The 263666-nt window shown below is 52.0% G+C and overlaps 67 protein-coding genes and 1 non-coding gene across 68 annotated transcripts in view; 43 read left to right on the top strand and 25 right to left on the bottom strand.

Moving 5' to 3' along the window:
* Window positions 1-943, top strand: part of BDW74DRAFT_156054 (cytochrome P450) — a 2058-nt gene extending 1115 nt beyond the window's left edge. Inside the window, exon 3 of the mRNA XM_073724944.1 lies at window positions 1-943. This exon is cut by the window's left edge and continues 757 nt beyond it. Within this exon, the coding sequence (XP_073582433.1) occupies window positions 1-715 (715 nt within the window). The 3' untranslated portion in view covers window positions 716-943.
* A 494-nt stretch (window positions 944-1437) lies between these two features.
* On the top strand, window positions 1438-3573 carry BDW74DRAFT_186007 (NADPH cytochrome P450 oxidoreductase family protein; the record flags this gene model as incomplete). Its single annotated transcript, XM_073731170.1, has 1 exon — window positions 1438-3573. One exon carries the CDS (start codon window positions 1438-1440, stop codon window positions 3571-3573), a length of 2136 nt encoding a protein of 711 aa, XP_073582432.1.
* Window positions 3574-3768: 195 nt separating this feature from the next.
* Window positions 3769-8630, bottom strand: BDW74DRAFT_186005 (putative ATP dependent RNA helicase; the record flags this gene model as incomplete). The annotated part of the gene is made up of 9 exons (XM_073731169.1): window positions 3769-4062; window positions 4147-4495; window positions 4566-4779; window positions 4844-5228; window positions 5272-5413; window positions 5462-6232; window positions 6279-7166; window positions 7223-7838; window positions 7889-8630. The coding sequence occupies 9 exons, from the start codon at window positions 8628-8630 to the stop codon at window positions 3859-3861; spliced, it is 4311 nt and encodes a 1436-aa protein (XP_073582431.1). The 3' UTR covers window positions 3769-3858.
* Window positions 8631-9900: 1270 nt separating this feature from the next.
* Window positions 9901-10424, bottom strand: BDW74DRAFT_156051 (uncharacterized protein). The gene has a single exon (XM_073724943.1). It carries the CDS (start codon window positions 10281-10283, stop codon window positions 10035-10037), a length of 249 nt encoding a protein of 82 aa, XP_073582430.1. The 5' UTR covers window positions 10284-10424; the 3' UTR covers window positions 9901-10034.
* Window positions 10425-10651: 227 nt separating this feature from the next.
* BDW74DRAFT_156050 (putative translational activator) lies at window positions 10652-17396 on the top strand (the record flags this gene model as incomplete). Its single annotated transcript, XM_073724942.1, has 8 exons — window positions 10652-10779; window positions 10833-11800; window positions 11849-12043; window positions 12091-15915; window positions 15964-16155; window positions 16206-16494; window positions 16544-16685; window positions 16734-17396. Coding segments are annotated over 8 exons (6291 nt in total), but the record flags the coding sequence as incomplete, so codon positions are not given.
* Window positions 17397-17714: 318 nt separating this feature from the next.
* On the top strand, window positions 17715-19274 carry BDW74DRAFT_156045 (60S ribosomal protein eL19). The gene is made up of 4 exons (XM_073724941.1): window positions 17715-17772; window positions 17964-18384; window positions 18463-19187; window positions 19238-19274. Coding segments are annotated over exons 1-3 (573 nt in total). The 5' UTR covers window positions 17715-17770; the 3' UTR covers window positions 18613-19187; window positions 19238-19274.
* Window positions 19275-19316: 42 nt separating this feature from the next.
* BDW74DRAFT_156043 (uncharacterized protein) lies at window positions 19317-20885 on the top strand. Its single transcript, XM_073724940.1, has 4 exons — window positions 19317-20030; window positions 20085-20339; window positions 20405-20485; window positions 20542-20885. Exons 1-2 carry the CDS (start codon window positions 19727-19729, stop codon window positions 20288-20290), a joined length of 510 nt encoding a protein of 169 aa, XP_073582427.1. The 5' UTR covers window positions 19317-19726; the 3' UTR covers window positions 20291-20339; window positions 20405-20485; window positions 20542-20885.
* A 2337-nt stretch (window positions 20886-23222) lies between these two features.
* On the top strand, window positions 23223-24384 carry BDW74DRAFT_38356 (uncharacterized protein). The gene has a single exon (XM_073732653.1). The coding sequence runs from the start codon at window positions 23415-23417 to the stop codon at window positions 24276-24278; it is 864 nt and encodes a 287-aa protein (XP_073582426.1). The 5' UTR covers window positions 23223-23414; the 3' UTR covers window positions 24279-24384.
* Window positions 24385-81725: 57341 nt separating this feature from the next.
* Window positions 81726-83517, bottom strand: BDW74DRAFT_38314 (uncharacterized protein). The gene has a single exon (XM_073732651.1). The coding sequence runs from the start codon at window positions 83305-83307 to the stop codon at window positions 82189-82191; it is 1119 nt and encodes a 372-aa protein (XP_073582425.1). The 5' UTR covers window positions 83308-83517; the 3' UTR covers window positions 81726-82188.
* Window positions 83518-84327: 810 nt separating this feature from the next.
* BDW74DRAFT_38321 (uncharacterized protein) lies at window positions 84328-86606 on the top strand. Its single transcript, XM_073732652.1, has 3 exons — window positions 84328-84584; window positions 84686-86064; window positions 86116-86606. Exons 1-3 carry the CDS (start codon window positions 84563-84565, stop codon window positions 86449-86451), a joined length of 1737 nt encoding a protein of 578 aa, XP_073582424.1. The 5' UTR covers window positions 84328-84562; the 3' UTR covers window positions 86452-86606.
* Window positions 86607-87909: 1303 nt separating this feature from the next.
* Window positions 87910-91168, bottom strand: BDW74DRAFT_38247 (uncharacterized protein). The gene is made up of 6 exons (XM_073732650.1): window positions 90580-91168; window positions 89790-90534; window positions 89638-89746; window positions 89533-89590; window positions 88976-89481; window positions 87910-88925 (listed from the first exon to the last, which is right to left on the bottom strand). The coding sequence occupies exons 1-6, from the start codon at window positions 90706-90708 to the stop codon at window positions 88502-88504; spliced, it is 1971 nt and encodes a 656-aa protein (XP_073582423.1). The 5' UTR covers window positions 90709-91168; the 3' UTR covers window positions 87910-88501.
* Window positions 91169-97354: 6186 nt separating this feature from the next.
* Window positions 97355-100796, top strand: clcA (putative C6 finger domain protein; the record flags this gene model as incomplete). Its single annotated transcript, XM_073729527.1, has 7 exons — window positions 97355-98050; window positions 98105-98217; window positions 98265-99578; window positions 99626-99703; window positions 99750-99949; window positions 100011-100524; window positions 100571-100796. The coding sequence occupies 7 exons, from the start codon at window positions 97355-97357 to the stop codon at window positions 100794-100796; spliced, it is 3141 nt and encodes a 1046-aa protein (XP_073582422.1).
* Window positions 100797-101437: 641 nt separating this feature from the next.
* Window positions 101438-102866, top strand: BDW74DRAFT_38197 (short chain dehydrogenase/reductase family protein). The gene is made up of 2 exons (XM_073732649.1): window positions 101438-101692; window positions 101763-102866. The coding sequence occupies exons 1-2, from the start codon at window positions 101659-101661 to the stop codon at window positions 102773-102775; spliced, it is 1047 nt and encodes a 348-aa protein (XP_073582421.1). The 5' UTR covers window positions 101438-101658; the 3' UTR covers window positions 102776-102866.
* A 617-nt stretch (window positions 102867-103483) lies between these two features.
* lah (involucrin repeat protein) lies at window positions 103484-110076 on the top strand. Its single transcript, XM_073732648.1, has one exon. It carries the CDS (start codon window positions 103855-103857, stop codon window positions 109870-109872), a length of 6018 nt encoding a protein of 2005 aa, XP_073582420.1. The 5' UTR covers window positions 103484-103854; the 3' UTR covers window positions 109873-110076.
* Window positions 110077-110170: 94 nt separating this feature from the next.
* Window positions 110171-122232, top strand: BDW74DRAFT_179684 (uncharacterized protein; the record flags this gene model as incomplete). The annotated part of the gene is made up of 3 exons (XM_073729526.1): window positions 110171-119162; window positions 119232-120628; window positions 120700-122232. 3 exons carry the CDS (start codon window positions 110171-110173, stop codon window positions 122230-122232), a joined length of 11922 nt encoding a protein of 3973 aa, XP_073582419.1.
* Window positions 122233-122689: 457 nt separating this feature from the next.
* On the top strand, window positions 122690-122761 carry BDW74DRAFT_t151. Its single transcript has one exon. It is a non-coding gene; the product is annotated as a tRNA-Ala (tRNA).
* A 203-nt stretch (window positions 122762-122964) lies between these two features.
* On the top strand, window positions 122965-124171 carry BDW74DRAFT_156013 (enoyl-CoA hydratase/isomerase family protein). The gene is made up of 2 exons (XM_073724939.1): window positions 122965-123519; window positions 123584-124171. Exons 1-2 carry the CDS (start codon window positions 123095-123097, stop codon window positions 124023-124025), a joined length of 867 nt encoding a protein of 288 aa, XP_073582418.1. The 5' UTR covers window positions 122965-123094; the 3' UTR covers window positions 124026-124171.
* Window positions 124172-125006: 835 nt separating this feature from the next.
* Window positions 125007-126259, top strand: BDW74DRAFT_156010 (putative phosphorylase). The gene is made up of 2 exons (XM_073724938.1): window positions 125007-125282; window positions 125332-126259. Exons 1-2 carry the CDS (start codon window positions 125100-125102, stop codon window positions 126091-126093), a joined length of 945 nt encoding a protein of 314 aa, XP_073582417.1. The 5' UTR covers window positions 125007-125099; the 3' UTR covers window positions 126094-126259.
* On the bottom strand, window positions 126165-126965 carry BDW74DRAFT_179681 (RibD family protein; the record flags this gene model as incomplete). Its single annotated transcript, XM_073729525.1, has 1 exon — window positions 126165-126965. One exon carries the CDS (start codon window positions 126963-126965, stop codon window positions 126165-126167), a length of 801 nt encoding a protein of 266 aa, XP_073582416.1.
* A 251-nt stretch (window positions 126966-127216) lies between these two features.
* BDW74DRAFT_156009 (NAD(P)H-dependent flavin oxidoreductase) lies at window positions 127217-128727 on the bottom strand. Its single transcript, XM_073724937.1, has 4 exons — window positions 128509-128727; window positions 128401-128448; window positions 128080-128341; window positions 127217-128034 (listed from the first exon to the last, which is right to left on the bottom strand). Exons 2-4 carry the CDS (start codon window positions 128411-128413, stop codon window positions 127242-127244), a joined length of 1068 nt encoding a protein of 355 aa, XP_073582415.1. The 5' UTR covers window positions 128414-128448; window positions 128509-128727; the 3' UTR covers window positions 127217-127241.
* On the top strand, window positions 128705-130716 carry BDW74DRAFT_156000 (uncharacterized protein). Its single transcript, XM_073724936.1, has 8 exons — window positions 128705-129087; window positions 129133-129225; window positions 129272-129511; window positions 129556-129702; window positions 129752-129863; window positions 129916-130042; window positions 130111-130341; window positions 130420-130716. The coding sequence occupies exons 1-8, from the start codon at window positions 128796-128798 to the stop codon at window positions 130639-130641; spliced, it is 1464 nt and encodes a 487-aa protein (XP_073582414.1). The 5' UTR covers window positions 128705-128795; the 3' UTR covers window positions 130642-130716.
* Window positions 130717-130731: 15 nt separating this feature from the next.
* BDW74DRAFT_155997 (uncharacterized protein) lies at window positions 130732-134348 on the top strand. Its single transcript, XM_073724935.1, has 4 exons — window positions 130732-131683; window positions 131763-133694; window positions 133778-133980; window positions 134039-134348. Exons 1-4 carry the CDS (start codon window positions 131310-131312, stop codon window positions 134107-134109), a joined length of 2580 nt encoding a protein of 859 aa, XP_073582413.1. The 5' UTR covers window positions 130732-131309; the 3' UTR covers window positions 134110-134348.
* Window positions 134349-135300: 952 nt separating this feature from the next.
* BDW74DRAFT_37913 (putative phospholipid metabolism enzyme regulator) lies at window positions 135301-138689 on the top strand. The gene has a single exon (XM_073732646.1). It carries the CDS (start codon window positions 135572-135574, stop codon window positions 138293-138295), a length of 2724 nt encoding a protein of 907 aa, XP_073582412.1. The 5' UTR covers window positions 135301-135571; the 3' UTR covers window positions 138296-138689.
* A 999-nt stretch (window positions 138690-139688) lies between these two features.
* BDW74DRAFT_179676 (DUF3824 domain-containing protein) lies at window positions 139689-142295 on the bottom strand (the record flags this gene model as incomplete). Its single annotated transcript, XM_073729524.1, has 3 exons — window positions 139689-140134; window positions 140191-140526; window positions 140588-142295. 3 exons carry the CDS (start codon window positions 142293-142295, stop codon window positions 139689-139691), a joined length of 2490 nt encoding a protein of 829 aa, XP_073582411.1.
* A 221-nt stretch (window positions 142296-142516) lies between these two features.
* Window positions 142517-143940, top strand: BDW74DRAFT_38096 (uncharacterized protein). Its single transcript, XM_073732647.1, has 3 exons — window positions 142517-143125; window positions 143194-143321; window positions 143582-143940. Exons 1-3 carry the CDS (start codon window positions 142737-142739, stop codon window positions 143803-143805), a joined length of 741 nt encoding a protein of 246 aa, XP_073582410.1. The 5' UTR covers window positions 142517-142736; the 3' UTR covers window positions 143806-143940.
* An 869-nt stretch (window positions 143941-144809) lies between these two features.
* Window positions 144810-147921, top strand: BDW74DRAFT_37637 (Zn(II)2Cys6 transcription factor). Its single transcript, XM_073732644.1, has 3 exons — window positions 144810-145774; window positions 145824-146995; window positions 147050-147921. Exons 1-3 carry the CDS (start codon window positions 145136-145138, stop codon window positions 147390-147392), a joined length of 2154 nt encoding a protein of 717 aa, XP_073582409.1. The 5' UTR covers window positions 144810-145135; the 3' UTR covers window positions 147393-147921.
* Window positions 147922-148300: 379 nt separating this feature from the next.
* On the bottom strand, window positions 148301-150791 carry BDW74DRAFT_37590 (sugar porter family MFS transporter). The gene is made up of 3 exons (XM_073732643.1): window positions 150060-150791; window positions 149038-150003; window positions 148301-148981 (listed from the first exon to the last, which is right to left on the bottom strand). Exons 1-3 carry the CDS (start codon window positions 150262-150264, stop codon window positions 148464-148466), a joined length of 1689 nt encoding a protein of 562 aa, XP_073582408.1. The 5' UTR covers window positions 150265-150791; the 3' UTR covers window positions 148301-148463.
* Window positions 150792-152459: 1668 nt separating this feature from the next.
* On the bottom strand, window positions 152460-154117 carry BDW74DRAFT_155968 (ketoreductase). The gene is made up of 2 exons (XM_073724934.1): window positions 153652-154117; window positions 152460-153598 (listed from the first exon to the last, which is right to left on the bottom strand). The coding sequence occupies exons 1-2, from the start codon at window positions 153826-153828 to the stop codon at window positions 152735-152737; spliced, it is 1041 nt and encodes a 346-aa protein (XP_073582407.1). The 5' UTR covers window positions 153829-154117; the 3' UTR covers window positions 152460-152734.
* BDW74DRAFT_37644 (Erg28 family protein) lies at window positions 153729-154581 on the top strand. The gene is made up of 2 exons (XM_073732645.1): window positions 153729-154115; window positions 154166-154581. The coding sequence occupies exons 1-2, from the start codon at window positions 154053-154055 to the stop codon at window positions 154526-154528; spliced, it is 426 nt and encodes a 141-aa protein (XP_073582406.1). The 5' UTR covers window positions 153729-154052; the 3' UTR covers window positions 154529-154581.
* A 1255-nt stretch (window positions 154582-155836) lies between these two features.
* Window positions 155837-157910, top strand: hxt8 (putative MFS monosaccharide transporter (Hxt8); the record flags this gene model as incomplete). Its single annotated transcript, XM_073729523.1, has 12 exons — window positions 155837-155896; window positions 155947-155974; window positions 156026-156087; window positions 156132-156322; window positions 156380-156808; window positions 156861-156912; window positions 156964-156973; window positions 157021-157150; window positions 157199-157338; window positions 157406-157519; window positions 157600-157705; window positions 157778-157910. The coding sequence occupies 12 exons, from the start codon at window positions 155837-155839 to the stop codon at window positions 157908-157910; spliced, it is 1455 nt and encodes a 484-aa protein (XP_073582405.1).
* Window positions 157911-158268: 358 nt separating this feature from the next.
* On the bottom strand, window positions 158269-161012 carry BDW74DRAFT_155963 (putative GTPase NOG1). Its single transcript, XM_073724933.1, has 5 exons — window positions 160927-161012; window positions 160752-160860; window positions 160588-160689; window positions 158844-160537; window positions 158269-158785 (listed from the first exon to the last, which is right to left on the bottom strand). Exons 1-5 carry the CDS (start codon window positions 160945-160947, stop codon window positions 158744-158746), a joined length of 1968 nt encoding a protein of 655 aa, XP_073582404.1. The 5' UTR covers window positions 160948-161012; the 3' UTR covers window positions 158269-158743.
* Window positions 161013-161181: 169 nt separating this feature from the next.
* BDW74DRAFT_155961 (polyamine acetyltransferase) lies at window positions 161182-162843 on the bottom strand. Its single transcript, XM_073724932.1, has 3 exons — window positions 162091-162843; window positions 161583-162035; window positions 161182-161520 (listed from the first exon to the last, which is right to left on the bottom strand). Exons 1-3 carry the CDS (start codon window positions 162475-162477, stop codon window positions 161497-161499), a joined length of 864 nt encoding a protein of 287 aa, XP_073582403.1. The 5' UTR covers window positions 162478-162843; the 3' UTR covers window positions 161182-161496.
* Window positions 162844-164146: 1303 nt separating this feature from the next.
* arg2 (acetyl-CoA:L-glutamate N-acetyltransferase) lies at window positions 164147-166928 on the top strand. The gene is made up of 3 exons (XM_073732642.1): window positions 164147-164319; window positions 164377-164541; window positions 164595-166928. The coding sequence occupies exons 1-3, from the start codon at window positions 164272-164274 to the stop codon at window positions 166503-166505; spliced, it is 2124 nt and encodes a 707-aa protein (XP_073582402.1). The 5' UTR covers window positions 164147-164271; the 3' UTR covers window positions 166506-166928.
* A 16-nt stretch (window positions 166929-166944) lies between these two features.
* Window positions 166945-168298, top strand: BDW74DRAFT_185999 (uncharacterized protein; the record flags this gene model as incomplete). The annotated part of the gene is made up of 4 exons (XM_073731168.1): window positions 166945-167187; window positions 167238-167300; window positions 167334-167817; window positions 167859-168298. 4 exons carry the CDS (start codon window positions 166945-166947, stop codon window positions 168212-168214), a joined length of 1146 nt encoding a protein of 381 aa, XP_073582401.1. The 3' UTR covers window positions 168215-168298.
* A 50-nt stretch (window positions 168299-168348) lies between these two features.
* Window positions 168349-170410, top strand: BDW74DRAFT_155956 (sterol homeostasis protein ARV1). Its single transcript, XM_073724931.1, has 3 exons — window positions 168349-168678; window positions 168728-168781; window positions 168840-170410. The coding sequence occupies exons 1-3, from the start codon at window positions 168490-168492 to the stop codon at window positions 169890-169892; spliced, it is 1296 nt and encodes a 431-aa protein (XP_073582400.1). The 5' UTR covers window positions 168349-168489; the 3' UTR covers window positions 169893-170410.
* BDW74DRAFT_179665 (uncharacterized protein) lies at window positions 170207-170717 on the bottom strand (the record flags this gene model as incomplete). Its single annotated transcript, XM_073729522.1, has 4 exons — window positions 170207-170286; window positions 170388-170440; window positions 170527-170610; window positions 170707-170717. 4 exons carry the CDS (start codon window positions 170715-170717, stop codon window positions 170207-170209), a joined length of 228 nt encoding a protein of 75 aa, XP_073582399.1.
* A 492-nt stretch (window positions 170718-171209) lies between these two features.
* Window positions 171210-172814, bottom strand: BDW74DRAFT_155951 (BAR domain-containing protein). Its single transcript, XM_073724930.1, has 5 exons — window positions 172692-172814; window positions 172435-172590; window positions 171828-172377; window positions 171628-171759; window positions 171210-171567 (listed from the first exon to the last, which is right to left on the bottom strand). Exons 1-5 carry the CDS (start codon window positions 172724-172726, stop codon window positions 171535-171537), a joined length of 906 nt encoding a protein of 301 aa, XP_073582398.1. The 5' UTR covers window positions 172727-172814; the 3' UTR covers window positions 171210-171534.
* A 141-nt stretch (window positions 172815-172955) lies between these two features.
* On the bottom strand, window positions 172956-174723 carry BDW74DRAFT_155946 (uncharacterized protein). Its single transcript, XM_073724929.1, has 4 exons — window positions 173887-174723; window positions 173747-173837; window positions 173258-173692; window positions 172956-173207 (listed from the first exon to the last, which is right to left on the bottom strand). The coding sequence occupies exons 1-4, from the start codon at window positions 174457-174459 to the stop codon at window positions 173161-173163; spliced, it is 1146 nt and encodes a 381-aa protein (XP_073582397.1). The 5' UTR covers window positions 174460-174723; the 3' UTR covers window positions 172956-173160.
* Window positions 174724-175461: 738 nt separating this feature from the next.
* Window positions 175462-178621, bottom strand: BDW74DRAFT_179662 (putative C6 finger domain protein; the record flags this gene model as incomplete). The annotated part of the gene is made up of 3 exons (XM_073729521.1): window positions 175462-177801; window positions 177854-178419; window positions 178471-178621. 3 exons carry the CDS (start codon window positions 178619-178621, stop codon window positions 175462-175464), a joined length of 3057 nt encoding a protein of 1018 aa, XP_073582396.1.
* Window positions 178622-179075: 454 nt separating this feature from the next.
* Window positions 179076-180893, top strand: BDW74DRAFT_37385 (25S rRNA (adenine645-N1)-methyltransferase). Its single transcript, XM_073732641.1, has one exon. The coding sequence runs from the start codon at window positions 179243-179245 to the stop codon at window positions 180770-180772; it is 1530 nt and encodes a 509-aa protein (XP_073582395.1). The 5' UTR covers window positions 179076-179242; the 3' UTR covers window positions 180773-180893.
* Window positions 180894-180897: 4 nt separating this feature from the next.
* pup2 (proteasome core particle subunit alpha 5) lies at window positions 180898-182199 on the bottom strand. Its single transcript, XM_073724928.1, has 5 exons — window positions 182056-182199; window positions 181991-182003; window positions 181848-181926; window positions 181395-181738; window positions 180898-181294 (listed from the first exon to the last, which is right to left on the bottom strand). Exons 1-5 carry the CDS (start codon window positions 182078-182080, stop codon window positions 181015-181017), a joined length of 741 nt encoding a protein of 246 aa, XP_073582394.1. The 5' UTR covers window positions 182081-182199; the 3' UTR covers window positions 180898-181014.
* Window positions 182200-182345: 146 nt separating this feature from the next.
* On the top strand, window positions 182346-185846 carry BDW74DRAFT_155942 (gamma-tubulin-complex subunit SPC97). Its single transcript, XM_073724927.1, has 4 exons — window positions 182346-182793; window positions 182847-184831; window positions 184897-185111; window positions 185170-185846. The coding sequence occupies exons 1-4, from the start codon at window positions 182415-182417 to the stop codon at window positions 185249-185251; spliced, it is 2661 nt and encodes an 886-aa protein (XP_073582393.1). The 5' UTR covers window positions 182346-182414; the 3' UTR covers window positions 185252-185846.
* Window positions 185847-188281: 2435 nt separating this feature from the next.
* On the top strand, window positions 188282-188706 carry BDW74DRAFT_179658 (uncharacterized protein; the record flags this gene model as incomplete). The annotated part of the gene is made up of 3 exons (XM_073729520.1): window positions 188282-188286; window positions 188349-188469; window positions 188521-188706. The coding sequence occupies 3 exons, from the start codon at window positions 188282-188284 to the stop codon at window positions 188704-188706; spliced, it is 312 nt and encodes a 103-aa protein (XP_073582392.1).
* Window positions 188707-188846: 140 nt separating this feature from the next.
* Window positions 188847-189957, top strand: BDW74DRAFT_155935 (uncharacterized protein). Its single transcript, XM_073724926.1, has 3 exons — window positions 188847-189100; window positions 189176-189652; window positions 189700-189957. Exons 2-3 carry the CDS (start codon window positions 189501-189503, stop codon window positions 189731-189733), a joined length of 186 nt encoding a protein of 61 aa, XP_073582391.1. The 5' UTR covers window positions 188847-189100; window positions 189176-189500; the 3' UTR covers window positions 189734-189957.
* Window positions 189958-191557: 1600 nt separating this feature from the next.
* On the top strand, window positions 191558-192975 carry BDW74DRAFT_37355 (KRR1 small subunit processome component). The gene is made up of 3 exons (XM_073732640.1): window positions 191558-191648; window positions 191714-191986; window positions 192052-192975. The coding sequence occupies exons 1-3, from the start codon at window positions 191589-191591 to the stop codon at window positions 192796-192798; spliced, it is 1080 nt and encodes a 359-aa protein (XP_073582390.1). The 5' UTR covers window positions 191558-191588; the 3' UTR covers window positions 192799-192975.
* Window positions 192976-193204: 229 nt separating this feature from the next.
* Window positions 193205-194990, bottom strand: BDW74DRAFT_185995 (MFS transporter; the record flags this gene model as incomplete). Its single annotated transcript, XM_073731167.1, has 4 exons — window positions 194805-194990; window positions 194719-194753; window positions 193895-194650; window positions 193205-193839 (listed from the first exon to the last, which is right to left on the bottom strand). Exons 1-4 carry the CDS (start codon window positions 194954-194956, stop codon window positions 193205-193207), a joined length of 1578 nt encoding a protein of 525 aa, XP_073582389.1. The 5' UTR covers window positions 194957-194990.
* A 342-nt stretch (window positions 194991-195332) lies between these two features.
* Window positions 195333-197396, bottom strand: BDW74DRAFT_168840 (putative bifunctional fatty acid transporter/acyl-CoA synthetase (FAT1); the record flags this gene model as incomplete). Its single annotated transcript, XM_073726904.1, has 4 exons — window positions 195333-195504; window positions 195553-196846; window positions 196904-197059; window positions 197111-197396. 4 exons carry the CDS (start codon window positions 197394-197396, stop codon window positions 195333-195335), a joined length of 1908 nt encoding a protein of 635 aa, XP_073582388.1.
* A 359-nt stretch (window positions 197397-197755) lies between these two features.
* On the top strand, window positions 197756-200151 carry BDW74DRAFT_155927 (putative peroxisomal 3-ketoacyl-coA thiolase (Kat1)). The gene is made up of 6 exons (XM_073724925.1): window positions 197756-198506; window positions 198558-198653; window positions 198710-199558; window positions 199610-199674; window positions 199723-199834; window positions 199890-200151. Exons 1-6 carry the CDS (start codon window positions 198402-198404, stop codon window positions 199926-199928), a joined length of 1266 nt encoding a protein of 421 aa, XP_073582387.1. The 5' UTR covers window positions 197756-198401; the 3' UTR covers window positions 199929-200151.
* Window positions 200152-200330: 179 nt separating this feature from the next.
* On the top strand, window positions 200331-201602 carry BDW74DRAFT_155926 (ML domain-containing protein). The gene is made up of 3 exons (XM_073724924.1): window positions 200331-200678; window positions 200737-200953; window positions 201018-201602. The coding sequence occupies exons 1-3, from the start codon at window positions 200470-200472 to the stop codon at window positions 201099-201101; spliced, it is 510 nt and encodes a 169-aa protein (XP_073582386.1). The 5' UTR covers window positions 200331-200469; the 3' UTR covers window positions 201102-201602.
* On the bottom strand, window positions 201603-202540 carry BDW74DRAFT_155922 (H(+)-transporting V1 sector ATPase subunit F). Its single transcript, XM_073724923.1, has 5 exons — window positions 202387-202540; window positions 202288-202322; window positions 202195-202228; window positions 202003-202140; window positions 201603-201926 (listed from the first exon to the last, which is right to left on the bottom strand). The coding sequence occupies exons 1-5, from the start codon at window positions 202411-202413 to the stop codon at window positions 201786-201788; spliced, it is 375 nt and encodes a 124-aa protein (XP_073582385.1). The 5' UTR covers window positions 202414-202540; the 3' UTR covers window positions 201603-201785.
* A 157-nt stretch (window positions 202541-202697) lies between these two features.
* BDW74DRAFT_37284 (Nur1/Mug154 family protein) lies at window positions 202698-204359 on the top strand. Its single transcript, XM_073732638.1, has 2 exons — window positions 202698-203079; window positions 203142-204359. The coding sequence occupies exons 1-2, from the start codon at window positions 202822-202824 to the stop codon at window positions 204198-204200; spliced, it is 1317 nt and encodes a 438-aa protein (XP_073582384.1). The 5' UTR covers window positions 202698-202821; the 3' UTR covers window positions 204201-204359.
* A 441-nt stretch (window positions 204360-204800) lies between these two features.
* BDW74DRAFT_37286 (putative NTP binding protein) lies at window positions 204801-207622 on the top strand. Its single transcript, XM_073732639.1, has one exon. It carries the CDS (start codon window positions 204926-204928, stop codon window positions 207614-207616), a length of 2691 nt encoding a protein of 896 aa, XP_073582383.1. The 5' UTR covers window positions 204801-204925; the 3' UTR covers window positions 207617-207622.
* An 868-nt stretch (window positions 207623-208490) lies between these two features.
* BDW74DRAFT_37276 (methylenetetrahydrofolate reductase (NAD(P)H) MET13) lies at window positions 208491-210893 on the bottom strand. The gene is made up of 4 exons (XM_073732637.1): window positions 210792-210893; window positions 209869-210709; window positions 208942-209813; window positions 208491-208893 (listed from the first exon to the last, which is right to left on the bottom strand). Exons 2-4 carry the CDS (start codon window positions 210690-210692, stop codon window positions 208709-208711), a joined length of 1881 nt encoding a protein of 626 aa, XP_073582382.1. The 5' UTR covers window positions 210693-210709; window positions 210792-210893; the 3' UTR covers window positions 208491-208708.
* A 457-nt stretch (window positions 210894-211350) lies between these two features.
* BDW74DRAFT_37273 (orotate phosphoribosyltransferase) lies at window positions 211351-212317 on the top strand. The gene has a single exon (XM_073732636.1). The coding sequence runs from the start codon at window positions 211482-211484 to the stop codon at window positions 212202-212204; it is 723 nt and encodes a 240-aa protein (XP_073582381.1). The 5' UTR covers window positions 211351-211481; the 3' UTR covers window positions 212205-212317.
* A 4274-nt stretch (window positions 212318-216591) lies between these two features.
* ags2 (alpha-1,3-glucan synthase Ags2) lies at window positions 216592-224069 on the top strand (the record flags this gene model as incomplete). The annotated part of the gene is made up of 6 exons (XM_073729519.1): window positions 216592-216945; window positions 217005-217180; window positions 217234-223140; window positions 223189-223394; window positions 223447-223957; window positions 224021-224069. The coding sequence occupies 6 exons, from the start codon at window positions 216592-216594 to the stop codon at window positions 224067-224069; spliced, it is 7203 nt and encodes a 2400-aa protein (XP_073582380.1).
* A 600-nt stretch (window positions 224070-224669) lies between these two features.
* Window positions 224670-227421, bottom strand: luA (3-isopropylmalate dehydratase LEU1). Its single transcript, XM_073724922.1, has 2 exons — window positions 227087-227421; window positions 224670-227031 (listed from the first exon to the last, which is right to left on the bottom strand). Exons 1-2 carry the CDS (start codon window positions 227291-227293, stop codon window positions 224917-224919), a joined length of 2322 nt encoding a protein of 773 aa, XP_073582379.1. The 5' UTR covers window positions 227294-227421; the 3' UTR covers window positions 224670-224916.
* A 497-nt stretch (window positions 227422-227918) lies between these two features.
* Window positions 227919-229427, bottom strand: BDW74DRAFT_37241 (aldo/keto reductase). The gene has a single exon (XM_073732635.1). The coding sequence runs from the start codon at window positions 229191-229193 to the stop codon at window positions 228039-228041; it is 1155 nt and encodes a 384-aa protein (XP_073582378.1). The 5' UTR covers window positions 229194-229427; the 3' UTR covers window positions 227919-228038.
* A 194-nt stretch (window positions 229428-229621) lies between these two features.
* Window positions 229622-231207, bottom strand: BDW74DRAFT_155903 (UDP-N-acetylglucosamine--dolichyl-phosphate N-acetylglucosaminephosphotransferase). The gene is made up of 3 exons (XM_073724921.1): window positions 230930-231207; window positions 230698-230878; window positions 229622-230639 (listed from the first exon to the last, which is right to left on the bottom strand). The coding sequence occupies exons 1-3, from the start codon at window positions 231172-231174 to the stop codon at window positions 229665-229667; spliced, it is 1401 nt and encodes a 466-aa protein (XP_073582377.1). The 5' UTR covers window positions 231175-231207; the 3' UTR covers window positions 229622-229664.
* Window positions 231208-231416: 209 nt separating this feature from the next.
* BDW74DRAFT_37236 (putative nuclear pore protein (SEH1)) lies at window positions 231417-232959 on the top strand. The gene is made up of 3 exons (XM_073732634.1): window positions 231417-231655; window positions 231708-232545; window positions 232599-232959. Exons 1-3 carry the CDS (start codon window positions 231470-231472, stop codon window positions 232712-232714), a joined length of 1140 nt encoding a protein of 379 aa, XP_073582376.1. The 5' UTR covers window positions 231417-231469; the 3' UTR covers window positions 232715-232959.
* Window positions 232960-233203: 244 nt separating this feature from the next.
* BDW74DRAFT_179643 (putative proline permease) lies at window positions 233204-234739 on the top strand (the record flags this gene model as incomplete). Its single annotated transcript, XM_073729518.1, has 1 exon — window positions 233204-234739. The coding sequence occupies one exon, from the start codon at window positions 233204-233206 to the stop codon at window positions 234737-234739; it is 1536 nt and encodes a 511-aa protein (XP_073582375.1).
* Window positions 234740-236961: 2222 nt separating this feature from the next.
* Window positions 236962-240386, top strand: BDW74DRAFT_37226 (putative PHD finger and SET domain protein). Its single transcript, XM_073732633.1, has one exon. It carries the CDS (start codon window positions 237274-237276, stop codon window positions 239983-239985), a length of 2712 nt encoding a protein of 903 aa, XP_073582374.1. The 5' UTR covers window positions 236962-237273; the 3' UTR covers window positions 239986-240386.
* Window positions 240387-241415: 1029 nt separating this feature from the next.
* On the top strand, window positions 241416-243792 carry BDW74DRAFT_155898 (origin recognition complex subunit 4). Its single transcript, XM_073724920.1, has 2 exons — window positions 241416-242528; window positions 242585-243792. Exons 1-2 carry the CDS (start codon window positions 241602-241604, stop codon window positions 243215-243217), a joined length of 1560 nt encoding a protein of 519 aa, XP_073582373.1. The 5' UTR covers window positions 241416-241601; the 3' UTR covers window positions 243218-243792.
* A 519-nt stretch (window positions 243793-244311) lies between these two features.
* On the top strand, window positions 244312-245875 carry BDW74DRAFT_155897 (uncharacterized protein). The gene has a single exon (XM_073724919.1). It carries the CDS (start codon window positions 244341-244343, stop codon window positions 245652-245654), a length of 1314 nt encoding a protein of 437 aa, XP_073582372.1. The 5' UTR covers window positions 244312-244340; the 3' UTR covers window positions 245655-245875.
* Window positions 245876-253641: 7766 nt separating this feature from the next.
* flbA (developmental regulator FlbA) lies at window positions 253642-256494 on the top strand. The gene is made up of 4 exons (XM_073732632.1): window positions 253642-254584; window positions 254663-255791; window positions 255843-256030; window positions 256083-256494. The coding sequence occupies exons 1-4, from the start codon at window positions 253919-253921 to the stop codon at window positions 256230-256232; spliced, it is 2133 nt and encodes a 710-aa protein (XP_073582371.1). The 5' UTR covers window positions 253642-253918; the 3' UTR covers window positions 256233-256494.
* Window positions 256495-257109: 615 nt separating this feature from the next.
* Window positions 257110-258923, bottom strand: BDW74DRAFT_37168 (CDC73 C-terminal domain-containing protein). Its single transcript, XM_073732631.1, has 2 exons — window positions 258196-258923; window positions 257110-258147 (listed from the first exon to the last, which is right to left on the bottom strand). The coding sequence occupies exons 1-2, from the start codon at window positions 258850-258852 to the stop codon at window positions 257410-257412; spliced, it is 1395 nt and encodes a 464-aa protein (XP_073582370.1). The 5' UTR covers window positions 258853-258923; the 3' UTR covers window positions 257110-257409.
* A 189-nt stretch (window positions 258924-259112) lies between these two features.
* BDW74DRAFT_155887 (lytic polysaccharide monooxygenase auxiliary activity family 9 protein) lies at window positions 259113-260704 on the top strand. The gene has a single exon (XM_073724918.1). It carries the CDS (start codon window positions 259817-259819, stop codon window positions 260621-260623), a length of 807 nt encoding a protein of 268 aa, XP_073582369.1. The 5' UTR covers window positions 259113-259816; the 3' UTR covers window positions 260624-260704.
* Window positions 260705-260995: 291 nt separating this feature from the next.
* On the top strand, window positions 260996-261762 carry BDW74DRAFT_155886 (PaaI family thioesterase). The gene is made up of 2 exons (XM_073724917.1): window positions 260996-261254; window positions 261319-261762. Exons 1-2 carry the CDS (start codon window positions 261135-261137, stop codon window positions 261733-261735), a joined length of 537 nt encoding a protein of 178 aa, XP_073582368.1. The 5' UTR covers window positions 260996-261134; the 3' UTR covers window positions 261736-261762.
* Window positions 261763-261771: 9 nt separating this feature from the next.
* Window positions 261772-263666, bottom strand: part of BDW74DRAFT_37156 (secretory pathway gdp dissociation inhibitor) — a 2143-nt gene continuing 248 nt past the window's right edge. The window contains exons 2-7 of the mRNA XM_073732630.1: window positions 263605-263629; window positions 263494-263553; window positions 263411-263438; window positions 263011-263356; window positions 262153-262965; window positions 261772-262095 (exon numbers count right to left, since the gene is read on the bottom strand). Coding sequence (XP_073582367.1) covers window positions 262007-262095; window positions 262153-262965; window positions 263011-263356; window positions 263411-263438; window positions 263494-263553; window positions 263605-263629 — 1361 coding nt within the window. The 3' untranslated portion in view covers window positions 261772-262006. The remainder of the gene's footprint in view (window positions 262096-262152; window positions 262966-263010; window positions 263357-263410; window positions 263439-263493; window positions 263554-263604; window positions 263630-263666) is intronic.

Raw genomic sequence — 263666 nt, 5'->3', positions numbered from 1 at the left:
GCACGAAGCCGGCGAGAAACTCGACGACTTCTTCTCCGCCATGATGGCCGATAAAGCAGGGCACGCTCTTGGTCTCGAATGGGGCGAGGTCTGCGCGGAGATCAACATCATGATGAACGCGGGCTCCGTGACCACCGCCATCGCCATCACAAACGTCATGTACCAGCTCCTCCGCAGCCCGGCATGCCTTGCGTCCCTCCGCGAGGAAATCGACGCCGTCTATGACGACGACGAAATCGTCGCCTCCTACGATAAGGTCAAACACCTCCCCTACCTCCGCGCCTGCCTCGACGAATCCCTCCGCATCTTCCCCCCAACTTCGCACGGCCTCCCGCGCGAGACACCACCAGAGGGAATGGAGATTCTAGGACAGTGGGTGCCGGGAAATACATCAGTCAGTATGTCCGCGTACGTCGCGCACCGCGACGAGGGCGCGTTCCCGCAGGCTCATCTGTACAAGCCTGAGCGGTGGCTCGGCGAAGAGGGAAAGGCGCTACAGCCGTACTTTGTGGCCTTCAGCGCGGGCGCGAGGTCCTGCATCGGACGGAATATCTCGTACCTGGAGCAGACGGTTATCTTGGCTACGCTTGTAAGGAGGTATGAGTTTGCGTTGCCGAGTCGGAGTTGGGAGTTGCAGAGGGAGGAGACGATGAATATGATTCTGGGCCCGATGCCGGTGAAGGTTTGGCGGAGGGAGTTGGATGGTGAAGCTTAGGTGTTCTTGATTTGCTGGATAGAGGGTTCTGGTAGATTAGACTTTTCTTCTCTCCTTTTTGTGATGTTGGATATGAACGAAAGTTATGATTAGCGTTTCTGGTTGAATTCATTGCATTTGCATTCAAATATCTTTATCTTAGACCACGAAGCTATCAGCTCAAGAACTCTAAATATCACTTTTACCACTGCCTTCATTGATCTAGACGGCGGTGGTTGCTGGACTATGCGTACAACATCATATCCTTTCATTCTAGTATGCGCCGAACTCGGCCCAATAGCAATCTCGCGATATGAAAACTACAAGTTAAGCTGATTCCATGGAAAGGTATCGAGCAACCCTGGGTTCCTCAACAATAACCGAAATTCAATAGAGTATGAGCTTCCGCGTGGCCATGCCAATAATAGCAGCCACCATGGCGTCGAGGGGCTTCAAGTTTGATAGTTCCAGTCTCCAACAGCCGACGTCACAGACCCCGACGCAGCAGATTCTGGATCCATCAACTGAGACAGCTGCGAACCCGAGTCATGGCGAATATGGAGTAGCCGACCCCGTGGCAACTGGCAAGCGGGCCAAATTTCCCTCTGTCGTCCCCCGCATTCCCTCTCCCGCGTTCCATTCGGGAAATATTCCCCTTCTCTGATGACACTGTATACTACCACAAGGTATAAAGATGGTTGTTCGACAACGAAAACTGACAAAAAAGCACAGGAAACGACAAGATGGCGTCCCTTCTCACCCTCCAGACCCAGCCCAACACCACCGACTACGTCGCCCTGACCTTCCTCTCCCTCGTCGGAGCCACATTCCTCGCTCGCGGCATCCTCTGGGACCAGCCAGACCCCTACAGACATCTTCTTTATGAGCGTCCCCAACTAGGGAAAGGCAATGGCGCTGCCGCAAACAATAACCAACAGACGCGGAATATTGCCCGCAGACTGGAGGAGACCAATTCACCCATCGTCGTCTTCTGGGGCTCCCAATCTGGCACCGCAGAGTCCTTCGCCCATAGACTTGCCAGGGAGATCACCCTGCGATTCGGACAGGACACGCTCACAGCAGACTTGAGCGACTATGATCCCGCCTCAGTCGCCGAGATCCCATCGTCGAAGCTGGCCATCTTCATTCTCTCCACATACGGCGACGGAGATCCAGCCGACAACACAGTCGAGTTCTGGGACTGGCTGAACAGCAACGACCGGAGCGCAGAGAAGAAGCAGAAGCAGTTTTCCGGGTTGCGGTACTTTGCCTTTGGGCTCGGCAACTCAAATTACAAGTTCTATAACCGCGTCATTGATCGTGTCGTGGAAGTCCTTGACGACCATGGCGCCAATGCGCTGCTTCCTGTGTCGAGGGCAAACGATGCCACCGGCTCAACGCAGGAAGACTTCATCTCGTGGAAGGAGACGCTGTTCGCCTTCTTCCGTGAGAGTCTAGGCTTCACGCAGTCGGAGCTCGTTTACCAGCCTACCATATCCATCAAGACGGATGAGACTATTGAGCCGTCTGCCCTTCACCGCGGCGAGCCACGACATTCGCCGAACCCTGTTCCCATTCCCATCTCTGGGATTAGGCAGCTCTTCGAACCTGCCTCCGACAGGCACTGCTTACACATTGACTTGGATATCTCCTCTACGCCCGATGTGGTCTACAAAACGGGCGACCACCTTGCTGTCTGGCCGTCGAACCCCGATGAAGAAGTCAACCTGCTCTTACACAAGCTCGGGCGCACGCACGAAGCTGAGACGCCCATCTCAATTGCCAGCATCGAAGGCGCAGACGTTGAAGACATCGCAAAGAAGGTTCCCAGTCCAACGACCCTCCTCGTCCTCCTCCGCCACTACCTCGAAATCACCGCCCAGCTGTCCCGCGATATCCTGGCTACCCTAGCCCCGTTCGCTCCTACAAACGAGGCAAAGGCCTTCCTGACAGAGCTGGCCAACAACAAGGAAGCTTACGCGGAGTTTACTCGCTGCAACCACCTCACACTTGCTCGAGTTCTCTCTGCCTCTACCCAGGAGGGTCAGCAATGGACCTCCCTTCCCCTCACATATATCCTCGAAACCCTACCACCCCTCCAACCCCGCTTCTACTCCATCTCCAGTAGCAGCGTGGTCTCACCCCGAAAGATCTCCCTCACGGTCCTCGTCCTCTCCACACCTTTACCTGACAACACCGCCGTCTCAATCCCAGGCCTCACATCAACATACCTCCTCTCCCTCGCCGATAGCCCGCAAGCCGAGCCCCTCAAGAACACGATCCTTTCAACATACACAAACACCCTACTCCCACTCACCTCGGACACCACATCCTTCTCAGAAAACAGGAAGAAAAAGATCCTCGCCCACCTCCGCCGCTCCCCCTTCAAACTCCCCCGCCTCCAGACAACCCCCCTCCTCCTCATCGCAGCCGGCACAGGCCTGGCCCCAATCCGCGCCTTCCTCGCCGAGCGCCGCCAACTCCTCAAGATCGGCCGCGACGTCGGCCCCATGCTGCTCTTCTTCGGCTGCCGCTCTCCAACCGAAGACTACATCTACAAAGACGAGTTGGAAGAAATGGAGGGCGTATTCGGTGGGAAACTTACCATTGTCACGGCGTTTTCGCGGTATGAACCGGCAGATGAGAGGGCGTATGTCCAGGACCGTGTGCTGCAGTATAAGCAGCAGGTGAGGGAGATGCTGCTTGCCAACAGGGGGAATCTGTATATTTGTGGAAGGGCGGGGATGGCGAGGGAGGTTGAGAGGAGGGTTACGGCGTTTTTGGCGGAGATGGAGGAGGGCTGGACTGAGAGGGAGGCGGAAGAGTGGGTTAGGGGGTTGAAGAGGAGGAATAAGTGGCAGGAGGATGTTTGGGGGTGATTTTTCTCTTGGGATGCTGGTTGTTCTAGATTTAGAATGCAGGATTGTCTTGTTTGGTAGATCGATATGAAGGATTGTCTTTGGTGTTGCTTAGATCTAGATGACTCTGCCTTTCTCCTACTCTCGATATACATACAATGCTTTCAGTCTCACCAAACGGGTTCTAGACGCCCACCCCATCGTGGAGGCTTATACGTAGACTGCAGCGTAAAGCCACAATAATCTCAAAATCTTCTCTAATACTTTTCTTCCTCTATCTATGTATAACTGATCTCCTTATAGATTCTATACCCTCGCCGCCCAAATCCCCTGCCAGATCTCCATCCACTTCTGCTGCTTATACGAGAGCGGCACCTGCGGATCGCGGAAGTGGCCCGCAAGGATCTCGCGGATGCGCGTGGCAAGCATCTTCATCGCGAGCATGGACTTCCAGTCGCGGAGGGAGAAGCGCAGGCGGTTTGTGTCGATTGAGAGGATGCCGGGGTACATCTACACGCATGTATTAGCTTACGATACGAATGGGAGATGGGGGAAGAGAAAGATTCGAGTGAGACAGGGCAAAGTAGGACGTACCTTAAAATCCGCCTCCCCACAAAGCACAGACACAGCCCAGTCCTCGACCACCGTCGTCTCAAAGGCATTGTAGTTGCGATTCCGCCCTTGCATGATGTGGTAGTAGCTCACGTACTGGCTGGCGCTCTGCGGCTTCTCCGACGACGCAGAGGGCACCCTGTTCACTGATGTCGGGTGCAGCGTGACGGATTGGTTATTGGCGATGTTGCGCCACCCTTTACCCTCGCGCGTTAGGAGCTTGGGGTAGAAGCTCCAGGCGATGATGGACTGGATGAGCGTGTCGTTGTCGTTGTTTGTGTCGTAGGCTGGGGGTGTGTCGAAGAAGTGGCGTTGGCGGGTGGAGCGGACGCTTTTTTCTTGTTAGTTTTTATTCTTATTTGAGAAGATGTCTAGAGGTGGGCGGGTTGAAGAGTACGTACCGGTTCATCGAAGCCTTCTGGCCCGCATCAAGCGAGATTAGCCCCGCGTCAGCAATCGAGACCATGAGCTGGAGTTTGACGTCCTCGATGTTCAGCAGAGTCTGCGAGCTGAGGAAGTTCTTCCGGCAGAAGGCGTATTCGTTGGCGCCAGGTGTGCTCCGGGTGCGTTTCCACGCGCAGTATGCGTTGTACACCGTCAGTAGGTCCGAGTCACCTGCCCTCTCGCATTAGATTTGATCCTCCAAACTAGGTAGATAGGAGTCGAAAGAGTAACGTACCCCGTCGGAACCCAAGTCTAACCGCCTCCTTCTGAGAGTTCGAGCCTATGGTATTCACAAACGGCGACTTGCATGACAGGATCGCAGCGATGCTGATCGCCGCATCGAGACACTTGAAGAACGCGCCGTGGATGATGAGTTTGCCGAGAAACACGTCTAGCGGGAGCTTGGCCAGCTGTTGTCCAAGCGGAGTAAGGTTCTCCGTGCTTGTCAGGGCTTTGACTTCCTTGAGTGCGTCGATCGCCCGACGGATATTCTTCGAGGATGGCGGGTCTAGCGCTTCGAGGAGCGTCGGCTCAACCTCTCCGAGCTTGCAGATCTTGACTCGGAGGACGAGGTCCTGAAGGGAGAGTCGGAGCATTTCCGGGGTTTGTTGCTCGGCCAGCTAATCGGTCAGTATTTGTGGAAACAAGGGGACGTCGACGTACGAGTTTGTCATGGCGATGCTTCGTGAACATATGGAAGCAAATACCCCTTTGGACACGACCGGCTCGACCTCGTCGCTGTTTTGCATTTGCCCGCGAAATGAACGCCTCTACCAGTCGGGATAGCTGGCGTCGCTCATCAAATCTACTTTATTAGCATTTTCCCTCATCTGTACGTCGTCATGGCACTCACCGCATGGTCTTCTCCTTGCCCGCGTCAATGACAGCCGTGATGTCAGGAATCGTGATACCCGTTTCTGCAATATTGGTGGCAATGACTATCTTCCGCATGCCCTCCGGAGGCACTATGAATGCTTTCTCCTGCTCGTCACTAGCGATTGACGAGTGAAGAGCGTGGACAATCCACCCTTGCTGGAACGTCGGCTCTGCCAGAAGCTCGTCATTCAACCGACGGATTTCCGCCATACCCGGTAGAAAAACCAGGATGGCTTTGCTATAGTATTCCATATCTGGGGTCGTTGCAAGTTTCATCAGTAGCTTCTTGATCAGCTGGTAGTCGAGTCGGTATTCATCAAAGTTCATAATCGTTTCGCGTGTTTGCTTGGAATAGCTTTCCAGCGTCCCCGCAACCCCGCTGGTCTTGCCCTGACCGGATTCCACATCGTCTTCATCGTCTTCATAAGTTACGTTAGCTTCGTTTTCGGTCGTGCGATACTGCGTAAGCTCTACAGCATCCTCAAGGAACTTTGTTTCAACCGGGAACGTCCGTCCTGGGATATTCAAAACGGGAACACCGCCGAGATACGTGGAAAAGCGGTTAGCGTCAACCGTCGCAGACATGAGAATCAGCTTTAGATCCGGCCGTTTTTGCATTAACCGCCGGAGGACAATAAGAAGAAAATCGCTGTCGATGGAACGCTCGTGTACTTCATCCAGGACGACGTGGGTAATGTCCTGGAAGTCGTCAGGGCGTTCCAGCATCCGCACCACAACTCCAGTGGTCCTGCTCCTGTTAGCTTATCCTCTTTTACCGGGGTCAGTCGACATACGCAAACACCAATCTTGTTGTTTGGCTGACCTTGCTCTCTAGCCTAACAGCGAAACCGATCAACGAGCGCGGCGTTCCGACGTCGTTCTTGCTCTCTCCCAACTCCTCGCTTACTCTGCGCGCGAGAGAAATAGCGGAGATACGCCGTGGCTCAGTAACATAGATCTTGCAGGGACGGCCTGACATCATCTCGTGCTCAAGGATAAACGAAGGGATCTGTGTACTTTTACCGCTTCCAGTCTCACTGCAGATGATGACTGCACGGTGACTGTCGAGCGTGCTAAGAATCTCGTTCTTGAACTCCCAAATCGGTAGGTTCATTCGGCCTTGGACCATATATTGGAAAGCCGGCGTAGACGACTTCTCCATCCAAATGCGCGCCAACTGCTCATTGAATCCCAAAAGATCCTTTGCGCCCGCTCGGACTGGGGATCGGTTCCTTGGAGTACCGTTTCTCTTGCGGAAGTTGTCAGACAGTACGACATCGTCCTCGAATGCGCCGTGGTACTCTTGTATCAGCTTCCTCAAGTCTTTGACGATCTGCTTGTCAGCCTCGTCATCTTGCACCTTCTTCGCACTCGAAAATTCCGTCCAGAGATCTCTCCACGCTGCAGGAAGGCGCAAATAAGCTTTGCCTTCTTTCGAGTTCTGAGGGAATAGGATGAAGAGGGCAAAGGTGGATGCGTATGCTTCGGCTTGCTGGGCAGTTGGCGTTGCTATTTTATCCATAGAGACGAATGTAGCATACGATGTAGACTTCTGTGTGACTGCATCATATGCAAAGGGAGGCGGCATTTCCTGCGGCTTTGACCACCTCACCTCGAGCGCCATCCGATTCAGATGTGATGCTGTTGAGACGTCTTCGTATGTAACCTTACATCCGGAGTCACTGCAATAGTCAGAATCAGTCATGGGGTGAGTTAGGAACGGGATAGATGTGCATACCGTGCCTTGCACGACTCTTCTAGGACACGGCGAGGACTGAGGCTTGTCCACTTGCCGAAGTCCCTGGTCGCGATCGAAACTTTATTCAACTCTTCTGTGATGACACCTAGCTCTAGAGTGGGCTCTTCATCCTGGAACATGTCTCCAAGGAGATCCCCAGCCTCATCATCCAAGACTGGTGCGGTTTCCGGCTCAGGCTCGTTTTTCTCGACCTTGCTCTTTTCTGTGTTGGCTTCGGCCGGGCGAAATATGGCGGCCTCTTTTCTAAGTTCATCGAGCTGATCCCTCCAAAGATACTCCGCCTCTTTTCGGTCAAAAAGTACGTCATTCTCAATGCTCGTTATCTTGCGCTGAAGTCGCAGTGCTTGAGGGTCATCACTTGCGCCAGCAGGCTGACCTTTCTTGCCTTTCTTGGGCTTGTCGTAGCTTTCCGGTCGGAGATTGTACAGCCGAGTTTGCAGGTCCAAGTACTTTGGAACTAGCGTGTCCGGGTCGAGAGAACTGTCCGAATCATACGGATCTGGTTCGGATATAATCTCTTTGATGAAAGGTTTCGCCTTTTGCGACTTGCTGCTTGCGACACTCTTAGGTGTAGACTGTCCTGATGATTCGTGATCTGATGCATGTTAGCGCTTGCGCTTCATGCGACGCCAACACTAGGGTTACCGGAGATCCAGGAAACATGTTTATCCACGTCTTTGCGCTGGCCATTTGTCTGAGTATAAGGAGGCAGTTCTTCGGGGCTGCAGTGCATCGCAAGCCATTCGAGAGCTTCTTCCAGGTTGCAGACAACGTCACGGTTGGTAATGGTGAAGTTTCCAGGAAAGTATATCAGGACATGCTTCAATGCCTCTTCAACCCGGTGATCGGGGAAACCTAACTTCAACAGAGTGTCCTTCAGAACCCAAAGTTTCGTAGATAGTTCATCCTCCGTGACGGCTCGTTTATCCCGCACTGGCTGAGGGCTCAGTCCCTGCTCCTCCGCCTCGGCCAGAGCAAGTATAGAACTCACGACATCGGACGGAAGCCACTCGACATGGTTCACTGGAACTGCCTGCTGTCGGAGGAGTCTCCGTTCAATCTCTAGCTTCCCAGCTTGGCGAACGGCGTCGCTCTTGCACTTGGCCGCATGCTTCTCCACCAGTATCTGTAGTTCGGCGTCCTCCAAGTGTCGCTCTAGTTCCTCCGGAGTGTAGTTTTGTAGAGACGGGGCTTCGCTTGTGCTCGGGGCAGGGTTTGTAGGTTCGGCTGGCGTTGGACGATCACTCTCGGATACTGATTTCGAATCGGCGGTCGATGCAGGTTCTGGTGTCTCAATCGGCTTTACTTTGGAGGGAACGGAGACTGTTGCGAAGCCGCGGGCAGGGTTCGCAGCGGGCTTCTTCTTTTTCTTGCTGTTCGGCGGCATAATGCAGCGCTACTGCGCCTATAGAGACTTCAGCGTCTTCTCAGACTATTAGCTGTTCAGATATGAATCACAATGACTCACTTGCAAGAGAAGAGGATTGGGCGTGAATGATGCAGGCCGGAAGGCGGCGAAGCTCGTCTTCCCCACACAACCGTCGAAAACTCTTATGACAACATCACCACCACAAGCAAACGCTGAGCAAGAAACGACATGCTCCCGGCCACCTAACATGGACGACTTTCCATGGGATCAGGTGAAATCCGGAGATCTCGAGAGCCTGCGGGTCGTGCTCTTGTCCAGTTCGACTTTGCGCAGGACTCGTGTTCTCAGTGATCTCCGTGAGAAAATCGGTATTGCCCGCCCCTCTTCCGTGGCAGGAGCCCAATTCTGACCGCGTGCTTGGTGCTTCGTCTTCACAGGGTCCGATATACCGGAAAACTCCCGCCAGCCTCTCCTAGAGCTTCTCTTCAAGACAATTCCGCGATATGTTGACCGCCCGTCTCGCCAGGCCGCCCAACAATGCCTCCGCTCTCTCCTCAAAGCGCCCGTTCCGACCGACGATCTGAAATACTTAGTGTCGGAGTTGCAGACGGAGACCTCGAAGTCTAGCCTGGATCCAGGGTCCGCATTGGTTCTTTTAGAATGGTGCTCAATCCTCCTGCAAACGTTGAAGAGCAACACCGAAACCCCGCTTCCCGTGGTGTTGGCGATTATTGCCCTGGATGCCCGGGCGCTCGAGACATGTCTGGCTGCTTGCCCTAAACCGGCGGTAGAAAAGTCTGCCCTGAGAGTAACAAGACGCGCCCTGCGTGCGGTTTTCTCCGACACATGGGGTGACGATGCTATCAAGCAGTCAGTTCAGCGCCTCACTAGCAATGCGACCAATGGACAGAAGAATGCGCCATTTATTGGTGTCATCTCCGGAGTTTGCGCACGCCTACCCGGCAAGAAGGACGTCCTGGAAGTGGAGAAGAAGACCATTATTGCATACTACGTCAAGGAGCTTGTCGGGGCGAAAGCTGCGCCGCCTGCACACATTGCTAATGGCTTGTCCGACTTCTTCGAGTCCTTCATTACCGACGCGGATCTCACGACGGAGATACTCCTTCCACTGGAGAAGGCCATCTTGCGGTCTCCTGAGGTGGTATTTAGCGCACTGGTACCATCGCTTTTCTCGTCTCTGCCTTCGGAAATTGATCTTTCCGACGTTTTACACACTCGCCTACTGAAGCACCTGCTGTCTAGCATGAAGTCGAACAACCCTGCTATTCGACAAGGTGCTCTGAAATCGTTTGAGTCGCTTCTATCCAAATCCAAGACCGAGAGTGTTCTTGTCAAGATTGCCGGTGAGGTTATCGCCCCCCTGAAAGGCAACAAGATCACCAGCCCGGAGCATCGTGCTATTTACGCCCAAGCACTTTCAGCAGTCTCTCCGACGTCTGATATCTCCAAGGACATCGTCCAAGGATTTGTCCCGGTCTTCACGCGCGAGTCCAATGAAGCTGCCCTGGAACAAGAAATCAAGGCGTTTTCCAAGCATCTTACCCAGCTCATCCAGTCGAAGGTGAAGGTTAGCGACGACGTTGCCAATGCTATTGTTAAGGGAGCCGCAGACAAAAAGATTCCTTTCCGGAAACTGTGGCAGCTCAACATCGGCCAGGCGATCTGGCAAGCTGAACCTGCAACCCTTGCGAGCTCTGAGATCGAACCCTTCGTGGCCAAGTTTTTGGCCAAGTTGAAGGAGATCTTCAAAGAAGTATCCTCGAACCCCTTGCCGTCCGCGCAGAATGGAGCGCTTTTCACAGCCTACGTGTACCTCGCCCTATGCGGACGATTATCTGCGCTCGAGACCTTCGACAAGACAGCCTGGGAAGATACAGTTGGACAATCTATGGCTCTCCAGCCAAAGCCGTCGTTCCTCTTGAACCCCAAGGCTTATTCCAAGTTGGCTTCCCAGGCAGAGATGCAATGGGCTGTCAGAACTCTCGCTGCTGTTACCTCTGTGGAAAAATTCGATAGCGCTGATGCACAAGCCAAGACTGCCTGGGGCGAGGCCTTCATTTACGCCATCACGGCGCCCGGACTTCACAATAGTTTCCGCGATGAAGCTGCTCGAACCCTGTCCAGTGTGCACAAGACGAAAATCGGTGTAATGGAACGTGTCATCACTAACGCACTTTGGACATGGATTCTGGCCTTCAGGACAGGAGAGAAGGAGTCTGCTCCCATGTCCGCCGGTCCTGAGCATCAAAGATTCCTCAACCTGGTTGCAAGGGCGATCTGCCCTGCTCCTCCAGACTCAAAGTCATCCGAGCAGTCCTCTGCCGCTATCAAGAGCCAGCTCATCAGCTTGCTTCTCCTCGCTCGACCCGAATCCATCCCCAACGTTTCTTGGATCGACCTTTGCCTGAGGACCGGCACGGATCCTGGTGACCTTGTTCGTGAATACCCCAGTGAATGTATGGATCAATTGATTCGAGTGCAAGAGGATCCTATTCAGTCAAAGGTACCGCAGATTGACGCTGCTATTTGGGCTGCGGCTGGTGACTTGGCTTTTGTGGCTCCTGATGTCATGGTCACTCGCCTTGTCGGGCAAGTCAAGGAGGATCTGGACGTTTCGCGCGTGTCTCATTTCACCCCTACCGATGCTGCTATAGCCAAGACTCCAGAAGGCACCATGTTTGTAGACGTGCTGAACACAAAATCGAGGCAAGCCTTTGACAAGAACACCAAAGACTACGATATCCTCAAGTGGGAGGAGGAAATGCGGGCACACTTGGCTCAGAAGCAGGGTGAGAAACCGAAGAAACTCACTGCAGACGAGCAAGCCAAGGTGAAAGCTCAACTGGCGAAGGAAGCCAAGATTCGCGAAGACGTTTTGCGTGAGGTGAAGAGAATCGAACGGGGCTGTGGAATTATCCAGGGGCTTGCCGCCGGACCAGCTATTGACGCAGACGACTGGATCAACCCTGCCCTCGCATCACTACTGCCACTCGCAAAGGCAGGAGCTGGTCTGTTCGCGGGCGACGTCGTTTCAAGTGCCTACGTCAAATGTTCGGAGAAGGTATCTATGCGCCTTGGCCCTCTGCGCCAATTTGTCGGAGTCGCAACCCTTAGAGCCATAGGCAAGGGCTCTGTTCCCCCTGAGATGGAGGTAGAACCTCTTGGAAGTGAGTTAATCGGTGTATTATCTGATTACATATGCTAAGAAGTGATAGAGCTGGTTACAAGGATTCTATATCGCTTGCGCTTCGCCTCTGAACAGCGCCCTCTTGATAATTCCTCTCTGGCATACGCCCTGCCCCTTTTGTTCACAATCCTGGTCCAAAACGGCATTGATGAGGAAAAAGGCGAAGAGGAGGGTGAGCAGGTACTGCTTGCTCTTGAAATAATGTCCTTCCACTCAGGCTCATGTTTGTATTCCCCTTGAAATTAGCGAGACTCCACTGACCCTCGTTAGTCACCGATAACCGTTTGCCTCGAGTAGAGATCCTCCACCAGTTGATAACGGCGATGCAAAAATACACCCAGCACTATAAGCTCATTAAGGATACCCTGTTCGATGTCAGCAGGTACATCGCACCGAACATCAGCGAAGACGAAGTGAATGTACTCCTGAAGGGCACTATCGTCTCGGAACCGTCTGTTCGGTCGGCAGTGCTTCAGGCCATTGATGCTGAGATCGACTTGACCGATCTGGACTTTTCCGAGCAGATCTGGATTGAATGCCATGATCTAGCGGAAGAAAATGCCGAGGTCGCTGAGAGCATCTGGGAAGAAAACGCTCTGGAGATCGACGAAACCGCATACAAAAAGCTCATTCCCTACCTCGATTCCGAGGACTCCAATCTCCGAGGGGCTGCGGCTCGCGCGCTGGCCCATGCTATTGAGTCCGACCGCTCAGTTTTCGGTGATATTATTTCTCAACTTCAGTCGAAATACGAGTTCGAAATTCGACCCAAGGAGCCCGAGAAGGACAAGTATGGTATGCCGAAGAAGGTCGACAGTACGGATCACTGGGCGTCACGCAGCGGCATTGCTCTTGCTTTTGGAGCCATGCAAAACCTATTCGAAGGCGAACAGATCGTTTCCTTCCTCCGCTTCTTGATCGAACGAGGGCCGCTTATTGACCGCAGCAGCGCGGTGAGAGATCAAATGGCCGAGAGCGGCAAGGGTGTCATTGCCGCGCGTGGTCAAGAGAAGGTGGAAGAGCTCATGAAGCTTTTGGAAACAACTCTGGAGACATCAGACAAAGGAAGCGAAACATCTGATCTCTTGAACGAGGCGGTCGTCGTGCTCTACGGATCTCTCGCTCAGCACCTGAAGTCGGATGATCCGCGTCTGCAGACGGTCATCAAGAGACTTCTCGCCACCCTCCCAACGCCATCCGAGTCTGTTCAGTCCGCAGTTTCCGACTGCCTTCCGCCCTTAGTCCGGCTTGCCGGGCGCCAGAGCGGAAAGTACGCCCAGGAGATGCTCGAGCAACTCCTTCAAACGAAGGGTTACGCAACCCAACGTGGTGCGGCTTATGGATTGGCAGGTATTGCCAAGGGCCGGGGAGTCTTCACCCTGCGCGAATTCCGCATCATGCCTCATCTTCAGGACGCTTCTGAGAACAAGAAGGAGGCCCACCAAAGACTGGGTGCTCTGATGGCGTATGAATTGTTTGCAACTATCCTTGGGCGAACATTCGAGCCATACGTTATCCAGGTCGTCCCGCAGCTCTTGGCCAGCTTTGGCGACCCGAATGCTGACGTCCGGGAAGCCTGTTTGTATACAGCAAAGGCCTGCTTCGCAAACCTAAGCTCTTATGGCGTCAAGCAGATTCTCCCTACTCTGCTTGAAGGTCTAGACGATACCCAGTGGCGTAGTCAGAAGGGAGCCTGTGATCTGCTCGGAGCCATGGCCTACCTTGACCCGCAGCAGCTTGCCGTCAGCCTGCCTGAAATTATTCCTCCGCTAACTGTCGTGCTGAACGATACCCACAAGGAAGTGCGCAATGCCGCAAATCGCAGTCTTCAACGATTCGGAGAAGTCATCAGCAACCCCGAGATCAAGTCTCTGGTCAACGTGTTGCTGAAGGCTCTGAGCGACCCCACCAAGTTTACCGACGAAGCCCTTGATTCACTCATCAAGGTGTCATTCGTCCACTACCTGGACGCGCCGTCTCTGGCTCTTGTTGTTCGCATCCTTGAGCGCGGTCTTGGCGATAGGTCAGCGACAAAGCGAAAGTCGGCCCAAATTATTGGCAGTCTGGCTCACCTTACAGAGCGCAAGGACCTTATCACTCACCTGCCTATTATTGTTTCCGGGCTCAACCTGGCTATCGTCGACCCTGTGCCGACCACTCGTGCGACTGCCTCCAAGGCTCTTGGTTCGTTGATCGAGAAGCTCGGAGAAGATGCCCTTCCCGATCTTATCCCGAACCTCATGTCGACCCTCAAGTCGGATACCGGAGCTGGCGATCGCTTGGGATCTGCTCAGGCTCTTTCCGAGGTTTTGGCGGGTCTGGGTACAACCAGACTCGAGGAGACACTGCCAACCATTCTGCAGAACGTCAGCAGCGCCAAGGCCACGATCCGCGAGGGCTTCATGACTCTCTTTATTTACTTGCCTGCGTGCTTCGGAAACAGCTTTGCGCCCTACCTTGGCCGAATCATCCCGCCTATCTTGGCTGGTTTGGCTGACGATGTCGACTCGATTCGTGAGACATCTCTTCGTGCCGGTCGCTTGCTGGTTAAGAACTTCTCTTCCAAGGCTATCGATCTCCTTCTTCCTGAGCTTGAACGCGGTCTTGCGGATGATAGCTACCGCATCAGATTGAGTTCCGTCGAATTGGTTGGCGATCTGCTCTTCAGCATCACGGGTATTTCGGGCAAGGCCGATGCCGAAGAAGAGGAAGAGGAAGCTGCTCAGGCTGGACAGTCGCTGCTCGAGGTGCTTGGAGAGGAGCGGAGAGACAAGGTCCTTTCCGCCCTGTTCATCTGCCGCTGCGATACTTCTGGTCTCGTCAAGACGGCAGCAATGGGCGTCTGGAAGTCGCTTGTCGCGTCTCCGAGAACCCTCAAAGAGATGGTTCCTACCTTGTCTCAACTCATTATCCGCCGCCTGGGCTCGTCCAACATGGAACAAAAGGTTATTGCCAGCAATGCCTTGGGAGACCTTATCAAGAAGGCCGGAGAGTCTGTTCTCGCCACTTTGTTGCCTACTCTGGAGGATGGCCTCCAAACGTCGCCAGATGTGGATGTCAAGCAAGGTATCTGCATCGCTCTCAAGGAAATTATCACATCTTCCTCCCCAGATGCCCTCGAGGATTACGAGAAGATCCTCATCTCCATTGTCCGCGTGGCATTGGTTGATTACGACGATGATGTTCGGGAGGCAGCTGCTGAAGCCTTCGATGCTCTGCAGCAGATCCTGGGCAAGAAGGCCGTGGACCAGGTTCTGCCTCATCTCCTGCTCTTGTTGAGAAACGACGAAGATGCGGAGCAAGCATTGTCAGCATTGTTGACTCTCCTCACGGAGCAAACGCGTGCCAACATCATCCTGCCCAACCTCATTCCCACTCTGCTCACCTCGCCCATCTCCACGTTCAATGCCCGAGCACTCGCGTCTCTGGCGGAGGTCGCTGGTTCCGCCATGGCTCGTCGCCTGCCCACGATCCTGAACACGCTGATGGACAACATCATCACGTGCAAGGATGATGAGCTGCGAGAAGAGCTTGACAACGCATTCAGTACGATTCTCGTTTCTGTGGATGAGTTTGACGGCTTGAATGTTATGATGAGTGTTATGCTGGCTTTGGTTAAGCACGAAGACGAGCACCGCCGTACCCGCGCGGCCGATCATCTCAAGAAGTTCTTCTCTGAGGCGGACATCGACTTCTCCAGGTACTACCAAGACCTTATTCGCGTCTTGTTGATTTCCTTTGACGACTCCGACAAGGAGGTGGTCAAGGCTGCCTGGGGCGCTCTCACCGGGCTTACTTCGCGTCTGCGCAAGGAGGAAATGGAAGTTCTGTCCGTGCCGACCAGGCAAATCCTCCGTGGTGTTGGAGTTCCTGGAGCCGACCTTCCAGGTTTCAGCTTACCAAAGGGTATCACTGCTATTCTGCCAATCTTCCTGCAGGGTCTTCTGAACGGCAGCGTCGAGCAACGTACTCAGTCCGCTCTCGCACTTGGTGACCTTATTGACCGTACGGCTGCCAACTCATTGAAGCTGTTTGTCACTCAAATCACTGGTCCGCTTATTCGTGTGGTGTCTGAGCGCTCAGTTGATCTCAAATGTAGGCTATCAATTCACCTAATTAGTCACTAAACTGACACGGTCACAGGTGCTATTTTCTTCACACTCAATAAGCTGCTGCAGAAGATTCCTCTAGCTGTGAAGCCTTTCCTGCCGCAGCTTCAGCGAACCTTTGCTCGAGGTCTCGCCGACCAGACCAGTGAAACCTTGCGTGACAGGGCCGCCAAGGGTCTTGGAATTCTGATCACCCTGACGCCGCGTGTTGACCCGCTGATTGCAGGTACGAAAGTTTCGCCATCTCTTGAGTTACATGATGCTGACCGATCGCAGAACTCATTACGGGAACAAAGACCGCCGATGTTGGCGTGCGAAATGCCATGATGAAGGCTCTACAGGAAGTTGTAGGCAAGGCTGGAGCGAGCATGAGCGAGGCTTCCAAGAACTCCCTCCTCGCTCTGATCGACGACGATGCGAGCGACCAGACCGGTATGTTTAGAGACCACTCAAACATGAGCTCGCAGAAACTGACATCCGCAGACGCTGTGGCCATTACGAACGCCAAGTTGCTCGGTGCACTCGTCAAGGTTCTTCCTTCGGCTACTGCTGGCCCACTCATCAAGTACGTTTGACTCCGATCTGTCTTGTGGCAATGACTAACAGCCGTCTAGGAGCCGTGTCCTCACATCGAACTTCTCGCATTCGTCCATCCTGGGACTAAATGCGCTCCTTGTGGAGTCGCCGGTCTCCCTGACGGAGAACTTTGCGGCAGAGACCCAGAGCTTGATCTGCCAGGGTCTCACGCACAAGGATGTAAGTATTCTACGATGCTGCCTACAAGGGCCATGCTAACGCGAACAGCCCTTCATCTCCGACAACAGCGTCCTCGCGGCAGGAAAGTACTTGCTGCTTGAGGAACAGCATAGCTTCGAGAGCAACAAGGTCATCTTCGAAGCCTTGGCGCCCTGCCTCCAACCCGGCACGCCGTCCGACACTCGGCGACTGGCACTGGTCGTGATCCGAACGGTCAGCAGACTTCATCCGGAACTAACACGACCTCATCTTGCCCTTCTCGCGCCACCAGTCTTCGCCGGCGTCCGCGACATGGTTATTCCCGTCAAGCTGGCATCGGAAGCCGCCTTCCTCTCCATCTTCTCCGTGGTGGACTCGGACTCTGCGGTGTTCGACAAGTATTTGGCCGGACTCGGTGCGGAACTGCCTCCTGGGCCTAAGCGGAGCATGTCGGACTACTTCAAGCGAGTTGCGATGCGTTTGGCGACACAGGCGCGTGAGCGGAGAGAGGCCGAAGGTGGACAGGGCGGTCTGGGACTGTCGAACGACGAGGTCGAGGACGAAAAGGAGGTGTGGAGTATTGGAAAGGTCGAGTTGGAGGGGTCTTTTGGCGACGAGTAATGATTCTGCTATGCTTGGCCTACGATGTGCATGAGTAATAGATAGATCTATACCCTTGTTTTCCGGGGAATCTATATCTAGTTCAAAAGTTGATCGTTATCGATGCGATAAGATAGGCAGCACGTGATTCGGTAGAGCGGCTCGAAAAGTTCGCCAGCGACATGCGACCTTATGGAGTGAACGCATTCCAGCAGAATTAACCAGGAAAGTCTGAAGGTGATTGAATAGCTGTTTAACAGCTCCATGTGACGATGCGGAGTAACTAGCAGAGTTAAGGGCGCCTAGGCTTGCCAAGTCCCTCGACTCATGATGACGGGATCCGGGCTAGCGTGGGGTATGAGCCCTAGAGTGGAGGCACTCGCTTAGAACACAGTGGCTTAGCTAATCACCCGCCCCGATCTCAAACTCCTCACTTTGGGAATTCAAACCGTTGTCGAGTGCAACGAACATCATCCGCCAACGACCGTCGATACGCCGACATCAAGATGTGAGTTCATCTCCCGAAGTCGATATTTTGTTTCTGCGGAGGAAATACTGCTTTTTGATGGACGTTTCCGCCGTGTCCTGCGCACCGGGCGTGGTTCAGCTGCGACCGATGGTTTTTCGTCTTGTTCCGCCGGATAGGGATTTTTCGAGAGAAGGGCCTCATGCTGACTGCGTGTTTTTCTCGCACCACAGGGTCAACCTTCGCACCCAGAAGCGCCTCGCCGCCTCCGTGGTCGGCTGCGGCAAGCGCAAGATTTGGCTCGACCCCAATGAGATGAGCGAAATCTCCAACGCCAACTCCCGCCAGACCATCCGCAAGCTCGTCAAGGATGGCCTCATCATCCGCAAGCCCGTGACCATGCACTCCCGCTCTCGCGCCCGTGAGCTCAACGAGGCCCGCCGGATCGGTCGTCACCGCGGCCTGGGTAAGCGCAAGGGTACCAAGGAGGCCCGTATGCCCTCCGGCCTTCTCTGGATGCGCCGCATGCGTGTTCTCCGCCGTCTTCTCGTCCGCTACCGTGCCGCCGGCAAGATCGACAAGCACCTCTACCACGAGCTCTACCACCTCTCCAAGGGTAACACCTTCAAGCACAAGCGTGCCCTGATCGAACACGTGAGTCTCCGATAAACGAGTGGCGGAACAGAAAATGAATCATGGGTGGAACGTAGACTGACATGACTGGTTCTGCAGATCCAAAAGGCCAAGGCTGAGAGGCACCGTGAGCGTCTCCTCAAGGAGGAGATGGACGCTAAGCGTGCCAAGAACAAGGCTCTCCGTGAGCGACGACAGGAGCGCCTCGACGCCAAGCGCAACGCTCTCATCGGCGAGGAGCAGGAGTAAATGCTTTGATTTTGTTTCCTTCGTTGCTGGGCTTTGGCGGTGCGGATGTTTGAACTGGGGAATCGATCAACCCAAGAGATATCATTTCAGGTCGACCACATCGCTTGTTTCTACATACCTGGTTCGGCTCGGTGGGATTGAAGCATCCGGGATGCCCTGGGACTGGGTTCGGGACCAGGGGAAAGAACTCGTTTCTTTCTTCTCTCTTTCTCTGGTGATAAGTGGATAGAGGGAGGGGAGACGGTACTTGGAAACGAGGAAAATGGAATGAAAAAATATGAACAAGGATTTCTTCTACAAATCAATGGCATGGCGCTTTGTGTGTGATATGGCAACTTGGATTGATTGCATTCTACCGTCTTCTCTGCCCGCAAGTCCGCGCTCTAAAATATAATGTCGTAACGTTCTTCAGCCGGTAGTTCCCCGTCCTTTTGTATCGCGTACAACCTCTCGAGGTCCTTCGCGCGTACTTTCTCGCGTGGCGTCTTCGCAAATCTCCCTGTCGCCCCGGCTTCATATTGGCCTCTGGGTTCGCTGAGTTGCTCGTCACATTCCCCTTCACGCGCAATTGAATTGTCAGGATAAGTCCCGCCCAGCTCTAGATATCTTCACTAACAAGCCCCAGGTGAGCTCAAGTGACCATCGCGGTGATTCAAGGCGGCGAAAATGCCTCAAACTCAGTGAACAAGGCCGTCGTCACCACCGCCATCAACAGCATCCTGTCACTCCTGCCCCCTGGCTCGGGGTATAAATAGCTCCCTGGGGGCCGCCGAAGAGCTCGACAATTCATCTTCCTTTCTCATCCCTCCCTCCTCTTCTCTCTTTGCTCTAAGTCCGATCGATGTTATACCTTAGTATTTACATTATACCTTCGAGCACAAGTCTCTCTTCTCTTCTTCTCTAAGTCCGATACTTCGTATATATATTATGCCATCGAGCATAAGTCTCTCTTCTCTCTTTCTCTAAGTCCACTCGGCTTTATACTTCGTATTCATCTTATGCTACTAAGTATAAGTCTGCCTCTTATATAGTGCCTTATACTTTGCCTTATATCTTTATACCCTTCGATAGGTACTAGTACTTCGTCTTCCTTATACCTTCTTCATATATATTTATGTCCCTTGCTTATACTTGGTATAAGTTATACCTTCTTATACTACCTTATACTTTATACATCTATATTATTTATGCACATTGCTTATGTTATACCCATTTATGCTTACCTATACCTATTTCGATATATATATTTGTGTCTGGACACAACCTCCACCATACACTACGCTTCCTCCTTGGCCATATACCTTGGTATATATTTTCTCTTAAAACTACCCTATGCATAAGTTATATAGTTCCTAGTACTCCCTTCTTTTACTCATGCTTGGGCTTATATATACCTTCTACTTCGTCAGTCTACCTTGGTCAGTATCCCACCCCTTACATCGTTCGAAGTCCATGGCTAACTACTCACACAGGCTCATCGACTCTCCAAGACACTGCGACGACACATGCATGTCATCTTCATGCCAGAATGGCCCCTTGGCTGGATTCGTATGCCGGTCTACGATATGCCTCAGCCATTACCCAGTATCCAATGAAACGCCAATGCACACCGAAACACCATGATGTCGATGGACCAACAAACCATCCCGGTAGCCAGCCCATCCACAATCCATGCTAGGGATGCCTGCAATTCGTTGACCTACCTCTGCGGTCTGCGACTCGTGCTGGTGAGTATACTACCTTCGCCCCATATCTGCAGCTTGAAAACTCAATGGCTAACTGCTTACTTTAGTCAACCTTTGATGACGTCGCGCATTGAGCATTATGCCTAGCTCGTTCCAAAGTTGTCTGCATGGCGGGTCTACTCTAGTTCGTATGTACTTCCCTCCGATATACCTTAAGAACTGAATCTGCTGACACCCAGCCCAGTCGTTCACGCAAGCTCTATGGCTTGTCGCCCAACTCGCCTGGACTTCGATGAACAACTCCCATCAGGACCGGACATCCCATGCGAGTCCGAGACCAAGAGACATGGTTTACGCCGCCAGATTCCAGAAACATTACGCCCGCGTACCGAGCGGAGTCCAGAATCGAGGATGGATTTGAACGCGGTACACTGGGTAGTCCGGACAGCCCCAATATGTCATTCGCCATCTCCATGACGGGCAAATGCTGGCTCGCTGCCTTCTCGTCCATCCTTGATCCAAATTCAGGTAAGCTACGCCTCCGCACCGCAGCGAAAGTAGGTTGCCTAACGAGGTTCAAGCCACGCCGAGGCGGATCTCCGTTTCATCAGGGCCAATGACCACAAAAGCCTCATCACATACAAAGGTCTTCAAGCAATCATCCAGCTCCGCCAGCGCGATCAGGGAGATGCCTTATCTTCTTCCCCAACTTCAAGAATAAGGAATATATCCCCATGTCAGACGGTGTCAGCACCGTAAGTTATAATAAGAGCTATATCTTACGACGAACATGTTAGTCAGATATAGGACATGACAGCCGGACCAGAGGCATGCCTACCCCAAAGGCGGGGTCCTCGTCAACCTCCTATATAATCCAGGCAATTAGCTCCGATGTACAGGAGCACTGGAACGAATGGAAGAAACCTACCTTATATTAACTATTATGCTTTACCAGTGGTAAGCCATCTATATTAAGGTATCCCTACCTCCTCCCCTCCTTTACCTGGGTCTAAAACTAACTATCCTATGTTTTACACTAAAAATGGCCCGCTGATAAGTGCCCTAAAGGCTACCTAGGTACCTTGATACCTTTCCTCGAGAATCCAGTCTATGCGCACGTCAACCACACATCTCAACGAGGCTACGCAGACCTTGAACCGTCACGTCAGGTCCGGTGCTTGATGTATGTTCATCGACTCGGACAGGTCTCCGTGATTGCAACCAACCTACGGCACCTATGTGCGTGAAGACCTGATATCAACCCACCATCATGCGATAAACAGACGCGGCCTTCGGAACAACTCCCTGAACAAGGTCTGCAGGCAGTGGCCAATAGATACAGGGTTTCCTGGGAATGTCGGATATAGTTAGGCACGATACCGATGTAAGGCAGAAAAATACACCACGCCCTTCGGCCAAGACGATTCGAACGGTCCACGCCTTACTTAAACTCCACCCGCGGATGGCGTGGGCCTGGTTCCTTGCTGAGCTGAGAAAGAGCTCCGACACTGTGCAAGAATCCACACACGCTACGGGTCAACCACTTCGCTTCCAGGGCTCTGGTTGCGGGCTCAGCAAACGTGCAGCGTCTTGGACATGTTCATGAGATGTCTTTTATCTTTCTTACGCGTACAATACACGCTACGAACAGGTGGCCGCGTTAGTCCTACATACTGGCCCCGGGGAACCGGTCGATTATCATATGGTATGGCACGGCAATGGGCCCAACCAAAGCGCCAAACAACCTAAGAATCCCGAACAGCCCAAGTCGCTCGGATCGAACGGAGGAGTATCTCCAAGCAACCCAAAGATATGCCTCGTTCGAAGACTCCTGGACAGTCAAAGGGGTCCGAACAGCCCAAGAGCCTAGGACATCCTTTCCCTTTCCACGAAGGTTTTGGCTCAAATGAAAGCCACCGTATTTTCCAAGACAACCGACACGGATACCACCAAAAGATTCTCTCTCCACCCCAAGTTTGGCTGGCGGGGTTCGCGAGAAACCTTTCAAGGACATGAAATGGTTCGAGCAACTGCGATGGGGTCCTTGCGGATCCACGAAGCAGCAAAAATGTCCTGGTACTATTGCCGTCCCTATATGGAATTGTGCTACACGCCGAGTTATATTTGGGACTTCCACAATCACGTTGATGTCCCGGCGTCCATGGCACTTAGCGGCACAGACAATACCATACTTGATAATATGTGGTGCTCACGTCGAGCTTCAAGATAAATGAGAAGCAATATCTACTGCTCCACATGGTCGGCCCCTGTTTGTCTAGCCTCTACCCAGTCAGCAATCCATATCCGACCACTACATGTCGTCATCTAATCAATTCGACCTACCTAGTTTGTCTTAGGCAATGGACGAGGCAACAATAGCTTTGGTAGTAGGCCATATATTCTATCCGCACATGCCTCGGTGGTTGGATTACCGAAGACGAACCTAATGCAGCATGCCGCTTACTCTCCGCGGGCTTCTTATGAATTCAGTCCCAGACATGCCCGGTGGCTCTCTGTCCCAGCGCCCAATCGGTTACGAACGGTCTATTCGCGATGCGAAAAATGCTGGTCCTGCTGCTACGGGTGCTACCCAGCGCACATGGGCATCGCCTGTCGCGTCGTTCTGCCTGCCTGATGAAAGACTTGTTCGATATCAACTTAGGTGCTCTGGTGTGGTTGGCAGTACTTACTTGCGTACTCAGTCTTCGCGCGCCATATCCAACCAGTCCTGATGGGGACGCGGTGTACCACTAGAAAGCTGCAGGAGCATGGCCCCTGCCCTTTTGGTGCTCCAGAGTTTATTTTCAACCAAAGTTGTCGACGATAAAATGTCCGATGAGGGCAAATTCAGCCTTCCGGCGCGTCGGGCTCCCCCTTCAAAGCCTTCTTTACACGAAACAACCAAGCGATGGAACCTTGGAAGGGCCTAGAATATTCCTGCCATCTTTTAGCATCGTGATGCCAATGTGACCCAGCGAGGTGTCGTATGAATTCCTCGATCACATCTTCCGGCAATCAGAATCACATCTTCTATCAAATGACGACTATGACCTCAACTCCCGCCAGCACTCCAGAAAATCCCACTCGACGCAGGCCTCGTATTATGTTTACACTTCTATGCCGTCCGGATTGGCGAAGGGCCCACGAATACATCCAGGATTCAGACATGTCATGCAGGCATTCATGTCGTCCTTGGAAACGTGCCCGAAATCCCCTCAATGCTTCGTACACCATACACCAACCTCCCCTCTATCCAACCCTGGGAACAGACGAAGCGAAGCCAGGCAGGGCCCGTCTCTAAATTGCATAAACCACTCATCATCAGCAAACAAAGGTCGCAGCCCACGGGAAATAGACCCAAAGCCCGGCCAACATGGACATCTGCATCAACTTCCTTGCCTGGCGTCCGCCGTTCGGCCCGGCCATCAAGATGAAGCATACCATACCCTGGTCCCAACCTTTCCCTATAACCAAATCCTTAGCAAGGACCTCCTGCAGTGGCACAGCATCTCAAGTCTAACTGGATGCCGGGCCCTTTTCACAGCTTCTGACACTAACGCTCCCACGCCTTCTCCCCGCATGCCCCTGGTTCTGCCCCATCCAGAAATTGAAAGATATCATGCGCGGTGTGCTTGGCCGGTTTTCAAGTTAGTCCTTTATGACCTACCAGCGCTGGAATACTATATCTCGCGAGCCAAATGGTTAAACAAAATAGGAGATCCCCAGCGAAGCCGCACAATGCCTCTCGCAACCTACAGGTTTTACGACATCAGGGCCTTTTCCGGTCGCCGTCTGTACCAAGTCGGCGCAGCGTGCAACAGCCTATCCTATGGGTCTGTGTCGGCACCAATGATACACGCTCCAAGTTGCCTACGGCCTGCCCTTGGGCTGGATGCTCGTGATGACGACCCCAGGAACCTGGGTATGGAGAAGTTCGCCTATATCAGGTTCATGTTCCCGGATCAGCCCGCGATGGCGTAGTCGAGCTTGAAAACAGACAGACCCACGTCCGCGCGCATATCTCATTTTCGATGTCAACGCAAATAATTCCTAGTGTTCCTTCCTTGGTCTCAGGGCTGCAGGTTCAGCTCACGATACATGACGACTGTTGTCCCTTTCCCTACTACGCTCGGAAAGCCTGCATCAAAGCACAGCTATGATAAAAAAGCCACCACTAGGACAAGCACTCGGATTACGTATGATACGTCAGAGTGCTCCTGACGATAAAGTCAGATTTTCCGTCGCAGAGAATCCTCAAGTACGATTGCCCAGAAACATGCCTTGAGACATTTGATGGCTTGTTTATCATCTCTTGGACGCCGATTTCGAGAAAGCTGCCCATGTCTTTACCAAAAGCAGTCCCATGAAAGTTTCCTGGACGAATACCTAGTTCATCTAAAAAAAAAGAGAAGTAAGAACAAAAACAGATACAAACAAATATAAAAAAATAAAAAGAATAGAATTAAAAAAGAAAAACTCCGCACCGACAGCGAATGGGCCATTACCATTCGGTCCCAGGCGCGAAACGCTCCGTAAAACCTCGGAATTCTTGGTATCATATCAGGCCTGCGCAAGAAAGAATTATCGGTGTCATCAAGCAAAAGCAGAGCTTGGTGATCCAGAGGCCGGTCATGGCTAACCAGCAAGTCAGTCGACGAGCTAGCCATGCGCATACGCTCACGATATTCGAGCAGACTCGGGCTTTCTTGCCGTACCTACAGGTAGGTAATAAGTCTTTTCTTGGAGCCTACTATTAGAAGCTCGATTCAAAAATTCATAACAAATGGGGCTACCGCACACGTCTAGCTCGACATATCAACAAACTCAATATTACCGCGTATATGGGGGAGACGGGGCGTGATAGAATACATGCATAGCTTCCCTCTAGGGCTGTTTAGCAAGCGAAGGAGGGCTCAAACAACACCGCAGGCGGCGATGCACGCATGTACGATGTCAACGGCAGCATTGAGCCTCAGGGCCTTGTCCTACCTTCCCTGTTGGACGTGGAGAGACCTTCCAAGACCCTCCATTATCCGAGACATGGAGCGCGTTTATGATAGGTTGATGCTTGCCAATGACAAATGGGCGATATGCTTCACGAACTTATGGAGTCTCGCCTGGCAAATCGGGATGAAGTCGTTAATGAAAGGGTTGGGACTGCGACAGCGCGTCTGGGAGGGTCTTGAGAATTGGGGCGGCACCGTTTAGGGGACCTAAAGGCAGACGATAGGACCTTTGAATGGTTTCGCCAGTTAGGGTAGATTGCCCAGCCCGCCCGGAGGAAGCTCTAGGAATCTACAAGTTCGCCCACGTTAACCCCGGAAACACCCCTGGAGGCACGAGTCCGCGGGTCCCGACAGCCCTAACTTGGCACCAACTGGTGAGATATGCAGCATGGTTTGTTCAGCAAAATGGGAACCCCAAGATGTTCTGGTCGAAATTATTGATGATTTTCAGGGTAGGTCTCTGGCTTATATACTCGACCTCACTGCAACTGAGGACCTCAGGTTTGTGGCAGACCCAAACAGGCTATGTTTCGTCGTGAGCCACGCATGGTCCCGTTTGTTCGTGCTCGGCGATCGAAGAGAACAAGGGTTTCCAACCCTCGCAACGACAAGGACAGGCGCCTTGTTCAATGCCTCAGGAGGATCTGTAACAGGGAAAGGGGTATAGTTTGGTTCCTGATGGGCTGGCTCCCATAGGATCTGGACGCATGGTGTATACAAGAAACATGGTTATATATGCGGAAGTCAGGCCCAAGAGCCTCTTGAGCAAGGCCAATCCGGTCGGCCACACACACGACGATGGTCTGATAGGTATGTTTGCTTATGGTGCACTGTCAACCAGGTGGTTATCGATAGTAGAGCGCGCCATGGCGCCTGCCGGGCTGTTGTGGTCCTCGAGACGGCAAAGGAGCTCATGTGGTTCGGCACAAACGAGAATGGAGGAACAAATTATGATGATGGTTGACTTAAGGGTATTGAGAAATCTCACACTGAGCCCACCCCAACCAACGTGGCACATCAAAGCAATCGTGGAGTGTAAGAGGCGGGCGTCGTTTCCATCCAAAACCTAAGCCTTTACCAGGAGCAGGTCTCTTTAGTTAGAATATCCTCGACAACGCACGGCCGAGTCTGGACTCTACCATCAAAGCGATCATTGGCGTGGCAGCTAACGATATTTCAATATATTTGCTGCAACGACGTCTTCCATGCCCATGAGCACTGGAAACCTGAAGGATCTTGCTACGAGAGGATGCCGGATTGCTAAGGGCAAAGCCACGATCTGGATCATCGAGTGAGCGACCAGGGTCGTTGACATTGAAGAGCGGCAGCGGACCCATTGGCAGGACGATTATTATGCATGAAGGGAATATCAGGGCGTGCATCGGCAGCTGGCTCGTCATTTGATAAGGCATTTACTATGCTGCCAGTACCTACCAGCGGGATTTAAGCCCCCCTTGGAACCCAATCCACTCAGCAACCTGATGGCAAGTGGAGAAGGGAGGTTTCATACAAACAACGAGGACAACATGTCCCCCATGATCAGGGATACTGGCAGTAGAACTTCCTGTCCATGACGTGCCCCTGCTTGGACAGATTCCCTGGTACCCAGCCTACCGCAAGGATGCTACCAGCGCTGCCGCCAACACGGCGCACCATCCTGCCGTGGTGCGTTGCCATAGAGATGGGCCGGAACTTTACATAGGGCTAGCAGCCAAGGTATTCTGATCGTGAGCGGCTGTCACATTCGCGTCGGATGCGCATCAAGGCGTTGACGGGTACAACCGCCGGAATAGGGTCCCGTGAGCGTGACATGATAATTGTCTTGTCGTCTTCGTCTGGCTTTACTATCAAGTAATCGATGATCCCATGCGCCCCGCCAACTCATCCGTGCAACTAGTTGGACTGGGTGCTGTCAAGAACGCACTCATGGGCCGTCACCACAGGGTTCTCCAGAATTGCTGGAGGCACAGGATGAGATTATGCAGGCTTTCAACGCCAATGCACGCGCCTGGTACCCTAGGTAGTGTTAGCCGCACCAGACGCATTACTGGAGAAACAACGCTTTATTTCCCGTGCCCTGTGCTATTTCAGCCTCGCCGCCCGATGGCTGGGCCAGGAACTTCAGGCAAGGAACACCCTTGGTGGATTGTAATTCAGGGCGCCGCTTTTATGGGTTGAATTCTGATGATGACGGAAAGGTTGGCTTCAACTCCTCGCAGCATGGGGCCCGCTGTTCCGGTCACCCCCGAGGGCTAGGGCCCTAACTCGGCCATTTAGTGAACGCAGCAGGGACACTCTTGATTAACCTCCTGCCAAGGGAGGCTTTTGACGGAAGTCAATACACCCAGGGCAAGAACTCGCAGGTGTTAGAATATCCTTCGCCCTCGCTCTAGGTAACTGCATCGATGCCTGCTATACCTAAGGCACGACCTCGGCTGCTATGCCCTATTCAGATCTGAACTCCTTTACGCCCCCCGACAGGGATGAAGCCCGTTGAAATATGGTATTACTGTGTATGAACTTTCCCATACCTTACAGTAACAATGCACGGAGACTAACCTTTCTGTTCTAGGCTCGTTCATCCAGATTATCGATGCCGACCAATGGGTTCCGATCTTCAGATAATTATTAGTTTTATCAGACTCCAGCATTTCTGGGAGTTTGCATCAAGCACGATTCCGCTCATCGGCAATAGACGAACCATGGCTTGCCGGCTGTGCGCTCGTCAGATGACGGTGGCGTCAAGTATACCGGTGTAGTGAGTGCGGCAGGGTGAGCCCGGTTGGAAGCGTCCAACCAAGCCAGCTTTCAGCCGTACCGGTACCCTGCTCACCTGCTGCTCAACATGGTTGTTTCGCGCTCTAAAAGGTGGATTTCTGTTTCCTCGGAATAGCTATCTGGGTAAGCACGTATCATTTCAAACATCAGGTGTTTTGGCGTCGATATCATGGCATTCCAGCCTTTTCCGTTCCACGTTCGAAGTATGGTATATACCTGACCTCTAACATAATTAAGGCGAGATCACCACGGTGCTCTGGAGAATATCTTAGATCAACATTCACGGGACATATATGCTCCGTAAATAGCAGAGAAAACGAATCAAAACGGAAAATGCTTCTAATCACCAGGCGCGGCAAAGAAGATTCAGTGCACGCTAATTTATAACACCAGGTCCTCGATGCAGCTTCCAGTCAGGAGCGTTTGAACCAACCGGAAGGTATTGACTCCAGAAAGCATTGCTTGGACTCGCTAGGCCCAGCCAGTGCACTTCGAGGATGAAGATCCTAACTAATTTGTCCTAAATGCATGTCGCTGGATATACTAGGTACGTCGATATGATCAACGGCTTTGGTCTGCCTTGACATCTCCCAGGGGAGAGGGTGTACGCCATTCTGTAAAAGTGCAGGTGCAGAGTGGATACCGAAAAGACACAGGCCGGGGAATCGAGGGCGGGTGTACTCGAGTGCATGTCCCAGGAGCAGGCAGAAGAAGACCGTAGACAAAGTGGGACACCGAGTTGGGTAGGTGTGTTGCCGATGGATCCATGAGCCAGCCAACGAACCAGCTATGTTTTGCTGCTACAATAAACCAGCATACCATAGATGCTTCGAGCACTGCTCTAAGGCAGCGGGAACCTTCATTAGACCTTGATATCGAGCTATTTCTTCTCATGTTTGCGGATACACCTTACCTAGGCCTGGGGACCTTGCGCCATTGGCCTCCAGGAAACGCAAATTACTATGAGGGTTTGCCTGGATGTAGGCATCTCTACCTATGGTACCAAGACGGAGCCATGTCCTTTTATGTGTCTTCAACGTATTCAGATACCAAGAGAACTCCATGGGCTATAGGTTTCCAGGGACCTGGCTCATGGGGTCTTCAACCCAGTCCGATGAAAACGATGCACGGAGCTACATAGCAGCCGCCAAAGAATTCCGCTAGCATTCTGCAGTGCATCAGCAAGCGGAAATGTCGAAACTTATGGCAGGGACATCAATACAATGACCACAGTAAGTTGCCCTACTGCTCTTGTATCTATAGATGCATCTCAACATAATAACTGCTATACAGTGTTTTGCTTGGTCTCGCTGTTGTCGTCAACAATGAGGAGATATCAGACCATTCGACGACCTTCTGACGCTCGTGCTCCACGGGGCACATTCCATATTTGCTGCGAAGCTATGCCGAACACAGAGAGGCAGATGTCATGTCTTTCGTCTCTGAGGGCGCGTGACTAACAGCGACCGACTGCGATGTTCTCGCGGCAGTTGTAGACTCAAACAATGCCCTGGCTGCGTTCTTGAATGCAGTCAGCAAGCTGAAGCTATGCTTTTCTGGTCTCTAAGCTGTAATATCTCTACGTATATATGTTTATACAATATTGATGGCTGATATCAAGGTCCCAAATCACGAAGCCAGAATCTAAGGCTTGGCCTGAACCAACCCTCCGGATCCTCAGCCATAGCGGCATCGAGCTAAGACGGAAATATCTTGCTTACTCTCAGGCCATACGATACCATCACTCAGCACCCAATTCGTCATGGGTGGAGGGTGTCTGCAACGCGAACAACCTGAAACTCAACGCGAGAGTGTCTACCCGACAAGCTCTTCATGCGTTTCTTTGCAACCCTGCTATTATCACGGGGTGCCTTTGCATTGCTTGAACAATCCACATATCGCACGGGTGTAGCATCCGCCGTTCGTGGGAAGTGTTGAAGAGCACAGGCCGAGAAGATGATGAACAGGAAGCCCGACGATTCGAGAGTTTCTGTCAATTCATGTCCCCGTTCTGCATTCCGTTCGTAGAGATGTCGTCCAACACCCAGCCCTCGTCCGAGGTCCGCTTCCGCCGGCCAGCCTGCTCCCAACAATGTCACGGTGTCTGCATCTGCTCTTCCCCACCCTGGCAACTGCCCAGGGCTGGTGGCGCGGCCCTAGGTAACTGTAAACCAGTAGCCAGGTAGTGAGACTTTGGTCGTGATAGGACGAACAACACAGTCATGGGCAGAGATTCATGACCTCTAGGGGTTATCAGGGCCATCTGTAGCATGGAACCAGAACCTTAGCTCGATGGCTTTGGGGCCGGCCTGCATGTATGGTCTAGATGGCGCTAAGCTGCCAACGCTTCCCAAGGTTCGACCTCAGGCATTAGCCAATCTGGATGCCAGCAAAATTGGAGGCTCGGCCTTTGACTCACCTCGTCGGAATGGCCTCGTGGCCGGCACTACTTCAAGTTAGACTCAAGGTACGAAAGGATCGACATCGCAATTGCGACGCAATCATGGTCCACATTATGGGCTACGTGAGAGATACTTTTGCCAGTGCTTTTGGACAAGATGAGGCATACTGGCAATAGGCTTCCCTTTAGGCTGTCGGTTGCAGACTTTAAGCTGTTTTTAGGTTTATACTGGTACCATATTACCGGCAGTTGCAGTTGTACACAACTTCAACTACGCAGATATGCGTGCTGTGGCGTTCCTGAGTGACTGGTTCCTCCGAATTCGCATGCTCTAGCCTCAGGCTACCCAGGTACGTGAGTAGTTAGGGCTAACCCTTCCCTCCTGGTTCGGTGGGTCGGGCTGGAGCTGGAGGGCAAAGCATGAGAACAGTCTGCACCAGGCGACCTATGCTATGTTAGCAGTCGCGCTAGGCTGAAGAGTACTCCCAATCTAATATGAAGATGAGGCATTCGTTCTCTTTCCTAGTGCCATTTGATGGCCGCGGGCTTTTAGGCGCAAGCGGCAAGCCAGGCACTAGGTACCCCCGGGCCACCGTCGGGACGTTTAATTTCGCAGAGATGACCGAATCCGGAGTACAATATTAGGGCCAAGGACGTCTCAATGTGCTTTCTGAATTCACATACTATCCTAAGGAGTTACGAGCAACAGCCGCAAAGTTCACGCAACTATACGCCTTAGGTAAGAAGGGGAAGCGTGACGACGCATCTAAGAAGGTGAAAGAACGTCTTCAGCTAAGAAGAAAAGGCTGCAAGGCCGCCAAAGCGCCTCCCGAAAAGAGGCATATGATGGCGTTGAAAGGTATGGTAAGGTAAATCCGAGTTTGACTTTAAAAATCTTCTCAATTAGCAGACGGTGGATATAACGTCCACGCAGCTGGTGGGCCTCTCTCCTCGAAGACAGGACCCGACGCGGGCTTCTTTCTTCTGAAGACCGTGTCACATCGACTTCACGCCGCTTGGTCAAGTGGCAATCCCCATAGAAGTCTAGCACGCTTATATGCTGTCCACTTATGGTGATCAATGGATGGTGCCCCCGTTGTTTAAAAGAGCATGGAAATTTGACACCGTCACAACAGGCAAGAAGGATCCTTGACGCCAACAACATGCTCGAAAATTGAAGAGGAGCAGTACGTGCTCAGTGCTGCGTGTACACACCAAAGAAGACCCCGAAGACCCCTAATGCAGACGTCCGGCTCAGAAATCAAGGAAGCCAAATACATGTTGGGTCCTACGCGCTGACCCTATCATCTGCACGCCCCGCGAGGCCTTCACGGCGGGCAAGCCAACGCCAAAAAAAGACAAAGTCTGGGATGAAGCCCAGGAGCTCCTCATGCTGAATGTAATTATGCGCCCGCGATGGGGTTGGAGCTGAGGTCACTCTTTGAGATATGCTAGCGCACAGCGTGTACCATATTGGTACTCCATATATAAAGAACAGGCAGCCCTGGCCGGCGAAAAAGGAGCGCACAGAGCCTGCTGCCCCAGGCGGCTCTGCGCTAACCCTAGGTATCCCCAAATTGCAGGTGCCCAACGACTAATTCTCTCATAAAGCAATGTCGAGCCCTAAGCAAGAACCTGTGCAGACCGAAGGTGCCGCTGGTACACACAACGGAAGCTTGCTGATGGACATGAATCATTACTCGCCAGACAGAGGATTTAGGGCTGAGATCAACCTTCGAGATATGCTAGCCCTTATACACATGAGCACTTGAGACGCCTCGAGTCAATGGCGGCCTGCGACAACTCGTCCATGTGGCCACTGGGCTGACGGGTTGATTCAACTAACTCGTGCTTATTCCGTTTACTGCCTAAAGTGTCAACACGGATGCCAGGCCAATTGGGCTCTTACCTACTCCGCCTTCTCGAACGCATTCTAACTCTGTTACCCAGCAAACACTCAATCAATCCACATCCACATCTTCACTACCTATAACAAACACTCTCGCAATGGATGATTCAATAAATGCAATGTTTTTGCAAGCGACATAGTCAACGAGGTGTCCATAAGCAGCTCACAGCCACGACCCAGGACATAGTGCTTTTCTTGCTATCAGTTAGGTAGGTTTGGTATGAAATAGACCTGACAGTAAGGCTAAATCATCAGGTTCTAAACGCCAGGTAGCACCTGAGGAGCATAGGGGAGTCTCTCAGCCACCCTACCCATGTTTACTAAACGCCACCAGTTCGATAAGTGGCAGGAACGCTCGCGGCAGGGGAAGTAAATCCAATACAATATCAAGAACCTTAGGCGCGTATAGACCCCAAAGCCAACTCCCAGTCATGGAGGTATGTCCCAACAAACTCCAGACCGGATGAGAGATTGCGACTGGAATGTAGTAGGGTACCTAGCAGCCGTCCTTGCCGCAAAGCTGTGCTGGGTGCCCCTCGAAGCGTTCTATGTTTACCTCCAGCCGTTCCTCCCACTCGACCTTCTGCACTACACGCAACCTGAAGGGTCGGTGATTCTTAGCCTCTCCAATCTTACGATATCTTGGTACCTCCCCTAGCATTAGGTTTACCAAGTCTAGCCTTACATATATGGCAAAGTATCGTCCCAGTGCGGACAAGAGAGCCAATCAATGATCTGGCAATCCTTTAAATATTAGGTCAAACTGGAACTTCCCTCCCAAGAAAAGGACCTAACACGACGCGTCCATGGCTTGAACGATCCTTAACATCGGAATACTCAAGGCTTAAGCCCAAGGCAACGAAAGGACAACGACAGCAGATAGTGCGGATGCTTAAGACCAAGAACCCTGGAATACCTGACTTATCGTTCTTATAAAGTCAGGGCAAAACCAAGCAGCGACTCCTTGCTAGGAGGCTTTATGAAAGTAAGTATATAATAGCAGAGTGTTAAAGGATAAGGGCTTGTTTAAACTAATGTCACAATCACCGTAGGGGAGACTACTCTCAACATGCTATGTTTGCACTGGACAGCAGGTGCGTTAGACTGTCAAACTGGCTTTACCTGGCTTAGAAACGTTTATGTCATGAGTTCAGGAGCAATGAATGCCGTTTTAATAGCTCCTATCAGCGACTTTACCATACTTCGAATCTGAATAGGTACAGTTCCATGATCAAACAACGCAAATGTCCTGGGTTAGGAGCCTGCGCGGAAACAACCTTAATCCTCTTTTCCTTGTCAGGCGAGAAGATATAAAACGCCGATGGATTCGCCCTCATACTCCCGCTTGGCTGATGCAGCCGGAGAGCATGAGATTATGATGACTAGGATCTCGACGTCCTAACGACCGGACCAGAAAGGCCTCTTCGGGAGGTCGATGGAGATGTAGAGGGCTACCCCAGCGAGGGTGTGCTGGAAGTACCAACTCGACGAATCCACCATGGTTCCTATATGAGAGAGAGGAACTCGGACAAGACCGATGGCGATGTCGGGGCGGGTTCTACGCGAGAAAGCACGTCCGACAACTTACCTATCCCTGGCATGGGGTCAGGTACAGATTGAGAACCATCCTGACCTGTATACGGCGGTTCTGAGGCAGCGAAGTACCTGAGGCTTTGGCTTATATTTGCCGTATGCAATCCCTCCGGTAGGAGACTTTATACGGTAGGCGAGATGGCACCTGATGGGTGCCTTTACCAATCTCGCATCAGTTGATCTCGAAGCCAAGATACGCGAATATTGCGAGATGCGCATCAGTTCAAAATCTACCAGCGAGCGCTCTTGATAACTCTTACTCTTGATTACCAGTATGCCGGATTCCTCAACATGAATATCAAGCGCACGCAGCAAAGTCCTCCTGCCCCAGGTCTAGGGACCTTGAGAGATTCTCACCACGAAATTGCACGCTTGAAGGGATGCTAATGGACATGGCGTAGCCCCTGGTTGCTTGGGGTTCTTGGGCCGCCCACACGATGTCCATTAGCCGTCCCTCCCTTGATTATTGCTTTCCCGCTGGGCTGCTCTACCTGATGTTAGGGCTTCGCGTGAGCGCTGATCTATGCGGCCTTAATCACCACCAGGGGACCATTTCCCAAATCTAGGAGAGCATCGCCAAATTGGAAAGCACAGCAGGCTATCATATGTGCCCGCGCTTGGTCTTTGCTTTCAGAAAGAGCAAATCTGCAGGAGCAAGTCACAACCAACGAAGCAGGCAAATAAGGATGCCATTGCAAGGCACTCATACCCTTGCGACTTCTTTTCCGGCTCCAGTCACGTCGCTTGCAGGCGCTTTCCTGCCATCCAGCCACAGCCTACCCACGCCCTCTGTCTCCTCCACTGTATAGGTAAAAGGGAACATCAATCGTTGGACGGTGTTCAGGAGATTTGACAACAGAGGAGTATGTGTCCCAAGCAATAGTGATGGAGAAAAAGATACAACCATGCGGCAGCCATGGCCATTTGGTTTGGTAACTGCGCCCTAGGATTCATCGACGGTGCGGGCAATTGAAGCCATGAAAACCGCCATTCTCCAACTCATGCAGCTGAAGATAGGTCTGGGTTTCCCATAAACTATCACAAAGATAAAGATATGGGCAGTTCATGCAGCGTTTGTTCTTTTCCCCTTCGGCTTTAACCCGCGTTGCTAAAGTTAAAGACCGCAAAAAAGACGAACGTGCTATCCCGATGTGGTGCTGGCTGGAGGTAAAGAACATTGCCGCTGACACGTCGGCGATTTTAATTCAGACGGATAATGGAGAACTCAGGTTTGCGAAGGATGCGATAGAAAAGTAATGTGGGTGTCATTATACGCAATACTTACCTATGTTCATGGATTCGCTGCTATATAAGGAAACGGTGCCAGAATTCAATAGTTTTATCCATTGCTATCACATCTGGATCGCCTCAAGGCCGGAGTTAAATGAACCCAAAAGCATGGAACTACCATATGGGGGACCAAGCGGCACAGACACCGTTCAAGAAGGAGTATGTGTTGGGAATAACATGGTTCTGGTAGCAATGACCCCCTTCCTTCCTGTAAATGTCCAGGGATTTGGCTTTGCGCCCACGGTAACACTGAAATCACTTTCTAGAGTTATATCCATTGTGATGAGTTCAGCGCATGGCGCCTGGCGGGATCCTGACATGATTGGTGCCATAGTGGTCTCGTTTGCATACAGCCATTGATCAGGTTTTGCGGTTGGTGATGAAAAACAGCTCAGCCCATGTGCGTTCACCCTAGGCAGGCAAGCGGCCTGGTTAGCCTTAACAATATTCGATGTCTGCTGTGAAAGGCTATGTATTGATTGACTTGGCCTCGGGTGGAAGATGTGACAAAGCCAGGATATGCCTTGGGGTAGCGCCTTAGCTGTCTTCAGCTGCAAAGCAGAGACATGCTGCCCCTGGACATTTCATTTGTTCTCCATCTTGCCGTGGTGGTCTCCTTAGGTTGTGCACCAGACAAGAAGCAGCTCGTTAACAAGGCCATGCAAAGGGAGTATGACAACGCTTAAGGAAATGGATCATAAGCCGCAAAAACGCGGTCAAAGCAGCCGCAACCCAACATGGTTTAAAATTCACGGGCAAGAGGTCACAAAGGCCAAGCAAGGAGGTCGCCGGGTGTTTTAGTAACAAGCAGTACGCCGAGTTAGTTATCAATCCAAGGTACTCAAACACTGAAGACTACGAATACGCTCACTGGTCTGGGCGCTATCAGCGACGCATGGTATATATCAGCAGGCAATGTTGTGATTCTGCACAACTGAAGACCATGGTAAGGTTGACTTACTTCTCCCAACGACGTGGCCGAAAAGCGCCAGTGGGTGAATCAGTTGGCAAAAACGCAGCCATTGCACCATGTCTGGGCTACGAGGAGACACTTTCCAAAGTGAGATCGTGGCGTTTGGATGAGTCACCCGTCAACGCCTGTTGCATGCACTGGACCTCGGGGAGACAACTGCAGCAGTGAACTTGAGGTGTGCATGGGACTTGTAGACAATAAACCAGGGCTCCATACCTAAGGTATCCGACAACCCCACCCTACCTAAATAGGGCAGCATAAACGCAACGCCCGGTGCACTACAAAACAAAGTGCAACACGTGGATGCCACGGCGGGGTTAGAATTATCTTTCACCGAACATTATGGTCCTGTCCTCTGCAACTATGGTAGTGTAGGACCCTTCAGATGGTTATGCTCTTATGCACGAAATTCCTAAAGAGATCAAGATAGACGAAATCTGCGAGTATCCCTTGATATCTCATCGGGAAAATACCCTTTCCCCCCAGCCGTTTCCTGCCAACTATGGTAGATATGATCGAATTCGCATTCGCCAAGGGGGAGGGTGCTTGTGTTATCCAGGACAATTTCAGTCCTAGAACATGGATAAATGGTATGAATAAAATGCACCGTGCATCACCAAGCTATGGTGGACTCGGAGATTGCAGAACAAGACGCACAGTGGAAGAGTATGAAACAGCCGGATAGCCATCCAACATGAGGAGTTCGAAAAATCTGGCGGGGTACTGCATGGGCTGCTTGGGATACGGGTTGCAACGGACTGTATGCGTTTAACTATCATAAGTCTAAGCTCGCCTTCATCCATACCCTTGTCGAGGGATTGCCCTCTAGCATCTCAAGATGAGGTTTGTGGAGATCTTGGCCGGAGATAGGTACAGAGTTCTACTAACCACACGAAGCGAATCTTCCTAATTACGCTCATACTGCCTTAATACAGTTATGGGAGGATATATCCATAGCAGAATCAACAGCACGCATGTCGGGCTACACTCTTGCCCCCAAAGGTTAAGAGGAGTGCTCCGGAACCCCGATCCACTCTCAACCCCAATTCCCCAGCTCGATGTTCCACCCCATTACACCCGGAGTAGGTGCATTTGCTACAAGAATACTCGAGAGTCTGTGATGGCAGGCTAATACCTCTTTCAGTCAGGAACGCAACAAGGAGGCGTGCGAGGCATTATGCTTCTGAAACACGAATACCTGGGTACACGATATCGAGCTCAAGCGAGCATGCAGTACTATGGGAATCAGGTTGGTCTCACCTGGCGGGGGTACTGGCGACCGCTAGATGACATAGTATGCTCCAATCAATAGAGATTGTTGTGGTATACTCTGCCCCCTAAAATCGTGATTTAGGGCTAATAGCGACGCACAGCTACCAGGGAGGATCAATCGTTCCCAGTCTACCAGAAATCAGAATGGCAAGTCATCAGCCAAGGCTACGTGATTGATTATAGACAGCCGCCAATTAGGTGTCTTGTTGACAAAGTTGAAGCATCGCCGGCATGCTTTGTGGTCTTCGGGCTCGAGATCAACACCGGGTCGATTGGATGAGCAGCAGGACAACAACATGCACGAAGCGCCATGGGCTATGGCTATCAGGGCCAGCTATCCTCTGACAGTACCTTGCCAGGGATGTGGGATCATCAGCATCTCCCTTGACGAATGCCTCTCTTCAGAAATTGTTCTAGTAGTTCTGCAGTTGATTTGGGGCAACCTCGCCGACGCTTGATGTCGTGTGCGTGGATACCTTCGGACCAAACCACGCAACGGTCATTATATGGCCGGAGAGGGTTATGTCTTTGCCCTAGGAAGAGCCCAACCCGCGCGGCGACCCCTTTGGACGCTCTACCCGCGATGTCCTTGTGGGGATGGTAGGAGACAGGAAAGATATCTTGGCCCACACCAGGTGATAGCAACAGACCATGGGGCTTCGAGGACACGGAGTCTCACCATGTTAAGGAAGTATCGTGAAGGGCGTATAACGATGGCTTCTGGCTCCTCGTGCGGTTGAGAGCAGTTGAGTCAAAGCAGGGGTACCAGACCACAACACCATAGGTACACCACCGCACCGGATGACGGGTTCCCCGTTGAGCACAGGTGGTGAGTTTCGCTGATGGCCTTATATATTGGGCGGGTGAGTTCAGTCAGTCCCCAACATCACCTTATACCCTAGCCCTCCACCAGCTCCGTCGCAGCCGGCAGCATCCATCCAGTAAAAGCTACAAAGCTTCGACCTGAACATGGCACCTGGCCCACACATTTGTGACCTTCTCCCAACCTCCTCGTACTGGATCCGACAATGCTTTGTCCTTTCTTACGAGCCCCCGACTTCGGACCGCTGCCCTAGCCCCAATTTCCGAGTCATTGGCTAGAACTTCCCAGGCGTATATGCCATAGCGGTCTTCAAAGAATATAAGACTGCCAGTGCTACCAGAGCCCAAATATGCCATGCTCCAAGGGTTAGGATCCACGAGAAACACAGTGTAGCAGAACGGTCGCTCTAAGACGTTTCTAGGGAAAATATATGGCAAGTTCAAGGGGGTTGCGGAGTAGTCTCAAAAGAGCGAGGTGCGTAACACCTTCGCTAAAGCATGCCACCTAGGCGTCATATAAGTCAGGGTGCACAGGGCATACTACGGTCATATTAGTACCGGTCCGACAAACGCCATCAGACTTGAGGACGTCTCTGGGGGTTAGAAGATGGTGAAGAAGAGATGACCAAATGAGGTCAGAAAAATAAGGTACATACCTACCTAGGCATACCATTTTAGCACCTAGCTGGTTTGATTCCAACATGAATGCTTACCATAGATGTTATGCCTTTCGGTCATTGACATCTCGAGCCAAGGGAGATTGGCTTTTCACGACTCAGACCAGAAAGCAGGAGTCCATGTTTCTATGCGTATCTCCTTCGCCGACCCTTAATGTTGGCCGCAAGCCCTTTATCAGCCCCAGATGCTCGGTACATTTCTGAACAAGGCCTGGAGCTGAAGGGGCCAAACAGTCCGCAGTATTCATTGCCCCCACATGTGGTGTGGCTTGAGATTCCAAGCATGAGATGATTATTACGTTTCCAAGATTATGCTTGGTATGGTGGACTCGTTATGTCACGCAGAAAACCGAGCGGCACAGATTCAGACCAACTTGATGGCGCAGGGAACGTTGTGGACGAGCCAGAGGTCCTCAAGATGTATAAAGACAGTGATCATGGAGTTAAACGCTGTCGCGATGGTCCTCAATGTACACAGCTTTTGACATATATGGCCGCTGCGACACGAGCATGCTTGCCCTCTCCTGCCCCCTTGGGACTATTCAAATCCAGATGTCAGGACCAACCACGGGTACTTTATGTGACTATACTAGCCTTACTTCTATGAACGGCGTACAAATGCGTGGCAAAGTTCTTACGTATTCCAGCCCTATATACGGTAGATACCATAGTGTCTGACAGTCAACATCGGCAGGACCTTGACTATTGAACCAAGAAGCTCCAATGGAGGTAGCTGGGTATACACCATAATCCCTGCTGGCCCAATCGCGAACTGTTAGTAGGGGCCCAAGTCACGGTCTCCAGACCCTCCACTACTATGGTAGTACCCACCATAAAACCCCACGATGCCGTGCAAAGGCCGTCGCACTAAGCCACAGGCATCTGACAAGCTCCAACGGCCTTAATTAAGGCTGCTACAGTAGTGAGGACCTGGACTTATTAGTGCGGCCGGTAAGTTTTGAGGATAGAGCGCAAGCCCTTAACATGGAAAGCTCCTTTTACCTCAACTCGATCAACGCGACCCTGCTACCCTCCACCAAGGCTTCCTCTGCCAGACGGGTACCAAGCCTATGGCACCTTTCACCACAAGATCAAAAGGACACCCCGTCACTCCGTGGACCACAAGCCGAGAAATACGGCATGTTCGTCCACGGGGTCCCGCGGAGGGCCGGGATCTCGGGATTAAGTCCACTTTGTTGACATTTGCCGTGCGTCCCCGCGATGCTGGCGTCTAAGGGGAGGAGTTCATTGATATTCTACACTGCAACTTTGCCAAAGGCGGTTGAGAACGTCCTGGGCTCGTTGTTGTTCGGGCCAAGCAGCATCCATGCTGGGTGCTGGGCGTCTGCGAGGTGCCATTATTGATGCAGGCATTCCATCGCAGCTCAGTATGGGCGCCGTAGACATATCAGGGCGAATTGAGTTCCCGTGATCGGTAGGAGCTGAGTTTGACGGTCTTTGAAGCGTCTGTTGAGAAAAAGATGAAGAATGATAAGCAGGACTTTGGTCGGGCTGGATTGCTTCTTCCTGGACGGTGATGGCAGCTAGAGCCCTCGTTAAGTAGGAGGCTTACATCATTCTGGAACATGGTGTACTAACAAGCGGTGGCCTGAACGCCAGGCTGGCTGTGGGTGGGAATGGGACCAATGGGCCATGTAGGTTGTCGGCACCTTCACCGGCTGTGAACGTTCTAGAAACAGGAGATCCTCGAATGGTTAAGGCATTTCCGCTTCTTAATAACCTAATAGCCACCTTACTGCCCAGGTGGGCTTGGTATATACCTAAACCCCGTGAGGTCTTTTCGACAAGATCCCCACCAGCGCTTCATTTCGCACCCGTACTACGCCAAATACGTAGGGGAGTCAGATTTATGGTCTTTCAATGGAATGCGTTGCATCCGATCAGTGACGTCCGTCAGTCGTCGTTCCTCGGAACCTGACATATAGGTACACACGGCAGCGGGGCCAGTAAACCTAGGTAGTACCAGGATGGCATGGCGAAGTACATTATGGTCCTAGACAAACGGTGCGCGCTTGGGAGGCCCTTCACACAACACCCGAACTAATCAAGGACGTAAGGCTTTACACCATAGTACTTTGCACCGCTGTATAACTTTAACGTAACTCTGGGATATCACCGCACAGCTTGCAGGGGCGGACTACACACTTCAACAAGATCACAATGTGTTGTCAATGGTGGAAGATATTGAGAGACACGCGAGAGAAGGCTGATGCACCATAGTTAGATACAAAGATCCTATTGCAATAACCGAGAAAGGACAGACCATGGTGAGAAGTTTTGCCGTGATGGGGGCCTGTTGCCTCCAAAGATTGTCGTGCCATCAGCGCACAATACGTCTAATCTATTAGACAAACCACGGTAGCCGAAATAAAACATGTAACTTCGTTAAGCTTCCAGTCACCATCTCCTCTGCAGAGCTTTCCCCCGCACGCGTCGTCTTCAGCCTGATGGGGCATTCATACATACCGCGAATATATGTCATATTCTTCCACACGCCTGGAGCGGTTAATAAAGCTACCCAGGTAGAGTGGTAGTCATGCTCCGGACGCCTACTTTGAGTCTTAGAAATGCTTGATGCTTGCTCACACCAACACAGACTACATGTGACGAGGTGGTTGCGATTGAGAAACTCGCGATGCTCAGCAAAGAGTACAACCTTCCGAAGAGGGGGATTCCTACGTCTCCGCTCGCACGCAGCCTCCAGAGTCAAAGTTTATGCGAAACGAATTTCCCGACATGATAGCATCAGTCAATGCATCGGGATTTTTCTGTATACGGCCCCCGATTAAGCTCTGCGATTCGGATTCCTCCCGAGGATGTCATGTCGAAACGCTTTCATTCCGGCGCACCACGGCCCCGATGGCGAGTATTTTTCTTGCGAAGATTAGAGGTTTGTTGCGAAGCGCGAAGAAAGAGCCGAGGATGAGGCTGTAATTTAAGAAGCGGAACCTTGTAGATATGATAACACAGGAGGGAGAAGCGGGAAACAGACGGGCTGAAGAAGTTTAAGAAATCCCTAGCCGGGGACTACAAAGCCGCAGGCAGGCCAAGAACAAACATTCTACGATTTCTTTACTAGGACCTCGACCCTATCCTCCCAGGCAACTTCGGGTTACTGGAGCTCCATGACCCCGACAATGTCAGTAAGAAATTGGAGAAGTAGATTGACCTCGGAGACTGGAAGTGTCCCAACAAAACCTTGGAAAGGCGTTGAGGTACGAAAGAAGAGAATAATCAGGGTGGCCCAGGACCGGACGCCTCAGATCTTTGGAGATACACATATGTGGCCAATGACTCCAACCTCGGAGCTCTGGCTACAAACCTTGGAAGACCTTGAAAATCCGGGCCACTATGGTATGGTGTCTTGCTGGTTGGGACTTGACGGGTAAGAAACAAAACACCTGGGCAGTCTTCGATCTGGATTCTCGAGGCCGTTGTGCGTCTCGCCCCTGCTCCCGTCCCAGGTGTCCAACCGGCATTGGGATCAGAATATAATCTTTCTCCGTGTTAAAGATATCGCCGAAGAGACAGGTTTGAACTTGAAACATTTGAAGGGGATATTGATTACTCTTTTCGGCCAGTGGCCATCCAAGTCTGACGAGTACCGCCAGAACTTTGTGGACACAGGGGAAGTGGTGGATGTCCTGGTGTCCAGATGCCATGCATCCAGTATTCAGTCTTTCTCGCGGTTTCTTATGGTCTTGTTTCAGATTGGTGGTCTGTTTCCTCTTTCACGGGGGCTTCCAATGGTACGTTACCCGGGCTCCACTGACATTTTACAGATATGATTGACATTATGGGAAATCTGGAGGGGAACATGCCCTTTCATTGTAAGGGTACCTGTCGATAGGCGGCTGCCGAGAGGGAAACGTATCGGTCCGCTTAACAAACTGTTCGACAAGAACGTGCCGCCAGAAAGTATACCAAAAGACATGAAACGGTGGCCAGGGGCTTACGCTCTCTAAGGAACAACAAGGCCAACCTGCGCCAACCTCTTGACGCGGAGAAGCATCCCTGGGGACAGCCTTTTGATGGGCTGCTCAACCTACTCTCGGACGACATGGTCGATAGCATACCTAGGTAGGTAGTGGAAGCCAGCTGCCAACGCTATGGTACCCTCAAGAGCCGCATATGCACCAACAGGCCCACGTACATCCAGGAAAGCTTTATATGGGCCCCTGTAGAGATGATATACGGGGAAATTATGCGTACACTTGCGAAATGTCGCGAATTAATTTGAAATTGTCAGGTGTCTCTTCAGGCCGGGTTTCCCTCCACAAACCCCGGCGTCTCAAAAGCAATATCTTGCACAAAACACGAGTGGCACAAATATGCAGCAGGATCTGGCTGTCTAGATAGATTGCCACTTTAGTACTCTAGAAATGTGAACTTAGAATCGTGTCCGCCGTTGTACACAACTACGTTATCTATTGCAACAGGTGGGCCAGACGGCAATCAAGGTTAATATCTTCGTGGCGAAATTCTTAGGTACGGTTGGCATATCTCGGTAAGCCCCGTAAATAGCCGGGGCTCAGAGGTTACCTAGGTATCTCAGAGACCATATGTTCGGCAATGCAGAGGGTGGTAAGGTTGAGACAACTGGACATTCTCAATCTATAAAAGGTATAGGAGAAACGAGAAAGTATGTTACTACTAGGTGCCATACACAATCCACTACATCCATAGCCATGGCCTCCTTACCATTCAACATACCTCAACAGGCCAGTGGGCTTACAGTATGGTACATATCTTGATTCAATAGAGACGACGAATGGCAGCGCACAAGGAAAAACAGGCAATGGCATTCAATCTGTTTTATATACTTGGGCGGTGCGCGTTCATTGTTTCCATTGCTCTCCCCGCTCATGGCGTTCTGTCTGGCTATCGCTGAATTCGTTCATTACTTCGAGACTTCATGATCTACCTTTGCTGTTAGGGATAGGGAGGTCCTGGGACCGGTATATGTTGGTTCTTATACGCCGCCAACAACAACTACCAGGATTCTCAGTTTACGGTATACCGTTGTACTTGAAACTCCTTTCAGTAATCCTCGAAGGCGGCGTTAGTACACTCCTTTTCCGATTGGCATTTCTTGTATTTTGGCGGTGCCCGTTACTTACCTAGGTAACCCTACCCCAAACATAGGCGCTTCTATCAAGAAAGTCGGAAAATATAAATAAAACAAAGAGGGATCAAAAAGTTCCAGGGAGGAGAGTGCTACATTCTAATAAGGCCTCTCCCTTATGGGTCGATAGCCTAGCAAGGAGGACCTGCAGTCAACTTAGATATTGACTCCAGCAAAGGCCACGAACAGAATGACTGTCTTAGACTGGGCAAAACATACAAGAATTATCTATATCCGCTCCTGCTTACTCTCCAGCCTTAACACATGTAGGCCTCGTTAGAGACCGTATCACCACCAGAAGACATGTTCGACAGGGTCAGGTCAAGCAGGACGCGGGCGTAAAGCCAACGTCATAATACGTATATAGCCAGTTAAATTGCGTTCCATCACTGCATGATCTACAACCGGAGACACATTCCAGACATGCTGCCACAAACGTATGGCCTTTTCGGACATATACACACAGGCACAAGCATGCCTACAGGGTAGGGGAGTAATCTCCATCAAAGGAATTACAGCCCTTGTGGCACGCATGCGGTGAGGTGCACCGTAAAGTCGCAAAATAAGCTGGTTGAAACGATGGCGCATCAGCATCCATTCTGTCACGCGATAAAAGCCAGCACCTACCATACCGAGGCACGACCTACCTCAGAAGGACCACCTCCATTGACTGCGATGGCGAAAAGACAGTATTATAAGGGCGGCGAATACGACCATATAGGTCGCCCCCTTTTGTTCTATCCTGCTGGGAGGAAACAATAAACGACTTGCGTTGCAATGCTCGCCATGAGAGTGGCAAGAATGGTTCAAGCACGTCAGGTCGGGTCCCCCCCGGTAGCAAAGCAAGGTTGAGCAGTAATACCTATGGTAGCTGGCATTGGGTACCATAGTCATCTATTGCAAGTACTGGGCGGAATAAAAAAGGGATTGGCCACAGTATCCGCTGTGCAGGCCATGTCGGCTGTGCGTGCTCTCGCGCCCAGAGAAGACTCAAGATCACCCTAATCAAAGCCCACCGGATATCACGGAAATTAATTGCAGGTCAAAGCATGCCGCATTGCACATGGTCTGGCCTTACCCCACTTACTGGATAGTACGATAATTTGTGCCATAATTAAAACCAACACTTCGCTCCACTGCCATGTTGGTGCACATTTACCCTCCGGAATCTTAATTAACATGGCGATGTTTTTTTACCTAAACTTCAACTAAACCCTGTACAATCTTTCTTTTGTGGCGCGACTGTTTCAGGCTACCTATGTATGCCGCTTTTCCCAGCTTGAAGCAGAGGCATATTGTCAAACACTTTACGTCCATGGCTCGGCAATCCTTCGAGTCTTTCACGGCCTTCAGCTTCGAAACAGAGACTTCCTGCCTGCTTCCTGCTTTTGCCGCGGAGTCTGTGCGCTCTTAGATCCTTGAGAGTACAACTTTGCGCTGGAAACCTCCATGTCTCCTAGCTACCCAAACAAGCGTGAAGAATTCACGCCCCGGGCGGGGCTCGTCTTGCTGCTGAAAGAGCTCAGGGGCCTAGCTGGCGCCAAAGGCCTCCAGTGGACCTTCGACGGGGTGAAATATCAATACCATCTCTGAAGTATGCCTCGTTTGCGTAATCATAGCCTGGGCAGAAGCACACAATCCAGGACCACAGGAAGTCCGGCCGAAGTCTTTTGGGAAATGGCTACGATGAACCTTGGTATGCTTCTCCATCTGTATCTTGACCTATTTTGCCCTTCTCGAGGCCGTCGTTAGGGCTTTCTTGGCTTTACCTTTGGAGCATGGCATGTTACGGCCTATGCAAGCAGTATCAGGGGGGACACCAAAGAACTATGGTTTATTATAAGCCTGCGGCCTTTAATTGATGATTCAATTGCGTCCTTAGGATACTACTGACAAGCCAATCAAGAGCCAACAGGAAGCTCTACGGCGCGATTTTCAAGCGGGAGACAGAAACAGGCCTGTTGTCTCTGGCTTCTACGACATTTACTCGTTACCTGAAAATACCCCCTGATAGCCCGTCTGGTTCCCGCGCACACTCTTCCATTCTCCTTGGTATCCGTTTACTCCGATGATGATCGACACCGGGTATACAAGCCTGGACAAGTTGTCCGATATGTGTCTCGCTTTCGCCCCCTCAAACCTGACCACAATTGGTCTCGCCATAGACTCAGGTCCTCCTTTTCCTAACTCGTAGCACTTACAGCAACTGCTGTAGCACTAAGAGATGTGCAGCTTATAACACTAGGCCGGGTTTAAGGACCATCCAAGAATTAGGCTTAGTACCCCTTAGGGCGCGAAAGAAGGCTTCACCGTGGGTCCAGTATGGGAGTGCCATGTATACTGCATCTAGGAGTAAGGTAAAGGTGCACACACCTTTGATATGGGGTATTCGAGGTGGCCGGAAGGAACTCCACGTTTGAATTAGGGGGTAAACCGCCCACATTGGGTAGGTATGGTAGTCTGCCCAAGAGCGCATCGAAATGGGCTGCAACTCCTGGGCTTCTATTCAGCGGCATCTCCCAAGGTCCATGATACGTATTCAAAGTCCCGGATTTCTTTAGATACGATCGATGCTGTCCGCGAATGTTCCTTCGCCTTCGGACCTTGGTCATGTCCAGGCCTTACCATACTTATGCCAAACGACGCGGCTTGTTTCGTGTAGCGTCATCCGGACCTTGAGATTCATTGAGAAGGAGGGTAGCGCATAACAGCGGTACCTGCGGTAGAGATAGGGTCAACCGCTGCCGTAAAGGGGGCTTTTGTTGCGGCCTCAGCAAGCGCGCAGCGTCATGTTCAAGCTCAGACTCCTGCTCATGTGGTGTCTTGCTATTAGACACCCCAGTAGGTAATGTAGCTGGGCCAGTCATTATATACACATCGACCCTAAAGCTCTCAAAGTAGATATAGCCCATGACGAGTTGAACTCACAAACCGACGTGGTGTCTGTATCGCTCCAGGTGACATGTGAAGCCCCACGCGAATCTATGCACCAGAAAACCGAAGATCGAGGCTGTGAACAGAGTATCTGGGTCTTATATCCCCCGTAGTAGGGAGAGATTGAAACACTTGCCCGAGTCGGCAAGTCATAACGGATAAAGCTCACACTTCTACCCAACAAATGGAGGACGTCCGGCTCTAATGCCGACAATGGACAATGGTCGTTTTCGGAGCTCGTGACGCAGGAAGATCAAAACGCGTGGACCTGTTGCAGGGGCTCGCAACATTTGGAATGGACAGCAAATGGGACGCAGCCGGGACTTAAGGGCATCTATTACAGCCCGCTTGGATAGCCTAGCTACCGTCTTTCAGGCACCGCTGTGGTTATGGTGGCCCTCACTGGTGCTAGGCGCCACCATTCCAACACCGATAATGACATGCCGTTTGTTACGTCCGAAGGAAGAGAAGAGTTATATAGTAAGAACCTTGAGTGTTGGGCGAGCCAGAGCGAAGCTGATCAAGGGCAAGCTCTTACTCTCCAGGCCTCCATCGAGGATGACAGTGTGTATGATGAGACTGGCAGGGCGTACCTAGAAATAGTGTTCTACCGTATCCTGTGGGTAAGTACAGACGTAATCGAGTAACTAACCACTTGAAGCAGAGGACATTAACTGGATCGTTCTTTACATACTTGGGTTTTGATGCCATGTGACATGGTAGATCCCCGCAATGTCCTCGGACATTCATTTGAGGTATTAATCTGGGACATTGCATCAAGCAGTGAGACAAACCTTAGAAACAACATGCTTGATTCCAAAAGGAACGGCGAGTTCCAGCGGGCAGTTTCTGGTGGTGGTTTGTGGAGGGCTCGGGCCTCGCATGCACCTGCACAACGGCTCGTACCATTTCACCTGGGCACACCCATGTTCCTACCTACTTCCCAATATCACCGTAGTATAGTGACTTCCCCGCTACCCAGATGTCCTGGTCTTCAAAATGCAGTCCTGAAGACGAGGCAACTCCCCAGGCAGGGGCTTTTGGTGAACTCATCGCGATCACCATCCCCACCGGGTGTACCGTAACGACTATCAATTGAACCAAATTCTCGGCAAAGGCGCCACATGGTTCTACCTTACCTAGACGGAAAGCACCAGACACATTACCGGCGTGAGATTTGCAATTGCACATATGTCCATAATCAGGATTCTCAGCTAGGCCCGTGGCGACGGGTACACCCTCTCCAAACGGGAACATAACTTCAAGGCGGAATATACGAGACATGGTTTATATGCTCAGGTAGACTCCTGGCAGAGCAGGAGCTATCGCTGACTATTGCGGTGCTCCCGCGCAAGAGATGTCTAAACCCCGGCTAGAAGCATTCGCAGCTTCTACGACGACGATTGGTAACGGCCTTCTTTCACTGGCTAAGCGCTGTACGACTGAACAAGTGAGCGTTTGCTGAAACAGATACTCATGTACTATAGTTCACGCCGCCACGCTGAGGTGTTTGTTCATACCCTGAAGGTCTCTACACACTGAGCTCCTGCCTATATCCTGATATACTGTTGTATTGCCTTGCACTTACAGCCACGCCGTTCAACCCGTGTCACTGACTTCAGCGGCATGAAGAGGCGGATGGAATGTCCATCCTCGTACGCTTCTCAGATCACTACCTTGGTAGAGAATTAAACCCTACATACCTACCTAGCTCCAACATCCCTCGTCATCCGAACACTGCGCTATTCCATCCTGGGTATATTCCCATATCAGAATCGACAAGTCGGTCATGGCTTCCCAAAACGTTCTCTTCTTGAGATATTTGCGGTAACCCCTTCCACTCTGGCCGGACGCCGGTGAGAATGTCATTGCAACGCTCATTATCATGGTGAGGCTGCGGGATCCGTGCTGATATATCCGAGATTGGGCCTTGATCAGGTCGGCGAAGAAACTCGTTGTTTAAAGAAGGCTCCCGGCTTTGACCTAGCTGATATCTTGAGTTGGCATTGTCGTGTAGGGCTCTGGTAATACCCCACAGTCAAGACACTATTTCGAGTACCCTAATAGTCGTTACTGTCCACTGTGACAGCCAGCTTGGCAGATTTTGCCAATTAAAAGCCTTATGGGAAAGAGCTGTAGCTACCCATCGATGTCACGATATACCGCAGATCCCGGGTTATGATATTCGCCATTAGGGCCAGTTTCCAGGTAGTTATGCAGATGCCATCTTGGGCCTCCGGATGTTCAGCAAGGCTTGCCAATTACAAGGCTTACTGGACCTAATACTTATCATGAGAAAGAAAGGAGGGTAGAAGTCTTGGAAGGCAGGCTTTTCTGGGCCGTTATCACCAAGCAAATAAACAGTTACCAGTACCTAAGGCGCAATGTGATATCCTTCACACCTATATGTTACGAGCCCTCTGACTCAGGCGTGGTACGGGCTTGCTCTTGCTTTACACAAGAAAGTATGGTATTCAATAACGCTCCAACAACGGCATAAGTGCCTTGTCTGCCATGGACAAACATAGCTTTAGAGAAGGAGACTGCTTAACACGACAACCATGCCACCGAGGATTTCTGGGTGTAATACACTGCACACTTATGGTACCTTACAGAGGAGTAGGACAAACTCGGAGCAGATAATGCAGTCTATTACTCATTTTAGCTTACTTCACGACTCCGCTTGTGTCGGTGTTACTAAATAGTACCATCACCAAACACCACTAGAATGTAGGTGGTGCTGCATATACGCCTCCAGTAGGTACCATAGATCGACACTCACAGGTAGAAAAGGATGCAACCAGGACAATACAAGAGCATATGAGGACCATTGGGTCCACTATGCCACACACGATATGGTGGGTGGAAAGAGCTCGTGGAAAGTATGATATCCGCGAGACAGATCTGGAGAGCAGAAGGATTACGGGCTTCCTCAAGAGTCGGCATGCCACCGGGTGTCGTATCTTGGCAATAAGGCAGAGTATGTCAGGACAGTATTACAACTGTGGTCAAGACAGTTCCTTCCCCAATGTACAGTTTCTTATCTATTCTCAACCCGAATGCCAACGCCAGCATAGTGGCTCCCATGCCGCCGCCTATTGGATTAGCGAATGAATGCCAACGAGCATCAAGTGAACCATTCTGCTCCAGGAGGTTGCACTTGCGGTCACAAGACGCGAATCATCGGAAGACGCATTAGACCCTGTGTATGGGATGCCTGGCGTTCGGCCTCCTGCGGTGAGGCTCTCTCAATAGCGCGAAATATACTACAAATGGTTACAATGGCCACGCGAATGGCTGGGGGTTATAAATCTGCGTATAAAGCGATGTGGAAAAGATACGTAAGTAGATTTCAGTCCTGCCGACCTCACAAATGTTTGAACTTGTTGTATTGTCACGGGTGGAAATAGCAACTTCATATGGCTGTGTCCAACGCCGCCCTCGGCCAGAGCGGCCAAGCGCAGGCAACTGAGGCAACACCCTGGTGGTGCACGGCGGATTTTGATTTTACAGTGGAGAATAAAGATTTATCTCGACGCGAAGAAGAACGCTACGCTTTATGCTCCAGGGGTTATTTAGTATAATGGAGCCATCGCCACTAGAATTCCCGTATTGAGCATCCCTTTCTAGCGGGAAGTGTGTAGGAACACAGAGGCAACAGGCCTGGCCATGTTTCAGGTTCAACCAGGCTATACAGTGAACTCATAGTAGGATCGCCACCTGGCGTAGTACGTTGGCTGCAATGCTACCAGCGAGCGAATTTCAACTTTGGTAGACATGGTGGACTTGGCATGTAAGGGCCTAGACAGCCATGGGCAAGGTGCCTCTGCTCGGATGTGGTAGATATGGAATGGCCAAATAGTCGGCTCCACGCCACGCAATACCGCCACGCGATCTATATCATGGCGGAACATCCGTGGAAGGACGGAGGGCTTTGAGATGGACCAAAAAGCGTAAAACATTGCTCTGCTTCTGCGCATGATGGCCTTGGTTTATTCCTGCAGGAATGGACTACATAGATGCTACGTACACGAGCCCTACCATGAAAGACTCTTCCCTCGAAAATAACAAGTGACTCCGTGATGTTCTAAGAAATACAGGGTCTAGGCAGCTGTTTTCTTTCATGATAGTATCTGACATTTGAAAGGACACGGCCACTATTCACATAATTTCCTCTGAGTTTCGCCACGCTTTCAAAAGTACATATTGTATACCAAGCCGTTGGAGTAGCCATCTGGAGGAGGACCACTAACGTTGTGAAATCACCAAAAAACTCCCCGAGGTGCGCTATGGTAGTTGATACCAGAGTCACGAAGGGCGGGCTTCGGGATCGCAATATGCGGCTAATTGGCGCTTAGCAAGCCACAGCACAAGGTAGCCTTGGCTACAAGACCTTTTATAACCATGACAACTGCTAAGATCAACGCAGTAGCCACAGAAAATGTCGTGAGCTTTTTACAACCCTTTCTAAGACGCGTAACTGTTCTTGGCTACACAGTGCTCCCTAGGTCACGAATTCAACCTACCTACCTGCTATTATCCCCCGAACTACACCACCGCGACTGGGTAAAGCTTCACAAACTGAAAGGTACCGCCTGAAAGTCCACGTTCTTACTGACTCCCGTAACGAGTGCTGTCCTGACATGATTGTACACGAGGCCGTGTTTGGAATGCGGGACAGCCTCCAGGACCACAAGGAGCTTTGAAATAAGAGACATCCGCGTGATACTCATGTGCTGTCCACGTCTGCTGCCAGAAGCCCCAACGGTTCGACTGTAGGAAAATTGAAGTTATCATCGAGGCACCGCTTGCGCTTGAGCGTAGTCCTCGACTCAGGCTTTCACGGGCCTGCTTTGCGCCTGGTGATCGCTACATATGACATGGTAATAACCCTACATCCTACCTAATATAGGGCTGAGTTCGGTGACAAGTGCAACCAACTGCATATGGTCTGTGGGCCGCTGAAGGCACTTGCAAGGTCCGCGGCGACGGCCTGCATGGGCATGTCGGACATGGACAAATTACAATAGAATAACAAAGAAGTGCTCCAAAAGTTACAGCCCGTGTTTGATCGCAAGTATCTTAGCATTAGTTCCTATCGACCCTTTCGCCATAATTCGGGAGCAGGGGAGCAAAGGAGTAGAACCCACACTCTGATGTGATTTTGGGAAGCCCTGGCAAAGTGTATGGAGTACCATGAAAGAACAAGCTTCGCCGGGGAGCCTCGGGAGCTGTATACCATATATCTTTGGATACAACGCGCCTACCTTAGGCTTGGGCCGTTGCAGCCTATGGTGCCTTATACATCGGGCTAGGCGTTATCTGCCCAGGTGCATTGAAACCAACATCTCATGTCTGGTTGCTTCTTCCACAGGTACTACGATGCACTGGTAGTGGGGTGAAGCAGATCGCGAGATCCTATGTTAATCCTCACACCCAGCCCCTTCGTTTTTCCATAGACCAGTAGCAAGACTACCACCAGTTTTACTTGTATCAGGCCATCGGCTTAGTACCATCAGGGTCCCTCCCTCTCCCTCGTGCAGTACACCTAGGCCCCTACATCTATGGGTAGGTCTCTTACATATCCATTAATATATCACCGTGCGCTATGGAGCTTTCTTACTTGAATACTAACTCCACCTCCTACTGGAACTTCAGGATGTCCTCCAGGTTTCCTGTTTACTGGCAGTTCAAGGTTCGGAGACAAAGAAGACAAGGATATCTCCTACCATTGAAACTGGGCACGTCTACGCCTGGTCTGTAGAAGTACCATAGGAGGGTCACCTAAGAGCTGCATTCGCCAAGCGAGGCGTGGTGCTTTGATTTCACCGGTATCCAGAATCCAGGTCTTGGCGGTTTGCGACGTGACGGCCGATCCCAGGAGAATATGGCGCTATTACCAATGCCTACAATGCGTGAAAGTGCCTGACATCACTGTAGTTACAAGTGAATTGCCTAGTCTCCACTACGTGTACATCTTGATTGGCTAGGTCCCTGTCCCACGATGGTGGACGAAGCCATTCAGCAAAGCGCGGCTGATCCATACAGGACTCTCAGCATAAAGATAGTAGAACACAACAGTAGCATGAGTATAAACTATTTGACCATCTTCAAACCTCTCTAGTTCAGTCTCAGGTTAACAAAAGCAGCATGTCCCGTGTCTGATGCGAATCATATCTACGGTACTTATAGCAGATGACGACGCCGAGCGAAAGAGTAAGGGGCTTTGGGCTCCAGGAGGCATGGTTTCGTCTGTGCTCTGAAACTACTATACCTACGCAATAGTCGTAAATTGGTGCCAGACAGCGGTATTAGGTCTCCTGTAAAGAGCCTTCTGTCCTATATCAGACAAAGCCGAATGATCATACCAAAAGGAGACAATTCCGTGTTAGGGTTGAAAGGCCTGCAGCGACCCACCTACGTAGGTACCATATGATACAGCAGTGGACAGATTGCGACTCTTACTGCAGACAATGGGATACAATCCGGTGTCAGGCGTTGCAGTTTTACCATATGCTTATGGAACTTTCGAGGTGACAATGTCCATTACTATAACGCCCTCTCGCTGGGCCAACCCTGGAGCGATGAAACACGCAGAATTAGGCCGCCGGAAATCACTTAGGAGCCAGGAATGGAATCTTACATAGCCGGATCTTAACGGGCTGGTGGAAAACCCGAGGTCTGCTTCCGCTTCATAGCCTCAAGATTTGACATCATGGCACTGCCCCGGTATGCTTTGATAGGGGTTGTGATGCTGCCCTTGATCCAGAATTTGTTGAGGAGTGGAAAAAACCAATCATCACGTTTTTGAGGTCTCGGCCGTGGGGAAGACTGCTATATGCGGTGTGCACTATGGTAGGTACGGAGATATAAGATGAATAAAAGTAGTCCGGGGGTCTGCATGGCCGCTCGCAGGACATGCGGCATCACCGCCCAAGTATGGTGTCACCGGCGATATAACCACGAGGCCTTCCTGCTGGGCTGATTGATCCCCTCCACTGGACTTTTTGACCGGTTTCAAAACAAACCGGAGCTCGCAAGGCAGATGCCTCATGCGTCACCTATCACGTCCCGCGACTTCATCAAATACATCCCTATCCTGGTGATCTCAGACATTGAGTTCTGGCTCTATATGGGACAGGCTGTCGTTGCAATGGCTTTAGGGATATAGTAGTCCTGGGAATGACTGGACAAACAGACTACACGGCACGTTGGTGATAACCAGGACGGGCCCACAAAGGCCACGCAGTAGCCGGCTTTGCACCAGTGCATTGTAGGATGTATTGAGTTGCAATCGAAATGCTGCCTACGTTTAGGAACACAAAAGTATTCTGGGGCATCTCAGAACTGATGACACCCCTTAGCACCGGCGTACCCCAGCCCTGATCATTTTTCGTGTCAGCTTTAAGGGGTCGGGAGGCTCTGGTAGGGTCGGGTTCTCTATGTATGTTCTTTATGTAGCCACGACAGAGAAAGAGAGGGGACAAATAAGACTAAAAAGGCATACTCCGGTGGATTCGTCCAAAGAGAAAGGACCATTTATGACGGGGTGTTCTCGCTGAAGGAATGTTTGTACATTGGCAAGGTACCTACCACTGCCCCAGGTGCATAGCGAGCCTATCAGAACACAACATAACGCACCAGGTACCATAGTATAAAGGCGGAACTTTATGAGGCCTGCGGCTGACTGTGGCACTGCATAGCCCGCTCGCAAGCCATCTCCGATTCGACTCACAGAAACTTATAGCGCATTTGATGTCCGACGATCTAACACTATCTGTCTCTCTTCGCCCGATGCCCTGTTTCTCTTCATGCCCTAATCATAATTCTCTCGTCAACGCGGAGACGCAAGAATATGATGGAAGGATCTGGGTCTCTGATCGAGTCGAGGAGATGACCATGGCGCTGAAGCAGCATCCATGCTGTCTTTTTATCTCTCGGCGGCAGGCTAAGGCTCCAATGATGGGAACATCAAGGACAACCAAGTGGGTTAAGAACAATTTGCAACGAGGTTGAGAAATGTCTGGCCCGAACAATGGATATTTGATGACTTGAAGAAGAGGCCTGGCTTTCCATTTAACATGCGCGGGAAACCAAACCTAGATGCAACCCTTGCAACCCTGATCAAGCTCAGTACTCCCTCAGGCCGCATAGATCCATAGCTCTTTCACCCAACTTCTTCACATGAATGGCGGCTAAGGACAGGTCAGCTAGGTACTCCAACTACTTATGTAGGTTGGGTATGATTGGAAGAAGTAGAAAGATAGACATCGACTTCCTTTGAGATGCCCCTCTTACTGGACGGTTTCAGCGCCGGACCGTTGCCCTCCATCGAGGCATCTGGACATAAACATAACCTACATGGAGGACTCTTCCCACTTCTGTGGTCATTCTACCTAGGTAGGACGGAACTGTGCTAGCTCTTCAGGTGTCTTCTCGCTCTTTGCTTGATGTTATCGAGCAGTCTTGTAGTCTATTCCGCTTGCCAGTCATGGATCCTCCAATGGTCAGGCAGAAAATTCACGGATGGGTGCACTTCGCTAGTCAGGAGTATCTGGAGCGACTTCTATTATTAATTACAGCCCTAGCGCGATCTTAAGGAGACGAGTTGTTCGTTCCATGAACGACGACCCTCTACTATCATAAATTAGACCCTGATCCGCCGTCTGATTATCTCCCATCTTTACACGCGCTCAGGACCTGTAGGCCAAGAAGTGGTCAAGCGACGCAGAATATGCACACAGTTGTCATGGCTTCAAACGAGCGTGGGCAATCAATAAGGTCTGCTCGAGAGCTACCTGCATTCAAGATCAATAAAGACATTTGACTGGGCACAAATGCCTCGTCCGGGTCTTCCAATTGGGTCCGCAGAGACCATAAGCCAGTCGTTCATGAGTCTCGGGCCAAGGCTACGATCAGGGCACTACGTATGGCTGCAACTCTAAACAGCCCTCCCTTTTTTCTTTTCGCATTTAGACCTAGCCTAGTAGACGCACCAAAAGCAACCTCCCAATGCCAGAGTGGCAAAGACAGATACGGCACCCTGAGTACCGCGAAGGAAGAGTGATGTCTCTGTTGACAGCCTGAGCTGCAGCCTTAGCGACAGGTGGGCACATGCAAAACACAAAGAGCAAGCTTCTCGACACTTGCCCTAATAGATAACCTCGGAAGCGAGGGGTTTCAGACAAGTATATGTATAGATTAGAGCTTAAGCTACCGGACCCTAACAACGACCAACTATATGCACGCATATAGATTCTTGCAAGACGTTCGAAGTGGGCCCGGGGCTCGACCCTCTCTTGTCGGGGACATTTGGAAGCTCGAGGTTACGTGGATATAACCATGAGTTGGTAAAGAACTGATTTCATTTAGTGGACTTTTACAGCCGCAGTCGACTGTCACTCGGGCTCTTGTCGTATCCACGCTTCCTCGTGGCCCCTGTGCGGCTTAGATGCATAGAATCATATTTCACTATGCTTGGGAGTATGGAGTGGCAAGGAAAGGTACCCTCGCCAATCCTAGCCACCTAGACCTGGGGATAACTCAATCTCTTCTCCTTGAGGTCAAGCCCATGCCGGTTTTGGCGCGCTTACCAGAGATCGGACGGAAACAAACCTGAGCTCGAGCATTTATTGCCTTATGTAGGTTGTAATATACACTAGAAACTCGTCCAAGCCATGCAAGCCCTACCCGCTGGGCTATCCTCCTGCGGGGAAGCCCTTTCCGTGATGCTTTTACCCTACTGTATCCAAGAAGACAGTATGCCTGTGTAGTCCCGCAGCTCTAGACACAACACTTCCATCACTAGAGCTGGACACTGCATATTTGTACTGTCGCGGCCGCCCCTGTTGCAGGTCCCGTTTAAATGTGCGAGTCTCTTTACAAACGTACCTAGGGATAACGTCACAAGTAAACTCGGGGGCATAAAATGGTTCTGTGACTAAGCATCGCGCCTACTGGACGTCCACGTGGAACGCACTTTTTGCAGGTGCTTTCATACTCTGATCACCCACTCCTCGAATCTGTGTGCCACCAAGAGGCCTATTCCTGGTTATCTATCTATGACAAGTCGAAGCAATCATATTACGTATGTGACGAGGGGTAGGGGCTTGGAGCGACTGTATAGTGTTTCTTTATGGCAAAGGAGTGCTCTACCATATCAGCCGTATAATGTCGTGCGCGTCATTCTCAGCAAATCACCTGTCTTCCTCTCCGGACGGCATTTGTTCTCCAGGGGCGGAATCTTTATGCCCAAAATTAGCCTTCAGTCATAAGAGGGGATCAACGAATATGGTAGGCCGGTAGTCAAAACTCCATCACCCTCTTGCACGTGCCGATAGTGGCTACCTGTCGAATCGAGAAGCAGCAGGTTTCCCGAAGTCACCGACAACTTAACTACGCCAATATAATACTAGAACAATGGGTTTTATAATCTCAAGGCGAAGCACGTGGCCAAGACATAAAAGCGGAATATCTCATGTGCGGCTTGGTCTGGCCCTAAAGGAACTTGGAAGCCATAAGAGTAATGGAGTTAGGATCCCATCAGCTCGCGTTGGATTTATCATCTTTTGCTACCTAGTATGGTGGGTTTACGACCGACCCGTAAATGTACAGGGGCTGTGAGACCGTGTGCCTCTACAATAGTGGCGGGTCGGGTCGCAAGCTTAACGTGCCACGCCAGGCAGCGAGCTGCTAAGGGGCATATCCTCAACCTTCTTCCTGACTAGAAAAGTTCGCTTTACTATTCCATTAACAAGTGCACACACTAAAAGCAAAGTCAACTTACACCAAAGAATTGGAAGATCATGATGTCGAAAGATGGACGGCTGGCCCATGCCACCCCCGTGCTTTTAGCGCAGACTGGGACATTACATGCGTCTTGCTGTAATGGCATAAAGGGTGCAGGCGTTATGTTGGACTTTTTATCCAAGTCTTATGTTGTACATGCGACGACAAGAGGTGATGCTGCTGCTTGTGCCCGGTGTGACGCAGTTGAGTATATCGACTACGAAAATGTCCGGTGGCAACGGAGACCCCGACCTTGCTAGACGGGTGGCTGGGGCTGAACGGGGATACGAAGCTGATGGCTATGTCTTTCGAGGTCATCTTCCAAGGTTACTCACTATGGTATGAACCAGCGTGCGTTTTCCGGTGGACACCGGCTGATGTGGCCAGCTTCAACCATCGTGTGCTCCAGATGGCTTGCTGTTGATGAATGAACCAATAGCTTTACCATCAACCTTTTACACCAGGGCTACACAGTGACTGTGCGCATCAAACACATTGGGTCTTGCCTTCTTTACGGTACCAACTTTGCCGCTCGCCGCATCAACGCGGATGTTGAATAGGTCCGTATGGTACTCCGTACCATTGTGCAGAATATTAGCAGGTACCTTGATGCTTGTGCCTACCTGGATTACGTCGTCCGTTAGACCTTCGGCTAAGGAAGGAGATGCTTGTTTGCTTACAGATCCGCGAAAACGTGTACCCAGGCTGGTCTTGATATAACATGCCGTCGAACTCTCACCCTCCACATTTTATACCCTTGCCGCTAAAAGCTTAGTGCGCTCTTATGCCAGCAAATGTCATTTCAGCTGCGACTACAATGCATGGGAAACCAGGGGAGGACAGGGCGTATAAGAGACGCACTGGGAATTTCCTACATCCGAAACAGGCCCTCAAGCTGCAGGCTTCTTTAAATGAATTAGCTGGTAACACTATATGACATAGGACGAATGGATAAACTCTATCTTACGCTATAGACTATGGCCCCATGGGATAACATGCTAAGGCGCTTCAGCAGAAATGAGACGAGGCCTGGACCAACCACAGACGCTTCAATAGAGAGATGAGTTGAATGCCACCGAAAACACCAAAGATGGAAGAGCTGCGTAGGTAGATGATTCAAAAGCGATTTTAACGCGGAGTGCGAGATCGGTACGCCAGCATGCCATTGACTGGAACGCTGACCCTAAAAACCACCAGCTCGGGTAAGGCGCAATTGGACATGTCATTCACACCAGAAGGCTTAGGTAACATTCATGCCTGGAAACGTACACAGGCATAGTAATAAATGCATGTGCCCAGGAATGCTTGCTCTTCTCGCTGGAGATCCTATTTCTCCAGGGTTTGAGATAAATTCGCGAGAGTAACAGCAGACTGTTCTTCTCTGCTGTCTTTCATACCTGCAAGACATTCCACTGTGGCTCTATGTCTGCGTCATGCCGCGGCTGCTCACAGGTGGCTTGTGGGTACACGATGTGGCGTTGCGTATTTATACATGACTGCGAGCCCATAGATAATCTTAAGATACTGGCCAAGAAAAACGGAGTCTTCGAGAGACAGTATCTCATATACCGCAGGAACCACAACGCCATGCCGGGATTATATAGGTAAGAACGTTCCGACAAGAAAGACCTGCGGGATGATAACATGGCTTGACCAGCAAGCCATTATCAACTACTTTCGTGCGTTCTAAACCGGTGATGACACGCGGTTCTGTATATGGCGTAAGCCCGAGGCGGGTTTCCTGAGATATCAATGGATGCCAACGCCCACATGCATGCAAAGAGAAGGGATATTATCCGTAAGAAACCATTTGAAATTACTATTTATCTATTAGATCCATCATACCAAGATAGGCCTCTGATACGGTTTGTCTGTATCACAAAGATAGCCAGCTAGCTGATGTCTGTGGCTGGGTAGCGGGGCGACGGCACAATGAAGGTATTTAGGCAGGACGACACAGTGGACGCACACGGTGCTTTCAAAGGTTCTAGGCGGATAACAAAGCAAATTCATTAACCTGCTAATGGCCATCTGAGGCCCGGTCTTCCGCCTGGCTACTACAAATGGTAGCGTGTCATGGACAATTATCCCTCAACATCCCATCAACACCCTCGCGCTTCTATACACACTTATTCCAACCCGACATCCTACTTACTACTTTACGCACGTCGCATAGTGACCGAGGCCTCAGCTAACACATCCACAGTCCGTCTTAATGATACAGTTAGTAAAGTAACCGCGCATGTGGCCAAGTACAGAAACGCTTCCAACCAAAATCTCTCCAAATTTCACGCGCCGACTAGGAACCTCGGCTTCTGCTATTCCCTGGTGCTTCTCAGAGCCACAGTGCACGGCTTGCAGGGCATGACCGAGGGTTTATTGTGATAAGGACGTAGCGAAAAAGAGCAAACTGCCCAATGTTCTGCCATGCAAACAGTTCACGGCTTTGAACCGATCCGGTGCCCATGTCTTCCGTTATCTTTTTTTCTCTAAGTCATCATTTGTTAACGGGGCTCTTCTTCTGCAAAGCTGGTTCATTTACTTAAAACAAAACAGGCTTGTCTGCTTGCGTTCTCTCATCCGACCTTCAACAATAATACCGATGGGCCATGGAACTCAAAGGATGCGGAATACGAAAGTGCAGAATCCCAACACTCACTGGAAGTTCCGGTCCGAATTCTAATGTTACGGGCTTAAGTAAAGCTTCACTCCAACCTTGACATCATGTAGGCCAATAGCCAAGACTCTAAGCAGCCACGGTGGACTGCGGCAATAAAACACGGTCGCTGACCAGTCACCCGAACATGTGAGAGATCTAAAGATGGCTTTCCGCTACCTGGAAGCATTATATTAATCCAAGCCTACAAAGATCCTGTGCTGCGCGCGGGCATCAAATCAGAGTAGTGAAGAAAACACTCAGATAAAGCTCATGGTACATGTTGTCCAACCTCAGGTTGGTGGATTTCAACCGGAGCCCCATTCGAGATCCAAGATAGGATTAGCAGCCATGGGACAACACTGTCACCACAAGCGGCAATAGCAGCATGACTTCTCGACCAAGACTCCCCTGTCAAGCGGCGCCGAAGGAATATAGAACGAGTAGAGGACGGCCTCGAACAGCATCGCAAACAGGCATTGATAGGGCTTTTCTTAGTGCCTGAGCCCTAAGGTATGGCACTCAGCAGGTTAGGCATAGATTTTGCATGGCTTTGGTTGGCTGCACACCAACTCATGATCCCACAGTCCCCGCGAATCACTTGATGAACACAGCATCAAATGCGACTTGGATGCCTTCTGAACAGGTAATACCCGTAGTAATTGTGGTAATAGGACGTAAGCAACTGAGAGAAATACAGAGGGGAAAGAAGACACCCCTTCAATGTTTTATCCCAAGCCGCACTAGGGATCTAGATATGCATGTGGCTAGAAATAAAGCTCCACCAGACCTTGCATACCGCATGCGCAAGTTGAATGCTGCGCATCCACCAGTCAAACTGGAGCAGAGAACTTGAAGCCGATAGCAGGTTGGGTGCGCCGACATGGTACCCACAAATCAGGCCGTGTCGCGGAGAAAGATCAAGGAGTGAGTGCACGCCACCTGCACTGCAAAGGTAATCAGGGCCAGTGTTGGATGCCCCCACCAAGGCTATAGATATAATCAACCTCGAGTTCAGTTCGGTTCCCTCCCATGCTTTGCCCTTGGCTGCGGCCTAGGGCTACAAGAATGCCTCACAAGTTCCCCTATGTACCATAACTCTCCTGCTCAACTCGTTTGTTCAACGTGACTGGGCAGAATTCGCCAGGGCCTGTTCCGTGGTTAAGAATACTATGGTAGTTCCATATCCCATGGAGAATGGGACCCGTTCAGGGCAACAGAGTCCGTCTCCGGAGACAAATAAAGTGGAATAGGGTTTAAGGAGGAATGGATATAGGTATATATATAGTTGATCCAAGAGACATCAGGCGTATATCATTTTCAGGTCCTCGCCCAGCTCCCACCAAACAACACAGCTATTAGATTAAACAGGGCAATATGGTGCCGCTGGGGTTTAGTATCATGCCTGGAGTAGGTAACGGCCTTCAGAAAGTACTATGCCACAGTGTATGGGTCTTGCTATACCTGTAAGATGCATTTCTTCCGGCAAAGGGTGATACTATAAAAGGGCAGAACCTCCTCATAACCATACCTAGGTGAAACTAGCAGCAGCAGCAGCAGCAGCAAAGATGCAGGCCGCGAGTTTCTTGCTTGTTTCGAAAGTTCTCGGATGGTTGTCAAGCTGTGAAGCTTCTTCCTCCCTATCCAAGCGCTATGTCTGGTGGTGTCTCTACGTCCTTAGAACTGCAGTTAGGACTTATTACAGCGCTGTGGACACAACCTATGCGCTTGGGTGCTTGTTTGGGCTGTTAACGGCGTAATGTCCAGGTCCCTCACAATCTCCATCAACAAGATGTGGACAGCCGTCGGGCAGGCCACGCAAATACTGTTTATGGTACGAACAAGCAGAAGCTCCTTGCGTCAGGCATTCATAGCCCCACAGACAGGGTTCCCAGTGGCTAGAGTGCTGGAGATACCAGTGTTAGACACCACCACCGCACTGATATTCGTGGAGCCGCTTTCACAGAACTGCCATTGGTCGACTACCTCCCAGATATGGCTCTGCCTACTTACCACCTTGGAAGGAAAGAAGCATCGAGGGGCTCACTGGATGCGTGCTCCTATCATCCAAGTGACCATAGCAGCAGTCAATCGCAGTAGATGCATGATTTCACCTCCAAATATGCCCTCTCCCTTCACGAACCCCCAGCCGAAGGAAAAGAAGAAGTATGATCATTCCGACCGAGTCAGAGTGTGCACGTCAGATAGCGTATCAATCAATAGAAGCAAAGTGGAACGCAAATTGGGGCACTGTTACGCATCCTTCAAAGCAATTAAATCCGCGGGAAAGAGCGGCAAAGCAGCACCTGCCGGTAGTATAGGCAATCGGTTCATCAATCCATTCTTTTATTCTAGGGCTTAGACCACTATCTGATGTCCTGGCGTGGTTCTCCACAACGGCAACTATAGTACCACCGACTTCTCCGCGGAGGACGCAACGGTCTTCCAGGCGCCTAGCACATCTATACGCGTTCAGATAACACTGTAAGGTGATTACTATAAATACGCCATCGTGGATATCACATAGACATCCTAGGGCTCATGCGCCCCTGGAGAATTAATACGATTAGTAACCTGATTTGCCTCCGTGTAATGGATCCCACTGGGCAGGGTCAGGACATGACCCGCGGAAGAGTACTAATCATGGTAACATGCAAATCTCTGGGAGAAGGTAACCAAGTTGGAAAAGGCATTGCTAGAAAATGTTTCGAAGATCATATTTTTAACCTCATATAATGGCCTATAAAACAGCAGTTTCAAATCCATAGGTGAAGCGGATTGGGATGAATAGCCAAGTCTTATAGCCAAAACACCTATGTCCTAGCTAACTTCAGCATATTAAGATGGTATACTCTGTTCCACGCCTAGGTAAAAAAGAAATGCCCCTACCCGGCCCATGAGCGTCGATCAGAGGGTGCAGAATTAAGGTACACAAAATGGGGGTTGCAATCCAGCCATTCCTATCTCCAGTAGGTTCCTGGCTGCACACAATCGTCCAGCCGGGGCATATGTTGGTCATGCATCTTATTGCAGCAAGAAGATGCATGACAGCACTCTATAATAGCCGAAGACTGGTGCGGCCCCTCAACTCCCAACATGGGAGCATGTCATGCTGCGGCCTGAGGGTGCGGTTGCGCAAACGCGCCGCTACTCGCGAGGTCCAGCATATTGCCAAATACAATGCACTGGCCGAAAAAGGTGGTAAGGGTGAAACATGGTTAATTTATTCTCAGACCAGAGAGTGTGACGCTGGAAATTCGCCAGGACGTCGAGATGACCGGATGCTTGCTGGTGAAGAATCTGAGGACGCGAGCTATGGATACGAGGCAGATAGGTCGACAACTCATCAACATTAGGTTAGAACAATTAGAACCGCCAATCCATTGATGGGCGGCGCATGAATCAGCGTCCCCACCAAGCATGTTCCGGCCGTGGCGGTGCTTGTGGGCCCCGGGGAAAAGGTTCAATTGCAGACTTCGTGCATGTGGCCCTTGTCTCAGGCTTACGCACAGTATCAATCCGAATATGACCGGAGCTGATTCAGGGGCCTGGTGGTGTGTTGATGGAGAGAATCTCCCCCTCAGGGTTGAGTAAATACGTAGACAGGGAATGGGGACTCCGGCAAGTGTCGCTTCACGGGAAGTCTGCAGATATTGATGGTAATCAGTTGACAAGCTGTATGGGCATCCCTCGTTCCGGGGAGATCGAGCCAGAGCATGTCGATATTGATTCTGCTATGCTTTAAGGTCTAATTAATTCCTTTACGTCCCAGATGGCATATAATACCTATGGTATCATACCATGTATGTTGGGGGTTTGCGCATGCCGTGGCGCATGCCATTACAAACAGAATCCTCGTCACATAGGCGGCTTAACCATGGCAGCCCTAGCCCTAGCTACATCTACCTAGGTATTAATACGCTTGAGGGGTGTTATAACATGCAGCTATGGTACCTAGATTTCATCGAAGCGCGCAACCTTGATCACGAAAGCCCTTTGGGTGCCCAGGTAGACTCGGGATAATGCCTGTCCCTGATGTCTTGGACCCTCCTGAGGACAGCATCATTCTGGAGGAGTATCCCAGGGTTAAAAAGGGTAGTGAATATTAACCCTAAGCTCCGTCTCTGGCTGATAATCCTCTAGCCCAGATGATAACACACATGACGACCTCGCATCACAATTGCTGCGTGAGTGAAGTTTTAATCATTGTTTTGCGAGAATGCAAGCCTCCTAGCCAGTCATCTATATAGGCCGAACAACTGTAACCAGTGTTCGCCTAAAGTGCAGTCGGTTGTGGCCCAAGAACACGAAGTGAGTGGTCAGACCTGACAACCGGGTGGCTGATGCGGCGGCGGGCTGCAGAGTAAGACCTTGGGCTTTGATGTCGTGGTTGTCCTCAACTGGTGGACCCTTCTTGAACGCTTAGCAGACACCTAGGTATAGGAGCAGCTAGCATACGCTATCGGCAGAAAGGCTTCGCTGTAATCTGTACGCTGAAACTAATCAAGCGCTCAAACTGCCTGCTCTATCAACAGGCGATCGGGAAGATGCTCAGAGCAGCTTCCGAGTTTTGGCAGCTCTCACGAAGCCCACCCACCCTGGCGCTGATATGCACCCCCACTTTAGGCATTCTTCAAGATAATTGCTAGTACATATGCAAATCGAGGGGCGTCAGAACATGCTTCTTCCGCTGCACCGCTGACACCAACTACCGACAAACCAACTTATTAGTCATAGGCTCGTTTATTCGGTGAAAGAACCAAAAGCTATTTCTAGCATGAAACATCCTCACTCGGATCCATGTTCGGCGAATCCTGGACCTTAGGACTCTCCTCATTCTTGGTGTTTACGGAATGTCAGAGCAATGTTCATCCAGGACGTGAGCCCGGACTTCTCAGGAGAGTAAAATTGGCATTCAGGTCTGTTCCGGCCAATGGACCATGGGGCCAACTGAGCGCGCGTCCCACTGGACCCCTGGCTCCGAACTCGGACAAGAGCAGTTTAGGGCCTGAGAAAGGAACGGCGCGCTATCAATGCATCTACATGGATGTAATTTCATCGATCATGTCTCCTTGGTATGTAGCCTGGCTAAGTTTCCCACATATATAAGCCAAGTCCACCAAAGGATGGCGGGGTTTGTAGATGTTCCAATGGCGTTGCTTGGGTTCCTCCACACGCACAACATCTGGCCAGGCAACTTTAAGATACAAGCTGTCAAGTACAGGGCTGTCCCTATAGAAAAACTAAGAGCATTGGTAGTAATCACGAGAGCCATCTCTATCTGGAGGCGCTATCAATGGTACCATTTGGTAACGAGGTAGCCTGAAGTCACTCAACAGCCGAAGACTCCTGGACAACCCGATGGTGTAGGGCTATTTACAAGCCCTAAGTGGCTAGTCCATCGTTGAAGATGGAAGTACCCGACAAACCAGAATGCTTGTTCTTCATTTGGTACGGCCCTGCCTATTTATAGATTGTCAGAACACCGGGACGGCGAGAGCTGAGGAAAGACCCAAGAATCATAGCAAAGGCTTTGTAAACAAGATAGAATCGCATATCAAGGCGTCACCTGCGCATTGTCTACACTGTTCTATTGCGGGCAGAGCTTCTGGTCAGCAAGCTCAGAACTTCGTACCAATAGACGTTTTCGAGATATGGTAACACGGGAAGGGCTGACGCAAGAGTGCATAATTTGAGTCACCTCAAAGCAGGAGACCAAACAAGACATTGATGTGCGCGGTCGGCTGTGCACGATGCCAAAAAACAGGGTAGCTGCCCCAGAGACTCTGGAAGCATCAGAGATCATGGCTAGATTGATTACATGATGTTCCTCCCTGTACGCTTTTCGTGGGTAGGGTATTTCCCAAAAGATTGGCTACGCTCGGGTGGCTAATTGGGATTGAGGGCAGTCGATGGCCGACAATCTAAATGTGCCCAAATTTAGGTCTTTAATACTCTAGGACCTTAAATTGCCACTTACGGCACCTGGCGCAAAGCACGATGTCGTCGAGCTGCGGAAAGTAAACGGCCGCATGGATGGCGTTTAGGGCAAGGGTGGCGGGAAGATATAATTGCTATGCGTCAAGACACACGGCACCTCTAGCGGTACATGCCGCGCAGAACCTTGGAATATATCTGAGCAACAGATACATGTGTGGGAATTCAGGGCGGTTGGGTTTGAACAAGCGCTTGCTCTGCCCCTAGACTTTCAACTGCCCACCCCTATACTACCATTTTATATTCCCTCAATATCAGTGGGAAAAAAAGAAATGGCTAATAGGGAATCGCGTACCGCCCTGCTGCTCAGATTTCTTTCTGATGTAACGTGAACGGACCGTGGCATTGAGGCTCCATGCCTACTACACTACCTATCAAAGACATGAACACAGGGCTCTCGTTGTTTGGCAGTCGTCTCCCACCGTGGCCAGGAAGTGTTCAACGTCGCTGTCAGAGGCTATGTTGACTTGGTCGCATGTGTTTTTTACATGGACTACCTGGATGGATAATTGGGGTTCCCAGCGAGCTTTTCATTGTTTCTAAACCTTCCAGGCGTTTATCGTTTAAATCATCTCCCACGTCACTGAGCCCCGTAGGAAAGATTGACCTCCAGCTTAGTCTGCTGCCACCAACAAATCGCAAAATCAAGATTCAGGTATGACTGAGCCCCTGAACATGTTCTTATACAGAGAATCGGTGGATACTTTAGTCCCATCTCACCTAGGTCAGGCAGCCAACGGAATTCACTGGCCGCCGATCCAAACGACAGAGAGTGGATGGCCCCTGGAGATGTCTCAAGGGAGGCATTTGCAACGGAGTCATGCTCTGGCGCCTGGGTACTGCAGGTGCCTTCAACCAGGGTGCAGAGTTTCTTTGTTTTCCCCTTCTATTGCCTCCATTCTTGGTTGGCTTTCGACCATGCCACTGTCAGTTCAGATGATCCATTTCTTTACCACGGCTTTTCTAGGCACCTCGCGGATTGTCAGGCTAGCAGGTTTTTTTGCACGCGTGGGGTTGTCTTTAGGCTCCTGGTCTACACTCTACACAGCGATATCTCGAGTATATGGTCGTGGCTTGGGTCTTGTGAAGAACAAACTACGACCATTCTTTTATACAATATGTTCGATAAGCCCGATAGCAGGGTACAGAGCACCAGAACCACAAGCGCTTGAAACACCATTGTTAAAGACAATAGATGCTCTTTCCGCTACTGCACCTAATGCGCCAATGAGGTTCTCTCATGAATACGCAGTCCGGACATATGGAATGAACCACGCAGGTATAGTAAACATGAGACCCCTGTCTCCACTCGAAGTGGCGATCATTGATGATTTCCGAAGGCAAGTCGGCCTCCAAAATCACAAAGGATGGCACGTCTCTCATTTAGTTGATATCACGAGCATGCAAATTGCCTGGTCTGCGATCTGCTGAACATAATTGCCAGATAAATGAGAAGCTAAAATGTCCATAAGCAGCTTACCCAAATATAGTGGACATATGGATATTGCGTCAAGCTCTTCTAGATGCAAAAGATACTGGCCTATGCCCCTTAGTGCAGGCCTTTCTGGACAGACCAGTGACCGCATGTTCGGGTGCTTTGTCACATCTCTATTACTGGCCAGCGCACTTCTGGCTATACCGTCTACGGGTGTTGGCTAATCAACCCTTGCTCAGCTTCCGGCCAAAGACAAGTGGCAGGGAAATGAGAAGTACGAAGAGGCTTTTTGCACACAGGTGACTTTTGTGCATGACGTGAAACCAACCCTGCAGGTGTAGCCAGTGCCTTGGCGTAGCCTCTACTTGCAACAGACGGAGATCTTCGAGAATGCCGTCGGCGAACGGGAAGGCCGTATGAGATCTTGCCCCTGTGTCTGGATTTACCTCGTGGTCATACCCATGTCTGGGAGCAAATGGGTCTGCGTATTTATTCTTTTGTCTAGGGAGCATATTACATTCTCTGCGAAGGCCTTGATGCAAACACATACAAGGACACGGGCCAGGTTGCTCCTTCGCTCGAAGCACCTGCAGAGGCTACAAGGTCCGTTCACGTTTGGCTCTGCCGTTGGGACTCGGATCATTCCCTTAACGATCCTGAGCGGCGGTCATGTCCAGCTATCAAGAGGTGATGATATATTCTGCATGAACCTGCTGCGGGCCATCTGTAGGTTCCTTCTCGTGCCGCCTCTACCATGAACCAGGCTTGATTTCTGGTTTCATGGAAATGTAGTCAGGTGCCGTGAATACTGCAAGGAACCCTAGCCATGCAAAGGTGGCTAAACCTGTGTTCACACGGATTGCACCTCTATTAGCTGGAGTGAGTCCCCCGTTGTAGTACTTGGCCTAGATCCGACGATTCCACTGCATGTGCAGTGCTACCTAAAGATGTTTGTCTCTCTGAGCATATGCGCCCCTTCCTCAAGAATTCCGAAACCAGGGAAGGCCTGGGGTGGTATTAAGCGATAGAATGTCAAAGGTACTATCCTAGGTACCTTCAGTGGTACGGTGATCATGTACTCAGGCTACCATACTACATCCGGTCCCTTCTGATGCCCGTCTTCTGGCATAGGTCGGGTGACTTTTCCCCTCACAAAGCAGCACGGAAACGCCCATGTCTTCTGGTCTTGCGATCTTCCAAGGTCATGGCCAGATGCAATTGGTGACAGCTGTGTCCGTCATGCACCCACGGATCCAGGTACTGTCTCTGTTGCCCGCCTCGGAGGCCCGGCCCTAACCATGGTCCCTAGGTATTTTAACCCCCCTGTCACGTCAGCAAGGATATACAAGGAAAGCTATCCCGAGGTGTAATTCAAACTCCCATTCGCCAAGACCTTGCGTCTAGGGCCATGGACACTAACAAATATTCCTGCCCGCGGTAGAAACCTAAACAATTATCCAAACGTTACAAATTACTCGCATGCCGCGCGGTAAGATGCTTCGCGGATACGTCCGGGCCCGGCTAAGTGCAATTTCCACGCATGCACAAGGTTCGGAATGTCTTCACTGCATCAATCATGCTTGGTGGTGTGTCTACACACGCTATTGGCGCTTAGAACGTTGACAAGACACCTGGGCACTTTAGACCCTGGATAAGGGATCCGTCGTGTTAAATTGGCCGTCGGCCTTTCGGATGGACTCACTCAAAGGGTTCTGGAGCAGTATACCACCCAACGCTCATGTCTTCCTCGGCCCTCCTCTCTCTATCCACCGGACAGTAAGCCCGCCGACTGTGTGTTAGACGAGCTCGTTATGCTGCCCTTGGCCTGGGCTGGCTTCAATAGATGCGTCTCCATCTCGCAAGATCGGCACCAGATATGGTGGTGGCCGATTTGGGTTATCTTATGTGCAGGCCGCCATGCCGGTGTGTAAAGTTTCAAGGTTAGATGGCAAGCGGGAGATACTCATTTCCCAACAGTATGACACGATTATGAGTCAGTAGATCCTGGCCCTTCTCATGTCTGCTCTGCGCCGTCTCAATCTGCAGACGATAGTAGTATGGCACTGCTAGGGTACTGTCGTTGGCCTGGGCCAGCGGCACTAATATTATCATCACTCTTGCTCAAATGCTTGGACTACCATATTTTAGGCCATGTTCGGGGTTACATGAGTGAATGCGGTTTAAGGCCGAGCCCTCAAGTTTCTACTATTGAGAGTTAGGACTTGAGATAGTCAGTCCTGAGCCGTCACTGATGTTCAATATCTGGCATGTAGACGGCTCAGGGGATGTCAGCACGAATCCTTTTATCTATTTTCCTGGGATTTCCCAATATGTTATCGCATACTCCGCCGGACGCAATATAAGCATATTGCTTGCAGTGGTAGCCCGCCTATCCAGGTGGTTATATCATGCAATCCGTGATTATCTCAATTACGCGTGATGTCTTCCGTGCTTTTTCTGATAGTGATACTCCTCCTGAAGCACGTCCGGATATTAAAGATGCCTAACATAAAGCATTAAACACGCTAGTCTGATGCCTCGAGTTTACACATCAAGCGAAGCGAGACTGTCAAGATCATGGTTCGATGTACCTAAACCTTCACCACCGCTTGAAATCCCGAGCGCGTTGGGGCAAGCTCTACCAGGGCTTACTTGAGGTCGTGCCCTAGAAAGCCGTTTAGCACGTACTGACTTCCACACTCGCCTTGGGCCGCCAGATGTGCATATTTCATACCTGGACCACATCCGCCACGACCCAAGATGACGGTTGGGTTATGAACAGCGAGAGGCAGCCGCTTCAGGAGCATTCTGGGCGTTCCATTATACCCCCGGTACGCGCCCAGGAAGCACTGGTCTTCAGTGGTCTCAGACGACCGAGTCGATTTCCTCACGCGTGGGTGAAATATCAGGCGGGCAAGAGCTAGGCTAGGTACGCAGGCAATATCTGCTATTGTACAGAGAGGCATGACCTCCGATCTAGTCTACCGCGGCTTGCCTTTACTAAAGGCTCAAATGAGTACCATATATGCACAACCTACCTAGCAACCTCGACGTCCAACTTCTTTCTCGAAAAAGTGATGGAAGAACCGTTTCATGTCTACACATTTGGCAAGGCAAATCAAGCTTCGGCCAGTCGGCGAGCTAGCATTCCATGGCGCTCGTTTCGTGAAGCAGTGTGGCCAAGATTCCGGCTTGTTCTGGAAGATGCAGTCTATTAATTGAGAACAGCGCAGATGCCATGGCCGCAGTCAAGCTTTTCAGGCTTTTGACTTGTAACCTTACCCTTTGGCAATTGTACGATTTGTACGCAGGTGAATCTAGCACAGATGGCATGCTATGAAGGGGATTGCTCCTTCTGTGGTGGCTGTCTTGGAAACAAGGAACTTTACCGCGGCCTTCATGGTGGGAGAGTTTACTTCGTGACCAAATGGAGTCTAAAAAGCACGAGGGGTGCAAGCTGTACGCGTTTCTGACGGGACCAGAGCAGGCTCTTTAACTAGGCAATGATAAGTATAATGTCGAAGAACACTGGATGGAGATACCTGTAGCGGTCTTCCATGGTTGGCACACAACAAATCTCTATGGACCTTCCATAACACATTTCACGTCGACCAACTACAATTCTCGTCAGGTTAGCAAAACTCGAAGAAGAGCAAAGCTCCCCATAACAAGACGTTCTGCGAGCGCTGCAAGGCAGGTCAACGGGAGCATTTCAACGCGTTATGCCTTGTCCTGTCCTGGTTTGGTGGTCTGTGCCGGTTACGTTTAAGTCAATCAATTGGTTGTCCATGAATCCTTTTACCGCATGTTCGTGTGTGGGAATTTCGATGGACAATGTTAACCCTACCTACCTTGGTTCAAACGGCCCCTTGGAACAGACTAAACAACCTTGGAATCCATGTTTAGCTGGTGTACCTGAGTGGGTTCCCTACTTTAGGAATGTGCCTTTGAACTTGACTCGTACACTGCCATAGGTACTCGAGGTGAAGACGAGGAATCCATCCTGATGTCTCCCTCACCAACGCCAACTCTTAGGACGTCAGCAACAAAACAAAGATGGGTGCCCCGGGCTGCCTTTCCTGAGTTATATAATCCTCGTCCCCTGGAGTTCAACCATCAATCTAGCCATATCTCAGTATCATCCAATGTTTCAACACGCCGTCGGGTCTTCTAGCTGGACTGCATAACAAACCAGCTGCATCTGTCACTATGCCGCCCGGCGCCATGCGCACAGATCTCTTTGAGAACACAGCATCGCGGGCCATAGGCACCTTGTTTTGATGAACAGCGTGTTGGTTACCTAGGTAGTAGAAAAGTCTCCGTGTTTTCGTCTCATCTACGATCTGAGGTTACTTCTCTGCTACCTAGGTACGGTAATAACAAATTTTATGCCATAATTCCGTTGAATAGTCATAAGAAGACCCCGAATATGTATCATATGGTCTAGGTTGGTGGCTTGAATTCGTCACCACTTAAAACTACTATACCTTCCCCAAAAAAACATGTTCTTGTTTCAGTGCATTCACTGCTTTGTTCTTGCAGTGGAGTATCGATGATTCAGGCCCAGTGTCCTGGCCGCCGCCACAGGGTTCCCACTCAGACAAAAGCTCAAAGGGAAGCTTGGGGCTTTGATATGCAGAAACCTACAGGCTCCGGAAGCAGCTTAGTCGTCTGCATAAATCGTGGTTATAGTGGGCGAGTGATCTATTCATCCATTCCTTGTTTCCGCGTGTGGTTGTGGACATGTTACAGCAATAATCTAGCCAAGCTACACCCCATGGGTCTAATATTACGTATCTTCGTCAATAGTGAAGGGTTCGATACTCGGCGCGTATAGAATACTATAAACCATCTCTGTTCCCTCCCTAGTTACACTACAGCAACGAGGCTGCGTGAAGTGTTTTGGTACATGTGGTGCCTGCCTCGTCCTTGGGTATCGATGTCGCGAAGAGGTTCGCAATTCGATCAGAGCTCTTACAATGGCTAACTAAGTCCACACTTGGGTGTTCTCACGAGGTACTCACCATACTACAGCTAACCTGCTTGTCCAATCGCCACACTTTACGGTAGTCACAGCAACACAGAATTCACAGCGGACCTTGTTTGCATCTACCTACTTAGCGAAATCCGATGCGGGCTTGTCCGGCTTTATCCTTCGTCAAGAGAAGGTTTCTCTGGACCTCTACAGGTGCAGTCTTAAATGGCGGGCTTAATCAGGAAACTGTCGATGAGGATGGAATGAAGGTCCCCAGATGTCTCTAGTTGAGTTATTGGCCGGTCTCTTTCTTCTTCCCCCAATGTAAGCATGCTGGTGAATAACGGATGCTAGTGTTTACCCGCGCTGTAAGACAGTCCGACAAACTACCAGAAGAATTCATTCAGCCATCCCAGTCTCTTGAGCGCTTTACGCCTCCTTCTCAAGGATAGACGAAGGGGTAGCATCTGCTTGCTCCCATCGCATACACTTGGAGGCTCCCTTGGCAGATTAATAGCTATTAAGTCCACCGGAGGGCCTCAAGGAATCACAAGGGCTGGGGTTTGCTATTTACTATTTAAAAAGGTAGTCCTGATCCTGTACGCAAAGACGAAGCAGGATGTGGCGTACAACAGCCAGGCACGCAAGCTGTGAAAGCTCAGGCTGCTTGAGGCACTGTCAGATGATCCTAAGGTAAAGTTGGCTGACCAAAAGGTGCGATACCACCGCCCATAATGTAGTCAACTTGCACTTTGGTGGCTCGATCGCCAATAAGGATGTTTTAGTCGAGATTACATGGTACCCGTGGACTACACTATGCCCTACAATTGTCAATGATGCTTTGATGAAGAATTCCATGAACCTGAAACGACAAATGCTCACGAAACTGCCGCTAAGATGCTTACCTTCCTGCGGAGGAGTAAACCTTGAAAGGAAGCTCGGCGCTTTGATGGAGGGCCTGTCTCTTTCATGACATTTTTAAGCGTCTCACGTCAAGGAAGACACTTGAAAGGAGAATGACTGGTCCGCCAAAAGGCACACGTTTTGCCGCTTTTGCCGTTTTCATGGCAGCCCTGTTCTCTAAGACCACTTGAGGGTATCCCTGGGAGCTCCCCGCTGAGTTGACCTAGATTTTCTTCTGATCATCGAGAACACAATCATTAGGGGCTGTTTCAATACCTACTTTCCAGGTCAATCTTAGCCTCAAAGTCCTCAAGCTGCTGGGCTGTGTTTGGAGACTGGTCATATGGCCAAGATGATATCATGCTGTGCCTTTGGCTGTCGAGTATGGCGTGTCCACCGAAATGTGGTGGCGGTCTGGTAGAGGCATAAAAGTATCGAGGAACTGTGAATACCACGCATGTTCGCTGACATCCTGCCCGACTAGGACGACATGTATACTCCTGATATAATCAACGTCTAGTATCTAACAGATCTGGAAGAGTATTATGGTTTTGTTGGAGTGCCGCATCCTTGCCAGTCGATGATAACCGAGTTAGTGCTGGATTGGGAGGTTATGAGTACCTAATAGACGCCCTGTCGAAGGCTGACTCGCTGGCATTGAAAAGGACATATCAAGATATTTTTGGGACCAAGGTGATACCGTAGAAATCTCTGAAAACAGGACCAAAATTGTCTAACGTGGGTCTAGCCTGCATCTACCTCGCCAATTCGAACTCAGGTTCGTTCTGATAAGCCTTCGATTTCCATAGGATATGGAGTTGAGGAGGGCGAAACCTGCCAGTTCCTTCGAGAATCCGACGATGTTCTTCTGCTATACTACCTGATTCCAGGAACAGGTCCAACCAAGACGAAGAGGATATTGACGGGATAATAAACCAATGGTCTCACAAAATCCAACCTCTAAGGATATGAAACTATATCAGGAGAGTCATGGGTTATTTCCAAGGCATCGTTGTAAAACACTCACAATGAGATAGCATCCGGCAGCCTTGTGATATACATGAAAGGTGAAGATAGGTAAGGCAAAATCTATTCCGTTCATTAGAGACCACGAATCCACAAGCAACATCTTTAATGCTCCAAGAGCTTGGCGGTGATGTGCGAAAAGCCGAAGATGCATCCCAAAATCCTACGGGGAGGGCGAGCTGGGTGTACTCAACCGGCCCACAGAAAATAGTGCCCTTGATGGTGATGTGTCTTCCTTTCAACCTTGCATTAGGAGGAGGCATCACCGATAACGATCATTCCAAATCTCCCGCTGCTCTCTCCTTGCGTTGAATATACGGGATCCCACGGTATCCAGACCACAAACCCACTGACTCGCGCCGTTTCCATGGTGGGGTGTCTATGGCAGTAAGACTCCTAGAAAGCCCATGAGACTAGCCTTGAGGCGGCGAGCCCTAGCCGCAATGTCGCCGGGCTATTGCTGTTCTTGGGAGTTGGCGGTATACGGACGGGTGCTGCCGGAGAAGGATCAGGCGCAGTTGACGATGCTAAGACATCTCTATTTTTGGTGAAGACGGTGATAGCATGGCAAGGGATGTTGGACTTGAGTGCGAGGCTATGCCAACGACAAAAAGATGATAAGGTTGTTCTGGGCTTATGGTGGAGTATCGAGTTATGCACTATATAATACACCCAGCTGATTCTAGTTGCCTACCAATTGCCTTCTAAGAGAGCAAGTCTTAAGATTCCTCGTGCGACTAGTTTAATGATCTAGGAGTCCATTGCAGCAGAATAAGGGGCCATGGGCATGTACGTAACTTTGATCTTCTTAGTGAAAAGTTGAGGCAGGACCTATTAGGTTAAACAGGGCCCGCGTCTGCAAACATTGTCTCTTATAGCATAAAATCTATAGGAGGAATGAAAAGCTCTTATATATAGGCTCCCCATCTTTACAAAGGTCTAGGAAAGAACAAGAGGGGCCGATAAGGGATAGCTTGAAGGGCAACTGGATTAAAGAAGCAGATGAAGACATTATCATGTTCGAGCAATACCACGTATCTCATTATTCTGTGAAGGAGGTACCTGCGCTTTGCCGCCCTTGGCCTTGACAAATCTTACCATGTACCATAGTATTTTCTGTGCTTTCTTCAGGAACTTGGTTTGCGCAAGTTGCCAAAGGAGCAAGAAAAGTGAGCTGGGATGGATTACCATGAGCACCCACTGCTCTACCATATCTATTAGGGCTTACTCCTGGTTTGACAAAGTGCAAACACCGTTGGTGGATCTAGGGCTTACGGTCGTGGTACCAAGCATTAGACTGACTGTTGCGTCCACGATGGCCCCAATTTATCCCCAGGCCCCCGTTGGAAGCAACCACTGTTCTCGAAGACTTGGGGCCTAAGCCGCTTTTGGACCACTGAAGCAATCATGGCAAGTTACTGGCTGCGGATGCCCCGTGTTTGACTGACTATTTGCAAATGGGGAGACTGCCTGCTCAAGTAGGGCGATGTGAACGTGAAACAACAGCTGTAGGGCGAAGGTTTGTTGATTGGCTATAATAGACAGATGCCCAGGTGGCTCAAGATACCCACACGTTGCGTTGATATTTATGATAGTCTTATCACACTAAAGGCCCATAGTTTGAGTCTCCGGGATCCAAGAAGTCTGAAAGGAAGCCCCAGGCGTTGGGAGACTTCCAAAGCTGATCTACGGGAGTCGTATGTTATTCTGTGCTTTGTGATCAAATGGTACTGCTCTAGCCCTGGGCTCTTAATACTTGACCCACCACCAAGGCCGATGAATGCCTGCTGCAAGTGCGGCAGTGAGCCAGCTATCACCGGGTCGGGGCCCCCTGAACTACAAACACCCAGCCACCAGGTGCCTCCTCCATTTGCTATGCACCCTTCATCAAACCCTTGCAGTGCCGAGCGGAGACATTAGATATGGTATAAGAAAAGTGCTAGATTTACGATAATCAGTCCGCCGCCGTACTCCGTGATCAATCTCTACTCAGGTAGCATAACCAGTCTGCCACGGTACTCGCTGGCTCTTACACCAAGCCCAATCACCCAGCATGAACGGAACGCAACACACACGGGCTAAATTACCCGCCGCAAACGACAAGAAGACATGCTGTGGCCAAGGCGTGCAGTTGACATGACTTTGAGAGATATTCGCAACCTCCGTCGACAGGTAAGCGGCGTTAAAACCAAAGCTAGGTACAGCCCATGCTGGGGTTCCTCTCTGTGCACCAATCCCATTGGCAGTCATCCTCTCTTCCGATGTTCTCGTAGCTGAATTATACACGCTAGGCGCTGTATCTCCTTTATCAGACAACTCGATAGATAAACCGTACCTAGGTACGTTGTGCGGGTGCACGTACCTGACCTCAGGACTACCTAAGCAGGTATAAAGCAACCGGCCCGGCACCTGTCGATCCTGTAATCAGTCTATTGTCCTGGCGTCTTGCGTCCATTGGAAAGCTAAGCATTATTATAGTACCATGACCAGAAGCTCATGCTCGGTTCCGGGACAGTTCATGCTTAGATAGCCGCATTGTTTTAGGGCTTGCAGTCACCAAGCAGACTACGGAATGGCGTGGGCTCGTCTGAGTAAACTACGATACCGGGAGGACCTGTGCGGCGAGGCCGTTCCAGCCGAGTATCTCACTGAGATAGCTTCATGTATTCCAAGTACACCTGCGGATGATGCGGAATACCAGGCAGCCGGAGTGACGAGGCCTCCGACGCGCGAAGATATATGTACATGGCGAACGAACACGGCAAGAAAGTAAGGATCGAGGATGTACTTTGGTGCTAAGAACATGAATTTGTAAGGATCCATGATGCTTTGATGGGTGCATCAACGGCTACAGGTGTAACGTGGCCCATATGTCTTCTGCTACAAGACACACTAGAGTGAGCTGTGCAGTGGTGGAGAGGGTACAATGCTGGAGCTGCTTAGGGGAACAGATGGGAGTTTGGATTAAAATATAGACAGCCGGTCCAAATATTGCTGCTGCTGCAGATTGCTCTACCTGAATACGATAACCCAAATGCGGAACTGCCATTGACAGATTCCGGTACAGCCGTTCATCCACCTGGACTTTTGTCGGTACGGTACTTGTTAGTCACGAGCCCGAGTATCCTCCTGTGTCAAGCAGGAGTGGTCGTTCACTCGTGCGGTACATGACGGCCTATTAGACTACTGACAATAACAGGAACCTACACGGTGCGAGCGGTCTACCTAGGCTGTAGCATCCCTCTCAAAATTAAAAAGCAGCAGTGGGCAGACGCAGGGTGGTGCCTAGTATGCCTTCGCCCTAATGTAGGGCTAGCGGTAGGTATGATAAACCAAGTTCATGCCCGGCGCAGCGCACACCCCCATGGCACCAATCGGACTCATAAATAACGTTGACCTGAGTAGGCACTGCCCTTTATCGTCCTGTCAGTCTAAATCTCGACTACGACTGCAGCACCAAGCAGGCTTTGTGGTTTCCTGCGGCCCTTTACCGGTTACCCTACCTCGGTCGTTGCTAGGTAATGGTTTTGGCAGTCTGTGAGAGTTCGACCAATTGTCGCCCTACAGATATGTGCTCCCAAGGTCTCCTGGTAGAGACCTTGTCGACAAGATAATAAGCAATTGACCAGTTTGCTTTGCATAGAGATGCCTTAATCTGTCCACAAGACAAAAAATCAGGGATTTACCTGCGCAGCCAGATGAGCTCAGCAGCTCGGTACCTTTATTACCCGGGGTATAGCCTGACTACTTAATGGACCTAGACTCCTTATATAGTAACGGAATCAGGCTACGCCTGTTATTCCAGTCGAGTACCAGTCACTTCGGTTCTTGTAGGCTGAAATCATTTCATATCTACGGCATTGCTTGATGAAGACACGGCAGGTTCTGAGCTACCTACCATACACTCCCTGTCTAAGAGACCCCCTCCATAGCTCATCACGATGATTAAACTTCAAGGAACTGCCGGAAAGCTGAGTTGGGGTCAAAGGTTCTTCAGAGCCGGTGTCGTCCTTCAATTTACCAACATCACCACCAATATCGGGTTCGGTTTAAGGAAAGAGAGAAGTAGAGGGGTGTTGGGGAAGCCCAGTCCCAGAGCATGACAAAGTCCGCCTCAAAATCAAACTACCAACGCCATATGCATGTATATGGCACGGTTGGAGAGCAAGGGAGGGGAGTGCGCTATATGCCTATCAGACCTTAAACAATATGAGTTCGGAGCACATTTCCCAGTGAGTGAATACGGGGCTATGGGGACCGATAACGGTAATCACCCAGTCATTTCCCAAATCTTCCATGGTCTATCTCTGCATCTCAGGCCTCTTTTCGCAGCCCGGCGAACACCATATTCAAGCCCATCATATTGTAGCTTCTGCATTGCCCTGTCGACAGGGCTGTGGTGCTTCAGGCGTTTTCAATTGGTACATCAACGAGATTACACATTGCGTACCTATGGCTTTTGGTACTAGAAGCACAGTCGGGCTCACTACAGACATGTTGCCCTCTGTGCTCTGGTAGAAGAAAATGGCAAAAACTCATGTTTCCCGGCTCTATCGCCTTGACTCTTGCTTTTCCTACACTGGTTTACCTACTTGGGCTCAATCAACAAACCTACTATGTGACACTCTCGCGATCAGGGGTCTGGTTGAGGGGGTGCTCACCAAATTTATGCGTGCCTGGTTGTATAGCTGGCTTATTGATCCTTCCTTGTTTGTCTATCGGATACCAGTTGAGAGGTACCAACTATCATCTTCGTCCAAAGCTCTAACATGCGGTTTTATACATGTCGTCCCTACACTGGGAAGACCCGTCACTTCTGGATTCGACATCAACGAGAGGCTTGCCTTTTCCCCCGGTTTTCTCGTCCAGTTATGGGCTCGCGCGGCGCCTTGGAATGTAGGTCAGCGTACGCTAGCTCTAAGAAGAATGCATCTTCCCCCTTGCAAGCATTCCACTTCTCGCGGCGGAACGGGCTACGTCTGTTTGGGAGGGGGGGAGGGGGGGAGGGGGGGAGGTAAATATAACCTAGCTAGAAATCTGTAGGCCCATGCAGCTGTAGCATTTGACCTCGTCGTCAACTTTTGAATTACCCAGTTGAGCCTTCAGCTTCTTCCACGTAAAGAAAGCCTGGTGTAGAAATTGCTATGTTAGAGCAGAGGACTCAGTGAGCTCTGTTGCCTATGGGCTGGCCATAAGTTACCAGCCTAGGGTCCTCGTTCTAGTCTTTAGATCAGCTAGTACGTGCATAAGCTTGGTTATTTGTTCAGTGCAGTTGCTGGCAGACACACCCTCACTTTAACACCATCAGAGCCATGTCTCCGTACTTAGGACTACCTACCTAAGGCCTACCCTAGGTAACAGACCCATCGTAGGTAGTATTGTATTGCGTTTGTGCAGCCATGTTCAGGGGCCGTCGTTGCATACTGCAGTACGATACATGCCTCAATATAATCTCTAGCATATGCATATGAGGTCGCTGCCATACCTGGAGCTACTGAATCAAGGACCTGGGCTCAGCTCTGGTTCACGCATGGTATGTATGCGAGCCAGGGACTGACTGGTTCGGTCCTGGCTCGTCGGAGATATCGACAAAATTGATATTGGCTCTCGCCGATTCTATATATCCTCGTAAGAGCCGGAGCCGTTGCTTCGATGGTTCTATATGGATGGATAACACCCGACAACGATTTAAACGACCTGGCCATGCCTCGAAACACAACCGCACAATTACACAAGCGGCTGTATTAGGTGCCAGCATTGAAGATATAATACCTACCGGTAGGTAGTAAGGTGCTGCAGGCTGCTCTTGGAGAATCCACTACGCCTTAGGTAGGCTGAACACCGTGGGTACTAGACAGTACCTGAATTCCTGCTACAGCAGGAGGAGATCTTGACGGTGGGGTGTGCCTGGTTCCATTGACCAGTGACCTTGCCTGCCCAGTTTACATAGTACTATGGCTAGGTAGACGGCCATTTCCTGTCAACTGGCATATGTGCTATCACCATACAATCATGGCGAGCAGATGATGGGCTCGGTCGGGTGCACCTCACCAGACCAGCAGCAGCATCATGCTAGGATATCAATTCATCTGGGGAAAGTCACTCATTTCATCGGGGTATATGTACATCAGTTCCCCTGCCTAATCTCGAGACTTCTTTTATTGACACAGGCACAAGTAAACTAATTCCATCCTCTCCATGTTTGGCGTTGCTAAACTTTGTACTCGCCGCCTCTTATGGGGCTCGCATAATACGTGCTTTCATCAGCTAGGGGTCACTTGTAGGTATGCATTAGGGCAAGAAGCCCTAGGAATCAAGTCCTTTGACCAGATCCAATCAGAAACCGAAATAGATCTACTCAAAGAGCCACGGCTTGACAGTTAGATATTTATTTATCTCTATAACCAGTACAATTTGCTGGCTTGTCTTACTACCTCCGTAGGTATGGACTTTCTCAGTGCACGTCCAGGTGGCGTCGCCCGGGTGCAACGAAATGTGGACAACTCGTGCAGGTGGATCATATAGGTACTTCCGAGATACGCACGTTTATTGGGTACCATACATGCTTTGAATCAGAATTTGAACACACGATGTGCGACGTTAGAAAAGCACCTACAGCATCGGGAGACGTCCTTTCCTTCTGTTGTGTGGTCAGCTAGCTGGGGTTCTCTTTATTCTTACCCTCCACGAATCCCAACAGACCGATCCTCTGCTTCCGCAAGACTGCAGACAGATTAAAGCGTTGGTTTTCTTGGGATTCTCGATTATGCTTGTCCAAATAGGAGTGTACACCGGCACAGGTGTGGAATTATATAAATCGTTCAAGAAGATATCTCCACTTGACACCAAAAGCGGATGCCCTTCTCGTCAGCGTAGCACCACCTTAGCAGGATGAGGTGTAACATCTCTCGCGACCAGCCATTCGCCGGAGAACCGTCCGCCCATTCATAGTCACGCATATCTGACATGAGCATCAGCGCCTATATTCACTTCCTGGGGTTCATAGGCTTTGAGAATTTGCGTCTGCAGGACGTCTCGCAAAGCTGAAGGTGTTTCGGGGGAGTAGACCACCAGAAAAGCCTAGAAGGTCCATGGGCCTGGCATTGCTCGGTTGTGAGATCCTGTGGGTCTGTCTATATGTAGGTAGGTATAACGGCATGTTCTAGCAAGCCGTTGTTGGCTGAAAGAGGGTTCGAGATGTTTAGCGTAGTAGATTGATTGGTGGAGAGCACAATTATAACTTTTGGCTATCGTACAAGGTAGATATTCTATACTGTTTCCTTGAGGTAGCGTAGCTAGCAGAACTGTAGCTAGAAACTCCTCGAAACCATGGCCTGGGAAGCCCTCAAATCAAACGAGCTACCCCGCCCATTGACGCGAACAGTAGTCTTCGAATACGTATACGACGACGTATAATCCGGCGGCTTCGCAAAAGAAAAGTGTGGCACTGGGTCATCGCTGCCCATGCTACTTCTGCCCGGCAGAGTGAGGGTACTGCTCTGGCTTGTTCCGCTACCAGGAGGTCTTGCAGAGGATTGAGTCCTGGAGTATTCACTATCCATGCTGCTCCGTCCGGGAAGTACGATTGTGCTGCCGAGACTGGTTCCGCTGTGATATGAATGTCTTTCGGTTGTGTATGGTTCTGGTGGGAGCGCAGGTGTACGGTTCTCGCTATAATAGTTTGTTGAAGATTGTTCTTCATCGGAAACGGCCGCCATATCTGAGAATGGGTCCGAGTACTGTAGGCTCTGGTGGCGATGTTGTTCGTCAGGTCGATATGCAGCCCCGGGCTGGAAGTTCAAAAGGGTCGAAGCCGTTGGCGATGCACCGTCAAGGTAAGACATTTGCGACCGGAAGTCGCGTCGTAGGCCTGTCCTCGAGTTTGCAGACGCCCGGTCGTCTTGCAGACTATCCGCCTCTGCCTCTTGGCGAGCTCGGCGACGACGTATGAGAAGGATAATGAGAGCAATTAGTGTTATGAGCCCAAGAATGCCGAAGAGAATGCCGAATATAAGATCGTATGGAGGGCCGGCGTCATCGTCTGATACAAGCGATGTGGACGATGTAGAAGTAGGCTGCGTTGAAGTCTCGGTAGCGAACGCTGTATGAGTGGAGCTAGTAGATAAAGTGCTGTGTATAGTATTTAGATTTGACAAATATTCTGGATCCCGGCTAGTCGTATGATTTGAAAAAGCTGTTCCTAGTTCTGGGTTAATAGTAGCCGTAGCAGACGCGACCGTCGATGTCCCTTCGTTGGAAGACCGGTTAGATGTCTCGATCAACTTTGCGTCTTCGGGTGACGGCGCGTCAATAGAGGTGGTTGAGGGAGTGTCGGTGGAAGAAGTAGCGGAGTCAGTTGGTACTGGTGCTCGTCGGACCTTCGTACATCGGAGTCCTTGGTAGAAGATAATGGAAGGGTTTGTGGACATGGCAGTCAGCGCTCAACGAAGCTAGAGGCTGACGACATTGGATGAATTGAGGCAAAGGAGCGGTAGTCTCAAACGGCGAAAGGATTGATGAAATGGCAGTAGACGTGAACTGCGTCAGAGAAAGTGTAAGGGTAAAGCCAGTCAGGCCATGTCGTGAGATTCGCCAGGAGTTCTCGTCAAGAGCAGGCAGTGCAGGAGATTGCAGAGAGCAAAGAGTCAGAAGATCAGGCCTGGCCCTGCAAGTTAAGAATAGCCCTCCTCCAGCCGTTGGGCTGCGCATGGACCCCAAGCAACGGCTTTGACGGCCGTGCGAATGCTACCCAGACATGGGTCCCTGGCCAGGAGCGAGGCCAGACAGAGGCGCATGTTCCTGAGTTGAAGGATCACAACGGAAGGATGGGTGAAACGGAATCCGTCCAATGGGTTGGGCCAAGCAATCTATAGACAACGTTAGTCCGACCAGGGTCCGACGAGCTAAAAGGGCAAACAAGTACGAATTTAATCAGCCTGCCACGCCATCATGGAGACAGATACGAAATAGTCAGGAGCTCCGCTCACCAGACTCGTATACCCGTATACCGATGCAGCGGGTGTTGACATTATTGAAGTGGGTGGTGTTGTCCAGTCCAGAAAAGGAAAGCGGCTACGTCATTTGGGCTAAACCACCAAAGCCGGTCCGACTGCAGTTCCGGCTCCACTGCTTCTCGTCTTCTACAGGTCACCTGACTTTTGCCAGGCCGTCAGACCAGAGGGCATACATCGATCTGACTGCTCCGATTGCATAGTCCAGGGGGTAAAACGCTTCAAGAGTCCCCTGAGACTGGTAATGTATGTCTCCTGGTCATGAGAGATGCAGTTGTTGGCGAAAACACCGAAACAACGGGAAATCCTGACTGTGTCATGTCGCTCCACCGCGCAGTTGACATTGAGCCGGGCGTCACTCGTCAGTCGCTTGGGCGCTCCCCCTCTTCCAAGCTTTCTCCCCGATCTTCAGGCTAAGCGTTTCTTTCTTCAGCCTTTGTTCAGCATCGTCCAGTGTATCAGTCTGCGCATTCCATTGAATGAATTGAGGCCTCTTGCCACCCTTGCCCCTCTCTTTCCCCTCGTCCCCTGAACCACACTTTCCGCCCACGAGGTTCCTGGGCTTCAGGCCCAATATTAATCGCATGTGATCTTCTGAATGCATTGCTGGTCTTCTGCCACTTCTGAACTTCGTGTATTCGAGCAATTCCGTTTCGTCAAGTAGTCCGCCATCATGTTTGGATGGAGTACAATGGGTGAGTGCCCCCCGTCCCCAATTTATTTGCCCCCAAGCCACCGGCTCTCCCCCCTCAACGCCTCAATTTCCATCCCGACTGCTAACGACGACGCCCTGCAGGCCTCCCCGCAATCGGGTCGGATCCTGACTCAGAACGCTCTCCCCCGCCTCCTCCGACCAAGCTAGACTTCCCCATCTACCGCGTCCCCTCCGTCCCCGACACCCCCTCCGAAGACTCCCTCCGCAACCTCCAAGCCGAGCTCGCCTCCATCCGCCGCCCGCAGGACATCACACCGGACAAGTTCAAGGACCTCAACCTCAAACTCGAGACCGACGTCCCCCTATCCGCGATCGTCCATCACAATGGTGCAAAGACCGCCCCTCCGCTGCCCTGGGAAATGGACTGCCCCAACCCGTCTCTCGGGTCCCCCGCCCCCGCAGACGGAACGCCGATCTTCATGGACAACGAGAACCCATACCCGCACAAGGACAAATACGAGCTGCTAGAGCAGGAATTGCTGCTGGACAACGACGATGCGTTCCGGGAGGTCGCTCGGTTGGAGCCTCGCGCTGGTCGCGAACGGGTCCGCGTGACGCAGACGAGAAAGTTCTGGACGGCCCTGGAGCGGATGTCACAGTACTGGGATGACAGCTTGGATGATTATTACGAGCGACCAAAATCGCCTGAGCCGAGCGAGACTGAGGCGGACACCGAGACCGCGGAGGACGCGACCGCTGAGACTGCTCCAATGGATCTCGAGCCGCCCACAACCACAGCTACCCAAGACCCAGACGCAAAACCAGAATTAGTGAAGAAATACAAAGGCCGCCGCATCGCAGCCGGTCCGGCCATGCCAGAAGACGTCCGTGACGAAACAGTCCGCGCCCTCACGGAGATGGCAGCTTGGCCCTTTGGCTGCCAGGCCTCTCTTCCCATGAACCCCCCCAAGCTCTCCCTCGGAACCCTCCTCTTTCCCGTCCGTCAAACCTTCCTCGCCACGCGCTCGCCCAAGGACCGCCAACTCGCCCGCAATGGCATGCTCGAAGGCCCCCTCTTTGTCGCCCAGTGCCGTCCGGAGACCATCTTCCGAGGCCCCCACGAAACTCCCGGCGACGGCCTCGGCGACACCTGCGATCTGGTACGCGAAGTCGGCGCCATGCTACTCGCCGCTCAGGAGCGGGCACGCGAGGGCGCGATTGAGGTTAGGCCCGGTGAAGGCAAGTGGTGGACCACGAAGCCTCGATGGGGCGGCGCGCCGAACGACACCATTGGCGACAGTGTGCGCGTAATGCTTGAACAGGAACAAGTAGCCGCGACGTTGATGGGAAGGCCGCGCTCGACTTCGCGGCCGCAACCGCCCGCGTTACAGAGGCCAGGCTTACGACGGGCAATGAGTAGCAGCGACAAGTGGAAGATTATCAGTCCTGGCCCAGGGCTTTGGGATAAGCGTATGCGGTATATCCAGATCGGCCGCGATAGGGAGTGCCCTTATGATGATGTACGCCACCTTCGCTTCGATTCTTGATTCAGAAAACTAACGTGCTTCCAGATCTACATGCTCTCCTCTCTAAATCACCACCTCTCGATCCTGCACCTCCGCGTCCATCGCCGCTACATCGACATCATTACAACCGGCCGCAGCACCGTCCCCCCAACCTCCGACCCCGACCACCCTTGGCACATCCTCAAGCTGCGGCGCACGCGGTGGTACGACCTCTTCGACGCAAAAGACCGCGTCGACGTGTTTAGAGGTATCTGGACGATTTTCCACGTTCTGTTGCGCGCACCGCGGCCGCCGGAGGCTGTGCCTCCGCCTAGTCTCCCGCCCATTTCGCCTGTTGATCCGGCGATTGTGTATGGGGGGTTGCCGTTAGAGTCTGTATAGCCTTACTGGAATGGATGAGTTGATGGGATGGACGGGTTGGTTTGGGTTTGGGAATGTACATAGAGTGATGTCAAGCATAGGGTTACATAGCATATCATATCATACATAGGTTTAGGAAGTTTAGCATACTGAATACCACTTCATTTGTACATAAATTTTCTTCCTGCCAGTCTCCCTAGTGTTATCCGTATATATGTATCTCTCACCCTCGTATCCACCGCAGCTTGTGAGAACCTCATGGATGTAAATCTCCTCCGACACCGGCCCTCACTCGCTCTTTCGTACCTTATCTCCCCGTCAATCCAATCCAAATTTACCCACGTCCTCTAAATATTTAATGAGAATCTGACTCCCCCAACGCAAGGTCCATCCTAGCGGAACTCATTCCCGCGAGTCATGATCCAACCCCTTCCTCCCCTCTGCTTCTTGCCGTGCCTCGCCTCGCCTTGCTTGCTATGCGTGCCTTGCTTGCGTCTGATATAGACCTGATATTGGGCCCTACGAATACCGTACTAGCTAGGAATACTGATCGAATAATTGGTATACTTTAAAAAGTAAAGAGCGTGCTGATTCTTCTAATCTAGGAATTCTAGGGGTTTTTATATGGCAATTCTAGAAGTTCTGCAACGAATTTGTATAGCCGAATTCTCCATTTACCTCTCGGGCGAATGGGCTATATTGAGCTTCACGAATTAGGCAGTTGGAGGCCTTGAATTACTAAGAATTCTCCACCCCAGGTGACACCTGATATCCGTGCGCAACAATAAGTGCCAACTTAATCTCAAACTACTATTCGTGCGGAACTAAGTTCCGTCCCATAATTGAAGTAGAGTCAGTCCAGTCCGACGTGTCGTTCTGGCTTCGTCATTGCTATTGTACCTGATTACATATCCATGCTATGTGCCGGCGGATGGAGACGGGTGTACTGTATCATATCTGCTAGCCCTGTCCTAGATTACAGATAGTGAGCTCGTCCACGCAACCTAATAGCGCAGCACTATTAAGTACACTAATGACCAAGCGCTCGGAATAAGTCATCCATCGTCTTATCTTTCGCAGTCCAATGTCTCTACGGATCGTATCTACCGACCCAAGTACTACCTACCTATGACTCAAGTCCAAGTACACATACACATACAGGTCCATATACATGTACCCAGCTACCTTTCAGAATGTCCCGGGTACATCCCCTAGGTACTCTCCTCCGTACTCCGCCCCTTTGTCCCAACTTCCCCGTGCCGTAAGCGAGTAAGCGAGTACAACCATGCAGTGGCCACACGTATGGTACGTGGTACCCGCCACAGCGCCGGAACGCAATCATTAGCCACGGAAGCAGTATCCGCATGCCACAGCCGCCGGCACGCATGACGTCGTCGGTGGGACAGTGTGCTGATCAGATGATACCTCACACAGCTCTCTACTTTCTACTCTCTGGCCTCTGGCCTCTGGCCTCTGTATGCGATGCGACGCACTATACTTAATTATCTGGGCTTGAGCTAGGCTTGAGCTATGCTAGGCGTGTGCTTTGACGTTTACCTGGTGGATAGCTGGAAAATCTTGGATAAGGCTTCTTGATGTTCCTAGGCAGGGCGCAACTCAATTCAGCGCCACCTGCATGGTTAGCACATGTAGTGGCTGGATAAGAAATCCGGCCTCAGCTCGGATACTGCGTACACCGAGTGGCTGCACCTAGGAGCCGGTGCGTTGGTGGTTGGATAGATCTCCCAGTAGTCGCGTTCAGCGAGCTTCAAATGATATGTACAATGTAGTGGAGCAGAGCTCAAAAGCAAGTTTCCCAATCCCAATCAGACAATATTGGGTGGATGACTCGATGATAATGATGATTCTCAGTCTGTGCATTTTAGGCATGAAGGAACAACAGTGGATATTTAGAGTGTAAAAGGTCTAACGCTCACACTCTAGGCTCTTTTTGTGACAAACGAGACGATATTGCGGATGCGCAGCACAAATCTAACTGCGGAAACGTTTCTACTTACCCAGGGCAAGGCTGCTACTGCCAGAGTGCAGCCAGCCAAAACCGAATCGGAGGTTAAACCCACACCTCCTGATACGGCAACTTCATGGCCGCGACAGATTGATGCATGATATGCGCCAGGCGCGCTGGGATCTTCACCTGCCGGCCATTCCCACTATTCGTGCTCGAATCTAATAGTAGATACGACGACTTGGAGTCCGCAAGGGCCTGGTCTGGTTCCTGAGACATTTCCATCTCAACCGTCTGTTGCAGACGGTGATATAACGGCTTGACGACATCAACAAGACGCATGGCGGCTATATCCCAGTCTTCGCAGACGCCCAGTGCCTGAAGGCAAAAGCGGACATGCACTAGGCTATCAGATACCGATTCCAGGTCCGGCCGTCTAGCCTGAGCTTCGGCTTCTTCTTTGGCTACGACGGCCAGATTTTGGGCGGCATTTAACAGGAGGACTATGCTGGAATGGTAGCATGCGTTGCTTGGATCGGTTAGCACGGCTTCAGAAAGAGCTAATGATGCAAGAGTTACATTGTAAGCCAGCATCTGGCCAAAACACAGTCTTTGTCGTAAAGAAGTCTAATCAAGCGAGCGAGGTGCTGCGCAAATGCTTGATATGTTTGGTGGATATCTGCGGGCAGGCGCAGCACTTCCCGGACGACCAGCTCGTCCGAGAGACTCGGCGACTGCTTCAAGATAAAGTGCATCACACGCTCGTACAGGGTAATTCGTGAGGTAATGTGAATCATATGGAGAAAGAGAAGCGGTCGGCTTGCAGAGTCGAAGTTCTCGCTCGCCGTACCGTCCTCCCTAACGAGCGAGTCTAAACGCATCGAGTTGGGAAGCTCCAAGAGCCAGCTGTCTAGATCGGTAGAGAGTTGTTGGAGGTCGTCCATGGAAACGTAAGCTGCGGAGTGAACAAATTCGTACACCTGAGCTGATAGATATGCAATCTTGAATACGTGCCATTGAATCAAGTCTGGACTGAGTTGGTTGTCAGGATTCTTCAATGATTCAGCCATGGCGAGAGTGTTAACCTCCTCAGGTTAGCAGTACTAGATATGAAGAGTAAAGGAGCGGTTACCGACCATCTTGATCTCGTCTTGTCTCAAGTCAAGCTTATAGCCAAGAGTTGAGGATAACCAGCTATCGATGTTAGGATATCCATGAGCCTAAATTTGATGTCGACTCACCACTCGATAAACGAGAGCGTCCGAATCACTTTAGCCCGTTCAGTCCAATCATCACCACTAGTTTCCGCATATACCTGCATGTTGTAGCGTGCGGTATTCAAGCCAGAGGCTGCAATATTAGTATGATTCAATACGAAATGGAAAGGGCCTACCAGTTATAGTCCGCGCCGTCGTACTCTTGAGCAAAATCAAGTACACCGAAAGGCAAGCATGGATGCGCATAATGCTCAAATCATCATCCACATGATCATCATGCAGCAGCGATGCAGCAATCTCAAAAAACCTCTCTTTAGCAGGAACCGGGATGTCGTCCGTGCAGTAGTGACTCCCCATGACCGCAACCGCGCAGATCTGGCCGACCATGTTCCGCGTCACATCTTCCGGTCTGTCATAAGTTGCCTGGATCATATCCTCACATTCCGCCCTCGGCATGATATAGAACAGGGTCCCGCCGCAAGTGAAGAATGAAATCACAGCATGCTGCGTTATCTCCCGGGGAGGCAACCCAAAAGGACCTACAGACGCATTGGGTTCGTGATCAATCGTAAGGGAACTGCGCGACCTCTCCTTATGTGCAACGGGTCTCTTCGGACGAGGGCTGAGTGACTGGGCTGGGCTCCGGCCGCTGGAGCCGGAGTCGAAACCCACACTTGGTCGCGAAGTCGTGGCATGTTCCAGCTCGTGTCCGTTCTCGCGGAGCTGGCGAAGGATCTCAATCGCCTCGTCGAGCGAGTTGCACTTGAGCGACTTGATAATGGCCTCGAGGCGCCGGTTCTTCTGCTCCAGGTCGCTGATGGCTGCTTTCCAGGTCTCCTTCTTTCGCTTATCCGAGTTCTCGTACACGCATCGCTGGCGGGACATGACGCATTCTGAACAGAATGGCTTTCGGCCGTCGCACTACAAGAGTCAGTAAGCCGGCTCGCTTATGCTTGGGGGACGCACCCTGGATCTTTTGGCGCGGCAATTGCTGCAAGCGAGACTGATTTTCCGTCTGGCGGGCAGTGCAGGACCGGCTGTCGGCTCACTAGAGGGAAGGACATGCTTAGGGCGGATAAAGGGCAGTGAATTCATGATGGAGAGGATCTAGATGGCAGGTATCGGCGCCCGTGGTTCCGGCAGATAGGATCCACTCGCTGTTATACGTCAAAGATACGTGACGTAGCCGGGCCTGCATTGTCCGGCACGTGATCATCGTATAGTTGATCTCGCACGAAACCCGGCAGTAAACAATCATGATACTGATAATGGCCACCAAAATGCATTCAGTCGAGCCTGATGAAAATGGACAGAAACGGTGGCAGCTGTCAGCGCCGTTGAGCTCAGAGAGCGCGGGTGATCTTCTCGGAAATCAGCGCCAGCCTATCGGAACCGCTCTGGCCTGAGTGTCATGATTCGGTCTACCGCTCATCAATTGATGATGTCGCCATGGCAGGCTGGCAGGCGTTGCTTACTCCGGGGTAGCAAGAGGCGACTCTGAAGAGATCGCAGGTGTTGTTGAGCGAGATGAAGGATCCAGACAAGTCCTTATAGAGTTTCTCGCCAGCATGGAGAAGGCGCGACTCGTGGCTTCCTACCGCTTCCCAAAATATATATCTTGAGCCTCGTCCCACTCACAAACGCACTGCTCTGCCCTTATCTGTATACATATCCGTGCAGCAGTCACGGCTCATCGTAGCAGTCAACCAATAGTCAGCCCCTGCTTCGAAGTTATCTGCTGCGGCGTCATCTTCGACCGAGGAACGAACTTCACCATGCAAGAGCCTCCGACTGGTTCCTGACACGCCGGAAATATGCACATACACCTCAGCGCCCTGTCATAGTGCATCCTGTCCTGGCACTTGATCACACCTGAGCGGCAGCCATCTCCATCCAGTAAGGAAACTGAGGCTCTTCAAGCACACATAGATACTTGGTTCCCTTGCTAACAACCCCATACCACAAGCTACGTTCTAGAAAAGTCCAGAGCAGCCTCAACCAAGTTCATATTCGACCCTACTGGCCGGGGTCCCCAGCGCCGGCCATGATCGGGTGATCTGCAGGGAACGTCCCAGCGGCAACTATTGGAAGGCAACAATGTGACAGCTCGCGTTTGCTTGTACCGGTATAGCTGGGGTTGCGTTTAGGTTTGAAGGATCCGAGGGCGGAGCGGAGCGATGAGCAACAATTGTCATTCGTATGGGAAGGACTTGTCAGGGCGTGAAGAGTTGGTGAAGAGAATGCGACCGTTGTAGACATAGTTCAAGAAGTCGTTGGGGTTGGCGAGTGTACTCCGGAGTAAGAGCGACGGGTATCTCGTGTACCTGGTACGAGCAGTTATGGCCGCAGCTTGCAGGGGTTGATTGGACTGGAGGAACGAGGTACTCACCCAACTAGACACGGAGCCAGAACAGGCAAGAGAGGAGGACACCTGCATTTCAGCCTCGAGCAATCAACCAGCGGCGATTACTCTGATAGCGTCCGCACGGCGGATCTAGCCAGGCACTAGACCAGACAAACATCTAGATCCGGAGTAGCCTTTGATAACACCCCGGAAATAGCAACCGCATACATAGCTAGCCCCGCCGAGGCTGGGGCAGACAGAGTCCGTGCACAACGCGAGCAGAGACAGGATTGGTGGCATCGTGCATGCGATGCTGCAGCGCACGATTTCACCCAGGAAGGAAGAGCGGTATTGATTATTGATTTGTCGCCTGTGAGACATTTGGCCGGCGATTGATATGTGATAGATGCACGAAATTACATATCGCATTGACGACGAGTCGGACATCTGTCATCCTATCAATCGCCCGCTCAAGCCTCACCTTAGTGCTCACTCAGCACTGCTGAGCGCCGTTTGGGACTGGGGCCTGGCCTGGAGAAAATGGGCCTGCCACTAATGCGGGGAGCTGTCACATTTTTGACGCAAAGGCTTGATCACGTACAGATCGTGTGTAGCGGGTTGACGATGGGAAAGACTCCCCAAGTTGTCGGCGTGCGTCCAGAGGGGCCAGACGCCTCTGATTAAGGTTGAGCTCGTATCCATGGCCGTGGCCTTGGGTTCAAGGGCGTTGACGTCCATGGCCGATCTTACCTGCGTGGCAGGAGTCGTTAACCGCAGGAACCTCGTACCTGAGGCCAGCCCGTAACCCCGGGGGAAAAGAGAGAATATGTACAGAGTATGGGTGCTGTCACTGCGAGGTAAAGGAGCCGATCGCGCCAAGACTGCACTGTAAACGGTAGTTTGTGGCACAGAATGCGACTGCAGGAGTAGCTTAACGATTCATATGCAGGAAGACGAGTTCGTATTGATGCAGCCTAGGTTGCCTTTCGATCTGCCTATGATCGAGTTCGATCTTTGAATCGTGCTGACCGTGCTGACCATGAATTAGATTGTTTGCTTGCATGCAGTGGCTTGGGTGGATGTGTAAATGTAGGTACGCCGCACATCATATATACCAGACGTTGGATGGTGCGCAGGACTTTCGGATTGGAGAGACAAAAAGACTGACGAGGTTAGGTACTTCTCTCCTTGCCGAGCCAACTGCAGCCTCTACAGTATTTGCTAGCATACCGACCTTGCAGTCTATTTGATTGCACAAGGTAGTGCTTCGAGAAGAAAGGCGGTGTTCCGCGTACTCGAACATTGAACAATAACCCTTCTCCGTTAGCTTGTACGGGCCCGGGGTACTGATACGAAAGAGCCTCAAAGGCTCAAACTCCAGTCCCTGGTCAAGTCGGAATGTCATTCCGAATTCTTGAGCAAACCAGAGCTCCCGTTATCAGCTTCAAGAACTCGATAGGCTAATCTCAAACCTAGGTCCAAGGCGGTGGCTGAGAACTTGAGGGTGATCCCGAGGTCAACCGCCACTACTCCGTAAGCCCCGACCTCCGACATGAACTTCTTTGTACCCCGGGCGAACCTCGAACATTGTACCGAGATTCCTTGCTCCCGGGAATGGCTAAAATAGCCAGCCTATGGTCATCTATCCCAAGCAATTGCTTGAACGCCAAAATGATTATCGGCAGGGTATTTGGAATTGAGATGCCAAGACACGGCTTAGCTTGGGGCAGCGGTCATGGACCGTGACGGGTGATGTGCTCGTGCTCGTGCCTGGTGGATACGGCAGGACGATTGTCAGCTGGCGATCAGTGATCACAGTAGATACAGGCCAGGAAACTTGAATAGGAAGATCCGGGTAGGCGCGGGCATGGGACTATTGGACGAATGCCTATACGGCATGGCCGTTCAAGCAATTGAAATGGCTGCCGTAAGCCAATACTATGCTATCGAGACGGAGTGATGAAAGGAAGTTTGTTGCGAAGCTGGGCCAATGGGCGTGACCATGAGTCGGCCTCCTTGCCATGTTTGAGAGTGGTTACATGCGGTGAGCAACACGAATAACGGCTCCACGAGGGGGCCAGTAGAGTCATGTACGGTGTAGCGGCCACTCCCGCTGTCAGGTGGCATAATCGCAAATTGCAAGCTGCGAGTTGCGTTACTTTTATGGTGCACGCTTATCAGATTTGATCGCCAGAAGGGCAGTGACTGGACAGGTGATGTCTTCTGAGACTAGCTGCGATGCGCCCTTTCAGCGGTAATCTTGGCTCGGGGACTCAACTTTCGGGGCGGATTGGTCTCGGGGACTTCCCTTTGACCCAAGATCTCATTTCTTGTCTCGATTACCATATATTAACAAGGCTTGATTCCTGTCGCCGAGGAGCTCGTGGACGACGCGAGCTCGGCACACCTGCACAGGATCCAAGCTCTACCACATGCACTCGACGTCGATGATTCGATATTGAGCCCTCCACAAAGTCATGCGTCGCAATGCAGCAGCCATCTCGGCAGAAGGATCATCGGCCTCCTTGGTGACCAATAGCAATGTAGATCTGAGTATCGGCGTATTCCGTATCGAGTCAGCGTGCTGATCAAGTCTGAATAATTCGACCGTTACCGACCGTTGCGTAAGAAAGAAAGTTGAAAGAGACTTGAGACACATCGATATCTGGCTTCCAGCTAACGGATGGCTGGCTTCGGCAATTCTGTAGCTGGTGAGCCCGTGATTTGAACTGCCCCTGTGACGTTTGAGCAGACAAAGCAGCAACCTGAACCACGACCGCGCCAGCCCACCAGAATCGATCGACAGAGTACGGAGTACCTGATCGAGATATGGTTATTCAGATCGCGGTAAACGGGATATCGGCGGGAACAGGAGGATTGCCAGAGAGCATCCCTTGGCAGTTTGGCACGGCGGGCAGCTCATCTTTCGGTAGTCTCGGCAGTTACTGGCTTACGGCTGTAGGAAAGTTGACGCTAAGATCTGGTATCCAATGACCCAGGGAGCCCTCAGCGAGATTGGTATAAACGTAACGGCTGTTGGATTCGAACATAGAATACAGCATCGGGACAATGTTTCCTCGTGGAGCTGGACTGCGCAGTCTCCGGTTCTTTTCTAGCCGTCGCTCCGGCCATCCCGGCGGACAAACAAATAATGGAGGGCGGCGGTCGGACGGATAACCGCGTTGCGGAACAAAAACGGGAGTTCTCGATGGGGGTTCAAGCCCACCTGCACGAAACATTGCACAGGGCTATCCCTTGCTTGAGATCCTGCACAACAGAGCCTGAGCACCGCAGGTCTGATCATTCTGATCCTAGGGCGAGGTAAGAGCCCCACTAGCGGGATTTGAAGCGAGACTCGTCGACGCCGGTAACCGGAGGGATCTCCGCTCTCGCCTGTATAGTGTACTCCAGCGGAGAACTATGTATACGACCGTCAAGCTGATACTGAGCTGATCCTGACGTGGGAAGACGTTGGCGGAGTTGCCACTGGCCAGGAACGAAGGTTCCAGGGGACGGGATCAGGAGAGCTAGTTGCGGAGATCAACAGCTGGAGTCGCCAGTCGGAGGCAGCCCAGCTTGGAACCGAAATATTAAAGGGCGACCGGATGAAGTCATATTGGTCGGAGACTTCAGTGGCAAGCCGTGACCTCCAGGCGGATCGTTGATCGTTCCAGCGTGCTGGGAAAAGTTGATAGGAGAGGGAGATGGAGAGGGAAAGTGGCAATGCCGATCCGATTTGTCATTTCTCCGTCTGGAGAAAGAGAACCCCTGACTACTACGGAATACACCTCTGGTGTGTTCTGCATTCATGGTTGTCCATCGGCTGATCCGAGACCCAACCAGGGAACTCTCAAGTAGTCTCAACGGTTTCTCCTCAAATATGTATCAGGCCCGACGATGTATGGGATATATAACGATGGCATTACCCCGGCCCCTTGCCAGCCGGTGTTTGATCACCGCGATGGGTACCCAACTCTAGTCTACCACTCAGTGCGGAGATAGACTGCTACAGCAGGAAAATCAATCACTGATCATGCTCTGATAACATCAGCAGTTGGGCAGCACTGTGCGGGAAAGCAATCCTGGAGAAAAATCGGTCTGGGAATTGCAAGCAGCAGCTGCCAATCCGGTTGATCTGCTGGCTGGTTTGTCTCTGGGCTTTCCCCCCACTGCGTGTCTCCACTGCCCGGCGATGCTTTGGAGCTGTCTTCAGCCCAGATTATTTAATTAATATGGATATTATTCCATTCTATGAACTCTACGCAACAAAGAGATTTTATCATCACCTGGAATCCAGTAAATGCTAAACTTATCAGTCAATTCGTGGCTGTCGGAGGTCCGCTACCCAGTTCAATATTAGGATTAAATAAATATTTCTTCTCTTTCTTCTTCTTCTCCTCCTCCTCCTCCTCCTCCTCCTCGCGAGAGGGGCAGGCTGAAACAATTGAAACTATCGGATCCCGATCGCTGCCTTTCTGCTTGCTTTCTCCAGACTCCGGTCTGCAGTCATTCCTACGGATATACTACAGTAATCCAGCGTTATCGCCCATCCATCACATTGACCAGTATGTATCATCTCCTCTCATCCACCCCTGTCCTGGTTTGGGACCGTGCTGGCTTGTCAGGCATGATTTCCCTCTTTGGTGTTTGTGTTCTGTTTCTTGACCTCTGCTTCTTCTTATTCTCGCTCTGATCCACTCTGTTCCCCTCCTGATTTTCGCACTAAATCCCCTTCTTTCCCTTGAGGACGCCTTTTATGGGGTCAGCCTGAGACTCAAGACGCACATTATTTATTTTCTTTTTCTCTCCACCCAGTCGGTCTCCTCCTAGTCCCAGACCCCCCCGGCACTATTAGCTCCTCTTTATTATTATTCCCTGCTTGCAATCCTTCCCACCATCCCGGGTGCGCTATATCGCGATCACCTCGCCTCCTCTTGATGGTCGCTTTTGCTTTTGCCTCTCCTTTGCTTCCTCGTGTTTTGCCCAACTCCCGAGACCGTTGGGTTGCCTTGCCTTTGTCTCGTCTGGTCTCGCTGACAGCCGGCGTGCGATAGCTCCCTCTTCCTCTCCCTCTCCTCTCTGAAGCTCCCGGCCGATCCTCACCCCTCCTCGTGCGACCCTCAGCGCGAATCATACATTTCTGAAGGAAATCGTCCGGACGTCCAGATCTCTCGTCTTCTCCTCGCTTCCGGTTTTCACAAAATCAAGACGAAAAGGCCCGACAGCAACCGCGATCAAAGGACCCCCTTCCTTCCCCGCTCCTCCGCACCACCGCGCACCGCTGCCCAGCTGATTTCCTCTTTTGGATCCAGAGCTGCGCCCTTGCGTTCGTCCCAGCCGCGTAACAACTTACATTCATCGTGTTCCGCATGGGCATAGCCATGTCCTCATGACCGTATGAGTATCGCATACGCTAATCCGCCTCTTGAGCATTTGCGCCCGCACAGAATTCCCTTGCGAGACCCGGGAGCTGCGACTGTGGAAATCGTGCCCGCGGAGGAGACATCGCGCATCTTCCCCCAGTTTTTGGGCCCCCCGCCTCCAATGCACCGCATTCCACCACCCGACGCGCCGCATGGCTTGCCAGGGGCCCCTGGTGTGTATGAGCAGCCATGGCGCCCGTATTCATATGACAATCACCATGCCGAACCACGACGTTCTTCAAACAATGCTCCGCAACCTCCACTGCCCTCACATCACAATTATCCTCCCATGCAGAGCCGGGAGCTACCGCAGCTTCCTTCCGACGGGCCCTTTAGTCGATCCGCCAGTTTGCCCATGCCAGCCCATGCACCCTCAGAGCCGCCTCCACCGCCACATGCAATCTTTCACCCCATGAATGGCGTGCAGCCAGTACCGCAGGAGTCTTCCCCTGCCTCTGCGACGGACTACTCTAGAGGTCGAATGTCATACCCGCCCCAGGACCAAATCATTCACACCAATGGCGATCCACCTCCGCCTCCCCAATCGCTTCCTCCCACCCAGTACCCAACCACCGTCGCACCTTCCGTATCCCACACGCCCACGCCTCACTACGACATGACGTGGAGTTCAAACAGAATTGGACAGCGCAAGGCAACACGGGCGCAGCAGGTATGGCCTACGGCGTCTTTAGCAAGATCTCAACTGACACCCTATTCACCTCAGGCCTGCGACCAGTGCCGAACCCGAAAGGCAAAATGCGACGAGGGACGTCCGGCATGTAGTCACTGTAAAGAGAATAACTTGGCTTGTGTCTACAAAGAAGTGCCTCCACACAAGTCAGTGTTGCCCACTGGATGCAGCGACAGTGCTAACCAAACATCAGACAGGACAAGTCGACGCAGATCATCTTAGATCGGGTGCAACAATCTGATGACTTATGCGGAGAAAAATTCGACCATCTGCAACTACTTGGCGTTGGACATGATAGAAGACTCGAGGAACTACTCCACCTTGTGAAAGAAATGGCGAAAAACCAAAATGCGTCTCAGCTCCCAGTCATCAAGCAAGATGGCCTGGATGCTCCCAAGACCGAGGCAAAGATAATTGCCGAAGATGCAAATGGAAACTCCAACTACTCCACGTTCACCACCAAAATCCTCGAGCCTGGAGAGGATAGCCAAGAGCTCTCAATTCCATTGGAGCATAACACAGCGGCGCATAAATTGCTTCAATGGCCTACGATCAAGGAACTGCTTCACAATTATGACGAGAATTATGTTATGCAAATCGAACAGTCCCGCGGATTGATCCGGGTCGAAGGCCGTGGGGAGCTGCAGGAATCGGACGACGAAGTTTGGTTTAAGCAACCAAGCTTCTCCACAAGCTTCAATTCTCCACATACATCGCCCTCAACTACCACTTGGAGTTCGAGCAATCTCCGATATAACGATGCTCCTCCGGAAAAAAGGGGTATTGATGATTCCGGTGTCCTTAAGATAAATGCCGCCAAGGTCCGCCGTTTCCTTAAAAGTTACCTGGATAACATACACAGACTCCATCCTTTTATCGACCCAGATGATCTGGAGCATAGGGTCGAGGAGTTTATCTCAAAGTATTGCTCCCAGGCCTCTAAGCCAGGACCCTCAGTTAGTCCAGTCGATGCATCCAGCAGAGCTATCAAACGCAAACGAACCGATTCACCAGAGCGACCACCAAGGGTGGAGAGGTCAATTCGCAACGCCATCATTCTTCTTGTTCTAGCGCTCGGCCGTATTTGTGAAGTGCGCGATGAGCCGATTCGTGGCCCATGCACTGATCAAATTATCGATTATCGTAACGAAACAATCCCCGGGATACAACGGACCTCAACGACGTCGCCAGCTGGCCCAGGTTCATTGCCTCTTAACCAAGGTAGCTTTCACTCGCCATTTCAGCCAATGTCAACTCCTGCCCAAACGGATGAGAGGTTCATCACTTTGCCAGACCCTCCTGACTTGCAGAATGTCGATACCGTCCCTGGCTTTGTTTACTACGCCTGTGCCGCAAGAATTCTTGGTGAGAGTCAAGGCGCAACTTCAATCGCTTATGTTCAGGCGGCTTTGTTGGCGGGACTGTATATCGGCCAGCTTGCCCACCCTTTCCAGAGCCATTCTTGGATCGCTCAAGCAGCCAGAGCATGCCAGATTCTTACATTGGAGTGAGTCAATGGATACTTTGTGAAAACAAAAACTAACGGACTTTTAGGAAAAATTACAAGAAATTGGAAGGTATCAAAAAGGACTACGTTTGCTTCGCGTACTGGACCTGTTTACAACTCGAAAGGTATGTCTTTTCATCATGATATACTTTTAATACTTATATGACGTAGTGATATCTTAGCCGAACTCGATCTTCCTGCTAGTGGAATCTCTCGAGCTGAAAGTCGTATCAGTCTCCCTCAGGGCTCAATGCTCAAATTATCCAACAATATCTCCGACCCAGCTACGATGATGATGTTCTTTTATTCTACGCAGATTCATCTTCGAAAGGTCCTGAATCGCGTGCATACTGACTTGTACAAAGTTGACAGTGAGTCTCTAACCCCTGATTCCTAACGCCTCTTATAGACAAAATTCTAACTTTTGCTCAGAGAATAAGAAAGAGAAGCCGTCAGAGCCCGACGCCAACTGGCCCCAAACCACGCAGGAGATTCTGAGCATGAACCTTGAGCTGTGGAGGTCCAGTCTCCCCAAGGAAATGTCATGGAATGACCACGACCCACCGTCCGATGATATCAATCACGCGCGTATGAGAGCCAAGTACTACGGCGCGCGGTACATCATCCATCGGCCTGTTCTTTATCATGCACTCTTCAAATACAATCGGCCGAACGTTGATTCGCCTGGACTGGCAGAACTCGAAAATGCCATGAAGGCCGGTTCCCCGTCCGTAACGCACGACACACGGGCTGCAGATATGACACGCATGTTGAGTGACTTGAGTGCCTCGCAGGACCCGAATGAAGGTCCAAATCGCCGTGACCTGCCATCTAAGATGCGTAGGGCGTGTCATACATGTCTACAAAGTGCCATTCAAAGCACGCTGGCATTTGACGGGGTGAAAGGACGACCGGTTGTGACCAATATATTTGGTACTGCTCATGCGTAAGTTCGATCCCCTCTCCCAGGAGCCATTTCTAAGATACAACAGACAATTCGGAAACATGCTCGTCCTATCCACTGCGTTCCGGTCGAATCTGGGTGACATGGTGAAGCCCGACGAGCTCGATCGGCTTCTCCGGAGAACAATTGTTTTCTTGCTCCGCAACCGAAACATCTCGCCAACCTTGCGAGTGGATGCAAAGATCCTTACGGAGATTTATGAGAAGATTTTCGGAACGACGCCCGTTCTTACCGACACGAATGTACCCTCCTAGCCGTCACATACTCCGACTCACCTACTTTTGCAGCAGCCTGCCCTCCAGCCCCGGCTCCTATACGGACGTTAATCATTCTTTCACTTCATACGTTTCCTCGACTGTGCAGCCCGACGTTTTGGACCCTGCTGATGGGGTTCCGTTTACTATTCAACAGATCATTCTTAACCACAGCGCATACCAGAACTTTTCTTCACGGCCTCTCGTTGACTCCATTTACCCCAGATTTTTTTGGGTTACGGAGTGAATCATAATTGTACTTTGGGGAATGGGCGGCTATATGAAGCGATCTTGTCGGTCATTATTTCATGTCTTGTCTACATGTTTGTTTTAAGTTCTATGAATCGGCGTGGGTGGCAGTCTCTTTGCATTTACAGCGAATATCACAACATATCTATAGCAACTAACTTGTTGAGCTGTTTCTGGTGGCCTTTCGGTCGGGTCTGCAGTGAGATACCCTAGGTAGTTTAGCCATGAAAGTAAGCATTTGTTGGAATCTGAAACTGGTCGCTACGAATATGAAATGGAACTGAGAGCATTGATTAGCTCGCTTCGTGGTGCCAACCGCGGTCCGCTTGCCAGTGGTTGACGAACAAGAATGCAGCAATGGAGAACCTCGGTTTCCTGTGACCTCCCATGATTCCGCCCTCCCTTCCCCGCATTCTTTGTAGCTCTTTGTCACGGTCAGACTCAGAACACGAGAATTCCCGCGAGTCATGGCCGTTCTTCTCTCAGCTTCAGCTGATCATCCTGGGAAAGGGGGGAAGTTCTCTTGGCCGCTGTCTTTCCCCTTATGAAAGCATCCTGCATCCCTACCTCCTAATCCTCCGTACCACGACACCACTAACACCGTCTATCCACCATGGCGCCTGAAAAGTTCTGGTTCTCACGCGAAGGTCCGTCTTCCTTTCGACCAAGCCTCAGATCCCATATCTATATAAGCTTCTCTAACTCCATCTCCTACAGGCTTCACCGCAGACGTTACAGGGAAAATCCTCCAACGAACCCTCTTCAGCCCCTGGAAAACCCTCCCCCTCCTCCTCCTTGCGCACTACACGACCAAAGGCCGAACCACCGCCTCCCAACACCCCAGACTCTTCCAGATCCTGAAGGTCTTGACAACGCTCTCCCTCCTCCGCCGCCTAAACGCCTGGCTCAACCAGCGCGCCCTGAACAACGGCCTCGCAGACCATTACCACTGGAACAAGGAAGTCGTCGTCCTGACAGGCGGGAGCAACGGCATCGGCCGCCAAATCGCACAGCTCCTCGGCGCGCGCGGTATAAAGGTCGCGATTCTCGATATCACCCCGCCCGCAGATGGACAAGCGAACCTCCCCTCCACGGTCCGCTACCATAAATGCGATATAACTTTGCCGGCGGCGATTGCGGAGGCCGCGGCCGCGATCCGCACGACGATGGGCGAGCCTACAATCTTGATTAATAACGCCGGGATCCTGAGCAGCCGTACAATTCTAGGCAGCACAGAAGCCCAAACGCGCCAGCAATTCGAGGTAAACACGCTAGCGCACTACTGGCTCGCGAAGGAATTCCTGCCGGCGATGATAAAGCACAACCACGGGATGGTGGTGACCGTCGCCTCGCAGGCCGGGTACACCGTAACCCCCAACATGGTCGACTACTCCGCGACAAAAGCTGCGGCGATTGCATTCCATGAGGGACTAGGGGCTGAGCTTGTGACGAGGTACAATGCGCCGCGCGTGCGGACGGTGCTGGTGACGCAGAGCTTTGTCAATACGGGGCTTATTGGGAAGTTGACGCCTGAGGATACGTGGTTGCATCCACTGTTGCAGCCGGAGACGGTGGCTGAGGGGGTTGTTGGGCAGGTTTTGTCGGGACGCAGTGGGCATGTGTTGCTTCCTGGGTCGACGGGGTGGATGGCGAAGTGCTTCAGGGGGTTTCCGGGGTGGATGCAGCATGCGAATCGCATTAGGTTGGAGAGGTTGATGAGGGCTGATTAGGATTGGGGATTGGGATTTGAGATTTGAGAGCTGGGATTGGGGATGGCTTTGGCGAATATATATAGTTTTGATGTGCGTGCTTGGGATGTACGTATTTACGCTGTTTATCTGTTTCCATAATGTACCAATTTCGAATATCAATCTCAACATCTCATTTCTATGGGATCCACTGGTTCTAGCATCAATATATGTTGAATAAAGTGATTGCTGTGTAGTTGCTCGCTCACATGGTCTGACTATACGCATCTGCCTGAACCTCAAGGCCCCATCCCCACATTCTCCGGCCTCAGGATCCATTCCAAAAGACGAACCACAGATCAGATCGGAATGAGCCATGGGTCACTTCTACCTCGCTCTAACCCATATCAATCTCCACGAGGAAACAATTAAACACACATGGCATGCTAACGTACAAATACCTTGTTCCCTAAATCCGTGCTGCCATGCCAGGATCCAGCCACTCTCCTCTCGGCACGTGCATCCCCACCGCCCAGCCTCACCGCATCGTCCATCTCATCTCCAGACTCAGACCAGCTCATAGAATTTCTCCGAGAAAGCAGCAAGCACAGCACAAGCAGGAACCTATCCATAATCCATCATTCCGACCTCACCCCATCGCTCTTTGAATCATAATTGACCAGCAGATTCCCCGCAGCTTTTCAATCGATCTCGCATCGCTGACTACCGTGTCAAGGCTCGAGGCCGTGCCCAACGATCCAGGCGCTAGATCGCTAGTGGCCGAGTGTCTGGAGCAACCAACCCGCAGCCCGCTCGCACCAGCACAGATCCACGGTTCAGCTGTTGTTTACCGCCGCCAAAACATACTGCCTTGCTCTCATCCTCCAGCCTCCAGCCTCCTCGAGTCTCGTCCCTGATCTCATCGTCTCATCTCGCCTCATCTCACTTTCTTTCTTTCTTGCCATTCAGTTCAATTCGACTCAATCGCATTCTTTCTTTTTGTACTATTACGACCTACGATACTTACTGATCACGACTCGGTTTTCACACCCAATCGAAACCACCAAACACCGCCCATGATTCTCTAATCCCCGAGCGCACCAGCTCCCTTCCAGCCCAGCATGTTCAAGGCCCTCATGGGCGGGGGCCGATCCTCTTCCACCTCCGACATCCGCAGCAGCACAAGCTCGAGTTCGAAGGGCAGCAGCCGGCGCAAATTCCATAAATCCTCTTCGTCCTCCACAGTCAGCCGCAAGTCCTCGTCACGGGGTGACGACCGTGACCGGGGCCTCGGCGACTTATCCGCGTACCCGTCCTCCGGCAGTCGCAGTCGCAGCGCGCGGTATGCGGAGAGCGCGGCGGGGGAGTCGGTGGCTTCGAGCTATGCGACCGCGAGGCCGAATAATAATGACGATGACCGGGTTTATGTTGAGCGGGCGCCAAAGCGGAGGGATGAGGGGTATGATGAGCGGGATCGCGAACGTGAACGCGACCACGATTACGAACACGAACGAGAAAAAGAGCGCAGACGGACTAAATCGGATAGGGATGACTCGAGGGAGCGAGAGCGAGAGCGCGAACGGGAGCACGAGCGAGCATACCCTGGGGAGCCGTACAACCCACCTATGGCGAGCGGTGCGATACCTGCGCAATTCGACCCTATCCAGACAACACAGGGACCTCCCTTCCCCATGAATCCCGTTTCCGCTCCGCCTGAAGCACCCATGGCGCCTACGCCCACTATCTACGATCCCCACGTTGCACAGCAGTTCCCTGGGCAGTTCCCGACTTCCTATGCTGAGCCTTACCGTCCGCCGAACCCTGCCGGTGAAGCAGCCGATTACTACAATGACCAGGGCCAGTCTGTGCAAGACCAGCCGGGCGTGCGACCGAAGCCTCCACTCGTTATCCCGAACAGCCAAGCGCATTTGATGACGGCCTCGCCGACCGCAAACCCGCCTCCAGAGCCTAGCAGTGTAGGTGGAGTTGGCGCCGCCGCATCATACTTTGATCCTGCCCTTGACGCTGAAACATCTGGCCCTCCTGTTTCCGGCCCTGAGTCCAGACCTCCTAGGCCCTTGAAACCGTCGGAACCATCATATGGTTTGGCTCAGGCAGCGGGCGCTATGGGCGCAGCGGCTACAGCTGCGACATACGGTGTTGGCAACTATTCACCTGAACATGTCTATACGGAATCTCCAGCTGCATATGTCACATCTACTCCGACAAACGGCAACAGACCCCCTCACTCTGGTTCTCATACACACGGCGTGGGTGCTGCCCTTGGGGGTGCTGCCGCTGGTGCAGCAGCCGCTTACATGATAGGCCACCATCACTATTCCTCGACAAGCTCCGACCACATCTCGCAATACACCATGCAAAACCCAGATGATGTGTCCCAGATCGGTGGAGGATACTCCGGCGCGCCGATAAATCCCGCTCTCTACGCCGCAGGTGCTGCCGGTGCCGCAGGACTACCTTATGCTGCAAGTCCTCTGCACCCTCATCACGCCGCTGTCCACCACGGTTCTCCCTTCGCAGGCGGAGCCATGGCCTTCCAGCAACGCCAACGCGGCCCGCTAGACAAGTTCATCGATTTCTGGCGAGATCCTGAAGGCGTCGGCAAATTTGAAGATTATACCGAGGCCATTGGCGTCTGCAAATACTGTTTCGAGCCTGGCACTACTTCGAGAAACGCACCACGAACTCACCACTACAGACGGCGCCGGTCGTCAGATCGCCTTAGTGCTGGCTCGCGCGTCGACAAGTTGACCCGTTATGCATCTTCCGAAGAGGAAGGTCGGAGGCGCAAATCTTCATCCAAGTCCTCCTGGCTCCCGGCTGTTCTTGGCGGATATGTAGCGAAATCGCTCTTCGACAGAAAAGACTTTGATGACTCGTACAGTGTCAAGTCTGGTCGGGTTTCGGGTGCTTATCCTGAAAGTGACTCTACATCGGGCAGAGGGAGCAAAACCTCACGTGGTGTTTACAGGCGGTCGCACCGTAGCCGCTCGCGAGAACGCATTGAGTACCATGACCAGAAGACAAGTTGCTATGAAGGGTCACGAGTTAGCGGTAGATCTCGATCTCGATCTCGTTCCCGATCGTCGTCCCGATCCAAGCATCACATTCTCCGCGACGCTGCGATAGGGGCTGCGATTGGTACGGCCGCCGCATCAGTGGTCAAATCCCGACGCGACCGAAGTCGCAGCCGCAGCCGTAGCCGCTCACCACGAAAGCATCGAGGCAGAAAGTCGTCTTCTTCATCCTCTGATGCCTCATTTGACAATATTTCACGGCCTACTAAGAAGACTGCCGGTGGCTTTGGCTCCTTCTTCACCGCTACCTCTGAGAACCGCACGAAGCGAAGCCGCAAGAGAAGCAAGAGTATCTTCTCCTTCAACAATTCTTCTTCGTCCTCCGTTGACAACGATCTTGCATTCGGAAGCGGATATGCAAGGAAGTTGATAGGTAAGTCTAAGAGACGGAGCTCGAAGGAGAAGAAGGGGAAGAAGAAAGAGAAAGACGTCGATGCGAAATTGCTGGCGCTGGGCGCAACAGCAACCGCGTTAGCTGCTTCCTCTCATCGCCGCCGCCGTACTGGTGAAGTATTAGTTGGCCAAGGCTCCCGCTCCGGTCGCTCAGATTATACATCCTCCGCGAGCAATGATGAGGACTGGGAAGATTTGGACTCCGATGGCCATTCCAGCGTTAGTTCAGCTCTTGCCTTTGGTGCAAGCGGTCATTTCAAGCGTGAAGACTCCCACTCCTCGGATTCGTCTAGTTCCGGATGGGGCTGGGGCTGGGGGGCCAAGAGCAAGAAGAAGAAGTCAAAGAGGCGGTCATCCTCGCCAAAGGACCGCTTCTCTACCGGTGCTGCGGCCGCTGTAGCTGCCGGGGCTTTGGGAACAGCAGCACTGGCTTCTGGCTACCATCGCGACGAGAAGGAGCAGGCTCCCAGCAGCAGCTCGGCTAGTCTCCAGCATGTGGCTCCAGTGCCGACTTCCGATCCCGGCCGCTTCGAAGCCGTACCTGTATCATCTTTCCCATTTGCTGAGCCGCAATTGGTTCGACCAGGTGCTATTCCTCTTCAGCAGCCCCAGCCTGTCACACCTGTCTCGCAAGCTGTGTACACCACGCAGGGCGCACCAATCCCGCCATTCACCGCGCCTATAATCCCCACGCTCGAGAACCCGTTCCCGTTGTACGATACTCAGCTACGAGATGCCGAAAAGCCACGAAACCAACGGAGCTCTGGTTACCCCGAGCGCAGCCATAAACGCAGCGAGTCTACCCCGGTTATCCGCGCTGACCTCATAGAGTCTACTCCCGAGCCCGGCCTGACACGTCGCTCTACCGACAAAGCACCCGCCTCCGTTTCGTTTGACTTGACCCGCGAACAAGAAGACAAGGAGCGCCGTGCAGAACGTCTCGAGAGGTTGAAGCACGATCTCGGGCGCGGAGATCGCATCGAACTCATTGATAAAGAAGGCGATACCCAATCCGCGCCTGGTAGATACGACTCACAGCGATACCGAGACCGCGAAGCTGAATGGGAACGTGAGCGCGAACGCGAGCGGGAAAGAGAACGAGAGCGCGAGTATGAACGTGAGCAGGAACGCCAACGCCAACGCGAAAGGGAGCGCGAACAAGAGCGCGAAAGAGAACGAGAGAAAGATCGAGATTGGGCTGGCCCAATTGTTGCTGGTGCAGTTGGCGCTGCTGCTGCTTCCACCATCCTGTCCGGCAGATCGTCCAAGGATGATGCATCTGATATGAGCGAGAGACGACGCGAACGTCGAGAACAACGACGAGCAGAGCGGCGCCGAACCGACCCATCAACAGTCTCCTCAGCGCCCTCAGTGCCGCCAGCTCCAGCTCCAGCTCCAGCTCCCTCGATTCCCTCGATTCCCTCCATCGTGGAAGAACCTCCTAAGGATCCAGACGAGCTTCCGAAACACCCAGAGCCGCGGGAGTTGGTTGAGGAAGTCCGAGCTAGCTCGACCAGCCCCTCAAATCACGTCAAAACATCTGCCTTCCGCATTGAACGCAAGCCGTCTGTATACGATGACTACGCGACGTTCTTCGTTCCAGATGAAATCCGCCACAGCCCCGACTCTCACTCGCGACAGCAAACTCCCACCATGCCAACGATTATCGAGATCGAGCCCAAGGAACCGCCGCCTCCACCTGGTCCGAACGCGGATTACGTGCCGCCTACCGACTTCAAAGACTTTGATAGACTCCCATGGCCTGTACCTGTTTTGAGAGTCATTGAGCCGACGCCGCCTCATAGTATCAACGGGTCTGTCAGAGGCGCGCCTTCGCCTATTATCACGCCTTCGGAACCAGCCGAACCTGAAAAGGAACCTGAACGACCCACTGCCTCTCGCGTCTCCTGGGGCGAGCACCAGACTCACGAATATGAAGTCCCGTCCACCTCGTCTGAGCGCAGCTCTGTCATCGATCTGCACGAACGGCAGCGCGGCTTTACGCCTGAATCCCCAGCTCATGACATGGATGGCGCCTACTCATATATCGGCCCCACTGACGGCCATGCGGAAGATGTGCACGACGACATTGAGTTCGCTGCTACGGTTGCCGCCGCAACTCAAGCCGCTGGGTTCGACCCTGCTATTGTTACGGAAGATCCTATCTTCCGTCAACGAAGCTCACCTCCAGGCTCTCAGACGAGAGAACGATCAATCTCGCCTACGACTGTAATCTCAGTGTCTGCGTATCAAGAACCTCCTGCCCCCCAGCCATTCCATGGGTTTGTGGAAGGCGAAGTCGCCAGCCCCTCGGCGCCTAAGTCGCAGTTCTTCTCTGATCAACCGGTCTTCTATGATCCTAGCCCCGTCGTTTTCGACAAGCCTTCACCCTTTGAGACACAACCTGAAAGGAGCTGGGAACATGATCGCGCAGCCTCTGCTGTTTTCGACAAGCCTTCACCGTTTGAGACCCAGCCCGAAAGGAGCTGGGATGCTGATCGCGCAGCCCCTGTTGAGCAGCCTGTAGTCGAGCATGTTGATAGGGTTGAGCCTGAGCCCGCGATAACTGACAAGGACGCCCCGCGCGTTCCTGTTGATCCGTTCCAATTCATGGAGAAGTCTGCAGGCGAACACAAACATGAATCTGAATCTCCCGCCTCGGAAGAGTGGTATATGCCGGGTGGCTATGAGGCAGAGGAGTCGAAGTCCAAGCGACACAGTACCTCACCACCTCCTGAAGAAATTCCTCTGCCTCGCTCGACCGTTTCCTACTCCGCTGCCAAGGAGAAGGAGCCTGAACGTGAATGTGAGCCCGAACCTGAACCGCTAAAGCGAACCGAAACAGAAGGCACCGATGACTTCAACGACATTCCTGATTCAGTCATCGGCGGCGAAGAGGAAGGCGAAGGCTCAGAAAAGAAAAAGAAGCGAAGAAAGCGGCGATCCAAGCACGGAAGTGACGCGTTTGACGATTCCGCCTCTGTAACCTCCTCTGTCCTCACGGAAAGCAGCGACAAACGCAAGAGCACAGACGACAAGGAGAAGAGCAAGAAAGGCGGTTTCCTGGCCAGCTTGTTCGGATCAAGGGTCTCTGAACCACTGGACAGCAAGCGATCTAGATCCACTGACAAGCTCGTCTCGCGCGATGTTCAGTCCGAAATTGGTGCACGTACGTCTGAAGACTCGCCCCGCCGCCGCAGGCACCGGCACCGGAGCTCTAGGGACTCAAGAGATTCTAGCCGCGCAGACTCCCTGGATGGACGACGACGTCCTGATGACCACGACCGGGACCGCGAGTTCGAATTCAACCGCGCAGAGAGCTTCCCCGTGGAAGGGTCCAGAGTATCTGAGCCGATCGAACCCAGGCGGTCCAAATCCATTGATAAGCTCGTATCCCGCGATGTTCAATCCGAGATTGGAACGCGCAGGTCAGGAAACTCTCCGCGCCGGCGTCGGCACCACCACCGCACTTCCAGTGGTGGTGACAGCTTAGATGGTAGGAGGCGCCTTGACGATTCCGAACTGGATAAAGAGGAAGACGCAGATAAGGAGAACGTAAACCTGGAAAGTTATAAGTCGAGCAGGCAGCGCAGGGAAGAGAGACGGAGACAGCGGTATGGTGACGGAGATGGGTACGAGAAGGTATAGTTCTCATAGCTGTTCTTTTGCTTTCTTTTTCGATTTGAGTCGATGCGATGCGATCTGATGCGCTGCGATGTGTTGTGTTGACTTTTTGTTTTGCGATTTTGATCATGTAAAACCACATATGTCTGCTATGTCATGTTTATGCCCGTCCGATGCCTTAACGAACCGAAAACGATTGATTGATTGAATGATTCATTTGCTGAGACATCGTTCCTCCTTCTCCATCGTATAGGAACCAACATCCAGAGCATCCCAAGAAAGCGAGCGAGACAGCCAGTCTTTTTTAGTCGAGCGCCCCGAAATGCCAGTGCCGTCAACGAACGACGCCGGTGAGTATGAGTATGGTGCTTCGGGGCCAAAGTCAGCATCTTCTGCCGAGCTAGCTGCTTTGGCACTGGGACTTGGTATCATTTCTGGCCGGCCTAGAAGCCACTCAACGACACCACCATCGTCGGAGAGGATTGTGACAGACTCGGGTTATCGCTCCATATCCCCTGGTCCTCGACGTCCATCTCTATCTCGGTTCGCGGCTTCGCCCACCGCTGTGCCGCTCCACTTCCGTCCTCCACCGGCATCACCAAGTCTTCAGCGCACCCCTTTTGCTTCCATGGCATCCCCACCAGCTGTTTCACCTGTCTCCCCTAGTCAGTCGGGGCGTCGAAGCCGGCCAAACTCGCTTGAGTTCAAGAACTCTCGTGAGATTAGACCATTGTTCCTAGTGGAGCGTCTTGGCTCGAGTAAGATTGAGCAGGGCCAGTTCGAGGAGGAGTTGCCTTCGCTGCCGAGTAGTAAGAGTGGGTCGAGCGAGGATCTCACAAAGCTGAAGGATGAGAACTCTTGGGAGCGCCAGCAGGTCTCAGAACACGACATCCTAGGATCTCAGCAAAACACGCCGACCCGCGCAACGTTCAATGCTGGGATCCCGCGCCATTTATCGAGGAAAGAAGAGCTGGGCTATGAGTTTCACTCTCCGTCCGAGTTACTTCAGGATGCAGAGTTGAGCTCGTACCCTGACCTGCCGCCAGAGTTGAAGGCTGGAGTTTTGCCTTCCGTTGAAAGCTCCGAGGTTGGGGTTGCTGGGAAGGGCGAGCGTAGTCTGTGTTTGGAAACAGACCTTGAGCATCTGCCGCCTCTCCCGAGATCGACGTCCTCAAGTCCAAACGACACCGATGATTTTGTTTCTGTCAACGACGTGCAACCGATGACGCCTATGCAACAGTCATCCAAGTCACTGCCATTGGATAAGGACATCCCTAGTCTCGACCTGCATAGCGGGCCTCGATTTGCTGATGTAGTTCATGAAGCTATGGCTAGCACGCCTTCTCCATACCCTAGCGCAGAGATACTCCCTGAATCCAAAGCGGAGGGGTATGTTGTAGAAGCCGAAGCACAGGACGATGACGCCCGAACCGTGACGGGAGACGACGTTCCAAAACTAGCAGACCTCTCACCACCGCGATCCCTGACTGCTAAAGAATGTGAACACGCACAAAGCACCCCTGACCCATGGGGCTTCGCCTCTGTCGTTGGCGCAGCGATCGCCGCTAATAAGGGTCTTGAAAGAGAGCATGGAGCACCTGTACCTGGCGACTACCCCGCTACCACACCTAGCGAAACCGATAAACCTGGGTCTGTTGTTGATACGACGGAAGATGAGTTCTTTGATGCGATGAGTCGGGATGAGGCTGCTGAGAATGGAGCCGATGAGAGGGCTTGGGAGATGGAAATGCCCAGTGGTATGGCGACGCCGCAGCCTGTCATGCAGCATGAGCCGTTTGCCGCGAGCAACCTTCCCACGACTGGTCTTAACTATGCCCAGGAAGAGCAGGATCGTGACTTTAAGGTCGAGCCTAAGCTGCTTGTGGAGCAAGATGTCGCAACCATTGAAGAGCCTGAACAACGGCCAATTGAACCCGTGCCTAAGTCGGTACCCAAAGTTGCTATGACCGAGGAGCCGTCAGAGGAACAGGCTGGACCAGTGGATCTAACTGCCCTACCAACTAATGAGGTGGCCGAAGAGCCTGTGCCCGAGATTGTCACGGCCGAGGAGTCAGTTAAGGAGATTGAAGCTCCAGACTCAATTTCCCTGCCAGCTGATAAGACGACTGAAGAGCCTCTGCCTGTGCCCGCAGCCGAGTTTCCAGAAACGCAACCTGAAGAACAAGGACCGGATGCCCCCTCTACTTCGAAGAAGAGCAAGAGAAAGAAGAAGAATGGAAAGGGAAAGAGCCTTGATCTAGGTGACCAGAGTGAAGGAAAGGCCCCTGATGAGAGGCCGGCACCTGAATCTGCACCTGTCTCTTTACTCGACGAGGCTGATGCCAATGTTTTACCCGAACAAGCATCGGTCGCTGACATTGACCAGCCGCTTTCAGAACAAGAAACACAAGGGAATGCTGCAATTGAGGCTACTGCAGTAGAAGAGGCCAATCCCCCTCTCATTAAAAAAAGCCCAGGTTCAGAGATCCCTGTCACTGAGCCCCTTCCTGCGCAAGATACATCAGCCCCTACCATTGACCAGCCAGCCTCGCTAGAAAAAGAGCTAGCTATTGAAGAAGTCGCCGCTGAGGTTATCCCTGAGGCGACTGAATCAAGCATAGCTGTCGATCCCGAGCCGACTCAGTTAGAGCTGCCAGAGGAGGTTCCCGCTGAGACTGGCCTCTCCAAGAAAGCCAAGAAGAAAAAGAAGAAGGCGGCTAAGTCCATCGATCAGTCTCACGACATTGCCAACGAGTCTGTTCCCGCTTTGAACGACGCCATGGAGAAAGCAGGTACCACCGCGGACGAAGTACTAGATAAACTTAGCAGAGAGGCTACGGTAGCTACTGAGGAAGAACCAGTCGAAGAGCCAGCCGTGCCCATGGAAGACGTCCCCGCTGAGCGCAAGCTTGGTGAGGCATCCGACCCTCTCGATTCAGTAGACTTCCCAGAGCAGCCGACCGAGCCTGGGCAGGCACACACCCAGGATTCGGTAGCCCAAGGCAGCCTTACCGTCGCAGATATTGCAGTTCCTTTTGCCCAAACTGAGAATGAAGAACTGCCAGAAGCCAGCGTGCCAGGACAAGGCGACAAAGGGGAGCCTGTGCAGGTAGACGATAATCCGCTCTCACGCAAGGCCAGCAAGAAGAACAAGAAAAAGAGTAAGCGCAACTCTGCAGCGGAAGCCGGACCTGAAGATGAGGGAGCTGATGTTCCTTGGTCTGAGCCTGCGCCTGAAACGTCGGAGAGCACCCCTGATTCTGAGGCGCCCGGTTTGGTTAACGAGCAATCCGGAGTGGAAGAGCAAAAAGTCGACTTCCAGGATGACAAGGAGATCTTAATAGAGACTCCCAAGGAAGACGAGGCGCCCAAATCGGAGCCCGAGCCGAAGCCTGAAGACGTTGTAGCCCCACTCGAAACCAGCGGTCAAGTATCACCGCTCGAAGACAACCAACAGCCCGACGCAGGTACCAAACAACAGGTCACCGACACCCAGGTCGATTATACTACTCCTGGTACTATTTCTGAGGAAATCGCAAACGAATCAGGATCAGATCAACTCGTGGGGAACCTGGAAACCAATGACAGCGAACCACATGTGCCTGAGCAATCAATTGAGCCTGAAGCGGGGGAGCCTTCAACAACGGGCAAGAAGAGCAAGAACAAGAAGAAGAAGAAGAAGAAGAAGCAGAGCGTCTCCTCGGTCGCTGGAGCAAGCCTGCCTTCCGACGTTGTTGATGCTGCCGTTACCGAGCCAGAGTTCCAAGTCGGGACACCCGCCACAGAAACTGTCCCTGATGTTGCTATTGAGCCTGAGGTCACTGTTGCCTCCGAAGGACCCTTCACTGCTCCGGCTGAGGAGTCAACCCACGATATGCCACGCGACCTAGAACAACCTGCTGAGCCGAGTGATGCTCTCCCGGAAGACCAAACCTTCTCTGAAGCGATACCTATGACGGCCGCGCAGAAAAAGAAGGCAAAGAAGGACAGAAAGAAGAAGCGGCAGTCACTTATGTCTGAGGAAGTAGAGCCAGAGGCGCAGGCTTCCGATCCCGCTGTAGAAAAAGAATTGACCGATACCCCCGTTCAGGATGATACGCAAGATCCTGAGGTTCCTAGGTCTGAGATAGGGCAGGCGGAGGCTGTAACTCTTGTCGTTGAAGACTCTACCCCAATGCAGCCAACGAAGGATGTCAACGAGGTTCCCGAGCAGCCTAATGAGAAGGCCACAGATAAGGTCGAGGAGCAGCTGACGGACAGTGACGGTGCCATTAGTGCACCAACTGTTGCAGACGAGCCGACCGAAGCCGAAGCCGAAGCTGTAGGCTCTGTACTCGAGCCCAGACAGGATACAACAGCAGCTCCTATCCCAGACGAGCCTGCCACGACAGAAACTCAGCCAAGCCTCGAACCGCAAGAAGGCAAGGCTGCAGAGGCAGACGCTCCTGCTGTAATCGAAGAGCCAATTGAACCTGCTGGCGCACCGCTCACAGTGAACGCCACTGCAGTTGAGGGTACAGAAGACACCCAGCCCACGTCCTCAAAAAAAGACAAGAAAAAGAAAAAGAAGAAGCGACAATCCGTTTCCGTTGACGAACCTGAGGTTGAGGCCACGACTGAGGCACCTCTGTTGAAAGAGGGAGATGGCTCGGAGACTGCCGATGTTCCTGTCAATTCAGTGACTTTGGGTGCACCTGCCGCGGGCGACGATACGACAATAGAAAAGGTGCCCGAAGAAAACGAGGTAGACTACAGTCGATTGGAGCCTTCTACCACCACGGAGGGGGACAAGGGGGTTGAGAAGCTTGATGAAATATCGGTTCCTGTTGAGGTTTCTCCTGAGACTCACCTTGAGCAAGAATCTGCCCGGGACACGACGATGCCTGAAGTACCAATTGAAGCAACCTTGGACGACTCTGCCACTCCCCGAGAAAAAGACACTGCGCCCATTGATGATGAACACACTACAGCCACACCGACCCTTCCCGAAGAGCCCACGCCAGAACCCGGCCAATTTCAAGAACAAGAGCAGCCAACAGAACCAGCAGACCTAGTAGAGCAGGTTGAGACATCGTCCTCCAAAAAGAAGAACAAGAAGAAAAAGAAGAAGAGCGTGTCCTCCACTTCGGTAGATGAGGAACAGCCTGCACCTGCCTCTGAGGAGCCGGTTACTGAGCAATCTGCTGTATCTGAACCTATTACGGAGAGAAATATTACTGCTGAGCCAGAGCAGGTTGCCACGGACACTGCCGACAATGAACCGCATCCTTCTGTTCTTGAATCTACTGAACCAGTGTCAGAATCTGGAGAGCCTCTCGTTGAACAGCCGGCCGAGGTTCATACGGAGCCCAGCCTTTCACACGAGCAGATTCAAAATGTTACTGCTCCTGTTGAGGAGTCCCAGGACCCAGTACCTGAACCGGCTAAGCAAGAGCCCACTGAGCCCGAAAATCAGGATGCACTGCCCGCTGAGGAGCTAACAAAGGCTGCAAAGAAGAAGGCTAAGAAGGATAAGAAGAAGCGCAAGTCTGTCTCTTTCGTTGGTGGTGAGTCTGCAGAACAGCAAGGCCAGCCCTCCGAGCCCGCAACACCCTCCGAACAAATTTCTTCACCTTTTGAGCCCGTGCCGGGAAATGAGCCGGTCCTTGAGCAGAAAGACCAACAGACCCTCGAAGAACCAACAATGATTGATACTCCTCTGGACAACGACAGAGAGGTCTCTGCAGATCAAAAATCTTCTGAGGACCTGCTCAAGGACGAACATAAGACCAACATGCCGGAAGAACCTGTTCCGGTAATTGAGGTTGAACAACCTGAACCTGAGGCCACGGAGCCATCTGCAGAGACAACCACACCCGAGCCGGGACTCTCCAAAAAGGACAAGAAGAAGGCCAAGAAAGACAAGAAGCGTCAGTCTAAGCTGCTAGCTCCTGAGACCGACAACGAAGCCTTGATCTCCACAGAACCCGTCCCTGAGACACCGGCCAAAGAAGCGAGCCTGGACAGAAACAAGGAGACGCAACCCGATACTCTAGGCGCGGACACACTTACAGAAGCACCCGCTGAGACCGCACTCTCGCCTGCTGAAGAAGACGGTAAAGATAATCAGTCCCACGACACTGGCTTCCACAGCGACAACGATAAATATTTGACTTGGACTGATAACGATATGTCTTCGCAGGTAGAGAAAGAGCAGCAGCAACAAATGGCTTTTCCAGTTTCCGTCAGCGAGCATAAACGTACCGACGTCGACAATGGGGCGGATGAAGCCCATGTTGAGCCTACGCCCACCACTGCCGACTCTGACGTGGTAGGAGAAAGCCATCAAGAGACTGTCCTCAAGCCTTCTGAAAAACCCGTGGTTGAGGAAGAGGGTGTGAGCAAAGAAGCGGAGGTTCCGAGTCAACAAGTGGAGGAATCACAAAACGAAGCAGGGCAAGAAAATGTTTGGGAGAAGGAAGTCGTTGCAGAGCCCGAAAAGACCAACGAAGAGGAGCTCACAGTCACTACTACTGATACTCCTGAGGGCATCGAAAGTCAAGAACATGAACCAGCACCGCAGCCAACTCAACCTGAGCCTGCCAGTCAGCCAGCCGCTGACGCCGTTGCAAAGGAGCCTGAAGCCGAGCCGGCGGTGCCGTCAAAGAAACTTAGTAAAAAACAGAAGAAGAAACAGCGTGAAGCGGAGAAGGTTGCTGCTTTACAAGAGCAGGAGAAAGCGACGGAGCTCGAGACAGAGAATGCGGAGCCTGTCGAATCCGTGAAGCCGACTATCGAGAACAGGTTTGAACCTACTGCCTCTGAACAAGTCCAGCACAAGATCATACCTACCGAAGAACCCACTGTACAGGAACCTATCGACTCCGCTCATTTAACCGATGAACCAATCGACCCTGTCACTTCTGAGATTGCCCAGGATACGGTCACAGTTCCTGACGTCTCCGCAGGGACAGAATCTTCTTGGGTCATTCTTGATGAGAACCAGCAGGGTGTCTATGTACTCGAGGCAGAGGAGGGACTATCAACAGAACCTACTACATCTCTAGTTCGAGATACGACTACGTCTCCCGTCCCCGAAGAGGCTGTCCACCAAACCGAGATTAAAGAAGCTCCTACCGCCGAATTTGAGCCTCCTGTCGCTGAGTCCGAGATAAAGCAAGGCGAAAGCAAAGAAACTCCGGCTGAGGCACCCAGAGAAGTCGAGCCTGTTACTGAACCCGCTCCCTTAGCTTCTCATTATATTACCACGGAACTGCAGAGCGAAAGCCGAGACATCCCTGATGAGGCTACTATGGAAGACCAGCTTGTTACCGACCCTGTTCCTCTACCTCCTCACGATACCACCACAGACCAGCAGACTGAGGCAAAAGATGACGCTTCTGCAAATACAGGTAACCCCGAGGGGCCTGCCATTGGGAAGAGCAAGAAAAACAAGAAGAACAAGAAAAAGGCCCCCAAGTCAGTTGCAGATGTGGATGAGTCAGCCCCATCCCCATCTGGTGAGCCTCCAATGACTGTTCCTGGGCCCACCGTGCCAGCAATGGGGACGAAAGATCAAACATCAGAGACAGTCCCTTTGGGATCAATTGAGGAGCAGGAGCAGACAGAACAAGTCACCCCCGAAATCATACATGAGATTGAACCGGAAGTTCACCATTCCGAAGAACTGGCACCACCCCCTGCTGAAGGAGAGGCTCCAAAGGTTGAAGTGTTTGAGCCAACTCCTTTGGAGAACACCGACCTAAAAGAGCTTGAAATCATTCCTCAGTTTGAAGCAAAGCCTTCTTACATTGAAGCATCGGAGCCAGCCCCTTCTGACGGCACCGAGCCCAAGGAACCTGAAATCATTCCTCAGATTGAACAAGAGTCTTTCCAAATTGAAGCACCTGAGCTGGTTGTGCCTGAAACTACGGGAGAGCCTGAGCAACAACCGGGAGATCTAGCCGAAGACAAACCCGCCGAAGAGCCTTCCCAGCTTGAAGCACCTGAGGCGGTTCTACCTGACACCACGAAAGAGGTTGGACCGCCACTTGAAGATTTTCCGGTAGACAAATCCACCGAAGGGCCTTCTCTAATCCAAGCGCCTGAGCTAGCTCTACCAGAGACAACAAGAGAGGTTGAACAACCACTTGAAGATCTTTCAGATGACAATCCCATCGAAGAGCCTCTTGTCACCCCTGAAGAACCAACCTTGAGCCGCAAAGAGTCTAAGAAGAAAAAGAAGGCTAAGAAACAGGCTAAAGAGCAAAGTCAGATCGAGGAAACCGAGGCCGGTGCTCCTACCGCTGTTGATACGGAGGCCAAGAAGGATGTTAGATCTACCGATACTGCTGAGGCTGTGGCCCTACCTTCTGCAGAACCGAAGGAGCCGATGCAAGATGAACCGGTGGAGACAACAATCGCCCCCGCAGAGGAAAAGAAGGAATTGGAGGTGTCGCAGGAGGAGTCTTTCGAGGAGAAAATGAAGTTGGAGGAGGAGAAGATGGAGGTTCTAGCGGACACAGGGAAGGAATTGGACGTACCGCGGGAGGCCATTGAGGAGAAAGAGAACGTAGCGGATGAAGTTGAGAAGGAGATTGCGCCAGAAGAAAAGGTGCCAGAGGAAGAGTTACAAGGAGAGATTGTCGAGCCCACGGCAGCGAAAAACGACTTTGACCTTCTTGTGAAGGACAGAATGACGGATTTACCGGGAGATTCGACTTTGCCAGAGCAGTCGGTGGAGGAGACTGTTCAAAAAGAGGTTATAGAAACCGTCGAGCCTAAGCCCGAGGTTGAATCTGCGCCTAAGTCGAGGAAGTTGTCAAAAAAGGAGAAGAGGAAGTTGAAGAAGCAGGCTGAGCAGCAAGAGACGGTGGTTCCAGTCGAGCCAATGGAAATCGTTGAAGATGATGTCGCTGCACCGGCGGCTGCAGCGGAGGTGACTGAGGAATCTCAGGATGCTCCAATGCCGACAGAACCAGTTGAGGCTCTTCCAGAGATCTCAATCGCTGAGCCAGCACTTGTGCCGGAGCCGACAAAAGATCCAGTGCACGAGGACATCTTACCACCACCAGTGATCGAGTCTACCGAACCACCTACTGAGCCGCTGAAGGAAGACGACGCTCTGCTTTCCAGAGAGTTCTCCAAGAAGGAGAAGAAGAAGAAGCGCAAGGAAAAGCTTGAAGAGCCGCAGCTAGAGAGAGAGCTGGTCGAGCCCACCGTCCAAACTGAGGAGCAAACCTATGACAAACCCCTCGAGCCAGCTGAAGCACAAGAGTCCGACTCCACGGCTCGTCAAGACGAAGACACATGGCCTGCTATAGACTGGGGCAAAGGTAAGATTGACACCACTGATCAATCTGTTCAATCATCCCCTGAAGCTCATGCGGCCCCGTTTGTACCAGAAATCCCTGAGTTCAAGGAGTCTGCTATTCCCGAAGCTCTAATCGAGCGGGTGGGCGAGACCCCCGAAGAAGCAGCCAGAGAGAGCAGGGCCCAACCTATGACTGTCACTATCGAGCGAGATGTGACGACTAGAGAGTTTCATACGACTAGCACCGACTCGGCACCGCAAGCTCTACACCATGTTGAGTCTGCGCAGGAGAAGAAATCCGAAGAGCCCAAGCCTGCTCCTGTGTCGGGCAAGATTGCCAGCATATTTCCCAATCTTGAGCGAGGTTTCTTTCGTCGACCGAGCCCAAGCCCGAGTCCGACACAGTCGGCGGCGCAGTCGGTAAAAGATGGGGCTGAGGAAGAGACCGTGGAACAGGAAGCGAGTCGCGGCAGTGCGATCCAGGTCTTGGAGGCTCCCATAGCTAGAGAGGTAGAATTGCAGCCGGAGGTTAGAGGCAGTGGATACATTCCTAGTCCTGCAGATGACGTCTTTGGAGCTGCCGCTAGAGAAGTGCCAGAGGTGAAGACGGCGATACAACGTCCGCCAGAGAACTTCAACCCAAAGCCCCGACAAGATATAACTCTAGAGCCAGTCAAAGAAGATGATGTCTTTGGAGGCACGTCCACAAGGGTGCTTCCTCATATCAAAACCGACCTTGCCCCCGAGCGTCCGCCAAAAGTTCCTCGAGAAGAGCCCCGAACCATCGAGGATACAATCCCAGAACTAGGACCCGCATGCGAGCTTCGTCGCTCGCCATCAATCCACGGGCGGCACAGCAATCAACGACTACCTTGGTCCCTAGAGGAGTCTGCCCAGGCCCGAAGCGAACGAGACGTCTCACCCAGTCCGCTCCCTGCGATCGCAGAACAAGAACCTGAGCGAGGCATGGGACGGGACGGCACGCCCCGGCTGGAGATGAAACCGGAGCATGTGCTGCCACGACCAGAAACACCAGTTCGCAAGTTTACAGAAACTGCGCTGGGACGCCGCGGATGGCCTACACCTGAGAGAGAGTCGGACGATGACTGGGAGAAGATTCAGAAGCCCAGCCCGAAGAGCCTCTCCCCTGAGCGAAGCCCACGGTCGGGGATGTTCAAAACGCCCGAACAAGACAAACCCATACTCCGACCAAGTAGGCCGCCCAGCGCGAAGAGTAGCACCCACTCACTGCGCCGGGTCGTGCACAGTGCCAGTGGAGATCTGCGCACAGCAGCACTTGCAGCGAGTGCGATCGAGGCGCCAGTGCCAGCCCCAGCGTTGGAGGAGGTGCGCCAATCACGGGCGGGCAGTCCCCAGCCTCCGTCAGCCCCCACCGACCTGGACGTCAGCGAGATCCCATCTTCCTCCTCCTACGACCCCATCACCGACAAGGGCAAGCGGCCCCTCCGCAGCATGACGGACGTCTATGTAAGTTCTGTTTGATAATTCTTATGATGATTGTTGATTGTTTGATTGTTTGATTGATGCTAATTGCGTAGGAGGGCTGGGGTGAGACGCCGAGTTCTCCCCGGTCGCCCAGCCGACCGGCCAGCGTCCGGCACCGCCGAAGTATGCAACACCTCCAAGAACTCGAATTCCGCCTCGACCATCTACTGCAAGAGAATCGTGACCTTGCTGCCGCCCGCGATGCCGCCGAGGATAAATTACGAATTGCCAGCCTCGCTCGTCGAAAGAGCGACCAGGCGCTTAACACCCGCGACGCCGACCTCCACGATCGAGAAGCAGAGCTCGAACAACTACAACAATCCGTCGAGTGGTTTCAGAAGGAGGTCGCTCGGTTGTATGAAGAAAATGCTGGACTGACCTCGACAAATACCGCCCTTATCGCGACGCATACACAAGAAATACAGACGGTGCAACAGACCTCGGCGCGCGAGGTTGAGCAGCTGCGGTTGCAAAATGAACGTCTGTCGATTGATTTACACGAACGCATCAAATCGGAGATCGAAACCGCGCTGAAACAAGAGAATGATGAACTACGTCGATTGCGCGAGGAGCTGGAGAGTGCGCGCGATAAAGTCAAGGAACTCCAACAGCAGATCTCCGCCCAAATAAACGACAACGTCATCGCTTTCCGCGGCGAGGACTACTTCGAGGCCGCATGCCAAAAACTCTGCGGCCATGTGCAGCAATGGGTCCTCCGCTTCTCAAAGCACTCCGACCACCGTCGCTGTCGCAAACTCATCGACGTCAAGGATGAGAAGATCGCCGACCGGTTCGACAATGCCATCCTCGACGGATCAGACACCGACATCTACCTCGCCGACCGCGTCCGCCGCCGCGACGTTTTCATGTCCGTCGTCATGACCATGATCTGGGAATTCGTCTTCACCCGCTACCTCTTCGGCATGGACCGCGAACAGCGCCAGAAACTCAAGTCGCTCGAAAAACAGCTTATCGAAGTCGGCCCGCGCAACGCAATCCACCGCTGGCGCGCAACAACCCTCACCCTCCTCTCCCGCCGACAAGCCTTTACCAAGCAGCGCGACAGCGACACTGAAGCCGTCGCGCTCGAAATCTTCGACGTGCTCTCCCGCCTCCTCCCCCCACCCACCCACGTCGAATCACAACTCCTCGAGTCCCTGCGCAAAGTCCTCCGCGTGGCAGTCAACCTCTCGCTGGAAATGCGCACCCAGCTCGCAGAATACATCATGCTGCCTCCGCTGCAGCCCGAATACGACACCAACGGCGATCTCGCCCGCCAGGTGTTCTTCAATGCATCCCTTATGAACGAGCGCAGCGGCGAAACGACATCCAACGATGAACTGCAAGCTCAGAATGCCGTCGTCCGAGTCGTCCTGTTCCCTCTCGTCGTGAAGAAGGGCAATGATGCTGGCGAGGGAGATGATGAGGTCGTTGTCTGCCCTGCTCAGGTACTCGTTGCGAGACCGGGCAAGGACAAGCGCCTCCACCGGATGACGAGCGGCGACCGCATGTCCATTGACGCGAGCCGTTCTGTGCACAGCATTGCGCCGTCAAGCATGAATATGAGCATGAGTAATGTGATCTAGGCGTCACACTAGTTACATACTTTGCTCCTCTCAGCTCTGACGTCTGTTTGTTCTTGCATTATGCTTTCTGCTCTATTTGTTTCTTATTCTCTCGGCTGGAAAACTGTCATGGCGTCAATGGTTATACGGGATATTAATTGGTTAGCTCTTGTATTCTTTTTTTCTTTAGTTTTGTTTATCATGATTCATGATGGGGACTACGGTTCCCGTCCTTACGGCCCTTGATGATTTTCCTATGGCTTTACTTTAGATCAGACCTTATGAAGTTACGGCTGTACGTATGTACATAATAATATCATTCCCTTTACTTCAAATTACTTGTCCATATGAATTTCATATTTCCGTACTCGTAGAGCCTAGCCGTCAGCCCTGCATTAAGGCATTTCCAAACTTGCTTTCTTGGGCCATGCCATCAGTATATAAGTGCAATGCCTGCCGTTGTCACGTGTTACACACTGGGCGTGTGGTTTAGGGGTATAACGCTCCATTCGCATTGGAGAGGTCCCGGGTTCGATTCCCGGCGTGTCCACATTTTTGCTCTTTTTGCTCCAATCTGGACAGCAATGTGCATGTAAACTTGATCGAGGTTCTGACCGACTCCGGTGCCGTTGACAAATGGATAAGTGGCTAACCACTTAGCTTTCTGCTGTGTATCTGTATCATGCCTCAAACCCGTCGGCGCACTTGAGCCTCGGCATCTCCTGCGGGGAAAGCTCCATTTCATGCCTCGGACTCCACTCTGCCTGTCATCCCCATCCCAATTATCCAAAGTTCCAAACCTCCAATCCATTCTACTCATTCTCACCACCTCTCAACCCCCATCTTAACCTATCTCGTCTATACCAACCCACTCACAGACAAGATGCCTACTTTTCAAACCCCCCCACCCCCCTCCAAAATCTACACCCTCACCTTCCCCTCCCCGCACATCCTCCTCGTAACAATAACCTGCGAGTCCCGCATGAACGCAATCCCCACACAAGGCCACAAAGACGGCTACGCGATCTGGAACTGGTTCGACGAGGAGCCGTCGCTGCGCGTGGGGATCATCACAGGATCCGGAAGTAAAGCGTTCTCCGCGGGCGCGGATCTGCTCGAGCAGCTTGATTTCAAGAATGCGAGTGACGCCGCCGGAGGCGAGAAGGGAAATGGAAATGGGACGGGCATTGAACGGCTTCCCATGCCGAATGGATTCGCCGGACTAAGTCAGCGCCGCGGCAAGAAGCCGGTTATTGCGGCGGTCAATGGGTTTGCGCTTGGTGGGGGGTTTGAGATTTGTTTGAATTGGTACGTCTATCTCTCAGAAACCCTTTGTCTGTGGCTGTGGATGGTGCTAACGCGGCCGGCGCAGTGATATGGTCGTCGCCTCGCCAACAGCGCAATTCGCGCTTCCCGAAGTTCAGCGAGGTCTGTACGCCGGTGCTGGCGGCCTCGCGCGCATAATCCGCACAGTGGGCATGCAGGTGGGCACGGAGCTCGCGTTGACGGGACGGCGGATCAGCGCCGCGGAAGCGAAGAGTTTACGGCTTGTCAACTACATCTCCGAGAGTCCGGGGAAGGTTCTTGATGATGCGATTGCGCTCGCGAATAAGGTTGCGGATGTGAGTCCCGACGCGGTGATCGTGTCGAGGCATGGGCTGCGCGAGGCGTGGGAGACCGGGTCTGTGGAGCAGGGGAGCCGGAGTACGGCGGAGCTTTATGGGGCGAAGCTGTTGAAGGGTGAGAATATTAGGCGTGGGCTTGAGGCGTTTAAGGAGAAGAGGAGGCCTGAGTGGGTTGGGTCGAAACTTTAAGTGTGGGATGATTTTGGCTGGATGGGGGATGAAAGTGGAAGAAGGGCTACAATGGTAGATGAGATGGGATGTATATGGGTCGGGGGCTTGGTTGTGTGTATATAGTATCAACTAAATAGGATTTATCTTTGGTTCGCACGTCTATTGGATGGAATATCATACATTTTCGAGGTATATGGAGACAAGGGCCAGAGACTTACACTATTAAGCGGCCCTGAGTTTGAGAATACATGGCAATGAAGCAGTAGACAAGGCATGAAATAGTCCGCAAGCTCGAAGAACGGTGATTGGGAAACGGGTATTGCATGCCGCTGATTGAGAGATCACTAGGTCAAGCAATGATAGCACTGAGACTAGAGCAGGCAGAATCGGGAGAATTGGCAGTGGCAGGTATAAGGAATGACATGTCATACCTTCACGTTACCTCATGGGCTCGTCGGAAACGTATACGTGCTGGTTGGTATGATCGAAAGACGTTTGGTGCAGTGGTAGAGATACGTTACACAGTAGGGAAGGCCTAGCTCCGGCCTCCAACTCATGGAGCAGGCGAACTGGCCGAATGTGTATTGTTCTGTGTTCTAGCCTTGCCTTGGTATAGCGCCATCTTTTCCCGCTGGTTGGTGCGAAGGTTCGCCCATATAGAGTAATGGAGTCCCGCCTGCAATAGCGTATGAGAAGCTCAGTACGTGACCAGAGCTCTTCATCCAGCGTTGGACCTCATCCGCAATCGGCCAAGAAGTGACGGGGAATAAGCCGTGTGGTGGTACAGGATGCTACAGGCGAAGAAGAATTCAATCAAGCTCCGATCTCTGCCGTGGTTCGTCAAAGCTTGTCTTCTTAGACTGCGGTGCTTGACTTTCACCAGTCGCAACTCCGAAGTCAGGCGGCTAATGCCTCTCGTTGTGAGGATAATTCATTTCTAGCATCGAAGCGTACGGCAAGCCCTAAGGCCTCAATAGACTGAGCAGTGAGCAATAGGTTGTTGGAATCAGGATGGCGGCCTTAAGGCAGCAGCAGCGCCTATGACGTTATGAGGCTCTGCGTCCCGGCAGATGCCCACGACCAGGTCACGGAATGCGATTGCTCAACGCACATCGCTCGGTTCAGACAGGCTCTTGCAGAGAGTTATTATCAACCGCAATGGCATCTCCGATTAGCTATAACGCGGTATTATCGGCATTCGACGACTTAGTCGCCAGGAAAAGCATCTATTATGGCCCGCGCACAACGACCAAGTTTGACGATGACGGGTTTGGAGTGAGAGCATTCCGAAGAAAGCATAGAGCCAATTACTGATTGAACGTAGTTCGAATTCCACGTGAGCACTTCGCTGTCTAAAAAGCCGCAGAACGGGGACCGTGTCAGCGGACACGAGGACCCAAATGCGAAGAAACCAGAGTGCTTCGGGCCAGGAAGCGACATTGGAAACGACGACCCGGCCGCGCTGCTCGCGGATATCCACGGGACGCACTTACTTGTGGTCAACAAGTTCTGCATGTTTCGGCCGCAGTTGATGCTACTGACGAGCGACTCGTACCGGCGGCAGCGGGAGCCGCTTGAACTGGAGGACCTGACGGCCGCTTGTACGGTGTTGACTTCGCTCGATGCGTCACCGCAGTTTGTCATCTACAACTGTGGGCCAAGGGGCGGTGCTAGCAGGCAGCATAAGCATCTGCAGGTATTGCCGCGGCCGCCGAGGTTATTCCCGGATAGCCAGAGTGAGGGCAAAGCGGTGCCATACAAGTACTTCCTGCGGTATCTTGATGACATTGAGCTTGAGAGTCCAGAGGGTCAAAATAGGCTTCTTGAGATATACAGGGATCTGCTTGCTGAGTCTAAGGAGTCTCTTGGGGAGGATCTGGAGGACGACGACTATATTCCTCACAATGCCGCATTGGTTAAGGAGTGGTTGATGGTTATTCCTAGGCGAAGTGCTGATTTTGAGGGCATTGCTGCGAATACTCCAGGGATGCTAGGCTCCGTGTGGTTGACGAGCGACGAAGAGATGAATCGGTGGAAACAGATAGGGCCAAAGAGGATTCTTGCCGGACTGGGAGTGCCAGCTTGAGGGATCCCTTGGGTCATAACCTATACTGCGCATATAGACCGTATATAATCACCTTTTGATAAACAATGCACTTATTGCCCGATTCTTCCGCAAAGGACAACGTCCTCTCCAAATGGATGCCACTTCACATCCTTCAGGCGTGACGCCGCCATCGCATTTCCATCACCATCGAGCCTCCGCTTCGGAGAAACAACCACACCTCCCTGGCCAAGCCACGTAGGAGCAATTGTGACAATGACCGAGTCAACGAGGTGCTGAAACTGCGGCTCAAGAAGAGAATTGATAACCGACCCTCCTCCCTCAATCATGACACTCTCGAGGCCCTCCCTTTTAAGGCACTGCAGCAGCTCCGCCCAGTCAAATCCTTTGCCCTCCATAATATCGAGAGGAATGAATTCTCCGCCGTAGCTCTCCAGAAGACGCTTTTTGTCCTCCGAGATAGACACCCCAGAAGCCGTAATAATCCACGGGGCTTTCCCCCTCCCCTCCTTCGCAAGCTGCAGAATTTTGGAACTGTCGTTAAACTCCCATCTCGCAGACGGATCAAGCACAATGGGCCTCGGCTGGCCCTGTAGCCCTTCCCCTCCGTATCCTCCCACGCCCTGAATCCGGCAGTTTAACCCTGGGTTATCTGCAACTGCAGTCCCAACGCCAATGAGAATTGCGTCGTGGCGAGAGCGCAGATAGTGCGTCATGGCCTTTGATTGGGGCCCTGAGAGAACTGTGCAGGCTCCTGGGGAGAGTGCTAGAGAGGAGTCGAGCGAGGTTGCGAATGTGAGGGTTGTGAAGGGGAGGTCATTGTTTAGTTTGTGCTTTGGGAGGTAATTCTCTAGGAATGGGTTTTCTGAAGAGGGGAATGTTAGGTAGTCCATTTTGGCGAGTAGATGGGGAAGGTATAGAGAGTTGAAAGTACGTTGAGGTCAACATCGCAAAGTCAATGTAGAGAGAAAGCTTTTTGCCTGAGTTTAAAGGCATAAATGCTTTTTGGCTCGATTGAGTTTAGCTTCTATTCTGCACAAGCAAAAGAGCAGCATTATTTTGATTCTCATTAAATATTTCTAAGCCGCTTCGGACAAGAGAGAAAACAAAAGGTGTAGTACTGTTAATGGGACAACATGAGAAGGAACAAGCAATCACGGTAGACACTACTACAGCTTCGCCTTCGAAACGCTCCTCCCACCAGCCTCCAGCAGCGCCGCGGCCTCTTCAACCATGCTCTCAACGATCTTTCCAGCAGGCAGCCTCTCGCGTACCAGTCCCGCGACCTTTCCCATGAGCATCGGGTGTGCGTTGTCCAGGACCTCATCATCGTCCTTCTTAGTGTCCATATCATGCGCCAGCGGAATGATACCCCTGCTCTGCAAGTCCTGCAGCTCCTGCTTGCGCTCGTTCTCCCAGCGCTTGATATACGGCGTTGCTTGAGTGTTTAGCGGGCGACCGCTGAATATCGTGGTGCGGATGATATCGTCGAACCCTGCCTCCTGCAGTGCCTGCTGATGGACTCTTGATGCACCAGACTCCTCAGAGAGGATAAACCGTGTTCCAACCCACACTGCACCCGCGCCTAACATGAGTGCCGCCGCTAGGGACTGGCCGTTGTTCATACCTCCTGCTGCGACGAGAGCTACCTGGCGATGTGTGAATGGGCTGATCTTCCCCTGAAGAAGCTCTGCTACAGCGGGAATTAGAACAATGGTCGGAATGTCGCCAGTGTGACCTCCTCCCTCGCCTCCCTGGGCGCAGATAAGGTCTGCTCCGACTTCGACTGCTTTAAGGGCGTGCTTAGGGTGTCCGATCATGTTCATGTAGAGGACGCCACCTTGATGTAGACGGTCGACTGCCCATTTCGGTGGGATACCGACAGCGCAGACGAACAGTTTTGCGCCGCTTTCAATGACAATCTCAATGAGCTCGCCTAGTTTGCCGTGGGAGTAGTCATAGCTGATGAATTAGCGATTATTCCACTGTTAAAAGGGTGAGACATACTTGGTCTTCCGGGCGCTGCCTCCGACCTTGGGGATAAGAAGGTCAACACCAAACGGGGCGCTCTTGTCTACCAAGTAGCTCTTTAGCTCATTGAGGGCTTCGCGGAGGAGTTCCGGAGTATACGCGACTCCTCCGATAACTCCAAGGCCTCCGCCGTTGGTAACGGCCGCTGCAAGTTTTGGCGACGCAACATTAAACATGCCAGCTAAAAGAACTGGATGCTTAACGCCCAGGAGCTCGGTGACATTAGTGCTGATTTGCTCTGCATAAGTTAGCCCTTATTCAATTGCGTTGGCGAGGAGAGTGATTGCTGTGACCTACTTTGAGAAGCCATTTTGGGCGGAAGGTGAAAGCATGAAACAATGGGATCTTGATTGAATAGTCAGCCAGAAGCTGTATCGCGGTAAATATTTGATTTCAAATGTTTACCTGACTGCTATACAGCACGCTGCAGGTTCCCCGCTTGCTTTCCCGAGAACCGAGATAGAGCATCCACTTGTCCCATGGGGATCACCGTTTGAAGGGGCGGTTCCTCGGCAAGCAGCGGGCTAAATAAGCCGGCAAGCACATGGCTTCCCCATCTTTCGGCTTGCTCACCCCTTCCATCTACGCTCACCATGTCAAGCACAGCAGAGATCCCCGTCCTGGTCGGCATCGGCGAGATCAACGATCGCGTCTCCAAAGGACGAGATGATGCCGCCGAGCCGTTGACTTTAATGCTGCGGGCCATCGGCGCCGCCATCCAGGACACAACACTCGCTCCAAACGCGGCTCACAAACTACAATTAGCGATTGAGAGTGTTTCAGTCGTTGCAAACTGGAGTTGGCCTTATCCTGATGCGCCGGGGCTGCTTGTGCAGAGATTGGGATTACCCGGGGCCGTTCATACAGTCGAGAGTCATCATGGAGGTGACTCTCCGGGAAAGTTGTTTGACGAAGCTGCGCGACGAGTCGCGTATAGAAGGAGCAAGGTGGCGGTAGTGACTGGTGCTGAGGCGCTGGCTTCATGTTCGTTCCCTTGGTAGTATGGCCGGACTATGCTAACGGCTGCAGTGGAGGCCTTCAAGAAAGCGAAGAAATTCCCTCCTCCACATTGGACTAAACTTGATGATCACAGATCATTCTGGGATCGAGAGCGACCAGACGGTACTTTACTCAATTCCATTTGTTTGTCCATAGCTTACTTTGATAGATCTGGGAAGCCGGCATTTCCTTGGGGCGCCGATTCAAGTATATCCCCTCTACGAAGCAGCTTTTCGAGCACACATGAAGCAGACATTATCCGACAATCACAAAGAGTCTGTAGATCTATATGCGGATTTTGCCGCAGTCGCTGCCAAACTACCTCACTCCTGGTCGTATGGTCAGGAACCGGAGACGGTCGAGTCAATCGGGACAGTGACGAAACGCAACCGCATGATCTGCTCGCCATGTTAGTACCTTTTGTATGTTGTAAACCTGGCTAACATGCGTTAGATCCCCTCCTCATGAACGCATTCAACACAGTGAACCTAGCTGCCGCCTGTATCATTACAACGACAAGCTTCGCCCGAGAGCTAGGGATTCCAGAGTCTAAATGGATATACCCTCTAGGAGGCGCAGGAACGAGTGACGCTAGCCGGTGTATGTCTCTCATAATAAAACGAGTTGGGGTTGGCACTAACGAGCACAGTCTGGGAAAGACCATACTTCCACTCCAGCCGCAGTCTCTCCGAATCACTCGATGCAGCCCTTAAGGCGACTGAGCTGCAAACGAAAGACATTGATCTTTTTGACTTCTATTCGTATGCCTCCAGGCAGATATTATGTTGGTTTCTGGACCGCTAACAAGAACAGATGCTTCCCCATCGTCCCCAAACTCGCAGCCCACCACCTGGGCCTTCCACTCCACGGCGAAAAGCCTATAACCGTTCTCGGCGGCCTCACTTTCTTTGGCGGAGCAGGAAATAACTATTCTATGCATGTATGCTACCTTCCTAGAGCTCCACCTCTCTGTCAACCAATATATGGGCTGACCATCCATCTGCTCAGGCCATAACAGAAATCACCCGCCAACTGCGTGCCCGCAAGCAAAGTGCCAACAAGGCACAACACGGCCTCGTACTCGCCAACGGTGGTGTTCTCTCATACCATCACACAGTCATCCTTTCGACTCAACCGCGACCGGACTCAAGCTATCCAGGGTGGAATCCACTCCCGTCACATTTGAACTATGATCATCCCGTTATCGAAGAGCAGGTCGAGGGAGGCGGTGTCATTGAGGTACGTTTATCCACCATTATGCTATACAAGATGTCAGTGTCAACAAGGGTTATACGTGTGCTAATCAAATATATACAGACGTATACTGTCCAATTCGGCCGCGATGGCTCTCCGGCTACGGGGTTTGTTGTGGGCCGTCTACACGATGAGTCTGGGGATGGAGCTCGATTCGTCGCTAATGTCCAGGATGCATACACACTTCAGCAGCTATGTAGTGAGACCGAGCAAGTCGGTAAGCGAGGCTGGGTTTCGACCGAGGGTGGGAGGAATCTGTTTGTCTTTAAGCAGGCGAAGATATAGCTAGATATGATGTGGACTATACAAGCATATAAATACTCCCATTGCTTTCGCTCGAGGCTCGGTGCGCTCTTAACAACATATCAGCCCTACAGGACAAGTATCCCAGAGTACTCCGTAACCATGTGATTAGCCGAATGAATGACGTCAGACACCGCGTTCCGAGTCAGTCACGTGACTTGGATAGCTCCTCTTTCGCGATCTAGGCTGATCTGAGCCTTCCAACTTTCAAGGCCGAGAACTTGGAATAGCTTTGCCTGATGATTCATTGCGCGCTTTTATCTGTCCCAGTCTGATCCTTGGAAACTGTGTCATTTTGGCCCACTAACATTTATCCATGAAGCGATCTTTGTGCGCCGCATCTCCGATGTTTCACAGCGTCCTGCGACTGGGCGTCACCACCGTTTGAATTGCTTCTTCTCGCCCGATGCCTTGCTGAGCTGTCCCTGACTCTCCGATGATGCTCAAGCCACGTTCACTAGTCAAATCTCTACTGCATCTCTAACACTCTTATCCCTTATCTTTTCTCCATATCCGTACCCACCGGTATCTATCTCAGCCGCTCGCATTGTTCATTGTTGGAGCCTTGAGCTGGCAGTCCTAACCAATAGCGTGCGCTAAACAATTGACCATCCAGACCTGGCCTAGTTGTCAGGGCTGAGCGGCTCACGATGTCTCGACCGCAATCTACGTCACATCAAAACTCGCCTTTCCCGAACAAGTCTTACTCAGGGGAAGGCCGATCGTCTACACCGTCAGCGATGGACAACCTACCGTCAGCGCACACGGGGCAGGATCCCAATGGTAGTACTAAGAAGCACAAGCGCAAGAAAAATCGCAATAATCGGAAGCGTCGAAATCGCAGGCCATCGTTCCTAGCTCCAGAAGACTCGCAGCCCGATGCCCCACCTACGATCCCCGAGTCTGAGACTTTAGACGCGATGTCGGTCAATGAGGCCAGAGCTCGAGGTCCCACGCCATTTTACAAATCCGGGGGAAACTTAAGCAATACGAGTCTGGAGAGCGAAGCTTTGTTGGATCATCGGTATGAGTACATCCAGTCATTATGGCATTTTTATTCTACGAGACGATCTCAACTGACTTCCGGGCTTGGGGACGAATAGAAAACAACCGTTGATGAGGCCGCGGAGAGATAGCCGGCTCGCACAGTCATTCCGACCTGGTTCAATGTCTACTTCCTTTCGGGAATTCGAGGCTCGTCCGTTCCACTCTCGCGGGAAAAGTACGCTTGCGATGGACAGCGATCAAGAAGAGGTGGACGACCGCACACCGTTGATGAGGCCAACGTCTGGCCGTATGCCGAAGTCTCCGGGCTATGGAACGGAATCCGTGTCCAGCCCATTCAATTTCCACCAGCGCCGCAAATCGACCCGGTCGGAATCCTCTCGATGCTCGCCGCGCGAAGCTCCAGGCCATGACATCAACAACCCCCCGTCGATGCCATCGACGCCCTTGCTGGGCCCGGAGATGGGTTACAACGAGGCCGTAATGACGGGGGCGGAGTTTGACTTTGGGATTGGCAGATCCCCGGATGAGCGATTCGCTACGTCTCATCCGCGCGACATGGTGATTGATGTGGACGGTAACGGCCAGCGGTCCAGAAGTACGCCTGGGTCCACGGCAGTATCGCCGCACCGTACACCACAGGAAACGCTTCTCCGACGTCGTACTGTGCCAGCTGAAGAAGACGTCTGCTTCCCGCAAGAGGATGCTTCGGAAGTAGCGGGGGAATGCGCACCCGCCTTAACGCGCGGAGATGGGCGACGCAGGCGACGGGCTAAAGAATGGCCGGACTTGTTTGTCTTGGAGGATTGGGCCCGCGAAGAAAAGGAAGAACGGATAGGCGTGTTCCGTACAAAGAAGATCAGCGAGCCTATGCTGATTGAAGGCCGTCTTCGCCCGCAGTTCCGAGCCTGGCGACGTGAGGAGGATGAAGCCCCGTATCGCTTCACCTACTTCAACGAAGAATTCCAAAGCACGATTCATGCGCAGTCAATTCCAGAATTGGTTCAGCCCGGAGGTAGCTTTCGTGAACTCTTTATTCCAGATCCACCAGAGCTCGAGGATTCCTCCGACGAAGAAGACACGGATTCAGAGGGACATCGACATAGCGACCATCCAACGCCGAGTACCCGTACTGCGAACCCTAGCCCGAGTACCAGGACAGAGACACATTCCAACAATCACGAATCAAATCACCAATCAGAAAGCAGATCGCACCTTCGTGCCTCCGTTATGAGCGAAGCCGTATCGGAGGGACGTGCCTCAGCCGAATTGCACAGAGATCATAGTCAAACCGCCCCGAAACCAAAGCGATATGGACCTAGACCCACGTTCTGGCTAGATGTCCTGTGCCCCACTGATGCCGAGATGCGGGTGATCTCCAAAGCATTTGGCATCCATGCCTTAACAGCTGAGGATATCATGATGCAGGAAGCGCGTGAAAAAGTCGAGCTATTCCGAAACTACTACTTCTTGAATTATCGCACGTTTGAGCAGGACCCAAACAGCGAAAACTACTTGGAGCCGGTGAACATGTACGTGGTCGTCTTTCGCGAGGGCATCTTGTCCTTCCACTTCTCGCAGACGCCTCACCCGGCCAACGTCCGTCGTCGCATTCGCCAGCTGATGGACTACTTAATTCTGAGCTCTGATTGGATTTCATATGCAATCATTGATGACATCACGGACGTGTTCGGTCCTTTGATCCAGTCAATCGAAGACGAAGTCGATGACATTGACGAAATGATTATGCGTATGCATTCAGCCCAGAGCCCTGTGAGTTCAAGTCCGAAAGAGGAGCAGGAAGAAATGATACCAGGCCCCGGTGAGATGCTGCGCCGTGTTGGTGTATGCCGCAAGAAGGTCATGGGCTTGTATCGGCTCTTGAGTAACAAGGCGGACGTCGTCAAGGGCTTTGCCAAAAGATGCAACGAGCACTGGGAGGTGGCGCCCAAATCGGAGATCGGCCTGTATCTGGGCGACATTCAAGACCACATCATGACCATGACCAGCAGCTTGACCTACTACGAAACGTAAGTATTGGGCGCCAGTGCTTCTCGAACGAACCCCCTTGCCTCCGCCGCTTGGACTCTGACTAATGCGTCTTCTGCTGTAGGCTTCTGTCACGCGCGCATAGCAATTACTTAGCGCAGATCAACATCCACATGAACGAACGACAGGAACAAACTGCAGATGTGTTGGGCAAGCTGACCGTGCTTGGAACTATCGTCCTTCCCCTAAACATCATCTGCGGTATGTGGGGGATGAACGTGAAGGTCCCCGGTCAGGACGTGGATAGCTTGACTTGGTTTTATTCGAGTACGAAATTTCTTCCCTCAAAAATATGCAATGAATCGATCGCTGACTTCTCCTTCAGTCGTGGGTGGCCTGATTATCTTCGCGTTCGCGTCGTTCCTGATCGCGAAGCGGGTGTACAATATCGTCTAATGGCTCGGCAACTATTCGTGCTACCGACTGTTCTTTGTTTTCATCTCGTCTTGATTATTCCCCATGAATGTACATATGTTTTAAGTTGCCGGCTAGAAGCTGTTGGCGTTGGGTGACTCTGGGTTAGTCTCATCTTATGGTAGATAAACAGGTATTGAAGTACATAGGTCTCGACCAATGATATTAAAGCCGCCTTTGGATCGATGAGAGACTCTTCCTTGGAACGAGCTATAGCCAGGATCACTTATTATATCCTAGTATTGCTTTATAACCTGCTTATGCTCAAGCCTCATGAAGTCATCATGATGGCGGGAGGCTGTATTTGTGACCAGACTTACCAGGTTGGACTCGAAGTTGGCGGGCAATCTTACCGTACCGCGGTCACCCCATGTAATTCGACAAGCAACGGCTCGGAATATTGCAGGTCAATCAAGGCCCAGAACTCGGTTCCTCCTGCTCCTCCTTCATGCTGTTTGACCTTTCGTTTCTTCTTCTCTATCTGCACCGAACCTGACTATCGTCTTCCTCATCTTATCATCGTTGCGCAGTATCCCTGACAAGGCTGACTGATCTTACAGCGGTCAACGCCGCAACGGTCGTGCGCCGACACCTACAGCCTACAGGACTCCTCCCCCACCGCAAGTACTGGTGGGCGTCCTTCTCCCCGGATACTGGCCGCCCTCGTTGTTTGACGTGGGCTCGCTTCATTGGGCCTCGACCTTCCCCTCCCCTGAGCACTGGAGCCTGCGATCCATCCCCAACAGACGGTTACGAGTACACGAGACGTGTTGACTGACCGGACTCCTGCTGAAGCCGCCAATACTCGAGCCTTGAAGCAGTTTCCCGCCGGATCCTCCTCGGATCGACAAGTGGTTGCCGCGAGCTAACGGGGCCGGGGTTTGTTCTAGACATTCCACCATCTCACCGTCTTCTGGTCAAGTTATGTGCGGTTCTGCGCTCGCATCGTTCGCTGCGCTGCTGGCCTCGCTTTGCCTTCCGTAACCTCGAGTCCGAGTCCGACTATTGAGCCCCCATCCCACTATCGGGTGATTTGCCCCTTGAACGACCGCGGCCGTGATTAAACTATTTTGGAATTGGACCTTCGGCATTTCACCCCATCAGCATGTGGCCATTGACGATTCGCCTGGCAAATCACTTTCCCATGTAACTCGCTGTGCGACATCAGCTCACATTATTGTCATCCAACGCGTCGGTGTCTTTGCTCGTTGGCTGACATTGAGGCTAAGAGGCTAGAATAGCCCTTGGGGTTGTTTTCTTTTTAATTCCGTTTGCCTATTGTCGCCGTCCAAGGGCGCTTTCCCGTTTCTTCCCGCCTTCTGATTTGTTTTTTTTGTCTGATTTATTTTCATTTTTCCCGGTTCTTGCTTGTTCGCCAGCCTGGTCCTCTCGGATTCCCCTGACTTCATGCGCCTGTCAGCAATAACCTGACTCGACAGAGACCATGGCTGTGGAATCCGAGAGGTCGCCCTGCCCTGACGGGACAGCCGGTGGACCCAAAGCTGCCCAAGATGATGTGCCTCCATCTCTTACCCGAAGATCCGCCAGCGAAACTGACATGAGGGAACTGCCACGTTCGACCCTTAAGTCCCAGGTTCCCTTCATGTCGCAGCTACCCAAGCCCTCGCATGCTGCTGCACCAGGCGTCTCTGGGCCTCCTTCCACCACGAACTCCACTATATCCTCCCGCGAACCCTCGCCTTCCACCTCATCCCAGCGCCCTCGGAATTCAACCTCAACATCGGCTTCGCGTGTTTCCTCCCGATCTCGAAAGCGAGCACTTGACCGCAGTCCCGACCAATCTGCTACAACAAGTCCGAACCCTGGCCCGGGAAAACTCCCCTCCCAGACCAACAAACCTCTCGTCCTCAGTCCTCCCACAAATGTCGAACCGTCCTCCGATGCGCTTAGCCCGGACAAGAGCAATATGCCGTTGTGGGCCGGTTCCCGGCGGTCGGAGCAAGAAACTCATCTGCCGAATACCTCTAGCAAGCGGACCCAGGTTTCAGGTGATGATTACCTCGCCAAGTCAGACAGGAGCGCGCCTCGTTCCGTAAATAGAGGGTCAGGCTCGGCTCTTGAAACCGTCCAGGAAGCAAGCGATCACTCTACTCCTTCAACCGATACTATACTTCTCCAGCCCGCCCCGGAAGATGCCAAGTTGGAAAAAATCGACGAAGACTCGACTCCAAGGGCCTCGAGAATCCATACCGAGAGTGGGAGCGACAGCGGAGGTAATAAAAGCTCAGAGCAGATGGAGGAGAATCGTCGACGTCCGTCGTTCGCGACGAACCGTCCCAACACCATCCTACCGAAACGTTCTACTACCTCGCTGAGCGGCGGTTCCCGTGCAAAACCTGCCGATGGCTCTGTTCGGAACATGATTGTCGAAACCGAGACTGTCAGCTCTATACCTCAAGTTGGCTTGGGAGTAACCACGGGTGATCGGAGCAGCTCCGGTAGGGTAGACCCCGGAACCTTACGGATGAAACCTAGCACGGAGACCATTCGACCCAAGAAAGAAAAAAGACGTACTCGGAAACCGACGGCGCTTACAACTGGTACCGCCTCCTCTAAGGCCGATATCTTTGAAGCCAAAGTTGCCAGCGCTGTCGACGAAGCCGACGTGTCCGATTCGGACGAAACCTTTGTTTACGACTCCAACGCTCCAGATCAGTACCCCGTTCGTCAAAGCAGATACCATTCCCGAACACCCAGTGCGACATCGATGGCAAGTCAGGTGGATCAGCTGGCTGGTCGTAGTCGCGCGGTCCGAGAAGGAAACCACAGTGTTACTGGCAAGCGCAGCATGAAGTTCACGAACAATACCTATACCAGCAGTGTGGACGGAGATGCGGACGAAGCTCCCCGGTCTCACCCAAGGATTGAGGGCAATGGTACGCATACTCCTCGTCTTCATGTTGGGCGTCATGGGCGACAAAACATGTATCCATCTCTGTTTGATAACGAGTCGCCGTTTCCTCAATCACAAGGGCACAAATCTCCTCGGCACTTCGTTGGAAGTGGTTACCGACAAGCTAGGCCGGGAGGGTCTCGCAACAACCAGAACTACCGCACTATCAACAGCTATAAGAAAGCGGGTGAATTCTACGGCTACGATTTCGATGCCGAAGGCGCGGACGATGAAAGGACGCCACTCGTGGGCTCTCCGCGCCAGGTGCGCAGCCGTGGCGGGAGGCGTCCAAACAGCGCCAGTCTACGACAGATTGAATACATGCAACAACGACACCGCAGCTGTGTCTCGCGATACGGAGCTTGTTTCTTAATAAGTTTGCTATTCCTCTTACTTGTCGGAGGCGGGACATCATTCATCGTTGCGATCACCAAACCTCTACTGGATGTTCAGGTTGTCGACGTTGAGAACGTGCTCGCATCGGAACAAGAGCTCATGCTTGACCTCAACGTGCAGGCGATCAATCCCAACCTGTTTCCTGTCGTTGTCGACCAAATCGATGTGAACATCTTCGCCAAGAGTCGATATATTGGTAATGATGAGTTCTGGCATGATGGTCCCTCCGACCTCACGAGGCTTGGGCGGGCCGAACGCAAAAAGCGTGCTGACATCACACACACGGCACGCTGCGCTGACGGGTTGGAATGTGAATACGACGGCTTAGTAGATCAGCTGGCACATCCCAAACCTAAAGGTGGTGTGGACAAGGGTACTGATCCAATCCCGTCCGACCCGGCCGGCGACCACCAAACCATGCTCATTGGTCGCGTCTTCCGACTCGACTCGACTCTGGCATTCGAAGCCTCGCCGTGGCATCACGACCCTTCTACCTCAAAAGGCCAGATCCGCCTCGCGCGGCCCGGGAATGCAACGGAAAAAGGCGGCACCGAGCGATGGGAGCGCGTGTTACAGCACCCGTTTGAGCTTGTCGTCGCCGGCATCATCAAATATCAGCTGCCTCTCAGCTCACGCCTCCACTCGTCGTCCATCAGCTCCAGCATTAAGGTGACCCCCGACAGCGAGGGTGACGACGACAGCGATGGCAAGAAGCACAAACACGAAGACGAAGACGACACGGTTGATATATCCCTGACCAGTCAAAACCTCCCACCTAATTCCGCGTTTCCGGAGGGCGAAACCCTCAAGGCAATACGAGCAATGATCACCGAAACTCGGCGAGCCTTCGTGGCCTGACCTGACCTGATCCAATCTGATCGGGCCAGCCTCCTCTATCTTCTTCAAATAATGACGTTAGCCAAAATTACGATTGCATGACATACATATATCATCCTTTCCTTCCTTTGTTTCTGCTTCTGCGGCTTATGGCTTATGGCTTATGGCTTATGGCTTATGGCTTATGATATACCCAATCGCATACACTGGGCCATCACCGGCGGCGCTTGATTTGGCTGTTTTTTTCCTCCATTCAAACCTGCATCCCGTCCGTCCATTTCCATCCTACTTCTTCAGTACCTACTAGATATTGCCTATGTAAATATATCGGCGCAGGTTTTCCTTCAGCCAGACATCCTGGACATCTCATGCATACGTCTGTCTGTTCTGTTTATCTATCCTTTCTTCATACATACTTCTCGTTTCGGGGACTTGTCTTGAAATACCCTCCTTCTTTCCTGCTGGACACCTTTAAGCAAGCAGAGCTGCGCATCTATACGGGCCTGCTTTCATTCCTCTCTTTCTTCCTTCTAATATATGTCTCGACTACGACCTAGTGTACATCTACGCTTTCCTTCCTTCATGCGTGCTTACCAGCGACCCAAAAGCAATCAAGTCGAGCCGGCCGCCGAGCAGAATATATATACATACTTATATACTGACTACTCCTGGGGTTATCCTTGCTCATGACGGGACGCATATATGGGTATGCAGAACACACCGGAGATACATACCAATGGAGTGGGATGTTGGGTATCTCTTTCTCGTCTTCTTGCTCTTGGGCATTGGGCTCTCATCCCTGCCCTATTCCCCTCGTTCTTTGTCAGAATGGATGGAACACAAAAGCTTAAGGTGTCACAATAGCTAGTTGCGTCGTGGGCTATGGTGGTTGGTGGTATGGATATATGTACCTGGTACCTTGTGCCCAAGCTATGCTTGTATATAAATGCTTCAGTTTACGGTACGAGTGATGAGCTATGAGATTATGTGCTACAATATCTATAGAAGCATGAAATATATATTTCTACCCCCTTCGCTCACTCCACAGGCCAACAACCGATATAGGCCTATCTTCTACCTAGGTATGTAGTTGTTTAAGTACCCGAACACGTCAGGCAAGAGGTTTGAGTTGCGAAGAACTAGAACAGGTATCGTGGGTATGGGGTTCTTTACTTGAGAAATATACTTAGGAGAGAAAAAAAGGACAAAACAGATATTGCATTCAAGGTATTCAGAAAAGGGTACTATCATCGATCGATCGTGTATCATATCATATCAAGTAGGCCGTGTCATAAGTCATAATTAAGGGAACATCATCAAAGAAATAGCAAGGGACGTAACATCATAATACATAATCATGTAAAAGATCAAAAGCCAAAAAGCCACCCAAAAGAAACCAGATTAGATCATGTCATCATACAAACACTCGGTTGAATTTCCTCAGCAGATTCTCGACCTTATCAGCCAGCGGATCATTCTCAGGTTGAGGAAGAAGGCGGCCTTCGCGATCGAACCGGTCAGGAAGGTCGATAGTGGCATCAGAGTCAGATTCGGGAGCGCTTGTTTGTTTTTGCCTGGGCGCCGCACTGCGGTCATTTGTCGATGCGTAGGGGTCAGATGAAGAGTAGCGGCGTCGGCCAGAGCGGTGACGCCGGTGGTGATGACGGCGGCGGCGGCGGCCTGAGCTCATTCCATCGATGGTAGAATCGCTATCATCAGTCTCATATCCATTTGTTTTCTCGTCTGTCTGCGGATCGTCATCAAAGGCAACGGATTTTGACTGCGGCGGTTCGCTCCCAGCGCGCGTCCGTCTGCGTCGTGGTCGCGGACGCGGTGTTGCTAGACGAGTAGAGTCTAGACCTATAAGGTAAGGGTTAACGCGATGCTCTATCATGATTGTGACTGACTCAACACACCATCGTACGGTTGAGATTGTGTGGTTGGAGAGGAGAAGTCGCGTGTAGCACTCACATTCTCATCTGCCCTCCGGGGCCGAGGCGCGTATGCATCGGCCACGGGAGGAGGGTAGCTGTACTGCTGCGGAGGCGGCCCAACGTTGGGTGGAGGCGGATAATCAGCTGGATTGTAAGGCGCCGGACCAGGACCCGGCGTTGGAGCTGAACCGGGAGGCGGAGGGTAGTAGTTATTAGGCCTGTACTGAGAGCTATCTACTGGGCCCGTTGTAGACGAAGGCGGGTAAGGACTGGGACTGAATGGTTGTTCAAAGGGACTCGGTCCATCGCTGTCATATCCTAATGAAGCGGGATCAGCCACTGATGTTTTACCTACTGCGCTGATAGATAGGCCACTTACTCTGCCTTTCCCTATCTCTGTCCTCCTTCCGGTGCTGCGAGTATTTATGAGCCGCATAGCCGACACCTGTGGCTGCCAGAGCGGCTCCTGCCAGATCGCGTGATCGGCTGCGGTGTCTATGGCGGCTTCTGCGCCTACGGCGGCCCTCCTCGCTCGAGGGAGAGCTGCTGCTGAACCTGGCACGGCTGCGGCTGCGGGTACGGCCTCGGTGGCCTGAGCCAAGGCCAGCATCCCTGGCTAGCCGGTCAGAGGCGTCCGTATGGTAGCCTTGAGAGCTGGGTGGGCGGCCGTAGTAGTTTGCAGCAGGGATGCTTCCGTGCACTGGATGGTCGCCGTATTCAATCAGGCCAGCAGAGTCGCGAGTGGGGTCGGGGTAGGCGTCAGATAGCGCCCGTCCGCGAGATCGGGAACGATGGCGCGATTTACGGCGTGGCTCTTCCTCTGCTTCCTTGTCCTTTTTCTTGTCCCACATGTTGGCGGCCACGGCAGATCCTAGACCGGCTGCAACAACGGGGAGGGCTTTTCGGAGCTTGCTCTTCGACCGAGAGCGGGAACGTCTTTTGGAACGCGAGCGGCTTCGAGCTCTCTCGACCAGTCCAGCCACAGCAGCTCCGGCCAGACCAGCCTCTGCCATGTGTTTACGACGGTGGGACTGGCTGCGCTTCTCATCATCGCCCTTAACCGAACGAGATCGACGGTGACGCGAGCGACTGCGACCACTGTCCGACTTCTTGCGAGCCAGAGCCACAGCACCGGCAATAGCGGCAGCTCCCAAGCCAATCTCTGCAAATGTTCGGGCGCGAGAGCGCGAGTGGGATCGACTGCGGCTGCGCCTGTGGCGAGAATGGCTGTGGCTGTAATGGCGATGATGACTATAGCGGGAACTTCGATCGTCGTCGAAAGAATGAGAGCGATGGCGGCTCTTGCTGCGGTAGTACTCTTTTGCTCGCGATGCTGCTTCAACGGCGACAGCGCCCAGGGCACCCGCACCTACATCGCGGCCAATACGACCAAGGCCGCCAGAAACTTCCTCTCCATCTTTCTTTCGACGACTCCGGAGAATCTCGGCGGCACCAACACCAACCAGAGCACCTGAGGCCAGGTGACGGTTGTGATGATCGTCGTACTCCTTGGTTTCTTTCCGGATGTAAACCATGCTGTCGTCGCTGCTGTAATCGTCGTCGCGCCGTCTGCTAGCCTGAGAGACAGAATCACTAGGGCTCAATTCGCGACGCATGCGGCGACTGTCATTGTCGTACTCTCGGACACGGCGATGGTAGTAGTAGGCCGGCTCTCGGTCGACCTCTGATCGATGAACAATATCGTAGTCAGACTCGCGCGGATTGATGTAAACGGGACCTCGGGCTTCTTGAATGATTACCGGCTGATCTTCACGAATAGTGATGGGATTAGGGTTACGGCGCGGCCGGTCTGACACTGTATACTCACGTTCGTAATAGTCTCGGTCGTAGTCTGTGTCACGCTCGTAACGCTGGACCATGATGGGCTCTTCCCGCTCTGTTGTGCGACGAATGACTAATTCTCGATCCCTTTCGCCGGGACCTGATTCCTCGCGAAAGAACAAGTCTCGCTCGCGCTCTCTTTCTCGTTCTTCTGTAGGTATGACGTAGCGCTTGACAGAGACGCCAGAACGACGCTCATCCCAATCGTCCTCACGATCACGCTCTCTGTAGATGTAAGAAGACATGAGGGGCTGTTTCAAGGAAGAAGTTGTGGGAGAGAAGTTCGAAATGAGGGGTGGGGTGATGAAAGATATCGCGAGCAAGAGGGGAGGGCGGCTAGAAAACCGGGAGGGAGCGGTTATCGAGGAGGGTGGGGTAGCAAGGCTGAGTCAATGCTGATCGAGTGCAGCAGCAGCGGAGGCTGCAACAAAAAAGGCCAATAGCAAGCAGACTCGGAGAATTCGGGCGCAAGGCAGAGATTTGAAACGGGGCAACGCAGGTGCGAGAAGCCAGTAGAAAAAGCAAGTTGAGGAGGGAAGATCGAGGGAAGATGGAAGAATGATATCAGCGTTCGAGGCTGGGGCTGAGGGAAGAGGGAAGAGGGGCACCAGCAAGCCTAGCGCTGTTGTTTGTGCCTATGACGCGATGGATATAATCGAGCAGATATAGCGGCAGATCATAGCCAGATGAAGCCGATCAGGGTCTGGACGATGAAGCAGATGCACTTGATGATGCGATGCGATGCGACGGCAAGGAAGAAAGACGAAGATGCTGATGAGAAGGCAAAGGGAAGGAAGGGAACCCACGTGGATCGGGAATCTGGAAGCCTCGTGATGGCTCAGCTCAACTCGACTTTCTCAACACAAGTCAACTCTCAGGTATCTGGTACACCGTACGACGTTACTTCGCAACCACCTCGAGACCTCGAGTCGAAGACGACGCCTCCACCTTATAACTCTCTTTCGCCCTCTTTCTTCCGTGGCCATGAAAACTTACAAAGACAAAGAATGAGGCTGACTGGGTGCCCGGCGCCCGTCCATCACCAGACTCTTTCGGGCAATTTCTGGGCCTCGCCGTGAGTCTTCGTCTTGTTCAACTACCTTCTGCCTTGGTCTCTGCTCCCGCTGACGGCTGTTGCAACAGTGTTGTTTGTTTAGAAGTGGAAACCGGCGGGTCACCACGGCTTGTTCCATGGACAACGACACTGACACTGCTGGCTACCATGGCTCTGGCCCTCGCTGTCCCTGAGCTCCCCCTGGGAAACTTCCGGAGTACGCTCCCCCCAGGAATTATCACCCGACCACGGTCCATCGCCACGGGTTTGCGAGAAAGGATACGGTGAACAATGGATACAGAGTACTCCTGAGACATGGGGCTCTCTGCGTTCAGGCCTCTTCTTTCAATCGCGGTCCCGCTCCTCTCGCCCCCTGATTCAACGGAGTAGCCTTATGGATGACGGTTGGTCAATTCAACAATAAACCATTCATAACCTCAATCTCGTGCATCCTTGGTCCAACTCTAATTCTCATAGTGAATTGCATCGTGCCAATCCATCGCAGGATTATAAATTATGGAGGATTTGCAGAAGTACATACTGTCTCCTGCATTGCCGATGCGCTAGCAGACAATGGTTTGCCAGGCATGCGTCAGAGGGGCGGAGATCACGCGCAGTGCACCCAATCTGCTTGCTCTCATGTCAGCAATTTGCCAATCATCTCGTGCTCTCGCTTCGCTTTCCTTCGATTGCCCTTCTAGAATCTGTCATCATCGAGTCTTCCCCGACTCGGCCGCCGGAACAGGACCTCTGTCGCCTCAGCGCTCTGGTGGCCGGCATTGGACTCACGACCTAGACTATAATCAGTCGCACTCGCACCACTCTACTCCACCAGCTTTCAGAGAGCTGAAGCCTGAAGCCTGTCGCGATTGCTTTCTTTATCTTTGGTTCTTCTCTTTCTCAAAGTGGTTTGGGCTTTGTCTCGGCATCTCGGCGGCCGCCCCACAGCCGCTTAAAAGGACTGAAGGTGTCATAGGATTTGACAGTTGCAGCGGAGAATAGCGAGTTGCCCACATGGAGTAGTACTTGGGGCACTTTTTCGCGAGATCTCCAGGTTCCGGTCCCTTTGACCGGTTCCAAATAATTTACTCACGTGTGAAACAATGGTTTTTATGGGCAAATGTGCCACTTTGATATCCGAAAATTCGAGTCTCCCGGTCTTGATGGCTGAAATGCCATGTATGGAATCATTCATTATTCGAAAGACTCCACACTTAATCTGACATGGCTGGCAACTCTGATCCATGGACCCTTCCCCGGCCGAAAGACCGGTTCAGGTCTGACCGTCTACGAGAAGCAGTTCATCTGCTGTTTCCGACTCCAACATTTGCAGGGAGAGATCGTCAGCGTTTTGACCTCTTGTGCCCCATCTCTATGACCATTGCTATTGGCATGCACCACGGCCACACGATGTAGCCTGAAAGTTTATCCCTGCTAGGGAGTCGGGGAAACACGTCCTGAGACCCAGGGATCCGGTACCTCACGCCACATTGGCCGGTGATCGAAGCCGTCGCCAATAGTTTGCCATGCCGTCCCATGTCCTTCTCGCGTGGCAAGATGGCAGGCAACGTGGGATCTAGCGGATCGACGGATGCAGCAGCATTCGTGAAACATTTGTTCCCTAATGCAAGCGAGACATGCAGATCATCGTGCTATACACCCACTCTGCTGTCCTTACGTGCTCAGAACTGCCTACACTAGAGGCCCGGACTGGCTGAATTAGGAAATAATTTCAAATCTCATGGCCCGACGTACTAACTATCCGTTGAGTGATAGCTGGATACCTATCGGGGCTTTCGTTGACTAAAACATACATGCAATTGTTAGCCTGAAGCAGTCCCTGTTAGTCGCCATGGATCAAAGTTAAAAGAGCCTCGCTGTCCCCCACAGGAGTTTCTCTATTCAATATCCAACATCAATTACAATCTATGATACGTGCTGAGTCTTTTGGCCTTCTATCTCGCCCTTCTACACGTTAATCTTTCTCTTCTAACTAGACTTGCCTTTTCTGAATTGACTTTGCACGACGCTATGACTCCTTCCTCTCGTTCAACTGGCAAGCGACTCCCAATTAGTTGCCAGGCGTGTCGAACGAGAAAGATCCGTTGCTCTCGTGATGGCCGCCCTTGCCAAACCTGTGTCCGTCGGGGGCTGGGCGCAGAAGACTGCGTATACCTCGGCCAACCGAGATTGTCTTCAGAAAGTACTTCGACTGGAGACGCCGCTGTCCAGGCTGAATTACTTGCCCGAATACGTAATCTAGAGTACATGCTTCAAAGACAAGTTGGCTCATATTCCGGCGGCTCAAACTCACCACTTGTATCACCTACTAGCCTGACGGGGAGCTTTTCCGAACTGGACAGTCCAATTGGGCTCGGGCCTACATCATATCCCAGAAGCCCAATGCTGAATAGCGTCGGGACTCTGCAGACTTTTGCGTCGGGATACGTACGGTACCAACCATTGGCGTCACAGTGGAACTCAGTACATCCTACAAGCTCCTCTGGCGATTCTCTCCCTGAAATCAACTCTGATATGCCGGACGATGACGACGACTCTTGCATTCCTTTGGCTGGGGGTGTTACATCAAGAGAAGAAATACTCGCCATTCTTCCACCGAGTCGATATTGCGATACACTGAAGGATGTTTACTTCCGTGTCTTCTCTCCTGTAGGCCCTCATTCTGCTATCTGGTCAAAGGAAAAGCTAACATACCTAGCTATTTCATATTCTCCACGATCTCACATTTGAAGCCGAGTACCAACAGTTCTGTCACGACCCGAACAGTGTATCCACTGCATGGATTTCTCTTTTGTTCATCATTCTCGGCATTGCCGTTACTGCCCTCCACGACGACGATCCCCTGCTCTCGGACCTGGGACGGGAGAGGACCGTCATCCGCAACGTCAAAGCCCTATCATCTCGCTATTGCTCTGCTGCTTTGCGGTGTCTATCAGCGGACGGCATTCTTTCCCGACATTCCATCAACTCTCTCCAGTCCCTTATTCTGATCAACTACGCACGACTCCATAGAGGACTGCCAACCTGGACACTGCTTGGCTTGACTCACCACGTTGCCACATCAATGGGCTGCCACGTCGACCCTGAACGGTTTGCTCTCGGACCAATAGAGCGGGAGGAACGACGCCGCGCATGGGCAGGACTGACCATGCTATATAACACCCACAACAATGCATATGGCATTTCAAATCCCGGCCTGGCAACAATGCGCACAAAGCTCCCTATGGACGTGAATGACGTGGACCTTCTTACTGGCACAGCCTCTGAGCTCATCACGCCGCGCCCAACCCAAATGACGTATCTCCTCCTGCAGTCACGTCTCCACAACGTCTGGTCCATGATTTGCGAGACCCTCTTCAGCTTCCCGCCCAGGTATACCCCGGCGCAGCTAGAGGTTGAGATTCTCTCCGTGCACGAAATGTGCGAGAAACGCTACCAGCTTGAGCCGGACCTCGAGTCCCTTCCTGTCCACCATCTTGCCAACTTGAACATTCTTTACAGCTACATCCACCAGCTCCTCCTCCTTCTGCTCCGCCCCGCGTTTTGCCGGTACCTCCAAGGCGAGATCACGACAGAGACATGCGCCGCTCGAGCAAAATGCCTAGCGTCTGCAAAAACATCGCTGACCATCTACCAAACCCTCCACGAATCACCGCAGTTCGCATCCTATAAATGGTACAACAGTAACCGGGGCAGCTTTCACGCCTTCCACGCGGCGGTCATTCTCTGCGTCATGCTGATGTACCCGGAGAACGCGTACGAGGCGACTGAAATCAAAGAGCTCCTTTGGAAGTCTCTTAATGTCTTTGCTGCTCTTTCAAACAGGAGTAACTTCTGCAGCAAGGCCGTTCCTGTACTGCGTCAGATAATGTAAGTGATTCTCCCGTCCCATGAACCTAGCATAATCTGACCCTACCGCAACAGCGACACCGCATGCTCAAAGACCCCCCAATACCGCCAGCCACAAGCACACCTCCAACAGCCGCAGCACCTGATGTCCCCGATCGACGCAAGCCCACACCCAAACATGAACATGAACATAAGCATGAGTGTGACCATGACCCCAACCATGAACGGCGGTCTCCTCACACCCACCACCCCAACAGGAGGTTTCCCCCACTCGCCCATGGAGTTCTTCACGGAGTCCCTACTCGCCCGTCTGCAGCCGCAGAACTGGCTTTCACCGGCTTCTGTGCCCTGGGATGGGTGGGATAGTCTTTTTCTTCTGCTTGCGCCTTCGCCGACTTCGGCGCCGTTTGTTGGGTGATGGCGAGGAAAGGTCGTCTGTTTATTGATGGGAATGATACCCGATGTGTCCTATGCAAAGCAGCATCGAGCTATCTAGGGGGTTTGATTAGGTGCGAGAGTGGACTACGCCAGTCGCTCCTTGCTCCTTGACTTTGGGTCAGATGGGCGAGCAGTATGACTTAGATTGCCTACCCACAACTTCATCCCTTATTTGAGCCTGCAGAAGCGACAGCTTCCGGGCTTCGTGCATATCCATGTGCCACTGAGCCGGTCGGTCTGGATACAAGGGTTGGTCCGTCACCCGAACTTGACTAGACGAGACGGTGCAGAAGCAACCTAAAGATCCAGCTGGCTCAATGAGTCGGCGTAACTCGAAATGGTCGTTGTCAAGCTACCTGGGCCTTTTCAGAGCTCGTGACTTACATGACTACCGCGTCACGGACATGGCGCTTTTCTGGCAGCTGGAGCTGGAGCTGGAACTAAGATGTTTTGGCCCACGTCCACGTCCATTCATTCAGCGCGCTTGTGAAGGATCAGCGGATACAGGAGAGTACTCTGACCCGTGTGGAGAAGCAAGAAGTGTTTGGATGAAGGAACCACAATCGTTACATTTTCCTTATGTCGCATATCGTCTGTCATTTGCATTGAGGGCCTCCTACATTGACAGAAGGACTTCTTTCAAGTATCAACGACAACCAAGGATTTCTTTTGTACTGAAGCATAAAGGAAAGAGGAAGAAATATAGAGTAGTGAATCAACACTGATATTCAAGTATATAATGAGGACTGAGGTACGTAGTCAAGTCCATCACATCATCTAATCTAAGCTGTCCAGCCCAATGCAAAATAAAAGTGATATAAGCAAATGCATACGTATATGCATAAACGCAATATACAAACGCAGACCCAAGAGAGAAAAAAATTCAACCGAAACCCCAGAATGCAAGTCTATGTGCAAGTGCAATTATTTCTTTCTTCCTCACACCGTCTCTTCATAAACAAGATCGAGAGCGGCATCATATCAGATCATACCATACATAAGAAGCTTTGCTTTGCTTCGAACCATATTTTGGCATAATGAGACGAGACGCTTACTCGCGGATCTCAAGAGGCTCAGGCCTGCTCTCCTCGCCGTGCTCGGCTTGCCCATGGCCCTCAGTCTTGTTGACGTCGGAGCCAGGGTGGAGATCGCGGACGATGCTCTCATCAGGAACCCAAGAAGCAGACTTCCAGGGGACAACGTGGAGAACGTACATGGTGTCGACTTCCTCAAGGGTACGGCCCTGGGTCTCGTTGACAAAGAAGAAGACGACGAGGACGCCGACGACGCAGCACGAGGCAAAGACGTAGCCGTAAGCGAAGTCGATAGAGGAGGAGATGAAGGGGGTGAAGAAGGAGATCAGGAAGTTCCAGGTCCAGTTGGCGCAGGTGGCGATACCGATGCTGGTCGCGCGGCTGCGGTTGGGGTACATCTCGGAGCAGATGGACCAGACGATGGGACCCCAGGTTGTGGCGAAACCGGCGATGAAGAAGCAAGTGAAGACGATCATGGCACTTCCGGCCTTAGGGGTGTTCTGGGGGTTGGCTTGGTCGAGAGCGAAGTGGCCGACTGTGGAAATTGTTAGTGGGTGTTTGAGTGGATTGTGGATAAAGGTTGTTTCTTACCGGAAGCCCAAATGTAGAAGCAGATGGCCATCCAGGCACCACCGACCATCAGACTAGCGCGACGACCGAAGTGCTCAACGATGTACAGACCAGGCAGGGTCATACCGAAGTTGACGGCACCGAGGATGATCTGGGTGACGTAGGAGTTGTTGAGACCGGTGGAGGTGAAGATGGAGTTTCCGTAGTAGAAGATGAAGTTGGCGCCAGACAGCTGCTGCAGGGACTGCAGAGCGATACCGAGAAGGGTACGGTAAAGCATGCGGGGGCCAGTGACAACCTCGTGCCAGGGGGCAACACCAGCAGCGCGCTCCTCCTCAAGTTTGTCCTTCATGTCTTTCATTTCCTGGACAACGACGCGGTGGTTATTCTCAACACCGTAGAGCTTAGCCATGACGTTGCGGGCCTCGTCGACGCGGCCAAGACGGTAGGCGTAACGGGGGGACTCGGGGAGGAAGAGAGCACCGAGACCGAGAATCAGAGGCCAGGCGAAACCAATGCCCATGACGATACGCCACGAGGCAGTGGATTTGATGGACTCGGTACCGTAGTTGATGAGGTAAGAGATGAAGATACCGAAGGCGACGAAAAGCTGGAACGCGGAGACCATAGCACCACGGACCTGACGAGGAGCAGCCTCGGACTGGTACATGGGGACAACGCTGGAAAGGGCACCGACACCAAGACCGGCGACCCAACGGCCCATAGCAATCTGGACCCAGTTGGAGTCGGTGGCGATCTGGATGATGATACCGACGATGTGGATGATGGACCACAGGGACATGGAGTACTTGCGGCCAATGCGGTCTGCGATGGGGGCGGCAACGAGGGCACCGATCATGGTTCCGATACAGAGAAGACCGACAATGAGACCGTTACGGACGTTGCTAAAAGTGTACTCGCCGTTGGGCTGGCGCTCGGCGAAACGCATCTTGAAATCTTCCATGGTAGTGAAACCGGAGATTTGACCTATACAAAGACCAGTCAGAGGGAGTAATACCATAGAGGATGCGGAGAAGACGAACCAGTAGAGTAACCGAAGATGAAACCACCCATAGACACGACGACACCCAGGATGAATGATCGCCATGTCAGGTACTTGACGGGGCTGTCGTCGATGATGCCATTGTCCTTCTCCGCAGTCGAGTCGGATCGAGAAGGCGTGGTGGCCTGGGAGTGCTCTTGCTGCTCAGCCTTAGGCTTGAAGAGGCCCTTGAGATCGACACCCATGATGAAGGTATTCCCACTTGATGTGATGTGAGAAGACTGAGAGGGTGAAGGGGGTGACAAGGGAGGATTGAAAAGAGGGAGGAGACGCAAGGGAGAAAATCTGGGACGTGGGAGGGCGGAGGGGGATTATATATGGAGATACGGAGTATGAGGCCGGGGAATACAGGGACGAGATTTGACAAGACAAAACCACGCGAGACGAGAAACGACGTCAACCCGGACAACCGATTTAGCGAGACAATTAATTCTCGTCAACACTGCCTACTCTGTAACGCCTCCGGGGGGCGTGCGGGCGAATGAACGCAGCCATCGCGCAACGGCAATCGGCTCCCAGCCCAAGATTGGGGAACCCACGGGAAAAACAGACGGGGGCCCGGATCTTTGCGGGCGCCGGAGCACTCGAAAGGGGAAGCAGGCGTGTGGTTCGGCAGATGAGGAGAATTCTTTGATGCTTCCCTGGAGATTCGGTGGGGGGAGTGGTGGGGAAGGGGGTGAGTGCCTGAGTGGGAGAGTATGGGAGAGGCGATGACGATGCTGGCTTGAGCCTTGACTACTGCTTCAGACTCGTCCCGATGGGGATGCAAAAACCGCGAGTCATCAGCTGACCGTGTCGCGTTTTTCCTGGTGACACTGTGACAATCGCCTCCGTCTGGCTGTGCGGACCTGGGCCCTGGGGCCCTCGCACTACCTTACTCTCTCAGCGCTGAAGATTCTCGAAGGCGAGGGCGTCGTTCGGGCTCGACGACGGTGATTCGACGGCTAATCTACGGGAATTACCCTTACGGCCTGGGCTGGACTATGATTACGGACTGTTTTCTGTTTTCATGGCGCCCAGGCAGCGCGACAAGTTTCTAAATGTGGATTCGACCAGGAATTATCACGGATTCGGCTGATCCGCACGCTGTGGACCGCAAGAAGAATTTTCTCCTGGCGATCACAAACACTGGGAAAGTTGGCTCAACTGAGTTGCACAGAAGTTGGAAATCTGCTGCAGGTCAAACCCGCGCAAAGCAGCGTCTCTCAAGGTTAATATACTTTGCAGGCTGGAGGACGGATGGCAGCACCCCGATGTCTGATACGGCTTTGGTCCTGCGGTGAGGTCCCGAGCCGACCAATTCGGCACGCCGAACTACTCGGGATTCACGCAAAACCGGTCTCGGTGTGCCGATTCGGCTGGGAAAATTCTGCACTCGCTCAGAAAACCTCACCGATTAGTGGGCCAGTTCCACTTGGCGCCGGTTTTGGTGTTCTTGTCTCGGGCCACTCGAAGAAATTGCACGTTCTCAGAAACTTGTCTTGACTCTCAGTGCAGTATGCGGTGGTCACTTCGATGATTCATACTATACAGACTATATTCCAGCTGTTAATGTTCTGTCTACGAGCAACCAGCAACATCAAGTACGACCAAGAGCCCATGAAATCTTATCGATCTTGCACCTGAATCAGCGTCCAAATTACCTCAACCAAGCCTTGGCCGGAATCGCTCGCTGATCTCGTTCCAAGGCCCACATCTCTAGTCGCTTTCGGTCTCGGTGAAAACCGTGCAAGGCACAGCTGGGCCCACCATCCATCGTGGAATAACGTCGGAGTTTACACCCGATAATTATGTACGTTACAGGCAAGGCATGGCAGAGGCAGAGATTGATAAGAAAATTATCCCTGGCATACGTAGTCCAAGAACACACAAGAGCCGCCAAGGACAACTGTTTCTCCCAGAGAAAGTACTGTTATAGCCGAGAGATTCTATGCTCTGTATAGAAGCGATATCGAGGCTTGCGCCTTGGCCTCTGCCTGATGCCGAAAGGGGCGTCGTACTATCGAAGCCGGGCCGATAATTCACGGCTTCGGCATGTTTACGGGATTGTTTACGGGAACCTAGGCGCAGGCCGTGCTATAGGCCAGCATTCTATTAACAAACATATTCCGGTTGACTTTCTTCTTTGGGACTTGACAGGAAACACCAAGGTCTGGACGCACGGCATCTGCGACTCGAAGACTTTGCGCGCTGATTGGTTCGCTAGGCATACATCGTGTCATGTCAGTCGACTCAGTGTCCCGACTCATGTTGCTGCGACTTGGAGCGTCGTATGACTACGTAGCATCTGCTGTCAAGCATGATCAGCAAAGCATCGTGGGTGGCTATGATTTGCCGTTGGACTCGTGGCTTTGCTGTCGCAGTACTCCATACTCATACTACCAGGAAATGAATCAGGAGATGATTATCGTTTCAATACAATTGTGTCTCATGTTTCTTCGAGTGCTTAAAGGAAATTATCAGAGCGCCTGCTTCACCGTTTGCAACTGGGTCCATGCTCTAAAACTGCATCCATCATGAGATTCATCACTGACGTAACGTCTCAAATTATGTCTCATACGTTCTTCGCATGTTGTTTTCCTTGGTTTGCCTTGCTTCAGACAAACACAACATGACCCTGGAACCTCGAGAGGACAATGATGATATCTTCATACCTCAGGTGCTCTTCTTCGCATTCTCACGCTCTGCCTTGCGCAGAGCCCGCTTGCGAATGCCCTCATGCATGCCCTTGATCTGGTTTGCAATTGTCATGCTCATGGGGTTGGCCACGCATGTTGCAAGATATGCCACCAGTCCATGACTCCAGTACGGAGAGGAGCTGTATGCATATCCGGGGGAACCGCCATTGTTTCCGATCTTGGATAAGGTCGCCTTGACGAACGCGCGGGGGTTGGGGATCAGGGCACTGGTCTTGCGGATCTTGGACATGGCAGAGGTAATGAGATAGGCCTGCACCAGCTCGACAGTGATTCCGTACGGCTGGAGTTCCGAACCAAGAGAACTGGACCATTGCTGGAGGAACGCCTTGCTTCCGGAGTAGGTAGCAAGAAGAGGAGAGGGAAGGAGACCGCCGAAAGAGCCCATGGTCAGAATCAATCCCCGCTTGCGCTGGGTCATGCCAGGGACAACCAGCTGTGTAACGCGCAGAGTGCCCGTACAGTTGATGGTAATGATGCCCGCCATCTCGTCCTCGGGAGTCAGAGCGAAAGGGACAGGAATGCTGTGGCTTTTTCCGACGTTGTTGATCAAGATAGCTACATCCAGATCGCCCACTAGAGCCTTCAACTTCTCGTAGTCCTCATCGTCGTTGCGGCCAAAGTCCATGGCCAGCGTCTTGGTCTGCACCGAGGGGTATTTGGACGTAATCTCATCGGACAAGGCGGTCAGCTTGGAGGCTGTTCGTGAAACGAGGACGATGTTGTATCCAGCGCGAGCGATCTGGAGGGCGAATTCCTTGCCCAGGCCATCCGATGCACCTGTAACAATCGCCCAGCTACCCTTAGGACCGAATGAGCGGAGCTGTGATCGTCAATACTGAGGCGGAGCCATCGAGTATGCTGATGTCAACGTACCGACTTTCCGGGAAGAACGAACAGACTGGTCAAGACCCTTAGGAAGGTCCAAACTCGGGAGACAACAAACCAGCCTCCAGCGGCGAGCAGCACCGAGGCCGCCACGCTTTGCCAGCCAGGAGCAAAGTTGTACTCCCAGTCTGACAGCGACGACGAGATATCCTTCAAGTAATCCATGGCGAGCAATGTCCTGTCGTTCCGTAAAGAAGGCGACGTGCGATGTCCTGATCTCCCAATCGTTGGGGAACTTGCACGCCAAATAATTGCCTAAACTCCGGATCACGGGGTCCCGCACTAGACCAGATCGGGATTCAACAATCGAAGCTTCAGCTGGGGAAAAGGAGTTCAACACCAAGTTTCCAATTCATACGAACAATCCCATAATCAACTCTACCGCCAACATGGATCAGCTTCTGACATATCTCCCTCCCTTCGACGGCCTTCTCCCCAAGTGGCTCGCTCTGGTAGGCGCCATCACTTCCGCTTATCGAAACCATCGAGCTAACAATGCTAGGTCTCTGTCGTCTCCGCAGCGAACAGCGTCCAAGCTTACTTCTCTAAATCCTACACCTCCGAGCTCTACAATGGCCGCCTAGCTGATGGCAGTTCGCACACCAACCCTCATTCCTCTCGAATCTTTGGCACCTGGACTTTCCTCTCCGCCGTCATTCGCTTCTCCGCTGCCTACAACATCACGAACCCTGCGGTATACGACCTTGCGGCGTGGACGTTTGGCATCGCCCTGTTTCATTTCGTCATGGAGTGGATGGTATACGGGAGCGCGCAGCTCAAGGGTCGCTTTGTGTTCCCGTTGATAGTCGCGTCGGGCAGTCTGGCATGGATCTTGACGCAGCGCGATGCGTATCTTGGACTGTAAACTATGGAGCAGATGGGCAAAATGGATTATAATAGTGGCAACTAGCAATGAAGATAGGCAAAGGATACGGTTTACATAATGTTAATCTGGGCAACTCCCAAACTATTCACTTCACATATAGATTACGACAGCAGAACAAATCGTCGACGATCCCAGGGATAGTAGAGGTCAAAACACGAAAGCTCTTCTCCAAGCGGTCGGCAAACCGGCCAGGTTGATGAAAAGGGTTCGCGTCGATTGGGGGTAGTGTAAGCCCAATGACACAGTGTGGCAAGGCATGCGCAAGCACAGAGGCCCTGCCACGAAATCCAAAAATAAGAATAATCAATGTTGTGTTCCTTAGAACACTTTCAGAGATTAAACTGAAAAGAACAGATACTACACTTGATCTAAGCCAAAAGGCAAAGAGAGCTGGAAAAGAAAAGAAAAAACCAAGTAAAACGTGGTGGGAGGAAGAAGCTTATATAGCTGAGAGAAAGACGCTAGAGGCGAGCTAGCACTAGTGTCGTTTACGCGAGGCGCTTTACCCAATTCGACATACTGCAGCCTGAGACTCAAGGCGCTTACGCCTTGCTCAGGTGTCAGTCACACTTTATACTCAGAGCCACATCTCTGCAGAGTTAGTTTGTCTACTTAAGCTATGTGAGATGTAGCGCAAAGTGACTGCGTACTTCAGCAAAGCTCTCGGACAGTATCCGCATGCTTTTTGGTCTATTGGTTGACAAAGAGAATCGCAGTTCCCCCGCATCTGATCCTTGTCCGGCTATCAACATGAACATCACCAGCCGGGATTCCTCCTCTCATGGGCTATCAAGCGCCACGCTCAGCTTGTCTCGCTTTGTTTAAGCCATAACTGCACCCTTCATCATCTATCATCCCACGCGGAGGAAGTCTGGCATGATGTCGCCTCCGAGATCTCTAAGCGTAGCCTCGGTCGACAGCCTGGCTGCCTCGCTCTCCCCGGCTGAGAAGCGGATTTGAGTTCAAGATGGCTTTTGGAGAACACTCCCATCGAATCAATACTTCCTGAACACGAGTCTATCCAGCGTTTAGTCGGAAGCCGGGCTAATATCGACCGAGCTCCATGAATCATGGCTCTCTTGTCTCCACTTCCCCAGTTTCTCCAGGTTTCCTGCCATCGGCCATACCCCGAGGGGTCATTGCTTGTTACACGCATCTACCTCGGAAATAATCCGTCATTGCTTTGGCCATCGGTTACAATATGAATATATATGCAGACGGTCCCACCGCCAGGCATGTAACGCTGTTTCCGCTTCCAGCTACTCGTTCTCGTTTGCACTCATCAAGATGGTCGGCTGGTACGCTCTAGGAGTCGCGCTTTTCGCTGCGATAGGAACATTTCTCTTTGTAAGGCAATCAAGTCCAACTGTATGCGTGGCCTACTGACTGAAACTTAGGGTTTCGATACTGGGATCGCTACCACAAGTAAGCCTGTAATACGCCCCAAGGTTGAACTGGATACTCATACCTAATTAGCGATTGCCCATGAAAGCTGGATCGAGTACATGAAACACCCCTCAGAGGGCCTTACCGGCGCTGTATGTTGAATTGAGCCGGCTTAAGAATTAACTAACGGATGCAGGTCGTCGCTGTATATATCGCTGGTGAAGCTGTCGGAGCCCTTATTCAGACTGCCGTCGCAGATAAATTGGGTCGTCTTCGCTTCATGGAGTTGATGTGCGTGATCGTCACAATAGGAACGACAATCCAGACAGCGTCTGTCAATATTGGGATGTTTCTCGCTGGACGTGCGCTGGCCGGGATTGCTGTTGGGTGAGTCCATCCCAGTACAAAAATACATCAAAGGCATACTGACGCAAAGGTTGATAGGGGCATGGTCGGTACTGTTCCCATCTATCTCAGCGAGATCTCAGACCCTCGATACCGCGGTCTGATCGGAGGAATTTCTGGTTGCGGAATCGCATTCGGTACCATGGCTTCGAACTGGGTCGGATATGCTTGCAGCTGGGCTCCGTATGGGGCTGTACAATGGCGTCTTCCTCTAGCTATCCAGATACCCTGGGGTATTATCATGTTCTGTGGCTTGGTCACCTTTATGCCGAATTCGCCGCGCCATCTCGTTCGAGCGGGCAAGGTGGAGGCCGCACGCAACGAGTTCAGTCGGATCCGCCGCGACCTCAATTCGCATGAGCTGCGCCAGGAGTTTGCTCAGATGCTGGCCCAGATTGAGTACGAGAAGGAACGAGAGATAACCTCCTACAAGGAGATCTTCAAGCTGTTCAGGCACCGTGCGATGGTGTAGGTATCCTTATCTCTTCAGGCTTTGGTACATTTGTCTAACAAGCATTAGGTCAATTGCTGTACAAACAATGACCAGTCTTACTGGAGTCAATGTGATTCAGGTATGCCCTCTGATTCCGTTTACTTGATGTACCGTACTAACTCCTTCTTAGTACTACCAAAGTAAGCCGAGCCTAGCTACGGCCATATTCAATACTAACCCTTAAAAGCAATCCTTTACAAGTCCCTCGGCATTGACGCCCACACCATTCTTGCCCTAGCAGCAGTCTACGGTACCGTGGCATTTGTCACTAATGCTCTCACCACGAAATACCTAACCGATCAATGGGGTCGCCGAAAGTACGCAGACTCTCTACACTTTAGACGAACTATACTGACTAGTGGCAGGATGATCCTCGCCGGTCTCAGCGGCATCATCATCGTCGAGATCTACGCCGCCGTTATGCAGCGCGAGTTCCAGAATACGGATAACCGAGTCGGCAAAGGATTTGCCATCCTTGGAATCTATCTCTTCGTAGTGATCTACTGTATGTCGTTCTCTATCGGTGCATTACTTCAGCCTGAATCCTGACAGCTAACATCCTCTCCCTCCAGACGGCATGCTCAACAGCACAACCTGGCTCTACGGTGCCGAGGTCCTGCCCATTGCCCTCCGCAGCAAGATCATGGGACTAGCCGCAGCCTCGCACTTCATCGTCAATGTCGGCAGTAAGTCCCATTCCTAACGTTTCTACACCGATCCTAGACTTTATTAGGGCGCCGCCCAATGCTAACCTGATGGATTACAGTCACCGAAGCCGGCCCCAGCGCATTCGCCAACATCCACGAAAACTACTACTACGTCTTTGTTGGCTGCACGCTGTTCTTCCTCGTCGTGGCTTATTTCTACTTCCCGTACGCCTTCCTTCTCTATCTCTAACTGAAATAGATTTTTCAGACTAATCATTATTTTTCCTCTGGTTGCAGTGAAACAAAGATGAAGACGCTCGAGGAAATCGCCGCTTCTTTCGGGGATAGGGTTATTGATGCGGAGGATGTGGATCCCGATGCGAAACCTGGGCGCACAATTGTTCATGAAGAGGAGAGCGAGGTTCATTAACTGGCCATCTACCTACATTCTCCGAATTGAGGTGGATTCGAGGATGTACGCGCTATATATGTTCGCAATGATGGTACAGGCGTTTTGATGTACTTTTGAATACGTTTTACGAAAAAGGCATCTCGCTCATGGAAGTGATGTTTAATGCTATATATTTTTGGATTTGCGTCGAGATACTCATCTGCACCACCAAAAATACTAACCACTACCGGGGACTTTATGGCCGCCGGACAGCAACCCCGAACGCTAATTACTCCGTAACCTTGAAAGTCCTACCACCACGTGTAATAAACCCAAACACGACCCGCACGTTGAAGCGTCGCGTCAGGTCTGGTCAAGGTCAGCAAAGTGGATTTTGGCGATTTGTTGCAATCTAGGACTTTTTAACGTGCGTTATTGGGGCGGACGTGAAACGCCGAAGTTTAGAGTTGATGCCCGGGCGGGAGAGGGAAGGAGCTATGGATGTACCTAAACATTCCCTAGGGAGAATGTAGCTTAGCCGCGGACATATTGGCCGATATGCGAGCTCAATGTCTGAGTGTAAGACCAAAAGAAGAGCGAATCATGATTCTATGCATTGACAGCCGTCTAAGTTCTCGATCTCATAAGCCTGAATGGAACTATGTATAAGACGCGCACAAGATATCATATCAAGATGAAGACGAAGATAACACAAAACAAGCCTTCCAAACGCCGTGTGATTTTTAGACACCATGATCATAACGAGTATGTAGGATGAGGACTGGAGTACGGAGGTAAGAGTATTAAGAAGAGGAAACGGAGCATCGGTATCGTAGCGGCAAGCAAGATAGGACGAAAAGAACGAGAAGAGCTTAACGACGTTGCGTCTTGCCCATACCACGTTTGCCGGCAACCTGAGAACAAAGTCAGTGATTGTCGGGAATTTGGAATATTGGGTAAATTGGGACGTACCAAGTGCTTCGTGAGAGACACGGTCTGGTGTCGATCGGCTTCTCCCTGTCGGGCCATACGGTTCATCTTCTTCTGGCCGAGCTTCTTGAGGCGATCGGCCTTGGATCGGGCCACCTCGTCGGTAACACCATCCTGCAGACGGTCTGTAGCAGCCTGGCTGCGAGCGCGACTCTTGGCGCGAGCAATGGCCTGGCGGGGGTCGGAGGGGTCGATGTCCATGGCGTCGTCGCCATCGGCATCGCGCGTCGGTCGGCGGCCACGGGCCTCGCTCTGGGTACGGACGCGATCGAGAGCAGCATCGCCGTCGTAACCGGCTGCGTCCAAGCCAGCCTCCATCTGGGACAGCTTCTTGGCCTTGGCGCTGCGGGGGATGGCCGCGCGGTTCTTGAGGGACTTGCGGAGCTTAGCCTCGTTGCGCATGAGAACGCGCTTCTCGCGGATAAGATCCGCCTTCATACGGGTATCGGCATCTTCGGCGTCCTCGACACTCTCGTCAGATTCGTAGTAGCCGTCGGCCTCGAGCTTCTCCTCCTCTTCCTCCAGGGCGGCGAGCTTGGCCTCGATATCGGGGTCCACGTAATCGTAGATGTTCTTGCCGTTCCAAACTTCGGGGATCTTGTCGTGCTTCCATTCGTCGTTGGCGAGCGTGTACGTCTTCTTGAGGTCGATGTTGTAAACACCAGCACCACCGTTTTCCTCCTCAATGTCCCGCTCCAGCTTCTTCCGGTCGGGGTCGTTCTTGTCGTATTTCTTAAGATTCTTGATGGCGTCGGGAATAAATGTTTCGAGTTGCGCTCCGCCCATGGGTTGAGCGACGTGGATACGCGCAAGGACGTCGCCAAGGCGGCCACCAGGGGTACCGGTGCTGTTGGTTCCAGACTTGAGCTTCTGTGCCACTCGCTCCGCAAGCAGCTTATCGCAAGCAGCGTTCTTGACATTGGTTACACCCTCGGTGGTGGTGCAAGACAGCTGCAGGAGCTCAACATCTCCGGACTTCAGCATGCCCTGCATCTGCTCTTGGAGCTCAGGCTCGAGGTCTTCTGGTCGTCGAACATCAATCTTGTTCACAACAACGAAAACAATCTTATTGGCGAATAGAGGTCGAATACTGTGAAAAAGCTTGATCTGGTCGGCAACGGAGTAGCCGCACTGCTCGGAAAGATCCATGAAGTACATCACGGCGGACCGCAAGTGCGCAATGGCGGTGATGGACTGCATTTCAATGGTGTTCATCTCTTCAAGAGGGTGATCGAGAATACCGGGGGTATCGATGGCTTGGAATCGGAGGTACTTGTAGTCAAAGTGACCGACGAACAAACTCTTGGTTGTGAAAGCGTAGGGCTGAACATCAACGTCCGCGCGGGTGATGCTGCGCAGGAAACTGGACTTTCCGACATTGGGGTAACCGCAAATCAAAAGGGTTCGGGTATTGGGGTCAATCGCGGGAAGACGACCCAAATGTTGTCGGACTTGCTCCAGGTAGACGAGGGGATCCTTGAGGCGTCGGCAAATGGTGGCCATACGACCGAGAGCGGCGCGCTTGAGCTGCTTGCACTGGAACAGGGACTGGGCATATTTAATGAGACGGACATAGTCGCGGGACACGGTTTCGATCAGGTGCTTAGCGGTTGACACTTGACCGAGGGCGATTCTGAAATGGTCGGCATCGTAGAGTGTGTTCATCAAATCCTTGTCTGCCAGTTGTGAGACAGATCCATGCCTAGTGAAAAAGATAAAAACTCACGGAAAGGATGGATGTCCTGCAATCTAGGGAATCCCTCCAGAATCGCCTGGAATTTTTCGCCGAATGTCTCTTGTGTGTACTTGACCTTTCGGGTGTAGAAACCTAGGATGGTTTTGGATTAGCCATCAAAGCGTCCAGCCCCGAGACTCATGATCGCAAAATACCTCGAATACGGCTGATCTTGAAGCCCGCACGAATCTGAGTGGGCAGCTGTCGCTGTGTACGACTGAGGACGATATCCAAGAACTCCTGGCTAGTGGGCACCGGAGGGATCTATCAAGCGGTGAAAACGTCAGTATGAAGGTTTCGAGGAAGGGCGACGGAAGGTGATATCTGTACATCTTTCCACGTAGTCTTCATGATGGGCACCTCGGTCGATCAAAAATTAACTTTGATAAGGTAACCCGATATGCGATGAGGGCGATGGTAAACAGCCTGATCGATAAAAAAAATTATTATGGAGGCAGTCGAGGCAGAATTTTTGGCGGGCGGTGAGCGAGTGTGGGGGATTCTGCAGTCTCTAACCGAGTTTCGTCCAATGACGTTTCGGAGCGGACTGGTCTCTTATCGCCGACTGTTTCTGCTGCTCTGGAGTGCAAGTCTAAATCTACAGCCATGTTCAAGTCGAGTGCTAGAATACATTGACCACCGAGGTATCTATGTTAAACACTGAGCCTGCCCTGACCAAACCAACCCGGTCATCATATCATAGCAGATCGTAGCATCATACCCTGGAACTCCATTGCTTTTTGAAGTCGACCACTTTAGACCAGACATAATCCATGAATATGCATCGATGGGAATGAATACAGAAACGAAAGAGGAGATAAGAAAAGCCTATGCCAATCAAAAGCCATAAAAGAGTAGTTGTAGCAGAATCAAAGCCGGGGAAATGTCTCGCAGACTAGCTTACTCCGTGTTGAGCTCCAGCGTCTGGCAAATAGTTAGTACCTAGGATAGCAATTCAAGGGATAATTTCATGCGGGCAAACCCACCATATCTGTCCAACCGCCACCACCGAACTGACACTTGCTCAGACCTCGGTTCTCGAATCCGAGACTCTCATAGAATGGGATGAGATTGTCGTGGGAAATAATTACAATGCGATCGGCGATAGCTGCCTCCCGGATTCTTTGGATATACGACTTCATGAGAGTGCTCCCCACCTGCTTTCCTTGGTGTTCCTGCGAAACCGCTAGGGAATGGATAGCGATTGAGCTTCCATACTCGTCGTGACCGACGGTCTCTCCATCAATAACCGTTGAGCGCGCAGTCTTCCAGTCCGCGGGTAGTTCCATGGATTTATCCGTCACATAGGGAGTGGATGTTCGAGTGGCGATAACGTGTCCGACGAGGGTAGGGCGAGGTTTGGGCTGGTCTGGCCCAAGAATCGGAAGAGTGAACAGACCAAGGCAGAGCTCGGGGCATCTTCCTAAACGGTAGGCGAACTATTCGGAAACAATTAGCAAGAACTGGAATCGGAGTAGTGCTGGAAAGGCATGCCTTCTCTCGCGTGCAACGCTCCTGTTCGGGGAATGCTTCTTCCACAGCGACACAGTCATCCACGTTCGACTGGGTCAGAACCTGCACGAACGGATGCAGGTCGTCTAGCTTCGAGGGCTGGCGCACGGGCGGGCGGCGGAACCAGTAAGGATATTCGTTGAGATCGTCATGGTCAACTGCGACATAGTCCTCCTCAACTTCGTCCTCTTCATCATCATCGTCTGTTTCCTCCAAGGCGTGTCCGTTGGTCATGATCGCGTCTGAGTGGTCGTATCCGCCGTGAAGTTCGTTGCCGGTTATGGGCAAATGGAATCCGTCTCCGTTCGATAACGGCTTAAGCCCGTTAATAGGGTGGTCTGCGGGCTGGTGATGTGACTGGTCCGACATGGCTAAATTGCAGGGATGCCGAGGTATGATGCGCAGATAGCGAGGCCGATTGGTCTTGTCTTATATATATAGTAGCAGTCGTGCTTCTGAATGTTTAAAAGTATGCAGTCTGGAGGATGCAGTGGTCTGGAAGGAGCGATTGAGAAAGGCAAAGTGTGGACTGTGGACGGTAGATTAATCCGATCGAAAAAATGGTCAGAGTGGTGGGCTGGTGGCCACTGCTGGTGGGTCGGGAATGCAGGCGATAAGGCTTGAACAATGAAAAGAGATTTCGTCAAGGGCCGAGCGTCTAGCCAGATCTTGCAGGCTGCAAGGATCGAATCCTGTCAGCATATCAAGATCAATACATGGTAGCGCTCACTCACCGCCCCGAGCAATAGTACATACAGTATTGAGTTTTCAGAGTTTTCTTGCGGCTTCCGAGTTGCGGCTCGCGGGGCAAAGGACGGTTATCAGTTATCTGTACCGACCCTGGTGCCTATCTTGATCTCCCCACTCTCGCTGCTTATCTTGTGCTTCGTTCCTGAAGTCCAGACTCGATTTCCTCGAGCACTCCAGCCGACAGCCGCCAAATAACCTCATGAGACTGGTACAAACCTAGGAATATGGTTCAGGAGCTCTCCTTGGCTGAGGACGCTTTCCAGGTTCCTCTCCAGGTCCCTGTTCCTCATTCGTCACCTCCCACTTCAATCCTACGGTCGTCGTCGCGCCAAATGGGAGTAGCGACCTCAGCTCTTTATGGCTGCAGTGATAAACTCCAGATGGATGCTTGGCTTATTCATGCACCAAATCCATCAGAAGGACAGATGCAAAATCGGACCAGAACCAGGTGGACCTTCATCATGCTCCTTTTCCAGATGCCTCGAACAGTCTTGAATATATTGCTTACCACAAAGCCCTCGCTCGTTCGCAACGCTTTCATATACTAGCTTTTATCTTATTTAAGTCTCCGAATTGCAGGTCCTGCTTGTCTGACCCTTCTCATGCTACGACTCCGATGTCCATCGGCATCGCAACGAATGGAGGTCTTTCATCTGCACCCCTCTCTGTGATCAGGGGTGAGCTTCATCATACCATTACCGGGGAGCGGTGCTCATGTATCGGCCATGCGAGATATTTTATGTATGAGATAGGGCCGGACTTCCAGTCAAATGATAATGGCAGTGGGCTTCCGCTGCCTTGCATGTGAGCAAGTTTGGAATTTTATAGTGTCGGCCTTACCCTGTCTATATTTGATGACATTCTCAGCGAAGAGGAGTTATTGCCGGAAAGCCTGTTTTGCGGAATGAGAGTAAACAGAGTCTATACCGTGGGTATTGACATTGCAAGATATAGTTCAAGCAGCTAGACGCGTGTGAAGGTGATTATTGCAGGCTGATGTTCTAGGGATTGATGTATATAATTTGGCCGCCCCGCGGATTTTGAAGCCAGCTGTGTTTCCCCGCGAGGTATGCAAGTTCTTGCTGCTTGCAGTTGTCTGTTCCAGGGGTTTCTGGACATGCTAACCCAACATTTGATGAACATCCCTGCAGCGTAGCTCCAGAAATGCCTCATAGAGAGGTATAAAGAGAGCGCGATCGGCGTTGGGTCTAAATTGACGCAGCCGAGAGCGGAGCGGGATAAGCATCGTCATTGACTCACATTTTCCCTCTACGATATCGACCCATTTTTCTTCCTCTCTTCCGACCGCTAACTGCTCCCCACAATGTTCTCTGTCATCCCGATTCCTTGAGGAGCTCGGTAGCTTGCCTATCCCTGTACCTGGATGGGCTTCCGGCATTCCAGCACTAAACCATGAGCTCGAGAGTGCTCGCTTCGCGGGCTGCGCAGGCCCCTCTCAAGGTATGAATGAGAGAGGCCCATTCAGCAGAGCACGGTCATCGCTAATTCTTGTCCTAGCGGCATCCGGCCGTTGTAGGTACTGTTGATGAAGCTCATCCGACCCCTCGCCGGTGCTTCTCCTCGTCGTGCGATCGCAGGGTCAACCAGAGCGCCGAGTTCTCCTCCACCAGCCAAAGCTACGATCGCCTCGGCCGACGAGCGAAGGAGAAGTTGCTTGATAGGGTATGCTATTCAGCTCCTGGATCGTGCTGTGGCTGTGACACTGAAGCTTCAAGGATTTCTTCATGAGCTTGTTAAACTCGGCATCGACAAAGCGTGAGGCCAAATCCTACCTCGCCCGGCTCAAGGCCCAACACCCGGCGAAGTCGCATAAGAAACCGCTCAACACACCGATAGAGCAGAACATCGTCGAATCATTACCCTCCGGAGTCAATCTGGGGTCTTTCTACGGTGCCTCGCGATCGGTATACCAGAGTCCTGTTTTTAGACAGGATTCCACTCCGGCTCCGGCGCGTGAGGACATACCGGAGCGGCTGCATCTGGCTTTGGTCAAGATAAAGACGCCCCAGCTTTTGGACGATTCCACTCTGAATGGAGTTGCCAGGACGCTTTCTCAGATTAATCGGCTGGGTCTGGCTTGTTGCGTGGTGGTCGATCCCGGCTCGGACGGCGATGCGCATACGTTGCGGAAAATAGCGTCAGAGCAGGTGGGCCGGATCGCGACAGCTGTCGATGCTCAGCCGGACTCGAAGTCCTCCCATCTCTACTCGGTACTGTCCTTCTCGGCAAATAGACCAGACGTACCCACAGTTTCGTCGCGAAAACAGCTCCTCGGTCCGCTACGAGACGGTCATATCCTGATTGTTGCGCCCATCGCTTATACTGAGGATACGCCAAAGGCTGTGATAATACCTGCAAATGATGCCGTTCTTGCCTTGACAAAGGAGCTGGCTGGGCTAGCTACAATGCCAGATCCTGATGAGGATCCTATGATCACAGCCCAAAAGATTGGCGATTTACAAAAGGAAGTGTCTTTGGACCGGGTTATCTTGTTGGATCCTCTGGGCGGCGTTCCAGCTTTCAGGGGCCCGCAAACGTCTCATGCCTTCATTAATATGGACCAAGAATTTGAGAACATTGAGCGTGAGCTGCTACAGGTTCACAAGCCAGCAAACGAGAGCCAGGACGCGAGTACGGCTCCGGACTCAATCTCAGAGAGCAACCCGTTCTCGAAGTTTGCCAGCTCAGGACTTGCCTCTACGCCTGCTAAACAAGCGCTATTAGCTGCCAGCGTTGGCGAGGACACCATCAACGGCCACCTTGATAACCTGCGGCTTTCCCAACAAACACTCTCTATGCTCCCGTCTGCATCATCTGGAATTATAACTTCACCGGTTGAGGTTGCAAACTCTGCGCGTTCACCTGAATTGTCCCCATCTGAGTTGTCAGTCGGCACCCGGCGACAGAGAAACCCTCTTATCCATAACCTTCTCACGGACAAGCCTCTGCTTTCATCATCGCTACCCTTGAGCCGACGTGCGCGCGGTTCGATCCATCTTCCTGCCCCTCCCACCACGTTCGTCAAGCGAGGTATGCCTGTCAGCCTCATTCCGAACCCTCGAGTCCAAATTTGGACAGCACAGACACGCCCGAACATGAACCTGGACGATCCGACAGTCGATCTGCCTCGGCTCGTACATCTTATTGAAGACTCATTTAACCGCAAGCTTGACGTGAAAGACTATCTCAACCGAGTAAACGGCCGCCTAGCTGGCTTGATCATCGCCGGTGAATACGAAGGTGGTGCTATATTGACCTGGGAGCTTCCACCCGGCGTGCCAGATGACGGAAGCGAGGCTAGCACCGCTAGGATGGTGCCGTACCTTGATAAATTCGCGGTGCTCAAGCGCAGCCAGGGTGCCGGCGGCGTTGCGGACATCGTCTTCAACGCCATGGTGCGAACATGCTTTCCCAATGGGGTATGTTGGCGTAGCCGCAAGGATAACCCGGTGAACAAGTGGTACTTTGAGCGGTCATTGGGGTCCTGGAAGCTCGCCGATACCAATTGGACTATGTTCTGGACGACTCCTGATCTGCCTGATCAGCCGCAGATGTTCCGGGACTATGAGGCTGTTTGCCGGAGCATCCAGCCGAGCTGGGCGGATGATACAGGAGTTGTCGATTGATCTAAATGTATATATGCGCATAGACGGTATATAAAATCATAAAAACTTGATATCACATAAGGGACATGCTCAGCTAATTCCCAGACCACTATCCACTTTGTTCACACCCGAGACCGACAGCGGCGGCTGTGCCACAGGATCCATCTAATCCAACTCAGTGGGCAGGCTTACATCGATTTTGCTTAATGTCAAGAAACATATTCGATCAAAATACCCTATGCTTGAGTTTTCTGGATTAACTCGCATCTAACGTGAAGGGAGTAAACTTGATTGAGGTTGAGGTACCAGGTACATCACAGCTGCTGCATCGATCACGGCATCGTGCAGAAAACAGAGTACCTAGGCAGCGACCAAAGGAAGTTAACACCCGAGATTTGCTTCTGTTGTTAATTCTCAAAACATCGCTTCTCACCTATCGCTGTCGATTTCCTACTCCGCCATGGACATTCAACGCCAATTCCCTACCGTGCATTGGATCTGGGGAAGAGACATCTCCTTTGATTACGAGGTCCACCCTCTCATAGTGGTCAAAGTCCCCAAACCTGGGGAGTTGGAGAGGAAGCAATTTCATAGAGAGCTCGAAATATACCGGATTTTCTCGCAAAATGACCCTTGTCCGTCTATTGTTCAGTGTTTCTACTTCTCGGAAAATGGCATCTTCCTCGAGTACATGAGAGGTAAGGTTCCGTCAGCAGTTCACAGCTTCATGAGCTAATCGCCCTTATGGGTAAGTCGCTCTTCTCTCGAATACAAAACAACCATATTTATGACAGGCAAACTATGGTAGTCACAAAAGTGGAAAAGTTGGAACCTCTGGCCCTATGAAAGGAATGGATGAACGATCTCGCCCAAGCTGTTGCGTATCTGGAGTCACTGAATCTTGCTCATGGCGACCTTCGCCCTGAAAATATCTTACTTGACCGTGATCGACTAAAGCTATCTGACTTTGATTGCACGGCGAAGATCGGTGCCGAGTACGAAGCTTGTATGGCTCCTTATGGCAGGATACTCAATAGCCGCGACACAGACCAAGGCAAACCTGGTACTTTTGGCTTCCTAGGCCCTCGGACAGAGCAGTTTGCCCTTGGTTCCCTGTTCTACCTGATAAATTACGGCTTCGAAGTTTATGGAGACCGATGTCTCACTGAGGATCCCTATGAGCATGGGCCCAAGGTCGTGGACCTGCTACAGAATGTGGAGTTTCCGACATTGGATGGCAACCCGCAGCTCGACGACATCATCAATAAGTGCTGTCATGATAAATATGTCACGGTCTCAGAACTGGCTGCGCATACGAAGCTTCTGTGTGGAAGTAATGATACGGCAGAAAATATCGGAGTGGATAGCAGGCAGGAAGGGAGCAGAGACATGGAAGACAGAAGGAAAGAGGAAGAAGTGGTAGCCCCATCATAGCCACCTTTATCGTCCGATGGCGTATGATTTTGGGTTGTATATTGCATACGCTATGGTGTGGCCTTGGAGGTTGGTGGGCTTTTGTATTCCAGAGCACCAACAACAAGGAAAAGACCACAGGGAAAGCTAATCAGGACAGCGGTCATCCAGCGGACCAAACCCCTTTGAAAGAAGAATATACTTCCAAGAGGGCCATATGTCAGGATTTGGAGAAACGTGGACTTCTTCGCGTGCTTTCTTCTGACGAGCCGGGGCAACTTGGATTCACAGTTGAGTGGTATAGACATAATATATAGGGGCTATAAAGCAAGCCATCATGCGGAGTAAGACCGGCAAATGGAGGATTAGCTTAACAGACTGAATCTGATCCTCTATTAACCATCAATAATCAATCGAGACTGCGGAGTACTCGGAGTAGATATGGGTGGGTCGACCATTTATAGTGGCAGCAACTCCTTTCTCACCGCCCTCGGCCTTCGTCTATCAACAATTAAGACCGAGCCATCTTTCTCCTTTCGTAGTCCAACGTATTATCCTCTTGTCCTGAATCGCTCACAATGGGCTGCCCGTGATGCCGATCTGCATTGAGTGCTCGTACCCGGTCTCCCACCTGTACAGCGCCTACAGCCGCGCCGATGATCGGTCCTTGGGCAAAGGAGTGCGCTTGACGCAATGTCCGCGGTGCAAGCGGTTCGCCGACAAATACGTCGAGTATGATTTCGTTGTCATATTCATTGATCTTGTCTTGATCAAGCCGCAGGTACTTTCCATCGCTTTCAATCCTTGGCCTCGAACTAACCTCAGCTTAGGTATACCGGCATCTCCTCTTCAATCGCCTCGAAAGCGACGAGCGCAAGTTTGATGTATGATACCTCCAGGCATTGGGAATAGAACAATGATATTGACTCAAATTCGCCATAGCCCTCAATCACCCGTCTTGGCGTCCTGCTGCTCCTCTTCGATGTCTATCTCACCTGGGCGCGGATCGAAAAGTCCCCGTCGATCGAGACGACCTTCCTCGCGCGCACTCCCATCATCATTCAATACCTCTTCTTTTTAACATTGAACGCACTCGCAACCCTGGCCCACCATCTCACAGTTCGTCTTCTCGCGTCGTTCATCGCTCCAGCATCATCTTCTTCACCTACACCCACGGGACAATCCGCCACTACCCCCAATGGTGCCGCAACCGAAGCTCAACCCCCCGTCGCATCAGACCCGACGACTCCGATCCTTCCCTCTTTTCCTCCGCAGCAGACATCAGCTCAACAACATTCCTCGCCGAGCCCACCAAAAGGCACACCACAGAGCTCCGCACAGGAACTACCAGGCGTTGAGAACCAGCGACCCCTTCAGCCGACCCCTTCTAGTCCTCGCGACTCGTTCTGCGGCTTGCCGCCACCTCTGCGTCGCGCGTCCACAGCGCCTGTACAGATTATTCAGCCCCTCTCTCCACCATCCCAGGCTACTCCGACGGCGATTAGCACCGCGCTCTTCGTGAGCAGTTGCGCGAAGCTCTTTCCCATCCTCCTAGTCATATGGGGCCTAGATGGCCGCATATCCAGTTCTAGCTCGACGTCTACCTCGGGATCGATTACTGGTGCGGCCTCCACAGCACAGTCGAACATTGCACAACGAGCGTTAGGATGTACGGCCTCTGCGATACCTAGTTCAGCCGGCTCCAGTACGTCGGTCGAGGCACTGTCGTCCGTCTCCTCATCCTTGCTGGAAGGCTTGATGCAGTTCATACCAACGAGAATACCAACCACTTACGTAGCGAGCTTCGTGGACCTGATGAGCTCGCTGTTCACGCTGGGCGCTGCGGATGCGCATCTCGTGCTGCTGAGTAACATTGAAGCTCTATATATTCTCCTGGGATGTGGGTATTTCCGGGCCATGGCACTGGCGGTCGCGGGCTTGATGGCTAGGTGGACGGTGCAGAAGGTTATTCTGGGAGCTGTGGGTGTTGGATGACCTTCGACTATGACTAGTCATATCTTAAGTCCGTGAAGTGCCCTGTCTACATACATTAATCAAAGCACGAAACGCGAATGGATATAGATTATCGAAAAAGAAATAGGAAATAACTATACATAACATAAAACCGTCCAATGGGACATGCATCGATACCGTCTTCATGTGGCTCTTCTACGCAGCGTACGATGTAGACGTAAACGCAGACACTCACTTCTCAAACCGTCCATCTAACCGCACAATCCAACACACCATGACCAAGTGCCTTCCCAACTCATCCTCAAAGAAAACAAATCAAAGCAGACCGCCGTCCCCTACTGCGGCACGTGGTCAGGCCGAATATCCGACCTTTTCGGCGCAATGAGCGGATGCCATTGCGCCAGGAATGTAATCGCTACTCACGGTTAGTATACCCTTCTACTTCATCCATCCAAAGAAACCAATCTAATCTAAGCTAAACATTCAAAAGAGAGAAGGAAAGAAGCAAAGACGTACCCCACATAAGATAACAGCTGACAATCGAGAGGATGAGCGTGCTTCGCCAGAGTCTGTTTCACCACCGTAGTTAGCATCCATCGCTTTATTTCAAGTATATCCGTTTACGGCGATTGTTTGACGGAGAGGCAGGACGTACGTCTGGTTATCGCCCTTCGGACTAAACACCCAAGCTGCGACGGCGAGGGCCACGATGACGATGAGGCCAATTATTAGACTCCACCTAGTAATAGAATACACCGTCAGCTTCGGTCCTTCATTTCATGATATATGCCGTCCCAGTCTCGGGTTTGCATGGGTCTGGAAGAGGTGTTCGTACCCGTTTGCCATGTTGTTCGTGATCGGTTCTGAGGTCGAGACGGGGAGAAGAGGTAGGTTCGCGACGAGATAAACTAGACTGGACCGGCCTAGTCAGTCAAGAGAGATTCTATTCAGTTCCGCCTATGTATGCGTAAAGGTTCCGCTCGTGAGTTGCGACGTCAGTTGGAGCTCGTCGGCGAGCGGAGGTTGTCGTTGGCTTCGGATGCGGGTTCGTCGTTGCGGGTCTAGCCTGGACGCAAGCTGTGATTCCAGCCAGGATAGAGACAGTGTGCGGTAATTGTTGTGAGGCCGAGTTAACGTTGGTCTTGGATCCAATTGCTGATGGAGCTTCCCCGATGCTGCCACATCGAGACGGATGGGGCTCCCGCTGGTGTGGCTGTGTGTGGCGGTGCGGTGCGTCCATACTCCGACAGCGCAGGTCTACAAATAACTCGGTCTACTTCCTCTATCACTAATAAGTACGAGTCACAGAGCTACTAGAATTAGGGTTTTCAATACGTAATAGAGTATCTGCTGCCTTGACGAATTCGGGATTATGATCCTACCGACGCAATGACCTGCTACCAGGAACGTTTTACGGATTGTAGTGTTTGGGACTTACTCCGTACATCGTAGACTTGTGAATAGTGCTAAGCATAAGAGAGAAATAAGAATTGACGGCGGATTATGGTCAAAGTACCCATATACCCACCGCCATGGGATATCAAAGGTCCTTAGAAGTCCAAGTACATAGATCACGAAGGTGCACACGGGTGGGAGCAACAGATGAATAAGATAGACGTGAATCGAAGCTTGCTGATCCTCATTCTCAGGCCCGCCCACTTATCTAGGCACCCTCGCGGCTCTTACGGTAGCTGGCCTAAGCCAAATTAGTATTGCCAGTGAAGCAGCATTTCAGCTAGCGAGATCAGTGGTATACCTCTTGCTCAACCTGGAGCGAGTCAACAACAGGCGCCAGCTCGCTGAGGATCTCGTAAGATCGCTTGTGGTATTCCAGCTGCGCGGCAATAAGATCCGCCAGGTTCCTCAGGGGTTCAGGGGTATCAAGGACCTAAAAGAGCATAGTTAGCCACGACCGCAAACCTGATCTCCAACTCGTACTCGCAAACATAAACGTACATTCTTCATAACGCTGACAGCCTCCTCCGTCTGTCCGACAAACTCATCCTCCGCCTGCTCAATTTCAGAGCGAGCCTCCTCGCTCAGGTGGTCTCCATCACCACCATGCTTCGCCTTCACAGAGTCCAGCATAAGACGAGCATTCTCAACATTTCTGCGCGCCTTCGCAGCAAACATCAAGTTCGTGTTGAGGGTGGTGTTCCACCCAGCCAGGAAGCGCGACTGGATCTGGGCGTCCTGCGCCAGACGGGCCTCGCCCACCTTTTCCGAAGCAAGCGCATACTTCTCCAGCGCAGACGCAAGCGGGTCCTCGCCGGCCGTGGTGGTAGACAGGGTCTGGGATCCAGCTAGCGAGGCGCGCGCGATGGCATGGCTGAAGGTCTTGGGCTGGGGTTTTGCGGCGGGAGGAGCGGTCAGGGCGGCCTGGGCTTCGGCGGGGGTGCTGGCCTGCGAGAGGAGCTGGACTTTCTCGTTGATGGTGCGGCCGAGGTCGTTGAAGGATTCGCGGATGTTGGGTGGGTAGTCGTAGGCTTCGTTGGAGTATTGGGAGCTGCAGATATGGCGTTACTTATTGTCCGTTTGTTAGGGTTGGTAGGCAGCAACGTACGTCACCTGGAGGAGCTTCTGGTGCACCAGCTTCAGGGCGTCCACGCGCTTCTCAAGCTCGATGTACTCATCAGGGAGCTGGGTCTTGTCTTCGACCTGGCCGAGCTGTTCTCGGATCAACTGCTGTGTGCGCGCAGCGAAGGGCGTGAAGTTCGCACTGTCCCGGAAAACGATTCCATCAAGTACAAGTCAGTAAACGCAGGCCATTGCAAGCTGGTCGGGAGGTACAGATAAACAAGTAGGCTGCCGTTATCTCACCTGAAGTTCTTGCCGAATGCCTGGAACTTATCCATCTTTGATGCAGGTCACAACAGTCCAGCTGGTTATACAAGGGAGTAGAAGGGTTCAGTCTGCAGAGATCGAGTTGTTGTGCGTAGTTTGTTTAGGAGAATGGTTGGTGTGGACACTGCGAGTCGAGGCCTCCCGCACCGCCTTGCACCGCCACTGTCACATGCGGACACTATGTCAAGTGACAGCTTACTATAAATGCTTACTTACTCTCGACGTCTACTATGTATACTATTCAAAAGAAATATAGTATGGAATGTTTATCAAAGTACATTGGCTAGAGAAGCAAAAATGTGCAGTCATGGCCGTAACCTGGTATCATATACATACTCCCATCCATCAACCATGCTGAAAAAGACGGAGAAGAAAACCGAAGAAAATCACGAAATCTAGCAGACATCAAGAAAAGTCGTCAAACGATCAAAGATAACAGAATCATCTAAGTCATCGTCGCAAGCATACGACGCAGGGTTCGAGCGGGCGGACCTAGTCAAAATGTCAATCGAATGATCTATAAATCTGCCTTAAATGCCTACCTCTGTGTTTCTGCTTGATTTCCAGCACTTCCTCTTCATCGCCATCGACATCACCGTAGAGCGCGGTGGTTGGATCAAAAGGTGCCCGGTAATTGTCGATCTCGTAGTCCTCAAGATCGCTATCGCTATCCCGCGGACGCACAATCATGATCGCTCCAGGATTCTCGATATGGCCGGAGCGTCGCTCCATTACCATGCGTGGTGGTGGTGACGAGTAGCGGCGGCGGCGTGGCTTGACCGAGATTGACCGCGAACGTGAGACGGTTCTCTTCGTTGTAGTCGTCGAGTAGTCGTAGCCGCGAGACGGCGACACGTATCGCTCAGGCGATGGCTCGACTATCAGAGTTTCGCTCACCCTTGGCCCCATAGTGACTGTCTCTACCTTTCTGCGTCTGGAGGTCGCGCGGACAGGGGATCGTGCCCTTATAGGAATGACTGAAAGTAGGATTAGCATCCATGTTCAAAGGGTATAAGGCACGTGGTTGATACCTTCAGGCTGACGCTTCAACTCGCGACTCCTTTCGATTATAGCGTCGATCTGTTCCTTCGACAAAGCGAGTTGAATGATGACCAAGTCACCCTAGAATCCGTCAGTATCAAGAGAACACCACGGGTTAGTGTAACCATACCTCTCTCTCATAGGGATAGCCGAATTCACGAATCGCCTTCGTACTAACGAGATGGTCCGGCATACGAGTCTTTCCCTTGCGCGGATACGGCCTAATCTCTTCAATCGTCTCCTTGTACCGAGTCTCCCGCGCAGGGACCTGAATGGTCCCAATCTCCTCACGACGAGCTCGTCGGCGCAACGGCGGCGGGCTAGGCGCACCCTTAGGCAGATAGCCACGGTAGTACTCGTCTATTTTGCGCGTGGGAATGCGATCATAGGTATCCAGCGAAGACTGTCGCCTGAGCATCCTCGGCCGCGGAGGGGGGCTCTCAGCGTGACGGCGCTCATGGCGGACCAGTGCGCCTCCGTGGCGGAGGTGGTCATCATCGTAGTGTCTGCTCGGTCGGCGAGCAGGAGGTCCATAGCGATCGGTTTCCTGCAGGCGAGAGTCCCAACGGAACTCATCCTCGACTCGGCGGGGTGGGCGCTCGAGGACCGCAGGACCACGGGAGTGATGACGGCCGCGCGACTCGCGGGAATAGTAGTCGGACTCGCTTTCCAGCACCGAGCGCGAGTCGGAGTAGCGAGGCATAGTATCGGATGACCCAGAGGTCAGTGTGTACGTACCGTGGGTGACGCTGGCGGGTGACAGGAACGGACCGTAGGCAGCAGCTGGCGTGACTTGGTGGGGTAAAAAAGAACCGTGGGCGAGAAGGACAATGAGGGATTCGAGTTGAGAAGGGCAGTTCAGCTCACAAAAAACTGAGCGACAATATTTCCAACGGGCTCGAGGACACCAAAAAAAAAAAAAGGAGTTAAGCGCTGACCAGCAAAACGTAGAGGCTGCCTGGCCGAGAGTTTTATAATCGAGCGATGACGTCCTGAGTCCGGGGGAGCCCTCGACACTAAATATAGTGATGTGAGGCGTAATTATGATACGATTTGTTACGACGGTAATCTTTCCTTCTTCGAGCCTGCGCCTCATCGTCGCTTTGTTCCTCATTTAAATCATCTTCTACTGAAGACGATGTCCACTCTCACTGTCCCCCTCACATATAAGCTCCCACTCACAACATGAGCACCTGTAGGCCCGCTCCGTTACAGCCGACCGGCCCTTGCAGATGCTGGCCCATGCATGCCCTGCGTCACCCACTCTTGACCTACGCTAGTACCTGAGACTTGGACCGTGGACGCTTTCTACCCACTGGTTTTGGCTCCATGGTAAGCGCTGGCACTGCAATGAGACCAAAGGGGCTAATGAAATGTCCTCGGCCATGTGACTGCGCCATGACCTGGCCTGCCGTTACTGGCGTGGAGATCGCCGGCATGGCGGTGCTGCAGGTACCAAGTAGCAGTGGACCTGATGGCCGTCAGAGGACAACTACAGTGTAGTCAGTGAAGCAATGAATCATTACGGTAGCGCATTTGTCTGCATGGCTTGTGGTTAATCCACGTCCTCATCAAATGTATTGTAAGTAAGTAGTTAAATGCTTCGTCAAGTGACCAAAAAACTGCTAGGATATATCCTAAGTATGTGCGTTGACGTCCTGCAATTCCACTATAACAAGTAATGAGGCGAGTTTGTACGGCCTGATCACTCCCCAAAGTCCTTATCATCCAGACTCAGAATCCCCATTGCCCAAACGTAGGGCTCGGCCATAATAAATCGCCTTTCTTTATTGGCTTCGTACTCTGCGTACTTCCAGACTGGCGGTTTCTGCACGCCCCCATCCTGGTTGTAGGGAGGACCACGTCCTTGCATTGCAGCGTTTCTCCATGACCGCTCGCATCCGTGAGCAACTGCATCAGATGACTTCCATCCAGTATAACGGGAGATGTCGCGTAGGACAGCAATGATCCAGTTGCGTTGATCCGGCGCTGTGTATTGCACTGCTGCGAAGAAGATTGGCACCGTGACATCAATCAAACATGATCCCACTACCGGACTGAATCCCTCAACGCCACCTTGCCAGGTTTGTGCCCCATAAATACCCGCCGCGATCTTTCCAATGGTCTGAGAGTACTCGGCTGTTGTTGCGGCCGCAAATCCGGCTGCCACGTGCATCCAAGGAGGCATCGAGGGATGCAGTCGTAGCAAAAGAATGCGACCAGTATAGTAAAACGCCATCAGAGTGGCCATGTTGAGTGTATAGTACTGAGTCGCTGGACCGAAAGGAGAGTATATGGGCCTACAGGCTTCAGGTGACAAAGGTTCAAAGTCGGGGCCAAGTGACTGAGCAAACACTTCGAACGCTGCATATATGATCTCCCATTCACGTTCAGCTTCTTCGTACGACATATCGGCATCCTCTTCGGAGTAAGAGTATGAATTATCTCTGTCCGATGTAGTTGCGAAAGCAGCGGGTAGTCGCGTAGGCCCGGATGGCGGAACCATACCATAGAAGGGAGGAGGCTCAGGAGAAGAACTACTGGAAGATTGCTGGGAGCCTCGATGTTCAGGGGGCCTGTTTCCAGGAGGGCCATGTCCAGGAGGGCCATGTCCAGGAGGGCCATGTCCAGGAGGGCCATGTCCAGGAGGGCCATGTCCAGGGGGGCCAAAAGGCCCGCCAGGCGGGCCAGATCGAGCATTAGGAGGACCTTGACCTGAGCCTCCTGGCCTGGGTGCAAATCGACCCATGAACTGACCGAACCTGGCGTCCGGTCTCCATCCCGACCCTGTGGCTTTGGCGGTGTTTATCTTTCGCTTCCTATCCCGTACTCCAAAGTCCGCAAGTCGACCCATCAGTAGAGTCAAGTGATCTGCAGTCCCGTAAAGATCGTTTCTCAACCCTATGCCCGCACGTGGAGGGCACAGACCCCATTCGGAATAAGGCAGAGATAATTGGCCGCCGCTAATAATACTCTGTAACCAATCCTGCTTGCAATACCACCAGTAGAGGTCACATTGAGTCCGGAAAGTCTCGATGTCCTTCCGCGAAAGATGCCTGTTTCGAGGCCGGGTATGCTCCTCTTCAACCTGTCCAAACTCGTCGTAGTTGACGGCACGTCCTAGAAAACATCCAATGAGATCTTCGTCAATCCTGGTTTCCAATTCAGCGAAGGAATCGTCGCTGGAATATGGATTGTTGAACATATAGACGTCCTGGAAAAAGCTGTGGTTATTGCTCCGCTCAAACCATCGTTGCCGTCTTTGAGCACGAAGGTCTCGAGTTATACCAGCCCAATCGATTTCGCGAATCAGTTGAGCTGATCCAGCGAGATGATTGTTCCACTTGGTATGATCAGCCACCATAACTTCATAGTAAGCTAGAAGTAGCGAAGCCGCCAATGTCCCCAACTGCTTTCGTTGCATCGGGAGACCGACAGCCTTTCCTATTCGCCTGAGCGCAAACTGGTAATGTCTGAGCGAGGAAGTAGATGGCGCTTGTTGAAGATATGCGATATGTAGGCTACCCAATGCTAGTATAGCTTGTTGCAATGCTTGATTCTGGAAAGACTTGAGCGGAAGAGTGTATGTCCACAGCCCCTGTTGCGCCATGGGGACTGGAGCACCAAGCATGGTCGATTGATCGGTTCCATGTCGTTCAAATATCGATAATACTGGACCAGTAGCGTGTATGAAGTGTAAGAAGATTCGGGCTGTCTTGGGATTGTTGAAGGGAGAAGAACCGAGATCCGGCTGGTAGGTGGCCAGCATGTTGGCCTCGTTCAAATATGTGGTGAAAGAACGATGTTGTGTTGCGTCCCGGTTCGCAGAAGCGAGAACCATATTCAGCTGGTTGAAGTCTTGCATCGCCGCTTGGTCCGGTTCCTCGTCCGATTCGACATCGTAGTAGTCACCCTCTTCATCCTCAACATAATGGAAGGGCGACAATATCTGTGATGAAGGGGACCGATATCGATCAAGCGTGCTTGCTTGAGGCTCGGTCAGTTGCTGTGTTGGTATAATAACTGCAGCAGGTAATTCGGCAGCCTGGTACAACTGTTAGTTTTACGATTTGGCACCACGGACAAGGATGGCATACCTGAGCATTCTGGTGGATTTGGGGTGGAGTTTCTGTGCGCGACGAACCCTCGGTAGTCAATCCTCCATTTTGAGGCTGAGACGAGTCCCTGTCGTGCACACTATAGTGAGAATAGACACCTTGGGCAAAAGTCGATGCCTCCTGTCCTGACTGCCTCAGACCAGTTGACAGGTTTGTCGGTGGGAAGTTTGGTTGTAGTTCTGAGACCGGTACCTGGACCGGACCATTAACCTGATTGACGAACGCAGCGTCGCCATTGAGGAAATCTGCTGATACATCAACGGAAGGCCGGGTTTGCCGGTACTCTGTTCCAGATGCCGCAGGAATTTTTGGGGCTAATATTGGCCCATGGGTGCCAGCCGACGTCTGGCTAAAATCGATTTGGCTCTCAAATTGGCTGGGGAGAGGAGCAGGTTGTGTTGGGATGGTGCTTGGTACTCCAGGTATTCCCAGGGGGTTTTTGAAGATCAACCGCTGCGCATAGCCTTTGCACTCGCGTTTTGACTTTGTGCAATTCTTGCAGATAGGCTTCTCTTCTCCACATTTGATGCGACGTTGTCGGCAAGCTAGTTAGATTCTGTCAGTGGCTGACCCACGCGATTTATCGATAAACCTACTTAGGCAGCCAGTCTTGGTGCGCTTCCTAGGGACCTTTGCAACTGCTAGCTGCTGTGTCGCGACTACGTTGGCGGGTTGATCGGGGACGTGCGTTTCAAGATCCAGCATTGTACCAGTTGGTTTTGCGCTGATAGGGTTCACGTTCTCCATGATTGAAAAGCAAGCCTCTTCGAAGGGCGGTTTCATAACCAGTTAGTCAGTCACATTGGAAGAGCCCTCGACGAACAGAGAAGATAGGGGCCGACTCTGATCTTGGAGGAATGGAGGATGACACGGGGCTTGCGGGGAGGGAGATCGAGATCTGGACGTCAGCTCCAAAACGGTTAGCACGCACGGCCCAGCGTATGCCACGTGCTGATCCCTGCTTTGGCCCATTGTGGTCGAGATTCCAGAGTAAACTGAGGCATCGCTCGGATCTCTGTCATGCATATGCCTCATGCTGAAGCTGGACAGTCGTCACATAAGGCTTCGGCTCGAACGAGCTCCCTCATACCACCTTATGATTGCTGTGGGAGTAGATGGCACTATCGGCGTTGTCTCGGAATCTCGTTTGACCCGTCACCCACGGAATACGGAGTACGGTCTTGCTCGGGAGACTGACTCAAAGGCGGAGGATCCAGCGCCACCTACCGCCCTTCTAAGTTTCGGCAGAAACTGCAAGTACCAAAAATTTCTTGCGGCTTGCTGGATTATTGCTTGACGGTCGCTTCATAGGTCTCTCAACAAAACACCGGCACCAGACAGGACTTTACATATTCTCTACACAGAGTCATGTTTGCGGTCCCCGGCTGGTCTGTTAAAGCCTCTGCGCTGAAACAGCAGAGTGAGCCACAGGCCCAAAATCAAGCCAATCAGTCCCAGAAGCCGAACGCAGATGACAATGCAAAGTCGAACAAGCGCAAGCGAGATGACAATGTCACCAAGAAAAATGTCGATCTGATGTACCGTCGACACATTGAAGGATCGAAGGATCAGTCAAAGCCCGCAAAGCCCAATTCCGCGCCGCCCAAGCCGGAGAAAAAGCCATGGGAGCGCAAGAGGGAAGAGAAGAACGGTGCCGCCAAGCAAACTCAGGGTCAGGATACAAAAGAGGCTGAGGCACCGGAAGCTACAGCCGATGGTGCTGCCGAAGAGGGCAAGAGCTCTAAGAAGAGAAGAAAGAACAAGAATAAGAACAAGGGATCCCAAGAGCAGGCCGGAGAAGAAACCCAAGAAGCTTCCACCGAAGCCGCCGCTACTGAGACCGTGCCAGCTGCGCCTCCTCCCACGGCGGCTACCCTGACCCCTCTCCAGCAGGCCATGCGGCAGAAGCTGATTTCGTCCCGTTTCCGTCATCTCAACGAAACCCTCTACACTACCCCATCAACCGAAGCCCTCCAGCTCTTCACCGCAAACCCCGAACTCTTCGAAGAATACCACGCCGGTTTCTCCCGCCAGGTCAAGGAGTCCTGGCCTTCCAACCCCGTCGACGGCTACATCAGCGCCATCCGCACGAGAGGAGCCATCGCCGCCCCGAAGAAGGGCAAGCCGGACCAGAAAGCCCGAGGCCTGCCATTACCACGACGACCGAACGGCGCATGCACCATCGTCGACCTTGGCTGTGGTGACGCCAAGCTCCATAGCACTCTCCTCCCCTCCGCCAAGAAGCTGAACCTAAAGCTCCACAGCTTCGACCTCCACGCCCCTAAGGGCTCCCCAATTACCAAAGCCGACATCGCCAACCTTCCCTTGGAAGACGGCTCCGCCGACATCGCAATCTTCTGCCTGAGTCTGATGGGCACAAACTGGGTGTCCTTCGTCGAAGAAGCATGGCGCGTGCTCCGCGGCGACGGCAAGGGCGAGTGCTGGGTTAGTGAAGTAAAGAGCCGATTCGGCAAAGTGAACCGCAAGAAAGCGCAAATCGGCGCGAAGCGAACGCTCACAAAGGCCGAGAAGAAGAAGCTCAAGAAGAAGGGCGACGACGATGCCGGATCGGATGTTGACGATGCGGACATCTTTGCCGAAGACGCCCGTCCCTCGCAGGACGACGAGACCGACATCTCTGCTTTCGTTGACGTCTTCAGGACCCGCGGATTTGTGCTCAAGTCTGAGACTGTGGATAAGTCAAACAAGATGTTTGTGAAGCTTGAATTTGTGAAGGCTGGCGGTGCGCCGACGAAGGGTAAGCATGCCTCTGCCACTACCAAGGCTCCCGCTGCTGGGAAGAAGAGGTTCATTGAAAAACCGGTTTCTGCGGATAATGGTTTGTCGCCGGAAGACGAGGCGCGTGTTTTGAAGCCCTGCGTTTATAAGATTCGGTGATTGGTTTGTTTGGAAGAACTATATATGAGTCGCCATCTGTGATACCAGCGTTAGCATATAAAAGCCATCTGTTCACTTATTTTGTTCCTGAGAATCAGCATATTACTTATAAATCAAGAAACTGCTTCACAGTCATTAGACAGGTCATTGTTCTTTTCTATGTGAGTTCAAGATAACCCTGTGATGTATAGCACATAAATTTTATGAGGCCTCATCACAGACTTAGCGGATTGGCCAGCCGCTTATTGGTTTCCACCCAGCTGGGCGACAGCGCGCCCCATCTCCTCATCGTTGTAAATACGGAAGCCCTTCTCCTTGGTGACACTCGCCAGCTGAACGTTCTTCGCGTCCAGCTTTTCCTCCATAACTTGCTTGAGCGTCTTCAAGACGAGTGTTTCCGCCTCGGGAAGCGTCAAAGAACGGTGGTATTCGTTTTGTAGCTCTGCCTGCGCTCCCTCACTTCCGGACCCGATGGCCTTTGCGTCATACCGGTAAAATGTACCGGAGGGCTCGGCGTGATACCTTGTAAGACGATGGGTCAGCGAATATTATTCGTCGAAGATGTAGTGAGTTTGCCAAAGACTCGAGATTAGGCAAGTTAAAGGGCTGCAGAGCGACGTACAGCTGAGGACCATCCTCGTCAATACCAGCAATTAGAAGAGCCACACCGAAAGGTCTGCTCATAACACTTTCCTCGTCATCTCCGGTCTCTCCAAATCGCAGGGCTAAGTCACAGATCGCCTGCGTGCAGCTCTCGACACGCAGAGGTTCAGCGTAGTGGAAGGCGTGGTTCTGAGTTTCGACACGGGCATGTTCAACTAAGGATCGGGCATCTGCCTGCAGGCCGGACATAGCACATCCAATATGCTGGTCAATCTCAACGATCTTCTCGACGGAGGACGCTTCGAGCAGGGTGGATGTGACACGCTTCTCGACACCCAAGATGACACCTTCGGATGTTGCTACCTGTTGAGGCAGTTAGCGGGATTGTCGCGGATATTGTCGAGGAGCTCCTGGATGTTTCGTAGACATGAAGGGCCATGTGAAGATCCGCTGGTAAGGGCGAAGGACATACACCGATGGCGGTCGAACCGAGCTTGATAGCTTCGAGCGAGTATTCAACCTGGAACAAACGACCCTCCGGGGAGAAGGTGCTGTGATATCCACCGTTAGAGTGAATCAAAGCGAGTCGGTGGTTATACGGGGAGGGTATCGTACTTGATTCCACGGTCTGGAAAGGAAGAGTCAGATTGGGCTTCAAGAGGAGGTCTGATGGAGCTTACCGTATTCCGATCGCGCGATAAACATTTTGAATTATATGAAGCGTGTAGTTAAAACCAAAAGACTCAAATACGTAGTGCTGAGGGAGTAATTAGAATCAGCAGTAAAGGCGCAAGGCGTGTAGATGGGGGAGATGGGGAAGCTGAAGCTCTGGATGAAGCTCTGAGGATGATGGCTACGCAAGTCGCAAGTGCCTGGCGGAGATCTCAGGCATCAAGGCAACAACATACACCCACCGCTCGGACAAAGCATCGGGACTACGCATGACCATGACCAGCACAGATCTCGTTTTCGGCGCCTAACGTTGTCAATCTATTCAATCTATGCATAATCTGCCCTTACTATTGTATATTGGGGGTCCATGTCCATCAATGACCGCCGCGCCAGCCACATGAACCCGCCACGACCCCGCGTTGCGTCCAGTCGCGTCGCCGATGCTGAAAAGCCCGGTTTACGCGGCGGCACAGCTTCTCCATTGCAGGCAGAAAACATGGATCATCGCGGGAGCACGTCTACTCAGAAGAGCAAAGTCCCCAGGGACCATGTCGCGTCCGAAAAGCGAGCCGAACGTCTCGTGGTTCAGACCAAAGACAAGGTACAAAGCCGAACTAGGAACCCAGTGAGGGAGTCACCCAGCGCAGGCAATCGTGGAGAGGGCGACAAGTCGTGGTCGAAAAGGGCCAATACAGCGGGACCTCTCAGTCCTAATCTGCGGAAGAAGGAAAAAGATGCTCCAGATGGTGAGACATTCGCCGAAACTCAAGATCCTCGGCAATGTACTGACTCTTACCAGCACCATGGAATCCGCACGCTTCTTTGATGCCCTACACCACTGCGCCGCTAGCTAGTCGCGTATCCGTACCTCCGCTGTCCTCGACGCTACCGCAATCGCTTCAACCTGCACCTCTACGCGAACTGTCTACAGATGAACAAGAGAAGGCGATTCTGGAGGACCTGCTGTTTGTTTTCATGGGATTCGAGGGCCAATACATCCAATACCAAGCTCAATATGACCCGACGGCGGAGAAGGACCGACTGTCTGGACCGGCCTTTCAACTACCGCCCGGGCTTGATCCTACCCTTAGGGACCTTACAAGGTCCATGTTGAATATGGCTACACATTACAGTGCTCTGGAGGCATTTGTGGAACTCTTGAGTCGTGCAGAATACGGGGCAGTAAGCCATGCCCTTTGCGCTACGGTACGAAAGCTCTTGAAGGACTATTTAATACTCGTCGCTCAGCTAGAGACGCACCTGCTCAACAACCCAAATTTCACTCTACACGTACTCCGCCTTCATACAATGCCGACCGGCCAATGCCTGGCTCAGCTGTACTCACTAGGCCAGGAGCTTCTCCGACGCAACGGCCTTTTGGATCAGGACCTTGATGAGTCAATTGACGATTTTGACGACGTTGATAACATCCTAGAGCAACTTCGAGAAGGCGGAGATTTGGTTCCTGGAGCCATGTCTAGCAAGAAGATATGTAAAGGCGGCAATGTACTGCGGCTATTGACCGAGCGATTGGCAACCTTCTCCGGAGATCCGACCACAAAAACGCTCTTAGAAACTCTTCTTCGAGAGTCTAGCAGGCCGTACATGACAATGCTCAACGAATGGCTTCACCACGGAGGCATCAAGGATCCGCATGGGGAGTTTCTCGTCAAGGAGCAGAAATGGATCAAGCGAGAGAGGCTCGAGGAGGACTACACGGATGAGTACTGGGAGAAGCGATATACTATCCGCGATAACGAAGTGCCGCCACAGCTCGATAGCGTACGAGACAAGGTACTCCTAGCTGGAAAATATCTGAACGTGGTGCGAGAGTGTGGAGGAGTGGATGTCAGCAAAGCGGTTAAGGATGTTCCAAAAACGTTCGATGACCCTCGCTTTTTGGAAAACGTTAACGCCGCTTATACATATGCCAACGCCTCCCTACTGAACCTCCTGTTAACAAAGAACTCTCTTACTACTCGCTTCCGTTCCCTAAAACATTACTTCTTCCTTGACCGATCCGATTTCTTCTCCTACTTCCTCGAACTTGGAGCATCCGAGCTCCGCAAGCCAGCCAAGAACGTCAACGAAAGCAAGCTACAGTCACTTCTTGATCTAGTCCTGCGACAGCCAGGCAGTATTGCCGCGCAAGATCCGTTCAAAGAAGACGTCAAAGTCCGGATGAACAAAGTCGGTCTGACCAAATGGCTCATGCAAGTTGTCAGTGTCTCCGGTATCGACCAGGACAACCCAGAAGCTGCTCTAGAGAAATACCAAGCACCGCAGGCAGGGAGCGACGATGACAAAGATATTGTTGGCTTCGATGCTTTGGAACTCGACTACACCGTTCCCTTCCCCTTATCCCTCGTCATCAGTCGAAAGACGGTCCTCCGATATCAACTTATCTTCCGGCACCTGCTATCTCTCCGCCATCTTGAATCCATGCTCTCATCTGCCTGGCTGGACCAAAGCAAAGTCTTAGGTTGGCGCCATAAATCATCCGACCGACGGCTGGAGTTATGGAAGAGGCGCGCTTGGAACCTTCGATCGAAGATGCTTGTCTTCGTGCAACAACTACTCTACTTTTGCACGGCGGAAGTAGTTGAGCCGAACTGGCAGAACCTCATGGATCGCGTGAATGGTACCGATGCAGACGGGTCAGAAGTAACCCACAACGGCACCAAACAGGTCAACCGAACAGTCGACGAGCTGATGCAGGACCACGTCGATTTCCTGGATACTTGTCTGAAAGAGTGCATGCTGACGCAGGCGAAACTCCTCAAGGTACGTTGCGTTGACGTCGTCCTGTCTTCCCCACCTTCGAGTACTGATCATGTCTGCCCAAATAGATCCACTCAAAGCTCCTAACCTGCTGCACAATGTTCGCCTCCTGGTCCGCAGCACAGCTAGGCCGCGCGCTCGCCACAGCCGACCCAGAGCTAAGCTCAAACCCCGCTACATCTGATGGACGCGGGTATGACCCTGCGCGCCTTGGAAAGCTCGAGGATGTATTGAAGCGATACGAGGACCACTTTGGCCGCCATCTGCGCATTCTCATGGATAGGTATGTCAGGCTCCATAAATGTTATTCCCTGCATTCTACTCACGAACGTCATTTGCAGCTTGAATTACTTCGCCGCAACTGAGAGCGTCGTGTTGCTGAAACTAGCGCATGCCCTGAGCTCCATCAGTAAGGAGGACTGAGCTACACCAAGGCTGCCAGTCCGAGTAAGGTCTACCAGTACCGTGATATGATTATTCAAGTACCATATATACCCGTCGTCGCGTGAGGCCATCATCTCACATCCAAACGTTCTACCACGGCGAGTATATCCACACACACTTACCCGTGCCTCCGCGTTGAGCGGGGGTTGCAACCCAACATTACTCGCCAGAGTGTACGCTCCATACAAGCGGCCGTGACGTCCTTGTCCGAGAGACGACCAGATCAAAGCTCCGAGCGATCATTCGGAGTCGCCTGACTGTACGTCCGTCTCCTTGAACCATTCGAAAACGTAACGGATTCGATTCGATTCTTCTAAAAGTATCCATGCATACTCTTGAATTATATGTTCATGTTCCAGATTCTTTGTGCGACTAGGCGTTTGGGTTAGGCGCCTAGGCTAGGGCAAGGGATGACTCATTGGAATGTTTATATCGCTTAACTTTCATGATCTGTTCCCATAGCGCGGTATGAAGTGAGGATACGGGGATATACATTTACACTGTCACTGTACGATTGACTAAACTAGTAGTCTAGACAGTCTAGGAGAACCTAGAAATCATGCCTCAGCTGCTCAATTTCCTCAGACAACTTACGTGGTTTGATACAGTCCGACTACTGGTGGAACGAGCACCTGGCTCCAGTAAATGAAGTATCCATTGTAAACTAGGGCAGCCATGACCGAGTATACTCCGTGATAGTCGATTTCCTCAGCATGGAGCCTTGACCAAAGCAAGCGCGGTTGAATGACACCCCGCCGAGTTTCACGGCGGAGTCCCACACAGTGGACACTGGAAGGACGGGTCACGGGCGGTTGTTATCGCCGCGCTCTTCCCGAAGGTGAACCGTGGCTCTGGGTTTCCCTATCAAACCCTCATTCAACGTCTACTAACTCGTTCTGTATAGACCCAAGAATATGGGTATACTCTGCATCAGAGCAACAAAGCTGGAACCGGCTGAACATGCATGAACACCCTGACTGTGTGTTCGACGTATTACAAAGGGCGCGCTTGGTCAAGTATCGCACTTTATCGATTTGAGAATAGCGTGTCCCGCTTTTATGCAGCAATTCGAATCAGGAACAGTGCTCCAATGCCAGCATGCATCCAGCATGCCGCCCAAACATCCATGGCCTTGCTATTAATGTTTCTGGGGCCAGAGCTGCAGCCAGCCGGCGAGTTGCAATCATGTCAAGTCAACGGGACGAAGAAATCCGTAAATCTGCTAAGCATTTCCGTGATCTAAGCTCTTGCTATCGGAATCAATGTAGGCAATGAGGCACTATAGGGCCACTTGCAGGCGGAGATTGCTCGCTGAGAGTTGGCCTGTTTCAGGGCTCCACAGCCGTTGTGGTCATTGATCCTTGAGTGCCCCATCGCTCGAATTGTTCTAGGACTAAATGAGGGTTTGCAGAGTAGCCCACTGATGTCATTGGCTGGCTGTCCAGGCAGGTAGATTCATCTCCATGGTGTTCTCGATTCGGCTTGATGCCAATTGAGTGGTCATCTGAAAGTCCTAGCGTCGCTTTCCCAGGGCGAGGATGCAGGCAGTGAGCCTTAGGGGAGCGGTGAGCAAAGGGTGGGAAGCAGAAATGAAGGAAAGGAAGAAGAATCTAAGGAATCCTGCAGATTAGATCGACGGAGACTCCTGAGTTTCGCGTACGCTATGGGCCCGCTGCAGATTATGTGAGTATCTTCATATTTGGGCTGCCCACTAACCTGTGCATAGAGGTGTCCCATATAAAATTTCCATCCAGTTTGACTATTGTCGCAAGGGCGCCACGTGCCATCCAATAGCACAGGAAGAATGGAATAATAGCATTCTAGGTCCTTCGATTTCGGCATATATCGACGGCCCTTTAGAGACGGATGGCCGCTGAATCAAGCCACAGAGAGACAAGGGTCCTTTCAAGCCCTAAAAGGCTTCAGCTGCGTAATCGCTAAATCGGTCAATTTCTTTTGAATCTGACCGGCCTGCGGAGTTTTCCTTGCAAATCGCTGCCCCTCCGAGACACGCCGGTCACTTATGGCTGGTTCCTCGTTCGCCGTCCAATTTCTGTTTGCGGTCTAATTGACTTCCTGACGTGCATATCTTTCAGTCACTAATATACTGTAAAGCTCGCATAACCCCACTAAAAGATCTTTCGTGAATTCTGATCATGTTGTGTTGGTGGTGACTGGAGTTCGCTATGTTTGACATCCCATCACCGCCGGAGTGTTACAATGAGACTGCGGCTTGCTGCATGTTTCCGGCCCCGAGGATTTGGTCGAGGGCAGCCAATGCCTCGGAGCCAGGGGTGTCAGAGTAAGCAGCGCAGAGGCGATTCCCAGACATCCAGCTTGACCATCTAGGGCTTGTGATCGAAAACTAGGGCCATACGATGACGATCTCTCCGGTAACACCAACATTCTTCCATTGCGATTCGTTGATTGTACCATTTTGGGGTGCACTGCCGACCCCTCCGTGGCCTTGCCCTGCGATACTGCGTGTATGTAAACATTTTATACCTGGGAAGGTAAACATGTATCTCGGTTAGACGAAGAGGACGGCAATAATAAGGACGCCACGGGCGAGAAGCCTTGAGCCATGGATCTGTCGTCGCAGCTCTCTTCGCCTCGTGTGGAACGAAACGCTCATAGCTTTGCTTCATGTACCCGCCGTGGGCTCCCATCGGACTGAGACGCGAATGGCTCTAGGCCGAGCAAAGTCTTCTCCCAACTGTACGTTTCGTACCTGGGTAAGAATGCGTGCCCCGTGCGATAAGTCCTTTGCTGGGGCATCTCAAGAAAGAGCGAAGATAACTGGTCCTTTGTCCGCGCCCAGCGGTAATCCTAGGCCGATGGATTGCTCTGCCACATCGATCGCTTCAACAAAGACTCAAACCACACTAAGCTCGCGCGTCACCGGCCACAGGTAGAATTTCAACATCCCACCTTGCTATGAAGCCTGTCTTCCCCTCTGAGCCGGCTCGCTAGACGACACAGAATTAACAGAAGCTTTACCACACAATCATGACGTACGTCTTTCTCCAGCCTGGGCAGATAGTTGTGGGGAGGCTCTGACTTTGTGCCTCCGAAGGAGCCCGAACTCACAGACAGAGGAGCTAGACGATGAATACCTCCGCGTTATCTCCATCCAAGGTCGTCAGTATCAGCAGTATTCGATTGAAAACAAGGTCTCATTCGAACCGGTGGACGAAGTAAGATTGTTCTCGTGTCTTACTTTGGAGCTCATCTCTAAATGCCAATAGGATGAAGCTGAACGATTGGAGCTTCAGCATCGGATTTTCAACAAAATGTTTGACAACCGCCTCGTCTTTCCTCCTATCCCAGGGCTTCGAAGGGTGCTGGACTGTGGATATGGCACCGGATCTTGGGCCGTAGATATGGCGGAGCAAAACCCTGACTGCGAGGTTGATACCCGTATACACGCATGATGTTCTAAACGTTGATTAGCTGACCTGTTGTGTTGTTAGGTAATCGGAGTCGACATTTACCCTTTCATGAACCCAGATGATACACCGGAGAACCTCTGGCTCCAAGTAAGCTGCCACACCTTTGTCTTCCAGAACCCGCGCACAACCCACACTCAAACACTCCTTTATCCCCGCTATACCAAGGTCTTACACTTATCCTTTTCCCTAAGACGAGTACAACCACCCAGCGGGCTGGCAAGGTTGAACAGTAAAGCTGACGACCTACTCGCCAGGTAGATGATCTGAACCGTCCCTTTACCTTTTCTCCGAATTGCTTTGACCTTGTCCACTCTCGACTCCTCGCGACGGGTATCAATCGGTCCCGTTGGCCATCATATATTCGAGACATCAAAAGGTTCGACCCTTGATGGTGGGGTTGTACCACCAAGCCAATTTTTGATAGCACATGGCTAACGGCTGGATGGCATAGAGTTCTCAAGCCCGGTGGGTGGGTTCAACTGGTTGAGATATATTTCAATGTACAATCAGACAACGGCTCCATCACCGAGAACGACGCCTTGAGGCAATGGAGCTCGCACCTCATGAGATCAATGGAAGACATCAAGGATCTCAGGGTTGGAACTCGCTTGAAAACCATGTTGACTGCAGCAGGATTTACAGAAGTTGATACAAAGATGATTCCCCTGCCTCTTTCCGCGTGGCCTGACAGTATGCCCCCGTCAAACTTTCGTGCCTGTGCTATGCCATGGTGCTGACGATATACCTCAGACCCCACGAGCCGAGAAATAGGTACGATGAATAGTGAGAATATCACGAGGTTGCTTGCCTCCTTATCCCTATACCCTATGACTCGGCATCTTCGTATGCCGCAGGCGCAATACCGAGATCTGATATCCAGGGCCCAGGGTGAGGTAGTCGACCGAAGCCTGAAAGCTTACTTTCCACTGTAAGGCCATAGCCCCGAGGATGTGATGCAGTCTTCTGATAGCATAGATATGTTTGTATCGGACGAAAGCCTCGGTGTTGAATGGGAATGAAACGATGCCCGGCTGGCTAGTCCGGCGGTGATTGCAGAGGAGCCTGGTTTGCGATGAGATTTTGCTAAACTTGGGGGGTATCCTGTGCTCAATCGACCAGTGTCGCCAACAAGATTGATGTGATTAACGCGAGTTAGTGCCTAATTTCAACTCGAAAGTGGTCAGTTGAGTGAACACTGGTATAATCAAGATTCATTGCTGCCGCTCAAACTAGAAATCAGACCATCGGAATAGATTACAATGGCTTGCCGAGTACCACAAAAAGGCTTCGAGGAGGTCCCGGTTGTCAGACTTTTGTCGCCTTCTCAGTCCGTGACGAGTAGTTTCAGGCTCTTTTGCATATACGCAAGGCAAGAGGAGCAAGACGTGCCGGTTCCAATGCCTGAGAATAAACCGAAGAAGCTCCAGTTTCGGCAAGAAATTGCCTCTTGACGTCCAGCTAGGTCAGCTTCCAGGAGGGCGCGTCTTTTGTGTTGCTAATTTCCTGGGGCTAGCATGCGGGATCGGCGGCAATAGCATTCCAGGAAGAGAAAAGGGAAGCAAGGACGAAAGGTATAGTAATAACAGTAAGAAGAATCAGCATCACTCACAACACTCATTTGGAGCCCTTGAGGCTGGCCAGGGAAAAAAGGACGTGATGGACGTGAAGAGGGGGAAATGAGGGGAGGAAACGTTGATGAAAGAAAATGGAAGGAGAAGCCCCAACCCGACATCACGGGCGCTTGAACCTTACGGCTTTCCACCAATTCAACCTTGGAAGAACCCTCCACCTTGACTCGTGCTCGGGGTCTTCTCTCAAGCTCTTTCTCACCTGGCTTCTGCACCTGGCTAACACCGAACCAACTTATTGCTTCAGTCATTCAACGATGCAGCATCTCGATCTTTGTTTGAGGAGCTCTGTCTCGACATTATAGGCACGCAACCCAAGTGTGCTCTTTTCGATTGAGACCCGAGAGTTACTGGAAGACACATTGCTTGTTACCTTGAAGAGGAGCTACGCTAGATACCCGAGCACTCATCGATGTCATCTCAATCACCCCTCCGGTCAAGGAGATATTCCGAGACGTGTGTTATCGCATGCAAGCCCAGTGAGCTACGTCTGGACGAGCAAAGAGTATACCAACTTATGGATCGATCTATAGAGTATCTGCCTACCTGCTGTTCCAGTGCTAGGAGCCGAAATCGTTTACTTGAGCCGAACTATTGTTTCAGATCGGCGGGCTCTCATGGTTCCCAGTCCACCTACACGGCCATAAAGATACCCAACCTTTGAGCCCAAACTTCCTCGAACGCAAAGGTACTCTATGGCAAAGCCCCGAAGCATACGGTATCTTCGAAACACGTATCTCTACCAGCAAAGAGACCAGTCCCACCTTACCTCGTATTTAAGTACTGCGGCTAATTCCCACTCATCACCAATCCAAAAACCATGGTCCTGGTATGGCTACAACCTACCACGTACTACGGAACTAGCTAGGAGCCGGCGCCCATTCCAGGGGTTGGATTAAATGTGCCTGAGATTGAGCAGGCCGATCTCAGGTCGGACCTGCTCCGTAGTTCGCTCATAGTCGACGCAGTCTAGAACTCGGAGTAAATTAAGAATAAGATGAGGTCCATGCGTAATATGCAGGAAATCGACTGTTTAGTGAAGTAAGGGTAAGGGTCGAGACTGGAGCCGGAGCCATGACTACTAGTAATGTCTGCCTGATTTATGCCCTCTCCTTAAGGCTGCTAGACCTTCCCTATCCGGGTAAGTGGCCGCGGACCAAAAATGTTTCCGCCATCAAAAGAATTTCACAAACATCCAACTTGCGGTCCATCTTGACCACCTGGGACTCATTAAAAATGCCTTCTACAAACAATAAAGAGAAGCCGTGGGATACGGATGACATCGATAAGTGGAAGGTGCGTACGCGGAAGGGACAACTTCCTCTCCGCTCCTCATAACTAACCTGTATTTTCTCCGCTAGATCGATGAGTTCAAACCAGAAGACAACGCCGCCGGTAACTTCGCCGAAGAATCCTCATTCGCTACATTATTCCCCAAGTACCGCGAAGTATATCTGAAGGAAGCATGGCCAATTGTGACGAGGGCGCTGGAGAAGCATGGAATCGCTTGCACTCTGGATTTGGTCGAGGGTAGCATGACAGTCAAGACGACACGGAAAACTTTCGACCCAGCAGCGATCCTCAAGGCTCGTGATCTGATTAAGCTGTTATCGCGAAGTGTTCCTGTTCAGCAGGTAGGTTATCACATATCGGACCTACAATTTCGTCCTTTTCTCTTCTAACGCCATACTTTTTGCAGGCGCTTAAAATCCTCGAAGACGGCGTCGCATGCGATGTGATCAAGATCAGGAACCAAGTCCGCAACAAGGAACGCTTCGTCAAGCGCCGCCAACGTATCCTCGGGCCGCAAGGCTCAACCCTCAAGGCCCTCGAGCTCTTAACGGGCACCTACATCCTCGTGCAGGGAAACACTGTCGCCGCGATGGGCCCCTACAAAGGTCTGAAGGAAGTCCGAAGAATCGTCGACGACTGCATGGCCAACATCCACCCTATCTACCACATTAAAGAGCTCATGATTAAGCGCGAACTCGCCAAGGACCCCACACTGGCCGCCGAATCGTGGGACCGATTCCTCCCCAACTTCAAGAAGCGCACATTGTCCAAGCGTCGCACGCCATTCAAAGTCACCGACAAGACAAAGAAGGTCTATACTCCTTTCCCGCCGGCGCCGGAGAAGAGCAAGGTGGATCTGCAGATCGAGTCTGGAGAGTACTTCCTGTCCAAGGAGGCCAAGGACCGCGCGCAGAAAGAAGAGGTCATGGAGAAGCAGCGATTAAAGCGCGAGGAGAAAATGAAGGAACGGGAGAAGGCGTTCGTTGCACCGGAGGACTTGGAAGAGGCAGAGAGGGCCAAGAAGGAGAAGAAAGAGAAGAAGAAGAAGCGGAAGAGGGAGGCAGAGGCAGAGGCGGACGCCGATGTGTCGGAGAAGAAGGAAAAGAAAAAGAAGAAGAAGAGCAAGTCGAAGGCAGACTCGGACGACGAATGAGTGAGCATGGCTTGATGTCTGCTTGTCTTCTGTTTGTCCTTTCTGGCTTGTTACGTTGTTTTCCTAGACCCCTTCTGATGTATTCCTAACTTTAGGCGCTAGGCATGGCATGGGCTGGCGTTATACAATTGTCTGAACATTACGGCAGAACTAAAATTTATTTATTCATGGCAGTCATCTTAATCCAAATCGTAGATAAAATGTTACCTATAGGTTGCGACTTACGAATAGAAACAGGCCAGTCTTCGTTCGCCCTACTCAGCCCGGTATATACATACATTGAAGCTGATGTGCGAAACATAATCTGGTCTAGTTCTATGTCAGACGCAGTTCTCCGTATTTCTTCAAAGACCAATAAACCATCGAAGAAACAAGTACATAAACTAAGTAAGCCCTATCTATCTACTTACAACCCCTCTCCCCTTGCCCTCCAACCGTCACTAACCTTTTTCCCCTCCAAAAAAACCTCCTGCTCCCTCTTACTCACTCCCAAATCCAAAAAGAGCGCCAACCCCCCAGCCGCAAGAACACTAACGCCCAGCAAAAAATAAAACGGCAAGCTCGCATTCCCACTCTCACTAGCATCAACAATCGCACTGCTGACCAGCGGTCCAATAAAACTGCTCGTCTTGCCGACAATGCTAAACAGCGAGAAGAACAGGAACTCGTGGCCGCGCGGCGTGACTTCGGAAATCATGATTTGGGAATAGCTGTACCACGGGCACACGAAGAGCCCGTAGTAGGCCTGGTACGCCCAGATCTCCCAGGTGTTGTGGAAGCCGAAATCAGCTGTGAAGATCCCGACCATGCCCCACAGGTCGAGGAGGATTATGGAGGCTGCGATTGCGTGGAAGAGCGTTAGGGGCGAGAGGGAGAGGCGGGTTTGGAGTGTCCAGAAGATGTAGATTCCGATTGCTTGTGCGGCGATTCCGACGATCAGCAGGTAGGTTAGTTGCAGGGTGTTGTAGGCGACGATGCTGTTTTGCAGCGTGGAGATCACGGTTACGGTTGTGTTTAGGGAGTCGCCAAGGAGGAAGTAGCCTGTTCACGTTGTTAGTTGTGGTCCTAGGATAGAGTCAGGCCAAGCCAAACATACCAACAAGATAAAGCAGACTCTGCTTAAGCTTCCAGATCTGCCTCGCAGCGACATAGATCTGGCGCAGCCCAGCCAGAAAGATACTCCTGCCCCCAGTATCCTGGCCCGGCCGTCTCTTCTCAAGAAAGAACCAAGGCAGCGAAACCAGCATCCACACCCCACTTGCAAACGCAATCAGGACACTCAGACCCCAGTTATTATTCGCCTGGCTATCGTCAACCCTTAGCCCAAACATAATGCCCACAATGACGGCAAGGATGAAGATCTCTGCAACAGACTGCACGTAGAATGCCACATTCGCCAGCTGGCTGCGCTTCATCGTGTCTGCGAACTCATACTCTTCTCGCGTGATAGAGCCCGCCTGGTACTCGTCGGCCACCTGCTTCATCTCAGCCGTGTTCCGCGCGAGGCCCGGGAACGCAGCCGTCCAGAAGGTTAGGGTTGTCTGGTAGGCGATCAGGCCGACGATATACAGGCCCACGGCGACATGCCACTTCTCGGCATCGTGGATGCCCAGCCAGCCGAAGCCAATCCCGTATGCGACCAGCGATAATCCGATCAGAATATTTGGGCGCCACGTGCCGAAGTCCGCGAAGCTGCCGATTACGAGGAAGACGAGGACCTGGATGGCGAAGGAGATGCCGTTGCAGAGGAGGACGATGCTCTCCACTGAGCGGGGTTTGCCGGCGAAGAGGAGCAGTCCGTCTTCGTTTGCGGCTTGCGAGAGGAGATTTTGGAAGGCTGTTGGTGCGAAGTCTGGATATGTCAGTACTAGGTACCTATATTGCTAAGCTTTGCCAAGTATTGGCTTGCGATGCACTCACTGAACAATGAGAGGCCGTTGTTTCCTATGTAGTAACTGGGAGGGATGGTTCAGCAAAGATTTCCTTCAGCGTAGTATGTTACGCACGCATAGTAAGCCCATATCTCTGATCGCGTCGTCCGGTAGTTCTCGTCGAACTGATCGGGAGCTGTGGGCTGTTCGGCATGCGCTTCGGCGTTGATGTCTCGGACAGTTGGGTCCTGGGGTTTCCCATCTGTGTCCCGGGATGCGACCGCCATGCTGATAATGCGCTTGGTGCGCTTCGAGAGAAACTGGCGATTCCTTCACCAGAATCTAAATCTCAAGATGGAGGGGCAGAGATTTTGCAATCCCGCCACGGAGGGTTCGACCGCTCAGTCCCGGCGCAAGCGATAAGCTAGATGGGCCAGACCGAGATGGAGAGCCATTGGAGCAGCTAAAGCACGAGTTTTAGACGGCTGGGGTGGGAAACAGGGAATGAGGGAATGGGACTCTGCCGATCGTGGTGGAGTGCGGGGTGCAGTATTTGGAAAAGAGATCTTATCATTCGACAGTGTCTAGTATTGTAGGGTAGTCTACCGAGTATATGCGCTCAAATATACATTGACCAGGTATCCAAAGTTTATACAAGCAAAATCACAACTTCGCTTGCCCGCTCTCAATCGACGCCCAGCTTGGCTCCGTAAGCTTCTCATACTGTGTCCCATTCAACCAATACAGCTTATCACCATTCCAGTCGCCGAGAGGGTTCCAGCCCTTCTTCGTCAACTCGCCCTTGGCCTGCTTGAACGTGACGCCCGTCGCAACCCTGAGTGAGTTAGTTAGACCATACACCGCGTCGAGGGCGCATACTCACTTTTCAGTCAACCGGACAAGTCGCGGTACAGCATACGACGGCACGCCCTTCTTCTTCAGCTCCGCATGAAGCTTGCCCATAAACTCATTCGCCGCGGCCTCGGTGTGCTCTTCCAAAGTGATGCCCGCTGCGCCTGCTTGTCCATCATACGCTCCCAGCTTAACACCGTACACGACAGCGTCATGGACACCAGGAATGGCAGAGATGTGATCTCGAATCTCTCCCGCACTGACGTTCTCGCCCTTCCACCGGAAGGTATCGCCCACCCGATCTTGGAATTTGATCCACCCGTCCGGCTCCTGGACAAGTAGATCACCGGTTCGTTGAAAGAGGTCTCCCTTTTCAAACACGTCTCGGAGAAGCTTCTTCTCGGTAGCGTCTTCATTCCGTAAGTACTCAGTTAGCATGCCGCGGCTCCTCACTCGGCCGATTGCCTCTCCTTCCTCGCTAATCTTTGCCCTGACACAGAATCCTGTCTTGGGGTCCCGGTAAGGTAGCTCTGTGTCCGGATCGTATTTCACGATGATTGTGTCGTCTTCAAAGAACCGTCTGATTGGTCCTGAGAATCCAACCTTTCCTGCTCCCCACGACCCAAAACCGTGGTTATCGTACTTGGCGACACCCTCCGTTGAGCGATAGAACTCGCGAATCTCGGGAACGTTGAATCTCTCGCGGAAGCGGTCCCAGATATCTCCTCGCAAGCCGTTGCCGGAGGCCACAATGCAGGAATGATTCTGGTCGTAAGGAGACGCAGGCGTAGCCATGAGGTACCTGCACAACTCTCCAATATATAGAATCCGGGTAGCTCGTGAGTCGTGGACGTCTTTCCAGAACTTAGACGCGGAGAACTTGCGGCGGATACACAGGGTTCCTGAGTTCCCCACAGAGTAGCACAGCCCGGTGAAATAGGCCGTGCCGTGAAAAAGTGGAAGTGAGCAGTAGGTTCGTAGCGGGAAGTATCTCGAGGGGTTGTTAGCATCTCGAGATAATGGATTTGATGTTATCATGGCCATCATATTGCGGATGGCGCACGCCTTTGGCTTTCCGGTAGTCCCTGACGTATAGATAAGTGCTGATAGATCTGTCGGTGTTCGCTTTGCAGCTGTTATTCTGGAAGGCGAATACTGCTGTAATTCCGCGGTTGTGATTAGATCAGACACCGTAGAGATGCCGTCGAAAGAGGATATGTTGAATGACAGGTGTGGCAACTCGGAGCACACATGTTGTGACAGATCAGGAGTAGAGATAATAAGCTTGGAGCCGGAGACATTCAGACAGTGTACGAATGTGTCATCTGGTTGCCGTCGGTTAGAGTCTGTTCAGAAAGTAGTTAGGGCTATAACGTTCATACCTCGCAAGTTGACGTTGATCAGCGCAGCAACAGCCCCGAGTTTCGAAAGCGCATAGATAATGGCCACCATCTCCGGCGAGTTGGTAGTAAAGACAGCGACGAAGTCGCCTGTGCCAATGCCTCGCTCACTGAGCAGAGTGGCCAATCGATCCGCAACTATACGCAATGAATTAGTCTCGAGTTATACCTAGAGTATGCAGAACGTACGGTCTTTCAGCTCGGCATATGTCCATGATTTCCCCTCAAACCAGATAGCTTCAGCTGAGCCACGCTTTTCCACCTCAACCACTCGATGAAGCATTCCATAGACGGTAGGCGTGTCCCCTAATTGACCCATGCGCTGCGCAAGACGTTTTCCAAAAGCTCGATCACCTATCATAGTGGATAAATCTGTAGAGACCGAGAATTTGGCATCTAGGTAAGCACCGGCCGCGACTGACAAGGCTGATGCCATGGCCACGGCGGGCACACCGATCTCAGACAGGAGGTCCATGGCGAACACTGCCAAAACGCAGAGGAAAGTAGACAATATCAACCCCACAATCATGATGGGCGGCCAGGCTAAGCCTTTTATCTATCCTGGGTCTGGAGAACTGGATCGCTGGAGCGAGCCTAACGTAGGCACGGAATCTGGGGACGGGAACTGGCGCTGGGCCGGCTCCGTACGTGTCATTGGGGCGAAAGCCGGCAGTGCAATGACATGTCAGATCCGAAGGCCGACAAAGGCATTTGCATTATCTGTGACGGAGCCCGGAGTTTTGTTTGGTCCATTTGACCCCAAGAACCAAGGGCGCTAACAAGGGCAGGGCATTGAGGCATTCGTCTCCCTTGTTTTCCCACACCCCCAGCCATTGTAGAGTCGTGAACCGGAAGTTCCCCGCACGTTTCTTTGTACAGAGTACTGCATCTTCGGGCCGTTACACCACATTTGCCGTACGGTGTGCAACAAGCTGTACAGGCATCGTGCCCTGGGACCAGGATGGCTCAAAAATGAAATGTCCAGAGACCATGTCCGATGTAGATCGCTTCCCCAGCAAGCCAAGATCTGCTCTGTCACCATGGAGTTCCACACCGAGGCAGCCGAGGCCTCCAGCGATACCGTATCTTACGCCCCTGTTACAATACTCGGCATCTCGTCTGGCTGGGGTCCCGAACCTTACCAGTCTTCCAGGTTCCTTGATCAGTATCCCAGCCTGGATGCTGTCCATCAGGTTTGCGCATCAGATGGTAATTGATCTATGAATGAGATCTTGTAGAATGGTGCCGACAACCTACCGCCACCGAGATCCTCGCAAAGCGTTGATCGGCTGGAATGCCCGTTGCTCAAGCCGACCGACTCTCGGCTGTACTCCTGGCCCAGTCTCGGCTGATTATTGATCTCCTTCTCCAGAGCCGCGGTTGATAGACTTGCCCCAGCTAATCCATATAACATACCGTGGGGAACTTCTCCGCTCGAATTTCTCTTTTTCTCCTCAAGCATATACTACATCCTTCAACGATGTCGTCACCTCAGCAAAGACTCTCCTCTATTGCAAACCAGCTCTCCGGCTCAAGCGCTGCAGCTGCAAGGGAGAAGCTGTTGGCCAAGAACCCTGACGATGTGGTATGTTGACCGCCACCATCTAACAGTGCTAGGGCTCACTTTTCGGACCAGGTAATTACGCTCGCTGTTCGAACGCCACTCACCAAGGCGAGAAAGGGTGGCCTCAAGGACACTCGTCTCGATGACCTGCTTATCTCATTACTGACGGTATGTCGATTTCACCGCCCATCATACCGGAGTAATTGGCCTAATGAATCAAAAAGAGTGTGCGCGAAAAGTCAAAGCTGGATCCCAATCTTGTCGAGGATGTTTGCGTCGGTAACACCCTCTGCCCTGGCCAAGCATATGTTGCCCGCTCTGCCGTGCTCGCAGCAGGGTTCCCCGCGACAACCGCAGCATCCGTTACAAACCGTTTCTGTTCCTCTGGGTTGCTGGCGATCCAGAATATTGCAAACCAGATCATCGCCGGATCTATCGATGTCGGAATCGCGGTTGGTGCGGAGAGTATGAGCACCAACGCCGATGGTGGTGCGCCGGGCCTCTCTGAGGCAATCCTGTCGCACCCTCTCGCCTCGCAGAACACGCAGCCTATGGGCCAGACCTCTGAGAACGTTGCCGGCCAGTTCAACATTTCTCGTGAGCAGCATGATCAATTTGCTGCCAAGAGCTACCAGAAGGCAGAGGCCGCCCAGAAGGCTGGCTGGTTTGAAGATGAGATCGTCCCCGTCAAGACAACAATCAAAGACCCCAAGACCGGCGAAATCAAATCCATCGTCGTCGATAAGGATGACGGTATCCGCTATGGCACAACTGCCGAATCGCTAGGAAAGATCCGCTCCGCATTTCCTCAATGGAAGCCCAGCAGCACTACTGGTGGCAATGCCAGTCAAATCACCGACGGTGCTGCCGCAGTCGTTCTGATGAAGCGATCCCGCGCAGAGGAGCTCGGTCAGCCTATCTTCGGCAAGTTTGCTGGTGCGACAGTTGTCGGCTTGGAGCCCAGAATCATGGGTATCGGCCCGTCTTATGCCATTCCCAAGATTCTCTCCAAGTTCGGCTTGACCAACAACGAAGTTGACATTTTCGAGATCAATGAGGCATTCGCATCCATGGTATGTGCATATCCTGACTGGCCCTTGGGAAAAGCCGCTAATTGTCGATAGGGTGTATACTGCGTTCAGAAACTCGGCCTGGATGAGGCCAAGGTTAACCCTCGTGGTGGTGCCATGTAAGTCTCGATTGTGTTCCCAGAGTTTCCATCTACTAACCCCTCTAGTGCCTTCGGTCATCCTCTCGGTGCCACCGGTGCTAGGCAGGTTGTTACTGCCTTATCCGAGTTGCGACGAACGAACAAGCGGGTGGCTGTCACTTCCATGTGTGTTGGGACGGTGAGTACTAATTTCCCGCCAGACCCTCAAAACTAGACTGACATTTTTCTTGTAGGGCATGGGTATGGCTGGTATCTTTGTTTCCGAGCATTAATGGACGATGTGATGACTTCTATTCTGTATATATTATACCGCAAGCATATGTTCAGACAACGAATGTAGCGAACACTTTCAGGTCCAGAATATGCGGAGATGGATGGAGACGAGTGGGGCGGTTCCGTCCGATGAAGGCATTTAAAGTTGTAAGAGGAGTACATATCAACATCTTCAATTAACGCCAGAGGAACAAAGACGAGACGAGCAGTTGCGAATCTCGGACATGGTATTCCAAGGGTAATGTGTGTACCAAGTCTGCCAAAGCGTAATCAGCTATAGGCGCCAAGAGATGGCTTGAATTAAGGCCTGTACTACAATCAATCACGTGCGCCCAGCCATTCGTCACCGCAGCAAGCGTCCCATGACACCATCCCCATCTGCATCTCCATTCTCCAATCTCCGATCCTTCTCCTCATCTCCTCACGACTGTGTACCTTCAACTGAAAGCACGTTTAACCAAGAATCTTGCAGCTTATACCAAATCGCCACTTACTTGACCGTTCTCGCCCTTGAATCCGTTTCGCTTTCCCTCCGCAGCCATGAAGTTCTTATCGTCCGCCGCCGCGCTGCTTTGCCTGGCCCCGCTGGCCGTCACTGCCACGCCCACTTTGTTCTTCGGATACTCCCAGGATGTTATCGCGGATGGAAAGAATGTCGCGGGTAACAACCCTTTAGAGTATTGCTCAGAGCCCTCTGGCGACATTCTATCTATCAAATCCGTGGACTTGGCTCCCAACCCTCCTAAGGCGTAAGTCCTCTCATTCGCTCTTATCTCTACGCTTCTCGTGCTAATCCTCTTCAAATAGTGGTACAACCCTCGTAATCAATGCTAGTGGCAATCTACACCACAAGATTGAAGCGGGCGCCTACGTCGTTCTCGAAGTCAAATACGGCTTGATCACCCTCCTCCGACAGACTGCCGACCTGTGTGAGCAACTCACGAACGTGGATTTGAAATGCCCCTTGGAAGAGGGCGAGATGACCCTGACCAAGCAGGTTGACCTACCGAAGCAGATTCCTCCGGTATGTATCATGATCCTCCGATGCTGAAGAACCGCCAACTAACCCAGCGCGTGTGAAACAATAGGGCAGGTACACCGTCCACGCGGATGTCTATACCAAGGACGACAAGAGGATTACCTGCTTGGATGCCAAGAACATCCAGTTCTAAGCGATTACGGATTTGCAACCTTCCTATCACACTCACAATCATTCACCTATGTAACGCCTACACGATTTGCTGCTCTGCCTCCGCCCCATGATATATTCTTGGCATTATTAGCTCTCTGTTCGTCTTGCAAGTTATTTTATCTTCTTTTCTCTTTATATTCGACCATATCGGATCATGTCCATCTCCTCGCGGTGCCTGCTGTAATGTATGATTGCTACATCTTTCGTGGCGTTCGGCATTTGTTCAACTGTCTCTGCGTGACCTTTAACATGCATAATACGCAATCAGCATAGTGCAGTCAATTTGCCTCAACTTGTCCAAGGTCGTTTGACTCTGGAAGCGACTTTAGAGTTTCATTACGGTTGATTTTAGTGCCCATGACACATACGTCAACTGCGTTACGCATAAAGCGTCACATCGGTAGAAATTAGCTTGCATCAGCGACCGCCAAGGCCTGTAGCTGACCTCCTCTAATGGAATACGGATCACTTTTACGGCCAGGGTTTTTATACTGCTTAGGCTACAGTAACTACCCATGGAGCCGGATAATCAATAAGACCTCTACCGCCGACGATAGCCATCATGAAGGCCTAAGCTCTCTTCGGAAATCGAAAGTGGGCGCCTTTCCCAGGATGTAAATGCTGAATAATATATAACAGAAACGAAGACATAAGACCGAGTAATCTATTCACCGAATAACCGACGCACACGCTTCAGAACACTATCCTTCTCAGGGTCGTATGGGTGGTCTTTGCTCGGGATCTCGAGGACAGCGGGGAACGCTTCGGAGTAGGAATCGACGACGTGTCGGATGCGCTCTGCGACCTGCCGTAGCCGTTAGCACCCCGGGTCCATTTCTGCCTATTTACAGTATCGGCCTCTCGAGTCTGTCACGACGTACATGTTGGTTGATCAGGAGGACAGCGATATCGTTCCGTTCCTGCGTGAAGTTCTGGAACGCTTTCTCGATCGTGGAGTTCTCGGTCTTTGCGTCGACGACGAGGAAGTTCCGTTGGGCGTCTGGGGGGCCTGTGACGTGCTATATTTGGGATTTAGTATGCTGCCCGCTGCGGACCTCAGTTTGAATACTCACCCCGATTCCGGCGAGCAGGAGACCAGTTACGGAGCTGGACGGGGATAGATTAGCGATGGCTTTTGTCCCCATGGTCATTCGGTGGTGAGTTACTCTTCGTCGCCAATGACAGCCAGGAACTGTCGGTCCTTTTATGCGAATCCCGCTGTTAGATAGAGTCCGCGCAGTTGGATGAGGGGGTATCGGCGGTACCTTGTAGGCCACGGTACCTGCCGCCATGGTGGTTGAGCGGTTGGGAGAGGCCAAAGACGTTATCCCCAGGCAGCAGTTCAATCTGAGTGTTAGTGCACAAACAGATCTTAGTCTGACTCTGTCTCGAGCAGCTGTCAGTTGTCCTTGATGTCCCCGTCGGTCGCCAATCGTCATCCCGAACGGTGCTAGTTCCACAGCTCACTCACTATCAGCGCTAGCGCCGCTTATCTAAGCCGAAGCTCCCCCATCTTTTTTCCTTTACTGTTGACAGTTGTGTTGCCCACGGTGTTTACTTTTCCAAGTTGGTTCAGAGCTCAGAAGGTCAATATATGGCCATATTTTGCTGACCTAGAGCTTGGCTTTAACTTACTTGGCTTTCATACCGAATAACTGCTTCATCTTCTGTTCTTTGAGCTTCCGTTATCTGATATCACCATGCCGCGACTTGTACGCCGTCAGCCTCTGGCGGAGCGTATCAAGTCCTACTTGAACCCGCTGGATTTCCTGCTTTGGCTTTCGGAAGAGATTGATGCGAACGACTGGGACCAGTTTGCGAAGGATTGGGCGACTACGCTGGGCATCGTCCTGAACCTTGTGTTCATGATCGCGAGGGCCAACAGCCGGTCAAAAGCCAGTGATGCGATCGATGATGTGTTTGGCGAGGAAGTTGGAGTTTCGTACCTCAGCTGGCTCGTAAGTCGCTTTCCGTCCGGCCGTGCTTGGGTTGAACATGGAAATTAACTAGTCGCTACTAGGCGTCGTTCATTGTCCACTTCCTGATCTGCGCCTCCGCTTTTAATACCTTCTATACGTTCCAGCGCAAGCGACACTATCGCATGTTTGAAGCCTCGATTGATAAAGCACCTGCTACTCCATCCGCTCATCGCGTTCGCGTTAACTCTACTCCTGTGACGACATCACCCATTCGATACCTTGCCAATGCACTGTCTGGATTTGCTGAGTCGAGGGCTCATCCGAATGCCGAGCGTGATGTCTGGGAGGTTGCGGTCTGGGATCCTCTACCGATTTGCCTCGACCTCTTCTGTCTCTTTAGTCCCGGGCATGTTCTTATCTATTGGCTCCTTTTGCCTACCCAGCTTTCTGACCCTCGTCCAAGTGTTACGATCGTGACGAGTCTCGTGGTGACCACTCTTCTATCCGTGCAGATGTCATTCCTCTCGTCGTTCTTCAAGCAGCAAGCGAAAGACTCTCAGATCGTTCACAAGGAAGTGATGCGCGAGTACGATGCAAAATTCGTGCATCCACGAACCCAGCCTTTGATGAGAGAGGTTGGAACCCAATTCTCAGGTCCTAACTCTACGTTTGAGGAGAAGTACAACAAGGTCGACACTTACACTCCGGCCGTTGTAATTAACAGAGGCTTTAAGACGAGCCCCAACCCTAACTATGTAAGGCATATTGATCCCGAAGGAAACACTTCTCGAAATAACTCCTTTACTTCCACGCCGTCACGAGCACCTTACTCAGTGCAAACTCCCAATCATTTACGGGATGCTTCGCCAATCGTCAAAGCCCCGCTAGGCTCTATTCGCCAACCTCAATTCCGACCGACCCCTTCTCGCGCAGGAGATGGTGGTAGTCTGGGAATTTATTCTCATGCCAACTCACCTCTACGGAAATCTACGCCGGGTAACTTTGATCGTCGTTTGCATAACAGTGGCGACTTCTTTTACAGGGAAAAAGGTGCCCGACCCTCAAGCCCCCTTAAAAAGAGCAACATAGCCGCCGCTCCGAGTTCGGTCACGCCAGTGACCAGCAAAAGCAGTCTTCGTCGTGAGACTGGTTACTACTAGTCGACATAGCAACGCTTTATAAAGACAAGCCTACAGCATTTTATTACCATCGCATCTAAATATACGGAATATCCAACGTCATTGCAGTCGCGGGGTCGCAGTTCATTCGAACTTATCGTTATGCATGCTGTTTTCACAAGACAGTCCTGCACTGCTGTTACTGTCAGTGTTGGAATGTGGCTGGGATAATCTTGACCGAGGCATTGCGACGGCCGATTAGATCTAACGTCATTGTTGAAAAGGTCACAGTCAGCATTGACGCTCGAGATCCAGGAGGTTTTAATATTAAAGGCTCCTCCGAGCCTCTGCCTCTGGAAATCACGGATCGACATCAGAGGGTGCACCTTCCGTTTTATGAAACTTATATACCAATGATGCAGCTTCCATTCCGAGCTGCATCGGGACTTGTTGTGAGCATTCCACGCTTGTTTTTGTGGTGCATTCTCGACCGTGGCGACTCAACCTGGCCAACATTCCATCGCCTTCACGCTCACTTATACACGAGCTGGCCCAGCCGTGCCGATTTGGACATGATCTTCAATTTTCCTGACCCATTGACTTCTGTGCTCTGATGGTCCTTCCTTCGACACTCAGCTAGACGCAAAGTCGACCCATCACCGTCTCGATTTATTCTCGACAATCACTCATGGAAAAGGCGGTTGACTAAAATTCCGGCGCAGACTCTAGAGTCGACATCGCCAGTGCTTGTTGCCTGGACGTCCGATATGGCCATGGCCTTCGACCGAATGAATGGGCATCTGCTCAACCTTCAAACTCGACCACGTCGTAACAAAGATGCGGGACAAGATTCCGACGCGGGCGGCACCCGTATTAGTGCAGTCGAATTAGCAACTCGCTCAGATAGCACGAGCTCGGAAGCCGATACATCCGCAACATCTCCTCGATCCAAGACCACTCCCACCAAACTCCCGGTCCTCAAAGTTTTCACAGATAAAGACAGCAGAGAGCGAAAAGACACTGCTACGTCAGCTAAACACAAAGAACGTGGCGGCTCACCTGAATATGATTCACCCAAATCGCTCAACCAGGATCGCGAACGATATTGGCGAAAAATAAGGGATAAGGTGGATGGAGAGTCCTTATCGCCGCATGACAACGAGAAGCAGAAGACACACCACAACGGGGCGTACCGAAAAATCATGTCGTTCGCAAACTGCTCGCGACAGGAAAGATCGAAGTATAAGTGGAAATCCTCGGGCGGCTCTTCGGGTGGAAAGTCGTTCAAGATGGGGAACAGCCATGCAGCGGGGCTGGGTACTACGGCTCCTGAACAACTTGATGGCCTAAAGGAAAGCACTTCAATTGACCAAGATCGATTTTCGGAGGGGAAAGGGAGGATGAACAGTAATCATTCAGCTAGCTCGAATGGAAGTGGACTTTCTAGCCAGAAGTCCAAGACAGGAAGTACTACGACCGAGTCATCCTACAACTCGAATTCTTCCGTCTCTCCTATATCTGGTCCTTCTTTCTCGATGAGGGACTGGGAAGATAGGTTCGTCGTCCAGATGCCGTCGGCCAGGGAGCCCAACCCTCCTACTTTGAATGTGCGCCAAATCGCCCAGTACCAACGAAGCATCGAGAAAGTGCAGAAAGAAGGGGGTTCAATGGTCGACCCCGACACCCTCCCTAGCCCACGCACTACGTCGCCGGAGCATGCCCTCAAATTTCCTGAACACGTTGGGAAGCGGCCAGCAATGCTCGACGGTCAGGATTCAAGAACATCTCTCTCCGACCATGACGCCGACAGTGGGCAGGCATACAACTCCAATCATCCTCGCTATTATTGTCCTGATGAAATTGGCAAAAGATTCAGCACAATTTGGGAAGAATCGTCGTCCGGCCCCAAACAGAAGCCGCCGCCACATGCAAATCCAGATGGTTCTTTTTTAGGATGCAAGGAAATCAATGGGCCACACGACCGAAATCCCGACGAAATTCTCTACTTCTCGACGCCGGACCGCCCCAAAGTCGTCAATATCCCGCCCTCTCGTATGCCCCGGGTGTCCAAAGAATCAAAACCGGGCGTGGTGCACCGAGGGAAGATACCAAACGGAGAGACCAGAGTCGTTCAAGACGAATGGGAACCAATTTCTCGGAATTTGAAACATGCCCAATGCTCGAAGCTATCTCCTCGCCTCCTGTGCCGGGAAGGGCAATGCCAGCAACTGACGACAAAGAAGTTTACGAGCCCCGAAGAGAAAAGCGAGCAAGATTCTACCGGGAAGCGGGCCGTGTCATTGGAGAACCAGAGGCCTGTGCCCAGGGCGGACGATGTGTTCATTATCACACCCACTATAACACGTACTATGGTGACTATGACAGATCTGAAAGGCCATCTACCCAAACCCACGGGAATCAGGGAACCAGTTGCTCGCAGCGCCGGCGAACTCATCACCGATCCCCGGACCAGGTTGCCGGCAAACACGAAAGCGGGTGTCCCGCCCTCGGGTCTACGCCGGGCGAGTCAAAATTCATGGGTAAAATCAAACGCGCCTTCCGCAATGCATTTAGACCCAGCTCGGACCACGAACATTCCCACCGGAAGACAAAAAGTAGACATCAGGGTCGTCGCCGCAGGGAAACCCGCCGCAGGGGACAAACCGCGGGGTATGCGTGGGTTCATCCGTACGCCAGGCATCCCGAGGTCATCCACCGAGTCTCGCATCGATCCTCCCGAAGATAAAGCATCGGCATCGTCCGTCTCAAGCTCACCAACCAAGGCGGCTCCTGTACTATCCAGAAAGTCGACTCCATGTCATTCGGAGGCGCCGAGTCCGCAGCCGGCCAGTAAAACAACCCCGTCCCCGACCAAGAGCACACCGGAGCCCCGAGGCACTGTGATGCAAGCGAAGATTACTGATGTGGCTGAGTTAGATGGACACCAAATGGATGATCGTCGCGAGAATAACCCCAGCGCCAAAGCCCCGTCTTCCAACCAGAACCAAACAAACAACGAGACACAATCCGACGCTAAGGGAATCATGAGCTCGGAGACTCTTCATATGTTCATTGACATGGTCTTCCTGTTTGTCGCTCAGATGCAACATCTCTGTTGTCAGATTAAAGAGAATCGTGCCTCGAAGGTCGTTCTGCTCAAGCTGTTCGTGAACGGGATATTGGGAATGCTTGAGCATTGTTTACACGTCCTCAGAAAGGGCCTTGCTGTCATATCCGCATACAATTCCACCGGAGTCTGGCCCAAGGCTAACGACGACCTTGCCTGGTTGTTCACTGATCTCGGTCAAGCCTTGGTATACCTCGTCGTGCTGGGGTTTGTCGCTATGGTGATCGCACGAGCTGTGAGATTTGTGATCCTCATTGGCACTTGGGTAGTGTGGCTTGCGAGACCGTTTGCCTTGACTTTTCGTACGATTTCGCGGGTTCTATCTCTATAGCCATCGTTAAATTATCCTCCCTTCAATGAGATCGTTTCTTGAATCTTGGTCTGGCTGAAAGACTCACGTCTTTCATCTTGTATTTTTATGTCTAGACCCGATATTGGCTGAGCTATTCTTTGGCGTACCATTCTTATGCGACGGTCAATACCATATACATTATTTGCGCTCCTAAGCAATCCGCATATGAGTCTTTGCCTAGGGATATTCACGGAAGCGTCGATGTGTAGACCTGAGACTTCAAAGAGGGTATGTATGAATATCCATCTTATCCTAGACGATAGAGCTTGGGCATTCTATTTAAGTTTGTCTTCTGTTGGCAATAAGCCAACGCAAAATTTGTACCTGACTCTATCTACTCAGCTCACTCAGGTAGGTATGTACCGCACCGCCCAACCACCTCCACCGTAATGCAGATATGGAAGCAGAAAGAAAGACAAAGAACAAGAAGGAAAAAGATGCATATGGATATCCAAAACCCATGCAAAACTAAGCGAAAACAACAAAACAAAAAAAAAGACAAGTCTCCAGTCCATCCGTATCCCATGTTGAAGAGGATGCGCTCGCTCACTTTTGACTCGGCGACTGGCAATAGTCACAGCCGCCAAAACATCATGTTGGTAAAAAACTCCGTTCCGCCATCCCGATGTGTATAGTGTTGAATAATAAGACCGCTCCCCTGGCTCCCTTTATGCTTGGTGCCTTTTCTGATTTCCCCCGGAAATCAAAGATGATCATGTTGAATAGTAATGTGTGTTGAAGAATTTTCCGTGCCGAAAGGAAAAGAAAAGTCGTAATGCGAGGGTATATTGTTGAGAATCGAATTGAAAATTAGGCATGTTGAATTAAAATAACGCTGAGAGGAAGAAATCGTTGAGAGGTCTTCATTTCGTGTCGCCGTAAAACATTTCGTTGTTGGGGTTGCTCTTGTTTGCTTGCCTGGGACTAGCCATGGCTAAACAGAGCAGGTATCATCGTTGAGAGGTTAGTAGGTGTTGAATATTAGGTGTTGAATTATATGGTTGGTCATGAGCATAAAATGTGAGAGCGGCATTGTGTTAAGCAATGCGAAGAGAGGCAGCTGTGAGGTGCCTAGTTCTTTACGGGCTCGGCGGCGGTCCCGTTGGAGGTTGTGCCATTGGTTGAGCCGTTGGTCGTACCGTTCTGGTGAGCCTTCTGTTCGGTGGTCTCACCCGGAATCTCAACGTCGAGGTCTGGGACGTTAAGGTCCTTGAACAGTTCGAAGAGGTTGTAGGTGTTGTGGAAGTCGTTGTTGACTTGGGTGTGGTTAGTATAGTATGTCAGCGTTTGATTCAATCACTTACCGATGTTGACGAGGTACCAGCTGTCCATGATACCTTGGAGTAATTTCCTACTTGGGCTCGCGGCATCGTGACACTTGGCCCAGTCTTCACCGAGCTGGTATGCCTCGTCCTTCCAAGCCAAGAAACTGACTGTCTCCACGATGGTTGGCTGCACGACCTCACGTCCGGCGAAGATACCCCATGTCAAGGCGTTGGGGCTATCGCGAGTGTTTGTTCGCAGTTCGCCCTGCTTAGTCACAGCGTGGTAGGTGAGATCTTCGTTGACCTCGATTCGTGCAATAAGCTCATCGATCACGGAGGGGGGAATGAGGAGCTCGAGGTAAGCCTTTTGGTAGACGAAACCGTTCTTCGGACCCCATCCATAGACAGGGTGAGAAGACTTCACACCGTTGACCGCGGGTTGAGAGTTGATCGTGAAGAAACCTCGCTTGTTGAGCTCGACCAGGGGGTCCTTGATGGCATTTGTCTCGGGCGTGATAGGAGAGTCACTCCAAGGAAGTCGGTCGAGACTGCCGTCCAGGAAACGAACAAAGACATCGGCGAGATCACTCAGAGACTTAGGCTCGCCCCAGAGCTTGATGTTCTGTTCGTTTGTACCCTTGATACCTACACCGTAGAGTTCCAACTCACCAAAGGCGGGCGATCTGGAGTCCGTCCAGCGGCCGTTGGGAAATTCGTCCCAGATCGCCGTTCGCGCAATGTAAGACGAGTTGCGATTCCGCCAGAAGATAGGACGAACATCTTCTTCTCTCCGGTTTAGACCAAGTGAAGGCCTCCAAGGCAAAGACCTTTGGATAGGAGTTTCGGCCGTTGGGCTGAGCTCTAGTTCTTCGAGAACAAGCTGTGTTGACTGGGCGAGGTTCATCGTGTAGCTATCATATATCAGTATCTCTAGCCAATGAGGCGAGTAAACGGGAAAAAACTTACAAATGCAGGTGCTTGATGCCAGAGGCGATTAATCTCCTACACATGTCCGCAATCAAGCGTTTGCCGACCTGCTTTACAGCGGCGTCATCGTTCTTGACGGGCTCCAGAGCCTCCAGCCACTCAGGAGGGATCAAAGCCTTGGTCCAGTTCGCACGTCTAATGAAAGCGGCATATGTCTGGATGGGCATGATTCCGGGAATGATGGGCACCTTGATTCCCTTGGCGCGACATTTCTCAACCCACTTGATGAAGTTGTCCGTATCGTAGAACATCTGAGTGACAATGAACGTGCTGCCCGCGTCAACCTTCTCCTTGAGATGGTCGATCAGCTGATCCACATCTGAGTTGTCATCGGCGCCCTCAGGGTATCCTCCAACTCCAATGCAGAAGTGGTTGCCGTATTTGTCCCTGATGTACTTGACCAAGTCCTTTGCGTAGCGGAATCCACCATCAGCAGCCTCCCACACTTCCTTCTCACGAGGAGGGTCGCCGCGTAGGGCAAGGATGTTCGTGCAGCCGGCCTTGTACGCTGCTTGAAGCGCAGCGTCCACCCTCTCCTGGGGCATATCCGTGCAGGTGAGGTGCATGCATGTTTCCAGACCGTAGACCGATTGAGCGACATTGACCATCTCGCAGGTCAAGTCCGAGAGTCGTCCACCAGCACCCCATGTGACATCGATGAAGGACGGGCCCAATGCGTGCATGCGGTCCATTCTGTCGTACAAGTTCTGGACACCCTGCGCGGTCTTCGGAGGGAAGAACTCGAACGAGATGCCGATTTTACCGGCGGCCTCATTCTGGGCGAGCTTGTCTTTGATATGCATATTGCGAGCTGCTTATTCTAGTCAACGGCATCAGCGCTCGTACTCGGAGGGCAACGAACGGAAGAAAGCGAATTGAAGGGATTAGGCAGTTTCACTCACAGATTGACGAACTATCTCAATAACAGTTGGTACACTCGAATATGTTTCAGGGCTGACTCTCTTCGCTCTGCTGACAGATCAGCTCACCGGTGGATTTTTCGGAGAATGAAGCCTGTTTTGGGCGATGGGATGCGATTCGAAGTGACTGAATCAGGAAACAAAGAACAAAGAAAGGCCAATCCACGACAAATAGCACACAATAGCAGAGAGGCGCAGTCGGGTCAACAGAGAGAGCCTGCTCTGAGACGTGAGACGTGGGACAGACAAGGTATGCAGAAGAAGACAAGACGATGGGGACGCCTCAGGACCGGAGTTCGGAGGATAACGGCACGTGTTTTTCTCCGATACAAGTCCGGTGCAGCAAGCAATGAGAAAACAAAAACAGCAATGGAAATGACACAAGAGAACAAGTCGACTCTTCCCCAGAAGTACAGTGCGGAGCAACAGACAGAAGAAAGAAGAAAAGGGCGGAGGATGGGGACTTGAGACAAAAAGCTCGGAGGACTCCGCCCCTCGTTGAGTGGGAGAGCCCACTCCGCCCCTCCAGATGGATCGGCCAGAAAAAATTACATGGGGATTTTCTCGTCTTCCTTTTTATCCACTAGCAATTGAATAAACACTTATTTCTTTGAATTTCCATATCTCCCAGACTCATAAACCAACCCCTAGAGGCATTCTAAAATAATCAAAATGTCCGCCGCCCCCGAGCAAAAAGCAGCCCTGCTGCCCCTCCTCATCTCCAACAAAGTCCTCTCCTTCGGCACATACACGCTCAAATCCGGCCGCGAATCGCCCTACTTCTTCACCTCGTCCCTGCTACACACGGCGCCCCTCCTGCGCGCCACCTCCGCCGCCTACGCGAGCGTCCTCTCCTCGCCCCCCTTCACCAGCACCGAAAACGGCACCACAACCCCAACCTTCGACATCATCTTTGGACCCGCCTACAAGGGCATCCCGATCTGCGCGGCGGTCGTCAACGAGCTCGCGGTGCGCGATTCCCTCGCCGCCAAGCCGCAGGGCACCTGGGACAACGTCAGCTACTCCTTCAACCGCAAGGAAGCCAAGGACCACGGCGAGGGCGGGAACATCGTTGGCGCGCCGCTGAAGGGCAAGCGCGTTGTTATCGTGGACGATGTGATTACGGCAGGGACGGCGCTGCGCGAGGCCGTGGGCATCATTGAGAAGGAGGGCGGGATTGTCGCTGGTGTGGTTGTTTTGCTGGATCGTGAGGAGCGCGTCAGCGAGAGTGAGGTTAAGAGTGCGGTGGGTTGTGCGCAGCGGGATCTGGGCGAGAAGGTTCCTGTGCGTGCGGTTATTGGGCTGCATGATTTGATTGAGAAGTTGGGTGGGGAGATTGGGGAGAAGGAGGTAGAGCGGTTGAAGGATTACCGGGCGCGTTATGGTGCTGAGTAGAGTGGTCTCGCGGGTTATTCAAGGATTGTTAAATGGTTGATTAAGTTATGAATACAAATGAATGATTGCCACTTTGATGATCCGCTTCACGGTCTTGGATTGCTATCTAGAGCCGTTATACCATCAAAGACCGCCACACCCCAAGATTACCCATTCGATCCCGAGAAGTCTTATATATTCAGTCATAATGCCTCTCTCATATAAGAATTGTGCTAAATGCTTGTAGCCCGTTCATGGGGTCTTACCGGAGGAGCGCGGCTTGGCTGGCTATCGCGAGATATATATATTCCCGCGTCATCTAATTCGTGTTTCTTCGGGAAGACACGATAAGAAAGCATTAAATCGCTGAACAGTTGGAATAAACATACTACCAAACTCAAGCCGCTTTCGCAGGGTCAGAATAGAGACGCATTTCCCTACAAGAATTTATAATAGTCGTGGTCTAGGACTGATACGCCAAAGAATCACGAGCTAACAACTCTCGACCACACTACAACTATCTACCGTATATGACGCCTCGACTTCACAGCAGCTCTACCTAGCATATCCAAAGCTCAAGATACGGCCGAAGTACGAAATGACAGGCACGGTGCTTGGGATGGGGATGGGTACGTTACGAGGTCGCCGATTTGCGGCCGGCACGCTCTGCTCCATCCAGTAGCTCAAAGTCAACCTTTGTTTTACATACCAGATCAGACTGCGCAGAAGAGGCTCGGCTAGTGCTGGGATCCACTAGCGGTATCCAGAGGAAGCGCGGTGACCGCTTCAATAGCGCACCTCAGAGCTCGCATGGCAGCTTCGAGCTTCCGTGAACGTATTCGTAATGGCCGCTGACCGTTTCTTTCAGAGATTTTATCGCCAATGATGGTGCGCTTTCGAGCTCGGGTATTTCTCGGGGTGCAGGCTGCCTAGTCGAAAGCTGATATCGAAGTGACAAGTGTGATCAGAAAACTCTGCCGCTGGCGTTGGGTCTTCTGTGGCCACAATGCGGTATAAGAACATATCCTCGAAGCGCAACTGCCGGCTTAATGCTAGGTTACCTTTTTTGGAGATATCTGTATGCACGGCGCAGCAGATCAATGTAGCTTTTGATGAACGCCTGATCTAGCACGTTTGGAAGACCGGTGAGTGTATGTTTCCACAATGAAATAATGATTTTGAGGCGGAATAAGCCACCGGTAGCTCTTTTGCGGGACAAGGCTGAGATAATGCGGGAATGATGAAAATATCTCAGTAAGGCATGTTGACGAGCGCAGGTAGCCACGAGCAGCCTGTCAAGTTTTGAACTTGGACGCGACATACAGCTGGGTGCAGCCTTCGTATAGCCCCCCAACGTCCGTGCTCGAAGATTGCCGCCGCAATTGCCATGGTTCGCAGAGCCCAACACAGTTCCGGAGCCAAGATCTCCGCAGCGGATTGCATAATGTGATACGTAACAGCCGCGCATAGAGGTAGAACAGGTCAGAAGTGCAGATCCCACAGTCGCCATGCATCTGATATGGAGATGCAGCTATTCCTGCCATGCACACAGGACAGAGTTGCCGATACCTGCACACTGAATAATCTAGTTGTTCGCAGAAGACTGAAAAGTGGAGAGCAGTGCAAAAGCCACCATCTTCAGCTCTGGATAGAGTTTGCCAGATCTGCAGTAGCAACTGAATTATTGACTGCTTCTGCCCAGTGCTGTTGCGGGTCTGACGGCGTATGCCGCCAGAACAGTGTAGTTCATTTTTGGTCTTGAGCTAAGAACCAAGTCAGTTACCAAGCTTGCACACCGCATGAAGGGGATGTGGAGTGCCGTAGAGCACCGTTTTCTCTACCGAAGGCAAATGGCGACAGTACGGCTGATTGAGCTCTTGGATGGCGACGTCCCGTGGCGACTACATAGAGATCTGCGCATGGCGTAAGCTACTCCGCTCGCCGATACTCATGTTCTGGCCGCCTCTTCTTTCAGACGCCTTCATGTATCTCTGAGCGTCCTAGGTGTGCTCGAATACTATTTCAAGGCATCGGTGGCCACATCCAGCTGCGAGATGACCAAGCAAATAGACTCTGGGATGGACCTGGCCTTTCGGTAGCGTTAAGCTTTTAGCTTGCCGTGCTCAGATATAGAAGATGCACAAGCAGCGTGTTGAGCATCCCTGAAAAAAAAGCTGTGCATTGAGGTTACTCGAGCCTTTCGAAAGTCAAAAATTGCGATTGTTGATGGGCCGATGGCGCACTAACAAATCTTCTGGTTTCTCGATAATTTCTGGTGATAGGACCAGATCAGACGTGGCTAGCTGATGAGAAGACCATGATATCAGTTAGCGATAGGCTCGATCCCGATTGCTCGGTCTCTGACCTGACAGCGATCCTCCGAAGGGACGTCAAGGGTGGGAGATGAAGTGTTGAGGTCGCTCGGAGTCCACCCGAGCCCCGTGACCCACACGAACTGGTTTGCGGTTGGACACGCTAAGCGTAAGCCGGCCAATAAGAAATTGAAATGTTCAATTAAGCTGCCATTAGCCTGGATCTAAATCTTGGCGTCAACAGTCTGACGAGTCTTGCCAACTATAGAAAAATTGACTGTCGTGGCTTCCGCATCGCATGACCGTGCTTATATGACAGTATCTGTAGATTCAAGGCCAGTACAGTGAGAGGAAAGTAAAAAGCTTGCCATGCCAAGAGTTTATGATGGCCAAAAGTTGGTGAGATCTTTTTTCGAAACCGTCTCGCTCCCCCCCCAACTCATTTCTCGTTGGACAAAAATCTAGAGAAAAGTCATAAAGAGAGTGATACAGATTGATAAGTGGTAGGCGTCTACAAAGCTCGCTGAGTCCCCTTGCATGTGCATCCATAGTAAGTGTAAAAGAGTTTTTGCTATCAGCAGCTAGGAGGCCGGAGCGACATTGAGCTGCTTGAGGGTTGTCAGGTTCAAAGCCCGTGGATATCAGATAGGAGACATCGAGTCGAGCAAACCCTGTTGTATTTCTCATATCTCTATTGACCGGGCAGCAAGGGGCCAGCTTTAGGGTTCAGTGTGGCTTGGCATGCTGTACCATGATGTATCCCGCGTAACTAAATGTACTTGGCGATACCTGGCGATACCTCGGTGACCGACCTATATTTGCCAGCAGCATGCGACGGTTGTCATGACTGCTGTCAAATATCAGGCTACGATTAAGCCAGAAGAGTCAGTATAGCCTGCATTGTACTCTGGCGGGGGTTCCTGGCCGTGATTATGGTTCTGCCTTGAAGTACTGCAAGGCATGAATTTGACCAGTAAAGAAATAAGCATATCTATATTAAAAAGATATAGATAAGAAGACAGTCAGTCATTCAGGTTATTTCAGCCTCAACTATGGTATCTAGGCCTAGCTCGTTTTGAACTCTTAGTAAGTACCCTTGTGCTTTAAGAAGCAATTGAAGGCAGGAATGGCAGTGTGTAACATGCCTTCATGCCTACACAAGCTGACACATGCTACTGCTCTTAGAGAAAACCTCGTAGGTCTATTATAGACGGCGCTAAACTTTCCAAGTTCCAATATCCTATGAAGAAAGCGTAGAGTGTGCTTGATATCTTCATCGCAGCTCGATATGTATTGGTATTACCGGTCCCACTAGTAACAATACATGATCGCCCGCTTGTCTGCTTGTCTGCCGCGCCAACTGACTTGCATGCATCTGACCTTGAGTGGACTTCGCTTCGTGTTCCTTCGACAGCTCCCCCTTCCATCGTTGAATTTCCCTTGAATGCTATTCCTAAATGGAGTTTTCATGTTCCTGTTCTTCAGCTCGCCACTGGCCGCCGAGTCAGCATGGAGGGATCGGTGGCTGGTCCGCTAGCAAAGGGACCTGTGTTCCCACAGCTGGACCCAGCAGAGTCTCCATCTGGCCTACCTTATCTGTCTTGTAAGCCGTCAATCGGGCTTGTACTATACTGTGACACTGACGGGCTGGAAAGGATCTCCGTTTTTTCTTGCTCCTTCGAGACGCCATCGGTCCTTCGCTGACCCTCTTTCCTGTCAGTGTACCGGTATACCGCAACTAATAATGCTTTCTTTCGGCCTATAGATTGCGTTTCTTCCTGCAGCTCCTCGGACATATACTCGGGTATATGGCTTTCTTTTTCCGTTCTCTGCCCTCCAGTCTCTTCTTATTCTCTCGCTGCCGCTGCCACAACTTTGCTTCGGAGCTTTCTACCTTGTTCTTTCTTGTCCAGTGCCCATCACTTCGCTATCTTCCAGACATTGCGAGAGGACAAGGACCTTGAGTGAGGGGCGATTGGTTGGATTGACTTGGAGAACTTCTTGAGCTGGACTCTTGTTCGTCTTGACCTCGTGCACACTTGTTAGGACTTGGAACACATGTCGGCTATCTGAGAACATTCTCTAGACCATCGACCATGAAGTGGGGGGCTTCTAGCTCGTTAGTTGCGCTGTTAGCGATATCTGCGGCAGGCTGGCCATACGAAGAGTCCTTAGTTGACTACAACCTCAATGTGAACAAGAATGCTGCCAGTCCCGCAGACTATTCCGCACCAGAATGGAGGAACCACAAGTATACGCCCTCACCAGACAACTGGAGGTTTCCGTTCTACACCCTCTTCTTGGACCGATTTGTCAACGGCGATCCGACGAACGATAACATAAACGGAACTGTCTTTGAACATGATCTGCACTCAAACCAAATGCGACATGGTGGTGACGCACAAGGCTTGGTGGACACACTCGACTACCTTCAAGGAATGGGGATCAAGGTTTGACCTTTCTCTTCTCTGTGTCGACCCGACTCACACACTAACCAATGTTTGCTTAGGGAATCTACCTCGCAGGCACCATTCTCATGAACCAACCTTGGGGCTCAGACGGTTACTCGATCTTGGATACCACGCTGCTGGACCAGCACTTTGGCAACATTCAGGAATGGAGAAACGCAATCAATGAGATTCACAAGCGTGGAATGTATGTTTTGTTTGACAACACTATCGCAACGTAAGTTTTCCGGGTCTCCGAATCAAAGTCAGCAAACGTTAACAAACCCCAAGGATGGGAGATTTGATTGGGTTCAAAGGCTATTTGAATGAGACCACCTCGTTTTCTGTCCACGAGCACAAAGCGCTCTGGAAGTCTGAGCGCCACTATGTCGATTTCGATATTGGAAACACGTACAATGAGACTTGCGAATACCCACGATTTTGGAATGAAACTGGCTGGCCAGTTGACAAGGATGTTCGTGACCAACTACAAGGTTGTTACAATAGCGATTTTGATCAATATGGTGACAGAGAGGCCTTCGGTGTTTATCCAGACTGGCAGCGTCAGCTGGCCAAATTCGCTTCGGTTCAAGATCGTCTCCGTGAATGGAACCCTAGTGTTCGAGAGAGGTTGATCAAACACTCCTGTATGATCATCAAAGCACTGGATATTGATGGTTTTCGCTATGACAAAGCCACCCAATCCACTGTGGACGCTCTTGGGGACATGTCGAGTGCTTATCGTGAGTGTGCTCGTGAGGTTGGCAAGAAAAACTTCTTCCTTCCTGGTGAAATTACTGGTGGAAACAATTTCGGTGCGATTTACCTTGGGCGTGGTCGACAGCCCAATCAATATCCCGACTCCGCGATGGATTCAATGGCCATGAACAACGAGTCTAAGCACCAGTATTTTCTCCGAGAAGACGGCCTACAAGCGCTCGATAGTGCCGCCTTCCACTATTCGATTTACCGATCTCTTACCCGTTTCCTCGGCCTTGATGGAAACCTCGCTGCCGGTTACGATACGCCTGTTGACTGGACGGATGCCTGGAACTTGATGGTGATGACTAACGATATGATCAACGCAAATACCGGTGAATTTGATCCTCGACACATGTATGGAGCTACAAATCAGGATGTTTTCCGTTGGCCAGCCATTGACCAGGGCATTGAACGTCAACTTCTAGCGATGTTCATTACAACCCTGCACCTACCCGGTATTCCAATCTTGTTATGGGGCGAAGAGCAAGGTTTCTATATCCTGGACGCCACCGCAGACAATTATGTCTATGGCCGTCAGGCAATGTCTCCAGCCACTGCATGGAAAACCCATGGCTGCTTTCAATTGACGGCAGATCAATATCACAACTGGCCCATCACCAAAGGGCGTGAAGGCTGTCATGACGATAGCGTGACCTACGATCACCGCGATCCATCCCATCCTCTGCGGAACATTGTCAAGCACATGTATCAGCTGCGACAAGACTATCAAGTCTTGAATGACGGATACTCTGTTCAGAAGCTTTCCAATCAAACACGCCAAGTCCTTTATCCCGGCTCAAACGGTACAGCGACGGAAACCGGATTGTGGTCTATCTTGAGAGACTCGGTATACAAGATTCAGAAGCTTGACAACGAGCAGCCGGTTTGGCTTGTATACCAGAATGACAACAAGACAGTAAACTACAAGTTCGACTGCAAGGACAATGACACGGCTTTGATATCGCCTTTTGACACAGGAACAACCGTTGTCAATCTGTTCTACCCACACGATGAGTACGAGTTGGAGGATGGTCCCAAGAAGCTCCGGCTCAACGGTTCAAAGGAGTTCAATGGATGTCTTGATAGCATCAAATTGAAGCCGTTCGAATTCAAGGCTTTCGTTCCGAAGGCACAGTTTGTGAAGCCTGGACCCATGATCACTAGGATCACACCTGGACATGATCAACCGGTTATTTCCAAGGTCGGAGCCAGCGAGTCGGAAGACATCGATGTGAGCATCTACTTCAACACGGAGATGGATTGCGACTCCGTCACGAAAGCTATCAAAGTGCAGTCCAAGACAGAGGTTGGCAAGACAGCTTCCGTTGACACAAAGAACGCGGATTGCAAGAAGGTCGATGCAAGCAAGACGCAGTGGACTGCCCAGCTTCCCAGCACTTGGGTTTGGACGTCAAAGTTGACCGGTGTCTATAACGGAATCCATCGTCTGACCGTCACCAACGCCACCAGTGAAGGTGGGGACTCGACAGAGGCTGTAGACCACTTCCTCATCCGTGTTGGCCAAATAGACAACCCAATGATTTCCACTGCGGCCAACTATTCCACCGATCTCCTCCATCAGCACGACAACGGGACACTTTTTGTTCGACACCGAGCCGCTGGGGCTGACAAGTACCGGTATTCCACCAACTGGGGAAGCACCTTTTCTGAGTGGCGCGAGTACAAAGGTGGCGACGATATGATCGAAGAGCTCCCTTGGTCCGGAACTGATAAGCAAAAATGGAAAGGAAAGCACGTCCGCGTCGAGTACTGGAGCAAGTTGACCGGTAGCAGCAGCTATGTCCAAGAAGGTGACTATGGCGTCAGCCACCAGAGACGCTTCCCTCATCTGTTTTTTAATGGGCCTTACAACCAGTATGGATACGATGCCGGCTTGGACAATGAAGTGAGGCAGGACGGCGATGGATTCTGGAAGTATCGACTTCGAGTGGAGTTCCCAGCCCAGGGACAATTCAATGTTTGGGGCATGAACCCAGACGGAGAACCCGACCAGAGCTTTGTCTATGGTGACCTTGACTCTGATGGCGTTCTGGACCGCATGCCTCCATCCTCTCTGAGCGACCTATCCATCAATGTCACCAAGAAGCCCCCGTCATCCCACCTGTCTTGGGATCTTTGGGTTGATGACGGTACCATGAGCATCAACTTTCAACCGGCAGGATCACGTTCGATTCAGATGGCTGTTTACTTCTTGCTGTGGTTCGTGCCGCTGGTGACCGCTATCGCATGTGTCTATGCATTCATGAAGTCGTTCTACCAGGTCAAATTCAACCAAATCGGAATCAGCCAGAAGAAATCTTTCTTTGGGCTCTTCGCTGCCGGAAGTTCCTCACGGAATCATTTAATGCGCCTTGCCAACAAATCGGGATTCCTTCAAAGCACACCCGCATTCGGAGCAGGATCCTCGCACAGGCGAAGCGTTCTCATTGCCACCATGGAGTATGATATCGAAGACTGGGGCATCAAGATCAAAATTGGCGGTCTTGGGGTCATGGCACAACTCATGGGAAAAAACCTTGGTCACCAAGATTTGATTTGGGTTGTTCCCTGCGTCGGGGGCGTGGACTACCCAGAGGATCAGCCGGGTGAGCCTATGTTCGTCAAAGTTCTTGGGAATATCTACGAAGTCAAGGTCCAATATCATGTTTTAAACAACATCACCTACGTTCTCCTCGATGCTCCGGTCTTCCGTCAACAATCCAAGGCTGAACCCTATCCAGCTCGAATGGATGATCTTGACAGCGCAATCTATTATTCCGCATGGAATCAATGCATTGCTGAAACCATCAAGCGCTTCCCCGTCGACCTCTATCACATTAACGACTATCATGGTTCCATCGCTCCGCTCTACCTCCTCCCTCAGACTGTTCCAGTGTGCTTGTCTCTCCACAATGCGGAATTTCAAGGCTTGTGGCCCATGCGGACCCAAAAGGAAAGGGATGAGGTATGTTCGGTCTTCAATCTCGATGTCGATATTGCCAGGCGCTATGTCCAATTCGGAGAAGTCTTTAACATGCTCCATGCCGGTGCAAGCTATCTCCGTGTCCATCAACAAGGGTTTGGTGCAGTTGGGGTCTCCAGGAAGTATGGCAAACGTTCTTATGCCCGCTATCCGATCTTCTGGGGCCTCAAGAAGGTTGGAAATCTTCCGAACCCTGATCCCTCCGACACAGCCGAATGGAACAAGGAGCTGCCCAAGGACAATGAGATGCAGGTCGATGCGAACTACGAAGCAGGTAGAGCTGAGTTGAAACGACAAGCCCAGGAATGGGCTGGCTTGGAGCAGAACCCTAATGCTGATCTTATGGTCTTCGTGGGACGCTGGTCGATGCAGAAAGGAGTTGATTTGATTGCTGATGTGATGCCTGCTGTTTTGGAGTCCCGCCCGAATGTCCAGTTGATTTGTATTGGTCCGGTCATTGACCTCTATGGAAAGTTCGCTGCCTTGAAGCTTGATCGGATGATGAAGCTCTATCCTGGGCGTGTGTTCTCGAAGCCTGAGTTTACAGCACTTCCTCCATACATATTTTCCGGAGCAGAGTTCGCCTTGATTCCATCCCGTGACGAGCCGTTTGGATTGGTTGCCGTCGAATTTGGCCGCAAAGGAGCCCTCGGTATTGGTGCGCGTGTTGGAGGTCTCGGTCAAATGCCAGGCTGGTGGTACAACGTGGAATCCACAACCACCGCTCACCTCCTTCACCAATTCAAACTGGCTATCGGAAGTGCATTGAACTCGAAACCTTCAGTCCGCGCGAAGATGCGTGCAAGGTCTGCGAAGCAACGTTTCCCCGTGGCGCAATGGGTTGAAGACCTCGAAATCCTCCAGTCAACGGCAATGCGAATTCACAGCAAGGGCTTGGCCAAATCGAACGTTCAGCCCTATAACTCCGGAAGCAACACCCCCCTCGGCATGATGACACTCCCAATTGCATCGACTGGAACCGCTACCCCGACTGGAATCCAAACACCTCCTCTTACTCATTCGCGAACGGGAAGCTACTCCAACGTAAACCGTCTGAGTGCCTATGGACCCCAGCAGCGTAACACGATCGTTTACAGCAGGGACCCAAGCCCAGGCGGCGATGACGGACCCAGATCCGGCTTGTCTCTTGGTGTGAGGGCTGGGCCTGGACATCTTGTGCGCCGCGGACGCCGTAGGTTGAGGAGAAACAGCCAGGCTGGGATTGAGGGAGATGCCATGACTGAGGAAAGCAGTGACGACGATGTCATCCCAAGCTACTATGGAGAAGAGGAGTACACGCTTACACCCGAGCAGGCCGAGGAGGTACGACGAGCAGAGGCGGCGGCACCACAGGAAGAGCAGACTCATGGCTCGATCAGAGGTTTCTTCTCTCGCAGGCACTCAAGTCAGAGCTCGATTCTGCCAGGGACAATTCTCTCTCCAGCTAGCTCAACGACGTTCGACGGTGACGAGGCCCTTGTACCGCCCACACCGCGCTTTGCGGAACCAGGGAACCGTCTCAGCAGTGCCTCTGTCCTTTCTGTTGATTCTATCATCGGTGAGAAGAAAGATTACAAGCTGCAGAAGGTCGACCCTACGTTCACGGATAGCACCGGCGAGTTCTACAAGGCGTTCGAGGCGAAGCTGGAAAAGCTCAATGGGTCCAACTCCGTCTCCCAACTTTGCATCGAGGAATACCTGGAAAAGAGTGAGAAGAAGTGGTTCGACAGATTCCGCAATGCACGACTCGGTCGCAACAACTCTCCAACCCGCAGTAAGTTCGAGGGCTCTACGCCCATGGCTGTCATCTCAAACGAGGAAGTCGATTCACGAGGAAGTGGAAGCTCGCTTCCTAGGAGGCCAGACGAGTATGGCCTTGGAAACGACTACGTGCCGCCCTCTGGACTCAGGAAGTGGATGCAAGTTCGCGTCTTCGACTGGCCGATCTACTCGTTCATTCTTGGTCTGGGCCAGATTATCGCTGCGAACTCCTACCAAATTACCTTGTTGACTGGAGAGGTCGGACAGCGCCCTGAGAAGCTCTATGGAATTGCAACTGTTTACCTGGTGGCCTCGATTGTCTGGTGGTTCCTCTTCCGCTTCTTCAAATCCGTCGTCGTGCTGTCCCTCCCTTGGCTCTTGTATGGTCTTGCCTTTGTCCTGATTGGTGTTGCCCATTACGAGGGCGATGGGTTTGCTCGCGCGTGGATTCAGAATGTTGGTGCTGGTGCCTATGCCGCTGCATCGGCCAGTGGCTCGCTGTTCTTTGCCCTCAATTTCGGAGACGAAAGCGGCGCTCCTGTCAAGGACTGGGTGTGGCGTGCATGCATCATCCAGGGCACCCAACAAGCATACATCATCGGTCTCTGGTACTGGGGAACGTCCATCTCGCAAGCAGTCACCAGGGGTGTTCCGAATGTCCAGGCTCATATTACGGAGACATGGCGAATGACGTACGTATATTTTGCCTAAATTCATGAGCTCTTGCTAACTCTTTCCAGTGCCATCTGTCTCCCAATAGCAGTCTTCCTCTGGGTCCTCGGTCTCCTCGTCTTCTTCGGCCTACCGAATTACTACCGACAGACACCTGGAAAGGTTCCATCGTTCTACCAATCCGTCTGCCGCCGCAAGATTATCCTTTGGAACTTCGTCGTCGTCATCTTGCAAAACTTCTTCCTCAGTGCCCCCTACGGCCGAAACTGGAGCTGTAAGTCCAATATACCCTCATACCCTTCAGCTCATACTAACATCTGTTACAGTCCTCTGGAGCTCCGTCCACGCCGAAGCATGGCAAATCGGCCTGCTAGTAGTCGCCTTCTTCGGCGTCGCCTGGGTCTTAATCCTCTTCATCTTCGGCCGTCTCTCAAAATCCCACTCCTGGATCCTCCCCGTCTTCGCCTGCGGCCTCGGCGCCCCGCGCTGGGCGCAGATCTGGTGGGGTGTATCTGGAATGGGCCTGTACCTCCCCTGGGCAGGAAGCTACACATCGGGCGCATTAGTATCCCGCTCTCTCTGGCTGTGGCTGGGCATCCTCGACTCCCTGCAGGGCCTAGGCTTCGGCATGATCCTCCTGCAGACTCTCACGCGCATGCATATCTGTTTCACGCTGCTTGCGAGTCAAGTCCTTGGGTCTATAGCTACAATCTGTGCGCGTGGTTTCGCGCCGAATAATGTTGGGCCTGGGCCGATTTCGCCGGATGTTACGGATGGGGCGGGTGCGGTTGCGAACGCGTGGTTTTGGATTGCGTTGTTCTTTCAGTTGCTTATTTGGTATGCTCCCTCTCTTTTGCTGATGGTCTGAAGTGGAAGTATGTGGCTAATGATCTGGTTTAGTGCTGGGTTTCTCATGTTCTTCCGAAAAGAGCAGCTTACGAAGCCCTAAGCGCAGCTCAGCGATGTTCCATGCTACTGCCTTCACCACGTCCTCACAAATGAAAACCCGGCCCTCGAGGAGATGAAGGGCATATCTTATACACTATGGCTCTAATCGACCCCGTGGCACCCCTCGTATCGCCTCGCCACGACAAGCTTCCTCTCGATTCGACTCACCTGCCATTTACCTATAAAAACCGGTACATACTTTGCAACTTCTTGACGATATTGACCCCTGACTCGACTACGATAACGACATGAATCAAACATAATGCTAATGATTCGGATGTTAATATGGTCACTTATTTTGTTTATGGAACTTTGGAAACATTCAAACTAATATGCCCTAAGTCGTGTATGGACGTGGGCGAAAGAAATGTATTTAATGAATTTTTTAGGTTGTTTTTATTTATGTCAAGATGAAAATGTGTTTAACGTGAATCTGAATGTGATTTATTGACTTACTTTGCTGTCCAGGTAGGATTGAGATGGAATGTATGCTCATACGGCAGTTGACAGAATCTCTGGTGGTTTCAAAGCCGTAGGGACTCATTCCTGGAACGAGACGAGATTTCTACGTGTTACACTAACTATTAGTTAAGAAAAGGGGTTAAGTGAGTAAATTCATTCATCAGTCTCATTGATTCTTCGACTGCTATCTGGTATATCGCCGATAGATGGATAGGGTAAAAATAAGGTAAGGTATATGCCCGGAAGCCAAAGCCCAAAGCCCAACCGAATGCTAAAACAACAAACATAAACAAAGTTCTTTTATGCATGCATGCGCCTCAAACAACCGCAGGTCATATCAAGCATGAGAAACAAGTAGAAATATCATTATAAACAAGGAGAGGGGTCTACCACTCAAGCGGCTCACCCTTGATGTCTCCGCGATTCGTCTTGGGTACGGGCGCAGCCTGCACCATGTTCGCGCCGCCGTTGCGGCCGCGCTTGAGGTACGCCTTGCCGTCGAGCCAGGGGGTCTCGAGGGTGCGCTTCTTCTCGAAGGTCGCGATCTTATCTTCCATCTGGAGGGTGAGGCCGATGTCATCGAGGCCGTTGACGAGGCAGTGCTTGCGGAAGGTGTCGACGTCGAAGGAGGCGAGCTTGTTGCCGGTCTCGTCCTTGATCTCCTGGTTGACGAGGTCGATTTCGACCTCGTGGCCGGCGCGGGCCTCCTCGGCGATCTTCTCGAGGGTAGCCTGCTCGGGGATTACGATGGGGAGCATGCCGTTCTTGAAGGTGTTGTTGAAGAAGATGTCTGCGAAGGAGGGGGCGATGACACATTTGATGCCGAAGTCGAGGAGGGCCCAGGGGGCGTGCTCGCGCGAGGAGCCGCAGCCGAAGTTGGGGCCTGTGACGACGAGGATCTTGGAGTTGCGGTAGATGCCCTGGTTCAGGATGAAGTCGGGGTCTTCTTGGCCGTCCTTGTAACGGAGCTCGTAAAAGAGGGCGGTGCCCAGGCCTGTTCGCTTGATGGTCTTGAGGAACTGCTTGGGAATGATGGCGTCGGTGTCGACGTTGCTGCGGTCCATGGGGGCGGCGATACCCTTGAGGGTGGTGAACTTGGGGAGGCCGGCGGAGGAGCCGGAGGTAGAGGCAGAGGTGTTGGTGTGGGGTTCGTTGTCGGCGGGTTGGTCAAGGATGTGGTCGAGTTCTTCCTCGGTGTCGACGTCCTCGGCTTCGGGCTTGATGTCGACCTTGTGCTGGACCTTGCTGAGGCGGGGGCTCTCGGCGATGTGCTCACGGACGTCAGCAAGCTTGCCGACAATGGCGGCGGTAGCGGCCATGGCGGGTGACATGAGGTGGGTGCGGCCACCGGCACCCTGGCGACCCTCGAAGTTGCGGTTGGAGGTGGAGGCGCAGCGCTCCTGGGGAGAGAGGATATCGGGGTTCATGCCGAGGCACATAGAGCAACCGGCCTCACGCCACTCGAAGCCAGCGTCGACGAAGATCTTATCAAGACCCTCGGCCTCAGCTTGCTGCTTGACGAGACCAGAGCCGGGGACGACCATAGCGCGCTTGATGTTGGAGGCGACCTGCTTGCCGCGCACAACCTTGGCGGCGGCGCGCAGATCCTCGATACGAGAGTTGGTGCAAGAACCAATGAAGACCTTGTCGACGTCAACATCCTTCATGGGAGTTCCGGCAGTCAGACCCATGTACTCAAGAGCACGCTTGCAAGCAAGCTTGCGGGCCTCATCCTCAAAGTCGTCAGGGCCGGGGACAACACCGGTGATAGGGACGACATCCTGGGGCGAAGTACCCCAAGAGATGGTAGGAACAATGTCCTTAGCGTCGATCAGGATGGTCTTGTCGAAGACGGCATCCTCATCAGAGGCCAAGCTAGACCAGTAGCTAACGGCCTTCTTCCACTCAGCGCTGTCGTACTTGGGGGCCAGAGGACGGCCCTTCAAGTACTCAAAGGTGATCTCGTCTGGTGCGACCATGCCAGCACGGGCGCCACCCTCAATGGACATGTTGCACATGGACATCCGAGCTTCCATGCTCAGCCCGCGGATGACGGAGCCGCAGAACTCAATGACGCTTCCTGTACCACCCGCGGTACCAATAAGGCCAATGATATGCAGGACAACGTCCTTTGACGTGACTCCAGCGGGGAGCTCACCGTCAACCTGGACGCGCATGTTCTTGCTGCGCCGGGTGAGGAGAGTCTGTGTGGCGAGGACGTGCTCGACCTCACTGGTACCGATACCGAAGGCGAGAGCGCCAAAGGCACCGTGGGTGGAAGTGTGACTGTCACCGCAGACGACGGTTGTGCCGGGGAGAGTGAAGCCCTGCTCGGGGCCGATAACGTGGACGATACCCTGGCGCTTGTCGTCCATTCCAAAATATGTCAGACCGAAGTCCTTGACGTTCTCTTCGAGGGTGGAGCATTGCAGGCGGGAGTCGTTCTCTTCAATGAATTGGTCGACGTTCTTGAAGTTTTTTCGCGAAGAGGTAGGGATGTTCTAGGAAGAGGTCTGTCAGTTCCTGCTATGACGTGAGGATCATGGCGAGACATACGTGGTCAACGGTGACGAGAGTGCAGTCCGGCCTGCGGACTTTTCGGCTCGCATTCTTGAGGCCCTCGAAGGCTTGTGGAGAGGTCACTTCGTGGACCAGGTGTCTGTCGATGTAGATGAGGACGGTGCCATCCTCTTGCTCGTTGACAATGTGGTGGTCGAAGACCTTGTCATACAAGGTCTTGGGCTTGCGGTCAGCGCCAGGCATGATGATGTATGAGGGCAGTATAGAGCAGTAGAGGCAATGGGGTGAATCAGGTCAAGAAAGCGCAAAAGGATAGGAGCAGAAAGTCTCCCAGAAAGAACGAGTGGTCAGATTAAGATGCTTAAGACAAAGAAAGACAGCTCTCCGGCATTTAAGAATCTTCTGAATCGCGATGTCGCTGGCCACAGCATCGAGGGGCTCTAGACGGCCGCCGAGATCGGGGCTGGTCAGAGGGAATGTGCCGCTGCCGATTGGACAGTGGCGGCCCCACTGCCTCCGGTCACCGGGGTTCCTTCGGCCTTCGTCGCTTAGTCACGGAGTTTTCCCTGTGGTCTGAGCCTCGCCGCTGTAATCGGAGGCTTCTGTTTGGTTCGATAGAAAAGTTCATGCAGGGATCTGGTGGTATCATGCAAGCGGAGGAGGAATACTCCGACAGAGGACTGTGGAGGTCGGATTGCCGCTTTCCTTGTTGAACTGGTATAGTCCGTCGCTGTTAAGGCTACGCGGGGTATAACAGCCATCCGGGGTCCAGTGGATACGGCCGAATGCTTAGGCTCTTGGGTCGGCTTTTACCTGGTAAGACAGTCGAAGTATATGCGTTTGCTATTTCATAAAAACATCAATACATGCACACTACCAACATATCTCAACAAATTGTCCATGTTCAGCCATTCGCATTACACCAGATACCGTTGCAGAAATTTTGCAAGCCCTGACATGCTTACAAGCCGCAGCTCGAGCCGCAAGATCAAGTTGGCGGGATCCCCTTGAGCGCCGGCTGCACCGCCAGTTTGGATCCAAAGCCTACCCAAGGACTGGGAACTCCGCTGACCCTCGGATCGGTGCCTATCAAATCGTGCGGAAAGCCGAGATCCACGGGCCGAACGCTTTCCAAAAACTCAACTTGCTCCGGCGTCAGCTTGATCTTGAGCGCCTGAATGTTGTCATGAAGATGCTCAACCTTGCGCCCTCCCACAATCGGGAACACGTTGGGAACCTTCTGCAGAACATAGGCCAGGGCAACAGCCGTCACCGACTCGATCTCGTGCTCGGCAGCGACCTTGGCTAGGGCTTCGCTCATCTTCTCTTCGTCCGGCGTTTGCTCGCCAGAACCCAGCAAGTGGCGCAGTTTCTCTCCATTCTTGCGGCGCTCCTCGAGGGCTTTCGCGGTCTGGAACTTGCCGCTACCTAGCACATCCCAGGGTGCCAGAGCCATGCCGAAGTGAAGCGCCATGGGGATAATGTCTCGCTCGAAATCGCGCAGCATCACATTCCAGCGACCTTGGTAGACGCTAAAGGGTGTCTTGCCGTGCGCGCGGGCGTAGGTGTTCGCCGCGCTGACCACCCATGCAGGCGTGTCCGAGATACCCAGGTACAGCACCTTGCCCTGCTCAACCATGATATGGAGGCTGTCCATGAGCTCCTCAATGGAAGTAGTGTAATCCCACCAATGGACGTAAAGGATATCAACCCAATCAGTCTGGAGTTTCTTCAAGGAGTCGCGCAGGCTCATGTAAAGCGAGCGCTTGTGGTTTCCGCAGCAGTTGGGGACATTGCCCTTCCCCTGCTCGTGGGACTTGTAGTCGGTGGTGAACTTGGTAGCAATGACCATTCTGTCGCGGTTGTTCCGGGCCGCCATCCACTCGCCCAGCCAGGTCTCCGACTGCTCGCTCTGGTAGTCGTTGGCGGTGTCGATGAAGTTGCCGCCTGCCTCGACATAGGCATCAAGGAGCTTGAAGGAGGCCCCCTTGTCCATTGAGCCCATAATGTCGGACCAGGCGTCGCCAAGGGACATGGCGCCGAGCTGGATAGGAGAGACGCGGATTCCTGCGGTCGACGAGAGCACGCGGTAGCGGCCGAGCTCGGTGCGAGGCTCAGGAGCCGATTTGATGAAGTTGGCCATGGTGTTGGTGAGATGGGATCTGGTAAAGAATCAAAAAGTTGAGGTGGAATGAGACTGATAAAGGGAGGAATGTTGTCCATAGTTCGTGAGAGTCGTCGACGTATTTATACGAGCATCCATGACTGCCAGCAGTCGCAGGTAGCTGGCTATCTCCGTTCATCTCAGGATTTGTCTTTCCGTTCTGGTAAGCTGTGTCACCCAACTTACTGTAAGTATCCGATCCCAGGGTTGAGACTGTGACGGAGATACTCATGTATATGTATTTAAGCAGGAGTGCTGACGGTACGTAAGGTCCTAAGCCAGACATGGCGGAGTTAGCGGGTTAGTGTGGAGATCCCGGTCCGGGGTAAGCAGCGGCGTTAATTAAACGGACCACAGACAAACACGAGAACGCTCTGACACATTATTAGATCCGGATATGAGTATTTGCAGAGCACTAGGGAGTAAGTATATACATGTATTCTATGAACTCTATAATATAACTCCGAATGCTCTGTTGTCCGACGGGAACACCAACAGTGCTAGACAGTGGCGCACAAACAGGCCAAAAAGTCCACATACCGTCTGGACGGCCACCATGCTCAGCGCCAGCCGATCCTCTCTCATGGGCCCCATCCATACCAGCCACAAGTTGAGAATCGTCAGGTTGCTTGATTCGATTATCTGGCCACGATCGTTCTTCTTGATCCACGCCAGGCGAAGGCCATGCAGCAATTCCAGAGCCATCGCGACTAATGGTGAAGGAGGAACCTCCCAATTTGTCACAGACGCATCCACAAGCCCAGTCTTCGCATCAAATTTTGGGAGTCTGTGTCGGGGACAAGGGATGATATGGAAAAGCTGCGGCACTGAGTAGACAAAGTTGAAGATCTGAGGGATGAACAGAAGTAGTAGGGTTTTGCTGAAATGGCCTAGGATTCCAACAACGACAAAGACCATGCCTGCGAAATAGCAGTATGTGTCTCCCACGAATACTTTGGACGGGTACCAGTTGTGGCACAGAAGTGCTAGCGACACTCCCACAAACGGCAGCAGAAAGTAGAGAGAGAAGAGGTGGGAGTCCGTCGCAGGGTGCCGGAACGGCGTAATCAGGTATAGCGCATCATTAATCATCAGTAAGACGGCAATCACAAGTGACTGGGCAACCTCAACCCCGTTGATCCCCGCTAGCATGTTGATCGAGTTTGGGCAGAAGATAGCAACCGCGGCCATGTAGACGTAGTACAAGAAACCAAGGTCTAGAAAGGGACCGAGATACGGCCGCAAGGGCACCGGCACAACAACGTGCGTAACCCCAAAGTCCACAAAGTAAACCATGAGCATTGGGATGGCACCGAAAGCCGGGATTAATACTTTGTGTCTCCATCGGATATCGAGGAGATCATCGCCGATGCCGAGAATGACAATGCATTGGAGTGATAAAAGACCAGAAAGATAGGAAGCGAGCTGGAGTTCTTGTGTTAGCACACTAAAACATAAGTGTAGAAGTAGTAGAGCTACCAACCCTCTCGTGAGGAAACCTATGCAACGTCCGGCCTGTTTCTACATGGTGGACCTCAAGGACAACATCGCGGTTGCCGCCACCGGAGGTGGCTGCCACAATGTCCTTGTAGAAAGCAAATGGGATGAAGAAGATGAGCACCAGAAGATAAACAACAGCACAGACGGCTCCCATCGTCTCCGGACTATATCGAGGCATTAGTTTTACTGTAAGCAAAAAGAAAGAGAGAACATACATAATTGGCCGTTCTGGCTTAGCCATATCTTTTCCACTCAAGCCCGCTCGAACGAAGACAGGGCCAAGCCATCGTATCATGCTGAAGGTCACAGCAAATGCAATTCCACTAAAAGCAATGGACGGCACCAAAGGAGCGCCTTCACCCTCGAACGTATTGACCAGAACGCCGAGACAGGCACCTGCGAGGACCAAGAGACTCCATGTCTCCCGCCGGGAGAGGGAGTTCGATGCTGCGACCGCCATCTTGTGTAGAAGCCCCAAGCAGCACCCCAGTCCCAATTCCTCACAAGAGCACAAGATGTGGACGAGATTGTTGCTGCAATCTGGCTTCAAGAGTATACCAAAAATACGGCAAAGATACGGTTAGAGCTTACGTCATGCTATTCTGCCGGTCCACATTTCCAATCTGAAAGCGGTGAGCTGGTATGTATGCCCGATCTCGCTCACATGACCCACGCGACGTCCACTCGTAGTACGCGTTCAGCTGTATGTCTTGCAGGGTCCAGATCTTTCGAATGGAATTCTGAGTCGGCCAGACATGTCTGCCGACTTCTCTGACTTTGACTCTGGTCATCGCGATCTGGTGACCGTGACCAAGTTCAACTTCTATGGCAACCGCATAGTTACCGCTTCATCGGACCATCGCATGAAGGTCTGGGACCAGAAAGATGGCGAATGGCAGTTGCTTGACACCTGGCGTGCTCACGATGCGGAGATCCTTGATGTAAGCACCACCTTCCGTAGTTGTCAGGCTGGTTCTAACGGTCTGTTACCAGGCAGCCTGGAATGGGCCTTTCACTGGCCAGCATCTCGGCAGTGTAGGCGAGGATATGAAGTTGAAAATATGGCAAGAAGACGTGACTCAGTTACCAGGCACTGGCCGGCGCTTTAAGAATATATTCCGCTTGGTCGCACCGCAGCGGCATCCTTTCGTCTCGCTTGACTTTCGCAACATTGACCTTGAATCCTGGCTTGCAGTCATAACCCGCGACGGCTTTCTTATGGTCATGGAACCTGTCAGTCCAGACTCGCTTGCTGACTGGCAGACTGTCGATGAGTTCAGGGTATGCGCCGCGCCCCCGCGAGGAGAGGAGACGAGCTTCAAAGTGCAGTTTCACCATGATCCTACGGACATCACCCACTCCGTGCTGCCTTCCTGGGACCGGAAGAGCCTGTCGCTTGTAGTTGCGGCCATGGACAGCGTGAAGATATTTCGGACTGATGCCAATCGTCGCTTCTACCATGCAATAGAGCTGAAAGGACATGGAGGGCTAGTTCGAGACATATCTTGGGCTAATGGCTCGGTTCGCGGCTATGATCTCATCGCTAGCGGGTGCAAGGATGGCTTTGTTCGTGTTTTCGAGGTTTACACCTCACTTTCGTCTAACAATGCGCGGGAATCAGACCGCAACCATGCCCATTCATCGGCAACATCTCAGTCATCCCGCAGCACAGCGCAGTCGGGAATCGGCTCGGCTCTGGCAAGTCGTGTACCCATGCCCACGAGCAGCCGACCTGCTACTAATGACTCGCAATTCAAGCATACCGGTAAGGAAGTGGCGTGCATCGACAGCAAGCATCTTGATGTTTGGCAAGTCGGCTTCTCCTATGCCGGTTCGTTCGCCCAGCTTACCTGTCTTACTGAATCTGTTCTAATCATAATGCAGGCGATTGTCTTATTTCTTCTGGTGACGATGGAGTTGTCAGATTTTGGAAGAAGGCATTGTCCGGAGAATGGCTCGAATATGCAGAAACGGAGATGACTGACGATCAGGACAAATGAGGACATACTCATCTCCCCTATGTTCAATCCAGAGCCCCTAGGTGCGATGACCGGTGAAATACTCGTTTACATTCGCCTCGGGGAAACGCACGGTGGTTTTCTGTCCACATTTTTTTCTTTCTCTTTTTCATTTCTTATGATAGACAGTGATACCCATCCTCAGGATTTCATTATACTATATGAGTCGTATACCCCTTTGCTTTTACTATGTTGAAGACGGAGTCTAACAGGTATTGTTCGAGTCTAATTCCACGCTCCTTCCTGTTTCACGAACTGGGTCGTCGTCAGCCGTGACAGAGATTGGAAGTTAAGCTCCTACCCTCCATCAACAGGCTGGGACGCCGGAAGGCAGGTACTATGCACCACACAAATCCAGCGCCGCAATCCTCCCTCCGCTTCGATTGATCTCCTACCAACTCCTCGCCATCTCTCCTCATACGTCTATAATATCCCTCACCCCTATTCTTCGTCGTTATCCTTACTCAAACCATGACGGTGGGCCCAACTCTGGGGACCGGCCTCCTCGTCGGATCCGGCCAGGCGCTCGCGGCCGGCGGCCCTGCCTCGCTCATCTTCGCCTACTTATTTCTATCCGCCATAGTATACTGTGTGACGGCTGCAATCGCCGAAATCTCAACCCATTCCGTCACCCGAAATGGCGCGATGTTCGCTCACAACTATCATTACACTTCAAATCATGTGGGCTTCGCGATAGCCTACCTTCGATGGATTGGCATGAGCCTGCTCGTCCCTTTTGAGATCACTGCAGGGATGGTCCACACTGGGCTATGGGAACCGAGCGCGAGTCTGGCGTTGCGCATGGGTGCTGTGATGGTCGTGATATTCTTCTTCAACATGCTGCCCGAAAAGCTTTTCAGAAGGTCGCAGACAGTCTTCACCGGGATCAAGTTCTTAGCGACGATCGGGCTCATTATCATCTCCTTCTATCTTGCTATCCGTGCCAGTCAACCTCATGCGATCGTGGGAGGATTTGAGCATTGGATAACACCCGGTCCGTTCGCCGAATTCCTACTCCTCGGCGATCTAGGCCGCTTTCTCGGCTTGCTGTTCTGCGTCCTCTGCAGTGTAGTATCTTTCACCTTTCTTCCGGAATTGACCGTGCAAATAGCCGAAGATCGTGACACGGAGCCTGGAAACAGCATCTTCAGATACACCAGGAACAGCAATATCGTCACGTTCATACTCTACATCTTGAGCACGTTAGCCCTCACTGTGATGGCTCCCTATGACGATACGAGACTTACCAACCAGGGCACTGGTGCTGGACTCTCGCCTTACATGGTTGGCCTCATTGACGCCAAGATCCGTCTACTGCCGTCCCTGGCAGGTGGCTTGATCTTTCTTTCTTCTGTGGCCTCTGGGCGCACTTTTCTAAATTTGGCTTCTCGCATGCTATCCTCGTTGGCGGAGACTGGGCACGCTCCAGCATTGTTCATGATTCGCAACCGATGGAATGTCCCCTACATGTCCGTCGCCATATCAGCTGGATTCACGTGGTTCTGCTTTCTGAGTATGGCCATTTCGAGCTCCGAGGTGTACAACTATTTGATGTTCTTCATCACCACTATTGGCTGTGTATCCTGGTTGTGTTCGTGTCTGGCGTACCTCCAGTTCCGAAGAGTGGTGAAGAAGTCGGAAATCATGCCTGTGCATCGGTCTTTTGTCCAGCCCTTTGGGACATACGTCGCTATGGGTACTAGTGTCTTGCTGATTGCCCTCAACCTTGCGCAAGTCACCGTTGCTCCCCGTCATGGGTTGAATCCTCGGAATGGAATCCCGGCTCACGTCGCGCTCAACTTGTTTGGTCTTTTGTACGGCGGTCATCGATTCATAATTGCCGTTCGGAAGAAGGCTGCTCAATTGAATTCACCTGTGGTCGAATATCGGAGAGACGTGGACGAGGATCAACCCCAGGACCAAGTCATTGAAATGGAAGAAGTGCAGCCGCAAATGCATGGGGAGGAAAGGTCGACTACTCCTACGCCGGATCCTGTCAGTCCTTGAGGGTAGAGTGTGGTTACCTAGGTTAATTCTTCACGCAATGAACCCTAGCATATATCCTCAGTGATTGCTGTTTTTGAGTACCCTTTCGTTCTGTTTCTATACCACTTATTGTTAATTCTCACCTGATGCAAGGTGGATGGCTGTAGATATATTGTTCTATTTTATCGTTGTTTGTCTTGATATACGAATGCAATGTAGAGATGCACTTATAGTAGAGACCTAGTGTAAGTTGCCTGAGGCAGTTGGAGGCCATTCCCTGTCAGGAACGCAGTGCATCTCCGCTAGTTTCCTCCCCGCTGTTGGATTCGCCACACACCAAAACCAGCCCCTAAAAGGAGGACAAAGCCTCGCAGAAAAGCATTCTTCTTATTTATTATCGAACATCAAAAGCCTGCATTTTCAGCGCTCGGGTGTCCTTTTACTTTTCTTGCTTTCAGGGAGCGTGTCTGAATTGATTCTACCCTCAGCATTAAATCAACCAACAGTCAATAATTCCTGCACTAGGCGATGCCACCTGCTCAGGCCCCTCTGTGTTTCTCGCTTCTCTTGCACCGCGCATCGAGAAGATCATGTTACTCCCCAATCCTTTCCCCGGCTCAGATGACTTGCTTATGCCTCCCTTGATGACTTTGTCCCCTTTCACCATCTACCTTTCCTTTTATACTTTCTTTCCCCCGTAAAACACCGACTCATCACACACCACCAAACCAGTGCTTTTCGCATGATTGATTTGCGTTTGACTGTCTCGTTCGTCTTGATGGCGATTCTACCAAAACATGGTGTACTTGTCCCTTGATATTGGCAATCCGGACTGGGATCTTCCGGATCCATTATGAGGCCCAATATGCCGGCTCGGAGCCTGGCATCTCTGCATATCCATCTCATGTGTCTTGTCTCCAAATTCTGCCTGGTCTCCAATCTATTATCATCACTTCCTGGAGTTCCTTCCCTCTACACAGTCCCAAACCCACTCCCTTCTTATCGCTGTACTCACCGACAGTGATTGTGAGATCTGCTAGGCAGTCTTGTCCTCCGCCGTTCGGAATATCTACATGGAACGCGCGGATGGTTTCACTACCTATAGCTGAGGGGCGAATCCCCTCTTCAAGACAGACACCTCGCCGGCTGCTGTCATTATAACACCTCTACCTTCTTGCTGACTCTGCAGGACCAGGACTTTACTGACAACACAGGCCACGATCGGCTGCCAGTCTTCTTCGGCTCCAGATCGCTCACCTTTGCTTTCTCCGCCATGCCCAATCTGGGTCTTGGCGTCTGGCTCCATGCTAGGCCGCTCTAGGACTAGCTCATTTTCATCCTCAGGCACTAACTTCAGGCCGCAAACAGCATTGATGCCTCGAAGACAAGGCATAAGTCTCAGCTTCGAGCTCGCATCCGTTCCTCCAACGGGATTCTTGCTTGCTCGCCTCAACTCCCCCTCCTCTCTTTCAGATCTACTCCCCCTTCCCACCATGATTCTACGCTTCTTTTTTGTCCCGTGCTATTATCCACCCCAACTGCTCTTCAACTCACGGTTTTATAGCACGGTGCAGATGTCCTCATTGATGCAAAGCTCCTGATCGACCAGCACTCCTCCCCCAGAAATCAAGATCGGGTGGGAAAAATTATTCCGCGCTTTTCCTTTTTTACCTTGGGTCTTGGACGCGCCGCTTGAATGGCCCATCCGTGGCTTTAGCCTGTCCTGTCCTGTCCTGTCCTGTCCTCTCCCTCACTCTCCCTCCTCTTCCTGCTGTCTCTTGCTTTCTGTCCTTGGATTCCTCTCTCGCTTCCTCTGCGTCCTCGACTCGACTCGACTGATCATCTTCTCGCGTGTCTCACTCTCGCATTGATCCACCTCAGCTGCTACGCCCGAGTCCCTCCGTCGTTTCGTTTCGTCTTCCTCCCACATTCCATCCTCCTTCACCCTCACCCTTTGATCTCCCTGTCCCTTCTCCTCTCTCAGTCACCCTTCCTACTCTCCATCTTATCTATTCTATCCTAATTCGTTCTTCGACTTCCTTATCGACGTTTCTTCGCTCGCTATCCTCGCTCCTCTTCTCCATGCGATTCATGCCTCACTCTCCTACTCGCATTCCTCGGTTCTCGACCCTCGACAAGCTCCTCCTTTCCCACGGTCGCAGACGGCACGGTGGTCGACGCCCTTATTAGACCTAGGATCTACTCGAACTGTTTTTACCGGCCGTTTCGGTTCTATTCGTCATCGGAACAATAGTGGGTTGCGAAGCTGGTGGACGGGTCTCTTCCTGTAGCCAACTCAGGAACGCCAGTACGACTCGCAGTCATCGCGTCAACTCGCTAGGGGTATCAGGCTCGACATCTTTCACTGAGCTGCATACGTGCTGGAGCGCATACTTCTTTTTTCCTTGAAAGCAGGTATTACCTTGGGTCAAGGCTCTTCGTGGTGCTTGTGATATGTGGTTAGGGGTATAAGCGATCCCATACGTCGCTCATTTTGCAAGTACAGACTCCAGCGCGCTTTGCACTAGTCGTTTGAGGGGGTGTTCTGTCGGATTATGACAGAGACCTCCCCACTCGCCATCACGCATCCAACCACGGAGCCCTTCCCGGTCGCCGCCCCTCTAAATTCACCCATCGTCAACGGCGCCGCCTCAGACTCGGTTCCGGTTGAAGAGGAGGAACCGTACACCATCAAATGCATTTGTGCGTTCGAAGACGATGATGGGAACACAGTCTTCTGCGAGGGGTGCGAAACCTGGCAGCATATAGAATGCTACTATCACGCTCGGGATGTTCCAGAGGTCCACAACTGTGTCGATTGTGAGCCCCGTCATCTCGATGGTCGGCGTGCTACGGAGCGACAGCGACGCCTCAGGGAGCAGAACGATGGCGGTGACCGGAAGGCTAAGCGATCAGGGGCGAAGAGCCACAAGAAGAAGGTTAAGGATCATGCGGATCATGTGAACGGTTTCCATCAGAGATCAGAGTCGAGCAGTCGTGATCAGCCCCCCTTCAAGAAGACAAAAACTAGTCATCGCGCGTCGGGCTCGATCAGTTCGTTGCCGGGTAATTCGGTACTTTCCTCTGATGGGCGCAAGCGCACCGCAGCCTCGATGAGTCCCACCAAACCACCCGGCCCTTCGATTCCTTTGTACTCTAACGAATTCCTCCACCTTTACGACGAGGATTATGGGCACGTCGATATGGTCAGTAATCTCATCGGCAATCTGACAGTTGCTACTGATCTCTCCTTGTGGGTGAAAGACCCTGTCTACCTTACCCAGGTAGCCAACGGTCGTTCTGCAGACGAGATCTTCACTCGGTCTGGCGCAGCTTTGGACCGATCCCACTGGCCATCGCTCACTGTCGAGTCATCGACGGATTCCACGATTGAAATCGACGGTAGACATCCGACATGGAAGGTTCTCAAAACGCAACATTCTGTTGGTAGAGACGAGATTGTTGGAGAGATAATTGGCAAAGTTGGTCTGCTACGTAATTATTGTCTTGACCCCGACAACCGTTGGCAAGAATTGCGGCATCCTGAGCCTTTCGTCTTTTTTCATCCTCAACTTCCGATATACATTGATTGTCGGCAAGAAGGGAGTATCCTTCGCTATGCCAGGCGCTCGTGTCGCCCCAACGTGACTATGAAGACCTACATCACGAATGAAAATGAGTATCATTTCTGTTTCGTTGCGAAAGAGGATATCGCACCTGACTCGGAGATAACGGCCACATGGTATCTCGATCCTCAGTTGTTCGGGTCTACTAATGGTATCGTCAAGCAAGAGCCTGGTGACAATGTGCAGGACATGGCTGCTGTATGCATCAGCAATGTGCTGGCTAATTTTGGGGGTTGTGCGTGTGTTCCGCCGCACAGTTGCCTGCTCTCAAATCTTGATTGCCGCCGTCATCCGAAGCATGTGGATGGAAGCGCAAAACAAGCCTATGCCAAGCGGAGGAAAACAAAGAGCAAGTCTACTGTATCGCCGCCTGCTAACAATAGCCGTGCTGGAAGTGAAGCCGTCAAAAATCAGGACGATGATGAGCACGCGGACAGCCGTTCTGCATCGGGCTCCATCCGTGGGCAGACCCGTAGCCGTGATCTGACTCCGACCCTACAAACTCCCACCGATTCTTTGGTCTTTGGTGATTCTGAGCTGTCTGCTCGCGAAAGGCGTAAGATCGCGGCAGCAGAAAAGAAATTCCAACAGTTGGAGCAGGATCAACAGACAACCCATAAACGGAAGAAGCGTGTCAGTGGGCACTCTGCCCAAACACCCGGTGCAAGCACCACTTCTGATCGTCAATCGTTTTCGCCCCCGTTGTCTGGAGGCGGCCACCAATCACCGCGCAAACCTTCTGGTCCCAGCACTCCTGCCTCTCGGTATGTCGATTCTGCTGTCCAAGCAGATATCGAAGTCGCGAATGGTGTGATACCGTCTCCTCCCTCCTCGAAGCGGCCCAATTTCATTCCTCTCACTCAGCGTCTGCTCAAGCGATGTCACATTGACCGGATTCGGATTGAACAAACCAGCCGTCAACAGCCTGTCTCACCTCAATCAACTAAAACCGCACACGAAGGGTTATCTCACCTAGCTCCTACCCCGACGGCCACGACACCGAGTGTGTCAGGAGAGAAGGAAGATGTGGAGATGCATGATCTGGAGTCACCAACTGAAGCGTCCTCAGCGCGATCACAGACACGCCATGTCTCTGTGGATATGTCGCCGTCCCATGGGCGAGGCCCAGGGAAAGCAGTGCCGTTATCATCACCGTGGCCTTCCAGCGCGGCACATATTGCTCGAATACCTGCGCGCAAGGCCACCAGCCCTCGTGTAGATCTCCACGTGCCTTTAGTTACTTCCACCTCCCTTCCGTCAGCGACGAGTCCAAATTCAGTCTCATCAGCTATATCATCGCCATCCACTTTGGATCCGACCTCGCAGCACCCCGCAGCAACCGCTCTGCCCGGGGCGGGGTTGGCCGCTCCTAGCCCTGTGAAAAAGAAGCTTAGTCTAGGTGACTATCTCAGTCGAAGGAGCTCGCTGAAGACTCCAACATCGGAGAAAACGCAGGCTCAGGCTGCGATGCCACCACCCACCCCGCCTGCGCAGCCCTCGGACAGACGGGATGCCTCAGCCATGGCGGGCAATACGCATTCGGAAAACGGCCCTTCATTGTCGAGTCCCACGGCAACGGATATCATGATGAAGGATGTTTCTGGCTCAACGCAACCTGCACACACTCCGACGATATCTTAATCAATTCTCAGCATTTCCTCCCTCTGCTTCAGACACAACTGGTCATCGACTATACCTGACGACTCATTTGTCTTCTCTATGTTTTTATTACCGCTACCTCTTTTATTCATTTGTAAACGATTGGAATGGACCGGCGTTCGTCGTGGGCTTGGGCGCTTATTCTTGTGATGGCTTTGAGAGCGGCGTATTCGGCGCGTTTGGCGGGAAACATTAATGGGTTACGGATCTCTATGGGATGGAGACTACGGTTACTGCGAGTATTATGCGCAGCCTTTGATTCACGATTTGTCTTTATTATCTTTTATTTCTTCTGATATCTTCCTCAATATCGAGCTGATAGCCAGCGTCAGCAAAATCATTCAATGATATATAAGGCTCCGCCTTTTATTATCCTACTCTTCTGTCAATATCCCTCAACGTAGACTTGAAAGTACCTGAAAGAACAATTCGCCTTGTAGATGAGTTGATATGTTGAATCGTTGATGAAGCACCTGACGTCGCGTCAAATGTAAGCCTGAGGCCCGCGATTGTCGCCTGAATATGAGAGAACCATCTTCGAACAAGCTCCCAACATTCCCAGACACCTCCAACTCTCCACGCCGTTGGCGAAACCAAGGGCTTGCTCTTCAAATACGAGACATTTTATTGCGCCACCTTAGATTGCTTGGTTGAACATTTCGCTCTTGGAAGACGTTTGAATCACCCGCAAATCTTTCCTCTAATCATAGCCGAGCACTTTTTGAATCGAATCGCCATAGCTTCAATCCTACACTCCATTGGCATCTTCCACTTTGTATTTCGATCAGTCAATCTCAAGTCTTCCAAATTGTCGATACCGAACCCGCCGCGCACGTTACTTGCCCCTTGAAAGACCTTTCTTTCCTCGAACAAACATCACTCATCGCCATCCCATGCCATCCCAACCAGAAACAATGCAAGACCCGCGGTCAGCGAAACGAAGGCGCGTCTCCGATATCGCAGGCATAGACGGAGACGGCGACACCGCGATGCAAGATGCTGTAACGCCACCACAGGCCCCCTCAAACGGCGCGGTCGCGAACGTGGATAACGCGGAAACAAATGCCGGAGACACAAACCCCAAGACAGACGAGACCCCTTCCAGGGCAGGAACACGATCAAGCGGGCGCCAGAGGAAAGCGCCGGTGCGCTATGAAGACGAGGCTGTGCGCAACGAAATTACGCGCACGAAGTCGGTGAGGAAGCCTAAAGCGACGCCGGCGAAGGATACGACTACTTCTACGGCCACGGGTCCGGCAACCGCTACATCTACGCCTACACTGGCTGCTGCCGCCGCCGCTACTGCTATAACTGGGGAAAAGCCGACGCTATCTGCGTCGAGGAGTGCGAAGCGGCGGCCACGCCGGTCGTTGCAGTCGCTGGTTTCGGATACGGGCGATGATTTTGAGGATGATGAGCCGGAAGAAGACTCAGAGTCTGGGACGCCTGAGCCGAAGGCTAAACGGCCCGCCAGGACGCGGTCGAAGAGGAATTCGGTGCGGTTTACGGAGGCGGAGGCGGATGCGTCTACTGATGTGAAGAATGATCGGTCGCAGTCTCCGGATGATTTCCAGGATGGGTTGGATGACCTTGTCGCTATGCAACTGCAGCAAGATCTTGTTCAGGGCGATTTGAGTGGGAAGGAGGGTGAGGCTGCATGGGAGGTTACGGCAGAGGAATCCCTACCTCCGTATGCGGAGCAGTTTCAGAATCTCGTTCGCAATGGCTACACGAGAGAAGTACAGTTGCTGACGAGGACGGTGGTCGAGAAGTTAAATGGGAAGAGACTTGTCCCGTTGAAGGGGCTCGACGTCGAGTACCAGAAGGTGCATAAACTTGTTCAACAGACTGTTGTCGTTGGAGAGGGTAACTCGATGCTCCTTCTCGGATCGCGCGGTGCAGGAAAGACTGCTATTATAGAGACGGTTGTCTCGTCTCTGAAGGAGGAGCACAGGAACGAGTTCCACGTTGTTCGACTTAACGGCTTTCTACATACGGATGACCGGCTGGCGCTGCGTGAGATCTGGCGACAGCTTGGCCGCGAGATGAATACGGAAGAAGATGCGGGAAAAGTGACCAGTTACGCGGATACCATGGCAACCTTGCTTGCTCTTCTCTCACACCCTGAAGAGCTGCAAGGGTCTACGGGCAATCGAAACACGACAGCCAAGTCGATTGTGATTGTCCTGGACGAATTCGACCTGTTCGTTACACATCCCCGCCAAACCCTTCTTTACAACCTGTTTGATATCGCGCAAGCGCGCAAAGCGCCCTTGGCGGTTCTCGGAGTTGCGACCAAAGTGGATGTGACCGAGATGCTGGAAAAACGAGTCAAGAGCCGATTCAGTCACAGAACAGTCTACGTGCCGCTGCCGAGGACGTTTGAGGTATTCTCCGACGCCTGTCTCGCTGGATTGGATCACGACGAAGCAACCGAAGGATCCAGATTCAGCGCCGATGACCAGTCGATCGCCAAGTCCGATAGCTGGAAGATGGCCCTGGACGGGTGGAGAGCGTATCTCCAGGTAAGACCACAAGCTTGTTTCACCCTCAGACTAGCACTCTAGCTCACACCCTACAGGGACTCTGGGCCGATCCGGCGTTCCAGACGCACCTGCGCCGGATATACCACCAAACCAAATCCGTGCGGGAATTCTTCACGAGCGCGCTGATTCCCATTACCGAGCTCCATCACAGCATCGCTTCATCTTCATCCACATCCCCTCAGATCCCCACCCCCAGCACATTCTCAAACCACCCCCTCTCCTGCCCTGACCCAGCGCCTCTCCCCTTCCAGCCATCCCTCTCCACATCCACCTCCTCAACCCCCTCCTCCCTCCCCCTCTCCCTCCTCCTCGCCGCAACTCGCCTAACAGCCCTATACGACCCCGGCGCCGAAACCGGCCAGCCACAGGATCTCGCCCCACTGGCGCTGTCCTTCCCCGCCGCATACGCGGAATACGTCCGCCTCCTAACGTCAGCGAAGACTTCTGCCTCTGTCTCGGGTGCCTCTGTCACGCCTGGAAGAGTTTGGGGACGAGACGTTGCGCGCGAGGCCTGGGAACGGCTGGTTTCTTGGGGTCTTATTAGTCCTGTTGGAGGTGGGAGCGGGACGGCCGATGGACGCATGTTCCGTGTTGAGATTAGCTTCGAGGAGGTTGTTGATTTGGTGGGGTCCGGGGGGTCGCTTGGGCGGTGGTGGCGTGATGCTTGAGGTTGCAGAAGTGAAGGCAATTGATCACATACGGTGTATGGCGTATACGGCGTCGTATTCAGGCGCGGAATACGGAGAGTACCATGTGCTGCAACTGCCGGTCCGGGCTGCTAAGTCACTATCAGTGTCCGTGCATGGGATCTCAGATGATTATCGTCATAGCGAGCATGATCATGCAGGACTTGACAGGCTAGGCTTGGTTTGGGTTTGGCTATGTCCCGTGCGGCGCAGGCCCGGCGTCACAGTATTGTTTTATATGCGTGGGTACAGGCGTTTTGGGCTGGGCTGTCTGTTGCTGGGTGCGATCTTAGACGCTGTCTATTCGTGGCCACTGGTTCATCTTAGACTAGATAAGGGCATTATAATCACATACTAGTTTGTATGTATGGTTGTTTACTTTGCCACGGTTCGTCTTGAGTCATGGCGGTTGCTTTTAGGGTTACTGTATCCATATAGTGAGACTTCTTGTAACTCAGCCAGCTAGGTAGCTCTTGGGCGCTGGACTGATTACAGGGATTGCACAGGCCATCTTTCGTCAATGAATACGAGCTGGATGTCCCTGTTGTCTGTGCAAGTGTTAATGACCCCTATCTATAGTCGTCTATTGCCTTGAAGCGCTGGTTTTTAGCTGTGCTCACAGCACAGTAAGCTATCCACTATTCTCAACCCACTAGATAGTGGCTCTATATACTGTAGAACGGGGCCAGTAGGCATAGAACAGAACATACCCTGCATGCTCTGTTTGCTGTCATACAAAATTGTTAGGCTTAGCAGCATGTGCCTCTATATATATGCGTGAGGACCAGGTAGTTTTACTGCATCATGCAAGAGCTATTGCTCGACAATCTATATAAATAGTAGAGTTCTAGCTATACCTTCAGAGTCATATACCTGACTGGCGACGTAAAGTAGAGAATCCAGGCAGCACAGCAAATGGTCTTGCTCCAACCCCCCTATAGATTGAAGCGAATCACGTGCAATCGCGTTCGTGTTGTTTACCAACGCCATTTCAACATTATCATCCTCCACCTATCTCTTTTCATCAAGTATTCTAAATACGGAGTTCTAAATAGCTTCAAATAATCGAGAGATTGCTTAAATTTCATCAAAACCAGCTATCAACATGCCTCCGCGTCACGAGTCAAAAGTGCACGCCTGGCCCAACTCCGACAAGGAGAGAAGAGCCGAGGACAGGAAGCTGCAAGCCGCCATACGCGAAACAGGCTTCTTCGGAATCCCCACCCCAGCCATTGACAGGAAGCTCATTGCTGGTGAAGAGCTGACGGAGGAGGAGTTCCCCACCGAACTCAGAGGGTACGGCGAGAAGAAGGCGAAGTCGACCTCAAAGTCCAAGCCAAAGCAGGGCCGCAAGCGGAGGGGGTCATCGCTATCATCTATTTCTGAGGTTGGCTCTGGAGCTGAGTATGGACTCTCAGGTGTGCGTCTCGTCTCGTCTGATGAGTTCGATGCCATGATGGAAGAGCTGTCCGCGCACAACTCTCACGACCCGCGTGTGCAGGAAGCCAAAGCCAAACTGTCGGCTAAGTATCTGGAAATGTGCCAGGAGAGCCTGCAGCTGCGGAAGGCGAATGCGAGGCTGGAGAAGGAGTTGGCCCAGGTTATGAGTGAGCCATTGCCTGAGGACGAGGACGAGGACGAGCAGGAGATGGCTCGAAGACAGGCTCAAGGTCGCAAGCAAAAGGTTGTATCTCCGCTGCCAACTTCTGGGTCTGCACCTGGACCCGACGCTGAGCGGCCGTGGCTTCTGAGACCCGATGAGTATACTGTCTTGTTTGGAAACGAGCATAGCCAGTGCAAGAACTCGCAAGAGAGAACAGAATGGTTGACGATGTTCGTAAAATTATGGGACCACAAAGACAAGGCCGTTGAACGACCACGAGGTTTGGGAGAGGAGACGGAGTGGAGCAAGGGAACCAAGGCCAAAAAAGGACGCAAGAACAAGGACGAGAAAGAGTACGACTACACCTACATCACTAACTACGACGTGACCACCGTCCACCTCGACCGCGAGAACAGCGGCACCATCCCCATCTACGACACCCCCGCCGTTATCCGGGCCAAGATAAGCGCCTTCCTAGATCAGACAGGGATGGAAACACCCGACTTCCTCAAGGAGATCTCGAAGACACTCCCAAACCAGTATATTGGGAAGACTTTAACAAGGGGTACCTTGTCCAACTTCATGGGCAAGTCCGGCGTCTTGGCGGGGAACCAGAGTCTCGTCTTCTATGCGGCGTACGTCTTCGAGAAGACGAGGGTGCGTGATGGGAAGCCCAAGACGAAGCTCCGGGAGGAAATGGAAAATGTCTGGGGAAGCGCTGGGTTCGATCGGCAGATGAGGGGCTCCGAGCAGTATTATGTGAAGAAAGGCAAAGAGCTCTATCGCGACGAGTTTGGGAAGGTGTATGTTGCCTGAAAGACGGTGGTGGCAAACTCAAGACCAAGTGCAATGAGAAGACGAAGGACGCATCGGGTTTGACGAGTTCAATCAGAACGTGAAGGAGCTCTATCGTGATGGTTTTGGGAAGGTGTATGTGATTATTCCCTTTGCGTACCATACTTTTCGCTTGGTAGATATGTGGTTTTTACTGCGTGGATTTATTGGCTTGTCATGCACATCGTCCAGATAAAATACCCCAGATTGTTTGATTAAATGCCCTTTAAAGCTAATCCATCTTTTTCCCTTTTTGACATGCTTCATGTGTCTTAGAATGATGCTAAACTGGCACGATCTATCTCCTCGTCTACGTACTTGCACATAGTATGATTCTTCATGTATGGTCATTCCCACTCTCCGCCCCGAACCGAATCAGACCACTAACGATATACGCATATACGCCATAATCTATAATCTATATATACAAATGTGGTGCCATAAGTCGGCACTGAAGCTCAGGCCACGGCCGTTTCAGTTTCAGATACTTCCCGGCCGCCCATGCAACCAGCAGCCCGGGTTGTTTCCAGTATATTAACCCTAATAGAATCAGGACTAAAGACTCCGTATTTGCAGTTCTTGCTGCGCAGTACACAGCGACTCACCATGAAACGAAACGAAGCGAGCGAAACGCAGCTTTCGTGGTTACTATCATTACAGGACTGTGTATTGCGGCCGGGGTGAGGTGTTGAGTACCGGTAGTTCGAAACCGGGGCGCCGTAGCCGAGTACTAAGCTTTTTATAGCTCATTGAGACGGCAGTTGATAGTCTAGTGTAGCAGATACTGGTGGAGTACTGAATCGTTTCATCAGTTGAGTTAAGGCCTACCTGGACAGGCACATTGTTGCTACGTGTGCAGAAGTATATCAATAGGTTGCTGAAGAACTAAATCGATAGTGTACCGCTACCACGGCACCGGGTACCAATCCGATTTGGAAGCTCGATAGAGCTCCGAAGGCACTACGCCCAGGTCGGTAAAGCACAGCACCGAGCCTGGAGGTCGCGAGATGTACCCAAGTATACCGCGTACCGAGAACATCAGCAAGGAAGCGCAGGAAGTACCATTTGAATTCGGGCCCGGAGTCGACCGCCACTTCCGAGGGCGAGTGCAGGAATAAGCACTTTCCATGAATACGTGCGCATGGCATGGCTCCCTTGCCTTTGGAGACAGACGCGCCTAGCTTGTCTGGACAATGTCATGGCCATCGCCACACTCAGACTCAGATGCTGGAGCCAGATCCCGGCACAGGGTTTTAAGCATACCATAAGCAAGCATACCCGAAGGGTTGTCTGGATCCCAGTCCGCGCCCGATGAGCGAATTCGAGGGGGGGGAATAAGGCAGCCTGATGCAAGCAGGGAAGGCCCCGCGAAGCCTCAGCAATCCGCATACGCCTAGGATGCACGTAGACCATCTGAGAAGAAGGCATACGCACGCATGCAGCAACACTGCAGCAACAGCGCGCTCTTCCGTGAAGTAACCGAGACCGAGTCTGACAAGAAAAAGCTAAGCCACCGAGCCACGTTGGAGTCCGGAGAAACCGGAATCGGATGACACTGCATTCGCCTCTGCAGAGGAGCGGCTGCCACGCCAATCCACGCTGCAGCCGTCGCGGACTAGTGGCATAGTTCGTTACACGGCAGGCAAACGGACATGAGAATAATATCAGGCATTTGGGAGGAAGCCTGTGCGACGGCGGAACGGAGACAACTTGGGTCCGAATAACAGCAGCAGGGATGCCTGTTCTGGAGTTGGATAGTTGGTGCCGGTAGCTTCATTCGATTGAATTGGCCAGTGGCTGGAGCTGTCATGTCTGCACTAATGCACGACATTTGGGGTAATTACTCGTCTGGCAGGGACGATGTACACCATACGTCCCTGGAGACTGTGTATAGATACCTGGACGACAACGTTACGCCAACATAGCACGTGTTGTGTTTCCCCACAGCTAATGCAATCCTAGGCCATGCGCAATGGTATCACCTAGCAGCCCTATAGCGATATTAGTAGTTAGTACCAATCCCGACATCTGACACTCCCCTTGCAAACCGTTGCGCCAAGTAAGACTACCCAAAAATGAGGTTAGCCCAACTGCAAGACGACCAAGTTAGCTCCCTGTCTTTCAGCTCCGTCGTTCGCTTCTCGTTTCTCGCGTGGACAGCAAGGATCAGCGTCCGCAGCAGATATCCATTGGACCGACGCCCACGCTACTAAATCCTTATCACTAGCCTTGGCCCTGTCCTGCTCTGACAGTGGCCGAGATAGGGCTAACTAGTTAAATCGTGGCAATGACTAAGGTGCGCCTGGATGCATGCATGTGGCCTGTCGCTCGGGATCTGGAATCTGAAGAAGGCCTGGCCTGTCAAGACTCAAGTCTCCTCTCCTCGTATTCGAGCTTGGCATGATTCATATTCTGGCGATTCGGCGGCCCTGGCTGGCTCTGGTCATCGGCAATCGTGATCGATACCATGATGCTGACGTTAAAGGGGCTCGGTAGGATCAATCGGAGTTTTTGCTCGGTTTGCCACCCTCGTGGCCTTTCGGGAGACCAAGTGATCCATGGTTCTGGAAATCAAGACTTCCCAGCCTCGGAGAGCGCGTGGAAAGCATGCCACGGCAGAGGGATTACTAGTGCAGATAATAGATTACCACTAGGAGGAAGACGAGAGATGCGGTGTAACAGGCTTGAAGATCCTCACGTGTTGTCTCTCTCTTGTGTCCAATTTTCGGGCGATCCGAGCTTTTCCGGATTATGGTAGTATCAATTATCAACTTGATAGTCGCTGTTAATTTGTCACGGTGCAAGCTGAATATCCTTTCATTTTCGAACAAGTCAGTCTCTGGAAGTAAAAGGTTCGGTTGTTTACCTGTAAAACCGGACGACTCGCTAGGGCTTAGTCAAGGTAGGGCAAAGACCGGTTGACAGTTGAAACACTCCATTATTATCATTCGTCTTTGCCACTGAGCCAGAGTAAACTCAATCTCAGCCTTGCTTTCATCCCATTCCCAGACATCAGCAAAAGGACGGGACCCTAGGCCGAGACGCCTGCATTTGCGAGATGCGGTTAAACCAAACGGGGAGTGTACCCGCCTGAAACCTGATGATAGATGGGGAAGGCTGAAGGCGAAACACGGCATTGTTCTAGCTTCCTTCCAGAATCCTTCTAGAGTTTTCTAAACTCTTGGCCTGTAAGGGGCCCTGAGACCATCCCTGATCAGGGGCAGCGATCATCGAGTCATCGGCAGCCCAGATTTGATATCATCTTCGCCGACCGAGATTAAATCATTTCCAGAACCATGGAATCATAGTGGACTCGTATGATTTCATATTTTCTCGACCTTTTGCTATACATGGAGACCAAGAAAAGGGGTTGACGCGTCGTTGGACAAAGGATTGGACGGGCGAAGGATGAAACATTCCGCCTTGGACAGATAGCAGGTCGACTTGACATGGGCGTTCTGTTGGTGCATCACTGCATCTGTGCACAATGTCATATTCTAGAAGCGCGGCTTCGGACACGGGTAGAATGGATATGACATCTCTTAGACTGCGCCTCACCCTTCAAGAGCTTCTAGCGGCTGCGACGAAGAACATTCTACGCCGTTTATGGTAAAAATAAACGGCTTGAGCCTGTAACTGTCGTAAAGCCGTTAGATTCTGGAGACCAGCAGCTCCACCTAGAGTTGCGGTGGCGAAAATGTCCGCTTTTCCCTAAACTCTCCATGTCATGACGTTTCGCTGGGGCCAACCGGGTCATACCGACTCATACGGTCATCGCCATGTGGTAAAGGAGATATCTCGGCATTTTCGGATGCGCCGACATCACTACTCTCATACTCTTGTTAAGATAGATAGGAAAGGTAAAGGGACTTGTATTCGGATGTATCCCAAAGGTTCTGCGAACGATTGATGGGCTGGAACCTGACCAACATGTCGTCAGCCCAAAATTTTCCCAAATGCTATGCCTCTTGTGTGAGTATTTCGACAATGACTGCTGTTGTATGATCAAGGCACGTTCAAACATCTTGTCCGCGCAGATTGCCGGTCTGTATACTTGGTTTTGTTAGCCTCTTGGCCTCCTACACTTGACCTCTGGGCTCCTCAAAAACGGGAAGGTATATTAATCGGCAAGGTTGCTTGGGACAAACCATGGAGCATTAAGTTTGACTAGCCATCTTTATGCCACGTGGTGTACGCGACTAACGATTTGGCTTGTCTGCTTTCATGACCCACAAGTGCCATGTTAGCCCGCTCCATCTGTTTCAAGATACGGACACAACCGCGGGTACAGAATGATGGGGACTCGTGGAGCGCTGTCGAGGTCAGTGAGGACCTTACGAGCCGGCTGGTATCGTCACTATCGTGTCGGTGGCCGGCGGTCAGTGCTCACAACGAGTCGCTGTGGTCTTCCCAAATCTGGAGCTCAGGAAGAAGTAACGTGACCGATAGAAGCTTCATATTCGCAGTTGAAACTCATCTCTAGGCCAGCTTATGCACCTGGCTGGATTTGGAATCGTCCTCTTCGGACAAAGAGGAACTATTGGAGTCGATTCTCGAGGCAAACAGACCACCTGGCAGTCACAGCGTGTCACAAAAACCAGTCTGCATCTTACTACGATGTCGGCCTCGGAACCATAACGAAACAGTTACAGAGTCCGTGCTCTAGATGAGAGCGCTTGCGAGCACCGAGAATCTAGAGTGGATGGCAGCGGGAATTGCCGAACACCTTGTAAGGCCTAAAATCAAGGTGTCAGTGTGTACTGTGTCACAGTTGAGGTTGTTTCAGGCATCCATACACTCCCGTTCCGTGTCTCGATAGTTGGACACTGCTTGTAACTCGGCATTCTGCAACGAGATGGAAATTTGGCCTGAAATACTGAACCGTGACACTTGACATGGATATTGCGAGTGCTGACCGTCAATTCTTGGTTGCATCCCACTTGTGGGTTGAGATTACGATAGACGAAATCGTATTAAGCCGACGCATGCTGTCCCGATACTCCGTGGATAGACACGAGCAGTAGCAAGGAGAACCGACTTCGGTCGATTTGGACATGAGGAACGGTCCTATCCAAAGTCCGAGTCTCACTTTAACAAATCTACTCCGTACCACCAGCTTCAGCCGCAATCATAATAGAAGGGGGGCGTATTCGCGTGTCGCCAAAGCGCGGTGGGATCTAGCTTAATGTCAAACTGAGAGTCTCGAACGTCTCGCCCTTTGCCAACGAAGTCCGACAGGTCATGGTGATACAGGACGAGGGCACCCATGCAATGTTTGGTGCAAGAGCGTGGCGATCAGTGATCGTCGTGCTTTGAGTTTCTGCGCTCACTGTTGTGCTCTGACCGCGAGTAGGTAGAGAATTGGAGTCCGGACCAAGCTAGCCTCGAATCTTTGTCAAACGAAGCCTGACAGACCCTACGGTTTGTGCAGAAAAAGTGTGTGTTGGCTGCCATCGTTGGATATGGGTTAAAGAGCTTACGTACCCAGCAAACAGAAAGCAAGCAAGCCTGCTGCTTGTTTGAAAAGAAGCAAGGTCACCTGTTACTGTCAAGTTGTTGAATATGCTCTAAGGCATGTGGACCAGCATAAAACGGGTCGCTGGACGTCGGCCGACGCTCACCGCTCTTGTTCGAGCGGTACTGAGTGGACACCAGAGCGAGCTCCAAAAGCCGAGGAAGGAATCAAGAATCGCTCAGGCTGGATTGGCCATGACTCGTGTATTTGTCATCGCAGCTTGTTTGCATGGCTTTAAGTCGAACCTTAATTGACGAACTGAATCTCCGATCGTCCCTTTGAGCCTCAGCTTCTAGGGAACCAACGGAAAGCGCCGGGGAAGAACATGGAAGGAAGTTGTATGGTCTTGACTCTTTTACCCGGCGGAGAGGGTACGAGAGAAGCTTCCTTTTGCTCGGGGCGGCCGAACTCGGAGTGCGACCGAGTACTCCGTAGGCCGTGACACCCGTAAGATGCGGTGAATTGATACGTCCAAATCCAAGAATTGCGGCCATGCTCCAGTCCAGTCTCCGGCTCTCCGTCCCCCAAGAGTAGACTCGTCGCGGTCCGCGCGGCTCTTGTAATCTTCGCTGAACGACCGGAACTTTATTGTTGAATATCTTGCCGCTGAGATCCAAAGCTGATGATGAAGTGCGCTAGCACCGAGCAAATGCCGAAACTGAGATAGCCGGAGTATTTAGTCCACTGCTATCTCACAATGTCTGGGGCAGCATCCACAGTTTTCACAAGATGACAATAATATGCAAATCACAGGAGACCGATAAAGACGATTCATCTGATGAGGAGAATTCGTACCAATCGCAAGGGCTAAAAGCGCGAGATACCGCTCAAGCGGCGATTTCAAACGGCGGACTCTAAGCCAAGGCGCCCGAGCGAGAGTCGCTTCTCTCCACGAGTCCACGTGTGTCCACGTGGATCCGCATGGATCTCGGCTAGGCAACAATTGGGAAGGTCAGAATTATCCAAGGAGTCCGATCCCTCCAGCCGCTCAGCCACGCTAGAGCCCACTAGGTGGGTTTAGCGCTGGTGTGGCCCGAACTATGAGTATTATTGAGCGTATCGTATCAGACGTATCGAAAGCGTCGATTATTGGATTTCGCTGCCAGTATCAGCAACTCACGTCTCACGGTAAGGACAAGGAGCGACGCAATCATGAGAGAAGAATATGAAATCGAGTCAGTACAGTAGTATAAGCCAAGGGATCTGGCTCTTGACTCTCTCAGAAGAGTCTTCTAGAACGCCCATGACTCGCGAAAGCACAATGTCCAAGTCGTGATCTGCATCCAGAAGGCGTTTGATTCACGTGACAAAGTGCGTCTTTGGTAGCATTGTGTAGCACATTGGTCAGGGTTCTCAAGCCCCAAGCGTGGAATTCCACGTGGGCAGAAAGGCCGCTATCGTCGGAGCAAGGGAAATAACGTCGTACGCATAAGTTTATCATCTCCGGAGATCCGTCTTGCGCAGTCGATCAAATCTCGCAGTCACGAATGAAAATCACAAGGAGCTGGAGGTCCTCGAAGGAAAGAGGGACTGTCACGCAAATCCTGCTTGAACTGCGCTGCTGGGCTGGGGTGTGAAGGCGCTAGTCCAGACCTGGAAAAGAACCGCCAGTACCGCCCGATGATTGGCTCTTCCGTGTATGGGTCTGGCTGAGAAAGAGGCTACTGGAAACGGAAGGTGCTTAGACAGCTTTGGCAGTTTGCGGCGACCACGTTTTGAGGCTTGCTGCTGCAGTGCTATCCAGGGCTGTATATGAGTAAGAAGGTCTTTGTCAGTTTTAGTTAGAAATCAGACAAGAATTGGGCGACCCAGAGATGAAAGAAGAGGCAGAGTAAAGGATCGGTGTTTCTGACGGAACCCAGGAACGGAAACAGTTTTTTCCTGCTGATCGACCGATAAGGGTAATTTACGGTATTGTGATTACACGCGTCCAGTCTAGCCCCGTTACCAGGGTATTTTCTTCAGTTGTTCTTCAGTATAGATTGTCTGCAGCCTTGCGAGATCTCCGACAGTCATGAATTGCGACGAGCGCTTAGCAAAATACCCAGGTAGCTTGCTAACGGTGGCAGGTACGGACTCCGCCGTACCGGTACCTCAGACAAGGTACATGGCCGCAGCAGGCCAGCAGCAACACCCTTGCAGCAAGGCCAGGTTCTCTGATCGCGCCAGAGGCCGATCCATCCACATCTGCTCTTGGCCCACGTTGCGCTGGTGCATGAAACCGTCCGCGTGCTCGGTGGGTCGGGATGACAGGCCGAATTCTTCACCCTCTGCTAGATTCAGAGGCTAAGGTGCCCCTGGAGGGAGAACGAAGGAATAAATATTACTTTCTGCTCAAATATGGGCTGATAGAAGGAATATTGTGATTATCACTTACTCTCAAGGCTGACAGATTTTGGGCCTACACTAACTGCCTAGGAAGAGGAGGATCCTAGCGGACTGGTGTCCCATGAAGCCTGAAGAACTGAAGGTTTCATTTCCCTTATCCACCTCCACCTCCCTTCCCTTCCCATTCTCCCTTTGATCCTCTCTCCCACTCCCACTCCCACTCACACTCTCCCTTTCCCCCCTCCCTCCCCCAATTTTCTACCCTTTTCAGTCCCCTCTGGTTTTAGCCTGATTTTCGTCATCCCGTACTGTATTTTATTTTTATTTTTATTATTTTTTTTTTTCTCTCATTTCATTTACTTTTACTTTACTTACCCTCCCACTCTCGGCCTTGCCCTCTTCAATGCCAACTTCCATATCTGCCGCTCCCCTCAACCAAGGCTCCCCTCCCTCTTCTCACATTGATTATCAGCCTCACTCCTCTTCTTCTTCTGCCGCCGCCGCCGCTGTTGTTGTCGCTGTTCCTTCGTCTTCCTCTGCGGTCGACTTTGGCCTCCCGTCGTTCACCTCCACCTCGTCCCTCATCTCCTCCGACTTCCCCGCCACATCAACCACACCCAGCTTCACAGGCTCGGTTATTGGCTCCATTTCGCGACGGAACAGACGCTCGTTTGCTGCTCTTGCTCGAGAAAAGACTTCTAGCGCTCTCGCCAATCTCTCGTCCATTGGATCGACCACGAATTCCTCTCTCCGACAGTCCGCCTCGTCCGGCAGCCTGCAGAAGCATTCGCGAAAGGCCTCTCAACTGAGCATCGGCGAACTACCAAGCGTTGTCCCACTCTCCCCGCCATTGTCCGACGGTAGCGGCAGTAGCGAGCAATCAAGCTCTGCCCCGTTTGAACCCTTGTCAGCGGTCACTGAGCAGCCCAACTCTGCAGTAGACAGGCGCCGCCAGACCATCCAACTCGTCCCGCCGATCTCCGAAAGAAGACCTGTTTCTCCCACCAAAATGCATCAAACATCGTCAAGGCTGCTGCGCATGACGGAGGATGATCGTCCTTTCACCAAGGTAATACACAATCAATGGCGTTGTTGAACGAAGCGATTGTGCTAGGGAACAATAACTGACTGGTTTTTTCCCCCGTAGGATTTTATGGACCTCTTCTCTACTCTCATGGTCAGCTTGAAATTGGATTCGCACCGCGTTCGATTCACGAAATATGACCACACCTTCACATCAGAGGAAGCCATCAACAACCTGGGCTCCCTAAAGTTTTCCCAATCGAACCGGATGCCGGACCCGAAAGACCCCTCCCGCATTGTAACCACGACCACAACAACCACCTTCTCCATGGCTAAGGAAATGGCTCGCTCAGTATGTCAGCGATTTGTGGATGCTCGCTTCATTGAATCGGTGGACGGCAAATATACGCACACGTTCCCACTAAAGGGCGCTTTGTATCAGCTTACTCCTAAAGGTATCAACATTCTGCAACGGTTTTGTCAGCGAAACGGTATCACGGCGCGCCACGTTATTGATGTTCTGGAGTCGCCTCGTAACACAATGCAACTGGTCAACCTGGAGCGGGATACCGAAACGGACAAGCTTTCCCACGATCGAGCAACAATTGAGGTCATCTTCCGCCGATTTGCTGGACAGGACGGGCCCAATGTGAAGAGCAGTGTTTCTAGCTCAGATTCGGACTCTCTCAGCGACTATTCGAATGGCTTAGTTGGTGTCAAAATGGCTCGGGAGCGCAAAGTTGGCGACAAAATCTGCGCCAACACCTTTACTGGAAAGGGTGCAGTTGACTGGTTGATGGACTGTTCAACAACGATTGAGCCTCGGGAAACGGTTCTCATTGCGGAGCTTTTCGTCAAGTATGGATTGATCACCGTCCTCCAAGAAGACCGGTCAATTCCTCAGATGGAAAACTCGTTGGTTGCTTTCCAACCCTCCAAAAACGCGATCTACGCCATCACCGAGCGCGGTCAACGAGTATGCGGCTGGCTCGCTCGCGACAAGCCCCGCGACACGACGACTTACGACAGCCGCGGCATTCCCAGAGACTCTAACAATGCGCGCCTGAACCACATCTTACAGGACCCTGCGTTGCGCCTGCTTTTCCGCGAATTCCTCCGCTTTTCGCTCTGTGAAGAGAACTTGTCGTTTTACATTGACGTTTCTGAGTTCACTACACAATATCACAAGTTTGACAAGATTGGCCATTTCAAGAAGCCTGACGCTGTACGGGAAACACTTGCGGCAGCATACGGTAAGTCCTGCCGTCGGCGAAATCGATGATTTTTTTCTTGACATTATACAGGCCTTTACAACGCTTTCTTAGCGCCTGGATCTCCTTGCGAGCTTAACATTGACCACGCGCTCCGCAACAGCCTGGCCAGTCGCATGACCAAAGCAGTAGGAGACGACGAATCAATGCTCAAGAGTCTTCAGGAAGTAGTGCAGCTGTTTGAGATGGCGCAAACATCAGTTTTCAAGCTGATGTCGAGCGTGAGTGGCACCGTATTCTGTTTATTCCTGTTTAATAGCTAATTTGTATTAGGATTCTGTCCCCAAATTCCTGCGCGACCCGAAATACTCTGCCATTCTTCAGGAGCACGACGTTGACGATTTGATTGGTGGTGGGAGATCTTACTCGCCTACGCCTGGAAATGTCCCAGAACGATCCATGAGCCGCTCGCAACGCTCATGACAGTAAATATCGACAAACGTGATGGCTACGCCCATCGTATTCGATCCATCGATATCACTATCACGCACGAGCATGTCCCACGCGATACGTTTCTATTTCTCCATTCCACGTCTGTGATATGAACGCCCTCCACATTGTTTCCTATATATAATCACCCTCGATACACGATACCGATTTCCCCGACGAGCTTTTGCAAGCCATCACGAGATATGAAAGATGTTATGATCCACGGATCACGTTGATAGAGACACCTGGGCCGAGATCTTGCTAAGCTTTTCTGTTATCCGTTATATCCACCTCTTTCCCTATTCTTTTCGCATGATTTCTATCCAAGAATAGAAAACACGGAGAGGAGAGCCCAAAACATAATTGTTGAGCAGCATTAGAGTGGCGTTTCTTTTTTATTTTTCTCTATTCCTTTCTCATATATGCATGAAGCTAAGACTTCTGTTTTTTTATTTTCATTTCTTTTCCTCATTTTTACTTATTTCCTTTGTTTGTCTCTGGGACATCTGATTATGTAAATGTGTCTCTTGTCATATGTTCACCCTTCATGCATTGGATCGAGCACTGATTTTCTGCCATCTACATGCATTTGGTTTTGCATTTTCAGGGTTCAATTTCCTTTTTGTTTGTTCCTGAAGGTGTCCTGCTATCCTGTACACATATGCTATGACCTACATACTACCTACAGAAATGCAGTATAAAAACATTAGGAAATGTCGTTCTAGCTTATTGGATTAGATTTGTCACGGAAAATGTATTTGTCATTTGCTCTCTACACAAGGTTACATAGTTCATCCGTAAATGGAAGGTTGATCTTTACCGAACTGGCTGTGGATAGAGAGTATTAGCATGCGGATAGGAATCTGATTATTTCAAATATGCTCGTCTCAATAATGGCATTGAGTTCTAATCTAATGGTTTCTATTTCCTCCGAGCTCGTCACGATTGCTCACCGGAAGCGAGTATTAACGTCCAACATGGCAGCAGTAGTGTAAGTTATACGCAGAGTTAATAAAGCGTAGATAAGACATAGATCGGCACGAAGGTAGGTAAGAACGCCAATGCCCGCAAAACGCCATGTACAGAAATCCAAATGGAGCAAACGATGAAGAAAAATGAAGCAAGTTGTTTAGTTTTCAGAACCCCATCCAATTCCCACCCGTCATGTCATCTACTTAGTCCCCCACCCGCGCAGCTTCATGCCCTCCTCAATAGCCGTCCAGATCCCCTCCACGACCTCGCGATCCCGCCAGCGTCCTGACCCGTTGACGCCGCCTTTGTCGTCCCAGCGCTCGACGGAGAAGCTCCGCACGCCGCGGCCCCAGCCGCGAACGTCGCGCGGGATATCCTCGCCGCGCCAGCCGACGTAGATGCCGGAGGCGTGCTTGAAGAGTTCCGGGGGCGACGACCACTTGTATGACTTGAACTGCCAGGTTTGGCCGGTCGTGAAGACAGCGACGAGGCGCTGCCAGTAGTCTGGCTTGAAGTTTGCTGTGCTGTCGACGAGGATGAAGCGGGTTGGTTTGCGGGAGTGGCCTTGGGAGCCGATGGCGCGGGAGGAAGATGAGGAGGGGTCGGAGATGCCGAGGGGGCGGTGGATGTAGAGGATGTTGCTGGCGGCGCCGCTGGACATGGCGAGGGTTGGGTGGTCTGGGGGCACGAAGACGCCGTCCCCGAGGAATGAGCGGACGTTGGACATGCGGATGAGCGAGGAGGCGGAGGGGGAAAGGAGGATAATGGGGTCCTGGGTTTTAGAGGTGCCCTTGCGGGGTTGGGAGAGGCCGGCTGAGGGCGCGGGGATCATGGAGTGTGGTTTCGCTCCGGGCTTTGAGCCGGGGGGGTATTGGCCTGTTCGTGATCGGTTTCGTCCGAGGAAGGTTTCGGCGACTTTGCGGACATGCGAGAAGTCCTGATACCGTGGTTAGACAGACCGATGATCTAAATTGAGTACGCTTACCGTTTGCTTGATTCCCCGTAAAACACTGTTGCGGTCTCCCATCTTCCGCTCCCCATTGTAGATCTCCTGGAGTCGGGGGTCAATGACCTTCCCAGCTCTCCCACCTGCAGCTCCCGCCGCAGGAGCCGCACTGGGCGCTGATGCACCCACCGCACCAGATGCAACATTGGCAGATGCCTGAGCCTGAGCCGCTGACGAGGGGACGCCCGTAGCTCCCTCTAGCGGCTTGATGTATTCACTCTCATCTGAAGCACCTTCCAACCATGTAATAAGATCCAATCGCTCGACGAACGTAAGATTTTGCGCCTGCTCTTCCGGTACTCCCTCTCCATGCTCCTTCTTCTTAAGTGCCTCGTTGAGCTCCTGTACTGAAGTGATATACTCGGGAATTGCGACGTCCTTCTTTTGGTACGCGAAGAAGATACCGCGGAGGTCAACCGGGGAACCGGAGGAGCTGGAAATGAAGCGGGTGGGTAGATTGAGCGCAAGAGACTGCGGTAAGGGGTGCTGGAAGTATAAATGCGTGGCTTTGGCCAGGTCCTCAGTGGCGTTCTCCGCTGAGAGGTCGGAGGAAGTCGTCGCGGTGGGCAAGCTGCCGGCCGCAATGGCGCGGCGCAGTGCCAGAAGGGGATCCTGGAGTGAGGGGTCGGTAGCCATGGTCGAAGGCGGGCGGTTGGCACTCCGGATGACCCTCGGATGATCTCGCGAAGCGGCGGTTCGAAGAGGAGGAGTCGGGAGATGTGATGGTGACACTGAACTCGAGCTTCACCTTCGACAAAGCACAGATCACGTGACATGTCTGCATAGCATCGGCTTCCCCCATTTCACTTCATTCTTCACTCCACGTCCATCGTTCTTGCTTCGGCTACCATGACTGCTCAGAAGACAGGAATTGGACGAGTAGAGTATTTACGCTCGATCGCAGTCTGCTAACAGAAATATCAGGCACCGAATAGCCTTTTATCTGCCTCCAGCCTCCATCCAGCCTGCTTGCTGCGATGCCATTGATGGCCGAAAAGTGACTTGTGACAGCAAAATTTGGATTGGGGCTAGGAGTTATTGGTGGCTTTATCTTATTAGAGACCTAGGATTGGTCTACACCAGTGCAATGATGGTCGGCGCCCTACGTGCGTCCATTGAAGCAAGAGCTGCGCAGCAAGATGCGAAGCAACTGAGACCCAGATAAAATCCTCGCGAGCTCAAGGGTCTTCAAACTGTTACACAGCGTACATACGCCGTCAAAATGGGGCCAAAATGTCTTCCTCTTGAATACTGGAGAACGATTGATGCACTAGGACATACCTGTTTCGATTCGGAGTCTATGCCGTTCGACCTCTGAGCTCTACACAGCCAACTCGTTTCATCTTATGTGACCCGAGATATGCCAAGCTACAGTTGCCCAGTCATGAGGTCTACTAACCAGGTTATCCCGTCTTCTTCGCGGTCCTCCTGATCGGACGGTGGGATGTCCGTGAAGAATGGGCGAAGATCCGCGCCGTGGGAAGCCAGGAAAGGTGTCACGGCGTGAAGTATAAATCGAGACATGGGCTTCTGAACAGGCCCATAAACGCAAACGTTCTGTCTAACTCAGTCATTCGCTAGTGAAAACACTTTACAAGTCATGTCACGTATCCTCTTCGCAGGCCTGTTCGCTTCCCATGTCCTTGGCCACGGACACATCTCCAACATCATCGTCAACGGTGTCTCTTGTCAAGGATGGGACATCAACGTCTTCCCATACTTGGGTGGTAGTATTCCATTGGTCGCCTCCTGGGGAACCCCAAATACCGGCGGAGGATTCCCCACAGACGGATACAGCGACCCTGACATCATCTGCCATCTCGATGCAGCGAACGGCGAGGGCTCAATTCCAGTAAACGCGGGAGACACGATCCACCTTCAATGGACGCTATGGCCGGAGACGCACCACGGCCCTGTGATCGATTATCTTGCCGACTGTGGCACCAGCTGCCAGACCGTCGACAAGACAACTCTAGAGTTCTTCAAAATCTCCGAGGTCGGGCTCATTGACGACTCCTCCGTCCCTGGTTACTGGGGCACGGATGAGCTTATAGACAATGATAGCGCCTGGCTCGTGAAGATTCCAGAGAGCATTGCGCCAGGGAACTATGTCCTGCGTCATGAGCTCATTGCACTTCATAGTGCGCATACTGAAGGCGGAGCCCAGAACTACATGCAGTGCATCAATTTGCTGGTTTCGGGTAGTGGAACTGCTCAGCCGGACGGTGTCTTAGGCACGGAATTGTATACTTCTACCGACCCTGGTATCTTGGTGGACATTTACAACCCACTGACTTATACCATCCCTGGACCAAGTCTGATTGCAGGCGGGGGCTCGGTTGCGCAGTCTACTTCTGCAATTACTGCATCGGGCACTGCGGTCATCCCGGGTGCTACATCGGTGTAGTCTAGGTCGGCTATGATGGCTCCGGCAAGACCTTCTTTCTCTGTCTGTTTGTGTGCTGTCTTCTTCTTCTTCTTCTTCTTCTTCTCAATGTACATAGCTCGCCATGGCGATTTCTAGTAACATAGCTCATACTAGGGCGTATTGAAATGTAGGGCGATAGTGGATGCAAAGTACTTCCGCCCTGGTTCTATAGATCGGGTCGGTCCCATCTATGCAGATTATGGGCGGGGGCGTCGCATTTCACCATTTGCTCTCATATACTTTTCGCCTTGAACTAATAGCGATCTTTTCCATACTATCATAGCTAGGATAATATTACTAGGTGTCAGAATAGATGCTAAGAACTCGAGCGTCTAAAGCCTAAGAAAAGCCGTCAACCTCGGCAACTGTTTACAGTAAGACTTCCCCGGACCCCAGACGCGGAGTCAACCATTCCCTCTTCCTCCCTGGTTCTGCTGCAAAAATAAACTTCAACTCCTACCAAGGCCATTATCAAGAAAAACTCGAGAGAATGTCATCCAAAAATGAACCCAGCGGCACCCTCAACCTCCCCGACAGACCCCTAACAGACTTCGAACAACACGTCTACGCCATCGCGCGGCGCATGTCCAAAACCTCCGATGGGGACAACGTATAATGCCTCCTCACTCATCTCTCAAAGCTCTTTCAGATAGTATACTGACTGCAGAGCACAGATCTGGTCCATCGACACCTCCTCGCTAAACCTAACATTCCACTCGGCGTCTCTGACCCCCCAGCCAACAATAGCATTCGAGCTCACGATCGCGCCCAAGCACTGCAACTACCTGGGGAACCTGCATGGCGGGTGTGCGGCAACGCTTTTCGACGTCCTGTCGTCGATGATTTTGCTGGGTGTTTCGAAGCCCGGGTTCTTTGAGCTCGGGGGTGTGAGTCGACATCTGAATGTTACGTATCTGCGGCCTGTGCCTATGGGGACGAGGGTCCGGCTTGTGAGCAAGGTTGTGAATGTGGGGAAGAGGTTGGCACTTATGAGGTCGGAGATTCTGAGAGTGTATGAGGATGGGAGGGAGGAGGTTTGTGTTGTGTCGGATCATGAGAAGGCGAATACGGATCCGGAGGTTAAGATGTAGGGAGATATGGATAGATAGAGATTGTTGCTGTGATACCTCTTAGACTTTGATTGTATTGGATTTTTTTTTTTGTTCTGTTCTGTCTACCGATCTGTCATCTTACAAGAGCACTAGCTGGTTTCGATGCCAGCTCTACTAGCAGCTGTCTAAAGTAAAGATAGAGCGTGGGGTCCAGCGGTGCGGATGGAAGAAAACGAAAGACTTGGATATTATTGCTCAATTCAAAAGCATCCAAGCGACAGTATATAATTCCCACACGAACTCAAGATATTTACTCCTCAGCAAGAGTCTGACCTTCGCGGAGACCCTCAACGACAAGCTCCTCGCCAGTCGCACGGCGGTAGATGTCCCGAACGTCGTCTATACGAGTCAGTATGGAACACTTTCCGTTGCATCTTGAGCAGTGGGAGAACTTACCAGTCGTCGTCTCAAAGTGGGATGTGGCGTCGTAACTCTTGGAAATGAAGATGTTGTCTTTCTTACCATCCTCAAGAGGCTGGTAGAGAGGAATTGGGGGAGGGAAGAACTTCTCTTCGATCTCACCCAGGCGCTCAAAGCCTGGCTCGAGCTCAAGGTGGTGGTTGGCGTCTGTCTCGGCGATGGTCGAGACGATGGCAATGTAGTAGCCCTTGGGGCAGACATTGTGTGCTGAGGAAACAACGGCAATGTAGATATCCCGCTTGCGTCCAACCTGAGACTGGGGAATGATCAGTTGGAGCGAGTCGCTACCATCGGTCTTGTCGATGGGGTGCTTCAAAATGCAAATGGCCTTGAGCAGGTAGCCAGTGACAGAAACCTTGCCGGGGAAGTAGGATGGGTCTGCAATAATTTTCTTGGTCTTGGTCTCGAACTTCATCGTCTCGCCACCGTCCTCGCGGTCCTTCATTGTGGCCTTGATGCCGGAGACCTTTCCGCTCTCGTCGTAGAGCACCTCGTCGACATCGGTGTTGAGCATGTAGGTACCTCCGTAGATGGCGGAGAGGCGGGCGAAGCCCTGGGGCAGCTCACCAAGGCCGTAAAGAGGGTAGATGTAGGGCGACTTTCCGTACCGGGCCATCGAGTTCACGTACAGACGGATGCGGTTGATGGCGTCGGAGGCCATGCCTTGGCGGTCGATGTATTCGTCATCCTGGTAAAGGGCCATCGAGTGGCCAACGAAGTCACGAGTGTTGGGTTCCAGCGAGAACTTGTCGTAGACCTCCTTCATTGTGCACGTGGCGATGTTCAAGCCTGGACTGCGTTAGCGACGTCAGGGCCTTGGTCGGCAATACATACCCTGGTGAGTGCTCGGGTCCTCCTGTTTGAATTCACCAACCCACTCTAGGAATTTCTTGGCCCTTCGCTTCTCGAACATGCCCATGAGAGACGAGCGCAGAGCTTCGCCGGCGTCGGAGGGCACCTTGGCCACTGTCGCCTTGGGTCCCTTTCCTTGTTGAACGTAACTACCGGCGATCTGCTTGAACTCGAGGTATCTGGTAACATCGGTCGAGACGAGGATGTTGGTCAACTCGCCATTTGCCATCAGCAGCTTCGGCACCAAGTCCACGTTCCAGTCGTTGACGCGGCCATACTTCTTCCAGGGTTCCTCGCCGGGCTTGACGTTGCCGTACTTCTTGAAGAGCTGCAGCAGACATGAGCGATTAGCTTGGAAATATTACAGATTAACCAGACTTACTGTCTCGATGTTCACGGAAGCAGCTTCGCTGACTGGGCGTTAGCGGGCTATTTCATAGCGGCGAAGCGGGGTCGCCAACTCACCCTCCGTAGTGATCGTTGCGGTCGATGTGAAGAACCTTGTTACCCTTGACACTGAGGACACTGTATAATCATGAGTAATGGGTATCCGACGAGGTATAGCGAGAATCTTACCCAGACAGCACACACTCCGTCAGGCCTGAAGGGGGGGGGGGGGGGGGGGGGGGGGGGGGGGG

The sequence above is a fragment of the Aspergillus multicolor genome (genome assembly GCF_047715735.1).
Source record: "Aspergillus multicolor strain CBS 133.54 unplaced genomic scaffold BDW74scaffold_18, whole genome shotgun sequence".
Lineage (NCBI taxonomy): Eukaryota > Fungi > Ascomycota > Eurotiomycetes > Eurotiales > Aspergillaceae > Aspergillus > Aspergillus multicolor.
This window is presented reverse-complemented; position numbering and strand designations above follow the sequence as displayed.

Bases quoted from the DNA above. Each gene is read 5' to 3' on its own strand.
- BDW74DRAFT_37284 (XM_073732638.1), top strand. From the start codon at position 202,822: ATGCCGCGACTTGTACGCCGTCAGCCTCTGGCGGAGCGTATCAAGTCC. The intron at 203,080-203,141 runs GTAAGTCGCTTT...AGTCGCTACTAG, and splicing joins TTTCGTACCTCAGCTGGCTC to GCGTCGTTCATTGTCCACTT.
- BDW74DRAFT_37236 (XM_073732634.1), top strand. From the start codon at position 231,470: ATGTCTGCCGACTTCTCTGACTTTGACTCTGGTCATCGCGATCTGGTG. The intron at 231,656-231,707 runs GTAAGCACCACC...GTCTGTTACCAG, and splicing joins ACGATGCGGAGATCCTTGAT to GCAGCCTGGAATGGGCCTTT. The intron at 232,546-232,598 runs GTTCGTTCGCCC...ATCATAATGCAG, and splicing joins AGTCGGCTTCTCCTATGCCG to GCGATTGTCTTATTTCTTCT.
- BDW74DRAFT_38314 (XM_073732651.1), bottom strand. From the start codon at position 83,307: ATGTCCACAAACCCTTCCATTATCTTCTACCAAGGACTCCGATGTACG.
- BDW74DRAFT_37355 (XM_073732640.1), top strand. From the start codon at position 191,589: ATGCCTTCTACAAACAATAAAGAGAAGCCGTGGGATACGGATGACATC. The intron at 191,649-191,713 runs GTGCGTACGCGG...TTTCTCCGCTAG, and splicing joins ATGACATCGATAAGTGGAAG to ATCGATGAGTTCAAACCAGA. The intron at 191,987-192,051 runs GTAGGTTATCAC...TACTTTTTGCAG, and splicing joins GAAGTGTTCCTGTTCAGCAG to GCGCTTAAAATCCTCGAAGA.
- BDW74DRAFT_155997 (XM_073724935.1), top strand. From the start codon at position 131,310: ATGTCTCGACCGCAATCTACGTCACATCAAAACTCGCCTTTCCCGAAC. The intron at 131,684-131,762 runs GTATGAGTACAT...GGGGACGAATAG, and splicing joins GAAGCTTTGTTGGATCATCG to AAAACAACCGTTGATGAGGC. The intron at 133,981-134,038 runs GTACGAAATTTC...CTTCTCCTTCAG, and splicing joins CTTGACTTGGTTTTATTCGA to TCGTGGGTGGCCTGATTATC.
- BDW74DRAFT_156013 (XM_073724939.1), top strand. From the start codon at position 123,095: ATGCCTACTTTTCAAACCCCCCCACCCCCCTCCAAAATCTACACCCTC. The intron at 123,520-123,583 runs GTACGTCTATCT...CGGCCGGCGCAG, and splicing joins TTTGAGATTTGTTTGAATTG to TGATATGGTCGTCGCCTCGC.
- BDW74DRAFT_37913 (XM_073732646.1), top strand. From the start codon at position 135,572: ATGGCTGTGGAATCCGAGAGGTCGCCCTGCCCTGACGGGACAGCCGGT.
- BDW74DRAFT_156000 (XM_073724936.1), top strand. From the start codon at position 128,796: ATGCTGCGGGCCATCGGCGCCGCCATCCAGGACACAACACTCGCTCCA. The intron at 129,703-129,751 runs GTATGTCTCTCA...TAACGAGCACAG, and splicing joins AACGAGTGACGCTAGCCGGT to TCTGGGAAAGACCATACTTC. The intron at 130,043-130,110 runs GTATGCTACCTT...CCATCTGCTCAG, and splicing joins GAAATAACTATTCTATGCAT to GCCATAACAGAAATCACCCG.
- lah (XM_073732648.1), top strand. From the start codon at position 103,855: ATGTTCAAGGCCCTCATGGGCGGGGGCCGATCCTCTTCCACCTCCGAC.
- BDW74DRAFT_38096 (XM_073732647.1), top strand. From the start codon at position 142,737: ATGAAGCCGATCAGGGTCTGGACGATGAAGCAGATGCACTTGATGATG. The intron at 143,126-143,193 runs GTGAGTCTTCGT...CTGTTGCAACAG, and splicing joins GGCAATTTCTGGGCCTCGCC to TGTTGTTTGTTTAGAAGTGG. The intron at 143,322-143,581 runs GTACGCTCCCCC...TAATTCTCATAG, and splicing joins CCCCCTGGGAAACTTCCGGA to TGAATTGCATCGTGCCAATC.
- BDW74DRAFT_37590 (XM_073732643.1), bottom strand. From the start codon at position 150,264: ATGGGTGTCGATCTCAAGGGCCTCTTCAAGCCTAAGGCTGAGCAGCAA. The intron at 150,004-150,059 runs GTTCGTCTTCTC...GTCTTTGTATAG, and splicing joins CATCTTCGGTTACTCTACTG to GTCAAATCTCCGGTTTCACT. The intron at 148,982-149,037 runs GTAAGAAACAAC...CAATTTCCACAG, and splicing joins CTTCTACATTTGGGCTTCCG to TCGGCCACTTCGCTCTCGAC.
- BDW74DRAFT_156051 (XM_073724943.1), bottom strand. From the start codon at position 10,283: ATGTTGAGCTGCCACAGTTTCCGGAAAGGAATCTTTTTGTCTGCGGCT.
- BDW74DRAFT_155951 (XM_073724930.1), bottom strand. From the start codon at position 172,726: ATGGATAAGTTCCAGGCATTCGGCAAGAACTTCAG. The intron at 172,591-172,691 runs GTGAGATAACGG...TTTCCGGGACAG, and splicing joins GCATTCGGCAAGAACTTCAG to TGCGAACTTCACGCCCTTCG. The intron at 171,568-171,627 runs GTATACCACTGA...AATTTGGCTTAG, and splicing joins CGCTCCAGGTTGAGCAAGAG to GCCAGCTACCGTAAGAGCCG.
- BDW74DRAFT_38247 (XM_073732650.1), bottom strand. From the start codon at position 90,708: ATGAATTCACTGCCCTTTATCCGCCCTAAGCATGTCCTTCCCTCTAGT. The intron at 90,535-90,579 runs GTGCGTCCCCCA...TGACTCTTGTAG, and splicing joins GCCGCGCCAAAAGATCCAGG to TGCGACGGCCGAAAGCCATT. The intron at 89,747-89,789 runs GTAGGCCCTTTC...CTAATATTGCAG, and splicing joins GACGGCGCGGACTATAACTG to CCTCTGGCTTGAATACCGCA.
- BDW74DRAFT_37168 (XM_073732631.1), bottom strand. From the start codon at position 258,852: ATGGCTACCGACCCCTCACTCCAGGATCCCCTTCTGGCACTGCGCCGC. The intron at 258,148-258,195 runs GTAAGCGTACTC...CCACGGTATCAG, and splicing joins TACGGGGAATCAAGCAAACG to GACTTCTCGCATGTCCGCAA.
- BDW74DRAFT_37273 (XM_073732636.1), top strand. From the start codon at position 211,482: ATGTCCGCCGCCCCCGAGCAAAAAGCAGCCCTGCTGCCCCTCCTCATC.
- BDW74DRAFT_38321 (XM_073732652.1), top strand. From the start codon at position 84,563: ATGTTTGGATGGAGTACAATGG. The intron at 84,585-84,685 runs GTGAGTGCCCCC...GACGCCCTGCAG, and splicing joins GTTTGGATGGAGTACAATGG to GCCTCCCCGCAATCGGGTCG. The intron at 86,065-86,115 runs GTACGCCACCTT...ACGTGCTTCCAG, and splicing joins GGGAGTGCCCTTATGATGAT to ATCTACATGCTCTCCTCTCT.
- BDW74DRAFT_156043 (XM_073724940.1), top strand. From the start codon at position 19,727: ATGTCCCTTGCTTATACTTGGTATAAGTTATACCTTCTTATACTACCT. The intron at 20,031-20,084 runs GTCAGTATCCCA...CTACTCACACAG, and splicing joins TACTTCGTCAGTCTACCTTG to GCTCATCGACTCTCCAAGAC.
- BDW74DRAFT_37385 (XM_073732641.1), top strand. From the start codon at position 179,243: ATGTTTGCGGTCCCCGGCTGGTCTGTTAAAGCCTCTGCGCTGAAACAG.
- BDW74DRAFT_155897 (XM_073724919.1), top strand. From the start codon at position 244,341: ATGCCTCCGCGTCACGAGTCAAAAGTGCACGCCTGGCCCAACTCCGAC.
- BDW74DRAFT_155926 (XM_073724924.1), top strand. From the start codon at position 200,470: ATGAAGTTCTTATCGTCCGCCGCCGCGCTGCTTTGCCTGGCCCCGCTG. The intron at 200,679-200,736 runs GTAAGTCCTCTC...CTCTTCAAATAG, and splicing joins GCTCCCAACCCTCCTAAGGC to TGGTACAACCCTCGTAATCA. The intron at 200,954-201,017 runs GTATGTATCATG...GTGAAACAATAG, and splicing joins TACCGAAGCAGATTCCTCCG to GGCAGGTACACCGTCCACGC.
- BDW74DRAFT_155922 (XM_073724923.1), bottom strand. From the start codon at position 202,413: ATGGCGGCAGGTACCGTGGCCTACAAG. The intron at 202,229-202,287 runs GTAACTCACCAC...ATCCCCGTCCAG, and splicing joins GCTGTCATTGGCGACGAAGA to CTCCGTAACTGGTCTCCTGC. The intron at 201,927-202,002 runs GTACGTCGTGAC...CGGCTACGGCAG, and splicing joins TCCTCCTGATCAACCAACAT to GTCGCAGAGCGCATCCGACA.
- BDW74DRAFT_37637 (XM_073732644.1), top strand. From the start codon at position 145,136: ATGACTCCTTCCTCTCGTTCAACTGGCAAGCGACTCCCAATTAGTTGC. The intron at 145,775-145,823 runs GTAGGCCCTCAT...TAACATACCTAG, and splicing joins ACTTCCGTGTCTTCTCTCCT to CTATTTCATATTCTCCACGA. The intron at 146,996-147,049 runs GTAAGTGATTCT...CTACCGCAACAG, and splicing joins CCTGTACTGCGTCAGATAAT to CGACACCGCATGCTCAAAGA.
- BDW74DRAFT_155956 (XM_073724931.1), top strand. From the start codon at position 168,490: ATGCCGATCTGCATTGAGTGCTCGTACCCGGTCTCCCACCTGTACAGC. The intron at 168,679-168,727 runs GTACTTTCCATC...ACCTCAGCTTAG, and splicing joins TTGTCTTGATCAAGCCGCAG to GTATACCGGCATCTCCTCTT. The intron at 168,782-168,839 runs GTATGATACCTC...AATTCGCCATAG, and splicing joins GCGACGAGCGCAAGTTTGAT to CCCTCAATCACCCGTCTTGG.
- BDW74DRAFT_155927 (XM_073724925.1), top strand. From the start codon at position 198,402: ATGTCGTCACCTCAGCAAAGACTCTCCTCTATTGCAAACCAGCTCTCC. The intron at 198,507-198,557 runs GTATGTTGACCG...TTTTCGGACCAG, and splicing joins CCAAGAACCCTGACGATGTG to GTAATTACGCTCGCTGTTCG. The intron at 199,835-199,889 runs GTGAGTACTAAT...TTTTTCTTGTAG, and splicing joins CTTCCATGTGTGTTGGGACG to GGCATGGGTATGGCTGGTAT.
- BDW74DRAFT_155968 (XM_073724934.1), bottom strand. From the start codon at position 153,828: ATGGATTACTTGAAGGATATCTCGTCGTCGCTGTCAGACTGGGAGTAC. The intron at 153,599-153,651 runs GTACGTTGACAT...TGACGATCACAG, and splicing joins TCGTTCTTCCCGGAAAGTCG to CTCCGCTCATTCGGTCCTAA.
- BDW74DRAFT_37286 (XM_073732639.1), top strand. From the start codon at position 204,926: ATGGCCATGGCCTTCGACCGAATGAATGGGCATCTGCTCAACCTTCAA.
- BDW74DRAFT_155887 (XM_073724918.1), top strand. From the start codon at position 259,817: ATGTCACGTATCCTCTTCGCAGGCCTGTTCGCTTCCCATGTCCTTGGC.
- BDW74DRAFT_155898 (XM_073724920.1), top strand. From the start codon at position 241,602: ATGCAACTGCAGCAAGATCTTGTTCAGGGCGATTTGAGTGGGAAGGAG. The intron at 242,529-242,584 runs GTAAGACCACAA...CACACCCTACAG, and splicing joins GGTGGAGAGCGTATCTCCAG to GGACTCTGGGCCGATCCGGC.
- BDW74DRAFT_155903 (XM_073724921.1), bottom strand. From the start codon at position 231,174: ATGGCGGTCGCAGCATCGAACTCCCTCTCCCGGCGGGAGACATGGAGT. The intron at 230,879-230,929 runs GTATGTTCTCTC...GCCTCGATATAG, and splicing joins AAGCCAGAACGGCCAATTAT to TCCGGAGACGATGGGAGCCG. The intron at 230,640-230,697 runs GTTGGTAGCTCT...CAAGAACTCCAG, and splicing joins ATAGGTTTCCTCACGAGAGG to CTCGCTTCCTATCTTTCTGG.
- BDW74DRAFT_155886 (XM_073724917.1), top strand. From the start codon at position 261,135: ATGTCATCCAAAAATGAACCCAGCGGCACCCTCAACCTCCCCGACAGA. The intron at 261,255-261,318 runs GTATAATGCCTC...TGCAGAGCACAG, and splicing joins AAACCTCCGATGGGGACAAC to ATCTGGTCCATCGACACCTC.
- arg2 (XM_073732642.1), top strand. From the start codon at position 164,272: ATGAGCTCGAGAGTGCTCGCTTCGCGGGCTGCGCAGGCCCCTCTCAAG. The intron at 164,320-164,376 runs GTATGAATGAGA...TTCTTGTCCTAG, and splicing joins CTGCGCAGGCCCCTCTCAAG to CGGCATCCGGCCGTTGTAGG. The intron at 164,542-164,594 runs GTATGCTATTCA...TGAAGCTTCAAG, and splicing joins AGGAGAAGTTGCTTGATAGG to GATTTCTTCATGAGCTTGTT.
- BDW74DRAFT_38197 (XM_073732649.1), top strand. From the start codon at position 101,659: ATGGCGCCTGAAAAGTTCTGGTTCTCACGCGAAG. The intron at 101,693-101,762 runs GTCCGTCTTCCT...CATCTCCTACAG, and splicing joins GTTCTGGTTCTCACGCGAAG to GCTTCACCGCAGACGTTACA.
- pup2 (XM_073724928.1), bottom strand. From the start codon at position 182,080: ATGTTTATCGCGCGATCGGAATACG. The intron at 181,739-181,847 runs GTATGTCCTTCG...CTGCCTCAACAG, and splicing joins TCGGTTCGACCGCCATCGGT to GTAGCAACATCCGAAGGTGT. The intron at 181,295-181,394 runs GTACGTCGCTCT...TCGTCTTACAAG, and splicing joins GACGAGGATGGTCCTCAGCT to GTATCACGCCGAGCCCTCCG.
- BDW74DRAFT_37276 (XM_073732637.1), bottom strand. From the start codon at position 210,692: ATGCATATCAAAGACAAGCTCGCCCAGAATGAGGCCGCCGGTAAAATC. The intron at 209,814-209,868 runs GTAAGTTTTTTC...GATATATGATAG, and splicing joins GGCATCAAGCACCTGCATTT to CTACACGATGAACCTCGCCC. The intron at 208,894-208,941 runs GTAAGTGATTGA...ACCACACCCAAG, and splicing joins CTGGTACCTCGTCAACATCG to TCAACAACGACTTCCACAAC.
- BDW74DRAFT_38356 (XM_073732653.1), top strand. From the start codon at position 23,415: ATGCCGTCCGGATTGGCGAAGGGCCCACGAATACATCCAGGATTCAGA.
- BDW74DRAFT_37226 (XM_073732633.1), top strand. From the start codon at position 237,274: ATGACAGAGACCTCCCCACTCGCCATCACGCATCCAACCACGGAGCCC.
- flbA (XM_073732632.1), top strand. From the start codon at position 253,919: ATGCCAACTTCCATATCTGCCGCTCCCCTCAACCAAGGCTCCCCTCCC. The intron at 255,792-255,842 runs GTAAGTCCTGCC...GACATTATACAG, and splicing joins AACACTTGCGGCAGCATACG to GCCTTTACAACGCTTTCTTA. The intron at 256,031-256,082 runs GTGAGTGGCACC...AATTTGTATTAG, and splicing joins TTTTCAAGCTGATGTCGAGC to GATTCTGTCCCCAAATTCCT.
- BDW74DRAFT_155946 (XM_073724929.1), bottom strand. From the start codon at position 174,459: ATGCCTCGCTACTCCGACTCGCGCTCGGTGCTGGAAAGCGAGTCCGAC. The intron at 173,838-173,886 runs GTATGGTTACAC...GACGGATTCTAG, and splicing joins GCTATCCCTATGAGAGAGAG to GGTGACTTGGTCATCATTCA. The intron at 173,693-173,746 runs GTATCAACCACG...TCCTACTTTCAG, and splicing joins GTTGAAGCGTCAGCCTGAAG to TCATTCCTATAAGGGCACGA.
- BDW74DRAFT_156009 (XM_073724937.1), bottom strand. The intron at 128,035-128,079 runs GTATGTCTCACC...CTAATTCATCAG, and splicing joins GGCAGCGCCCGGAAGACCAA to CTATGACTACTCCCACGGCA.
- BDW74DRAFT_156010 (XM_073724938.1), top strand. From the start codon at position 125,100: ATGCGATTGCTCAACGCACATCGCTCGGTTCAGACAGGCTCTTGCAGA. The intron at 125,283-125,331 runs GTGAGAGCATTC...GATTGAACGTAG, and splicing joins TTGACGATGACGGGTTTGGA to TTCGAATTCCACGTGAGCAC.
- BDW74DRAFT_155935 (XM_073724926.1), top strand. From the start codon at position 189,501: ATGAATAGTGAGAATATCACGAGGTTGCTTGCCTCCTTATCCCTATAC. The intron at 189,653-189,699 runs GTAAGGCCATAG...CTGATAGCATAG, and splicing joins CTGAAAGCTTACTTTCCACT to ATATGTTTGTATCGGACGAA.
- luA (XM_073724922.1), bottom strand. From the start codon at position 227,293: ATGCCTGGCGCTGACCGCAAGCCCAAGACCTTGTATGACAAGGTCTTC. The intron at 227,032-227,086 runs GTATGTCTCGCC...ACCTCTTCCTAG, and splicing joins CTCTCGTCACCGTTGACCAC to AACATCCCTACCTCTTCGCG.
- BDW74DRAFT_37241 (XM_073732635.1), bottom strand. From the start codon at position 229,193: ATGGCCAACTTCATCAAATCGGCTCCTGAGCCTCGCACCGAGCTCGGC.
- BDW74DRAFT_155942 (XM_073724927.1), top strand. From the start codon at position 182,415: ATGTCCATCAATGACCGCCGCGCCAGCCACATGAACCCGCCACGACCC. The intron at 184,832-184,896 runs GTACGTTGCGTT...CTGCCCAAATAG, and splicing joins CGCAGGCGAAACTCCTCAAG to ATCCACTCAAAGCTCCTAAC. The intron at 185,112-185,169 runs GTATGTCAGGCT...CGTCATTTGCAG, and splicing joins CTGCGCATTCTCATGGATAG to CTTGAATTACTTCGCCGCAA.
- BDW74DRAFT_156045 (XM_073724941.1), top strand. The intron at 18,385-18,462 runs GTGAGTCTCCGA...CTGGTTCTGCAG, and splicing joins AGCGTGCCCTGATCGAACAC to ATCCAAAAGGCCAAGGCTGA.
- BDW74DRAFT_155961 (XM_073724932.1), bottom strand. From the start codon at position 162,477: ATGTCGGACCAGTCACATCACCAGCCCGCAGACCACCCTATTAACGGG. The intron at 162,036-162,090 runs GCATGCCTTTCC...GTTTCCGAATAG, and splicing joins AGCGTTGCACGCGAGAGAAG to TTCGCCTACCGTTTAGGAAG. The intron at 161,521-161,582 runs GTGGGTTTGCCC...ACTATTTGCCAG, and splicing joins GTGGCGGTTGGACAGATATG to ACGCTGGAGCTCAACACGGA.
- BDW74DRAFT_37644 (XM_073732645.1), top strand. From the start codon at position 154,053: ATGGATCAGCTTCTGACATATCTCCCTCCCTTCGACGGCCTTCTCCCC. The intron at 154,116-154,165 runs GTAGGCGCCATC...TAACAATGCTAG, and splicing joins TCCCCAAGTGGCTCGCTCTG to GTCTCTGTCGTCTCCGCAGC.
- BDW74DRAFT_155963 (XM_073724933.1), bottom strand. From the start codon at position 160,947: ATGAAGACTACGTGGAAAGAT. The intron at 160,861-160,926 runs GTACAGATATCA...ACCGCTTGATAG, and splicing joins TGAAGACTACGTGGAAAGAT to ATCCCTCCGGTGCCCACTAG. The intron at 160,538-160,587 runs GTGAGTTTTTAT...CACAACTGGCAG, and splicing joins GCAGGACATCCATCCTTTCC to ACAAGGATTTGATGAACACA.